This window comes from Salmo trutta, chromosome 6, assembly GCF_901001165.1.
Source record: "Salmo trutta chromosome 6, fSalTru1.1, whole genome shotgun sequence".
NCBI lineage: Eukaryota > Metazoa > Chordata > Actinopteri > Salmoniformes > Salmonidae > Salmo > Salmo trutta.
This window is the reverse complement of record NC_042962.1, coordinates 18,714,265-18,962,615: the sequence shown is the minus strand read 5'-3', so window position 1 is coordinate 18,962,615 and position 248,351 is coordinate 18,714,265. Positions and strand designations below refer to the sequence as shown.

The window sequence follows — 248,351 nt, the reverse complement described above, 5'->3', positions numbered from 1 at the left end:
CGTACTATTGTTTGTACAGATGAACGTGGTACCTTCAGGCATTTGGAAATTGCTCCCAAGGATGAACCAGACTTGTGGAGGTCTACCATTTTTTTCTGAGGTCTTGGCTGATTTCTTTGGATTTCCCCATGATGTCAAGCAAAGAGGCACTAAGTTTGAAGGTAGGCCATGAAATACATCCACAGGTACACCTCCAATTGACTCAAATGATGTCAATTAGCCTATCAGAAGCTTCTAAAGCCATGACATCATTTTCTGGAATTTCCCAAGCTGTTTAATGGCACAGTCAACTTAGTGTATGTAAACTTCTGACCCACTGGAATTGTGATACAGGGAATTATAAGTGAAATAATTTGTCTGTAAACAATTTTTGGAAAAATGACTTGTGTCATGCACAAAGTAGATGGCCTAACCGACTTGCCAAAACTAGAGTTTGTTAACAAGAAATTTGTGGAGTTGTTGAAAAACAAGTTTTAATGACTCCAACCTAAGTGTATGTAAACTTCTGACTTCAACTGTATGTGTCAGGCCAATGCGGCTTATATGATTATGATGGTCATAATGCTTCTTGACAGTGTCATAAAGTGTATTGTCTTAGTCCAAGTAAAATGACACAGGATGGTCATAATGCTTCATGACATAAAGTGTATTTTCTACATGTTATTTGAAATATGATTAAAAAATGATGACTGTAAAGAATTCATTACAACAACAACAAAGGAAACTTCATGGCAGAAAAAAATATAATTTTAATAAATGTGGGTTTTGACACTTATGTAGGTGTCATAACCAGCCATAAAATAACGCAATATATGTCACAACAGGTGGAAATATATGGGTCATGACTGTGTTATGATCATGCTATTATTATTATTATATTTTTTTACCTTTATTTAACTTGGCAAGTCAGTTAAGAACAAATTCTTATTTTCAATGACAGCCTAGGAACAGTGGGTTAACTGCCTTGTTCAGAGGCAGAACAACAGATTTGTACCTTGTCAGCTCGGGGATTTGATCTTGGAACCTTTCGGTTACTAGTCCAACACTCTAACCACTAGGCTACCTGCCGCCCCCAACTATGACAGGTTATGAAAAGTTATGTTAGCTGTTATGACATATTATGACATGGTTCTGACTGTCATAACGTGTTATGACACTCAGTGTCAAGTAAAGTGTTACAGAGAAGTTTGAGCTGGGGTATCAACATCTGCCTTAACCCCTCTCAGCACTATACACAGAAGGATGTCTCCATCTCCTCCCAACACAACCATTTGGGCCACTACTGTTATTTACTTCCTCAATCAGTTGGATTTGGGTTAAATCATACCATTATGTCATAAGTGGGAGATAATACAATATAATTAGGAATTATAATAAATGATGGACACTGTTGGTAATTAGACCACACACATACACACAGATCCCTTATGTGCTAAAAGACATGATCACATACTATCCTGAGTAGTCCAGCTGTTGGTGCTGTGTGTGGTCTAATAACCGGCAGTGGCTATCAACAAACCTTTGAGGAGCTCCTTTTCCCCTCAGTTAACGATGTCTCCCAAAATGAAGACCACCTCTGGCTGTAGGAGAGCCCCAGGGCTGTCCGGAAAGCCCTCTCCATCTGCCATGCTCTATCAGGAAGCAATGTACAGTACACTATGATTAGGGCAGGGAGTTTTATTGACCATGTGGAAAGACCACTAAGAAGGACAAGTAGGAGAAACTCTGGGACCCGATTATAGTCATAGCCTACAATAACAACCCAGAGTTGTCCTTGGTCAGGCCACATAAGGAATATCCCCTGGTCCTAATAATGACCTTTAGGCAATGACCGCCCAGTACTACCAAGAGACAACCACCGATTTAAAGTATTCTTGTCCATCATGCTGTATAATGCATGAAACAATGTCCTGGTAGCATCCTGTCTCAATGAAGAAAACTATTGAGGCTGACCACTATAAGTTATTTTGTGGACCATGTGAACATGAGACATTGGAGTCACAGCGGGGCATCTGGTTGCCCTAGCTGGTGAAGTTGGATGTCATGGTGAATTCATAGAATCTGATATTAAGACGATTAATTATATTCCTGTCCTAAAAACACTGCCCACTATCCAACCCAAAGTGTTCAGTGCACACAGGATCAAAATGATGTTTTCCCACGATATGCAAATTCCAATAGTCCTGACTCAATCAGCTATGCACAAAATGTATGATTTATGCTTTTTGTTTTCAAGGACTTGACTTGTGCAGTCTGTGTCTGTTTATTATTTCAGAGTTTCTTTTCTTGTCACGTGATCTGAGATGAACGTTCGAGCTTTGACCAATGAGACGTTTGAAATGCACTTTCATTAAAACATTCAACAAATGACAGTCCTAGATTAATGTAAAACACACAAATAATATGAGGGTTATGTAAACTTTATTCTTTATCACTTATCAGTATGATAACTAAGTAATAAACGCATACACCATGAAATTGGAACAGGAGTGTACAGCCTACCTTAGCAGGTGGCTATGCGAAAGAAACAAAGCGCGAAGCTTGGGGCGGTTGGGGAGTCCTTAGCCTCTGTTTCCATTCAACTCCGACCACGAACAATGCAAAATTGCAGGGTGATATATCAAATATTCACATAAGATAAACACGCAAATGACAGATAAGAACAGAGTGAAATGTCCGTGCATGTCTGAGAACGAAATGTGAATCTGTTCCACACAGGGACGAGGCGAACTAAATCATGAAAAATACGTGCCCTAGATAACCGTATCCCTGGCAAAGAAATACGCATATTCGTCCGTGTTAATAGTTTTTTTGGTCCGTTTAGGATTGCCATGCGACAGCAATCTCCCAAATTTGACTCGCGTGCGATGTGCGCACCCTAGTCGAGAGAATGCGGCCACTGAATAGTTGTTGCGTTAGGAAATAAAGTATAAAGTACATTTGACTGTAATTGCGGGCTTAATGTGGCTACAAAGTATTCAAAGCATGAGTGAGATAGACTGTTTAGCCTGGTCAACAACAAAACAATAGACTGTGTAGCCTGTGTGTGTGAGAGAGAGAAAGAGGGAGAGAGAGTTTTGACTTCTAAAAAAGGCAGGACGAGCAACATTCCTCAGAGATCGATCTGATTCCTAATTGTGCAAGCCTGACTGGTACGTTACTTTGTCACGTGCATTTCCCATGATTTGTGACTAGCTACATCGTTTTGATTTCAACATTATAAGGTTTGTATTTTTCAACCATCCACACATCTAAATTGTATCATCTATCCTCCTGATGATATATAACTTACTGAAAGGAAAGACAAAAACTACCTTATACACTTCGGACACACATAGTGACATGATTAGCAAGAATTCTCTTTAAGGTTTTGGAAATCCAAGATGTGAGATATTAATAGGCCTAATATTATTTTGATGTGATTTCATTTCATTTCATTTTGGAAATGAAAAAGACTGTTTTATACATAATTTTTCATATTTAACCCTTATTTTACCAGGTAAGTTGACTGAGAACACATTCTCATTTACAGCAAGGACCTGGGGAATAGTTACAGTTTTATCTCCATCTCTTCATTCAAAAACTCAATCATGGACACTCTTTCTGACAGTTGTGACTGCTTCCATGATGTATTGTTGTTTCTACCTTCTTGCCTTTGTGCTGCTGTCTGTGCCCAATAATGTTTGCACCATGTTTTGTATTTCTACCATGTGCTGCTGCCATGTTGTGTTGCTACCATGTTGTTGTCATGTGGTGTTGCTTCCATGCTGTGTTGTTATGTGTTGCTGCCATGCTATGTTGTCTTAGGTCTCTCTTTATGTAGTGTTGTGGTGTCGCTCTTGTCACGATGTGTGTTTTGTCCTATATTTTTATTTTTAATCCCAGCCCCCGTCCTGTCAGGAGGCCTTTTGCCTTTTGGTAGGCCGTCATTGTAAATAAGAATTTGTTCTAAACTGACTTTCCTAGATAAATAAATTAAAATAAACAGAAGAGAGGAGGGGGATGAATGAGACAATTGGAATCTGGGCATGATTAGGTGGCTATGATGGTATGAAGACCATATTGGACATTTAGCCAGGACACTGGGGTTAACACCCCTACTCTTACGATAAGTGCTATGGGATCTTTAGTGACCACAGAGTCAGGACACCCGTTTAAGGTCCCATCCAAAAGAGGGCACACTACACAGGGCAGTGCCCTGAGGTATTAGGATATTTTTTTTTAGACCAGAATAAAGAGTGCCTCCTACTGGCCCTCCAACACCACTTCCAGCAGCATCTGGTCTCCCATCCAGGGACCATCCCACTGCAAGCCAGCAGTGGGATGAAGAGTGGTATGCTGTTTCATGAGTCCTATTATGTAATCTCTGACAGAAACCCATCTGTATTGTTTCTGATCCAGTCAAGCCAGTTAACCCACCATGCACTGGGTGCACAATGGGAGGATTAGTCTATTGAGGCACCCCACTATAGCCACTGCTGCTTTCAAAATACCTTGTAGAATGCATTTTTGCATGTGTTTCCACCTAATTCTAACCCTTGCGGAATATCTATCATATATGCCTATATTATCTATAGATCTGTAAGTAAATTAATAAAATTGCTCTAAATCTCTCTCTTTAATCGTCCTTTCTTAAATCTTCATCACTATCCAGCAATGCATTGGGATTATGGAGAGAATAGTTTACAAGGGTGCTCACCATTACAAGATCCTTCTCTAGGAATTGTCAGACCCTATCTGAGTAGCATTTCATTAATCAGAAGCTTGGCTGATGTTCTTTTCTTCATATTAGGAATATTACAATTTTTTTATCGCTTTGGTACTATTTTTACAAGTATGTTGCACATTTTCACAACTCTTAATTCCCTTTTGGGGGTGGCAGGTAGTGGTTAGAGCGTTGGGCCAATAATCGAAAGGTTGCTGGATTGAATCCCTCGAGCTAACACGGTAAAAAAAATCTGTTCTGCCCCTGAACAAGGCAGTTAACTCGCTGTTTCTCGGTAGGCCGTCATTGTAAATAAGAATTTGTTCTCAACTGACTTGCCTAGTTAAATAAAGGTTTAAAAAATTATATAAAACTGCAAACTGGTCACACACAGCCAGTCTTTTATTCAAAACCTGTCATTGTGCATTCATTTGGGTTGTAAACATATTTTGCCACATAACCATTGATTCAAAATCTAAGTTTATTGTGAAATGTAATGAGAATGTTGGTTTAATCACTAAAACACAACATAATGATATCTTTTCAATTTAGTTGTTTTATCTACCAGTTAATCCAAAGGCAAACAATGCAGGACACGCATTTAAAATCACCCTTAGAAGTGATGAAAGCAATATGCTACAGTACTGTAAATTACAGTAGATTACAGTTTTCACATGAATCAATACACTTACATTACCCAACAAAATTGACAGAAAATCTATAATTTCCATAATATCTATCCAATGTGTAGTCAAAGGTGTGATCAATGAAGACATCCTCTACAATCATTCATCAAGAAAAACATTTTATTTTTCATATTTACAGTGCATTCGGAGAGTATTCAGACCCCTTGACTTTTCAACATTGTTGCCTTATTCTAAAATTGATTAAATACATTGTTTTCCTCATCAATCTACACACAATACCCCATATAGACGAAGCAAAAACATATTATTTTTGTTTGCAAATTTATTACAAAAAAAAACAGAAATACCTTATTTAATAAGTATTCAGAACCTTTGCTATGAGACTCGAAATTGAGCTCAGATGCATCCTGTTTCCATTGATCATCCTTGAGATGTTTCTACAACTTGATAGGAGTCAACCGGCAGTAAATTAAATTGAATGGACAAGATTTGGAAAGGGACACACCAGTGCATGTCAGAGCAAAAACCAAGCGATGAGGTTGAAGGAATTGTCCGTAGAGCTCTGACACAGGATTGTGTCGAGGCACAGATCTGGGGAAGGGTACCAAAACATTTCTGCAGCTTTGAAGGTCCCCAAAACACAGTGGCCTCCATCATTCTTAAATGGAAGAAGTTTGGAACCACCAAGACTCTTCCTAGAGCTGGCCGCCCACCAAACTAAGCAATCGGGGGAGAAGGGCCTTGGTCAGGGAGGTGACGAAGAACCCGATGGTCACTCTTGACAGAGCTGCAGAGTTCCTCTGTGGAGATGGGATAACCTTCCAGAAGGACAACCATCTCTGCAGCACTCCACCAATCAGGCCTTTATGGTAGAATGGCCCGATGGAAGCCACTCCTCAGTAAAAGGCTGTCATGTGCTGCATAAATATTTTGGTACCCTTCCCCAGATTGTTGCCTCAACACAATCCTGTCACGGAGCTCTACGAACAATTCCTTCGACCTCATGGCTTGGTTTTTGCTCTGACATGCACTGTCAACTGTAGGACCTTATATAGACAGGTGTGTGCCTTTCCAAATCTTGTCCATTCAATTGAATTTACCACAGGTGGACTCCAATCAAGTTGTGGATGATCAATGGAAACAGGATGCATCTGAGCATAATTTCAAGTCTCATAGCAAAGGGTCTGAATACCTATTAAATAAGATATTTTTGGTTTTTATTTGTAATAAATTTGCAAACATTTAAAAAAATATATCCTGTATTTGCTTTGTCAATATGGGGCATGTTGGTGGCAGAATCATGCTGTGGGGATATTTTTCAGTGGCAGGGACTGGGAGACTAATCAGGATTGAGGGAAAGATGAACGGAGCAAAATACAGCAAGATCCTTGATGAAAACCTGCTCCAGAGCGCTCAGGACCTCAGACTGGGGTGAAGGTTCACATTCCAACAGGACAACGACTCTAAGCACACTGCCAAGACAACACAGGAGTGGCTTCGGGACAAGTCTCTGAATGTCCTTGAGTGGCCCAGCCAGAGCCCGGACTTGAACCCGATCTAACATTTCTGGAGAGACCTGAAAATAGCTGTGCAGTAACACTCCCCATCCAACCTGACAGAGCTTGAGAGGATCGGCAGAGAATAATGGGAAAAACTCCACAAATACAGGTGTGCCAAGCTTGTAGCATCATACCCAAGAAGACTCGAGGCTGTACTGCGTAAGTTGCTTCAACAAAGTACTGAGTAAAGGGTCTGAATACTTATGTAAAAAGCCGTTTTTGCTTTGTCATTATGGGGTATTGTGTGTAGATTGATCAATTTTAAAATAAGGCTGTAATGTAACAAAAGTCAAGGGGTCTGAATACTTTCCGAATGCACTGTAGATAGACTAAATATTTTCGATGCATTGAGAGACCTCACTTTGATCTTCAAGCACAAATGTAATGCAGTCTACTAGGCTACGGTACATTCTTGGTCGTGGATACAATTGTAGGCTATCCCTCTAGCAAAAGGGTGTTTCAAGTGACAGCCATTGGTGACCGCGGCGACAGCATGCCAGACATGATCACGTGGTGCAGTGGTAGTTCCGCTTACCTTTCTCACTACGGCATCTCTTTCGTTATTACTGGAGAAGAATGCGTCTTGCATCTTCTTCTGGATAAATCGTTGTTACCTGCAATATATTTCATTCTACGTGCTGAGCTAACTTGAGTTAAATATGTAAAATACAATATTGTTTAATCAAGCGTTTTCCTCGCCAAATGTTATTTCTTGGATTTATTTATAGGCTACAGGTTGACAATGGCTGTCAATAACATGGAGTTGCTTTTATTTAGTTCCACACAGACTGGTAACGTCTCATCGGCGTTGACGGGACTATTTTAGAGATTTGTTTTGCGCCTATCAAGGTCCTTCGCATCCGACGTAGAATCGTACATTATTTACAAATGTTGTTGTATCGAAGGTCGGACATATAGGCCGCACAAATCCACTCAATAGCAGGACGGTGGAGGCGAGAGCACCCGTCTGCAGCACCGAGTAAGTCGACAGAGGACAACGGCCATTACGGGACCATAGCAGAGACCGTAGCCTACACCGCACGCAAGCCACATAATAGGTTATAATTTGCTGACTGCTGGATGTCTAGAATAAGGTGATGTAAACGGCAAAACAATAGCATCTGCTCCTCATTATAAAATGGCAACTTCGGAAAGCGACAAGGGCTGGCGGGAGTGCATGGATGTTGCTGTAGAAGTTGCATGTAGAGCTGGCAAGGTAAATCAAGGGCGCCGTAATCCATCAGTTCCATGATGTCTCTATGTTGCTCTTTGTAACGTTTTTTTAATGTAGGTAACGACATCTTATATTTTTGCAAACCTGGCTACAAGGTTTCGAACCTGGCTAAAAGGTTTTTAACCTGGCTACATCTCGAAGGCTACAATGTCATTTTTAATTTTTTTATTTTACCTTTATTTAACTAGGCAAGTCAGTTAAGAACAAATTCTTATTTTTATTTTGTATTGAGGACCTGCAGGGGTTATTTTGCCCCGTAGACCTATTATATATATATTTATTTTTTGGACCTACATGTTAACACTGTATTTCAACAAGTGTTTAATCATTTCAATACAGTGCAGTAAGTTTACCCATTGCACTTTACTTTAGATAGCCCAATTGGCCGGCAGATGGCAGTATTATTCCATTTACGTCCGTTTGGGCTATACTTTAGACAGCGCATGTTCATGACCTGCTATGCCTCACCGTGTTGACACTCCGATCTTCCTATCCTGTTTAACCAGGCAGACCAAAGCAGACATTGTAACAGTGGACAAGATAACCGGGCTCACTTTATGTGAAGTGACTCTAAGACCACGTTTTTGTGGTACTGCAGTTATAGGTACAGATACAATGTAATTACAGTGTAGGTACACATTGTTACCTATATGATACCTGTTAAAAAAGTGGGACCAGTAAAGCTTGTTGCATAGATTACAATCTTCAAAATAGGCCAATTCATTAATATATTGATACTGTATAAACTGGGAATACCCTCAAAAATGACTTGGAAAGCCCATGTACTGTATGTCACAGACAGTCCTGATTCCCAGTCTTGAATGTTGGTGGTGTGTGTTATTTGTTACTTGTTCCTGCTCCCTCCAGGTAGTGCAGGAAGCAGTGAAACATGAGAAGAGTGTGAGCACGAAGAGCACTCCAACTGACCTGGTGACAGAGGCAGACCAGCAGGTGGAAGAGCTCATCATCTCCACCCTTAGGGACAAGTTCCCCTCACACAGGTACGCAATGGTATCTTCCCCCCCCCAAAATATTTAACCTTTATTTAACTAGGCAAGTCCGTTAAGAACAAATTCTTATTTACAATGACGGGCTACACCGGCCAAACCCAGACGACGCTGGGCCAATTGTGCACCGCCGTATGGGACACCCAATCACGGCCGGTTGTGATACAGCCTGGATTCGACCCAGGGTGTCTGTAGTGACGCCTCTTGCCCACCCCCACCCCCCATCTTCCAATTGTGTATTCAAACATGTATGCCAATGGTATCTTCCCAACACAGGGGTGGTTCCATTCTGGCCCCTAGCTAGCCCCTTAACCTAGTCCCTCTGCGTTTCCTGATCTGAAAGATCTCTGTGTTTACTGAATAAGTGTTAGCAGTATTGGAGGGCTAGGTGGAGCCACAGCCATGTAGCCATCCTTATATTGACAACATCCTTTCCAGTCCATTCAGATCTGTGGATTCTGAAGAAATAGGGTCCAGGGGAATTGTCTAGGCAATTAAATGGAATGGGTCAAAAATAGTAAGCGTTGGCTTCTCTCTTCACAAGCGAGTGATGGTAAACTGAATCATCAAAAAATTATCTCCTTGTAAGGGTTAGTGAGCTAATAGCTAACTTTGCTTTGTGAATTGAAGCATTTTAACACACCAGTGAATTTAGGCATCTCATTCTGACACTGCTGAGTGATAGTGAATGGTGCTTCCTTACAGCCACGGGGTAAGCAAAGACGTTATTGTTACGTGAATCAAGGTACTCACTCACTGTAAATTGTGACCTGACAGGTTCATTGGAGAGGAGTCGTCTGCAGCTGGGGAGAAATGCTTCCTCACAGACAGCCCTTCCTGGATCATAGACCCTATCGATGGGACCTGCAACTTTGTTCACAGGTACAATACAGATTCCTACACAAAAATATACACGACAGCCATTTCCTCAGATTAGTGATTTGGAAATATACATGTTGAAATCAAGAGAACATAGCTGATAATAAAAATAAAAGATGAATGCTCTGTCGTCAATAGAATACTATCACCAAAGATGATTTACTGATGATGTACTTGATTTTCTCAGTTTCCCCATGGTTGCAGTTAGCATTGGTTTCGCTGTAAAGAAAGAGGTAAGCATGAGTAATGTGGGTAAACAGAATTGATCAAGTTGAAAATATTCTCATTATTATTATTATTCATTTGTTTTCAAATGTAGCTTGAGTTTGGAGTGATCTACCATTGCTTCGATGGGACATTATACACAGCTAGAAAAGGCCATGGGGCATTTTGCAATGGTGTAAGGATCCAAGTATCAAAGGAAAAAGGTAAGTCAACTTCTCCTTGTTGTTTTGTGTGACACACCCACATTTTCGGAGTGGATTGTAATGTGTTAAACTACCAAGGGAAGCAACTCAAACATTGTACCATATAGAATTATCAAAAGCTTGATTGATTAATTTATGTTAAAAAAAATATTGGTTTACCAAAATGTACAGATATACACTCTTCATTTGACCTATATTGTCACAGCAAAAGAATCCTGCAGCAATAGGATTCAAACATATGTGGTTAGGCTATTTACTTTGCCAAAATTAGACTACATGAAATGTGCAATACTGTTAATATAACTGTGGGTTTTCAGTGAATTTATGTAAATCACAAAGATCTGTCTCCTGCGGTGCAGGAAAATTCTCAGCAACAAAAGAGTGATCAAATTAAGTTCCCACACCTGTACTGTATCCATTATCCTAATCTAAAGCTGTTTTTCTATTCCCAACAACTGTTAGATGTCTCCAAGGCGCTCATTTTGACCGAGATCGGAGCCAAGCGGGACCCAGCAACACTGAACATTTTCTCAGGGAACATCATGAAGTTACTGAGTGCTCCAACTCATGGGTACGAACTGACCGTTTGTTCTCCAATACTTTCAGTGGTCATTCTGGGTCATCTTCATTAGGCACCAAACGGAAGAAAACAGACTGAAACAGGGAGGGATTACCTGGACACTAATTTTCCGTTGTGTTCCCTAATGAACATGAGCCTGGTCTAATGGGCCTCACATCAGGGTCTATGTGACGCGCTACAAATGTCAAAACAGTGATGTATTTTGGCCCTAGACTTTCCTTGAATAGCCTGGTACCAGATCTGTTTGATCTTTCTCTCCAACCCCTATGGCCATTGTCACAAACAGATCTGGGACCAGGGGCCGTACATTTAAAATGTCTAAGAGTAGGAGTGCTGGTTTAGGATCAGTTTTACCTTTTGGATAACAATGAATAAGATTACATGGACAGGGGGGACCTGACCCTAGATCAGCACTCTTATTCTGAGACGCTTGATACACACGGCCCTAGGCTACTCCTTGTGTTCCAGGGTGCGGATCATCGGCAGCTCCACCCTGGCCCTGTGTTTGATAGCCACGGGGGCGGCTGAGGCCTACTATCAGTACGGCCTGCACTGCTGGGACATCGCCGCCGCAGCTGTCATCATCCGAGAGGCCGGGGGGGTCGTCATAGACACCTCAGGTGGGGGTTCTAGAATAGAATATGTTACTGCTCGTCAATGATGGTCGATGGGTGATAGGGACCGGTTTCACAAGCAGTCAATGTTTGTTTAAATCGTTTGTCCTGTCTGTCCTCTGTTATCTGGTCTCAAACTGAGCTCTCAGCTGTACGGTTCTCCTGGAGGAGGCAGAGATGAGATGGATAAATTAACTAGAGCTTTCACTTGAGAAAATAACTATTGAGGCCCCACAGAATGCAAAGAATGCATGCTGTTATTATGGAAAAGTCCCTAGAGTATGATTAAAGCAGTTCTTATAGGCTGTCATTATTGTGATGGACACACTGACTTTAAAAAAGAGAATCCAAAATGTATTGTATTTCACACCATGGCTGCTATCCCTTGAGTGATACTGTATGAGTGAATGGACTTCTTAAGCCTTTGTGAGGCTGAGCTTGATATCCGGCTGAAGAAGTGACTGGCTGCCCGCCTCGTTCATCTCTTCTTCTCCAGGCCCGGGGTGTTGCACAAAAGGACCACTGTTGAGAGTGTGAGGGACTGGTCTGGGCGTGAGGTCAGGATCATGTGGTCAGCTGCTGGGTGTGCTGCAGTTCAGTCTCTGGCAGCCCAGAGAGAACAAGGGCCCTCTGAGGCCAGGCGAAGCCAAGCTATCAGTTCCTTCCCTGTAATGTTGGAAGAGACTCCATTCAACCTTTCAACCAGTTCCAACAGTCTTGTAGTGGGTCGCCATGGTGCCTGAATAGAAATGTGATTGAAATAGTTAATTTCGTTTTTGTATTTATTAGGGGGGAGGCTTTAGGGTTAGGACTGATTAATGTATTTATCTATAGTTTTATTTTTTTAATAGTTTATTTATAGTTTATTTTAATATGTGGTTATATGAGTGTGTTTGTTACATAACATATGTATGTGTTTTTCTTTTCCAGGGGGTCCTCTTGACCTCATGTCCCGAAGAGTGGTTGCTGCGGGAACCCACGAGATGGCCAATTACATCGTCCAGCAACTGCAGCCAATCAGCTACGAGCGGGACGACAGTGACCCAGGTGTGCAAAAGTGAAAGTCAACCTCCATCTCTAGTGGATTCTCCTCCGCCTTTTACCTCAAATTATGAAATCCTGCAGCACACTGTCCTGTTGTGTACTCCGCAAGCCTACTCTTTCTTTCACGAGATTTAGCTAGAAACACAATTTTCCTCCTTCAATATGCAAACTCTTGTTACAGTTTAACTTGTGTATATGTAATAATATACACACAGGGACAGTTATACATTTTTGACTACATTTACAGTAGTTATTACCTAGATTGTCTGACAGTCTTTGCCATACGTGGTACCAGATCATGATAGAAATGTATTATAGGAAATTAAAGGAATAGATCAGTCATATTCCAAATTGGACCTCATCCAACGCATATATCTACAGTAACGTTCTAGGTATTCATTTATTTGTGAGTCAAATGTCCCTTTAATTATGATCCACACACTGTTACATTGCGTTAAAGTTACTGAAACTCAATGAAACGGTTTTGTATGATTTATCGCTTATTTCTTACGGTTTATACACTGACTGAAGTTTTTAACCATATTTAACCTTCTTTTTTTTAAACAACTTTTTCTAAATATGGATCCTCATACAGACAAAGGAAAATAGGAAGATGGTGGAAAATGTAGAAGTGTTTTCAATGACGTAATGACAATACTGTAGATGGAGCAGGTTTGTATGGGAGCTAGAGATTTGGCTTGTAGTGATGGTTGTTCATGTTATTAAGACCTAAATCACTGCCAAGGTTATTTTCAGCACCGTTACTTATTCACTATGTAATATTAAATGAATAAATAAACAATTACAGTATGTATGTTTTGTTTTTTTGCAAGCTGTATTCACCTGTTTCTCACTGTCTGTGCTGTTAGACAGCACCTTTTTCATAGTGTTTTTTCCACAAGCATTTTCACAAGAAACTTGGATATTCATTTTACACATTGTCTAATGAATTTTGTGGTTCCTTTCATATGATTGACATATCTGTTTTTCTTTGATAGAATAGCAATGTGATGTACAGTAGTTACAGCTGTATGCCTGTACAAATATGGATCCACATATGTGTCCTTTGGTTCTACAGTAGCTAGCTCTTTGGTTCTGTTTTTACTGGCCTGGTGTGTGATGCTGTATCCTTGTGATGATGTCCGTATCTAATTCACTTCACACTCACATGGCCCCTCGCACAGGGCCGGCCCTAGGCATAACCGAACATAAGAAATCAGTCGGGGTCTCATCTTACCGTTGAGAGTAGGAATAGGAGAATATAAGGTGCAAGTTAGAATTTTGATAGTGCATCAGTAGTATTTCTCTTATGTCAGTCACTGACAGTCAATCAATTAGCCCATGTCAGCTAATATACAGTTGAAGTCAGAAGTTGACATACACCTTAGCCAAATACATTTAAACTCAGTTTCTTACAATTCCTGACATTGAATCCTAGTAAAAATTCCCTGTCTTAGGTCAGTTAGGATCACCACTTTATATTAAGAATGTGAAATGTCAGAATAATAGTAGAGAGAATGATTTATTTCAGCTTTTATTTCTTGACATTCCCAGTGGGTCAGAAGTTGACATGCACTCAATTAGTATTTGGTAGCATTGCCTTTAAATTGTTTAACTTGGGTCAAACGTTTCAGGTAGCCTTCCACAAGCTTCCCACAGTAAGTTGGGTGAATTTTGGCCCATTCCTCCTGACAGAGCTGGTGTAACTGAGTGATGTTTCTAGGCCACCTTGCTCGCACACCCTTTTTCAGTTCTGCCCACAAATTTTCTATAGGGTTGAGGTCAGGGCTTTGTGAAGGCAACTCCAGTACCTTGACTTTGTTATCCTTAAGCCATTTTGCCACATCTTTGGAAGTATGCTTGGGGTCATTGTCCATTTGGAAGACCCATTTGCGACCAAGCTTTAACTTCCTGACTGATGTCTTGAGATGTTGCTTCAGTATGTCCACATAATTGTCCTACCTCTTGATGCCATCTATTTTGTGAATTGCACCAGTCACTCCTGCAGCAAAGCACCCCCACAACATGATGCTGCCTCCCCCGTGCTTCACGGTTGGGATGGTGTTCTTTGGCTTGCAAGCCACCCCCTTTTTCCTCTAAACAAAACGATGGTCATTATGGCAAAACAGTTCTATTTTTGTTTCATCAGACCAGAGGACATTTCTCCAAAAAGTACGATCTTTGTCCCCATGTGCAGATGCAAACCGTAGTCTGGCTTTTTTATGGCGGTTTTGGAGCAGTGGCTTTTTCCTTGCTGAGCGGCCTTTCAAGTTATGTCGATATAGGACTTGTTTTACTGTGGATATAGATAATTTTGTACCTATTTCCTCCAGCATCTTCACAAGGTCCTTTGCTGTCGTTCTGGGATTGATTTTCACTTTTCACACCAAAGTACATTCATCTCTAGGAGACAGAACACGTCTCCTTCCTGAGCGGTATGACGGCTGCGTGGTCCCATGGGGTTTATACTTGCGTACTATTGTTTGTGCAGATGAACATGGTACCTTCAGGCGTTTGGAAATTGCTCCCAAGGATGAACCAGACTTGTGGAGGTCTACAATTATTTTTCTGAGGTCTTGGCTGATTTCTTTTGATTTTCCCATGATGTCAAGCAAAGAGGCCTTGAAGTTTGAGGCCTTGAAGCCTTGAAATACATCCACAGGTACACCTCCAATTGACTCAAATGATGTCAATTAACCTATCAGAAGGTTCTAAAGCCATGACATTATTTTCTGGAATTTTCCAAGCTGTTTAAAGGCACGGTCAACTTAGTGTATCTGACCCACTAGAATTGTGATACAGTGAATTATAAGTGAAATAATCTGTCTGTAAACAATTGTTGGAAAAATGACTTGTGTCATGCACAAAGTAGATGTCCTAACCGACTTGCCAAAACTATAGTTTGTTAACAAGATATTTGTGGAGTGGTTCAAAAACGAGTTTTCATGACTCCAACCTAACCTAAGTGTATGACCATAATGTGTAGAATTGTAGGAAAATAGCTTTAAAACTAAATGTTTCTCTCTGCCCCACGGAAAAAATTGCATGAAATTTGTTTTAAAAACTGCAACATTTTCTCTCCACACTTGGCATAATTTCACCTGTCTTTGTGCTTTCTCCACCCCCCACCAGGTGTCTCCCATCTCCCCTTATTATCCCCTGTGTATTTATACCTGTGTTCTCTGTCTGTTGCCAGTTTGTTTTGTTTGTCAAGCGTACCAGCGGTTTTCCCCTTGCTCCTGTCTGTTTCTAGTTTTCCTGGGTTTGACCATTCTGCCTGCCTGACATCCCTTGTCCCACCACGGATTACTGACCTCTGCCTGCCTGCCCTGACCCTGAGACTGCCTATCCCCTGTTCTAGTAATAAACGTATGTTACTTTGACACTGTCTGCATCTGGGTCTTCCCTAAAACGTGACACAGGGTGTCTGTTGTGACGCCTCAAGCACTGAGATGCAGTGCCTTAGACCGCTGCGACACTCGGGCGTTCCACTTTTAGATGGTTAAGAAGTGGTACAGTAGCATTGCTTAGCCACATTGCTTAGCAACATTAGAATATGCTACTAACAATCACTGTTCTCTATTCAAATTACATTCTAAGAAAATACAACTGATATAGATTTCATAACACTAGGTACGACCCATAGGGCAGTGCACAATTGGCCCAGCGTCGTCCGGGTTAGGGTTTGGCCGTCATTGTAAATAAGAATTTGTTCTTAACTGACTTGCCTAGTTAAATAAAGGTTAAATAAATAAAAACAACTGGATAGGCCTATAGGCCTTGTGGAAAGAGAATCTCTCAGATGACAGTGACAGGTAGAAAGGTTACTGCTGTCTTGAATCCTTGTGACGTCCCTACCCTAAACCCTAACCTTAACCCTTGCCCCCAGGGCTCTCCAACCCTGTCCCTGGAACACCCATCATATTTTTGGGAGATAGAAATGCCCCAAAGTTAAATGACTTAAAGCAACCCAGACATTGAAACTGCATCAATGATGTACTTTCTTCTAATATACATCTCCCGTTTGGCATGTCTCTTGTGATGCAATTCACAGCAGCTCTGACAGATGTGTTGACATGACAACTGCGTCAGAGTTTTGAACAACCCTTTCCCCCCTTTTGTTCCATGCTGGTCAGTATCTAGCTAACGCCAGACACAGATGAAAAGGGAAACATATAAGTATATTTGTGATAAATGAATAGTGTAAACTTTTAATTATATTTGTTCAAACCCTACAGTCAAATTTTGGCACCAGTAGAGTAGCTATTTACATATAAACCACGCCCCTCTGCAAACACACCTTCTCAGATGTTGGTTAGAAGGCGTACTTATTTAAATTAGGTAAGAGAATATCAGTTAGGGTGATGTCACTGTCCCCTTAATAATTCTGCCTCCTGAATCCAAGTCTTTGACATGGGGGAGGGGACCAGCAACTTTATGATCACACTTTATCAATGTAGAAGCAACTGTCATTTTTCATACTTTGATCTGGTTTCATCCAAATATCACATTTCATGACAGTTCATTACTTTTAACCATTTTAAAATGCAAATTCAACGGGGTAGGGATGTCCCAAGGAACACAGATACTGTAGCAAGGCTCTGAAGCGCTCATGTTGCACCACTCAAATCCCGATAGATGTCGCTGTTGTAGCCTATACATGACTTTCACTATACATGACTATTCTTCTAAAACCAAACAGGCCTGCTACTGCGCTATTTGTTTTAAGTTGTGTAACAACACAAAGCATATGCGTTTTAACCTATATCTGTACTCTACTTCAAACAAATTGTTACACAAACTGTTTTGTAGCCTATGAATACCTCACCTAGATTACTGTTGCTGAGCCATAGGTTAGGCTATGATTTACTGTGTGTAGGTTTAGCCTACATGGGTCTACATGTTGTTATTTTCATACAATAAGTGAAGTACAAAATCATAACCATATGCATGAAGGCCTATTCCTAATATAATCCTCAACTAGCCTATTTTTACACAATTAGTATAGGCCTAGCAATTAATGAATGAGAAAAGTCTGAATACGCAATAACCATAGATAATATGAATCACATTTTATTGGTCGCATACACATATTTAGCAGATGTTATTGCGGGTGTAGCGAAATGCTTGTGTTCATAGCAATAACCGTGCAGTAATATCTCACACACAAATCTAAAAAGTAAAAGAATGGAATTAAGAAAAATATAGAACATTTAGGATGAGCAATGTCGGAGTATTAATAAATATCTATCTATGTCAAGTTGTATAAATGATTGGAGACAGGCGCAGGAATACGTAACAGGGGGTTTAAATACTCCATCCAAAAATACAACATGCCATGAAAGGCACAGGGACGAAGCCCAAAACAAACACATATACAAAAACACAGGGATGTAACCCAAACAAAAGAGCGAGTTTAAACCTCTAATAAATACACGGGACGAGACCCGTAATAACAAGAACACAACAATACACGGGACGAGACCCGTAATAACAAGAACACAACAATACACGGGACGAGACCCGTAATAACAAGAACACAACAATACACGGGACGAGACCCGTAATAACAAGTACACAACAATACACGGGACGAGACCCGTAATAACAAGAACACAACAATACACGGGACGAGACACGTAATAACAAGTACACAACAATACACGGGACGAGACACGTAATAACAAGTACACAACAATACACGGGACGGTAATAACGAGAACACAATACATGCACCACGAAAGCCAAAACAACAACGCACAGGTACTCACAAGACCAACAGACATGGGAACAATAACGACCAGGACAATGGGATACAGAGGGCACATATATACAATTACTAATCAGGGGAAATGGGAACCAGGAGTGCGTAATTAGACAGTTCAGTGAAGCCTAGAGGCTGGTGACGTAGACCTCCGGAGCTATTGAACGGAATGAGCAGCAGTACCGGGGGATCCGTGACAGTACCCCGATGCACTGCACTAGCAGCGGAATGATACAGGCCTCGGGGACGACCACAGGGACGCTGTGCGGGTCAGATGCAGCTGCCAAAGTTGCGGCGGCGTCAGATTTGCCAGTTGCAGCTGCCGAAGTTGCAGCGGTGTTGGACGGACCATCCCGCAGTCTCCATTTAGGGTCGGTTATTCTGTCACGCTGTATAAATGATTGGAGACAGGCACAGGAATAATAGGGGTTTTAATACTCCACCCAAAAATACAACATGCCATGAAAGGCACAGGGACGAAGCCCAAAACAAACACGTATACAAAAACACAGGGATGTAACCCAAACAAAAGAGTGAGGTTAAACCTCTAATAAATACACGGGACGAGACCCGTAATAACAATACACGGGACGAGACCCGTAATAACAAATGCACAACACACGCACCACGAAAACCGAAACAACAAAAGCACAGGTACTCACAAGACCAACGGACATGGGAACAACAACCGACCAGGACAATGGTGAACAGAGGGCACATATATACAATTACTAATCAGGGGAAATGGGAACCAGGAGTGGTGCGTATTTAGACAGTTCAGTAATGCCTAGAGGCCAGCGAAGTAGTACCGGGGGGATCTGTGAGCAGCAGTACCGGGGATCCGTGACAATATATATATACAATACCAGTCAAAAGTTTGGACACACCTACTCATTCAAGGGTTTTTCTTTGTTTTTACTATTTAATACACTGTAGAATAATACTGAAGACATCAAAACTATGAAATAACCCATATGGAATCATGTAGTAACCAAAAATGTGTTAAACAAATGGAAAAATACATTTTATATTTGAGATTCTTCAGAGTAGCCACCCTTTGCCTTGATGACAACTTTGCAGACTCTTCGCATTCTCTCAACCAGCTTCATGAGGAATGCTTTTCCAACAGTCTTGAAGGACTTCCCACATATGCTGAGCACTTGTTGGCTGCTTTTCCTTCCCTCTGCGGTCCAACTCATCCGAAACCATCTCAATTGAGTTGATGTATGGTGATTGTGGAGGCCATGTGTAACGTGTACGCTGGGAGTCGGGAAGCAAGTACAGGGAGTGCAAATTTGATAATAAATAGAACATAGTACAAAACAAGAAACGAGGAGACATGAAAGAGAAACAGAGTCAATAACACCTCAGGAAAGAACCAAGGGAAGTGACAGATATAGGGGAGGTAATCAGGAAGGTGATAGAGTCCAGGTGAGTGTCATGAGGCGCAGGTGCGCATAACGGTGGTGGTAGGTGTGAGTAATGACGAGACAACGGGCGACGTCAAGCACCAGAGAGGTGGCCGGGAGTAAACGTGACACCAGGGCTGCGTTTCAAACTCAATGTAGACAGCCCTCGGCCCTAAACCCTCAGCCCAATGTCCTTGGGGGAATCCACGAGGCCATATTTGTCATCGGTCCAAAAGATTAGCCAAGCAAGGGAAGTTTGCAACGTAAGCCCCTCAGCCCTCAATTTTAATGGAGTTTGTGAGTGTACAATTATGTTCACTTTGGGGCCTGACACGCCCCAAAGTGACTATGCATAGATGATAACAACAGAGAGTAGCAGCGGTGTAAAAGGGGGGGGGATGCAACATTTGACTAGATGTTCAGGAGTCTTATGGCTTGGGGGTAGAAGCTGTTTAGAAGCCTCTTGGACCTAGACTTGGCACTCCGGTACCGCTTGCCGTGCGGTAGCAGAGAGAACATTCTATGACTAGAGTGGCTGGCCTTCCTCTGACACCGCCTGGTATAGAGGTCCTGGATGGCAGGAAGCTTTGCCCCAGTGATGTACTGGGCCGTTCGCACTACCCTCTGTAGTGCCTTACGGTCGGAGGCCGAGCATTTGCCATACCAGGCAGTGATGCAACCAGTCAGGATGCTCTCGATGGTGCAGCTGTAGAACCTTTTGAGGATCTGAGGACCCATGCCAAATCTTTTCAGTATCCAGAGGGGGAAAAGATTTTGTCGTGCCCTCTTCATGACTGTCTTGGTGTGCTTGGACCATGTTCGTTTGTTGGTGATGTGGACACCTCCTTGGTGTACTTGAAGCGATCAACCTGCTCCACTGCAGCCCCATCGATGAGAATGGGGGTGTGCTCGGTCCTCCTTTTCCTGTAGTCCACAATCATCTCCTTTGTCTTGAACCAGGTGGGATGGCGTATCGCAGAATGCTGTGGTAGCCATGCTGGTTAAGTTTGCCTTGAAATCTAAATAAGTCACAGACAGTGTCACCAGCGAATCACCCCCTCACAATCACACCTCCTCCTCCATGCTTCACGGTGGGAACCACACATGCGGAGATCATCCATTCACTTACTTTGCGTCTCGCAAAGACAATGCGGTTGGAACCAAAAATCTCAAATTTGGACTCAAGGACAGATTTCCACCGGTCTAATGTCCATCGTGCGTGTTTCTTGGCCCAAGCAAGTCTCTTCTTCTTATTGGTGTCCTTTAGTAGTGGTTTCTTTGCAGCAATTCGACCATGAAGGCCTGATTCACGCAGTCTCCTCTGAACAGTTGATGTTGAGATATGTCTGTAACTTGAACTCCGTGAAGCATTGTTTTGGGTTGCAATCTGAGGCTAGTAAATCTAATGAACCTATCCTCTGGGTCTTCAATTCCTGTGGCGTTCTTCATGAGAGCCAGTTTCATCATGGCGCTTGATGGTTTTTGCCACTGCACTTGAAGAAACTTTCAAAGTTCTTGAAATGTTCCACATTGACTGACCATCATGTCTGTTCTTGCCATAATATGGACTTGATATTTTACCAAATAGGGCTAGCTTCTGTATACCACCCTACTGTGTCACAACACAACTGATTGGCTCAAACGCATTAAGAAGGAAAGAAATTCCACAAATTAACTTTTAACAAGGCACACCAGTTAACTGAAATGCATTCCAGGTGACTACTGTACCTCATGAAGCTGGTTGAGAGAATGCCAAGAGTGTGCAAAGCTGTCATCAAGTGAAAGGGTGGCTACTTTGAAGAATCTCAAATATAAAATATATTTTGATTTGTTTTACACTTTTTTAGTTACTACATGATTCCATATGTGTTATTTCATAGTTTTGATGTCTTCACTATTATTCTACAATGTAGAAAATAGTAAAAATAAAGAAAAACCCTGTAATGAGTAGGTGTGTCCAAACTTTGGACTGGTAATGTATGTGTGTGTGTGTGTGTGTGTGAACATGCTCTATCTCTATGGTTATAACAACATGATATAGATTGTGTAGATCATATCCAAATAATATAATAGTGAACTACAAGTCCATGACCTGTCCCTGTGCAAGGCTCAACCCTTATTGCCCTTTTCCCGTTAGTCGTGTAAAATCGGCCCAGCTTGGAATCTGTGAGGGTTGGAGTTACCTGACCCAGAGGAGGGCTTGGAATGCGGTCGCCACGCCTGCGGCTCTCTGAGAGGAGGGGCGAGCAACATGTTAGGCTAGGCTACACGCTCACAGCCCTGCCCTGCGTCTACCTCCCGCTCCTCCTCATTGGGGACTAGGCATCATTCCCTAATTCTTGCCTGACTTCTGAATGGTGGAGTCATTTGTCAGTTACAGGGTGGTCTTGTGAAGTTTTCATTGAGGAGGACAAAATTGTAATCATATGAGGTAAAGCATAGAGCTGTGCGGGGCTGGGGCGTGCGCGATGTCCGTTAAGGCTACTCCGAAGGAAATTATAGTTACGCTTTTACGCATTTCTAAGTGTCTTCTCTTACCAAACTAAAGGAGAATTAAGAAACAGGACGCTTGACAAACTCCGTTAACTATCCAAGACGGAGATTATGAATATGCAACTTGCTGACCGTATTTCATAATTGTTTTCTGTTTTAAGCACGGTGCTGTAATTTAGGGAAGTATTTATTTACTATAAGCGTGGTCCAACCGTTATCAACAGGTAGCCTAGTGTGGATAAACTGCAACATTGTTGTTACAACCACATTTTTCCCCCTGTTAGAAATGGTGTGCTACACCGCATAACGATTGTTATTCTACTGGCCCAGATGTTTAGGGTCTTGGATATGGGGTGTCGAAACTAAGGGCAGAGGAAGCAGCTGTGCCTAAACTTTTCTCGGCTGTTGGCTATGGCTTATCAAAAGCGCTGTTTTGGACTTGGACTTCTAAAAAGGATTTTGGAGACACCAACGGGACAATGCCATCTCACCTGGACTTTGGAGAGAGCTGGACGGGTGCATTAAGATTCCCTAATGCCAGATAGCAGCGTATCACAATAAGACAGCTGTCTGTTTATATTTTATAAATCCTAAAGGAATGGCTTCCCAGGTGGTGTGCGGACTGATCTTCAGGCTGCTGCTGCCAGTTTGTCTCGCTGCAGGTAAGCGGATTTTATAAAGCGTGTTGCTAAAGTTGCAGCTGCATTGATCATTGACGATCCAAGAAATATGTGCAATAATCTAGACATATTACTGAAGTATTTTGAAAAGTTTTTTTTTTTTTTTTTTGGAACTTACCATATTGAATTGGAAACTTTCTAAATCAGTCCACTGGCTACATTTGATAATAGCATAAACACTTAGAAAATAAAACAAGCAATAAAAATAATAAATACACATCCATATAATAACAATAATAATAATTATTCATTACTATTATTGATATTATTACTGAGCTAACAATGTATCATCCATCAGACCCAGTTATGCAACGTTGCAACATCTAACAAAACAATAACTCAACTAAACTTGATGCAAGTAATAAACATTTCTTAATTATTGATCACTCGATAAAAAGTGCCAATATGAAGTAATTTTAAGTAATACAAATATGCGACTAAAACTGTGTTTTTGTTCAGATTAATTCAAATAAATGAAATTGACTGTTTTGCATTTCGGGAATACGGTGTTGGAGGCCAAATAGGCTGTTAAGAAGCCATTATGAAAATACGTTATTTTCTAATAACTTCAGAGGTAGCATCTAAGCACTAAACACTTTTTAGAAGTTTTGTTAAGGAGTTATGCTCAGATAATGAAATATTTCTGTTTTAGAGATTATGTTAGATGTGACTTTGTTGGATTGTGTCTGACACTGTGACTATCTTCAACGTTTTTAAAGTATGGTATGATTTCTTTGTTTTTTTGTTTCAAAATTGCACCTTAATGTTTTTCAAAATCTTTGACTTTGGAACTCGGTGTTGTCTGTTGTCTGCTGTGGTTGGGTCGTTCCTAGTGTAAACGAGGCGGCAGGTATCCTGGCGGTTAAGAGCGTTTGGCCAGTAATCGAAAGGTTGTTGGTTTGAATCCCAGAGACGCCTAGCTGAAGAATCTGTTGACGTTCTCTTTGACAAGGCCCTTAACCCTATTTGCTTTGCTAAATTAAACTATGTGGATGGGGTGTCCTGCAGGACCATATAACAACGTTATATTGTTTAGCAGGACACTGGTCAGGTTGTCCTTGTCTGTGTTTCACTTCCTACCGTCAGAATATTCAGATTTATATATTCTTGTTCACGATCTTGCAGTATGGGGACTAATCTTGCCTTACAAACGAAACCAAAGGGAGCGAGCAAATATATGTTTTGATGCCTCAAATCACTAGTCAAAAACTGTGTAGGTTTTATAACACAATGGATGTGATGTTAAGGATGCTTGGTAAAAATGAATATAAACAAATGACATTTCTAAGGACCAGATTGGTGAGATATTGGACCAGATGCCTGCTACTGTAAATGATTGGTCACAATGTTTGGATGAACCTTACCAGGGGTACACTGCCTAGGGAATCAGTCTCAGATTTGAAGAAAATATGTGACATCATTTAAGATATTTTATCAGCATCAACATTGTGTATTTATATACTAAAGACTGTAGGGTTGGCAAACTACGACAGCTAAAGACATTATTATTATATGACCAGGTATTCCTTTTCAAAGCAGTGCAAACTAATGTGAAATGAGCAACTTGCTGAGGTCATGTCACTTTTGACCATTGAAACCCCCAATATCTGTTATACATGAAACAATGGAAGTGTGGTTAGCTGGACATGGATGGGCTGAGTCTATTAAATACAGCACAAAATGTCCACCAAATAAAGCATAAACCATTACACTTTTTGTTCTCAATGGCATCACCTCATAAGAGAGTCTTCATTGTGTATGCCACCAACACATTCCTTCATCGTTAGTTAGTTTGGCAGTGATAAAGATTTGTGTGGGAGACTATCAGCACCTCTCAAACCAGATGAACTTCCAACTTTGAAAGATGTTATATTACTAGTCCTCCGTCTTCCTTCTTATTTTTCCTCCCTTTTCAGTCCGTTTATCTGACTCTGTGCAGTCTCTTTAATGACACGCCCACACTCAATGGGAGGACGAGCAGTCAGATAGAGTTTCAGAGTCCCCTGGTAATGTGATTGTCCAGCGACATGTCTGTTCTATGACTCATGGTTTATCTGGAAGACTTGTTTATACAGACCTATCGAAGCGGGGCGACCAATACCAGTGCTGATTGATATCTCTTGTTTTGGAGGAGTTCAGTCAATTAACAACTCCCCATCCCCATGACTCACCATTGGCCAGATGGTGAAAATGTAGATCTCTACATTTTTGCAAGTGTCACCATCAGGGACAAAACATTTTAAACACGACGGAGATAAAAATTTGGCAGTAATTTCCTGCAATTCTACACATTTGGCCATGACTTATGCCATGTTCATATGATATCTGAGTTAGAGTGACTGACAAAATCATTGGGGTCTCCCTGGAGGTCACAACCCCTGGGCACATGGCCTGCGTACCCGGTCAGTAATTCAGCCATGATAACTATAAGGTTTAGATTGCTGGCTAGACTAACTTACTTAGCAATCTATAAAATGTTAGCTGACATGGGAACATTTACTGACATATCAATAGGACAACTGCTGATGCATTACCACATTTTGAAATAGTTAAGATAGCACGTTGTGTATTCTACTAACAGTAAGTTAAGACCCCAACTGACTTCTTGGTTGGGGACCCCCGATTGTCCACAGGGCCCTAAGCAGCTGCTTATGTGACTTATGTAAAACAGGTTTTATGCTCAGATAATGAAATATTTGCTGTTTTAGAGATGATATTAGATGTGACTTTGATGGATTGTGTCTGACAGTGGGATTCTCTATAACGTTTTCAAAATATGGTATGATTACTTCGTTTTTTGTTTTTTCAAAATTGCTCCTTAATGTTTTTCAAAATCTTCTATGACTCTTTGAAACTTGGAGTGTTCTCTTGGCAGCTGTGGTTGGGTCTTTCCTAGTGGAAACAGGGAGGCGGGTATCCTAGCAGTTGATGAGAGCCTTTGGCCAGTAATCGGAAGGTTTCTGGTTCGAATTCAAGTGATGGCTTGGTGAAAAATCTGTAGATGTTCCCTTGGGCAAGGCACTTAACCTTATCAGATGGTGAAAATGTAGATTTCTTTTAAAGTGTCATTATCAGGGACATTTCTAGCATTTTGGGAGCCCTAAGCCAGATTTGGTTAATTCTGTTCCTGTAGAGTATGATAACATTGGATGACTCATTTTGAAGGGTGTTTTTCAAAGTGCAATTTGAGTAAGAGGGAGACAGACAGAGAGAGAGGGAGGGCAAGACAGATCCACAGATGACGCAATCGCTATTGCACTCCACACTGCCCTTTCCCACTTTGACAAAAGGAACACATATGTGAGAATGCTGTTAATTGACTACAGCTCAGCATTCAACACCATAGTGCTCTCCAAGCTCATCACTAAGCTAAGGACCCTGGGACTGAACACCTTCCTCTGCAACTGGATCCTGGACTTCTTAAAGGGATGTTCCCAGGGAGTGAGGGTAGGCAACAATACACGGGGGCCCCTCAGGGGTACGTACCTAGTCCCCTCCTGTATTTCCTGTTAAACCACACCTGCGTGGCCGCGCACGACTCCAACACCATCATTAAGTTTGCAGACGACACAACGGTGGTAGGCCTGATCACGGACGATGATGATACAGCCTATAGGGAGGAGGTCAGAGACCTGGCAGTGTGGTGTCAGGACAACAACCTCTCCCTCAACGTCAGCAAGACAAATGAGCTGATCATGGACTACAGGAAACGGAGGGCCTGCCCATCCAGATTAACAGGGCTGTAGTGGAGCGGGTCGAGAGCTTCAAGTTCCTCTGTGTCCACATCACCAAGGATCTAGCATGGTCCAAACACACCAACAAAGTTGTGGAGAGGGCACGACAACACTTCTTCCCCCTCAAAAAGTTCTACAACTGCACCATTGAGAGCATCTTGACTGGCTGCATCACCGCTTGGTATGGCAACTGCTTGGCACCAGACAGTAAAACGATACAGAGTGTAGTGCGGATTAGAGGTCAACCGATTATGATTTTTCAACGCTGATACCGATTATTGGAGGACCAAAAAAAGACGCTACCGATTCATCGGCCAAATTATTATTTATTTATTTGTAACAATGACAATTACAACAATACTGAATGAACACTTATTTTAACTTAATATAATACATAAATAGTATCAATTTAGCCTCAAATAAATAATGAAGCATTTTCAATTTGGTTTAAATTCTGCAAAAACAAAGTGTTGGACAAAGTAAAAGTGCAATATGTGCCATGTAAAAAAGCTAACGTTTAAGTTCCTTGCTCAGAACATGAGAACATATGAAAGCTGGTGGTTCCTTTTAACATGAGTCTTCAATATTCCCAGGTAAGAAGTTTTAGGTTGTAGTTATTATAGGAATTATAGGACTATTTCTCTCTATACGATTTGTATTTCATATACCTTTGACAATTGGATGTTCTTATAGGCACTTTAGTATTGCCAGTGTAACAGTATAGCTTCCGTCCCTCTCCTCACTCCTACCTGGGCTCGAACCAGGAACACATCGACAACAGCCACCCTCGAAGCAGCGTTACCCATGTAGAGCAGGGGGAACAACCACTCCCAAGTCACAGAGTGAGTGACGTTTGAAACGCTATTAGCGCACACTCCGCTAACTAGCTAGCCATTTCACATCGGTTACACCAGCCTTATCTCGGGGGTTGATAGGCTTGAAGTCATAAACAGCGCAATGCTTGAAGAATTGCGAAAAGCTGCTGGCAAGCGCACGAAGGTGCTGTTTGAATGAATGCTTACGAGCCTGCTGCTGCCTACCATCGCTCAGTCAGACTGCTCTATAAAATATCAAATCATAGACTTAATTATAACATAATAACACACAGAAATATGAGCCTTTGGTCATTAATATGGTTGAATCCGGAAACTATCATTTCGAAAACGAAACGTTTATTATTTCAGTGCAATACGGAACCGTTCCGTATTTTATCTAACGGGTGGCATCCCTAAGTCTAAATATTCCTGTTACATTGCACAACCTTCAATGTTATGTCACAATTATGTACAATTCGGGCAAATTAATTACGACCTTTGTTAGGAATAAATGGACTTCACACAGTTCGCAATGAGCCAGGCGGCCCAAACTGCTGTATATACCCTGCCTGCTTGCACGGAACGCAAGAGAAGTGACACAACTTCCCTAGTTATAAGAAATTCATGTTAGCAGGCAATATTAACTAAATATGCAGGTTTAAAAATATATACTTGTGTATTGATTTTTAAGAAAGGAATTGATGTTTATGGTTAGGTACACTGGTGCAATGAAAGTGCTTTTTTCGCAAATGCGCTTGTTAAATCATCACCCGTTTGTCCTAAGTAGGCTGTGATTCAATGACAAATTAACAGGCACCGCATCGATTATATGCAACGCAGGACACGTTAGATAAACTAGTAATATCATCAACCATGTGTAGTTAACTAGTGATTATGTTAAGATTGATCGTTTTTTATAAGATAAGTTTAATGCTAGCTAGCAACTTACCTTGGCTTCTTGCTGCCCTCGCGTAACAGGTAGTCAGCCTGCCACGCAGGCTCCTCGTGGAGTGCAATGTAAGGCAGGTGGTTAGAGCGTTGGACTAATAAACGGAAGGTTGCAATAAGGAATCCCCGAGGTGACAAGGTAAAAATCTGTTGTTCTGCCCCTGAACAAGGCAGTTAACCCCCGTTCCTAGGCCGCCATTGAAAATAAGAATGTGTTCTTAATCTGACTTGCCTAGTTAAATAAAGTTTTTTTTTTTTAAATCAGCAAATAGGTGGCCAAAAATACAGATTACCGATTGTTATGAAAACTTGAAATCGGCCCTAATTAATCGGCCATTCCGATTAATCAGTCGACCTCTAGTGCGGATGGCCCAGTACATCACTGAGCCAAGCTCCCTGCAATCCAGGACCTCTATACCAGGCAGTGTCAGAGGAAGGCCCTAAAAACTGTCAAAGACTCCAGCCAACCAAGTCATAGATTGTTCTCTCTGCTACCGCACAGCAAGCAGTACAGATGCGCCATGTCTGGAACCAACAGGACCCTGAACAGCTTCTACCCCAGCCATAAGACTGCTAAATAGTTAGTTAAATAGTTAACCAAATAGCTACCCGGACTATCTGCATTGACCCTTTTTGCACTAACTTTTTTGACTCATCACTTACACTGCTGCTACTGTTAACTACCTGACACTTTATTCCTAAATATACAGTGCATTCGGGAAATATTCAGACCCTTTACTTTTTCCACATTTTGTTACGTTACAGTCTTATTCTAAAATGAATGTGTGTATATGTATATATATATAAAATACCTTACTTACATAAGTATTCAGGCCCGTTGTTATGAGACTCGAAATTGAGCTCAGGTGCATCCTGTTTCCATTGATCATCCTTAAGATGTTTCTACAACTTCATTGGAGTCCACCTGTGGTAAATTAAATTCATTGGACATGATTTGGAAAGGCACACACCTGTCTATATAAGGTCACACAGTTGACAGTGCATGTCAGAGCAAAAACCAATCAAAGGAATTGTCCGTAGAGCTCTGAGACAGGATTGTGTCAAGGCACAGATCTGGGGAAGGTTACCAAAAAATGTCTGCAGGATTGAAGGTCCCCAAGAAAACAGTGGCCTCCATCATTCTTAAATGGAAGAAGTTTCGAACCACCAAGACTCTTCCTAGAGCTGGTAGCCCAGACAAACTGAGCAATCGGGGGAGAAGGGCCTTGGTCAGGGAGGTGACTAAGAACCCGATGGTCACTCTGACAGAGCTTCAGAGTTCCTTTGTGGAGATGGGAGAACTTTCCAGAAGGACAACCATCTCTGCAGCACTACACCAATTAGGCCTTTATGGTAGAACGGCCAGACGGAAGCCACTCCTCAGTAAAAGGCTCATGACAGCCTGCTTGGAGTTTGCCAAAAGGCACCTAAAGGACTCTCAGACCATGAGAAACGGGAGAAAATGGGAGAAACTCCCCTAATATAGGCGTGCCAAGCTTGTAGCGTCTTACAGAAGAAGACTCAAGGCTGTAATCGCTGCCAAAAGTCGTTCAACAAAGTACTGAGTAAAAGTCTGAATACTTATGTAAATGTGATATTTAAATGTTGTTGTTTTTGATAAATGTGCAAAAATGTATAAAACCCTTTTTTGCTTTGTCACTATGGGGCATTGTGTGTAGATGGGTGACAAAAACATGTATTTCATCCATTTTGAATTCAGGCTCTAACACAACAAAATGTGCAATAAGTCAAGGGGTATTAATAATATTTGAAGGCATTGTACATGATGGTCCAAGCAGAAGCAAACATTTGTCTGGACTTAGTGTCAAATACCTAGGGAGAAATACTTCAATTTCTGGGGGGGGTATACATGTGTGATTATTATTCCATTTCTGGTCAGTTAGTTGAAGTTTAATTTAAGTTAACGTGCCTCTAAAGCAATTGATGCCATTATCAGTAAAACAGTTTATGGCCCATTGTTAAAATAAGATGGGGTTTTATCACTCTGTAGTTTACTGGAGATCTCTCTCTCTGTCTCTCTGTCTCTCTGTCTCTCTCTCTCTCTCTCTCCCCCCCCCTTGGCTTTATAGTCAGACTATTCATACAGTTTTATCTGAACTGTTTCCTGTCTATAATCTGACAGCAGTGCCACTGAAATACACTCAGCCACCTGAATGGACCTTTTGTGCGGACTCCCCCAACCACACAGAACCCAGAGCCCCCCCCCCCCCCCCCCCCCCCCCCACACACACACACACACACACTTAAGCAATCACAGACAGACTACTAGAAACAAGCCAGTTGTATATCACACCTGACAATGTCTGGTTTCAAGAGCTAAAGATGTGTGCTAAAGTGGCTTCGGGACAAGTCTCTGAATGATCTTGAGTGGCCCAGCCAGAGCGCGGATTTGAACCTGATCAAACATCTCTGAAGAGACCTGAAATAGCTGTGAAGCAATGCTCCCCATCCAACCTGATAGAGCTTGAGAGGATCTGCAGAGAAGAATGGGAGAAACTCCCCAAATACAGGTGTGCCGAGCTTGTAGCGTCATACCCATGAAGACTCAAGGCTGTAATCGCTGCCAAAGGTGGTTCAACAAAGTACTGAGTAAAGAGTCTGAATATATTATGTAAATGTGATATTTCAGTTGTTGTTTTTTTTATGTCTAAAAACCTGTTTTTGCTTTGTCATTATGAGGTATTGTTTGTAGATTAATGAGGGGGGGAAACTATTTAATTAATTTTAGAATAAAGCTGTAACGTAACAAAATGTGGAAAAGTCAAGGGGTCTGAATACTTTCCGAATGCATGGTATGTACTGTACATATCTACCTCAATTACCTCGTACCCCTGCACATAGACTCGGTACTGGTACCTCTTGTATATTGCCAAGTTATCACTACTCATTATGTATCTATTACTATTACTGCTGTTACGTGCTTTACTTTTCTATTTTTTCTCTATTTTCTTTCTCTCTGCATTGTTGGGAAGGGCTCGAAAGCATTTCCCTGTTAGTCCACACCTGTTGTTCATGAAGCATGTGACGAATAGATGTTTTATTTGAGATGGTGGTCTTCCTATCACCTGATGAAACAGCTTCTTGAAGGATAGTTTGTATCTTATCTGTCTCACTTGAAATAAGAGTGACGGTATTTGCCTTCTTAACAAATGATAGGACATAAGAATCCATGAGCTTTTAGACCAAGTAGAGTGATAGCTGTTTCTAACTATACATCTCAACCAGTGAGAGTAATGTGTAAACAAAAGAAGACATTATACCTGAGTGCTATTTCATGTTCCAGACATAGTCTACTGCCTCCTCAAGTTCCCCTCACAGTGCACTGGTGACCATCAACCATTTTTGTTTAGCTTTTATTAAAGCTTTTTATGCAGTTTTCTCTTTGGAAAAACACTTTTTTTTTGCACGGGTCCCCAGGATGTATACAGAGACTATAAAGTTTATAGAGAGCTGCGCCGGTGAATGAGCTAAATGGGTAAATGAAGCCGTGCATGGCTGGAGAGGAGGGGACCAGTGTTTGTACATGGTGTGCCGCAAGGCTTTCCAGATAACTTTAAGCTGTCCCTTAGCCCTGAGTCTTGCCACGCACGCCTCTTCTCTGCCCTGGAAAACAACTGGTACTGGAACTTTTGGAAGCCTCATTGGCTCTGCTAAATGATCGTGGTGGCTGCCATTTGTGCTGAGTTACCCAGCATCTCCCCTTGATTAGTCTGAGAAGATGAGCATATAAATGAGGCTGGGATTTGAGTGTGCGCTGCCCCAAAAACACATATCGCTTTCCCTCCTCTTTCTTATCAGTAAAACATCTCTCTCTCTCTCAATTCAATTTAAGGGCTTTATTGGCATGGGAAACATATGTTAACTTTGCCAAAGCAAGTGAAGTAGATAGTAAACAAAACTAAAATAAACGATACAAATGAACAGTAAACATTAACAGTCTTTAGTCAATAAGTATTCAACCATTTTGTTATGGCAAGTCTAAATAAGTTCAGGAGTGTTTATCATGATTGTTGAATGACTACCTCATCTCTGTACCCCACATATACAATAATTATCTGTAAGGTCCCTCAGTTCAGCAGTGAATTTCAAACACAGATTCAACCACAAAGACCAGGGAGGTTTTCCAATGCCTCGCAAAGAAGGGCACCTATTGGTAGATGCATTGAATATCCATTTGAGCATGGTGAAGTTATTAATTACACTTTGGATGGTGTATCAATACACCCAGTAACTACAAAGATACAGGCATCCTTCCTAACTCAGTTGCCGGAGAGGAAGGAAACCGCTCAGGGATTTCACCATGAGGCCAATGGTGACTTTAAAACAATTACATAGTTTAATGGCTGTGATATGACAAAATGGAGGATGGATCAACAACATTGTAGTTTACTCCACAATACTAACATTATTGACAGAATAAAAATATTCCAAAACATGCATCCTGTTTGCAACAAGGCACTAAAGTAATACTGTCTTTCTGTCCTGAATACATATTGTATTGTTTGGGGCAAATCAATACAACACATTACTGAGTACCACTCTGCATATTTTTAATTATAGAGGTAGCTGCATCACGTTATAATTATGCTTTTAATTGTTACAGACTGGGGAGTTAAAACACAAGGCCAAATCTACACTGGAGTTGCTTACCAAGAAGACTGTGAAGGTTCCTGAATGGCCAAGTTACAGTTGTGACTTAAATCTGCTTGATAATCTATGATAATGATTAACAACCAATTTGACAGAGCATGAAGAATTTTGAAAATAATAATATGACAATATAGGGGCAGCAGGTAGCCTAGTGGTTAAAGCGTTGGGCCAGTAACCGGAAGGTTGCTGGATCGAATCCCCGAGCTGATAAGGTAAAAATCTGTTGTTCTGCCCCTGAACAAGGCAGTTAACCCACTCTTCCCTGGTAGGTTGTCATTGTAAATAAGAATTTGTTGTTAACTGACTTGCCTAGTTAAAGATAAAAAAATGTTGTCCAGGTGTTGGAGAACTCTTACAGACCTACCCAGAAAGGGTCACAACTGTAATCACTCTCAAAGGTGGTTCTAACATGTATTGACTCAGGGGTGTGAATACTTATGTGAATTAGATCTATCTGTATTTAATTTTCAATAAATTGGCAAACATTTCTAAAAACATATTTTCACTTTGTCATTATGGGGCATTGTGTGTAGATGGGTGAGAAAAAAAAATCTATTCATTCATTTTGAATTCAGGCTCTAACACAACAAATTTTGGAATAAGTCAAGTGGTATGAGTAATTTCTGAAGGCATTGTACATGATGGCCCCAGCAGAAGCAAACATTTGTCTGGACATGGTGTCAAATACCTAATGAGAAATATATCCCCAAAAAATTGGGTATAAATTTGTGATTATTATTCCATTCCTGGTCAGTTGGATAAAGTTTTATTTAAGTTAACGCCATTATCAGGAAAACAGCTTTTGGCCCATTGTTAAAATAAGATGGGGATTTATCACTCTGTAGTTCCCTGGAGCTCTCTCTCTCTCTCTCTCTCTCTCTCTCTCTGTCTCTCTGTCTCTCTGTCTCTCTCTCTCTCTCTCCCCCCCCTTGGCTTTATAGTCAGACTATTCATACAGTTTTATCTGAACTGTTTCCTGTCTATAATCTGACAGCAGTGCCACTGAAATACACTCAGCCACCTGAATGGACCTTTTGTGCGAACTCCCCCAACCACACAGAACCCAGAGCCCCTCCCACCCACTTAAGCAATCACAGACAGACTACTAGAAACAAGCCAGTTGTATATCACACCTCACAGCGTCTGGTTTCAAGAGCTAAAGATGTGTTTTTGTTTTACCTTTCAATTCTATCTCAAGTTAATTATAGGATGACATTGTGTGTAAAATAATGGGGTAAGAATAAGATTCTTTCCAGTTTAGTAGGTTTGTTAATCTTACAGTGATAGTTTAATTAGAAAGCCTTCTGAATAAACCCATCGATTACGTTCTTTAGTATACTGTATTTAACACAGGCAAGACTCCTGGATACAGGGCCGGACATCATTTATACATCATTTATTTCGGACATCATTTATACAGCTCAGAAATGTAAATTTGGCTGGAGGGTACTTAGTTTAGGCTTAGGCCCATATACCTTGTCTAAATAAAGAGTCAACAGGTTATTGTTGTTTCAGGGTTTACCTTTGCCACATGAGGTAGTCACTCTATTAAGCCAGGCTGTGAGGCGGCTAACGCTGCTCACACTGGCAGCTGCATTGCTCGTTTCTTTGTTGGACCAATGTGCAAATTGACGAGCTAGCAGACGCCAACGCTTAACAATACAGACCTGTGGAAGCAACGGTCACACTGAAAGATGTGCCAAGCCTTTGGTCCCAAAGCTCCCACTTGCAGACAAAACAAACATTTGTATTTAGGCTTTCTGTCTTTTACCACAGTTCTGCCTGTTACAGAAATGAACACAATTTCATATTCTGGTAACACAACCTGTTGTTGTCGAAGTATCTGATGTCTTTGTGGTAAAGTGATTTCACTATTAGTGTTTCATTATTGTTCTACTGAGTTAGTGGTGGCTGTCGTGGTGGTTGATGTACTCATCAAGAATAACCTTATGCAACAATGACTATGGATTTTTCCATTAATAACCCTGTAATGAACTTCCCGTCTCTCTGATTCTGGTCTCGCATCATCACAATGATGACTCATATCTGTTTAACTGGCCATTGAAATAGCTTCCAGAAAGTGTTAGTCATAGAAGTCACTCAACTAGGAGACAGATGGTAATTCTTGCATCTGGGCTCCCGAGTGGAGCAGAGGTAAGGCACTGCATCTCAGTCCTAGAAGCGTCACTACAGACCCTGGTTTGACTCCAGGCTGTATCACAACCGACCGTGATTGGGAGTCCCATAGGGCGGCGCACAATTGGCCCAGTGTCGTCCGGGTTAGGATTTGGCCGGGGTAGGATGTCATTGTAAATAAGAATTTGTTCTTAGCTGACTTGTTAAATAAAGGTAAAATAAAAATCTGTCCCACTTATATAGTTCTTAGAGATGAGCTTGCTGATGCAGGGGTTGATTTGGTCTGTGACCTGGTGGAAAAGGGAAAATTCCGATCCTACTGGTAGTTTGCGACCTGACTTGTCTTGGGGTCATGAACTATCCCCCAGACTCTTCCACAATCACCATGGGTGCGTTGTTATCGAGTTAAGACTAAGAGTATCGTGAGTCAAACTGCAGTTAGCTACTAAAACTCAGGACCCTGTTCCCTCAATCCTGGATACTGGGCTTCTGATAAGTCAGAAATAGTATTATTTTTGCACTGCAAGAATGCAAGGATTCTCAATTTACGGGCACAGTTTGGCACACAATGGTATTCCTGTTACATTTTTGTTTAGAAAAAGAATGAAAAATAACACATTAGTATTTATTTAAACTGACTACCATAATGTACAATAGTAGTATCATCTGATTACCAGTCAGTTGTTTCATAAAGAGTTAAATCCCTGAGGGTGGAAAGGTGGACATGGCAGGGTGATGGTAAAAGTGATGTGGGGTGGGGGAGTGGGAATTGCAGGCAGAGTGCAGCTAGTTTTAGTCGTTTTTTTTCGAGCAACAAGTCTCACTAGAATTAGTTCTGTCTTATTCCTGAACTTCAGACATTTTTAAGTTTGGCAGTTCTAGTGTAAACAGAGCCCAGTTAAATAACAGATTGAGTTACCTGTGAAAACGGAACCATTTGGGAGGGGGCCGGTGAGAGAGGGGAACTTGGGTGTCTGCGCACACTGTTCCCGCCTGACGTTTCTGTCCTCTCCGCCTCCCATTAATTTCACCAGCATCAATGAATGACATATTTATGTCTAACATTAATATTTAGCTCTGATATAAAAATTTGGGAACATTTTGGGGTCTTTTTAATATGTTTTGGATATATATTCATCGGCACTTGGTATTATTTTAATGTCAACATCAATGTTATTCAGTGTAGACACTGACTATGCCAGGGACTTGGAGAATTTTCTCTCAGCCAAAAACTCACCGAACAGAAAACACTCACTCTGAATAAACAAAACTGCCAGAAATGAACCGTCAATATTGAAACGACAACTATTCATAAATCAGGCCAGTTCTGATTATTAATACTGAAAAACACAGAAAGTTGATTGACACCAATGTATGATTTACTGTGAAAGTCTAAATTGCTCATCTCTCAAGTCATTAGTAAGATAAATAAGATCAGTAGTTTTATATTAATGATCATCACTCAAGATCATAACTTTATAATTAAAGATATGTGATAGTGTAACATGTCTTGTATTTCACATGTACTTTATATGGTATCCTTGACTCTCCATCCCTCACAACCTTGATGTCCCTCATAACCGTGCAGTTTAAAATCTGAATGACACATTTCCTGGAGCAAAATATAATTTCAGTATACAAAGAGATATTCTCTGTATAGCCAAACATGTGTTATGAAACATACATTTGACTTTCAACATTACTTATTTGCTTTCTGTGTTCACTTGAGAGCATCGTGCCTATGGTGCTGTTAAAAGCTCAAAGTATTGCATGATTTCAAGGACTTGGGCTTTACTGACCAAACAAAACCAAAATAATATCCCCAAAACAGAATATGGGTATGTGTATGGTTATTTATTTTGCCAAGCAGAGGTGTGTAATGGTGGGTGTGTTGTGGGCAATTCCACGGAAACGGAATTAGGCGTTGTTTTTTCACTTTAAAATGTAGGCCAAACAAAAAAGCATTGATTTCAAAGTTGAACAAACCATACAACTCTATGCACAAAGAAACGAATATAAATGGAAGAACTGTGCCGATGCAACAGAAAAATGTTAAAATCTCCCTCAGGTTTTTATGCGACCATGTTTTCCAAAAATATTGCCTCCAAATTAAGATTCAAAGATGTCTGCAGAAAGAATGGATTGTCAGCTTTGACATGTCACCTTGAGTTTAAAAACATATATTTTGGTTATTGAACTACAGTACAGTAAGTGAAGTGGATTTACACCCGGTAATGGAATACAGTAACAGAATTACATCATGGGTCTCTGATCTGTACTACACAGAAATGCATAATTATGGATATGAATGTCATTCTCTTCATGTTTCACAAGTTTGGACATCACAGAGCAGCACAGCACAGCACAGCAGAGCACAGTAGGGTACAGTGCATTACAATACACCACAGCACAGCAAAGCACAGCAGAGCAGAGTAGGGTAGAGTGCAGTAGAGTACACTAGAGTTCAGTAAAGTAAAGTACAGCAGTAGAGTACAGTACAATATATTGTACTCTACAGTACTATACTCTATACTTATCTTTACTGTAGTGTACTGTATTGTACTGTACTCTACTCTTCTATACTCACTGTACTGTAGAGGTCTTCACAGATCCAAAACGTTGGACCCGTTCTGAAATGGATCCGTGGCTTTCCCACCCAACCCGATATGAATAAATATATAATTTTTAAACAAGACCTGTTCCGAATGGCCCAGAGGACAGTCAGACCCGTTCTGAAAAGGCCAGTGGAATAAACAGACCCAAACAGACCTGTGCCATTTTGGATGCGAGAGACTGGTTCAGTCCAAGAGTAGAAAGAGAGAGAGAAAGAAACCTTCGACCGGGCCGCTGCCAGCACCATCAATAAACGAGTGATAATGGCAATGTTCCACAGTTACGTGTCCTTAAAAATTGCCTTTAACAAATTACAAAACAAATATTTGTTGTGTTTCCATGTGTAGCATATTCCAAACTTTATAGTAAATTGTTTTATTGATTTGTACTTCCTAAAACAATGATTGTCCACCTCATGGTTCAGCTGTTGGAGATTTGAGCGCTAAATGCATCAGGACATTGTATGGACATCCCAGTGCCTTCGGAAAGTATTCAGACCCCTTGACTTTTTCCACATTTTGTTACGTTACAGCCTTATTCTAAAATGTATTAAATAAATATTAATCCTCAGCAATCTACACACAATACCCCATAATGACGAAGCCACTCAGTGAAAGGCACATGACAGCCTGCTTGGAGTTTGCCAAAAGGCACCTAAAGAATCTCAGACCATGAGAAACAAGATTCTCTGGTCTGATGAAACCAAGATTTAACTCTTTGACCTGAACGCCAAGTGTCACGTCTGGAGGAAACCTGGCACCATCCCTACAGTGAAGCATGGTGGTGGCAGCATCATGCTGTGGGGATGTTTTTCAGTGGCAGGGACTGGGAGACTCGTCAGGATCGAGGCAAAGATGAACAGAGCAAAATACAGAGAGATCCTTGATGAAAACCTGCTCCAGAGCGCTCAGGACCTCAGACTGGAAAGTTCACCTTCCAACAGGACAACAACCCTAAGCACACAGCCAAGACAATGCAGGACTGGCTTCAGGACAACTCTCTTAATGTCCTTGAGTGGCCCAGCCAGAGCTGGGCCGCTCAGAGACTTGAACCTGATCGAACATCTCTGAAGAGACCTGAAGATAGCTGTGTAGCAATGCTCCCCATCCAACCTGACAGAGCTTGAGAGGATCTGTAGAGAAGATGGGGATAAACTCCCCAAATACAGGTGTGCCAAGCTTGTGTCATACCCAAGAAGACTCGAGACTGTAATCGCTGCCAATGCTTCAACACTGAGGAAAAGGTCTGAATACTTATGTAAATGTATATTTTTAAATATAAAAATATTTCTTTTGCATAAACTTGTTTTTGCTTTGTCATTATGGGGTATTATGTGTAGATTGATGAGCAAAAAACAACAACATTTGTATACATTTTAGAATAAGGCTGTAACCTAAGAAATTGCGGAAAAATTCAAGGGATCTGAAAACTTCCCGAATACACTGTAGGCTTATAGGCCTAGGCGTCCACTGTATGATATTCATATTTAAAATATAAATATAAAGGAAGAGAAGCTTAGGTCTAGCCCTAGAGCAACTGAGAGAAAGATGGCGATATTCCGGCACCATGTTCCCGACACCGACATGCATTTCTTTATATACTACTTGTCAGATAGGCTACTACTGCTATACAGAAGGAGGCTTATTGGTACATTTTCAATCAGAATATTTTTTATAAAGATAAGCATTATATTGTTAGATTAAAAGAGTAACACCTGGTCGGCCTAAAACCTTCTTCCCCACCTCGATTTCAACTGTCAGTTGGATCGCTGGTGCGCACTGCCTTCATAGGCCTGCATAGCTAAGACTAATGATAGCCATACCACACCACACCTTCACAGAAGTTTCTTAACTTTATAAGGGTAATATCAAAAGTAGTCCTACTGTAAATCAAGTCATTGTTTATAGGGGAAATATGAACAGGTTATTATAATGGGTCATTCAATTATGTTTTGCATCTCGTCCACTTTGGTTTTTCCTTTTCACGGTTTGAGTGCAAGTGGCCCTAGACCTACTGGTAATTATATTATATTGGGTTAAACACAACATTAACTTAATTTGGCCAAAGGAAATGGCTCAACAGAATGAAACAAAACCCTTGTTGCATAGCCTATTTAAAAAACTGGTTTAAACCTTCAAAAATTACCAACAAAGGTGAGTAGGGCCTACTGTAGGCCTACCTAACAAATGACAGCAATAGGCGAAATAGCACAAAATTAAAAAGACAGTTCGAACTTCATTTAGCCAATGAAAATGTATCAGCAAAATGAAATAAAACACTTTTTGCATATATAAAGAACTGTTTTAAATTCTTAAATAGGCCTACAATAATAATAATAATAATAATAATGATAAAACAAATGATAATAAATACGAAAATAAATAAATAAAAGTTGAAACCTGAAGTTGCACAGTCCATATGGCCGCGCCAACTTTCTTCTCATCTTTGTCCACTAGATGTCCATTCTCCTTGTAGTCTTCTTTTCACTATATTCTTTCTCCTCTAACTTATGTTTTACACCAATGAAAAAGGCCTCTATCTTAGCAATCAACAGTAGCCTAGGCCAATGCTCCTTTACTTGCTCTCTTTCTCCTCAGCAGCAGGCGCACGTGATGTGAGCAGCCGGAACCAGTTTCAGCTGGACATAGGCTATATGTTTTATTGAGTTGCAATTGGCCGACACAGATAACAAGCTCGCACAGTTCTCATCGACACACACATCAAATTTTATCAGAGGATGGGTCCAATCAGGTCCAGTCGGTAAATCAATTGAAATTGCAAATACCCGAGACTCGTGGCAATGATATCAGACCCAACCCAGATCTGAGACAAAAGTCAGAATTTCATGTCTGTCAGACCCGTGAAGACCTTTAATGTATTGTATTCTACTATCCCATCCAAACTTGTGAAAAATGCATCAACGACAGGTTCAGATTTAGTACAGTCCGTCTGTGGATGTTAAAGTCAAGGCCACTGACCAAATTTCAACTACTTTTCAACGTCCATAGACATCCGGTGTCGGTCGGTGCTTTGTAGGTGAGGATGCTGGTTAAAGTAAATGGAAAGAGAGGGGGCTCATGGGTAGGTGTCAGTAAGATCTAGGAGAGATGACATTAACTGGGAGGGGTTGTCCAGACTGTTTTAACACTCTTGCTTTGACCACCTGATGACAGAAGAGACAGAAATCAGCTGAACACGACAGTATGCCAGTGGAAGGGAGGACAGTAGCAGGTGACCCAGCTGTGGATTATGATTTCCCATTGTAGCCAATTCAGCTGTAGTAATTCCGTTACAGATTTTTTTGGGTCATTCAGTTGGCAGACAATGGTATTCCTTTTACTTAAAAAATAAAAATAATGAAAAATAAATACTAATGTGTTATCTAAACCGACTACCATAATGTACAATAGTAGTACCATCCGATTACCAGTTTTAATCACTTAATAATTCATAAATAAAATTGATATAAGTGAAATCACTATAATTTATTGGTAGGTCTACCATTACTTGTTACTTGTGTGAACTTTCATTATCCTCCCTCCTCATGTGGTAGAGAAGGACATATTTATTAAACTTAGAGAAGGTAAATCATTTCCACAAAACTAAATATAAGTGTTGATATTAGTTGGCAGGGTTCTTTACGTCCACATGATTGTGTTTTGATGTATTTCTGATACCTTTAAGACTTTTTCTGGAAGATGTTTCCTAAGACCCCTTTTCCATCTGTTTATCCAGAAATCAGCCTAATTTGTAAGATGTTAAATGGTTTAAAAATATACAGTATCAATGCCTTAATTTCTCAAAAATATATACTCTTAGCTTAATTTGGTGTTGAGCCAGTAACCGAAAGGTTGCTGGATCGAGTCCCCGAGCTGACAAGGTAAACATCGGTCATTCTGCCCCTGAACAAGGCAGTTAATCCACTGTTCCCCAGTAGGCCGTCATTGTAAATAAGAATTTGTTCTCAACTGACTTGCGTAGTTAAATCAAGTTGAAATAAAATAAAATTTGACACCCAATTTGACATGGTCCTTTGAACTTCACATGTTGGTGCTCATGGGTCCTTTTAGATGGCAATGCCCTTGTTTAAATAGGACAAATTATTATTTGAATTTGTGCACAATCCCCCTCAATTCTAGTGACTCATCGGGCAAAGGGTAGGGAAGTTCCAGTGGCTCTATTCTCCAGTGTGCGAGTACGTGCCAAACTGACATTCACAAACAGAAACAACAACAACAAAAACGCCCACTACACAGCAAGATGGTCAACATACGGTTTCCAAATTCTGTCAAATATGTCTGGCTAATGTCTGATTTCTAATATATAGAGTCTAATGGGATGTAGCTAGATAGTTCAGTTCTCCAGCTTGTTATTGTGGGTGGATATGAGGCTTTCCAATTGATGGCTATATATTTGTTTGCAGCCGTTAGACCTATATTACAAAACATTCTCTGATATTGATCACCAATATTTACATTTTCCAGAAGACATAATCATGGAGACACAATGAAATGACAGCGCATTCATTATCTCAAAATGGTGTCAGTTTATCACAGGACCACAGCATATGTAATAGGGTTCCTTTGTGCTTTTTGCATCTTCAGCATAACATGCATTCTGGCAGGAGTGTAGTAAGTCCTATGAATTATCGTAAATCGCAGTAGTTTGTCTTAGGTTGTAGGAGCCGGAATGAACATTTTCACTTATCTGTGACCAATGGATCTCCTCAATTTCTTCCTTTAGACCAGTTTCTCATTTGTTCCTTTTAGGTTCTGAGCCATCAGGTAGAGTTTCAATCAACCCTTGATATCAACTTCTTTGGCGTAGCAGCTTCTTTCAGTATTTTTTCCATGCTAGATGCCTTAGGTTCATCCAGATTCGGTTGCAGCGATTGAGTAAGATTTCTGAGTTGTAAGAACTTAAAAAATCGGCCTTTGATAATCCCAATCTCTCTTGTAATTGATTGAATGACAGGAGAGATCTATCAAATGTTTTTTAATCTTCCTTTGAGCATAAATATGTTTCCAGTGTTCAAGGTCATACCAAATGAAAGATGTGACAGTAAAGTCTTACAATAATGTCATTGAGAGAGACTTATTTGTCAGTAACATACACTATGTATACAAAACATGTGGAAAACCCCTTCAAATTAGTGGATTCGACTATTTCAACGACACCCGTTGCTGACAGGTGTATAAAAGTGAGCACACCGCCATACAATCTCCATAGACAAACATTGGCAGTAGAATGGCCTTACTGAAGAGCTCAGTGACCTTCAACGTGGCACCGTCATAGGATGGCAATTTTCCAACAAGTCAGTTCGTCAAATTTCTGCCCTGCTAGAGCTACCCCGGTTAACTGTAAATGCTGTTATTGTGAAGTGGAAATGTCTAGGAGCAACAATGTCTCAGCCGTGAAGTGGTAGGCCACACAAGCTCACAGAACGAGACCGCGGAGTGGTGAAGCGCGTCTGTCCTCAGTTGCAACACTCACTACCGAGTTACAAACTGCCTCTGGAAGCAACGTCAACACAATACCTGTTTGTCAGGAGCTTCGTGAAATGGGTTTTCATGGTCGAGCACCATGTACAATGCCAAGCGTCGGCTAGAGTGGTGTAAAGCTTGCGACATTGAACTCTGTAGCAGTGGAAATGCGTTCTCTTTAGTGAAGAATCACGCTTCACCATCTGGCAGTCCAACGGACGGATCTGGGTTAACCCACACTGTTGTCTCTCTCATTCAACTTTATTATTGTCGACAACGCCATGTTTTTTACGATGCTGAAATGCAGAATTCGCAGCTCTTTACTGTCTCTGTCCTTTTGCTTTCTTGTTAAGGGCTAAACGCTACCTGCCCCAACTGTAAAGTTTGGTGGAGGAGGAATACTGGTCTAGGGCTGTTTTTCATGGTTCGGGCTAGGCCCCTCAGTTCCAATGAAGGGAAATCTTAATGATACAGCATACAATGACATTCCAGATGATTCTGTGCTTACAACTTTGTGGCAGCAGTTGTGGGAAGGCCCTTTCCTGTTTCAGCATGACAATGCCCCTGTGCACAAAGCAAGGTACATACAGAAATGTGGAAGAACTTGACTGGCCTGCACAGAGCCCTGACCTCAACCCATCAAACACCTTTGGGATGAATTGGAACTCCGACTACAAGCCAGGCCTAATCGCCCAACATCAGTGCCCGACCTCACTAATGCTCTTGTGGCTGAATGGAAGCAAGTCCCCACAGCAATGTTCCAACATCTAGTGGAAAGCCTTCCCAGAAGAGTGGAGGCTGTTATAGCAGCAAAGGGGGACCAAATCCATATTAATGCCCATGATTTTGGAATGAGATGTTCGACGAACAGGTGTCCACATACTTTTGGTCATGTAGTGTATGTACAGTTTTTATATGTTTGATGACCACTAGATGAGTGATTGGTCGATACGCATATTTTCTGCCGGAGGTGAAATGAATGGGAGTGAATGGAGGTTGGATGGGGGATTATGCCCCTTGCTATTTGCTTTGCTCGCAGGTGTTACAGTGAGTGTTACAGGATCACATACAGAAGACAGCTTTGTCTGTGGGATAATACGATGACCACACCAACTTCATAGTCCTATAGGATGCTATACCTCATCATTTATTGGCCGTCCTGTGTGATTTCGAAGTAAAGTTTACTATGATCCTTCATGATTTGCAAACTTTTTAAGATTTGCAGAAGATTCTGTAAATAGATATAGTTTTTTTTAACCCTAACACAGATGTTGGAACAAGCATTGAATTACAAAAAATCTAAACTGCCAGTATGTTTGGTGCATAAGTCTGGCAACACTAGTCGTTTAGTTGGCCATAAGGTTGGGATAGGGAAGGGTGAAAATATTTATTGTTTGCAAATTCTTTGTGGAGCAGTAATTGATATTTTGATGTGCTTTTACCGGAAATATGCACTGGAATTATGGGTTGTATTATTAAACATTTACATTTACATTTACATTTAAGTCATTTAGCAGATGCTCTTATCCAGAGCGACTTACAAATTGGTGCATTCACCTTATGATATCCAGTGGAACAACCACTTTACAATAGTGCATCTAAATCTTTTAAGGGGGGGGGGGGTTAGAAGGATTACTTTATCCTATCCTAGGTATTCCTTAAAGAGGTGGGGTTTCAGGTGTCTCCGGAAGGTGGTGATTGACTCCGCTGTCCTGGCGTCGTGAGGGAGCTTGTTCCACCATTGGGGTGCCAGAGCAGCGAACAGTTTTGACTGGGCTGAGCGGGAACCGTGCTTCCTCAGAGGTAAGGGGGCCAGCAGGCCAGAGGTGGATGAACGCAGTGCCCTTGTTTGGGTGTAGGGCCTGATCAGAGCCTGAAGGTATGGAGGTGCCGTTCCCCTCACAGCTCTGAACTGTCTTAATTAGCATGTTATGTTTGCTAAAATTCAATATCTGTGTCCTGTGGCTGCTAGCAAGTAAAATTGCTGAGTTCGTCTGATTTAGGTACAAACCACACACTGTTTTGTGACAAAACTCATTTTTATGAATGTCTTCTTTTAACCCACACAGCTGTCTCTCTCATTCAACTTCATTATTGTCGACGACGCCATGTTTTTTACGATGCTGAAATGCAGAATTTGCAGCTCTTTACTGTCTCTGTCCTTTTGCTTTCGTGTTAAGGGCTAAACACTCGAAGGAAGACCCCACACTGAATCTGGTATTCTTTAACATAGGATAGAATTATCGTACCAAAGCAAAGCCAAACTCCTTCTCCATGACTGTCAGTTAAGTCCTTTCATTACTTGAAAAGAATGTGTTCTCAACAGCCAACGGCTTGTGATAAATAAGCACACATAGAGTCTGATTGACATGTTTGGTCACAATAAGGCATGCCTGTAGTCACATTCCACCACATGCTATTTACTTTGGACCGGTTAGGTCTCTGCCACGATATTCAAGCGGGCATCCAGCATTCTCTCACTGCCGAATAGAGATGTTTTGATTTGACCAAAGAAGGGCGGAAGGTAGCCTAGTGGTTAAGAGCTTTAGCCAATAACTGAAAGGTCGCTCATTCAAATCCCTGACCTAACTAGGAGAAAAATCTGTCAAAGTGCCCTTGAGCAAGGCACTTAACCCTAATTGCAAGTCGTTCTACTAAAATGAAAACGAAGTTTAGCTCCAAAGAACATTCAGTGCTGTTAATTTCTTGATAGTTTAAACTGCTTGATATAACTCAATCCCTGTCTTGTCTATAAATCCCCAAGGGGATGAAACTAGTAAGCCTGGTCTAGATTTCTGATCCTAAAAGCCACCAGCTTGGTGGAGCGATCTTTGCATAATAATGAATGGGGTGTGTACAGCATAGGTGATGAAGTGCAAACTCTACATGACATGGAGCTTGACGAGGAAGCAATGGGGCATGGAAGTGTGCTGCTCTGCATCCGCATAGACAGACATGGCCTCCCTCTCGCTCTCCCGAGTCCTGATGTTTTTATCATTACGGTCACTTAAACCCACAGCAGATATTCTGAGGGTAATCATTTGCAGTGTTTGGAAGACCGTGTTTGCAGCTCAGTAAGGAAAATAAATGGGTGCGGACATTTTGGGGTAGCGTGGGTTTTTGTGTGTTTGCAGTGGCTCTGGTCCCGTCTCCTACTCCAAACAGTCAGGCTGGTCCTGAAAACCCAGCTGTTTGAAGCTGCTGCCCCAGTCAAGCCATGTGCTGGCTGCCAATAGGAGGTCACCCGCTGGGGGGAAGTGTTAATGGACGCCTAATCCCAATAACACTGCCAGAGACTAGGCTCACCACCCACATAGATCAGGAACCAAAACACACACACACACACACACACACACACACACACACACACACACACACACACACACACACACACACACACACACACACACACACACACACACACACACACACACACTATATACTACCAAACCGCCCTAATAACAATACATGAATCTATCAGAGTAACGAAAACCATCAGTATCCTGTTCATAAAGCATCCAGTGTTAAATCACTGTTGAAAACTCACTTCGAAATGTTCTGCTCTGTGCAAACACCCAACCTTGCATCAATTGATATTAACGAATGAACTTTGTTATTGTAATTGCTTTAAACAAGTGCGCCTGCAGCCCACGCACAGGGCCAACCCTTTAAGTGGTGGTCATGGTTTTGTAATCAATTGGGGATCTAAACAGACATGCACGTATGCCTGCATTGCACGCACACACACACACCCCTCTCAAAGCAGGCTGGGACCTCAGGAGTGGGTGTCTCCTGACGCCGAGGATCTACAGTAAAGGGTTTTCTGTGGTCGGGGGTGCAGGTCACAGAAGGACAGCTGGGTGAGGTGCCCGTTTCAATTTAGTGTTTCATTTCCAAACCCTTGGAAAAGCCAGGATTTGGCTGAGAACGAGACTGAACCGATAGATACTAAACCTCCACACTTCTATTGGCCAATTAGCTATGCCCAATTTGTCTCAGGAAAACACGGGAATGTGTTTCAGGGGGATATCAATGACATGACACCACCACACAAAAAAGCCAACCGGCTCCGGGGACAGCTTCTACCTCCAGGCAATAAGACTGCTGAACAGCTAATACAGAGCTGACTACCTACATCCATCTCCACTGACCATCTGCACGGACTATAGACACATTCACAGACTACCCACACATCCATCTCCACTGACCATCTCCACTGACTATATACACATTCACAGACTACCCACACATCCATCTCCACTGACCATCTGCACTGACTATATACACATTCACAGACTACCCACACATCCATCTCCACTGACCATCCGCACTGACTATATACACATTCACAGACTACCCACACATCCATCTCCACTGACCATCTGCACTGACTATATACACATTCACAGACTCTACTTACACATCCATCCACTGATACTCCCGCACCCTCCCACATACACTCACTCACACACTGAAGCTTCTACACACACACACACACACACACACACACACACACACACACACACACACACACACACACACACACACACACACACAACCCCAAATGCACACACACAATCACTATATTTGCTGCTGTTACTATTTATTATATTTACATTGCTGCTCAGTCACTTTAACCCTGATTACACAACTGCCACTAGTATCCCTTCCATTGATTGGTACTGATGCTGGCCTTGTATATAGCGTGTATTTATTTTATTCTTGTGTGCATTTGTTTTGCATGACTTAGAACTATTCTTTAGAAAGGGTTGGCAAAAGCTCGAGAAATGAATGGGGCCAGTCCTGACACCATTCCTGCCAATACCCCAGTGGCCGGGGAAACAGGAAGCATTGACCGTGGGTCAGACGGCCCATGAATGGCCCCTATTGACACGGATCAAACAGATAAGCCCCATTTTGTGTAATTTGGTGTGTTTTTTACGGCTGACTTGTACTTGGCTGTCTCACATCAGAATTAGACATTCATCCATATTTCTCAAACGTCAAATTTCAAAGTTGTTCCGAGCTTCAACATTTTTGAAGTGTTTAAGTTTAAGTTCAGGCGTTAACTCCAAATTGTTATGGTTAGGGTTAAGTTTAGGCATTAACTCAGAATTCTTAAGGTAAGGGTTAAGGTTTGGGATAGGCTTGAAACAAAAATATCAAAAACAACTTTCTATCGCTGGATTCAGATCTGCAAATCCGCCATCCCATCCACAACACCCTACGAAAATCAAAACCTACGTTACCTGAAGGGAACAGCGCTCACTGTTGCCCCTAGTGGCCGGTTTCCACGTCATCTCCCGAGGTCCTCCGACATGGATGGACGTCGAAATATTGACTTGTATCACGGGTGACTGGTCTGTGCCTTACAGTTCATTAGGAGGGAGGGAGGGAGGGAGGGAGGGAGGGAGGGAGGGAGGGAGGGAGGGAAAGGAAGGGGGGAGGGAGGGAGGCACACAGCTGTGGATTAGGGCCATTGTTTGGATTTGACAGGAGGGATCATCTTCTCCGTTCCGATGTAAACAGTCCCCCACCTACTCTCCCTCCATTTCCATTTCCTATTCTTTTGAACAATAATGCAGACGTTTTCAGTCACATGTCTTCTGCCGATGAGGATCATGTCCCACTCGGCACACTCTGGTCGACTCAACATTGTTTCCACGTCATTTCAATGAAAACGCATTGAATCAACATGGAATAGACGTTGAATTGACGTCTGTGCCCAGTGGGTTTTGAAGAAGTGTCGTAACACTTTTGATTGTCCCCATGCTGCATGGGAAAAGGATGCAGATGTGGGACTTGTTTCCTGTATTTAGTGTACCAGTATAAATGTACACTGAGTGTATAAAACATTAAGGACACCTGCTCTTTCCATGACATAGACTGACCAGGTGAATCCAGGTGAAAGCTATGATCCTTTATTGATGTCACTTGTTAAATCCACTTCAATCAGTGTAGATGAAGGGGAGGAGACAGGTTAAAGAAGGATTTTTAAGCCTTGACACAATTGAGACATTGAGAGATTGTATATGTTTGCCAATCAGAGGGTGAATCGGCAAGACTAAATATTTAAATGCCTTTGAATGGGGTATGGTAGTAGGTGCCAGGCACACCAGTTTGTGTCAAGACCTGCAAAGCTGCTGGGTTTTTCATGCTTAACAGTTTCCCATGTGTGTCAAGAATGGTCCACCACCCAAAGGACATCCAGCCAACTTGACACAACTGTGGGAAGCATTGAAGTCAACATGGGCCAGCATCCCTGTGGAGCGATTTCAACACCTTGTAGAGTCCATGCCCCGACAAATTGAGGCTGTTATGAGGGCAAAAAGGGGGGGGGTGCAACTCAGTATTAGGAAGGTGTTTTTAGTGTATAGTATGTGTAGTTACTATATGTTACAGTATGATATTTAATCCATGACTCACTTCGGAATGCCATGTAGTATAAACTGGGATATCCCTCTACTCTCACTGAATTTCCCTCCATATATTCTGTAATGTGTATTTACCTCCATTGATTCTGTAATATGTATTTCCCTCTATATATCCTCCATTCAGTATATACAGTATTTGTGTCACACTTTATTTGTATAGTTCGATATAAACGATTGACAGATGGCCATACTATCTGTTGATAAGCAGCTGCTTGCTAAGATTACTGTTAAGGTTAGGTTTAGAATAAGGGTTTGGGTAAGGGTTAAGGGTTAGTGTCACGGTTGTCGTAAGAACGGGACCAAGGCGCAGCGTGTGTAGAGTTCCACATCTTTATTCCAAAGTGAAACTTCAAGCAAAAACAAATAAATCAAATAAACAAACAACTAAACGTGACTACGTGGTGCACAGGCACAAACACAAAACAATATCCCACAAACACAGGTGGGAAAAATAGCTACTTAAATATGATCCCCAATTAGAGACAACGATTACCAGTTGCCTCTAATTGGGAATCATACAAAACACCAACATAGAAAATATAAACTAGAACACAACATAGAAATATTAAACTAGACTACCCCCTAGTCACGCCCTGACCTACAACACCATAGAGAAACAAGTGCTCTCTATGGTCAGAGCGTGACAGTTAGGGTAAGGGTTAAGGGTTAGGGTAAGGGTTAAGGGTTAAGGGTTAGGGCTAGGGTTAGGGTAAGGGTTGAATTGCTGTGTAGAACTCAAAAACGATCTTTGATATAGTCCCTCTGTTGATATAGTCCCAAATGTTGTGCATGTCAGCAGTGAAGTGTATAGGATTAGATATTTTCAAAAAGCAAAGTGTCTCTTGCCACATCATCAGTTGGTATGGAGCAGCAGCAGTTCAGAGGTCAGAGGTTCAGGTGCAAAAATGTGTGGAATGTAGGCCTATTTAACAGTGCAAATGATGAGAAGACTGGATGCGGACCATATTCAGGTTAGCAAGAAATGTTTGTGGGCTACCAAGCAATCAGTCTTTGTTTGTGTGGGGAGAAATGGAGGGAAATGTCCCAACGTGGCAATAATTATAATCCACACAATAATTACAATTACCTGTTGTTGCAGGATTATGTTCCTGCAGTGAGAAAATTGTCAAATTATGATCCTACACCTGTAACAGGCATATCATCACATACTGTTTTTTTGTCGTAGATGTTTAGGTCTATTGATATCATCTTATTATGTGTGAAGTGGTCATGAGTTATTGAATCATGTCTGAGGTCTGCGCCTCCCTGTGTGTCACAGTCTTTTGTAGCATCTGAACTTTTCAACCTGCAGTGTAACCATTTTCAAATAGAAAAAAGAGCAAGCATACTGGTTTGGTATTTGGCCTTTTAATATCCCACTGCTTGTTTATGGTGGTATTAGTTATATGATGGTAATCTGAACAATACTGTAAATACTAGACCTACATGACTCAATTCTGATGTAAATGCAGGCCGTCTTTAAAGGTCCGATCCTGAATTACAAAAGGCAGCCTTGCCACTTGATGGTAGGCTAAATATACTGCTCAAAAAAATAAAGGGAACACTTAAACAACACATCCTAGATCTGAATGAAAGAAATCATCTTATTAAATACTTTTCTTTACATAGTTGAATGTGCTGACAACAAAATCACACAAAAATAATCAATGGAAATCCAATTTATCAACCCATGGAGGTCTGGATTTGGAGTCACACTCAAAATTAAAGTGGAAAACCACACTACAGGCTGATCCAACTTTGATGTAATGTCCTTAAAACAAGTCAAAATGAGGCTCAGTAGTGTGTGTGGCCTCCACGTGCCTGTATGAGCTCCCTACAACGCCTGGGCATGCTCCTGATGAGGTGGCAGATGGTCTCCTGAGGGATCTCCTCCCAGACCTGGACTAAAGCATCCGCCAACTCCTGGACAGTCTGTGGTGCAACGTGGCGTTGGTGGATGGAGCGAGACATGATGTCCCAGATGTGCTCAATTGGATTCAGGTCTGGGGAACGGGCGGGCCAGCCCATAGCATCAATGCCTTCCTCTTGCAGGAACTGCTGACACACTCCAGCCACATGAGGTCTAGTATTGTCTTGCATTAGAAGGAACCCAGGGCCAACCGCACCAGCATATGGTCTCACAAGGGGTCTGAGGATCTCATCTTGGTACCTAATGGCAGTCAGGCTACCTCTGGCGAGCACATGGAGGGCTGTGCGGCCCCCCAAAGAAATGCCACCCCACACCATGACTGACCCACCGCCAAACCGGTCATGCTGGAGGATGTTGCAGGCAGCAGAACATTCTCCACGGCGTCTCCAGACTCTGTCACGTCTGTCACGTGCTCAGTGTGAACTTGCTTTCATCTGTGAAGAGCACAGGGTGCCAGTGGCGAATTTGCCAATCTTGGTGTTCTCTGGCAAATGCCAAACGTCCTGCACGGTGTTGGGCTGTAAGCACAACCCCCACCTGTGGACGTCGGGCCCTCATACCACCCTCATGGAGTCTGTTTCTGACCGTTTGAGCAGACACATGCACATTTGTGGCCTGCTGGAGGTCATTTTGCAGGGCTCTGGCAGTGCTCCTCCTGCTCCTCCTTGCACAAAGGCGAAGGTAGCGGTCCTGCTGCTGGGTTGTTGCCCTCCTACGACCTCCTCCACGTCTCCTGATGTACTGGCCTGTCTCCTGGTAGCGCCTCCATGCTCTGGACACTACGCTGACAGACACAGCAAACCTTCTTGCCACAGCTCGCATTGATGTGCCATCCTGGATGAGCTGCGCTACCTGAGCCACTTGTGTGGGTTGTAGACTCCGTCTCATGCTACCACTAGAGTGAAAGCACCGCCAGCATTCAAAAGTGACCAAAACATCAGCCAGGAAGCATAGGAACTGAGAAGTGGTCTGTGGTCCCCACCTGCAGAACCACTCCTTTATTGGGGGTGTCTTGCTAATTGCCTATAATTTCCACCTGTTGTCTATTCCATTTGCACAACAGCATGTGAAATTTATTGTCAATCAGTGTTGCTTCCTAAGTGGACAGTTTGATTTCACAGAAGTGTGATTGACTTGGAGTTACATTGTGTTGTTTAAGTGTTCCCTTTATTTTTTTGAGCAGTGTATCACAGATTGCACCTTTAAAGCGACAATATGTAACTTTTTGGGGGGCTTGACAAAATCCACATTGAAATGTGAGTTATAGAGCTGTCATTCTCATTGAAAGCAAGTCTAAGATGTGGTAGATCTGTTCTATATGCGCTATTTTTATTCGTCCCGTTCTTAAGTTTAGTTTTTATCTTTTACTTTTGGTTTTGTACACCAACTTCAAAAAGCTGAAAAGACAACATTTTAGATGGTACAATGATTCTCTACACTAAACTTGTTTGCTTTGTCACAAACTGAAATTTGGCAAACTATTACAATTTTAGCAACCAGGAAATGGTGGTACGATTAAAACTTTTTTTTACCCCTTTTTCTCACCAATTTTGTTATATCCAATTGGTAGTTACAGTCATGTCCCATCGCTGCACCTCCACTACGGCCTCAGGAGAGGCAAAGTACTTTGTTAATGACGAGAACAAGATGAAGCAGATCAGAGATGTGGAGAAATGAATATCATACTTTAAAACAGACAAATCTGACCACTAAAAAAAAGGGAAAAAAACACCACTGTCACTGTGCTGTATCAGGGGAAATACAGAGAGAAAAGAACACAAATACAGAGTGTGTCTATTGTTGTGTGCATAGAAATAGACTATTTTTAAATCTATGGTTTACTTCTGGGTTGGTGAGTGAGCGATGGAGTCTTTATTTTACCTTTAAGCAGGCCAGGGCAACAACCTCTGTTGCATGCAATAATTCAAAATCAAATAAAATCAAATCGTATTTGTCACACGCGCCGAATACAACAAGTGTAGACCTTACAGTGAAATGCTTACTTACAATTCATAGAACTCCTTAGAAAACGACTGATTGTTCATGGGAGTGGACCACTTTGTTCGAAAGCCTGAAGAAATGTTCTGCTAACGTATTTCATTTCGGCTGAATAATATCATGCGGGTGCGCTGACTCACAGGCCTGTTTAACACAAGTACCATAAGTGCCATTTTTCATAAACATTGCTCCGGCTGCAGATTGAGCTTCATGTATGTTTTCCTAGGTAATGGATGGACTGGTACTCAGGCTGACATGCTGAATGCTTGACTGAAATGGCATCAGCCACAGTTTATCTTAATGCAATCTGGATGTTTTTGGCATGGGCAGCGGTAGTAATGTCGTTCGGGCTCCAATTCGGCACTCCGACAGAGATCTGCCATGTTTGCTCCAGGGCAAAACGCCTGTTGTCAAACACTGTTGGAATGTCGAGTGCAGCGCGGTCGTCTATCCAAAAAACATTGAGGTTTATAGAGCTATTCCTTCCCTCTCCTCCATTCCCATTGACATCGTTCACACCACTCTCCAAAGCTGCCATCGTAACTGTTAGTGAGCCACAGAACTTCTTCGCCCTTTAATTTGAAACGTCAGTGCTGCTACTCTGTTTTATTTTGGTTCCTTCTAATTAAGGGTGCTAACTTGTTAAGGGGGATTTATCCATGGTGTTATGTCACAGATGGTTTATGATCTGACTTGGTACTTGCTGCCTTATTGTGTTGCAGCGTGTCTGTTCCGGTACAATGCCCTGTCCTTCATCTACCTCATCTACCTCCTGCTCATCCCACTGTTCCCAGAACCCACCAAAACAACAATGCAAGGTAAGAAATTGACTAAATGACTAAGAAACTGTTCCAATAGGTCATTTGACAGCAGGGAAGGGCTACCCGGTAATCCCTAAAGCAAACAAGCCACTTTAAAGAGTGAAAGGTTAAATGCTTAAATTATCAGGGTTTATGGATGGCCTCGGCCTACACCTAGGATTTACAGCACTCGGTGACAGAATGATTTCTGACTGTTTGACCATCTGTAACGGTTGTCGTCGGGAATAGAGGACCAAAACGCAGCAGGAATGTGGATGCTCATCTTGATATTTATTTTAAATAAAGAGAACAACAAAACGAAGAAAGCACAAACAACAAAACAGTCTTGTCATGCTCACACAGGCAAAACAAGAAACAATCTCCCACAACACTACACCAAACAATTACCCATATATAGGACTCTCAATCAGAGGCAACGAGAAAGCACCTGCCTCCAATTGAGAGTCCAACCCCCCATAACCTAAACATAGAAATACAACAAACCAGAAAGAACATAGAAATACAAAACATAGAACATAGACCAAAACCCGGAAATAATAAATCAAACACCCTACTACATAAATCACCACCCCGAAACACATAAACAAAATGCCCTCTGCCACGTCCTGACCAAACTACAATAGCAAATAATCCCTAAACTGGTCAGGACGTGACACCATCTTTGTGTCAGAGGAGGAGACTGGGATGGGAAATGATAGGGCAGTGGTTTGTCATTGTTACACAGAGCTATGACATGCGTGTACACACACACACACACACACACACACACACACACACACACACACACACACACACACACACACAAACACACACACACACACACACTGTTAGTCTTTCGAACACTTTCATTGGACATTGAAACAAAAACACATATGTCCTTAAAATACAGCAGACATTTTTTGGGGGTGAACCCGCAGTGCCGTGTTCCTTTATGGACGGTTCCATCTTTACCGTCTCAGTTTGAACATGGACTTTTATTGTACACTGTAAGCCTGCAGTCCAATATAAGACAGCTCTTATCCATCGACCCCCAAAAACGTTAGTAAAAAAAACAAGAAAGAAAGAAAAAAATGAACTGTTGTAGGAACAATGGCATATTGAATGAACATGTGATAGGCGGTGATAGCACCAGTCAGGAGAAGAGAGGGAGGAGGAAGGGAAGGAAGACAAGAAAAATAGAGTGAGATGAAACAATACAGCACAGCCTCTGCCTGTCTGCTCAGACACTCTCCCCCTTGAGTGTAGGCAGGCCACAAGTTCAACACTGACCACGTTTACATGCATACCAATATCCCGTTGTTATTAGGGATACTCAAGTATTCTGTTTTTGAGTTGACGCATATAAACATCATATCCTGTTTACAATAACCTGAAAAAGCTTGTATCCCGGTTTTGAGAAACCCGGTTAAGATGCCTGGGATATGCTGATCTTAGACGGGATACTGTGGCATGTAAATATCCTGTTTAACGTTGTTTTTCGCGGTCTGCGCAGGCTCCGGTTCGCATATCATGGGTGTTGTGTGATGTTTTCATCTGATTGTCAACTAAATAACTTCAAGAAGTAGGCTAACTGCACAGGTTGATCCATCATAATAATTCCATAATAATTTATTTTGCTGTTACTCCGTCCTGGACCGTATAGCCTACTGGCTACTTTCACCCCTAATTTAGACAGCTTCTGCTTATAATTTCTGGCATTTGGTAGGACATATTATAATTTCTGACATTTGGTAGGCCATTTGTTTGTCAACTATAGTTAGATACATGCAGCTTCTCTTCTGTCATAACTTGTTGCCCCAGAAGACTAAATAAAGTAGTGCTCACGAGAATAATGTCTTACATTAATAGAATGAATGCATTAGTAATAGTTAACACTGGTAAAGTTGTCTGTTTCGTTTAGGGACCTGGGAGAAAACGCAAACTCCAAAACAGTGGAAAACGTCTGTGCAAAATGTCCAAATGTCATCAGTTTGACCGGTTTTAAGGAAATGAAAAGCTGAGAAAAATGATGAAATAGGTTTCTGATAAGAGTTCAGTTTGTCTTTGGTGCATATTTTAGGTGGTTGAAATACTGTCTGCTTGCATAACAGTGTCAAAGATAACACATTACATGCACATTCACATTTTCTCAAGAGATGCTGAAAGAAAGAAATCATATTTCCACTCCTGTTCCTGAGACAATTAACATTTGTTGTATCATTTTACTGAATGAAATGCATAATTCTGCAGGAGTTAACATTAAGTAGCTTATATGAGAGGTTATAGGCCTACAGTCAGTGTCCATATTTCAGTTACTATTCCATTTAACCAATATGAACTTAAATGAGGAATATTCTGTTTATTCATGGATACAGGGATCCTCGTGATGAGCGGGATGTCAAAGGTTCATGTAAACAGCATGTTCCTGAATAAGACCTTAAGCAGGATATGAGCTACTATTCGGAATACTGTGCACATGTAAACGTGGTCACTCACTCTCACTCACTCATTAGCCTGCGAAAGCTCATCCTAAAATCCCATACACAAGCCCAATCCTCTGTCTACTATCAGTGCCTTTGATCGCTATCAGTGCTGAAGAAGGCATTGCATCACTACACCCTAAATCTAAGGTTGTTCCCAGGAGGCGTATAGTGAGGTATTGGCGGTGTTGTGCCAGCTTATATTCCCTCTGTGTAGCTCAGTTGGTAGAGCATGGCACTGGCAGCGCCAGGCTTGTGGATTAGATTCCCACGGGGGACCAGTACGGAGAAGACTAAATAAAGTACACAAAAAAAAAGAAGTTGAAATGTATACACTCACTACTGTCAGTCGATCTGGATAAGAGTGTCTGCTTAATGACTAAAAATGTGAATTGTATAAACACCCTATCCTGTCCCCCCCCCCCCCCCCCCCCCCATTGGCCAGACTTATTTCAGTGTTGAATAACCCAGCTGTTATCTGGCGAGAAATACTCTTTATTTTAGTCACTCCACCTGGTATTCTGTACAGTGGGGGAAAAAAGTATTTGATCCCCTGCTGATTTTGTACGTTTGCCCACTGATAAAGAAAGGATCAGTCTATAATTTTAATGGTAGGTTTATTTGAACAGTGAGAGACAGAATAACAACAAAAATATCCAGAAAACAAAACGTTATAAATTGCTTTGCATTTTAATGAGGGAAATAAGTATTTGACCCCCTCTCAATCAGAAAGATGTCTGGCTCCCAGGGGTCTTTTATACAGGTAACGAGCTGAGATTAGGAGCACACTCTTAAAGGGAGTGCTCCTAACCGCAGCTTGTTACCTGTAAAAAAAGACACCTGTCCACAGAACCAATCAATAAATCAGATTCCAAACTCTCCACCATGGCCAAGACCAAAGAGCTCTCCAAGGATGTCAGGGACAAGATTGTAGACCTACACAAGGCTGGAATGGGCTACAAGACCATCGCCAAGCAGCTTGGTGAGAAGGTGACAACAGTTGGTGCGATTGGAAGAAACACAAATGAACTGTCAATCTCCCTCGGCCTGGGGCTCCATGCAAGATCTCACCTCGTGGAGTTGCAATGATCATGAGAATGGTGAGGAATCAGCCCAGAACTACACGGGAGGATCTTGTCAATGATCTCAAGGCAGCTGGGACCATAGTCACCAAGAAAACAATTGGTAACACACTACGCCGTGAAGGACTGAAATCCTGCAGCGCCCGCAAGGTCCCCCTGCTCAAGAATACATATACATGCCCGTCTAAAGTTTGCCAATGAACATCTGAATGATTCAGAGGACAACTGGTGAAAGTGTTGGGGTCAGATGAGACCAAAATGGAGCTCTTTGGCATCAACTCAACTCGCCGTGTTTGGAGGAGGAGGAATGCTGCCTATGACCCCAAGAACACCATCTCCACCGTCAAACATGGAGGTGGAAACATTATGCTTTGGGGGTGTTTTTCTGCTAAGGGGACAGGACAACTTCACCGCATCATTTGACGGGGCCATGTACTGTCAAATCTTGGGTGAGAACCTCCTTCCCTCAGCCAGGGCATTGAAAATGGGTCGTGGATGGGTATTCCAGCATGACAATGACCCAAAACACACGGCCAAGGCAACAAAGGAGTGGCTCAAGAAGAAGCACATTAAGGTCCTGGAGTGGCCTAGCCAGTCTCCAGACCTTAATCCCATAGAAAATCTGCGGAGGGAGCTGAAGGTTCGAGTTGCCAAACGTCAGCCTCGAAACGTTAATGACTTGGAGAAGATCTGCAAAGAGGAGTGGGACAAAATCCCTCCTGAGATGTGTGCAAACCTGGTGGCCAACTACAAGAAACGTCTGACCTCTGTGATTGCCAACAAGGATTTTGCCACCAAGTACTAAGTCATGTTTGGCAGAGGGGTCAAATACTTATTTCCCTCATTAAAATGCAAATCATTTTATAACATTTTTGACATGCGTTTTTCTGGATTTTTTTGTTGTTATTCAGTCTCTCACTGTTCAAATAAACCTACCATTAAAATTATAGACTGATCATTTCTTTATCAGTGGGCAAACGTACAAAATCAGCAGGGGATCAAATACTTTTTTCCCCCACTGTAGGTCTGGACAGAACTCGACCGCGTGTGTGTTATATCTGTTGCTATACTGTAGTATTTGTGGTCACACGACTCACACTTTAAACCAACAACAACTGAAAGCTTCATAGGTCATCATCAATAAAAACTTCAGATGCCCTTGATGTAGCTTGCCTGGCACAGCACGACCAATGGAATAGTCCCACGGCATGCCAGACAGGCCAAGCAAAATCAAATGCAACAAAAGTCTGCTGGTATGAAGTCAATGAATTGATCAGGTTGGTGTTTCAGGTCGGCTGAATACAGAGCCTTGATGCAGTATATGATTAGGATTCATCCCAGTTAAAGTGAATGAGCTGGAGGAGGTAATGTCATGCTTCTTGACTCTACGCCTTGCATGTTGAGGCATCACAATGTTAGAATGGGGAGGCAGCCTGTCAGGCGCTCTGCATAAGAGCATCTGCTAAATCACTCAAATGTTAACGCCAATGTGGAAGACTTGGCTGACCTCATATATTTGTCAGCCTGTTTGCTTTAACTTGACAAAAGCAGTCTGGAAGCACAGTCATATTTGACCCCTTACTGTATGTAAGCTATATAGTACTTGCCATTAAACACACACAAAAAAAGGAATGATAACAACTTAACTAAGCTAACAAAAAGTGTATTTGATTGAGTGCTGAACCCATAAGGTTGATGTACATGACACCTATATCTTAATGGACCAAATCCATACTTGATATTGTATGTGCTTGTAACCAAGGCTATCTGAATCCTACTTTAGTGCCAGTAGTAACAATTTAAAGGATTTACTTGTACACAAAAATACAAGATAGGCCTTTGCTTATATCTCCATCTTGGATTCTGCACTTATTCTCAGGGTAGAATGACAGTCGATGTGTCCGGTTGAGGGATGAGTTAGGCCTACACCTCACACCCAAGGTGACAGGCTCCATGTTTTTATTTATTTATTTTGATTTCACATTTATTTAACCAGGTAGGCTAGTTGAGTACAAGTTCTCATTTACAACTGTGACCTGGCCAAGATAAAGCAAAGCAGTTCGACACATACAACAACACAGAGTTACATGTGGAATAAACAAACATACAGTCAATAATACAGTAGAAAAAGTCTATATACAGTGTGTGCAAATGAGGTAGGGTAAGGGATGTAAGGCAATAAATAGTGGTGGCGAAGTAATTACAATATAGCAATTAAACACTGGAATGGTAGATGTGCAGAAGATGAATGTGCAAGTAGAGATACTGGGGTGCAAATGAGCAAGATACATAAATAAATACCGTATGGGGATGAGGTAGTTGGATGTGCTATTTACAGATGGGCTATGTACAGGTACAGTGATCTGTGAGCTGCTCTGACAGCTGATGCTTAAAGCTAGTGAGGGAGATATGAGTCTCCAGCTTCAGTGATTTTTGCAGTTCGTTCCAGTCATTGGCAGCAGAGAACTGGAAGGAGAGGCGGCCAAAGGAAGAATTGGCTTTGGGGGTGACCAGTGAGATATATCTGCTGGAGCGCGTGCTACGGGTGGGTGCTGCTATGGTGACCAGTGAGATATATCTGCTGGAGCGCGTGCTACGGGTGGGTGCTGCTATGGTGACCAATGAGCTGAGATAAGGTGGGGCTTTACCTAGCAGAGACTTGTAGATGACCTGGAGCCAGTGGGTTTGGCGGCGAGTATGAAGCAAGGGCCAGCCAACGAGAGCGTACAGTTTGCAGTGGAGGTGGGTATATGGGGCTTTGGTGACAAAACGGATGGCACTGTGATAGACTGCTGTTGGACTCCTTCTTTCCTTGTCCATGACACACGTACTGTAAATACATCATTCCCTACATGTAAGAACACGCAACACGTGCTTGTCAGTCATGTCTCTCTTGTTTAAGGAGGTTCTCTTGAGTCTAAAGTAGTCCCCCCAAATAATTGGTGGCAGTGGGGGGGGGGGGGGAATCGCAGCCTCAAAATCTTGACTCAATAATATGACGCCGGTACGTCACAAAGACAGATTCTTACTCTATATTTACTCACCACAAAACATGGAGACCATTTTATGACACCTAGTGAAGTGAAGACATGGCGCTCATTCCACTTCATCTCCAAGGAAATTGAATGACCATTTGAATGACGGTACGGTTGTGTGGTTCCCTGGTTTTTACAAGGATGAAGCAGCTGAGGCACCCAATTGGACCGACACAATAAACTGTGCTAGAAAAAGATAATCTGGCGGTGATGGACAACAGAGAGGGACCCCCGGAGGTGATGGAGGTCAGGGTTCAAAAGTACAGACTTCTCTTGTCCTTTAGCAGCTGGCTGCAGTGCAGTGGAGAGATTGAGAATTTTTTCCCCCTCAATTTTCTTCTCCTCCTCCAGCTGTTTCCCTCCATCGCGGCTCCAGCTTTAGGCTTCAGTCCCATCACCACTCCCTGGAAAACATGGACATGCATCTCTATCAATTAGCTCTTTCCCTCAAGTCCTTTATCAACCCGAAATGTTCTCTGATTTTGCACAGCTTTTCTAATAAAGCTCAAGTGACCATCTGTTCGTCATCCTCCGCGACACCTGTTGAGGCAAAGCTTAAGGGCCAAGCAGCTAACTAGTTAGGTAATGTTGAGTAAGTTTCAAGAGGGCTCGATCCAATCATACCCGCATTCCAGCATTCACGCAGTAGATCTTATTCCCACAGTTAAATCAAAACTGTGAGAAAAGCAGTAAACATCACTATAGCAGGTTCAATTGTCGGGCGGACAAATCCCATCTTGACATGCGTGCATGCACAAACAGTAGGTCCAACTTTTGTGCCAGTCATTCATTTATGTCAATTGGAGATTTGTACTAAAACACGCACATTGCTCAAGTTTTGATTCAGTCCTGTGTGAGCTGTTAACAAGTGGCTCCAGGGCATGTATATACCCCATCACCACACCACCAGGGCTTAGAGGTGCAGAGGGCGTGATTTACTACAGCCAATACAACTCCAGATCTCCTCATGGTTTGCTCACTTTGACAGTTCATCAGATGCTGTTCGCTTTGCTTCGGCCTGGTCTCTTAGTTCAATTGGGCTGATTCATACCCGGTTCAGGCGGTGTAACAGGGTTGGCATTCGCGTCAACCTGAACCAGATGTCGTCCGTTAATTATAAAGATGGTAAATTGCTCCTCGAAGATAGGCGTCATTTCATAGCCAGCCCTCGCTTAGTCCCCCTGCGATGTGGCATGTTCTGTGCTAACACACTCTTATGCGTTTTTCAGTCATCAAATAGGTGGCATAACTGTTTTGAGAATTCCGCAAAGTCAGTCGGTGTGTCATGGCCTGATGCATTTTATCAACTAAGCAAACCATTGATGTAGACAACCCAGACACCGCCAATTGACACAAAAACCTTTTGCCCCAATGACTCGGGTTCTACTACCACAACTTCTAGTTTCTCCCCTCATTCAGAGAAATCTCTGTAATACAATACAACACCACAATAGCAGCGATCTCCACTACCTCGAGCCATCCAGCAGGAAGGTAATACAAACAGACGTAATCTGTCCTTGGAGAGGGGGACGCAGGAGACAAGAGGGCTTCCTGAGGAAACAGAGCTCAATGGAGAGGTCGTCACCAGGGGACCCCAGGTCCACCCCTCCCTAAACTCCTTCATCCAAATGCCTTCGTCTCTTTTCCTCAGGAAGCCGATGAGTCACCTGCACCGTCCACACAACGAGCTGCCTGCCTCCCTGCCTGCCATCCCACTTCCGCCCTCCATGTCTCTTTGAATCCTGCCTCAATGCAAGACGTCAACCGTGGCCCTCTGGGGTCCTCTGTTAAGGCAAACCAACAGTGAGGCTTTTATTCATTGTGGTATTGGGTATTTTGTAACGTGGTTTGAATTTGAACTTATGTTGATTTTTCGTCAAATTTAAAACTCTGAAGCGATTGTTTGGAATAGAAATTGGGTCGGATGCTTGTTCAACACTGAATTTAATAATAATAGTGCAAAATGTTTAGGGAGGTTGAAGAATGCAAGTGTCTGCATCATTGTCTGCTGGTCAGTCAACTAGCTCTTTCTGTTGAGGTTGCATTCCAAGACCAATACTGTATTCTGGCTTGGGCTTATTCTTTGGGAGCCCCTGAGGGGATGTCTCTGCCTCTCTCCACACACTCGCACACACAGGCGCAGATACACACACGCACACACACAGAGCTTCCACAATGTGCATTGTAGAGTCCCAGTGGTGTGTTCTGGGGCATATCATAGACTCTGAGAAACATCATAAGGCCTAATTAGAGACTGGTTGACAGTTTGTTTCCTTGATGCATTAAACATCCGTAGCTATGTTGTTAGCTGTAGCATTTACTGTAGCAGATCCTGAGTCATTTCAACTCTTAGTGGGATTATCCCTCATTAAACATCTGTAGCTATGTTGTTAGCTGTAGCATTTACTGTAGCAGATCCTGAGTCATTTCAACTCTTAGTGGGATTATCACTCATTAAACATCTGTAGCTATGTTGTTAGCTGTAGCATTTACTGTAGCAGATCCTGAGTCATTTCAACTCTTAGCATACCTTTGCTGCCAAACTAATCAAAAACAGACAAATGTACTGTTTTGTTTTGCTATTTATTTTGTCTGTAATATATTGATATTTATCTTTATCAAATCAAACTGTATTTGTCACATGCGCCGAATACAACGAGTGTAGACCTTACCGTGAAATGCTTACTTACAAGCCCTTAACAAACAGTGCAGTTCAAGAAGAGTTTAACAAAATATTTACCAAATAAACTAAAGTAAAAAATACAATTTTATAAAATAAAATAATTATTAAAAGTAACACAATAACATCAATACTACTGATTTTGTAATTCTGTATTAGTACTGAGACTACTGTTTTAATGAATAGAATTAGTCAAGCCAGGGTGTCTGTTCCAAAAAACACATTGATCCTTCAAATGTAGTCATGGCGCTCCACATTCTCCCAGAAAATCTGTACAACGAGGGATTTTACCTCCAACTACCTACATTTGTAGAGGGAGAGCATGTTGGCCATGTTTTTACAAGAACATGTTAATACATCAAATTGGAGTTCAATTAATGACCGTGTCCAAAACTTCCTCACTACCCCAGGAAGCTTTGACTACAGTTGAGACAGACATTTTTATTTTTACACAACCACCCTTGGGGTACTTTGTTTTTATTTACTTTCAAGATGGCCGCCATAAAACATGATTCTTTATTTGTTTGTTTACTAAAAAAAAAAAAAAACTTTGCTCTTTACAAGATCAGTTTTATTTCAGAGGGAATTTGAGTCTAAAGACCCATCTAGTTACCAAACACAGCACTATTTCTCATGCACTTCTTTCCCCAGCAGTCTATATCAGTATAACAACTACACTATCACCTAAACACACAACTAACCCTAATACGCATTTTCTACACGCCACAGTCTAATATGTCTTGGGGCTTGCACTCAAGGAATTCTCTCCAGGCTGGTTTAGACCTGTATTCATTCCTAGGGCAGCTTTAAAAGGGGATGTGGCATGTGAAGGTAACTGTGGCACGATAGCACAATTTAGATTTTTTGCTAGGCCGTATTTAAAGGGTAAGTGCTTTCCACTAGATTACACCAGATCAAACAGACTGCATTGAGCGGGTAGCTAGGTAACATAGTATTAACACATAGCTCAATTTAGCCTTGGCAAAGTAAAGGGATAAACATGTGGTCAGTTTGCTGGGGTATATTGGACAGTATTCAGTAACAGTGTCCTGATTCAGCTAGTAGAATTACAATGTTTTAATGTCAGGAATATGTTTTCAACAACTAAATGTCAACAACTTACATTTTGTGTCATTTTGAGTCACATTACATTGAGTAGTTTTTTGTCAACAAATTATCCTTAAAACATTGGGCCATATTTAATCAGAGCCAGGAGCTTGGTTTGGTTGAATAGGGCTCTTACATCAGTTATGCTTAGGCTTAGGCAATAGATCTAGTCAAATTTATGTTTTCTCTGTCATTTGAGCTCACCTAAACGAGTCGTCCACTAGTTGGCTTCCATGACAAAGCAAATCAATGCCAATCAACTTTGTAAACTGAAGGAGAGCTGTTTCAATGGACTTAACTACAACATGTACCTACTTGGTTTCCCTTCATCCTTCTGTTGCTCTGACAGTATGGGTTCACAAATCAGATTTCTGTCCCTAATAAGAAAAGCAGTAAAGGATCATAGATTCACATCCATAGGAATCAGAGTCCATTTGGAATAATGTGATTTACTCCCTATCAGTGATATGTGATGGCCAATAAAGAGCTCTACTTTCAGGCAACAGGATTGGCAAGGAGCAGCGGAGTCAGGCAAAACAATTAGAAGTTATGACAGGCACGACGGGAACCAAGTTGCAACTCGAGCATCGTTGGCCCCAGGAAAGCCGGGACCCTACCTAGGGGCCCTTTAAACGAGCAAAGCAGCTCACTCCCACGGCTTGGCAGCCTGTGCCTCGCCGAGAAACATGTGGGGCTCACGCCGAACGCACACCAAGTTTAAAGTTTTATTAGTCGTATGGATGGATTATTACAGGATTATTTTCCTGCTGCAGCAAACTGGCTCAAATTAAGGTCCTACATCTGTAAGTATAACACTAGAAGGCACAATTTATAGTCCAATATTTACACATTTTGGAGAAGGGGGGATAGGAAGGCAAGTGTTTAAATTGTGCAGTATTTAGCAATAATACATTTAGCAACCGTTCGCTTGCCAGTCCTCTTGCACTGGCATCCAGAGATTCAGATACATACCTTCACACTTTTGCATTCCATTCATCTCAACCTTAATTCAAACACGGTGGTGAATGGAAGAGAAGTGAAAAGGGGGGGGGGCTAAATCACACAATTTGTTTTGCTGATGTTGGAGTATGCCTACACAACCTCTTTTGTCCTTATGCCCTAAATCAGGTGTGGGCACTTCCAATCCTCGAGGGCCTGATTGGTGTCACAGTTTTGCCCCAGTTGACTCCAATAATCACCTAGTCATGATCTTCAGTTTAGAATGCAATTTGATTAATCAGCTGTATTTGCTAGGGATGGAGAAAGAGTGACAGCAATCAGGCCCTCGAGGACTGGAGTTGCCCACCACTGCCCTAAATCTTACACACACACACACACACACACACACACACACACACACACACACACACACACACACACACACACACACACACACACACACACACACACACACACACACACACACATACACACACAACTGTCCCACACCTGACCCTTAATATCAGCCATAATATTACATGCTTTCCTAAAGGATTGCTAAGTATTGAAAAATGTTCTTGACCAGGAATACAGTATTAATGCCACTGGTGGCTATTTGCTGGTTCTAAATGAACACATCTGGTCCAGCTTCCTGTGTAAGTATCGCCTTTCTACAGTCAATTGGGATATTCTCAGTGGTGTTATTGTGTGGAGTTTTGAGTTTGTGACAGCAACTATGTGAGTTTATTACAGTATTATAGACACTACATCCTGGGATTTCCTGTGATCTTCTATACAGAATAACCACTGACCTTCTGACGACTCGTGTGTAGCTTGTGAACATAGAGCAACATGTGCATGTTCGTGGGAGTCTCAGCTTTTCATAGATAGCGTGTAATAGTTTGTAGCTCAAACCATTCAGACTCTACAGATGTTTTTGTAAAATGACCTGGCCCCGGGCCCCTTCAGGATCCGCCATTGTCTCACAAATACCACTCTAGCTCCCGTTAATCACATAGACTAATGGTCGGTATCTACGGATGCAGAAGAAATGTACACTTAGTATACCAAACATTAGGAACACTCTCCTAATATTGAGTTGCACCACCCCTTTGCAATCAGAACAGTCTCAATTCGTCAGGGCATGGATCCTACAGGGATGCTAGACCATGTTGACTCCAATTCTTCCCACAGTTGTGTCAAGTTGGCTGGATGTCCTTTGGGTGGTGGGCCATTCTTGATACACATGGAAAACTGTTGAGCATGAAAAACCCAGCAGCTTTGCAGTTCTTGACACAAACCGGTGTGCCTGGCACCTACTACCATGCCCCATTCAGGCTCTTAAATATTTAAGGCTAAATATCTAAATATCTGGCTAAATATCTGGCAAATGTAATGTTAATATTTAAGGCTAAATATTTAAGAGCCTGAATACATACACAATCCATGTCTCATTTGTCTCAATTCTTAAAAATCCTTCTTTAACTTGTCTCCTACCCTTCATCTAAACTGATTGAAGTGGATTTAACAAGTGATATCATTAAGGGATCATAGCTTCACCTGAATTCACCTGGTCAGTCTATGTCATGGAAATAACAGGTGTTCTTAATGTTTTGTATACTCAATGTACGAATCCAATGGTACAACCCAAAAGTCTGTAGCTCAAACACACTATGTTTAAAAGTGGTTAGAAGTTCAACATGCATCAGCGTTACGGTGGGACTCATTGGGTTAATGGTATAAAAAAAGTTATTAGTTCTCATAGGTATAAGGGATAAAAATGATTTCTAAGACATAATTGGCTGAAAAGAAAAACAATGCAATTATATATACGTATGATACATGAACAGGCTCGTTGACATATTTCCAAAACAGTATCTCATTGTAATGTACACACAATGCTCTTCGAAAAATGTTCATCCCTCTCGACAGACGGTTTGAAAGATTACAACCAGTAGGTGTTTATGATGTAGCATGTCCGCTGTTTGATGTGTGGAGCCTTATGAAATGTGTGTAATGGTAGAGAACCACAATGGATGGGGATAGCCTTTGGCAACAGTGAAAACAGTGCAGTGTGAAAGTTACCATGCAGCCATGTTGGGTTGGAATAATACATTTCAAACGTCTAATCTAAAACAGATCGAGAAACCAACTACAATTGGATGCTCGAGACCATTCACTGAAAACCCCTTTGTTGACGTGCCATTGTGGCAAATGTAATGTTAATACACCACAGATTTGACATTTTACTTTAATCATAGCCCCAGCGTTTTAAAGGAAGTTCAATCCATTGTTAGACGACAATAGACGTACAACTGAAGTTTGGCTCTTAGTTTGATTGTAAAATTGTAAAATGTCACCGCCGTATGTGAGCAGGGTAAATTCATTTGAATTCCATCACTTTTGGACATCATCCCTTTTGATTAAACAAAACTTTCCATAATTTTTGCCCATGGAAGAAGTGGTCAGAAAGTAATTTTTAAGACCTGAATTCCAAAACATGCAGGAGATAAATGTGCTCTAAGTTGACCCATTTTGCATACCCCACCATACCATGAGACATCCATGTCCTCATCACTGGAAAATATAAAATGGTTGAGTTTGATATCATTTTAAAGCATACAAACAGTGGATATTTGTGTTGTGCTCACCATCGGTTGTGACAGAACATGCTCCTAAAACAGGGTGGGTGTCATTTCAATCATAGAAATATAATTGATAGAAGGGACCTATCCCTTCAGACCACTGTAATTTAGCTGGTACACAATTGAAATGTAAATTGAATTGATATTTTTACTTCTAATTACTACCACAAAGATGGCCGCAGGTCCACCCACCGTTGAATGTCAACTTAAAGGGTCATATCTATTCTATTATCTATATTTCTATGATTTTAATAGGTTTCCAATGGAAGATTGACAGTATAATTTAAAACAACAGATATTCCCACTCAAGTCAACATTCTCAGATGTGCTACCATTTGGAAGTTGAAATTAAAATTGTATTCCCATTTTAGTAGATTTAACAGCCAAAACACAACAACCACCCTGTATTGAAGAGGGTGTTGTGCCTCAACCGATGGCGAGAACAACCAATGGCGGGCACAACACAAAAATAGGGTTTAAGCTACAACATATGCGAATATGGTAAAGAAATCTGAGTTTTTTAGATAATTGATGTGAAAGGGTAAACAATTAAAACATTTCCAAAAAGTTTTTATTTTATTTTTTATGATATGATAGTTTGACAACCCTGTTTGTAATCTTTTAAATGATATCAATCTCAACCGTTCACCTTTTCCAGTGATGAAGACATGGATGTCTCATGGTATGGTGGGATATGCAAAATGGGTCAACTTGGAGCACATTTATCTCTTGAATGTTTTGGAATTCAGGTCCAGAAAGTCCCTTTCTGAGGTCTTCTAGAATCAGCAAATATGTATGGAAGGTTTTGTTCAAATCAAAAGGGGTGCTGTCAAAAAGTGCTTGAATTTAACTAAATTTACCCAGCATCAATATTTGATTCCTAATGTACAGTGAGGGAAAAAAGTATTTGATCCCCTGCTGATTTTGTACGTTTGCCCACTGACAAAGAAATGATCAGTCTATAATTTTAATGGTAGGATAATTTGAACAGTGAGAGACAGAATAACAACAAAAAAATCCAGAAAAACGCATGTCAAAAATGTTATAAATTGATTTGCATTTTAATGAGGGAAATAAGTATTTGACCCCCTCTCAATCAGAAAGATTTCTGGCTCCCAGGTGTCTTTTATACAGGTAACAAGCTCAGATTTGGAGCACACTCTCAAAGGGAGTGCTCCTAATCTCAGTTTATTACCTGTATAAAAGACACCTGTCCACAGAAGCAATCAATCAATCAGATTCCAAACTCTCCACCATGGCCAAGACCAAAGAGCTCTCCAAGGATATCAGGGACAAGATTGTAGACCTACACAAGGCTGGAATGGGCTACAAGACCATCGCCAAGCAGCTTGGTGAGAAGGTGACAACAGTTGGTGCGATTATTCGCAAATGGAAGAAACACAAAAGAACTGTCAATCTCCCTCGGCCTGGGGTTCCATGCAAGATCTCACCTCGTGGAGTTGCAATGATCATGAGAACGGTGAGGAATCAGCCCAGAATTACACGGGAGGATCTTGTCAATGATCTCAAGGCAGCTAGAACAATAGTCACCAAGAAAACAATTGGTAACACACTACGCCGTGAAGGACTGAAATCCTGCAGCGCCCGCAAGGTCCCCCTGCTCAAGAAAGCACATATACATGCCCGTCTGAAGTTTGCCAATGAACATCTGAATGATTCAGAGGACAACTGGGTGAAAGTGTTGTGGTCAGATGAGACCAAAATGGAGCTCTTTGGCATCAACTCAACTCACCGTGTTTGGAGGAGGAGGAGGAATGCTGCCTATGACCCCAAGAACACCATCCCCACCGTCAAACATGGAGGTGGAAACATTATGCTTTGGGGGTGTTTTTCTGCTAAGGGGACAGGACAACTTCACTGCATCAAAGGGACGATGGACGGGGCCATGTACCGTCATATCTTGGGTGAGAACCTCCTTCCCTCAGCCAGGGCATTGAAAATGGGTAGTGGATGGGTATCCCAGCATGACAATGACCGAAAACACACGGCCAAGGCAACAAAGGAGTGGCTCAAGAAGAAGCACATTAAGGTCCTGGAGTGGCCTAGCCAGTCTCCAGACCTTAATCCCATAGAAAATCTGCGGAGGGAGCTGAAGGTTCGAGTTGCCAAACGTCAGCCTCGAAACGTTAATGACTTGGAGAAGATCTGCAAAGAGGAGTGGGACAAAATCCCTCCTGAGATGTGTGCAAACCTGGTGGCCAACTACAAGAAACGTCTGACCTCTGTGATTGCCAACAAGGGTTTTGCCACCAAGTACTAAGTCATGTTTTGCAGAGGGGTCAAATACTTATTTCCCTCATTAAAATGCAAATCAATTTATAACATTTTTGATATGCGTTTTTCTGGATTTATTTGTTGTTATTCTGTCTCTCACTGTTCAAATAAACCTACCATTAAAATTATAGACTGATCATTTCTTTGTCAGTGGGCAAATGTACAAAATCAGCAGGGGATAAAATACTTTTTTCCCTCACTGTAACATCATTAAATGTGGAAGTCACACTCTCTACATGACAGATACAGTTTACCTGAGTGTCCATATCAGCATCACACATCTTTGGAAGTTGCGTCTGAGTCACAAGGCGTTGGTGTCAGAAGTGAGATCACGAATGCTATACTCTTAGAAAAAAAGGTGCTATCTAGAACCTAAAATGGTTCTTTGGCTTTCCCCATAGGAGAACCCTTTGAAGAACCCTTTTTGGTTCCATGTAGAACCCTTTTTGATTCCAGGTAGAACCCTTTTGGGTTCCATGTCGAACCCTTTCCACAGAGGGTTCTACATGGAACCCAAAAGGGTTCTCTACCTGTAACCAAAAAGGGTTCTACTTGGAACCAAAAAGGGTTCTCCAATGGGGACAGCCAAAGAACCCTTTTGGAACCCTTTTTTCTATTAGTGTAATAGAAAGATGGAAGTGGCCTTTTGGGAGTTTACAGGAGTGCGTTCGTGCTCTGTGTCAAGGGCCTGACAGCTCCACAGTTAGTGGCTGACACTCAGCTAAGCCACTCTCAGCTCTCTCTCACACTTTGAGCTAGTGTCACTGCCTGTCTTTGATAAGGTTTGAGCTAAATGGAAGGGGCCAATTTGGCAGCTTAATTTGATATCTTCCTTAGAGTTATGTTTCCATAGTAAGGAATATTACATGTACTTGTTTGTTTTGATGAAACCCTGCCAACATCTTGTTTGGATCTGCCATGAACTGAGTGGGCTCTTCTGCTTCCTGGTTAGATGCTGTGTTGTACTAATCGACTGAACAGGCTGAATCATTTCTATTCAGAAGCTTCTTCTTTGCTCACTTTCCCCCTGCTTCATGATGCTTTTGCCTACAACACATCTAGACCTCTGCATCCTCCCATAATCACTCCTATCAACATCTCTAAGCAGCCTGTTAAATCAGCCGCATACCACGCTGTATCCAACTGCTGGTTTGCCAAGCAGGGTTGGTCCTGGTCAATCCCTGGATGGGAGACTAGATGCTGCTGGAAGTAATGTTTGAGGGCCAGTAGGAGGCACTCTTTCCTGTGATCTAAAAAAAAAAATATATATATATATCCCAGGGGAGTGATTGGGGACATTGCCCTGTAAAGGGTGCTGTCTTTCAGATATGATGTTGAATGGGTGTCCTGACTCTCTGTGGTCACTAAAGATCCCATGGCACTTATTGTAGGGGTGTTAACCCTAGTGTCCTGGCTAAATTCCCAATCTTGCTGTCATACCACCATGGCTACCTACTTGTCCCTGGCTAACTAATCATCCTCTCCCCTGTAACTATTCCCCAGGTTGTTGCTGTAAATGAGAATGTTCTCAGTCAACTTACTGGGTTAAATAAAACAATTCAGCTGGCAAACCAGACAGCTGACCAATCATTTCTAGGTGTTGAGCTCTGTTTTATGCATCCCATTTTACTTTTACTTTACTGGCATTGAGCTCACCGTGTGTTTAGGTTGGTCTACAGATGACGGACGGCCACCGGGCTGCCAAAAATATCACTGGGATATTACTGGCCCTTGGCAGCGGAGAAGCCTGTAGGAGTAATGGAGGTGGATTACTGCAGGCCTGGCCTGTTAGGATGGGACCAGACAGGATAAGATGATTAAACCATCAACCCTATAACTGGGCTGTGGGGTCTCCACTGGGTTAATGACTGGATTCTAACATTACCCTACAGTTGGTGGATCATTGGGCTGCTAATAGTTGGTTGTGAGTATTTACAGGTCTGTGATTATTGGAATAGGATTTGGTTGAATCAATTTGAGTTTAAAGTATGGCCTAACTAATGATATGAGATTAGTTATGAAGTTTATGTTGCAATAACATTGTTAGTTGACGTCCTTGTGAAGTTGAAATTTGTTTCATGCTCTAGTAACCTTTAAACTCCAGTAAAACCAGAATACAACCAAGAAGTAGCCAATGGTGTAAAAAAACTTAAGTAAAAATACTACTTAAATACTACTTAAGTAAAAAGTACTACTTAAGTCCATTTTTGTACTTTACTTTACTATTTATATTTTTGACAACTTTTACTTTTTATTCTACTACATTCCGAAAGAAAATAATGTACTTTTTACTTCATACATTTTCCCTGACACCCAAAAGTATTCGTTACATTTCGAATGCTTAGCAGGACAGGAAAATGGTCCAATTCACGCACTTATCAAGAGAACATCTGCCTACTGCCTCTGATATGGCAGACTCACTAAACACAAATGCTATGTTTATAGATTATGTCTGAGTGTTGGAGTGTGCCTCTGGCTATTCGTAAATAAAAAAAGGAAGAAAATTGTGTCGTTTGGTTTGCTTAATATAAGGAATGTGAAATGATTCATGCTTATACTCTTACTTTTGACACTTAGGTATATTTTAGCAATAACATTTATTTTTGATACTTAAGTATATTTAAAACCAAATACGTTTAGACTTTTACTCAAGTAGTATTTTTCTGGGTGACTTTCATTTTTACTTGAGTCATTTTCTATTAAGGTATCTTTACTCAAGTATGACCGTTGAGTACTTTTTCCACCACTGGAAGTAGCCTAATCATCACTACTACTATTTAAGTTTTGTTAGCCATTCAGTGAGTCTGAAATATACACTTGAATGACCTCGGTATCTGAAAAACCTTAGATGATCATGTTTCTCTCTCTTTCAGGACACACAGGGCGCCTGCTCAAGTCCCTGTGCTTCACCAGTATAGCCTTCCTGCTTCTGCACATCATCTACCAGGTCACCGTCAACACTCTGCTAGCAGGAGACAACCTAGAACCCAACTTCAACTGTGAGCATCAACCTTCTCTACTACACTCCCAGCACAGTGTGATGTCAGGTCTACCTCGTTTACACACACGCACATGTGTAGGAATGTACAAACATGCACATGCGCACACACACACACACACAGCTGTCTCACACCTGACCCTTAACATCGGCCATAACATTACATGCTTTCCTAAAGGATTGCTAGGGGTTGAAAAATGTTCTTGACCAGGAATGCAGTATTAATGCCACTGGTGGCTATTTGCTGGTTCTAAATGGATTGATTGGATTTACATGTCGATATGCCGTATATCCCACATTGATATACATTACTTGGAATACAGCAGTACCTAGGCTGAGGTCTGTGAGCAGCCACCCCAGTAAGTGGCACCTGGGCTGGTTGGGGCTGCAGGGTGGGGGTGAGCAGAGGTCACAGCCCAGCCCACGCCTGAGTCAGGTTACCCACTGGCCCCGACACCAGGGTGTTCAGACCAGAACCCGAAACCCGGCCTGGGCCGCGGCCCAACACAGGCCCCGCTATTGCTGCTGCTGCAAACTACTGGCACAACTCTCCCTGAGTAGCAATATAAAGCCACAACATCTGCACTCAAGATGGGGATAAACATAATGAAAACAAAAAACTCCCTCACTCCCATGCTGTCCTGACAGAAGTGCATTCAAACCCCCCACCAAACATTCAGAGTGAAGGCTGTCTGTTTCACATGTGTAGAGTACAATCATAAAAATTGAAGGGCGGTGTCTTCAAGTTGCATAAATACCCCTTGAAACGCCAGTCTGGACTCGTCCCCAGTGTCAGTGTGCACGGTGTTATGTCAAAAGACGGAACGAAAACAATCAATCAAGGAACTTCACCGATTCACCAAGTTTTGAAAAACTAGAGTGTAACTTTGTGTGCGATGTGTAAATAGTCTAGTTCTTTGATGAACGGTTGGAACTATGTATCAACTCTAAACCCTGTCTAGACAGGACAATGCTGTGCTGTTGTAAACAGCTGCGTTAACAGCCTTTTTTCTGTCAAATACCACGGGACAATTCCAAAATACTGATGAAAATTCGCTGGCAAACACAGTACAGTGGAAAGTTGTGACAATGCTGGAGTCAGTTGTAGTCAGAATGCAATTAACAGATATGAGCAGAAATAATAGTGGACACTATAGACAGTGCTTTTAGGTAAATAATAGTGGACACTATAGACAGTGTTTTTGGGTAAATAATAGTGGACACTATAGACAGTGCATTTGGGTAAATAATAGTGGACACTATAGATGATACTCTTGGGTAAATAATAGTGGACACTATAGATGATACTCTTGGGTAAATAATAGTGGACACTATAGACAGTGCTTTTGGGTAAATAATAGTGGACACTATAGACAGTGCTTTTGGGTAAATAGTAGTGGACACTATAGACAGTGATTTTGGGTAAATAGTAGTGGACACTATAGACTGTACTCTTGGGTAAATAATAGTGGACACTATAGACAGTGTTTTTGGGTAAATAGTAGTGGACACTATAGACTGTTCTCTTGGGTAAATAATAGTGGACACTATAGACAGTGCTTTTGGGTAAATAGTAGTGGACACTATAGACTGTACTCTTGGGTAAATAATAGTGGACACTATAGACAGTGCTTTTGGGTAAATAGTAGTGGACACTATAGACTGTACTCTTGGGTAAATAATAGTGGACACTATAGACAGTGCTTTTGGGTAAATAGTAGTGGACACTATAGACTGTACTCTTGGGTAAATAATAGTGGACACTATAGACAGTGCTTTTGGGTAAATAGTAGTGGACACTATAGACTGTACTCTTGGGTAAATAATAGTGGACACTATAGACAGTGCTTTTGGGTAAATAGTAGTGGACACTATAGACTGTGCTTTTGGGTAAATAGTAGTGGACACTATAGACTGTGCTTTTGGGTAAATAGTAGTGGACACTATAGACTGTACTCTTGGGTAAATAGTAGTGGACACTATAGACTGTACTCTTGGGTAAATAGTAGTGGACACTATAGACTGTACTCTTGGGTAAATAGTAGTGGACACTATAGACTGTACTCTTGGGTGTGATAAAAAAGTCAAACAGAACAATTACGCCAAATCCACTCAGTGCAATTCATTGTGAAGTATTGACTACACTTGCCCGAACAATTCATTCATTTCAGTAATTCTAAAGCGGAAATCAATCCGAGCTCTGAGGAAATAGAAGTATTTGTACTAGGGGCAAAATTACAGTACTGGCCCTTCCAATCCTTATGTACTGACCGTTCCCTGCAATTCCTTATGTACTGGCCCTTCCCTTCCAATCTTTATGTACTGGCCCTTCCCTTCAATTCCTTATGTACTGGCCCTTCCCTTCAATTCCTTATGTACTGGCCCTTCCCTTCAATTCCTTATGTACTGGCCCTTCCCTTCCAATCCTTATGTACTGGCCCTTCCCTTCAATTCCTTATGTACTGGCCCTTCCCTTCCAATCCTTATGTACTGGCCCTTCCCTTCCATTCCTTATGTACTGGCCTTTCCCTTCAATTCCTTATGTACTGGCCCTTCCCTTCCAATCCTTATGTACTGGGCCTTCCAATCCTTATGTACTGGCCCTTCCCTTCCATTCCTTATGTACTGGCCCTTCCCTCCCATTACTTATGTACTGGCCCTTCCAATCTTTATGTACTGGCCCTTCCAATCCTTATGTACTGGCCCATCCCTTCCAATCTTTATGTACTGGCCCTTCCAATCCTTATGTACTGGCCCATCCCTTCCAATCTTTATGTACTGGCCCTTCCAATCCTTATGTACTGGCCCTTCCAATCTTTATGTACTGGCCCTTCCAATCTTTATGTACTGGCCCTTCCAATCCTTATGTACTGGCCCTTCCAATCCTTATGTACTGGCCCTTACCTTCCATTCCTTATGTACTGGCCCTTACCTTCCATTCCTTATGTACTGGCCCTTCCCTTCCATTCCTTATGTACTGGCCCTCCCTTCCAATCCTTATGTACTGGCCCTTCCAATCCTTATGTACTGGCCCTTCCAATCCTTATGTGCTTTCCTTCTGAAACACTCATTACAATCCTCAACAGTAGCTGATTGGACTCAATTCGTTAACCAGACTCATTATGAGGAACATGGTCTCTATTACCACTATGTGAACCAAACACAAACCCTTCCCCACATCCAATGCGTCTAAAGTTACACATTGAATTATACTTGGTATTGTTGTTTGGCCTGACTGAAACATCAGGGAAAGCAACTGTGACCCTTCCACACACACATACATTCTTGCCCATTCACCCTCTGAATTGTACACATACAATCCATGTCTCAATTGTCTCAAGGCTTAAAAATCCTTATTTAACCTGTCTCCTCCCCTTCGTCTACAGTGATTGAAGTGGATTTAACAAGTGACATCAATAAGGGATCATAGCTTTCACCTGGACTCATCTGGTCAGTCTATGTAATGGAAAAATCAGGTGTTCTTAATGTTTTGTACACTCAGTGCATATTCTGCTGTATCTGAGTAGTAAGGGGAACCAGTACCAACATATGGGGCTTTAAAACAAACATTTTAGTGCTCATTTTAAGTATTTCGCACCGTGGTTTATCACGAGGTTCGGCATTCCTACTTTTATTGCTATTCATAGCTGTGGAGTCTACTATTTCATATTGTGTCACGGGATCTTTACTGCTGACAGGAGAACCTTACAATGATCTTGGTTGGTTGGGGATGTACTGTGCTGTATGGAGTTGCAAGGGAGGCAGCGTCCATCAAATTCACACCTTGCTAATCTTGCACTGCGGAAAGGGGAGTTTCATATGATCTTGTCAAGATTACATCACTTTTTGGTATTTTCTTGGCTCTGTAACATGTATTGTTGCAATGCAAGTTTTCCAAAGCGTGGATTTGGTTGAATACCAGCCTTTCAATTGAGCTATGTGAGATGTGAGATATGCCCACATTAACTTTCACTTCTGACAGCATTTGATGCTCTGTATTATGTTTAGTACCCCTGTTAGTAACCACCTATGACATCACAGCGCTAGCTAGGGGGAAGCCAAAAGAAGAAGCTCCTTCACACAGGGAACGTTATCTGATGGCCCAACAGTTCCTTTGTTTCTACATTCACCCCAGGTCCAAGGGGCCTTTGAGTGTGTCGTGGCGGTGAGTGTACGGCACTGTAAGGGGACTTGAGGGGGGAGGGGTGGCCAGTCAACATGACCTCAGATTAACACAAGACACTAATAAAACTTTAGGAACATTTCACGGATCACCCTCTCCACTTGGTCCACAGCCTGTTGGGTGACATATGCATCCCCATGTGAGTTGCATCCCCATGTGAGTTTGGTGCATTTTTTTGGGCTGTGCCAAAAATGACATCTTCCTCTCAGCGATGGCTGTTGGCAGGGGATAAATCTCAATCTCCACCGTAAAAATGCGCAGCTGCAAATGCTGCCGCTGCCGGTGTGGCCCTTAGAGCGCAGAGGGAAGTTCAGGAGCGACGTAGGGAGCGAAAACAAGCGGCCGTTCTGTGGAGGCAACCTGAGGTGAGGTCAGAGATGAAAGAGGGATGAAAAATGACCCTGGCTGCTAAAAGAGAGTGTTGTGGCGAGAGAGAGAGGGCGGCTATGTGAAGACAGACACTGGCCCAATTACTGGAAGTATACACTACATATACTGTACAACCGAGATAGTTTAGTCTACAGAACTGCCCTTGTAAGATGAAAGTACTGTGAAGCATCCAGTCAACACTTATACTGGAAGTACATTTCTAGTAGGCATATACTAAATCCTCCCTCGAGAAAGCCAAATCCATAATGTGGGGTAAGTTAAGTTGATTTCAATAAGTGAATTTTGAAATGCTAAACAAGTCTATTTTATTGCGTGCCAACCATTCTCTTTGTTTAATTAAACGGTACTAATAGAAAATAGTTTTAGAAATGGTAGAAGTGTAGCAGGCAGCGGGTACAGAATAAAGAGTGCTTTTGGAACTGTATGTGTACTGTGTAGGCGTCTCTGTTCTCTCTCTGTGTGCCTTGTCTGCATTAATAGTCCTTTGTTTTGTGTGCGGACTCAGTTGAGCTGTTCAGACGCCAGCAACAAGACTTTTTCATCTATCATCACATTGAAGAGCTGCCAGCAAAAATAACAAACGTCCAAAACATGACTCCTATTTTCTTGTTTTGTGTTTGTCGTCAATAGCTCTGCGTCTCCTGCGATAAGAATCATCTTCCCCAGGATGCGCAGCCCAATTCACTCTAAAAATACATATAACACATGGCCCACATTTCATAGGTACGCAGGTAGCAGTACAGATGGCTTACAAAGGAGAGGATACAACTTTCAATTTCCAGTAGCTACTAATGTAAACAATGTGTCAAACGCAATAACAACATTGTAGACATGTCCCACAGTAGGCGTGTGAAGGTGGGAAGTGAAAGGCATCTCTGTCAGAGGTTCAGTCGTATCTTCTTTATCTGCATTTCACCCCTTGTCACGACTAATGACCAGAGAAGAGTGGTGAAATCTTCAAAACATCTTGTTTCAAATGATCGACTAAGTGGCCCCAGCCTTGCCTTGAGTGGGCCCCTCAGTTTTGCCCTCTACTGACTTAGCCTAACTAGGATATGTGCTTGGTCAGTCAGCGAGCAAGCGGCAGCCATGTTTGCCAGGTGTACGTCCGTCCATTTGTCAGTCTGTCCCATGCTTGATTTGGGCAGGAGCTCACCGGAACTGAGGACCGGCGCCTCAAATGTTCTACAGCTTGATCTCCTGTTCCTCTTATGGAATATTATCTCCGAAGTATTGTGGAGCTCCTGCCCCTAAATATAAACAGTACCTGGCACTCAAAAGGAATACCGGTACATATTTCAGTCAAATACTGAGAAGTAGAGGTTAGGATGAGGTCATTAATAAGAGACTTCCAGGAAGGAAGAGCCCTTTATGTTTTACGTCCTCCTCCACCGACATAAATACACTAAAACTCAATGTCTGTTCCTCGACCAAAACACTATTAGCTCTTAATTCAGTAGCTAATATATCCACGGAGGACCTCTTTCTATGATATTCCCCCCCAAAATAACCTAATTGCAATTGAATCCCACAATGCACATAAACTGAAAGCATTTCCTTGGTAGTTGGTGGTTAGCAGGTTTTTACAAGGTGTCTCATCCGCAGTTTGTTTACATTGTCGAAGCATTATGGAGGCGTGTAGAAGTCTGGTTTAATAGATTTCTATGATGTTCTGTAAGACTTTTAGGCATAGTTTTATCCAAACAGCCATCATCTGTAAAATAACCCATGTTCAGCCATATGAAAACATTCACCTCCCTCTCAGCAGAAGCAAACCGCTGCCAGGGGAGTTGAGAGATTGTTTTTAGACTGTCTTTGCCACAGGTGTTTCTGAATTGCTCATTGTTATTTTGAAATGAACTGTTACAAGCTGTCTCGAATTAACACATCACAAATAAAACTCTTTTCATCTCCCTTGACACGTCACAAATTGAGGATTTTCCTGGGTTTTGGCGTTTTTATTTTAGGGTCCTTTCGTGCTTCCTTGTCCTTCCTACCTTCCTTGTTTCCTTCCTATCTCCCGTTGCTGTATATGGAAACGCTGGATCCCTCATTTTCACTCTTTTATTGGCTACCTCCTTTGAGCTAACCATATGACCGAATACCCAGGTGACTTCCACCATTTCTGTGACCATGACATCATAGAGAGATAGAGACAGAAAGGCTAAGGGGAAGTAGTAGTGAATCTGTGCTATACTCACTATGTACAGTAATCAGTGTTAGGCTAATCCAGGTATGTAGTGTGATCTAAGCAGGGGCGTTGTATCGCTGTTGACAGACAAATGTTATAATTACTACTTCTGAGGCTTCGCTGATCCACCAGGCTGTTTGATGGGCCGCTTGTGTCTAATTGAAGTGCTTTTCTCTCAGTGATATCCAGATAGGATTACCACACCGCACTATAGTCTAGATATGGCTTCTTCTAGACAGGTTGCTGCGTCTGCTATTCTAGTCGCCACCATACAGTATAAACTACTGCATTGAATGTGTACACATCAGCTATCAAAGAGAAAAGACTATGAAAGAAAATAGTGGTCATGAATGGTAATTCAATTTCGTGATTTAAGTGGTAGACAAATCATTATTACAAACAATGTGCAGTTAACACAACTATAGTACGAGGCATGGTTTAGACATGGCTAGTGTATTTCGTTGGCTACTGTTCATAACAAAAGTAACAGATTGTTTTAATTTCAACCGGGTGAAAATACACAGGGGATTTGCAGTTTTAAAATCCACAATTATGTATTTGAGCACTGATGCCATGACTAAATATTATAGCTGCGTTCAATGAGGTGTTTCTTCACTAATGAGCTGAATTGTGGCTGGTGTGTGTAATGTGTGTGTGTGTGTGTGTCTATTTGCGCTGGGGGCTGTATAGGCTTATTGCCTGCAGCCCTGGACGTTATTACAACGCTACGTTATTCCCGCGGCACCACATTATTGCGCTCCCTCATTTTCCGAGCCACTGCACCCATCTGCAGGGAGCTGCCAAACAGCTCCTGTAACCATAACGTTGCTCCACAAAGCCCCCACTCACTCTCTCTCCTTCCTTCCTTTCTCTCTCTCTCTCTCACACTTTCTCCTCTCTTTCTCACTTTCTCCCCTCTCTCTGACACTCTCTCTCTCTCTCTCTCTCTTTCGTGTAATGTGTAGGCCTATACTGTAACTTTAGCTGCAGCTTACTAATGGAGAATGCTAAGAAAAGTAACACCTGTTAGTTTGCCTGTCTGGGATATTAGTAGGCAGGTCACCCGTGATACAAGTCAGTATTTGACGTCCATCCATGTCTGAGGACATCGGGAGATGTTGTTGAAACCGGCCACTAGGGGCAACAGTAAGCGCTGTTACCTTCAAATATGCTTTGGTGTTCCTATGGCGTTGTGGAGGGGGATGATGGATAGGCATAAGCATCTGCCTATGGTTCCAAAGGTTGCATGTTTGAATCCAGCGATAGAAAGTTGTTTTTGATATTTTTGTTTAAAGCCTATCCCAAACCTTAACCCCTACCTTAAGAATTCTGAGTTAATGCCTCAATTTAACCTTGGAACAGTACAGAGAAGTAACCAAACACTTTGAAATTTTACGTTTGAGAAACATGGATGAGCCTCTAATTCGGACGTGAGCCTGTGAGACAAACATTACGAGCCAAATTTAGAGGTTATTTTTTTACCAGAGCTTTGTAAGTAACTTTTTTATAATTTTATACTGTAAATCTAAAGTTGGCCTATCCTGTCAGCCCAGTTTTTTGCTACTCCTACTATAAGCGTCCAGAAATATAAACACACAAATCTAAAGCAGCACAAGGCACCAGTCCTCATGACTCCTGTGACGCCTGGCGTTTCAGACGTTGAAAACCTGGAGTCGCTACGTCAGATTGAGTCAGACAACCTCCATGCATCGTAGTTAGAAAAACAACTTGTTAAACACGCATGACATTTTCCCATGGCCCGGCATAAATCTGTGTCTGTAATATTGTATTAATGCGAGAATAAATTCGTGTGGAATAAATTGCAGTACGTTGTGGTTGTAGCCTTCTCTCATAGACAATGTCCAGGCTGTATTATAACCATAAAATAACAGGGAGAAGGGAGTGAGGGAGGAAGTGAAGAAGAAAAGGTGCACATGTTGTAAGCGAGAAACTGTCGTAAAGTAAACTGTCTATGAAACAAGCGCGTGTGCCCCTTCCTCTTTATTAGCTTAGCCATGGCCTCTGCAAGGGAACAATATACAATGTGGAATCCTTAAAGGAAATGTTCATGGTCCGCTGTCTAGCTGCCGATAGCAGCACATACAGCAACACATACAGCAACACATACATTGCTTATAGTGTACCTCGCCATAGCACAGGTGCTGTATCCATCACAGGGAGAAACAAGTACTTGCTAGTAGCTGGCATCAAAACAGCTGAGCTAGAGAGGTTCATTTTGAGGATAATGACTATAATGTTAGCTAGTCCCTCATAGTGTGTTTAAAAAATATATATATATATTATTAACCCCTCAAAACACCAGTCTAAAAGTCAACAGTGACGAGGCGACTCCGGGATGCTGGCCTTCCAGGCATAGTTCCTCTGTCCAGTGTCTGTGTTCTTTTGCCCATCTTAATATTTTATTTTTATTGGCCAGTCTGAGATATGGCTTTTCTTTGCATCTCTGCCAAGAAGGCCAGCATCCCAGAGTCGCCTCTTCACTGTTGACGTTGAGACTGGTGTTTTGCGGGTACTATTTAATGAAGCTACCAGTTGAGGACTTGTGAGGTGTCTGTTTCTCAAACTAGACACTCTAATGTACTTGTCCTCTTGCTCAGTTGTGCACCAGGGCCTCCCACTCCTCTTTCTATTCTGGTTAGAGCCAGTTTGCACTGTTCTGTGAAGGGAGTAGTACACAGCGTTGTACCAGATCTTCAGTTTCTTGGCAATTTCTCGCCTTCATTTCTCAGAACAAGAGTAGATTTTCAGAAGAAAGGTCTTTGTTACTGGCCATTTTGAGCCTGTAATCGAACCCACAAATGCTGATGCTCCAGATACTCAACTAGTCTAAAAAAGGCCAGTTTTATTGCTTCTTTAATCAGGACATCAGTTTTCAGCTGTGCTAACATTATTGCAAAAGGGTTTTCTAATTATCAATTAGCCTTTTAAAATGATAAACTTGGATTAGCTAACACAACGTGCCATTGGAACACAGGAGTGATGGTTGCTGATAATGGGCCTCTGTACACCTATGTAGATATTCCATAAAAAATATGCTGTTTTCAGCTACAATAGTCATTTTTCAACATTAACAATGTCTACACTGTATTTCTGATCAATTTGATGTTATATTAATGGACAATTATTTACTATTTTTCAAAAACAAGGAAATCTCTAAGTGACACCAAACTTTTGAACGGTAGTGTATGTGCTATGCATTTCGCCAGGATTCGCATTTCGCATCACAACATTGAAGTGTTACAGACCTTTATACTTGCCACCTAGGTCCTGTTTTAGTAGTAATGAAATCAGACCTTGTTGAGTACCTGAAAGTCTACCATTTGTATACGAGTAATTAAAACATGCAATAATGGATCTTTGAGTACATCAAAAAAGGTCTGATATACCTCTACTGGTATACTGTCAAGTCCTGGTGTTTTTCCAGGCTGAAAATATTTTATTGCCTCAAAGTTCCTATTCTGTAAGTTGGCCTTCACACAGGTCTTTCTGTAAATGTGTTAATTTTACATTATGAAATAAATCCTTACAGTTAAGATCATTCAGTGGAAATGGAGGAGACTGAAAAGAAAACATATGCTTAAAATATTTTTCACGGCTGTCAAAAGGAGAGGACCAAGGTGCAGCGTGTGTGTAGTTCCACATTTTATTTTCTCTGTGAAACTATGCAATACATCAAATAACTGAATAGACAAAACAACAAACCGTGACGCAGAGGAGAAACAAACACTACTCAAAAATAATCACCCACAAAACCCAGGAAGAAAAACTCCTACTTAAGTATGATCTCCAATTAGAGACAACGAGGACCAGCTGCCTCTAATTGGAAATCATCCCAAACAAACCAACATAGAAATACAAAAACTAGAACCTAAGAACATAGAAATAGAACACATAGAATAAACCCCCCTGTCACACCCTGACCTACTCTACTATAGAAAATAACATGGTCAGGACGTGACAATATTTTGCTTCCTCTTTCAAAATATCATTTGTGAATCCCGGATAACTCCATAATTTATAACGAGTTTCTGTAAATTCCTTTTGGTAGAATTTCTATGTTGGAGATTCAAGAAAAAGGTTGTGCATTTTTCACAATTTTCCATCCAATTCGCTTTATTTTTGTAATACATTACACTTGATCGTTCTTGAATAAGTACCTCCATTTCTTTTTGTTTTTCCTCTAACCTATTTTGTGCCTCTATAGTACAGTTCCCATTACCATCTACCTGCTCTGTTACTTCCTCTATTTCCTTTATTAGTCAAATCTCTTTTGATCTAAACTGCTGTTGTTTTAATGATGAGTATTGTATTGAATGGCCTCTAAAAGTACATTTGAAAGTGTCCAACACAATAAAGGGATCTGCTGTACCTATGCTGTGCAAAATATAGTTAATTATGAATTATTTTGTCTTAGTTAAGAACAAATTGCCAGCAAGAACGAGACTAGGAAGTAATCAAGACGGCCTCCTTCATGTACGTATATCTCACTAGGTCAGGGTTTTTCAACCTCCATATATCCACTAGTTGTAATGTATCCATGATCTTCGTAATCTCCTTAAGTGCTTGAGGGTGATAGTTTGTACAGTTTGAGCTATATACAGGGTCAGTGAGGGATTTCCTTTATGATACGTTGAGGTACTTAAAGCCGTATTATAATCTCCAATCATAATAATAGATTCTTTCGTTGCTTGTGAGCTCAATAGATTGTTATATATATTTTAGAAGAAGTGTGGATCATCATTATGTGGCCCATATAGATTAATTAGCCAGATCGGTTTTTGGTCCAATAGCATATTTAAAATAATCCATCTTCCTTGCAGATCTGTTTGCACCGCTTGCACAATCTGATCCAAATTTGTGTTAATTAGTATAAATCACCCCTTTTGAGTTTCTGTAAAAATGTGTCTTCTTTTTTTATGATCTGCTAAGCCATTACAATTATAACTGGCTATACTTATTTCCCCACTTACCATAATGATACCCAAGTTTCAATTATACTTACCACAACCAATGTTTGCAAACTTACCATTAAAAAACACCATGATGACAGTGTGTTTTAGAGAAATGGCTAAGCTCTATTAGCATGTTATTACAAATGAGTTACTAATATGTAATTATGTGTTAATACAATGTTGTTACTTCAGTTGTTACTGTTTAGTTATATAAGGGCAACTTAAGGGCAACTTAAGGTAAAGTGTTACCAAGAACTGTATTATTGATAAAGTTGAATAATTTCAAGTTAAGTACAGAAAGTACTTTCTCAGCATAGTAGATGCTGCAGTTAAATTCCTTTTTTTAAACAGGAAGTGGTCATCAGTCATCCCAGTGGTGAACATGTCTTCTCATCCGAGTAGGGCCTATTAACCAGGCAGTTAACGAGCTAATGACAGAGCTAATTAGCCGCCTGAGCACTGACTCATTGATCTGTCGTTAGGGTAACTATCCTCAGATCAGCTGCAGGGGGGCGGTGTGTTGGGAGTTGGCACTTGGCAGTAAGACAACTCCCGTCCAGAGGGGGGCCTCCACACACCTGGAACTGTCTCTGTAAACAAAAAGCCCAGGAGTCCAAAGCCTTTGAAGAACATTTTTGTTTTTCCCTGAGTCGTTAAATCAACGTGCGGGCGGACAGCGGAGTTTCGTGTCATAAACACACAAAGAGGCGGAAGAGACGAGAGAGAGGAGTTGTCTGCCAAATGCATGAGTCATGTGAGTCACGGGATGACAACTAACTGTGAGACGGAGGGCGTTCCAAGTGGCTGTCGATGGTGCACGGCCGCCCCTGTGTGTGTGTGTGTGTGTGTGTGTGGTTTACCTTCGCTAACATATGGTTTAGATCTGTGTTACCGTCCTAAGGAGGGTCAGTGTGCATGTGAAACGATTGGATTCAAGGTTAAGTTGTTCATGTAGTCTGTATATCATTTGAAAGATCTGCCACATTGGTGTCTGAAGTGGGATTGCATCCCTGTGCAGGCATAGAAAGTTTATCGAGTCAAAGATGGGTTGGTACAACTTCAACTTTTCAGTGTATTCTAATGGGGCTCAGGTTGTCAACACTCCAGGTTGAATGATGGGAAGGCTCTGTGGGATAACAGAAAGTGCTTCATGAAAGCTTGCCATTTGAGCAGCTGCCATCTTAAGTCCACCTCAGGAGTTTGGAATAATGGTCCACTCTGTTGAGCGAGGATTTTGACGTCTATATTTTGTGTTCTTTTCAGGTTCAACATGGGAGAAGTCGGTTCGACAGCTGGGCATGGAAAGGTAAGAGACCAAAGCTTTCACATTAAAATAAAACCTGGCATGATCTACTGTATATAGCTCAGTTTGATTCCCATCTGTATTTTCATGGTGTTTGTGTGGTAAAGTGGGGAGTATCCTCACACACCCCACAGAGGACAACAAGTAGGTTTACTTGTTCTATTGTACGTTGCTAAAATCCATTCTATGGCATAGTGCAATAGTACCCATTCAATTGAGCTCAACTGAATGATTACATTTCACCCAATACACCCAGTCATTTGGCAGACACTCTAATACACTAGAGCAAGTTAAAACGCAGCAGCCAAACAAAACAATCCATGTTTCATTCTCATCTACTTTCATTGCCATATGAACCACTCAGGTAGAGCCCTCATCGCAGCATACAAATGACTGTTTTCCCAAGTGGGTCATCCATAAGGTTTTTAATCAGGTCAACGCTCATAAGGCCGCAGGGCCGGACGGTGTTCCAGGACGTGTTCTCAGAGCATGCTCAGAACAACTGTCAGGCATATTCACAGTCATTCTCAACCTCTTCAGTTTGTAATCCCCACATGTTTCAAGCTGACCACCATCATTTCTGTTCCCATGAACTCTTAAGACTACCTGTCATAATGACTACTGCCCTGTAGCACATATGTAATCATGAAGTGCTTTGAAAGGCTGGTTATGGCACACATCAACTCCATCATCCCAGACAGCAGTGGTATCAAACTCATTCCATGGAGGGCCTAGTGTCTGCTGCTTTTAGTTTTTTCCTTTTAGTTAAGACCTAGACAACCAGATGAGGGTAGTTCCTTTCTAATTAGAGACCTTAATTAATCAATCAAGTACCCCAGGGAGGAGCAAAATCCATCAGACACTCGGCCCTCCGTGGAATGAGTTTGACACGTGCCCTAGACCCACTCCAATATGCACACCGCCCCGACAGATCCATACTGTAGACGATGCGATCTTTATTGCACTGGAACTGTCCTCAAACACCTAGATAAGACTACCTATGTGATAATATTGTTCATTAACTACAGCACAGCGCCTAACACAATAGTCACCAAGCTTGGGATGCTGGGCCTGAACACCTCCCTCTGCAACTGGATCCTGGGTTTCAAGTTCCTCGGTGTCGAAATCAATAAGGACTTAAAATGGTCCACACACATGCAAACAGTCGTGAAGAAGGTGCAACAGCATCTCTTCCCCCTCAGGAGGTTGAAAAGATTTGGTATGGGCCCTCAAATCCTCAAATAGTTCAACAGCTGCACCACTGAGTACCGGAGAAACAAGTCTGACACCAACAGGCTCCTGAACAGATTCTATCCCCAAACCATAAGACTGCTATATACAGTTGAAGTTGTAAGTTTACATACACCTTAGCCAAATACATTTAAACTCAGTTTTTCACAATTCCTGACATTTAATCCTAGTAAAAATTCCCTGTTTTAGGTCAGTTAGGATCACCACTTTATTTTAAGAATGTGACATGTCAGAATAATAGTAGAGAGAATGATTTCTTTCAGCTTTTATTTCTTTCCACATTCCCAGTGGGTCAGAAGTTTACATACACTCAATTAGTATTTGGTAGCATTGCCTTTAAATTGTTTAACTTGGGTCAAACGTTTCAGGTAGCCTTCCACAAGCTTCCCACAATAAGTTGGGTGAATTTTGGCCCATTCCTCCTGACAGAGCTGGTGTAACTGAGTCAGGTTTGTAGGCCTCCTTGCTCGCACACGCTTTTTCAGTTCTGCCCACACATTTTCTATGGGATTGAGGTAAGAGCATTGTGATGGCCAATCCAATACCTTGACTTTGTTGTCCTTATGCCATTTTGCCACAACTTTGGAAGTATGCTTGGGGTCATTGTCCATTTAGAAGACCCTTTTGCCACCAAGCTTTAACTTCTTGACTGATGGCTTGAGATGTTGCTTCAATATATCCACATAATTTTCCTACCTCATGATGCCATCTATTTTGTGAAGTGCACCAGTCCCTCCTGCAGCAAAGCACCCCCACAACATGATGCTGCCACCCCCGTGCTTCACGGTTGGGATTGTGTTCTTTGACTTGCAAGCATCCCCCAATTTTCCTCCAAACATAATGATGGCCATTATGGCCAAACAGTTCTATTTTTGTTTCATTTCATTCTATTTTTTGTTTTTGTTTTCTCCAAAAAGTACGATCTTCGTCCCCATGTGCAGTTTAAAACCCTAGTCTGGCTTTTTTATGGCGGTTTTGGAGCAGTGGCTTCTTCCTTGCTGAGCGGCCTTTCAGGTTATGTCGATATAGGCCTTTTAATACATCCACAGGTACACCTCCAATTGACTCAAATGGTGTCAATTAGCCTATCAGAAGCTTCTACAGCCATGACATCATTTTCTGGAATTTTCCAAGCTGGCACAGTCAACTTAGTGTATATAAACTTCTGACCCACTAGAATTGTGATACAGTGAATTATAAGTGAAATAATCTGTTTAAACAATTGTTAGAAAAATTACTTGTGTCATGCCAAAACTATAGTTTGTTAACAAGAAATTTGTGGAGTGGTTGAAAAATGAGTTTTAATGACTCCGACCTAAGTGTATGTAAACTTCCGGCTTCAACTGTAGCTAACAAAATGACTACACAGACTCTGCATTGACTCCAGAGTCATTTTGCACTGACTCTATGCACACTCTACACACCCATACTCATTCTATGCACATTCTACACACTCATACTCATTCTATGCACACTCTACACACTCATACTCACTCCATGCACACTCTACACACTCATACTCACTCCATGCACACTCTACACACTCATTCACACACACTCACAATGACACTCCAACACACACACAAACACACACAGTTAATTTGTTCACACACACATTCAGACTGACTCTACACACACGTTGCTACTCTGTTTATCATATATCCTGATGCCTAGTCCACTTACCCCTATACATATTTCTATCACTCCAGTATCCCGTATTGTAAATATGGTATTGGCACTGACCCTGGAACTGATCCTGTATATAGCTTACTGACCCTGGAACTGACCCTGTATATAGTTTACTGACCCTGGAACTGACCCTGTATATAGTTTACTGACCCTGGAACTGACCCTGTATATAGTTTACTGACCCTGGAACTGACCCTGTATATAGCTTACTGACTCTGGAACTGACCCTGTATATAGCTTACTGACTCTGGAACTGGCCCTGTATATAGTTTACTGACTCTGGAACTGACCCTGTATATAGTTTACTGACCCTGGAACTGACCCTGTATATAGCTTACTGACCCTGGAACTGACCCTGTATATAGTTTACTGACTCTGGAACTGACCCTGTATATAGCTTACTGACTCTGGAACTGACCCTGTATATAGCTTACTGACCCTGGAACTGACCCTGTATATAGTTTACTGACTCTGGAACTGACCCTGTATATAGCTTACTGACTCTGGAACTGACCCTGTATATAGCTTACTGACTCTGGAACTGACCCTGTATATAGCTTACTTATGTCATCATTACATGCTGTTCAAGGCTTTGTTGACGTGATCGAATGCCTCAAAGGGAAATACGTGCAGGGGAGAATGACTGCCCCTGTCATTGAAGCTACGAAGTTCAAGGCCGACAGCGATAGATAATACTGCGCATGTTATGGTTGCATAAATCTCCGACATGAGACGCCATCTTAACCGATTTCGTTGGCTTCAAATGCTCTATTGAGTCTTCACATAGAAATGAATGGTGTCGCTTGACCAATGGCTTTGTCCATTCATATATGCAGTCATTGGATACATGCCTCGTCCCCAGCTGTGGTTTGAAAGAAAGGCTAGCCGTAAAATAATAGACTCAACAAACCAGAGATTTTGTGTTTTTTCAAGTCTGCACCTTTACTACATTGTGTCATGACGGATTGAACTGGGCGTTTATTTTCCCAGCATCGGCTGTTATGGTTGGTGCAGCCGCCGGGTTCACAGAAATTATGGTTGTATAACTTTCGCACATATCCTTACAGCATGTGTGGCGTAAACATAGTAAATTAGCCCAGCCTTCTGCGCGGTGCTGCGTCTGTGTGCTAGGCTAATTAGCAGAGCCATTACGGGGTTCCCGAGGTGATCCATAGCTACAGGTGCGGTGATGTCACCTTCCAAGCATTGGAAAGTGTTACTGCTTACTGGGTTAAAGCAACAGCCAATGGGGGAAAGGCCAACCCGAATGTTTAGAGTCACGGTAATGCCACCATGAGGGAAGCTGCTGGCATTCCTCAGGTGTTGGATACAGTGATATTGTAATTTTGTCTTGGAGAGAGGGAGTTCCCAGCAGGGCTCGTTGGGTGGTAACTATAACAGCCCTTTCCATGGTCCTCTGTCTGATGGCTCGTCAGTGTTTTGACTACTTCTGGTGACATATGGGGCTTAGTCTAATGGTCTAGTTGATATCATTTGGCAAATATGCCTGACCTTTTGCACACTAATAACAGATTTATAACTGATATTTGCTCAAGTTATGATGTCACACTGTAAACACAGTTCTCACAGGTTCAAGACTAGAAGTCTATAGGACTCTACTAGCATGCTAGCAAATACCCATAGACTTCCAGTCATTGGGCTAGAGCTAGTTAGCAATGGCTTTTGAAACTACCTCTAACTTCCTTCGTACTGGACACAGAGACATACAAATGGTATCCCCTAGTTCATCTGACTCTGGGGAAGTAGATAAAGGGCATCATTGCTAAAATCCCGAAGTATCCCATTAAGTTTAGGGCTAGGTTTAGGTTTACGGTTAAGGGTATGGTTAAGGTTAGGGTTAAGGTAAGTGTCAGTTTTAGGTTTAAAGTCGGTTTAAGCGTCAGCTGTGTTCTTGTAGTCTCTCCCGCTCTGGTCTGTCTCAGCCCTGATGCTGCTACGGCGCCTCTCCTCCTGTTGCATTGTGGGAGTCTGGGAGACAGGTGAGTGACGGTGATGAATGTGTACCAGACAGGAGCCTGTGGAGCCCACTGAGTGATGCGTCCTACTTATACCCGGCTCTGGAGTGGCCTGGCCCCCTAATGGAGCTCCAGTTTCACATGACATACAGCACTGGAAAGCAAGACTGGGAGCGACTGTAATGAGGGAGGACCATTACAGACAAAGGAAGCTTCAAATAAATGTGACACTAGTGTCCTTGGGGACTTATCAAAGAATCTTTGGGAAATCTACTTTTTTGTGTTATACATAAAAAATGAATCAGAATGTCTATGTTATTGTGTGGAAAGGTTGTTAGTCACAATCTCAAGTATATGTGGCAAGGTGTAAATTTGTAAATCTTTATTTTCTTGACACTGGTTATTGGCCTAGCCTTCATTGACTACTAGTCTGTCATATTATTCCACTATCGAAGGAGTGTGTCTGAACTACAGTACTTTTCGGTAGTTACGGCATTCCAGCTTTGCCCCCTTTTGATTATGTCATTTAACCTGGCTGGCTGGGAAGAGGTCGTGAGTGTGTGTGTTTGGCCAGAGGCTGGGACTTCGGTATGAGCCATGTACCTGTCTGGAGCCTATAGCCAACCAGTAGTATTAGTAGTTTACGTAATATGACTGTTTGTCTGTCTGTCTGCTCTGTTATCAGCACCATACGTTAGTGTTAATCAAAATCAAATGACATGTTATTTGTCACATGCACCAAATACAACAGGTATCACCGTGAAATACTTACTTACAAGCCCTTAACCAATAGTCAGACAGTAGCTGATTCCGACTGTGGAGAGGAGTGGAAACGTCACTGTCTATCATGTACATTTCTGTGTAACAAAGACCTTTCTGTCAGGGTCAACATCAGTGTCTGGCATCCACATTTCTAGGTTTATAAAAAAAGGACAACCCTTTCTGTCAAATGAAAACCTTAACTAGATTTAAGTTAGACTTTGATGTATTCACTGTAACGCACAGTTGCTGATGTGTTCCCCTCAGTAGAGTGAGATTAATTGGCTTGGAATGAGCTGGGTCCTCTTGGCTGACGGTCAACCGTGTGACGCAACAGTGAGGGGAATAACAGCGTGGAATTTACCCATCTCATTTTGTGTTTCATTGTTTCTTTTCTTGGCAGAGTCGGTCAAGCTGGTCTACATAAATGGTTTCTTTTCTGCAGGAAAGATTTCTTACTAACAATGGGCATAAAATCTTGAAATGTGGTCACTGGTTCCCATAGGAAATGTGTTGCACCTAGAATAACCACATGAGAATGGAGATTTGTTGTGAGGGATGTACTGTACAGTGCCTTCAGAAAGTATTCATACCCCGAGACTTATTCCACATTTTGTTTTGTTACAGCCTGAATTCAATATGTATAAAACATTTTCTTTCTCACCCATCTACAAACAATTACCCATGATGACAAAATGGAAACATGTTCTAAACGTATTTAGAAATGTTTGCAAATGTATTGAAAATGAAACACAGAAATATCTCATTTACATACAGTTCCAGTCAAAAGTTTGGACACACCTACTCATTCAAGGGTTTTTCTTTATTTTACTATTTTCTACATTGTAGAATAACAGTGAAGACATCGAAACTATGAAATAACACATATGGAATCATGTAGTAACCAAAAAAGTGTGAACATTTTTCGAAATATATTTTCGATTTTAGCTTCTTCAAAGTAGCCACCCTTTGCCTTGTGGAGGTCAGATCATCTGATGCAGCACTCCATTACTTTCCTTGTTCAAATAGCCCTTACACAGCCTGGAGGTGTGTTTTGGGTCATTGTCCTGTTCAAAAACAAATCATATAGTGCAACTAACCGCAAACCAGATGGGATGGCGTATCGCTGTAGAATGCTGTGGTAGCCATGCTGGTTAAGTGTGCCTTGAGTTCTAAATAAATTACTGACAGTGTCACCAGCTAAGCACCCCCTGTAAGGGGTGCGTACTGGCGGCAGAGAAGTCAGACGCAGGAGAGCAACAACTGTGTTTACAACGGCGCAGTTTAATAATAAAAACCACCGGAAAACAGAACAATATATCAATGGGTACAAAACCCGTCACACACCAGACATCACATGCACAAGCACTTACAATAAACAATTCCGGAAAAGGACATGGGGGGGAACAGAGGGTTAAATACACAACATGTAATGATGGAATTGAAACCAGGTGTGTGGGAAGACAAGACAAAACAAATGGAAAATGAAAAGTGGATCGATGATGGCTAGAAGACCGGCGACGCCGACCGCCGAACGCCGCCCGAACAAGGAGAGGAACCAACTTCGGCGGAAGTCGTGACAGTATCCCCCCGCGCCGACACCGGCCTCGAGGACGACCCGGAGGGCGAGGCGCAGGGCGATCCGGACGAAGACGGTGGAATTCCTGCAGCATTGAAGGGTCCAACACGTCCTCGAGCGGAACCCAGCACCTTTCCTCCGGACCGTACCCCTCCCACTCCACGAGATACTGAAGGCCCCGGGGCCCCCTCGATGTCCAGAGGGGGCGGAGGAACCTCCCGCACCTCAGACTCCTGGAGCGGGCCAGCCACCACCGGCCTGAGGAGAGACACATGGAACGAGGGGTTAATACGGTAATCCGGGGGAAGCTGTGACCTATAACAAACCTCGTTCACTCTCGTCAGGACTTTAAATGGCCCCACAAACCGCGGACCCAGCTTCCGGCAGGGCAGGCAGAGGGGCAGGTTTCGGGTCGAGAGCCAGACCTGGTCCCCTGGTGCAAACACCGGGGCCTCACTGCAGTGACGGTCTGCGTTCTCTTTTTGACGCAGCACGGCCCGCTGAAGGTGAACACGGGCAGCTTCCCATGTCTCCTCCGCGCGCCTGAGCCAGTCGTCCACAGCAGGAGCCCCGGTCTGACTCTGATGCCAAGAAGCCAGAACCGGCTGGTACTCCAGTACACACTGGAAGGGAGAGAGGTTAGTGGAGGAGTGGCAAAGCAAGTTCTGTGCCATCTCGGCCCAGGGCACGAACGCCGCCCACTCCCCTGGCCGGTCCTGGCAATAGGACCGCAGAAACCTACCCACATCCTGATTTATTCTCTCCACCTGCCCATTACTCTCGGGGTGAAACCCTGAAGTAAGGCTGATCGAGACCCCCAGACGTTCCATGAATGCCTTCCAGACCCTAGACGTGAACTGGGGACCTCGATCAGACACTATATCCTCATTCACCCCGTAGTGCCGGAAGACGTGCATAAACAAGGCCTCCGCAGTCTGTAGGGCCGTAGGGAGACCGGACAGAGGGAGGAGACGACAGGACTTCGAGAACCGATCCACAACGACCAGGATCGCGGTGTTACCCTGTGAGGGGGGACGATCGGTAAGAAAATCCACTGACAGATGCGACCAAGGCCGCTGTGGAATGGGTAAGGGGTGTAGCTTCCCTCTGTGCAGGAGCCTAGGAGCCTTACACTGGGCGCACACCGAGCAGGAGGAAACATAAACCCTCACGTCCTTAGCCAAGGTAGGCCACCAGTACCTCCCGCTCAAACAGCACACTGTCCGACCGATCCCAGGATGACCAGAGGAGGGTGACGTGTGGGCCCAATAGATCAACCGGTCACGAACAGCAGACGGGACATACAGACGCCCAGCGGGACACTGGACGGGATCGGGCTCTGCACGTAACGCCTGCTCAATATCCGCGTCCAGCTCCCACACTACCGGCGCCACCAAGCAGGAGGCGGGGAGTATGGGAGTGGGATCCATGGGCCGCTCCTCTGTGTCATACAGCCGGGACAATGCGTCTGCCTTCACGTTCTGGGAGCCTGGTCTGTAGGAAAGGGTGAAAACAAAACGGGTGAAAAACATGGCCCACCTTGCCTGGCTGTCACGAGAATTTTCAATCCCAATGATTATAAAAATCACTATAGGTTTGACCAATTCCCCCTATGTTGTAAGGCTAGGGTTAATAAGAATTAGGCAAAGACTCAGATTCTGCAAAAGGTTCGTTGTAGTTTATTCATGAGAGCTCTAAAGTCAACCAAAATTTGAACAGTCTTTATAACCCCCTCTACACACACACACACACACACACACACACACACACACACAGACAGACAGACAGACAGACAGACAGACAGACAGACAGACAGACAGACAGACAGACAGACAGACAGACAGACAGACAGACAGACAGACAGGTTTATCACTTTTCTACCAGCCTTGGCAGTTTCTCGCCGTTCTCTACTCTCCTCCCTAGATTAGAGAGGCCTTGGAAGGGATAAACAACAGGCCCTCCTGTTTTCTCCACATATTTCTCCCTCTTAACTTGTCCCACAAATGTATTATTGGAATATAGTCTTATATGTTTCAGGGTGGAATTCTTTAGTCATTACTTTAAACATAAATTCCCTTATCACTGGCAAGGGTCCAGATTGCAGTGGTCATTCCAGATGAGAAAAGGGTGTTTAGCCCCCTCAAGCCAATGTCTCCACGCCTTCAAGGCTTTGACGACAGCCAACAGCTCCCGGTACCCCACGTCATAGTTTCGCTCCGCCAGGCTGAGCTTCTTCGAGAAGAAGGCACAGGGGCGGAGCTTCGGTGGCGTACCCGAGCGCTGAGAGAGCACAGCTCCTATCCCAGCCCCGGACGCGTTCACCTCCACTATGAACGCCAAAGAGGGATCCGGATGGGCCAGCACAGGAGCCGAGGTAAACAGAGCCCCAGGTGACCAAAAGCCCTGTCCGCCTTAGCCGACCACTGCAAACGTACCTGGCCCCCCTTCAGCAGTGAGGTAATGGGAGCCGCTACCTGACCAAAACCCCGGATAAACCTCCGGTAGTAGTTGGCAAACCCTAAGAACCGCTGCAGCTCCTTTACCGTGGTGGGAGTCGGCCAATTACGCACGGCTGAAATGCGGTCACTCTCCATCTCCACCCCTGAGGTGGAAATGCGGTACCCTAGGAAGGAGACGGACTGCTGGAAGAACAGGCATTTCTCAGCCTTGACATACAGGTCATGCTCCAACAGGCGACCAAGCACCCTGCGCACCAGGGACACAGGCTCGTGTAGCAGAGTATATCAGAATGTCATCAATATATACCACTACACCCTGCCCATACAGGTCCCTGAAAATCTCATCTACAAAGGCTTGGAAGACTGATGGCGCATTCATCAACCCGTACGGCATGACGTGGTACTCATAGTGCCCTGAGGTGGTACTGAAAGCCGTCTTCCACCCGTCTCCCTCCCGGATACGCACCAGGTTGTAAGCGCTCCTCAGATCTAGTTTGGTGAAGAAGCGTGCCCCGTGCATTGACTCAATCGCTGTGGCTATGAGCGGTAGCGGGTAACTATACCTCACAGTGATCTGGTTCAGACCTCGATAGTCAATACACGGGTGCAGACCTCCCTTCTTCTTCACAAAAAAAGAAACTCGAGGAGGCGGATGAAGTGGAGGACCGAATGTACCCCTGACGCAAGGATTTGGAGACATATGTTTCCATAGCCTCCGTCTGCGCCTGTGAGAGGGGATACACGTGACTCCTGGTAAGTGCAGCGTCTACCAGGAGATTTATCGCACAATCGCCCAGTCGATGGGGTGGTAATTGAGAGCCAAATCGGCATATTCAGGGGGAATGCGTACTGGAAAACAGAACAATATATCAATGGGTACAAAACCCGTCGCACACCAGACATAATGTGCACAAGCACTTACAATAAACAATTCCGGACAAGGACATGGGGGGAACAGAGGGTTAAATACACAACATGTAATGATGGAATTGAAACCAGGTGTGTGGGAAGACAAGACAAAACAAATGGAAAATGAAAAGTGGACCGATGATGGCTAGAAGACCGGCGACACCGACCGCCGAACATCGCCTGAACAACGAGAGGAACGAACTTTGGCGGAAGACGTGACACCCCGACACCATCATACCTCCTTTTCCATGCCACATGGTGGGAACCACACATGCGGAGAGCGTCTGTTCACCTACTCTGCGTCTCACAAAGACAAGTTGGTTCGAGTCAAAATTCTCAAATTTGGACTCGTCAGACCAAAGGACAGATTTCCACGTGTCTAATGTCCATTGATTGTGTTTCTTGGCCCAAGCAAGTCTCTTCTTGTTATTGGTGTCCTTTAGTTGTGGTTTCTTTGCAGCAATTCAACCATGAAGGCCTGATTCACGCAGTTTCCTCTGAACAGTTGACGTTGAGATGTGTCTGTTACTTGAAGTCTGCAAAGCATTTATTTGGGCTGCTATCTGATGTGCAGTTAACTCTAATGAACTTATCCTCTGCAGCAGAGGTAACTCTGGGTCTTCCTTTCCTGTGGCGGTCCTCATGAGAGCCAGTTTCATCATAGGGCTTGATGGTTTTTGCGAATGCACTTGAAGAAACTTTAAAAAAAAATGTAAATGTTCCGTATTGACTGACCTTTATGTTTTAAAGTAATGATGTTCTTGCCATAATATGGACTTGGTCTTTTACCAAGTAAGACTATCTTCTATATACCACTGCTATCTTGTCACAACACAACTGATTGGCTCAAACGCATTAAGAAGGAAAGAAATTCCACAAATTAACTTTTAACAAGGCACACCTGTTAATTGAAATGCATTCCAGGTGACTACCTCATGAACCTGGTTGAGATAATGCCAAGAGTGTGCAAAGATGTCATCAAGGCAAAGGGTGGTTACTTTGAAGAATCTCAAATATAAAATATATTTTGGTTACTACATGATTCCATATGTGTTATTTCATAGTTTTGATGTCTTCACTATTATTCTACAATGTAGAAAATAGTAAAAATAAAGAAAAAACCTTGAATGAGTAGGTGTGTCCAAACTTTTGACTGGTACTGTTAGTATTCACACACCTGAGTCAATACTTTGTAGAATCACCCTTGGCGGCGATTACAGCTTTGAGTCCTTTTGGGTATATCTGTATCAGCTTTGAACATCTGGATTTGGGGATTTTCTCCCATTCTTCCTTCCAGATTTTCTCAAGCTCTGTTAAGTTAGACGGGGAGCGGCGGTGAACAGCAATCTTTTCACAGATTTTCAATGGGATTCAAGTCTGAAGCCACTCCAGCATTGCTTTGGCTGTATGCTTGGGGTCATTGTCCTGTTGGAACGTAAATCTTCGCCACAGTCTAAGGTTGTCTGCACTCGGAATCAGGTTCTCATATAAGAATTTGCCTGTATTTGGCTTCATTCAATGTTCCCTCTATCTGCTGAAAATACATCCCCATAGCATGATGCTGTCACCACAATGCTTCACGGTAGGGATGGTGTTAGATGGGTGATGAGCTGTGCCTGGTTTTCTCCAGATATAGCACTTTGCATTCAGGCCAAAGAGTTATATTTCTGTCTCATCAGATCACAGAAATGTTTGTCTTATGCTCTGAGTCTTTGATGTGCCTTTTTGCAAACTCCAGGTGTGCTCTCTTGTGCCTTATTCTCGGGAGTTGCTTCCGTCTGGCAACTCTCCCATAAAGCCCAGATTGGTGAAGTGCTGTAGGTTCTCCCATCTCAGCCAAGGAACTCTGTAGTTCTGTCAGAGTGGTCATTGGGTTCTTGGTCACCTCTCTGACCAAGGTCCTTCTTGCCCAGTTGCTTAGTTTGGTCGGACGACCAGCTCTAGGCAGAGACTGGGTAGTTCCATATTTTTTTCATTTCCCAATGATGGAGACCACTGTGCTCTTGGAAACTTTCAACACTCTAGAAATTGTTTGAAACCCTTCCCCAGATATATACCTCATCACAATCTCAGAGATCTACAGACAATTCCTTGGACTTCATGGTATAGTTTCTGCTTTGACATGCACTGTCAATTGTGGGACCTTATATAGATAGATGTGTTTCTTTCTAAATCATGTCCAAACAATTGAACTGGTGGACTCTAATGGACTCTAATCAAGTTGTAGTGACTTCTCAAGGATGATCAAAAGGAAATTGGATGCACTTGAGCTCAACTTGGAGTGTCATAACAAAGGGGTGTGAATACCGATGCACTTTGTATTTCTGTATTTCATTTTCAATATATTTGCAAAAAAAATGAAAAACACGTTTTCACTATGGGGTATTGGGTGTAAATGTGTAAAAAACATTTTTTTTCATCCATTTTGAATTTAGGCTGTAACACAACAAAATGTGGAATAAGTCAAGGGGTGTGAATACTTTCTGAAGGCACTGTATGTATTAAGCAAGTGACCTCCGTCATGTGATCTCCATCGTCGCTTCAGGGCAGCACTTATGTCCTTCTCTATTCCTCTTTGGGAGCCTTCTACCCATAATACCCATAACCATGTTTTGTGGTGGTTGGTGCATCGAGGCAAAAGTCACTTTTGTTTCCTTTCACATGGAGATAAGCTCAGGATCATGTTCACAATCTGATGTTTGTGCATGTTAAGTCAAACTGGGCTTTTGTATCTTATGTTATTTACTCTTGTTTCATTGTCTACAATGAAACAAGATTTCCTCTTTATCATATCGACATCCCCTCACTATTGTTCCGAGGGCAGCTGAGTATTGTGCAACATTTCTAGAATCCTATTCCCTGATAGAATCAGGGAATATCTCCAGACATGGTTTGATTTTGTAACGACTACTGATTAGTCTGTGAAACAAGACGTTTTACGTGGTGAAACCCAGCGCACTCAAAAACTCCAGTGTCTACTTTCTGTTCCTCTGACTACTACACAATCCAACAGTTTACATACTGCATGATGGTGCTTTGAACTGTGACATTTCTATACTATGTTGTTATTCGGGGGAAAAGAGTCATGTTCACACACCCAAACTAGCGTACAGTAGCTGAGATGGATAAATCTAGTTAGATTTCCAAGAGCTGTCTGGATTGGAGCAGGTGGACTATTTCAGAGCTGTGACTGTTCCTTGTTCCTCAATGAAGTCTACTCAGTGCAGCCACCATCTAATTACCATATACATCTCTTAAGTATAGTCTACTGCTCCACAAATACCCTAATCTATTAATTACACATGTATTTCTGTTAAACACGGGGTCACAAAACATTTTCCACCCTCCAATGTATAATTCTCAAATCAGTAGTTAAACTCCAGGTCTTTAATAATGTTGGGCTGGATATTGCCAGCCGGCCAGGTGCTGGCCTGGAATATAAACCAGTGATATGTGAGGCCTGAATCGTGCCACTGTGCTGCCCTGTTTCTCTTGGCCCGACAGGGTGCCCGACGGTCTGTGGTACTCTGTGGACGCTGCCAGCCTTGCCCGGACCTCGCCAGGACCGCGCCGTACTCTGAGGGCTGCCGGGGGCGACGCGCCAAACGTCCTCTGTTTACTGTACAAACAATTAAGGCGTAATTGCTGTCTAGCGACGGCACAGAGCATATTGGCCGACTTGAAACAACCCGGTTAAAGGGATTTACAGGGGATTAAAGGTGAAGTGGGGAGGAAGTGTTGAATGTCCTGAGAGATACAGTACCAGACAACCAGATAAGCAGGATGTTGTCGGCGGGGATCAAGATTTTGCCTAGAACAGATCGGTAGGAACACCTGTTGTAATTGAGTATGAGCATGTCTGAACCACCTGTTACAACCACGTGTCCCCTGTTGCATTCACAACTTTAACTTTCCCTTTTTCAGTAGTCAACAACTATATATTTTTTGTATTCGAGAACGAATAAGCTAAACATGTTCCTCAAGGCTTACACCAAAAAGTGCTTGTACAAGCGACGGACAGAGGTATAAAAAGAAAAACGGGTCGTACTGTGTTATTTGGTCGTCTGTGCCTCTGGTTGCTTCCTGATGTGAAATGTGGCTTTTTCTCCCTCCTTCCCCCCTGCTCAATGACTCAGAGCAAACAGCGGGGCTAAATGAATCAAACTCACGACCTGTCCTCCATTTTGTGAGGAAGTGGTTCTAGTAAACAGATCCAGACTACCCTCCTTAACCCCTTGTGGTACAGTCTTCTTTTAATATGCTGGACATGATTGGTTGAGTTCCATCATTAGGCCCCTGTGTCGGCCAATGGTGTGTCCAGTGTTGTGATCCTCTGGAGTAGGGCAAAGCGCTGCCTCAGCTCCGCTTCAGTCCACACTCCACTAGGCAGAACAAAGAAGAACTATACTACGATGGCCAAGTGTTGGCCGTCTAGCCATTCCAGACAAAATGATTGGAGACACAGACTTGTATCTGACATTTGAGACATTCTTTGTGCTGCCGGAGTGAAATTTCACAGTTTTAGCGTCAATGTTCATCGATATTGGAATGCTTTCTCCGAAATATGTAGCGTCTCAGACAATAGTAGAAAACATTGTCCTTCCTATGTATCACCTCCTCGACTGGATGGGACCCTTTTTTAGTGTGTGTTTTATAACTGGATGCCATATAACAGTTACCTAACCATGCTGGCTTCTGGTGAAGACCTATCTCTACCATTATGTGTGTCACTTTGCAAACAGCTCATCCTTCCTTCAACCTTCCTGAGGCCTCACGGCCCTAAGTCAACAATTGCAGTCTGTCTGTGTGTCGGCTTCCTAATCATCCCGTTAGCTGTGGTTTCCCTAAGCACAGGAACAGTCGACCAGGGCATCGGCTTTCAGGTTTTTATATGCTATATGAGAGGATGGCGGCACAACCGTTTACCATTAACCCTCCCTTGTTATTATCGTTCACCTCGAAGCTTAATGATGAATTGAATTACGTTTGAACCATTCTAGTTGTGTGTCGTTCAGCCTGATATGGATATTACTGTATGTCAAAGTGTGGTTTTCTAAATGACAGTTGGCCGATTGTTTGGAGGAATCATAGTTTCAATGGCACAGGAACAGTTTATTCTTGCCATTTGAGAGCTGGAGTTGGCAGTCTGTCTGTCTGTCTGTCTGTCTGTCTGTCTGTCTGTCTGTCTGTCTGTCTGTCTGTCTGTCTGTCTGTCTGTCTGTCTGTCTGTGCGTGCGTGCGTGTGTGCGTACGTGCGTGCGTGCGTGTTGACATGTGGCAGGAGATGGTCTGCTCCAGAAACTCAAACTAAAGAGAGCACCTTGCCCCCTGACATTCGTAAATACATCTTTGCTTATGTCAATTAACCATCTCCAGAAATGCTATCTATTTATGTTTGGATTCCATAAACAAAACCACATTGTGTGTGCGTGTAAGGTCCCCATGATATCCAGGACATTTGGATTTGTTGAGAGATACTAGCTGATTATTATGGTATTCATGTTAAACAGTCTGCTGAAGCTGAAGGCTGAAGGCTTCAAGCTAAAGGCTTGGATCAGAATCGTATGCTGATCATGCACAAATCCGTGGCTTACAGACAATCCTTTCAAAGTATAGGTATCAAAGCACTTAAACCTGGGTTGTTTTTCTCCATACTTAAATCCACCCCAGCCACATAACTCCTCGGCTACCGACTTATTCACATAATTGTTAAATATGATCTGTGTTCACATTTCCTCCATCTCCTTTGATGAACGACATGCTCTCCCAGCTCTGATGTGTCTAAGGAAAGCCCAGAAACTTACCAAGGAATCCGTCCACCCAAGCGGTACCAGAGCATCAGGTCTCGTACCAACAAGATCTGAGACAGCTTCTATCTCCAAGCAACTGGACCGCTGAACAGCTAATCAATGACTACCCGCTCTAGCTGTATGGAATATCTGCATTGATTCTACCTGCACTGGCTATATGCATACTCACAGGTGTCTATACACACACACACACACACACACACACACACACACACACACACACACACACACACACACACACACACACACACACACACACACACACACACACACACACACACACACACACACACACACACACACACACACACACCATATATGCTGCTACTTCTTTTTACTTTAAGTATTATATATCCTGATGCCTAGTCACTTTACCCCTGCCTATGTACAGTGCATTCGGAAAGTATTCAGGCCCCTTGAGTTTTTCCACATTTTGCTACATTACAGCCTTATTCTAAAATTTATTAAATCATTTTTTCCCCTCATCAATCTCCACACAAACCACCATCATGACAAAGTGAAAACAAGGTTTTTAGAAATGTTTGCAAATTTATAAAAAACAAAAAGCAGAAATACCTTATTTACATTAGAATTCAGACCCTTTGCTATGAGACTCGAAATTGAGCTTAGGTGCATCCTGTTTCCATTGATCACCCTTGAGTGGTTTCTACAACTTGATTGGAGTCCACATGTGGTAAACTCAATTGATTGGACATGATATGAAAAGGAATATATCTGTCTATATAAGGTCCCACAGTTGGCAATGCATGTCAGAGTAAAAACCACGCCATGAGGTCAAAAGAAGAGTTCCAAAACAGGATTGTCCGTAGAGCTCCAAGACAGGATTGTGTCGAGGCACAGATCTGGGGAAGGGTACCAAAAAAATGTCTGCAGCATTGAAGGTCCCCAAGAACACAGTGGCCTCCATCATACTTAAACAGAAGAAGTTAGGAACCACCAAGACTCTTCCTAGAACTGGCCACCCGGACAAACTGAGCAATCGGGGGAGAAGGGCCTTGGTCAGGGATGTGACCATGAACCCAATAGTCACTCTGATAGAGCGCCAGAGTTCCTCTGTGGACATGGGAGAACCTTCCAGAAGGACAACCATCTCCGCAGCACTCCACCAATCAGGCCTTTATGGTAGAGTGGCCAGACGGAAGCCACTCCTCAGTAAAAGGCACAAGACACTTGGACTTTGCCAAAAGGCACCTAAAGGATTCCAACCATGAGAAACAAGATTCTCTGGTCTGATGAAACCAAGATTTAACTCTTTGGACTGAATTCCAAGCATCACGTCTGGAGGACACCTGGCACCCTCCCCACGGTGGTGCCAGGCATCATGCTGTGGAGATGTTTTTTTAGCGGCAGGGACTGGGAAACTAGTCAGGATCGAGGGAAAGCAAAGTAAAGAGATCTCCTTGATGAAAACCTGCTCCAGAGCACTCAAGGACCTCAGAATGGGGCGAAGGTTCACCTTCCAACAGTACAACAACCCTAAGCACACAGCCAAGACAACGCAGGAGTGGCTTCGGGACAAGTCTCTGAATGTCCTTGAATGGCCCAGCCAGAGCCTGGACTTAAACCTGATCGAACATCTGTGAAGAGACCTGAAAATAGCTGTGCAGCGACGGTTCCCATCCCACCTGATAGGGCTTGATGGGTCTGCAGAGAAGAATGGGAGAAACTCCCCAAATACAGGTGTACCAAGCTTGTAGCTTCGTACCCAAGACTCAAGGCTGTAATTGCTGCCATAGGTGCTTTAACAAAGTACTGAGTAAAGAGTCTGAATACTTATGTAAATGTGATATCAGTTTTTTATTTGTAAGAAATTTGCTAAAATAAAAATAAAATGTTTTGCTTTGTCATTATGGGGTATTGTATGTAGATTGATGAGGGGGGGGACGACGATGTAATCCATTTTAGAATAAGGCTGTAACGTAACGAAATGTGGAAAAAGTCAAAGGGTCTGAATACTTTCCGAATGCACTTTACATATCTACCTCAATTACCACATATTCCTGCACATTGATATGGTATTGGTACTCCTTCATTCTTATGTTTTATTTCTCATGTGTTTACATATTTTTTTTCTTCTTCTTGAACTCTGCATCGTTGGGAAAGAGCTTGTAAGTCAGCATTTCACTGTGGTGGTTGTAACCTGTTGTATTCGGCGCATGTGACAAATACAATTTGATTCGATTTGATGGACCTGGACGCAACAATAGTGGAAATCCGCGATAATTCATTAGGAACTTGAACGAGAGATTTGATTTGATTATGGGACAACCAGATATCCCGCTAGGTCGTTGAGATACGTTCAGTCAGGAATTTCAAAGCTATTCACTCAGATGTCCTCCAGTCAATGATCTTAGTGGTCTGTCATTATTGGGTCATGGACTCCACATTATCACTCTCATGGGGTGTTCTGGTACCGAAATCAATGAATTAATGAGATTCCTCTTTGGGAAATTGTATTTAATGAGTTTTCACAGTACATTCGTTAACATGTTCCATGTGCCAATGCAAGTTGTTGAATGATTGAGTTGCAGTTGACTGTGATTGAAAGAGGGAAGAAAGCAGGTCATGTTTTTGTGGATTTGTGAATTAAATACATTTGGCATGTTGAGTGACGTGCTGACACGCCCGTGCGGAATGTTTTAATTAGGGTTAATGGGAAAGTAATCTCCTCTGTGGTTAACATGTGCATTCAAACACACATAGGATAATGGATGAAAAATGTATCCCACAAATCCTCATTACATCAAACATCTCTTAACGTACAGTTGATAGAACATGCATTGACTGGATACTGGGTGATACTGGGTGGTGTAGAGCAAACAAAAGTTTCAATAGTGGAAGTAGGTGAAAGCAAAGTCCTCCAAGATCTTTTAGGATCTTCTAAGCTATTTTAAAAATAAAAAAAACACCAAGAGAAATAATCTTCTAAGATCTAGAGTCTAGATCCTTGATCATTCTAAGTTTGTCATCGTGATTGCCGTCATTTTCTTCAAATCATATTATTATTAGGCCTCTGAATTGGAGTTCTTTCTATTCTGATGTGGGTAGTTTTGATATCTTCAAAACTAGATGATGGTTAAGTTACTGTAAATGCAAATAGTTGTGTTGAAGACTTTCTAGGATTCATGTTGAAATCAATATCACAGGTTTGTGTGTATTAGTTTGAACAACCTCGTCTTGGCCGTACTCTGAGCTGTCTATTCCCTCTCTGGCACCTTGGTGTGCCCTCAAGGCCTCAAGTCCAGTGCCAGTTAGTCTCTCATAACAGCTAAATCCAGTTAGCTAGCTAGCTAGTGCAACATTTTGTTATGGCTTCCGAAATGAACTGCCAGTCAACAGATAGCTCTGTTCACTCTCGGTAGCAGCCTGTCACTGTGTCCATCAACCAGTTACATTTCTATGTTTTTTTCTTCTTCTATGAAGACAAGATATCTTTCCAGAGATGAGACTGACAGGCTAAATCTGTACAGTTCATCTAGCCACTTTGATGGCCTCCCCTTTAATGCCGCTTCCTGGAGTAGAGATGGTTAAAGGTGGTTATTTATCACACCCGTATTATCTTCGGTCCCAAATCAATGCCATGTGCAAGGGTTTCTGTTGCCAGCTCACAACTCCACAGCTCTGTCTTTATGAGCAGGACTGAGATGAAAGACGCTTTAAACGGCGAGAGAGAAGCAAACCGTTTAGACACAGAGAGGCTTCATTACAAAGAGCTTTTGTTTACTCTGCTGTTTGGGCCCCCGTTTTTTTCATGTGTTTTTATCTAGTGTGTTAACTAGCGCCGTCTGCAGCTTATAAATGTTTTTTACGAAGGCAAATATCGCTCGGTTCAAAGCGGCTGCGTCTGCGCCCTCCCCTGGCCGCTCGCCTTTGAACGTAGGGGTTCATGCGGAGCGAGCGCCATGGGAATCCAAACATTTGTTTAAAGTTTTATGCAACACAACAACAAAGCAAAACAAGCATGCGAAAACTCGGATATCCATCTACTGCTTGTGGCAGTATATCCTGTCTAAGGACATATCCATCTGCTGCTCGTGGCAGAATATCCTGTCTAAGGAGATATCCATCTGCTGCTCGTGGCAGTATATCCTGTCTAAGGAGATATCCATCTGCTGCTCGTGGCAGTATATCCTGAATATCCTGAGATTATACAGCCATTTCTTCTAATACCATCACAGGTGCCCAACTGCCATTGGGCTCTTGGGGAGAGGTTCCTGTGCAATGGCTACCTGCTTTTTAGAAGTGCCTTCCTTGACGCCTTTCAACTGATAACAGAATCCAATTCACTATCAGTCTTTCTTCCCTACCTTTAGACTCGGTCATCCCTTCCAAACTAACTGACTGTTTACACACTAATATGTAGATTTGTTTTTTCTTGTTTGACCTTGCTCTTTTTCGGAACGTCATCACTAATGTTAAGCTCCTTGTGCTCTCCCACGGTGTCCCTGGCCGTACGTCTGGTGATGTCTTGGTCCCACCCCGATCACACAGTCTCCCAGAGTGCATTGCACTATGACTCACCAGAAATACCAGCCTCCTGAGCTGTCTTTGGTTCATAGAGGGTGTACTGTGTTGTGTGCTCCCACCGCGGCCTCTTATGAAAAGCTCCCTACCAGCCAGCAGCCAGCACTGCGCACCCACACTCCCAATTCACTAATAGAAAATGTAGCTCAAAAGGTTCCTCTGAAAATGTAACTTCAGCTGTTTTTTTACTTTTCTTCTCTCTCACATCTGCCTAGTGTTGCTGCTCACTGCTTTGAACCTGAGCAAATAGAAAAGTTGAGAAATGACGCTTTTCGATTGAAATTGGGGTTGGGGTGGCGGCATTGAAAGAAGGCCATAGTAAGGATTGGATGGTTTAATTTCATTTGAGATGTTTTTTGGGCCAATAGAGGGGGACCAGAGTTGGGCCCACTGTAACGGACACAGCACAGCATACACTTCCAGAGCATGGGAAATAAGAACCAGCCGGACCAGCGCTGTAACAGGGAGGACAGTGAGAATAACCCACGCCTTTTCTGTGGAACAAAATGTTTTCAGTGTATTTTAAGAGGCTAGCGCAGTGCACTATTGAGCAAAGGGCACCCGTAAAACTTCATTTCCTCTCAGGCGTTATTTTAGCTCGAAGGGGGTTTTGGAAATTTGAATGCACATTTTTTATGACATTTGTTAAAAATGTAATACAGGCCATGCTTTTATTGGTGTGGGTGGAGAAAGGCCTGTAAAACATTGTGTATAGTACACAATGTATAGTACACAATGTATAGGACACAATGTATAGGACACAATGTATAGAGACGATGTATAGTACACAATGTATAGACGATGTATAGGACAATGTATAGTATACAATGTATAGACCGGCTGTACTTTGACGTTATATAGCCATTTCCTTATAGCTACTTTGTTTACCTTTACATTTTTCATTTCCTCACTGAGCCTCTGATTTACTTCAATAACCAATCCACCGTATTTTGTGTGAGAAAACAATTCCAGTCAACAATATTGGAATATGAATGAATGTGATTGGCTTTCATTTTGTTACCAGTCAGGTATATGAGGAAATACTGCACCCATATATTTATAGAAGAGGAATTCAGACTGTAAACTATTTAACGATTACTCTACTTTGTTATGATCCATAAAAGCCATTAAGAGGAATGTTTTGCATTATATATAAACTAGCTCTTAACCACACCACGTTGTGTTTACCATCGTCTCGTGGTAAAGACATAGATTGTAAATGTACAATTGAAGTATAATTGGTACAGTTTTCATTTTATCAACGCTGGCGTCAAATCTCGACACTCAACTTACAGGAAACCTTATAAAACAATACAGTATAGGCTACTGCATCTGAAAAGGACAGAATAACACTCAAAGCATTTATCCTCATCTCATCTATCCTGATTGGCTTACAATTTTTCCTTGTTTCTCTCTGTCCGTGTGTGCAGTGTCCGAGGTGCCGATGCAGGAAACGGCATCCGTGTGTTCATCCCAGACATCGGCATGTTCGTGGCGGGCCTGGTCACGTGGCTGCTGTGCCTGAGTCTGGAGGAGAAGCAGCAGGTGAAAGACACGTCGCAGCAGCACAACGCCAATTGCGAGCCAGATCAGGTGAGCTCATCATCTCTCTACAGACAAACGTTGGGCCCTGGTCTATTTGGATTTAGATGGGAACCCTAAACCCTAAACCCTAAACTCCCAACACCCTTATCAATGTCTGACGTAATACAGCAAAATACAGGCCAGGAACTTACAGAAGAGTATTGATAAGACTAACAGAACCCGAAGAAACAAATACTTTAACTTTGTCTTGTAAAGATAAACTCACTCCAAAATCTCTGCTGTCCTCCGTCTGTCCTGTTCCGATATTTTGGGGTAAAATTGGGCTTACACTGAACTTATCTGGGGCTAGAGTAGAGAATTCCTGGGGCAGTTTGGTTACCACAACAGAAAGTTGTGCAATCATAGGCAATCAGTGAAAGTGTAAGCTCTTAACTCCTTAACATTACATGTTAATCCTCAGTAATCCAACCAAAGACTCCACCCTTCCTCATCTTGGGGATATGTTTGGTCATCAAAACACACACACACACTGTCTCCAGTGCTGCTGGTCTCTCAGAGCATGGAGAGCTGCAATCCGTCTTCCTATTTTATAGCAGGGGGGCTGTTGGCTGCTCACTTCCAGGTGCACTAAATTAGACCCTGCAGCTCCGGGAGAGCGTAATAAGTGAAGTACATTACTGTCTGGATGAATACCAAACAGCCATCATTTGTGTGCGTGTGTGTGTGTGTTTGTGCATGTGTGTGTGTGTGTGTGTGGGGGGGGGGGGATTTTTCCCAGGACTGTGATTCTCTCTCTTTCCCTAGTGAAGGGGGACTACTGCTGTGTTTGATCAGCCTCCCTGAGCGTGTTGGAAAGCTTCTTTCCCTCTGGAGCCACTCTGTTGTTCTGGCAACACACACACACACTGGTGGAGCCTGTTCATCTGGCAGAACACCGGCCACAACACAGATGTAGGCCTAGATGAAATGCCTCGGAGACGAGATAGCTGTTGTACAAGTGAGAAGCGAAAGAGAGGGTGGGGATAGGTTAAGGTCAGTTGATGAAAAACACAGCAACTCTCTTGAAATGGGTCTCGGGTTGGGTCTCGGCAGCTAAAGAGGTTGCGTTCGGCAGCCGAACAGGAAATTGGGGGGCTTTGTCATATTCCTCAATGCGGATGTGAATTTGTCTTTGTTCATTATGTTTTGTGGGTGATGGAGGGGCCATTCCAACAATGGTTACCATATAAAATGGGTCATTCCAACAATGGTTACCGTATAAATGGGTCATTCCAACAATGGTTACCATATAAAATGGGTCATTCCAACAATGGTTACCATATAAATGGGTCATTCCAACTGTGGTTACCGTATAAATGAGTCATTCTAAATGTATATTGCTGTACAAGACTCTAGATATCTAGATTTAGTTGACCATGTGGTTTTTACTAAAGTTGAGTATCATCAGTCTAAAGGATTCTTTCGGGCAGTGGATAATTAAGTAGTGTTGCACCAGCTAAACATCGCATTGATAGACCCAATTATTAATGCAGTAAAAATGAAAAGCATGTAATCTTTTTGTAACCATTTTATGGCATAAAGTTCAGTCCTTGGAACTGTTTGAACTTGATCACTTGATTCAGTTTAAAAGCCCCTTATTGTAAAAAATCTTGGTCTCCACCAAGCGGTTCTCCAAATTAAAGTTATGACAAACGCCTGATGTTCTTTTTCCCTCCCTCAGAATAAGAATGTTGTTTTTCTCTCGGCAGAAAAGGTCATATATTTGTAGTCACTTCATTCGGCTGTTGGCTAGTTGGGGAACTGTGAACACGTGTCCAATTTGGGCCCTTTGGTTCTTGTTGTAGCCTTGTTCTGCTGGCCAAGACCATAGCAGAGAGAGTGACACCCATACAGTGCATTCAGAAAGTATTCGCACCCCTTGACTTTTTCCACTTTTTGTTGTGTTACAGCCTGAATTTAAAATGGATTGAATTTAGATTTTTTTGTCACTGGCCTACACACAATACCCCATAATGTAAAAATTGAATGATGTTTTTCAAAATGAATTACGAATTCATTAAAAATGAAAAGCTGAAATGTTTTGAGCCAATAAGTATTTAACCCCTTTGTTATGTCAGGACTAAATAAGTTCAGGAGTAAAAATGTGCTTAACAGGTCACATAATTATCTGTAAGGTCCCTCAGTCGAGCAGTGAATTTCAAACACAGATTCAACCACAAAGACCATTGAGGTTTTCCAATGCCTCACAAAGAAGGGCACCTATTGGTAGATTAAAAAAATGTATACAAAATAGCAGACATTGAATATCCCTTTGAGCATGTTGAAGTTATTAATTACACTTTGGATGGTGTATCAATACATCCAGTCATTACAAAGATACAGGCGTCCTCCTAATTCAGTTGACGGAGAGGAAGGAAACCACTCATGGATTTCATCATGGGGCCAATGGTGACTTTAAAACATTTACAGAGTTTAATGGCTGTGATTGGAGAAAACTGAGGATGGATCAACAACATTGTAGTTACTCCACAGTATTAACCTAATTGACAGAGTGAAAAGAAGGAAGCCTGTACAGAATAAAAATATTCCAAAACATGCATCCTGTTTGCAACAAGGCACTAATATAATACTGCAAGAAATGTGGCAAAGCAATTCACTTTTGCCCTGAATACAAAGTGTTATGTTTGGGGCAAATCCAATCCAAACATTACTGACTACCACTCTCCATATTTACAAGCATAGTGGTGGCTGCATCATGTTATGGGTATGCTTGTAATCATTAAGGACTGGGGAGTTTTTCAGGATAAAAATGGAATGGAGCTAAGCACAGTAAAATCCTAGAGGAAAACCTGGTTCAGTTTGCTTTCCACCAGACACTGGGAGATTAATTCACCTTTCAGCAGGACAATAACCTAAAACACAAGGACAAATCTACACTGGAGTTGCTTACCAAGAAGACAGTGAATGTTCCTGGGTTGCCGAGTTACTGTTTTGACTTAAATCTACTTGAAAATCTATGGCAAGACCTGAAAATGGTTGTCTAGCAATGATCAACAACCAGTTTGCTTGAATAGTGGGCAAATGTTGTACAATACAGGTGTGGAAAGCTCTTAGAGGCTAACCAAGAAAGACTCACAGTTGTAATCGTTGCCAAAGGTGCTTCTACAAAGTGGTGTTAATACTTATGTAAATTAGATATCTGTATTTTATTTTCAATACATTTGCCAACATTTCTAAAAACATGTTTTCACTTTGTCATCTATTTAATCAATGTTGAATTGAGGCTGGAGCACAATAAAATGTGGAATCAGTCAAGGGGTATGAATACTTTCTGAAGGCACCCCCTCTCCTGACCCCTGGTGACCCTCTGCGACCTTGGGCTTGTGTGACTCGGTTCTGCTCGTTGACTTTAACTTGAGTACCGTCTTCCACAATGCCTCGATTGATCCATAGCTCCCTGGCACCTTCGCTTGGCCTTCGTTATGTGGCCCGTTCCCTGCAACTCTCTGTTTTTTTCTGCCTTCATTTGACACACACCAGCGTGCGTCCTGTTCCAAGGTCGAGCTGTTTTCGGCCATGTGGCTCAGACCAGCTTTTGCAAAAAGTCTTGGAGTCCTGCCTATTTCTTTCCTTATTCTCTGATTTTGGCGTCTCCACCTCTGTCTCATAGGCCAGTATTTGACCTGGCTGCTAACACTCTGCCTAGTTTTCTCCCCCTCTGTCTCATAGGCCAGTATTTGACATGGCTGTAAACACTCTGCCTAGTTCCCCCCCCCCCCCCCTGTGTAATAGGCCAGTATTTCACCTGGCTGCAAACACTCTGCCTAGTTTTCTCCCCCTCTGTCTCATAGGCCAGTATTTGACATGGCTGCAAACACTCTGCCTAGTTTTCTCCCACCGTTTTGGCATGTCATGTGTTTACTCTTGATGGTTTTCTCCTCCCTCCTTGAGCCACATCTTGTTTTGCAATCATTGGCGTATAGATGGCCTGCTTTGTCACCAGCCTGATTTATGTGGTGCCAGGGTGAGTCACAGTCATTACATGTATTGGATGCCTCTGAGACCGTGACACAGTGACAAGTGAGGCACCAGACTGATTGACTGGCAGGACACAGGAAACACAACATTAATATCCACCACCTAATGTATTTTACTCTAAGTGGAGTGTGTGGTTCATGTTATGTCTGACTCTGTCTGACTCTGTGACATAAAAGCATTACCTTTATTAAAAAGATGCTCGACTCCCAATGTTAGGCTCCTGTCTCCATGGGCACAGCTCTCCGTCTCTCTCTCTCTCTCTCGTTGGCTGTCCATCTGTAATTCAATAATTCACTTTGACTGAAGTCTGAGGTCCATTTTTCATGCCTACTATTAATTGTAGGGATGTGTTTGTGTAATCCCCACCACTACTCATTTTGACTTTCTCTGTGTGTTAATCACCGAGCTGTCTAAACGCCAACCAACTAAACCCCAACCTACAGGCGTCGGTTGACGATTGGATTTTGAATTGAATATTTTATTAGGTTCGTTCATATCCTCTCCGATGCCGTTGGAATGGTGCGGGCCTAAACCGCAAGAACACATGCCTTCGGAAAGTATTCAGACCCCTTGACCTTTTCCACATTTTGAGACGTTACAGACTTTTTCTAAAATTGATTAAATAATCTACACACAATACCCCATAATGACAAAGTAAAAACAGTTTTATAAAAAATAAAAAAGAGAAATACCTTATTTACATAAGTATTCAGACCCTTTGCTATGAGACTCAAAATTGAGCTCAGGTGCATCCTGTTTCCATTGATCATCCTTGAGATGTTTCTACAACTTAATTGGAGTCCACCTGTGGTAAATTGAATTGATTGGACATGATTTGGAAAGGCACACACCTGTCTATATACAGGTGTGCCAAGCTCGTAGCGTCATACCCAAGAAGACTCGAGGCTGTAATCGCTACCAAAAGTGCTTCAACAAAGTACCGAGTAAAGGTTCTGAATACTTATGTGAATGTAATAGTTCAGGTTTTCTTTTTTATAAATTAGCAAACATTTCTAAAATCCTGTTTTTGCTTTGTCATTATGGGGTATTGTGTGTAGATTGATTAAATGTATTTTTTCCTCTCCAATTTTAGAATAAGGCTGTAACCTACCGAAATGTGGAAAAAATAAAGTGGTCTGAATACTTTACAAAAGGCACTGTAAACCTGCGAAAATCCTAATTCGTGCAACATTAGTCTTAGCTCAATATTTGTGTTGCGGCGGAATGTGCCGCTCACAGCACACCAGCACTTCCTAATCTTTGTCTGTTTTGCTCCCATTAACAATACATTTGCATTCCAGCGCCAGGGGAAGGAGACACATCTGGTTGACATTAGCTGGTGTTGTGTTTTCGACAGCGGCAGTGCTACATTTCACATTAACATTTTAGTAATTTAGCAGACGCTCTTATCCAGAGCAACGTACAGTAGTGAGTGTATACATTTTATTTTGTGCTAGGGTTACCAGACTCCTCTCTTTCTTACCTCTCTCTCTTTTTCCTCTCTCTTCCTGTATGTCCTTTCCTCTCCTCCTCTCAAGTTCTATTATCTCCTGTCCTCTTTCCATGCCTCTAGTCTTCTATAGTTTCCCCTGATCTCCTATTAACCTGTCCTCTCTTCCTCTCTTATCCACTCTGTATCATCTCTCACTCTGCTGCCATGTGCTTGGTGGATTGCATCTTCACCGCTCCTCATCTGGTGGCTCGTATCTTCACCGCTCCTCATTTGGTGGCTCGTATCTTCACCGCTCCTCATCTGGTGGCTCGTATCTTCACCGCTCCTCATCTGGTGGCTCGTATCTTCACCGCTCCTCATCTGGTGGCTCGTATCTTCACCGCTCCTCATCTGGTGGCTCGTATCTTCACCGCTCCTCATTTGGTGGCTCGTATCTTCACCGCTCCTCATCTGGTGGCTCGTATCTTCACCGCTCCTCATCTGGTGGCTCGTATCTTCACCGCTCCTCATTTGGTGGCTCGTATCTTCACCGCTCCTCATCTGGTGGCTCGTATCTTCACCGCTCCTCATTTGGTGGCTCGTATCTTCACCGCTCCTCATTTGGTGGCTCGATTTCTCACCGCTCCTCATTTGGTGGCTCGTATCTTCACAGCTTCTCATTTGGTGGCTCGATATCTCACCGCTCCTCATTTGGTGGCTTGTATCTTCACCGCTCCTCATTTGGTGGCTCGATTTCTCACCGCTCCTCATCTGGTGGCTCGTATTCTCAGTGCTCCTCATCTGGTGCCAGTGAAAGAACCTCAGTGCCAGGACAGGGCTCCTGCTCCAAACTTGCCCCCTCTTTTCTCTCTCTCTCTCTCTCTCTCTCTCTCTCTCTCTCTCTCTCTCTCTCTCTCTCTCTCTCTCTCTCTCTCTCTCTCTCTCCCTACTCCCTCTCCCCTAATAAAAGCAGTGTGGGGAAGTGTTCTCTCCAAGTGTACAGCGTGTTGTGGAGTGGTAATGAGTTGGTATGTCCCCCCCCCACCCTCCCTTGGCATGGTCCTTTACAGCTGTATGACTCAGGGGCTAATTAGAACCTCACCACCATACTGCTCCGCTGTAGTCATCACACATGCCAATGTACAGGCTCACTGTGATGCCATAGCTAGTCCATGGACCTGTGCGCTAGTCTGTAGGCTAGTCAGTGGTAGTGAACTAGTTACAGATGTAGCTAGCTGATACTAGCTAGAAGCTACTGTAGGAAAGGGACAAGACAATGGTGGCCGCTACTGATGCCTACTGAAAACCACCACTCTGATCCTAGACTTCACCCTTGACCCCTTACGGGGGGGCTCCACCTATAGTTCACTCTGCCTTAAATCTAGGGGCCCCTCTTAGTTTGATATCTTTAGGGTGTAAGGTTAATGAGCCGCTATGTTACTGATCCCATATACAGTGCATTCGGAAAGTATTCAGACCCCTTGACTTTTTCCACATTTGGTTACGTTATAGCCTTATTCAAATGTATTAAATAAAAAACTGAAATTTCACATTAACATAAGTATTAAGACCCTTTACTCGGTACTTTGTTGAAGCACCTTTGGTAGCGATTACAGCCTCGAGTCTTCTTGGGTATGTCGCTACAAGCTTGGCACACCAGTATTTGGGGAGTTTCTCCTGTTTTTCTATGCAGATCCTCGCAAGCTCTGTCAGGTTGGATGGGGAACGTTGCTGCACAGCTATTTTCAGGTTTCTCCAGAGATGTTCGATCGGGTTCAAGTCTGGGCTCTGATTGGGCCACTCAAGGAAATTCAGAGACTTGTCCCAAAGCCACTCCTGTGTTGTCTTGACTGTGTGCTTAGCGTCGTTGTCCTGTTAGAAGGTGAACCTTCACCCCAGTCTGAGGTCCTGATTGCTATGGTGCAGGTTTTCATCAAGGATCTCTCTGTACTTTGCTCCATTCATCTTTCCCTCGATCTTGACTAGTCTCCCAGTCCCAGCCGTCTGCCATGTGCCTTTTACCGAGGAGTGGTTTCCGTCTGGCCACTACCATAAAGGCCTGATTGGTGGAGTGCTGCAGAGATGGTTGTCCTTCTGGAAGCTTCTCCCATCCCCACAGAGGAACTCTGGAGCTCTATCAGAGTGACCATCGAGTTCTTGGTCACCTCCCTGACCAAGGCCCTTCTCCCCCGAATTGCTCCGTTTGGCCTGGCGGCCAGCTCTAGGAAGTCTTGGTGTTCTTCTTCAATTTAAAAATTATGGAGGCCACTGTGTTCTTGGGGACCTTCAATGCGGCAGACATTTTTTGGTACCCTTCCCCAGATCTGGGCCTCGACACAATCCAGTCTTGGAGCTCTCCGAACAATTCCTTTGACCCCATGGCTTGGTTTTTGTTCTGACATGCACTGTCAACTGTGTGACCTTATATAGACAGGTGTGTGCCTTTCCAAATCATGTCCAATCAATTGAATTTACCGCAGGTGGACTCCAATCAAGTTGTAGAAACATCAAGGATGATCAATGGAAACAGGATGCACCTGAGCTCAATTTCGAGTCTCATAGCAAAGGGTCTGAATACTTATGTAAATAAGGTATTTCTGTTTTTTATTTTTAATAAATGTGCAAACATTTCTAAAAAACAGTTTTTGCTTTGTCATTACGGGGTGTTGTGTGTAGATTAATGAGTTTTTTTGTTTTATTTCATCCATTTTAGAATAATGCTGCAACGTAACAAAATGTGGAAAAAGTCAATGGCTCTGAGTACTTTCTGAATGCACTATATGTGACAAGGGCTTTACTTTAGATAAGATCAATTTTGTTGTAGCTGAGGAAAAATATTATTGGCCATACCAAATAATGTGTCTAATTGCCTTTTAAAGCATTCCCCTTCCCATTGCCCTGTCCATGCAATGGTGCCATTTTTTAAAGCTTATAAAAAATGTATTATACTGGTATTTTTATTGATGTGATAATACTCATCACATCAAGTTATACAAATACACTGAGTGTACAAAACATTAGGAACACCTTCCTAATATTGAGTTGCACTCCCCCCCTTTTGACGTCAGAACAGACTCAATTCGTCGGGGCATGGACTCCAATGCTTTCCACAGTTGTGTCAAGTTGACTGGATGTCCTTTGGGTGGATGACCATTCTTCATACACACAGGGAACTGTTGAGTGTGAAAAACCCAGCAGTGTTGTTGTTCTTGACACAAACCAGTGTATCTGGCACCTACTACCATACCCCGTTTAAAGGTGATTTTTGTCTTGCCCATTCACCCTCTTACCCATTCACCCTCTCAATGGCACAGATACACAATCCATGTCTCAATTGTCTCAAAGCTTAAAAATCCTTCTTTAACCTGTCTCCTCCCCTTCATCTACACTGACTGAAGAGGATTTAACATGTGACATCAATAAGGGATCATAGCTTTCACCTGGATTCACCTGGTCAGTCTGTCATGGAAAGAAAAGGTGTTCTTAATGTTTTGTATACTCAATGTAGCGCAATAGATCAGTGGACCAGTGGTGTCTTTTTTTGTGACAAAATTTGGAAAAACATAGCAAAAGGTACATAACTACAAACTATTGATCATTTTGATCATATTTTAAAATGTTAATAATAATAACCTTAGTATAAACAGAAAAATAAAACAAAAAATGAAGTGGGCCTCCACCCCTATTCTCCCATCCCATCCCCTTCCCCCAACCAGCTAACATGTCTCCATCCAGAATATGAGCTTTCCAGTAGTCGTTTATATATTATAGAGATCAGTCCTTTCGGGAGCTCATCATTTATCATTTATTTAGAAATCCCATCATTGGATGGTTTGGTAGTTGGGATTCCCAAGGGCTGACCTAAGTTGTAAATATAGAAAAAAAAGAAGTTGCCTGGTAATGTGTATGTATCTTTCCAATCTTGGAATGCTGCACCATTTCTGTCCATGATATCGGCAAGGGTACGCATTCCACATTTGGACTATTGGGGGATGCAATAGCCTGATATATTCTTTAATTGGAATTTATTCAACCCAGATGCAAATGCAGTTGCATTATTTTTAACAAAACCTTTGGTGGCATCCCATAGAATCCGTCATGTACTGAATTTGTATTTATCATTATGAAATAATTTAGTTACATTTCAAATTGATCCCAGAATGTAGGATTATTTAGTAATGAATGTCGAAAAGCCATCTTGTAGCTCTTTTAGGAGATTCTAAAATGTGAAGTTGGCAGCAGTAAGCATGGTGGTCAGACAAGCTCATACACAACATAACCAAAAGTATGTGGACACCTGCTTGTTGAACATCTCATTCCAAAATCATGGGCATTAATATAGAGTTGGTCTCCCCTTTGCTGCTATAACAGCCTCCACTCTTCTGAGAAGGCTTTCCACTAGATGTTGGAACATTTCTGCGGGGACTTGCTTCCATTCATCCACAAGAACATTAGTGAGGTCGGGCACTAATGCGGCATTCCAAGTCATCCCAAAGGTGTTCGATGGGGTTGAGGTTAGGGCTCTGTGCAGGCCAGTCAAGTTCTTCCACACCGATCTCGACAAACCATTTCTTTATGGACCTCGCTTTGTGCACGGGGGCATTGTCATGCTAAAACAGGAAAGGGTCTTCCTCAAACTGTTGCCATAAAGTTGGAAGCACAGAATCATCTAGAATGTCATTGTATGCTGTAGCATTAAGATTTCCCTTCACATCGAATGAAGGGGGCTAGCCAGAACCATGAAAAACAGCACCAGACCATTATTCCTCCTGCACCAAACTTGTTGGCGCTATGCATTGGGGCAGGTAGTGTTCTCCTGGCATCCCCCAAACCCATTTTTGTCTGTCAAACTGCCAGATAGTGAAGCGTGATTCATCACTCCAGAGAATGTGTTTCCACTGCTCCAGGGTCCATTGGCGGGAGCTTTACACCACTCCAGCCAACGCTTGGCATTGTGCATGGTGATCTTAGGCTTGTGTGCGGCTGCTCGGCCATGGAAACCCATTTCATGAAGCTCCCGACGAAAGTTCTAGTGCTGACGTTGCTTCCAGAGGCAGTTTGGAACTCAGAGTGTTGCAATGGAGGACAGATGATTTTTAATTACCCGCTTCATCACTCGGCGGTCCCGTTCTGTGAGATTGTGTGGCCTACCACTTCCATTGTTGCTCCTAGACGTTGCTCCTTGTTGCTCCACTTCACAATGACAGCACTTACAGTTGATCGGGGCAGCTCTAGCAGGGCATAAATTTGACATACTGACTTGTTGGAAAGGTGGCATCCTATGACGGTGCCACATTGAATGTCACTGAGCTCTTCAGTATGGCTATTCTACTGGCAATGTTTGTCTATGGAGATTGCATGGCTGTGTGCTTGATTTTATACACCTGTCAGCAACGGGTGTGGCTGAAATAGCCGAATCCATTAATTTTAAGGGGTATCCACATACATTTGTATATAGTGTATGTCAAATTTCTATTTTCCTGATTAAATTATGGCTAGGCGCTAGCGGGACACCTGTCGATAACTTCTGGTGAAATTGGAGGGCGCGCAATTCAAATAAAGAATCATCAAATTTTGGGATATTAAACATTTAGGTACATACAAGTGTCTTATATCGGTTGAAAGCTTAAATTCTTGTTAATCTAACTGCACTGTCCGATTTACAACAGGCTTTACAGTGAAAGCATGCCATGCGATTGTTTGAGGACGGCGTCCCACATCAACATATTTTTCCACTGGCACAGGCTTCATAAAATCACAAATAGCGATTTAAATATTCACTTACTTTTTGAAAATCTTCCTCTGATTTGCAATCCAAAGGGTCCCAGCTACAACATGTAGTGTCATTTTGTTAGATAAAATCCTTCTTTATATCGCAAAAAGTCAGTTTAGTTGGTGCCATCGATTTGAGTAATCCACTCGTTCAACATGCAGAGAAAGGAATCCAAAAAACTACCACTAAACCTTGTTAAAACAAGTCAAAATATGTTTCTATTCAATCCTCAGATAACCTAAAATGTAATTAAACTATAATATTTCTAACAGAAAGAAGTATGTTCAATAGGAAAACAATATTAGCAGATGCGCGTCCTCTTCGTCGCGCGTGCACAAACTGATTTCCAACTCTGAGTCCCAGCACTAAAACTCATAATTCCTCCTCGTTTGGGAAGAAACAAGCCGGAAACCTTGAAAAAGACTGTTAGTCTAGTGGAAACCATTGGAATTGCAATCTGGGAGCTGGATTTGGATTTGCCCCTATACTTTGCATTGTAAGAGCATGGGCTCTCAAAAAAAAGAAAATTCTGTTTGGTTTTTCTTTGGATTTTCTCCTAGCATATCTATTGTGTTATAGTCTCATACATTATTTTAACATTTCTACAAACTTCAAAGTGTTTTCTATCCAATGGTACCAATTATATGCATATCCTGGCTTCTGGGCCTGAGTAACAGGCAGTTTACTTTGGGCGTGTCAGTCAGACAGGAAGTGGAGAAAAATAGACCCTAGCCTGAAGAAAGAAAATAGAGGTGTAGATAATAGTATGAAATCGATTTGTGAGAATGGTTTATGCCTGTTTGAGTAGAAAGTGTGCTCTTTTACTTTAGGATTATGTGCTCACCAGGCATCAATGAGGTTGTAATCAGAGTATACAATGGAAAGCCTTGGTTGCGTGTGGATGATTGTAGTTGGTCTTATTAGATTTGTCCCGCATGTCCAAAATAACATTTATATCTGTCCCAATAATCAGATGGAATTCAGTCAATTCTAACAATATGTTGTTCATAGAATCAAAAAATGTAGGATCATATTAATTTGGAGCATACACATTAATAAAGGCAATTTTCTTTCCATTGTGGATAAATTTAAGGAAAGTGATTCTGCCTTCTTGGTCTGCACCTTTACCCAATATGGTGATTTTGAGTTTCATATATACAGTGCATTTGGAAAGTATTCAGAACCCTTGAATTTTTTCCCATTTTGTTACAGTACAGCTCCGAGACAGGATTTTGTCGAGGCAGAGATCTGGGGAAGGGTACCAAAGCATTTCTGCATCATTGAAGGTCTCCAAGAACACAGTGGCCTCCATAATTCTTAAATGGAAGAACTTTGGAACCACCAAGACTCTTCCTAGAGCTGGCCGCCCGCCAAACTGAGCTATGGGGAGAAGGGCCTTGGTGAGGGAGGGGACCAAGAACCCGACGATCACTCTGAGAGTCCCTCTGTGGAGATGGGAGAACCTTCCAGAAGGACAACCATCTCTGCAGCGCTCCACCAATCAGGCCTTTATGGTAGCGTGGCCAGATGGAAGCCACTCCTCAATAAAAGACAATGTAAAACAAATTATGTAATTGTAATCTTTAGTGTTAATAAGCCTATGGATGTAAAACAGGAAAACCGATTGCTAGCAGCTCTGTCTTACCATCTGAGCCAAGCAGGACCACCGGATGTTATTGTTCATAGGAGCCTTAGAAGCCTCAACGTCTGATCTCGTTATTTGTGGCTTTACCAATAGACTAATTTACAGGGAACTGGCTGAACAGCTGAATGGCTCGCAATGCCTTTGGTGTGGTGTTTCCCTTTGGTTTTATATGTGTCATTTGTAAGGTACTAAACTGAAGCTTGTGGTTGGGGATATAGAATTGGATTCGGCCTTTGTGGCTTCACTCGACAGGCCTGCCCACTTCTCGCAATATCCCTTAAGTTTTTCACACGCTTAAAGGCTTAGTGAAAGCAAATACCCTCATTTTTTGTGGCAAAAGTACAAGGCTTGATAGAAAAGTAATGTAGTGCGATGATGTAGTAGTATGCAATAGTAGTCTGACAATATTTTTGGTCAGTTGAAAACAGAAGCTGACCAATGACCAACCAAGTATCCAACTAGTCATGAAACTGTACAGTGAACCAGCAGTATGACTAGTCATAATACTGTACAGTGAACAGGAAGTATGTACAGTACTAGTTATAATACTGTACAGTGAACCGGCAGTATGTACTAGTTATAATACTGTACAGTGAACCGGCAGTATGACTAGTCATAATACTGTACAGTGAACCGGCAGTATGTACTAGTTATAATACTGTACAGTGAACCGGCAGTATGTACTAGTCATAATACTGTACAGTGAACAGGAAGTATGTACAGTACTAGTTATAATACTGTACAGTGAACCGGCAGTATGTACTAGTTATAATACTGTACAGTGAACCGGCAGTATGACTAGTCATAATACTGTACAGTGAACCGGCAGTATGTACTAGTTATAATACTGTACAGTGAACTGGCAGTATGTACTAGTTATAATACTGTACAGTGAACCGGCAGTATGACTAGTCATAATACTGTACAGTGAACCGGCAGTATGTACAAGTCATAATACTGAATAGTACATACTACTCATAATACTGTACAGTGAACCGGACGTATGTACAGTACTAGTTATAATACTGTACAGTGAACCGGCAGTATGTACTAGTTATAATACTGTACAGTGAACCGGCAGTATGTACTAGTCATAATACTGTACAGTGAACCGGCAGTATGTACAAGTCATAATACTGAATAGTACATACTACTCATAATACTGTACAGTGAACCGGAAGTATGTACAGTACTAGTTATAATACTGTACAGTGAACCGGCAGTATGTACTAGTTATAATACTGTACAGTGAACCGGCAGTATGTACTAGTCATAATACTGTACAGTGAACCGGCAGTATGACTAGTCATAATACTGTACAGTGAACCGGCAGTATGTACAAGTCATAATACTGAATAGTACATACTACTCATAATACTGTACAGTGAACCGGACGTATGTACAGTACTAGTTATAATACTGTACAGTGAACCGGCAGTATGTACTAGTTATAATACTGTACAGTGAACCGGCAGTATGTACTAGTCATAATACTGTACAGTGAACCGGCAGTATGACTAGTCATAATACTGTACAGTGAACCGGCAGTATGTACAAGTCATAATACTGAATAGTACATACTACTCATAATACTGTACAGTGAACCGGACGTATGTACAGTACTAGTTATAATACTGTACAGTGAACCGGCAGTATGTACTAGTTATAATACTGTACAGTGAACCGGCAGTATGTACTAGTCATAATACTGTACAGTGAACCGGCAGTATGTACAAGTCATAATACTGAATAGTACATACTACTCATAATACTGTACAGTGAACCGGAAGTATGTACAGTACTAGTTATAATACTGTACAGTGAACCGGCAGTATGTACTAGTTATAATACTGTACAGTGAACCGGCAGTATGTACTAGTCATAATACTGTACAGTGAACCGGCAGTATGTACTAGTTATAATGCTGTACAGTGAACCGGCAGTATGTACTAGTCATAATACTGTACAGTGAACCGGAAGTATGTACAGTACTAGTTATAATACTGTACAGTGAACCGGCAGTATGTACTAGTCATAATACTGTACAGTGAACCGGAAGTATGTACAGTACTAGTCATAATACTGTACAGTGAACCGGCAGTATGTACTAGTTATAATTCTGTACAGTGAACCAGCAGTATGTACTAGTTATAATACTGTACAGTGAACCGGCAGTATGTACTAGTTATAATACTGTACAGTGAACCGGCAGTATGTACTAGTTATAATACGGTACAGTGAACCAGCAGTATGTACTAGTTATAATACTGTACAGTGAACTGGCAGTATGTACTAGTTATAATACTGTACAGTGAACCGGCAGTATGTACTAGTTATAATACTGTACAGTGAACTGGCAGTATGTACTAGTTATAATACTGTACAGTGAACCGGCAGTATGACTAGTCATGATACTGTACAGTGAACCGGCAGAATGTACTAGTCATGATACTGTACAGTGAACTGGCAGTATGTACTAGTTATAATACTGTACAGTGAACCGGCAGAATGTACTAGTCATGATACTGTACAGTGAACCGGCAGAATGTACTAGTCATAATACTGTACAGTGAACCGGCAGTATGTACTAGTCATAATACTGTACAGTGAACCGGCAGTATGTACAGTACTAGTTATAATACTGTACAGTGAACCAGCAGTATGTACTAGTTATAATACTGTACAGTGAACCGGCAGTATGTACTAGTCATAATACTGTACAGTGAACCAGCAGTATGTACTAGTTATAATACTGTACAGTGAACCAGCAGTAGACCTACCAGGGGAGGTGCTGACGTCTAGACTGGCTACAATAAACCCCACTGACTCCAGCCACCACCGCCATCATCTCACAGTGTGTTAGTGATATGGTATGTTTCAGTAGGTGCGGCCTGTGGACAGACTGAGAGCCTGTTTGTGAGAGCCGGGAGGATGATGTGGAATCTGATCCCTCAGGAGGTTCATTAGGGAGCCGTTGGTTATTTCGCTGCCTCCTCTGTTGAGCATTGGGGTTTGAACTCCCAGCTGCAAGCTGCATTGGCGCAGCCACCCGACGGCCACATGGGAGCATTTGCCGCGGTTAAATAAACCGGGCTTCATCAAACGCAACTTGTTTGATCAATTACGATATGCCACGGCCGATAGTGAGCAGATTACTGGCTTTGGTATTTTCTCTCAGGCTCTAGCGAGAAAGACTTGAATGTGTTACTCTGTGGAGATTTTGCGATAGGGCGGCGAGTGATCGCACAGAGCGCTCATTCATTGTGGTGGTATAATAAATATAGAGTAGGGGAAATAAGTAGGCAGATTTCATTTTTTTACCATGTAGGCCCCTTTCAAATAAACAAGTGATTAGGCTACACTAATGTTTTTTTATTTCAGTTCTGTAATTGCTGAGTGCAGTGTAGATATTAAATCAGAGTGTGCTGTTGACAGGATCAACCTGGTTTAGATATGGTTTAACCATGGTCCAGGTTGAGGTTCCCACCACAGCAACAGTGACTGAACAAGGGTCTCGAGTTCCCCAAAGAGTCTTTCATCTCACACGTTGGACTACTATGTGTCTATATGAACCATGAGAGAATAATGTTTTCAGGAAATGATGCCAATTCATCTCAGATGACCACATGTACCCATGTGACAAGGCTTTTTTTCTGAAGAACAGTTTAGTTTTTTTAGCAATAGTTAGCTTTTTCTGTGTTCAGAAATCTGAGCTTTTTTTTATCTAATTAGTGATGTCTGTTTCTGAAGCAAAACCTTTCTTAGTTTTTCCTTCAAATTGTATTTATTATGATAAATATCAAACGTTGAACTATTCCAATCCGGGGTCCTTTGAATTTCCTTTTTTGTGGTAACGTACCATTTTTGGCCATTTTGCCAATCCAGAAATAACATGTCTATGCCCAGAAGCCTTCATATTGCTTTTGTTTCCCTTCCGGACGAGCATAATTGGATTTCCTCATAGTTATGGCTTCTTTTTATTGTTTATTTGGAGTGATACATTGGACAGTGAACCTATGATTAATGCCTCTAGATGTAGCTATCAAAGCCTGCTGTATAAATGAAATGATTGTTATGACTTGAGTGCATATCACACGTATTTTGTTAGAACAATATCCACAATGTTACTTGATACATCTTTTGTGCAAAGTATGTAAAAGAACAGGTGCGTTCAATTTGAACCTCCATCACCGTTTCATTTTATACCACTGCTTTAGTTTTTTTACGGTTGTGTAAAATGTTGCTTCTTGTGACATAAATGGTATACGTTTGTCCTTTGTCTGCTACCTTGTGGTCCTTTCCAGTGTTGAAAAGTATCCTAAAACCTATGTATTTATATAAGTAGGCTAGGTATAATTATGGTGTAAATACACATTGTTACAAAGTCACAAACAGGTAGGCCTATCGCAGTTGTAACTACTATGTAACTAACATGTATATATTTTAAACACTTTATCTAAAGTGTTTCTAAATGTCCTTGTGTCTAAATTGAATTAACAACGGACATTTGAAGTACATGAAGTACATGATGAAAACATAGGTTAACCGATGTTGAGCGTCTAGCACAGTTCGGAGTCAGCTAGTCTGACTGCTGCTTTTGAGGTGAAGCCCACATTCTGTCTCGTCTCCAGCGCCCCACACCTAATCTAATTTCTCTTAATGCTCATCCATCCTGTTATGTCCCAGTAGATTCATTTATGTTCCCCTAACCTCGTTAGGAGAGTCTTTCGCCTAACGCATGTCACTTTATAATCTAATGCACAGACAAACAGGCTAATAATTAGTCTTTATGTACATTTCAAATGCACCTGTTGACATATATATTATTTATAAATGAAAGAAGGAGAGCAACATCTACAATATAGTACAGAAGATACCAGCAATGACGCAAGGTCAACATCTATTATTTTCCTGGGATTTATGTTATGAATACACATAACAATCTGTTTAGCTTTTTCCCTTTGTTACCTTCACCATATGGCCTGCTATGAACCAATGTTATTTTCTGACCTTTATTAAATGCAATGAGACGTACACTATAGCTCATGGCTAATGTAAACCAGAATGCTAGCTAACCATTTACAATCCTTATGCCTTTTTCCTGGTTTGCATGACAGCAGTCTTCTAATAGCCAACAGTATAATTGCTATTTAAATCAAAACACACACTGGCTGATGTTTAGTGTAAAGTGCAGGTTTGCTGAATTGGAGGCCGTCGTTAGACTTGTTGAGTCGTTTGATGCCTTAAAAAGAGACAGCTAGTTAAAATGGCTGGAGTACGGTCCTGCTGTATGTCACTGTCAAACAGACCTGTAATCTCTCCTCTAACCCCTCTCATTAATCATTACAATGGGACGTAACTCCTCGGACCCTCCTTAAAACCTCTATCAGCAGCTTCACTGCAACATGGTTCTGCATCAAATGCTTGACAGGGTTTTTAGCTCAGCTCTGTTGTCTCTACATAGAAACACTCAAACTATCAGACATATTGGCAATACAATGACTTCATCCAATACTATGTCTTCACAGTCTATTGGATTGATTTCTCTCAGCAAAGCAGGGCTACTCAGTGGAGCAGGGTGTACAGGAGATTCATTTCTGTGTTGATACTCATTGTATTCGTCTTCTTTCCCCAGGAAAAGAAGGAAGACGAGGAGGAGGAAGAAGAGGAGGAGGAGGAGAAAAGGGAGGAGGAGGAGGAGAAAAGGGAGGAGGTGGACTTGGAGGAGGACGACCTGGTATTCGAGGAGGACTTTGAACACGGGGATGGAGAGATGACTGGGGACGAGGTGGAGGAGACAGGAGAGGGGGAAGAAGGGGAAGGTGAAGAAGAGGAGGAGAGCACCAAGATGATGATCCTTCGTCAGATAGCGGCGGTGGCGTCCAAAGTCAAGGAGATCATTGGGAATCTTATTACCACTGCAGGGAAAGTAGTGGTCACCATATTACTGGGTCTTACAGGTAAGTGCCCTCACTCAAACGAATGACTGACAATCCCAAACGTATCAACAGAGCAGTGCAGTTACTCAATTTCTAATTTGCTTGAATTGACTTGAATGAATCATTCCTAGAAACATTCAGTATTCAATATTAAACATTTGCATGAGACAATACACATATTAATGGTTAGGATGAACCTTGTTTCCCAAAGCCTTACTGAATGTAAAACTTCCTTACCTAGAATGGTGACATATTTTTCATTCTCTGGTGTGAAATGTAAAAATCAGAGATGCGATCGGACAACAACGTAAAGTCAATACTAGGAAATACAATGCAAACGGCTCCATCCAGTCTCACTGGTGATGTTCTATCAGCCACTATGTCCCCCTCTGCTTCTGTGCTGTTCCAGGCATCATGCTGCCCTCCCTGACCTCTGCGGTGTACTTCTTCACCTTCCTGGGCCTGTGTACCTGGTGGTCCTTCTGTCGGACCTTCCACCCGCTCATTTTCAGCTGTCTGTGTGTCCTCATGGCCATCTTCAGTGCTGGACACCTGGTGGTTCTCTACCTCTACCAGTTCCAGCTCTTCCAGGAGCTCATCCCACCCGGGGACAGCTACGCCAGGTGAGAAAGTGTGCTGTGGGTGCGTGTGCATCTGTTTTTTCAGGGGAGGTGTGGCTCAGTTGGAAGAGCGTGGCACTTGCAATGCCAAGGCTGTGGGTTCAATTCCCATGGGGGACCAATGTGAAAAAGTATGTCAAATGTATGCACTCACTACTGTGAGTAAACCTAAAGAGAGTGTCTACTAAAACATAATGTGAAATGTTTTCATGTAGTTTCAATACATCACCTTTCGTTGAAATCTAAAGGCAACCCACGTACATCATTCAAAAAAGTAACACACATTGGACATCTGTATACTGGATGATTTTGAATCACAGCAAATCCGCATAACATCTTCATGTGTAATCACTTAGCTGCAAAGGAACACTGAGGCTCTGACTGTGACCAATAAGATTACCCCTCAAAAAATTGTCTTGGGGATAAAAATACCCCAAAATAAAATCAAGAAATCCAAGTCTCAAAGACTGAGCCGATTGCATTTGTCAGAGTGAGTGTCAAGTGTCCGTCCGTTGGCTTTGGTCGTATCCGGCGTCACAGCGGGTAAGTTACAATCCGACCATGAAAGCAATGGTATTTCTTGTGGAAGAGATTACTTGTGTCAAGTTGAAAGGGTGAAGAATTATTTCTCCCTCCCTCTCTCTCGCTCGCTCTCTCTTTTCTCTCCCCTCTATCTTTCTCTCTATCAAATAAAAGAAAGGGAGAGGAATTCCTATGAAAAGCAGCACTGGGAGTTGTCAGTGGACGGTGCACCTTTAAGATTAAAGGGCCCTCTGATAAAACATGTGCACCGTCTGCCTCTTCGCTCCAGACAACACACAACAATGTGTTTGACATCTGCTGGAGGCTGTAGATCATGGTGTATTTCATCTGGCCCCGGCATCAGACACTCAGGCCCGCTCCACCCGCCAACAACTTTACGGAGGATTTTTGAACGGGAATAGCAGTTGGGATGTTGTCATGCCATGGGAGTTTTGTGTTTTGTGTTTAAAGGAGTGGAGTTGAACTTGGTATTCACCCAAGACGTTATGTAACGTATTTGGAAGTATTTGGGCTTAACTTATAGAGAAGTAAATGAAGGTTGTCAAGGAATGATATAATATGCTCAGTGGTATCTCTTGTTGTTTTTTATCTTTAAACAGGCTATTGCCCCTGGGTCTGGGGTGCTCCTGAGCCAAAAGGTATTCCCTAAATAACTAAGGATTTGTGGTTTCATGAGTTAAGAAATAGACTAATATTACAGTACCTTCAGAAAGTATTCACAGCCGTTGACTTTTTCCATATTTTGCTGTGTTACAGCCTGAATTTAAAATGGATTAAATTCAGATTTTTTGGTCACTGGCCTACACACAATACCCCATAATGTCAAAGGGGAATTAATTAAATTAATTAAAAATGAAAAGCTGAAATGTCCTGAGTCAATAAGTAATCAACCCCCTTGTTATGGCAAGCCTAAATAAGTAGTGATGTTATGGGTATGCTTGTAATCATTAAGGACTGGGGAGATTTTCAGGATAAAAATAAACTAAATGCAGCTGAGCACAGGCAAAATCCTAGAGGAAACCTGGTTCAGTCTGCTTTCCACCAAACATTGGGAAATTAATTCACCTTTCAGCAGGACAATAACGTAAAACACAAGGCCAAATCTACACTGGAATTGCTTACCAAGAAGACAGGGACTGTTCCTGAGTAGCCAAGTTAGTTTTAAATATGCTTGAAAATATATGGCAAAACCTGACAAATCATCATCTAGCAATGATCAACAACCAATTTTACAGTGTTTTAAGAGTTACAGTTTTGACTTAAAATCTATGGCAAGACCAGAAAATGGTTGTCTAACAATGATCAACAACCAATTTGACAGAGCTTTTTTTAAGAATAATGCGCAAATGTTGCACAATCCAGGTATGGAAAGCTCTTAGAGACTTACCCAGAAAGACCCACAGGTGTAATCGCAGCCAAAGGTGATTGTAACATGTTTTGACTTAGGGGGTTGAATACTTATGTACAGTTGAAGTCAGAAGTTTACATACACATTAGCCAAATACATATAAACTCAGTTTTTCACAATTCCTGACATTTAATCCTAGTAAAAATTCCCTGTCTAAGGTCAGTTAGGATCACCACTTTATTTTAAGAATGTGACATGTCAGAATAATAGTAGAGAATGATTTCTTTCATCTTTTATTTCTTTCATCACATTCCCAGAGGGTCAGAAGTTTACATACACTCAATTAGTATTTGGTAGCATTGCCTTTAAATTGTTTAACTTGGGTCAAACGTTTCGGGTAGCCTTCCACAAGCTTCCCACAATAAATTGGGTGAATCTTACATTTTACATTACATTTACGTCATTTAGCAGACGCTCTTATCCAGAGCGACTTACAAATTGGTGCATTCACCTTATGATATCCCATTCCTCCTGACAGAGCTGGTGTAACTGAGTCAGGTTTGTAGACATCCTTGCTCGCATATGCTTTTTCAGTTCTGCCCACAAATTTTCTATGGGATTGAGGTCAGGGCGTTGTGATGGCCCCTCCAATACCTTGACTTTGTTGTCCTTAAGCCATTTTGCCACAACTTTGGAAGTATGCTTGGGGTCATTATCCATTTGGAAAACCCATTTGCGACCAAGCTTTAACTTCCTGACTGATGCCTTGAGATGTTGCTTCAATATATCCCCATAATTTTCCTCCATCATGATGCCATCTATTTTGTGAAGTGCACCAGTCCCTCCTGCAGCAAAGCACCCCCACAACATGATGCTGCCACCCCTGTGCTTCATATACATGATTGTGTCATTCTGTAGCCGGGCTGTAAAGTTTGTGCTGGCAGCATTCTTAGGTTATGTTCTTAAATCTGAAAAGTTATTGTACGATGACAGGGGCACAACTTTCACTGGGTACGGGGGGGGGGGGGGGGGGGGGGGGGGGGGGGGGGGGGGGGCACATTACCCTGCAGTTCCATAAACTCAGAATACCTCTACCCTAGATAAGTACACACACTTCAACCCCCCCTCCCCCAACACACACACACACAGTCTGTGACCCATACTGTACACACACAATCCCACCCACTCTGTGACCCAGGGCATCTAGACAAGTAGTCCCCCCTCCCCACACACACACTGCACTCACACACTCTGACCTGGTACATTCCCCAAGCCACCCACTCCCATTTCAACCTAGGTCAAGGGCATCTAGACAAGTAGTCCCACCCCCCCCCCCGCCACCCCCCCACCCCCCTCCACACACACACACACACTCCCCCAGCCACTCTGTGACCCAGTCTGGTGCATCTGGCCCCTCCATCCATCCAGCCCCTATCAGGGCCCAGAGAGAACCAGACCAGAGAGAGGTGGCACCGGCCGGCCCAGCTCCGGCTCCCCTCCGCTCCACAGACCCAGGTGGTTCTCATTACACCAGCCCATTCTTGGCCCGCTCAGAAATTACACAGCTGGTTTCAGGGAACTCAACACGAATTGTGGGAGCGAGCGAGAGAGGGAGAAAAAATCTAAGCTGACTGGTTCAAAGAGAGAGAGACAGAGAGAGAGAGAGAGAGAGAGAGAGAAGTGAGCCCCTAAGTAAAGTAGATGCAATTTATCTAAATTAGGGCATGATCAGACTCTTTTTAGATGGAGAACGCTGTAACAATGGTTGAACTACACCTACAGGCAGCCCTGGGGAGGGCTGGTCAATATAGTGTTTCTGTTGCTTGGTGCCAGTAACATTGCTTTAGAAAGGCCTTAGTGAAGGATACAGGACTAATTGCTGAAAGCGCTCGTTCACCCTGAAATGTGCCCCCCAACTAGTTGGCCAAATCTGTAACTGACGACAGAACACAAACACCTTACAAACCAGTTGTCAGAGAACTCCTTGTGTGTGTCTGTGTGCGTTCATGTGGTGGGGAGTGGTTCTGTATTTGGAGTTTGCTGTAACGCTGTATATTATTGTTCTTTATACAACGGGTGGGTCTAATCCTGAATGCTGATTGGTTGAAACCGCATTCCAGCCGGTGTCTATTCCACAAGTTACCACCGGCTAAATCTATGACATTAAAATGCCTATTTACTCTGTTCCATCTGACAGCGCAATGGACTGTCTCATCAGCTCAGCCAGGCAATTTATACACTTAATCTCTACTATACTGTACAAAGCATCTCGCATCGGAGAGACAGACAGCAAGGTTTATTCAAATCTCCGCTGTTGAAAACAAAATGTTATTCTAAAAGAAACGGGAGATACAGAACAAAAAGACTGAACGACTGGGTCGCGTCTATGGCAACCGAACAAATAGAACAAACGACCAGCCGGCTTGGGTAGCAACCCTAACCCTAGATTTCTGTCGGGACTATATCTTGTGGAAAGGTGAGATAATATTAATACATTTATCAAAATAACTTTTTTAATTCAATATGTAAATCATTATTTGAATATGTTGGTAACTGTAACGGCCGTCGTATGAAGTGGACCAAGGCGCAGCGGGTTGAGTGCTCATTTTAAACTTTTATTGAACACTAAATAAACAAAACAAGAAACCGAACGAACAGTAATGCAGGCTACACACAGCAGTGCAAAAACAACTTCCCACAAATCCCATGACAAAAACACCCCTCTTAAATAAGACCTTCAATTAGAAGCAATGAAGAGCAGCTGCTTCCAATTGAAGGTCAACCCCATCAACTAAACATAGAAATAGAAAGACTAGACTAGAACATAGAAATATACTAACAGAACATTAACCAAAACCTCGGAACACTCTAAACAAACACCCTTCTACATAAACACATATCCCAACAAACCCTGAACCACATAAAACAAACACCCCCTGCCACGTCCTGACCAAACTACAATAACAAATAACCCCTTTACTGGTCAGAACGTGACAGTAACCTTTTGTATAAAAGTGATAATGCCCTCGAAGCCGGTGTTTGGAGGATATATCGGCACGGTTTGCCGGCCCGAGACTTCTCAGGCATTATCAGTTAAGTGGAGACTGCTGACTGCTGGGTAACGAGGTGTGTGCGTGTGTGTGTGCGTGTGTGTGTGCGTGTGTGTGTGTGTGCGTGCGTGCGTGCGTGTGTGTGTGAGTGACGGGAGGGGTATTCTGTGACATAACAGTACAAATAAACACAATGGGATCGACCTTCAAGACCGTCTTGCTTTAATGTGTCCAACGTTAGCACCCCATTCGCTCTCTCAAAATCACCAGGAACGACATTACATTTCATGCAAACTCCTAAAAAAGCATTTTCAAACGGGACTGTATTATGTAAAAGACTTAAGACACAGAACTGAAACATAATTCTCCTTGTTTCTTCTTGGAAGTACAGTGAAAGAAGAAGCAAAGGGATGAGAAATAAAGTAGGGTTGGGATCTTTCGCTATACGTCTGCACTCGTTTCTTTAATGAAACCCAGTATTCTACCACTTGATCAGACCATTTTGCTGAATCGGAGTTAGTCTGTGAGACAAAGGCCCAGGAGTTAGTCTGTGAGACAAAGGCCCAGGAGTTAGTCTGTGAGACAAAGGCCCAGGAGTTAGTCTGTGAGACAAAGGCCCAGGAGTTAGTCTGTGAGACAAAGGCCCAGGAGTTAGTCTGTGAGACAAAGGCCCAGGAGTTAGTCTGTGAGACAAAGGCCCAGGAGTTAGTCTGTGAGACAAAGGCCCAGGAGTTAGTCTGTGAGACAAAGGCCCAGGAGTTAGTCTGTGAGACAAGGCCCAGGAGTTAGTCTGTGAGACAAAGGCCCAGGAGTTAGTCTGTGAGACAAAGGCCCAGGAGTTAGTCTGTGAGACAAAGGCCCAGGAGTTAGTCTGTGAGACAAAGGAAAGGCCCAGGAGTTAGTCTGTGAGACAAAGGCCCAGGAGTTAGTCTGTGAGACAAAGGCCCAGGAGTTAGTCTGTGAGACAAAGGCCCAGGAGTTAGTCTGTGAGACAAAGGCCCAGGAGTTAGTCTGTGAGACAAAGGCCCAGGAGTTAGTCTGTGAGACAAAGGCCCAGGAGTTAGTCTGTGAGACAAAGGCCCAGGAGTTAGTCTGTGAGACAAAGGCCCAGGAGTTAGTCTGTGAGACAAAGGCCCAGGAGTTAGTCTGTGAGACAAAGGCCCAGGAGTTAGTCTGTGAGACAAAGGCCCAGGAGTTAGTCTGTGAGACAAAGGCCCAAAATATTCCCCAAATTGGGACGCTGCCCACCACTAATAGCTACAGTACTGGGCTGATTCTGTGCAGAGCTGTATTGCCAATGGGCTAAAACAAAGAACCCTCTGACATTCAAACAGTCACAATCACTACCAGCTTTGTAATTTAACATTTGCGGTTGAGGATACTGTTTTGGTTACTACCAGAGCTCTAGCCGAAATATGTGTGCTTTTCAATTTAGACCCAAACTGCGGAATAAAAACTACTTGAAAGTAGCCCATAAAATGCCAAATGGTTTTTTTGCTATAAGTGCTTATCACAGCGTCAGCGCAAGAATGGGTGTATCAATGACTCAGGCATCTGTGTGTGTTCCTGTTGTGTATCCAATCGGTGTCGTTTGCATGTAGCGGTGCTTATGACTCCACAAATGACATATTTGATCTCCTGCAATCGCCGTTGTAGATTAGTTCTTATTTCTGAACCACGTTCACCGTCTATCTTCCTTGGGAAACCATGACAATCCATGGCAGATTAGAATGACCCACACAGTGCCCTGTGGCATTTGATTCCTCGTTTCCTATCTCCTCACCTCCTCCCCTCTGACCTCCTCCAATGTGTTTTGAGAAGGAGGCGAAGAGAGAGGACACGAGGAATCAAATAAGTACTATTGACATTCACCCTATGCCACTTGATTGAAGACACACCAGTAGTCAGTGGTTAGCTTTCCCCAGCTGTGGCAGCAGTGCTTGGGTATGAAAACATCTGGTTTGGAGGCTGGCTATGCCAAGGCAGAGGATATAACACATTTAATCCTTTGGACAGTTGAAAAGAGCCACGCACCCAAACCCATCGTGTTACTAAGTGTGTTCTAGGTTCTATTTCTTATTAATAAAAGCTGCAGTTTTAGAATGTTTGTGCACCTCAAGTCTCATAGGCCGACCTACTCCTAACAGGACATGACGGCCGTGATCCCAAAGAAAACTATTCTGGTTGATTATAGCGGCGTGATATAAATCCAAAATGAAAGACTGCTGGAGTGACTATTGTGCACTTTGGCATCTCTCCCTCTCTTTTCTCTCTTTCTGTCCTCCCTTTCTTTCCTTTACCCGAGAGACATCTGTTGTTGTTTTGCTCACCGACTGCCTTCTTTAGTGTTATTAAAACAGGAGAGAGAGAGAGAGACAGAGAGAGAGACAGAGACAGAGAGAGAGAGACAGAGAGAGAGAGAGAGAGAGAGAGAGAGAGAGAGAGAGAGAGAGAGAGAGAGAGAGAGAGAGAGAGAGAGAGAGAGAGAGAGAGAGAGAGAGAGAGAGAGAGAGAGAGAGAGAGAGAGAGAGAGAGAGAGAGAGAGAGAGAGAGAGAGAGAGAGAGAGAGAGAGAGAGAGAGAGAGAGAGAGAGAGAATATAACAACATTGTTACTGCTGGTGTAAATTGAAAGTGTTTCTGAGAATACTGAGATGTTAGGCCAGGGCTTTGTGGGTTGTGTGGTTCCGGAGACATGCTTGAAGCAGTTGCAGTTGTTTATACCAGTGACTTTGTCTTGGTGGGTACCCAGCACCGGGCTGCAGCCCATACTCTCTACATTCACTATCTCATTGAAAATACACAGCATTATAGAAACATATCAAATGGTATTAGTCACATGCGCCGAATACAACATACCTTACAGTGAAATGCTTACTTACGAGCCCCTAACCAACAATGCAGTTTAAAAAATAAGAATAAGAAAAATAAATAAAAGTAACAAGTAACTAAAGAGCAGCAGTAAAATAACAATAGCGAGACTATATACACCGGTACAGATCAATGTGTGGGGCAACTAACCCATACCTATTAGTTGAGGTAATATGTACATGTAGGTAGAGTTATTAAAGTGACTATGCATAGATGATAACAACAGAGAGTAGCAGAGGTGTAAAAGTGGGGGAGGGGGGGGCAATGCAAATATTCTGGGTAGCAATTTGATTAGATGTTCAGGAGTCTTATGGCTTGGGGTTAGAAGCTGTTTAGAAGCCTCTTGTACCTAGACTTGGCGCTCCGGTACCGCTTGCCATGTTGTAGCAGAGAGAACAGTCTATGACTAGGGTGGCTGGAGTCTTTGACAATTTTTAGGGCTTTCCTCTGACACTGCCTGTTATAGAGGTCCTGGATGGCAGGAAGCCTGACCCCAGTGATGTACTGGGCCATTCGCATCACCTCTGTAGTGCCTTGCGGTCGGAGGCCGAGCAGTTGCCATACCAGGCAGTGATGCAACCAGTCAGGATGCTCTCGATGGTGCAGCTGTAGAACCTTTTGAGGATCTTTTCAGTCTCCTGAGGGGAAATAGGTTTTGTTGTGCTCTCTTCACGACTGTCTTGGTGTGCTTGGACCATGTCAGTTTGTTAGTGATGTGGACACCAAGGAACTTGAAGCTCTCAACCTGCTCCACTACAGCCCCATCGATGAGAACGGGGGCGTGCTCGGTCCTCTTTTTTCCTGTAGTCCACAATCATCTCCTTTGTCTTAATCACGTTGAGGGAGAGGTTGATGTCACACTGTCCCACGGTCTTTCAAGTCTTGTCCATGTAAAAAGTGTGTGTTTGATCATTTCCGGTATGTGAGTATATGACTTGGGAGAACTAATCAAATGTACTGTCTGGTTATGCTACTGATCAGGGTTACCATTCCAGAGAGTGCTGTACCAGTAGAAGTTCGTTTTTTACATGTAGCCAACTGCCAAGATGCAGAGGGGGGTAATTGTAATTAAAGAGGGAATAAAAGTAATGGAGGTGTTTCATTCTGTAATATCCTCTGTGCTACTGCTGACTGCTGCTATTCTCTAATTCTCAGAATCCCTTCCAAAAGTATTTGCTTGCCTATTCAGTATATAATATGCCCCATTCTGGTTATTTCTCTCTCTGTCTCTCTCTCTCTCTCTCGCTTTCTCTCTCAGCTCTACATGGGGAATGGCATGTCAATAGAATGTGGCTGGATTGTTCTTAGATTTTTAAGAGCACTTCAAGATCAACATCACTGCACAACTGTGCAAGAAATAATACTCTCCCCACCCTGCCTTTCTCCCCCTCTCCATCCCCCCGTCCTTCCCTCCCTCTCACCTTCCTCCCTCCACCAGTCTGTTTGGCATCTCGTCGGTGGTACAGACTGACTGTTCCTACACCTGGATGTTCCGGGTCAACCCGGCGCTGGCCTGGTACCACTATGTCAACCCCATCATGCTGCTGGTGCTCTACTACACCCTGGCCACGCTCATACGCCTTTGGCTCCAGGACCCCACAGACATGGTGAGTTCAAGTTATTGTAACACGGTGGCCATATTGGGGCAGGGCCCCGGACGTACATGGTGAATTAACTTTGCGGTAACACTGATGCCATTTTTGTTCAGGGCCCTGTGGTACACTGTGCCCTCCATTACAGAACCCACAATGCTCCAACATGGTGGCTGTCTAACTGTATAGGGTCTACTGTAAAAACACGACCATTTTGGTGTAGCAGTGTTGAACTGTATTTTTATTATTGAAAGGGGTATTTTAATTTGTGGTTCAAAACATGGGCGTATCCATATTTACTGAATGAGTCACTCATTCAGCATGCGTCAAACTAAATTGACACAGAGGAAACCTGCATATTCTTCCTCACATCCACAGTTCTTGGAAATGGTTGGATCTTACGAAGCTGTGGAGGATGACTCACTACACAGATGAGAGACATGTACACAGACATCCTGACTATGTACAGTAGTTATATTACACACACCTGTACTGTAGAAATATTACACACACCTGTACTGTAGTAATATTACACAAATCTGTACTGTACTGTAGTAATATTATGCACACCTGTACTGTACTGTAGTAATATTACACAAACCTGTACTGTACTGTAGTAATATTATGCACACCTGTACTGTACTGTAGTAATATTACACAAACCTGTACTGTAGTAATATTACACACAACTGTACTGTACTGTAGTAATATTACACACAACTGTACTGTACTGTAGTGATATTACACACACCTGTACTGTAGTAATATTACACACACCTGTACTGTACTGTCGTAATATTACACACCTCTGTACTATACTGTAGTAATATTACACACACCTGTACTGTAGTGTAGTAATATTACACACACATGTACTGTAGTAATATTACACACACCTGTACTGTACTGTAGAAATATTACACACACTTGTACTGTAGTAATATTGCACACACCTGTAATGTACTGTAGTAATATTACACACACCTGTACTGTAATAATATTACACACAACTGTACTGTAGTGATATTACACACACCTGTACTGTAGTACTTTTACACACACCTGTACAGTACTGTAGTAATATTACACACACCTGTACTGTAGTACTTTTACACACACCTGTACAGTACTGTAGTAATATTACACACACCTGTACTGTACTGTAGTAATATTACACAACCCTGTACTGTACTATAGTAATATTACACACACCTGTACTGTAGTAATATTACACACACCTGTACTGTACTGTAGTAATATTACACACCCCTGTACTGCACTATAGTAATATTACACACACCTGTACTATAGTAATATTACACACACCTGTACTGTACTATAGTAATATTACACACACCTGTACTGTAGTAATATTGCACACACCTGTACTGTACAGCTGTAATATTACACACACCTGTACTGTAGTAATATTACACACACCTGTACTGTAGTAATATTACACACACCTGTACTGTACAGTAGTAATATTACACACACCTGTACTGTAGTGTAGTAATATTACACACACCTGTACTGTACTATAGTAATATTACACACACCTGTACTGTAGTAATATTACACACACCTGTACTGTAGTAATATTACACACACCTGTACTGTACTATAGTAATATTACACACACCTGTACTGTAGTAATATTACCCACACCTGTACTGTACTGTAGTAATATTACACACACCTGTACTGTAGTAATATTACACACACCTGTACTGTACTGTAGTAATATTACACACACATGTACTGTACTGTAGTAATATTACACACACCTGTACTGTAGTAATATTACACACACCTGTACTGTAGTAATATTGCACACACCTGTACTGTACTGCTGTAATATTATACACACCTGTACTGTACTATAGTAATATTACACACACATGTACTGTAGTGTAGTAATATTACACACACCTGTACTGTAGTAATATTACACACACCTGTACTGTACTGTAGTAATATTGCACACACATGTACTGTAGTGTAGTAATATTACACACACCTGTACTGTACAGTACTGTAGTATTACCCACACCTGTACTGTACTGTAGTAATATTACACACACCTGTACTGTACTGTAGTAATATTACACACACCTGTACTGTAGTAATATTACACACACCTGTACTGTACTGTAGTAATATTACACACACCTGTAATGTACTGTAGTAATATTACACACACCTGTACTGTAGTGTACTATATTCTTTCATGGCCCTACAATGTCCTGTAATGTCCATGTGTAAGGTGATGTGAGTGCCAGTACTGTCACTGGTCATGTGTTTGTAAGCAAACATTGAGTATCATATGAAGGCATTCTTAATTCCATTTTATTTTTTTCTAGCTTATTTCCACCCGAGATGGAGTCAGCACATCTGAGGTTAGTAGGCTATTCCTTTCTATATGTTGTAACTTGTAACATGATGCAACATTTATTACCTCGTTTTGAGAGTTTTTCAGACGTCACTTATCCAACAAATATCAAATAAATAAAAGCTATTGGACAAGCAAAAACAATGATGATAACGCATACATAAACTTACTCACGCTATTCTGAATCTCCCCGCTAAGTGCGTTTTTCTACCCCAGGTGTTGATAGTAACCTCCAACGGGTCTCGTCCGGACTATGTCCCCACCAGCGGGCCGCTGGGACTGGACCAGTACTCCACACCGCAGTACAAACCAGACCAACCAGGGCCAGACCTGGGTTAGTATCACCCACATACTGGGAATAACACAGGTTGGCATTTATTGCCATGACTTTTGCTCTGGAGGCAGCAATGCAGAGTGGTCACTAGCTGCCAGCCACAGCCACAAAGTCCTCAAACCTGGCCCTATCCTTAACCCTAACCGTAACCACACTGGTAACCCTAATGCCTTACCCTAAACCTGAAATGAAGACCAAAAAATGAAAAGCTGGCTCATCTAGCGGTAGTTGCTCAGTTCGGCCTTCCACCGTCAACCTGCCACACACACACAACTCGTGCTGGAAAACAGCAGCGCTGGAAAATAGGAAAATCACAAGGAGTGTGAAAAAGAGGAGGCTTTGCTTCTCAAGGCTGACAGCAACTATTAGAGGATGATTCACATCCGGTTCTTGAGATGCTGACAGCTCTCTCCCTCCTTCCTCCCTTTCCACCCCTCCAGCAGAGAGAAAGGACAGCAGTGTGTATGAGGTGGCGGGGGTGTGTGGCGAGGGTTCGGATGAAGAGACGGCGGGAGGGGCGATGGCGACTGCGCCAGAGGAGGAGGGGGGATCGCCACGAGCAAACGCCGCGGTAACGACCTTCAGGTTCATCATGAAGCAAAGCTACATCTGTGCTCTCATCGCAATGATGGTGAGTCGTATGTGTGTGTGTCCGTTGTGTCTGTCAGAAGAGCAAGGAACAGTCTGCCTTTTCAGTCCCAGACGACGGCGGGGGCTTCAGGATACACACACACACACACAGCCTCCTGGTGGCCAATCTAGTCATTAGTGGTGACAGCTTAAAGCCAGCCCCTGTGGACCCTGGGTAATGTGTTCCATGTAGTTCCTAAGCTGATATAGGACTTCAGAGAGAAGGGGCCGGGGTAGGGCTGGGGGGTGCTCCTATTGTTTTACCTTATACGCCGCAGAATAGATGTATGTTCTTTCGCCATTGGTAGTTAGTTAGTGGAGCCCTGCTGAGGTCCCTGGAAGGTTGAAAGGCGGTGGTGGGGGTGGATGTGTAGAAGGCTTCCCTCTCTCTAGAAACAACTCTGCACTCTGTTTTTCATATGTCTCAGATCACTTCATTTGATCTGCTGGTTAAAGGATATTGAGTAACCAGTCTGTGCCACTGGCTGATCTCGCTAAAGTGATTCCTTTAGTAACACCAGTGACACCAATGATATGTGATGCTTAACTATTATTCACAGTGTCAGTTCCTAATGTGAGTGGCTTGATGATCTAGCGTTCTCTCTCTCTCTCTCCTCCCTCCCCATCTCCCCTTCCCTCCCTCCCTCCCCAGGCGTGGAGTATCACCTACGTGAGTTGGCTGACCTTTGTGTTCCTCATCTGGTCGTGCACGCTGTGGATGGTGCGTGACCGACGCAAGTACGCCATGATCACGTCTCCCTTCATGGTGTTCTATGGGAACCTGTTGATCATCCTACAGTACATCTGGAGCTTCGAGCTCCTCCAACCCGTGCCCGGGCTCTTCTTAAAGAAAGAGGTGCCCTTCCGGGAACTGGGCTCCAAGATGCTGTGTCTGCTGAGTTTCTGGCTGCTGCTGAGACAGGCGTTGACAGAGAGGAAGGAGAGCCAGAGAGAAGAGGAGGTGCTATTGGACATCAGGGTCATCCATGCCCACAAGAACGGTGAGTCTGTCAGTTAGTCAGTCTGTCAGTCCGTCTGTTCGTCTGTCCGTCTGTCTGTCGGTCTATCAGTCAGTCAGTCGTTCTGTCTGTCTGTCTGTCCGTCTGTTTGTCTGTCCGTCCGTATGTCTGTCTGAGAGTTCCTGGTGAAAGTATGTACAGTTCTAGGTGAAGGCATGTAATGCAAACTTTCACATACATCTCCAGTTGACATTAATTCATGATATAAACCAAATATAAGCATGTGTCTTGAATTAGGATTCTACTCTATGTGAATAACCTCACAGGTGTCAAGAAAGACAATCATAAAAAAAAAGTTTGACAAAATTGAAAAAAATTATATTTAGCCGTAGCTGTGTTAGCTTATCCCTCTGTTGTCATCGTGGCTGTTGTCGTTGTTTCAGCTCTTCCCTCCCCTGTGTTTCCTACAGAGAAGGAGGAGGAGGTGGATGAGGGCAGTGGCCACAGGGAGATGATGGAGTTGCTAGGCAACACGCTCACGGCCATGCTGAACAAGTACTGGATCTACATCTGCGCCGGCATGTTCTTCTTCGTCAGCTTCCAGGGACGCATCGTCATGTACAAGATCATCTACATGATGCTGCTCCTCTTCTGCGTGGCCTGCTACCAGGTACTGTTACTGTAGGCTTACTGTACCTTCCACTCTGGCTGGCTCTGTGCAGGTTTTTGATCTAACCCAGCGCTGATGTGTCTTATGGGACTTTTCCTTTGGTTCCGTACTACTGGGGGAAACTAAATCACGTGCACTCCACATTCACCATTTCTATACTACACATACTACAAATAGTGAATGGTCCTATGAAGGTATATATAGGATTGTGTTTTTGGAATATAAGTCGTAGGTTTGTAACAGCCTACCTCTCTGGTCATCAGGTGCACTATGAGTGGTGGAGGAGGATGCTGAAGTACTTCTGGATGTCTGTGGTGTTCTACACCATGATGGTCCTCATCCTGGTCTACACCTTCCAGTTTGACTCCTCCATCCACGTCTGGTCCAACATGACCGGCATGAGCAAAGACAAGTGAGTAGAGAGAGAGAGAGAGAGAGAGAGAGAGAGAGAGAGAATGTGTGTGTGTGTGTGCGTGTATGTGTGTCTGTGTGCTTGGCTGTATGCACAGATACACACCTGTTCGTGAATATGTGGGTGTATGTGTCTTTACCACCATTCCGTGTTAACCGCTCTCCTCCCCATGTCTCTCCCTTCTCCCCCTGTCTCTCCCTCCTCCCCCTGTCTCTCCCTTATCCCCCTGTCTCTCCCTTCTCCCCCTGTCTCTCCCTCCTCCCCCTGTCTCTCCCTCCTCCCCCTGTCTCTCCCTCCTCCCCCTGTCTCTCCCTTATCCCCCTGTCTCGCCCTCCTCCCCCTGTCTCTCCCTCCTCCCCCTGCCTCGCCCTTCTCTCCCTCCTCCCTCTGTCTCCCCCTCCTCCCCTTGTCTCTCCCTCCTCCCCCTGTCTCTCCCTTCTCCCCCTCTCTCCCTCCTCCCCCTGTCTCTCCCTCCTCCCCCTGTCTCTCCCTTCTCTCCCTGTCTCTCCCTCCTCCCCCTGTCTCTCCCTTCTCCCCCTGTCTCTCCCTCCTCCCCCTGTCTCTCCCTCCTCCCCCTGTCTCTCCCTTCTCCCCCTGTCTCTCCCTCCTCCCCCTGTCTCCCCCTCCTCCCCCTGTCTCTCCCTTATCCCCCTGTCTCTCCCTTCTCCCCCTGTCTCTCCCTCCTCCCCCTGTCTCTGCCTCCTCCCCCTGTCTCTCCCTCATCCCCCTGTCTCGCCCTCCTCCCCCTGTCTCTCCCTCCTCCCCCTGCCTCGCCCTTCTCTCCCTCCTCCCTCTGTCTCCCCCTCCTCCCCCTGTCTCTCCCTTCTCCCCCTGTCTCTCCCTCCTCCCCCTGTCTCTCCCTCCTCCCCCTGTCTCTCCCTTCTCCCCCTGTCTCTCCCTCCCTGTGTAGACTGGAGGACCTGGGCCTGGAGAAGTTCTCTGTCCCAGCTCTGTTCATGAGGATCTTCATCCCCACCTCCTTCCTGTTGGTCTGCATCCTCCACCTGCACTACTTCCACCAGCACTTCCTCCTGCTCACTGACATCAAGACGGTGGCTGACAAACAGAAGAGCACAATCACTAGGTGGGTCTCACACACAGACTTAGATAGACATAGTATCATTGTATCTGTCCCATTATGTCAGTGAGAGCATGGGCAGTGCCACTGAGGCCATCTCCATTTTGAAGTAGTACATTTTCTTCTACCTCATTTTCTTCTTCTACTACTAGGAGTTGGTAAACAAACTGAAAGGGTGCATATTGCCACCTAGAGCGTGTTGTTTGATCAGTTATAAAACCAAGGTGGCGATTTTACTGCCAGTTGCAGTTATGGAATGTTTCCTCGCTGCCTGATCATTGGCTGATCCCTCCTGGTGACCTGGATGGAATTAGGAAGTCCCACCCAGTTGACTATTTCAACACGAAAGTCCTCAATGGCGCTGCCCATGCTATGACAGGCTTTTGGGCACTGGAGTCTATCTCTATGATGTGGGTCAGGAAAGTAAGATTTGACTCTAGCAGTGTCCATGGAATAGATCGTTTTCCCACCTGATCCCACTGAGACCACTAAGTCTCACAGAATTCTAAATGATTTGACAAAGGGTCACTCCACCCCATGATCAATCAACTCAACAGGTATTTCCAAATTCAATCAATATCAGTGCTATTTATCTTCAACAAATGTGTCATTTTTGAGGCAAAACTGATACAACTGAATTCTGAAAATGGATGCCTTGACAATCCATACAATGTATGGTCGTTTTCCATATCATATACACTTGAAGTGATTGTCGCAGATGCCTTTTTACCTATACAACTTCTCATGATCCCAATTGACACAAAAATAACTACAATACAATTTCACTGTATCAGCAATTTTATCTGGATGGTATACTGGACTGGTGTTAGGCTGTACTGGCCTCTAATTGAATTAAAACTGTCCACACTGTCCCGCAAGGGTTTCCTTTAATTGATGTGTGAAATCTACCATGGCTATCCATTCTCCATGCCCCTACTGGCTGGCAGTTGAACTGTAACCCCCTCTCTCTTTGTCTGCTCGTGTTCAATCCTTTACTTGTTGCCTGTTGTACCCTTAGCTTTAGGGCACCTCTTTTAGCTTTAGCTAACTTGGTTGTGTTTATCTTGTATGCACATGCATGCACACACAAACACACACAAACACACACAAGCCCTCACCATGGAAAGCTAAGCAAAGCTGGCCTTACCCTTCAAAATATGTTGTCATTCACCTTCTCTATCATCAAAGCATCTCTAGTTATTTCAATAGTGCTAGTTGTCCATAAGGGATTCTAAGTACATGCCACGCTTTCCTTAATTGTGGAGGGAAAGCAGCCCATAGTCCAGGATGACTAAGTGGTGCCTTACTGCCTCAGACATTAGCTGCTTGCCTGGGCAAGCCTTCTGTTTTACTGTATAGCCTCCCTAGTCTTTCACTCTGACCCATTTCCATCTAACTCTAACACGGTGTCAAGTTAAAACTGTAACTACACACCTCTGAACTGTGTTTTACGTGTATCACTGCTCAAGGTGCGGTGCAAGTATGGGTGGAATGCAATGCAATGTCATTACATCATTTTTTATTGAAAGCATATTTTGATTTGGGAGATTGCGAGTGAATGGTAAATGAGCTCTCCAGAAGTTGGAATAATTTGTAAGGTACAGAACAGTACAGAACTTGTCACATGTTATGAGAAGGAAGAAGCCTATGGACTGGATAGGTCTCTCTGTTGTTTACACCTGTCACTTTGAGACCAGTGGTCATGAAGGGAAGGAGACATAACAAGTACTCGCTTGATAACTACAGGGACCCAGCCTGACATTCTCTCCCATAGAACTAGAATTAGAGGCTTTGTCCATTCTAGTAATTCTGTTTCTATTCTGGTCCTGCGTGGCTCAGTTGCTAGAGCATGGCAGATTGCAATGCCAATTATCTTGAGTTTGATTCCCGCAAGGGACACCTAAACGAAAAATGTATGCATGCTTTGGATAAACATTTCTGCTAAATATATATATATATATATATATATATATATATATATATATATATATATATATATATGTATGTATGTATGTATGTATGTATACAGTACCAGTGAAAAGTTTGGACTACTATTTATTTATTTTTCTTACTGTCTACATTGTAGAATAATATTGAAGACATTATTATTATAAAAAAAATGTTGGGTCATTTAGCAGACGCTCTTATCCAGAGCGACTTACAGTAGTGAATGCATACATTTCATTTCATGCATTTTTTGTACTGGCCCCCCATGGGAATTGAACCTACAACCCTGGCGTTGCAAACACCATGCTCTACCAACTGAGCCACAGGGAAGGCCATTATACCTATGAAACAACACATGGAATCATGTAGTAACCAAAAAAGTGTTAAACAAATCAAAATATAATTTAGACTCTTCAAAGTATCCACCCTTTGCCTTGATGACAGCTTTGCACACTCTTGGCCGTCTCTTAACCAGCTTCACCTGGAATGATTTTCCAACAGCCTTGAAGGAGTTCCCACATATGCTGAGCACTTGTTGGCTGCTTTTCCTTCAATCTGCAGTCCAACTCATCCCTAACCATCTCATTTGGTTTGAGGTTGGGTGATTGTGGGGGCCAGATCATCTGATGCAGCACTCCATCACGCTCCTTCTTGGAGACGAATCTCAAATATAAAATATATTTTGATTTGTTTAACACTTTTTGGTTACTACATGATTCCATATGTGATATTTCATAGTGTTGATGTCTTCACTATTATTCTACAATGTAGAAAACAGTAAAACTATAGAAAACCCCTTGAATGAGTAGGCGTGTCCAAACTTTTGACTGGTACTATAGTGTGTATAAAAATGTTATACGGTATATATTATTGTTATTTTCTTTTCTCCATTCCCAGGCTGGTGCACCTAGATGGCAGTCTGGCAGACATCTCTCTGATCAAACCCACCCTCACTGTGACCACCAAAGAGGAGGAAGCTGGGGAGAAGGTGCAGCTGGAAGAGGAGGAGGAGAAGGAGGAGAATAGAAGATATGAGGATGAAGAGGAGATGGGGAGGTATGAAGAACCACAGGAGCACTGCAGCAAGGTGGAGAATTACCCCTGCCCCCCCAAAGCACAACCAGAGTCTCCGGTCGACGAGATGTCAGGTACAGACAGACAGACTCACACAGACATGCACATGCCACACATGCACAGGGACAACAAATAAACTTTTTATGAATATCACAAAACGTTGGATCAGTTTGCAAGCACCTTCATTCATCCAATAAAAGTTGATGTATCTCATTCAGAAGCCTTCATCTAAAATAATGAATCACCTGGAATAATTTGATAAGTAAACATTGTACGTTAGCGGGGGGAACCTATAAAAACAGTTGCTATGTTTTGATTGTGACGCATCCCGCTAGGTAATCCGTATGAATACTTTGCCAAGTACATAGACTTTGTATTTTGGTGTAGTGTAATAAAATCATTGATTAGATGTGAATGTGACATATCCCAATATGCTAGGGCTTTATTGGAGTGACGTGAATCAGACACTGAGAGAGAGAGAGGAAGACAGTAAACAGATGGGAATGAAATTGTCTAGACTTGTTTGATGAACTAACAGGCTTGGAAGCCGTGTTTAGTCAGAGCCATGCACCTCTAGGATGTAAAATTTTATTATGGTACCCTGAATACACCTTTTTTTCAGAGGTATTTTCTCGTAGGTTCTCATTATTGTTACACTGTGCTTTATGCAATAGCCAAATGCTAAATTGCTAACCATTGTAAGTATGGAGGGTTTTGGTTGTTGAACTCCCATACAGTGGAGAGACTACATGCGATCCAATTCTCTAGTAGTCTTTTCCGAGTGAATGAGGTGTTAATTTGATGCTGGCTAACTTCATTTGGCTTTGATTGTCTAGTGAGGGAGAAGAATTCTTCCTCTGTTTGACCGTGTGTTTAGTTTAGTTAATTAGGATCACCATTAGCCACTACACTTGCAGCAGCTACTCATCCTGGGGTCCACATAAAACATATAAATACATGACAAAGTACAGAACAGGAATAGACAAAAACAACATAAGATTTTATTTATATTTTTTAATTTAATGTAATAAGTTATACATAGGAAAGACACCCAAGAGACAACAAAAATAATATTTACACACTAATCATATACAGTACCAGTCATAAATGTGGACACACCTACACATTCAAAGGTTTTTCTTTATTTGTACTTTTTTCTACATTGTAGAATAATAGTGAAGACATCAAAACTATTAAATTACAGATATGAAATTATGTAGCAACCAAAAAAGTGTTAAACAAATAAAAATATATTTTAGATTCTTCATTGTAGCCACCCTTTGCCTTGATGAGAGCTTTGCACACTCTTGGCATTCTCTTAACCAGCTTCACCTGGAATGCTTTTCCAACTGTCTTAAAGGAGTTCCCATATATGCTGAGCACTTGTTGGCTGCTTTTCCTTTACTTTGCAATGCAACTCATCCCAAACCATCTCAATAGGGTTGAGGTCAGGGGATTGTGGAGGCCAGGTCACTCCATCACTCTCCTTCTCGGTTTAATTGCCCTTACACAGCCTGGAGGTGTGTTGGGTCATTGTCATTTTGAAAACAAATGATAGTATGCTTCATGGTGGGAACAACACATGCGGAGATCATCCGTTCACCTACTATGCGTCTCAGAAACACAACCAAAAATCTAAAATTTGGAGTCATCAGACCAAAGGACAGATTTTCACCAGTCTAATGTCCTTTGCTCGTGTTTCTTGGCCCAAGCAAGTCTCTTCTTATTATTGGTGTCCTTTAGTAGTGGTTTCTTGGCAGCAATTCGACCAAGGCCTGATTCACACAGTCTCCTCTGAAAAGTTGATGTTGAGATGTGTCTGTTACTTGAACTCTGTGAAGCATTTATTTGGGCTGGAATTGCTGAGGCTGGTAACTCTAATGAACTTATCCTCTGCAGTAGCGGTAACTCTGGGTCTTCCTTTCCTGTGGCGGTCCTCATGAGAGCCAGTTTCATCATAGCTCTTCATGGTTTTTGTGACTGCACTTTAAGAAACTTTCAAAGTTCTTGACATTTTCTGGATTGACTGCCTTCATGTCTTAAAGTAATGATGGAATGTCGTTTTTCTTTGCTTATTGGAGCTGTTCTTGCCATAATATGGACTTGATCTTTTACCAAATAGGGCTATCTTCTGTACACCACCCCTACCTTGTCACAACACAACTGATTGGCTCAAACACATTAAGAAGGAAAGAAATTCCACAAATGAACTTTTAACAAGGCACACCTGTTAATTGAAATGTATTTATCAAGCTACTTTGAAGAATCTCAAATATAAAATATATTTTGATTTGTTTAACACTTTTTTGGTTACTACATGATTCCATATGTGTTATTTCATAGTTTTGATGTCTTCACTATTATTCTACAATGTAGAAAATAGTAAAAATAATGAGTAGGTGTGTCCAAACTTTTGACTGGTACTATATTTTATTTTTATTTATTTTTTGAAAAGAGGAACGATATCAGTGAAATGCCTTCGATAAATGATCGTTATGGTCGGTGTCGATCATTTTCGGTTTATTGTCCCAGCTCTAGTGCGTGTGTGTGTGTGTGTGTGTCTGAACCCTGACGCTGTCTCAGAGTCTTTACAGAACACTGCTTGGGCTGTTCAACATCTGTTTCCTGCTGATGTAAGAATGAATTTGAATATGTTAAAGGTGTGTGGGTGTGTGGGTGTGATTGTGATGACACATACTGCCACAGAATGTGCTGAAATCCACTCAGCCCAGTCTCACATAGCCGAGGGGAGTAAATCACACGTACAAGTGACACAGGTGTGTCTGTCAGAGGTGTCTGTGTGATTTATCTCCGTCTGCTCCTGTTATGAAGACACTGATCTTATTTGCCCTGCTGTTAACTATCAGAGAGTTGGATCTGAAAAGGTTTGCTTGTGGTTGTGAAAGGGTATTCCAAGGTTAGATGAGAGTATCACTTGTTGACACTCTATACTGACTGTTGAGAACTGAATGATCTTTCCATGTTGTTCGCCATCCACCACCATTCAAATTGAACACCCCCCTCTAGTGGTATTCTGGCTCACCGTCTAATGCTCTGCACTTGGAACGGGGTCCCCGTCTGTGTACTGTAGGCAAGCGAGCTTTATGTCCCCATTTACAGAGTGATTTGTCTTTGCCTTAATAATGCTTGGCAGTTGACTGTAAACAACCTCAGGTTAGCTCTTGAACAAAGTGTTTCCATTTCTACCCATTAACGTGAAGTACTCTCTCTCTGTCTCTCTCTCTCTCTCTCTCTCTGTCTCTCTCTCTCTCTCTTTCTGTATTTCTCTGTCTCTCACTCTCTCTCTTTCTCTCTCTCTGCCGCTCTCTGTGTCTCTCTCTCTCTGTCTCTCTCTGGCTCTCTCTCTGCGTGTCTTTCTCTCTGTGTCTCTCTCTCTGTGTGTGTCGATCTCTCTATCCTCTGTGTGTGTGTCGCACTCTCTCTCTCTGTGTGTCTCTCTCTGTCACTCTCTGTGTCTCTCTATCTCTCTGTGTCTCTCTATCTCTCTGTGTCTCTCTCTCTCTGTGTCTCTCTCCATCTCTCTGTCTCGCTCTGTCTCTCTCTCAATTCAATTCAATTCAATTCGCTTTATTGGCATGACGTAACAATGTACATATGGCCAAAGCTTATTTTGGATATTTACAATATAAAAATAAATAAAAAATGAGAATCAAAATTGTCAATGGGACAACAGTAACAACAATAACCAAGGGTCAAAATAACCATACATTCAACAATAACAATAAGCATACAGTAGAGGACATGTGCAGGTTGATTGGTCTGTCAGACACTGTCCCTCAACTTATGGCAGGCAGCAATGTAGTGCGCTGCCAACCCACAGCTCTCAACGTCCTCCCCCAACAGGACGGGTAGCCTATCCTCATCAGAGAGGTCTTTGAAACCTTGACTAAGTGTTTCAAATTTGGAAAAATGACACTCTCTAATTGTTTTATATTTTTGACATTTTGTCAGGAAATGCAGCTCTGTCTCAGGTTCTGCTGTTGTGCAGTGGTTGCACAGCCTTTCCTCTACAGGGAGCCAGGTTTTCCTGTGTCTACCCTTCTCAATGGCAAGGCTGTGCTCACTGAGCCTGTACTTTGTCAAGGTTTTTCTAAGGTTTTGATCAGTAACCATGGTCAAATAGTTAGCCACGGTGTACTGTCGATCTAGGGCCAGATAGCACTGCATTTTGCTTTGTGTTTGTGCTTGTGTTTCCCAATAAGCAATGTAGTTTTGTTTTGACTGTGTTGTAATTTGGTTTATTCTTATTGATTGGATGTTCTGGTCCTGAGGCTTCAGTGTGTTAGTAGAACAGGTTTGTGAACTCAGCCCCAGGACTAGCTGGATGAGGGGACTCTTTTCTTTGCTCAGCTCTTGGCATTGCAGGGCTTGGTAATGATATGAGAGAGGGTCACTGTATTTTAGATGTTTCCAAAACTGAATTGCTCTTTTTTTGAGTTTTTATTATTAGTGGATATTGGCCTAATTCTGCCCTGCATTCTCTCTCTCTCTCTCTCTCTCTCTCTCTCTCTCTCTCTCTCTCTCTCTCTCTCTCTCTCTCTCTATCTCTCTCTCTCTCTCTCTCTCTCTCTCTCTCTGTGTGTGTCTCTCTCTGTTTCTCTGTGTCTCTCTCTCTCTGTGTTTTTCTCTCTCTGTCTCTCTGTGTGTGTGTGTGTGTTCTCTCTGTCACTCTCTGTGTCTCTCTCTCTCTGTGTCTCTCTCTCTTTGTCTCTTTTTATTTCTCTCTGTCTCTCTCTGTCTCTCTCTGTCTGTCTCTCTCTCTGTCTCTCTCTCTTTGTCTCCCTGTGTGTGTGTCTCTCTCTCTCTCTGTGTGTGTGTCTCTCTCTGTGTGTCTCTCTCTCTCTCTATGTCTCTCTCTTTCTCTATTTCTCTGTGTATCTTTCCCACTCACCCTCCTCTCCCAGACCTGAGGAGTAAGTGGTATCTGGTAGTGGACCGCCTCACAGTGCTCTTCCTCAAGTTCCTACAGTACTTCCAGCAGCTGCAGCTGACTGTCTGGTGGCTCCTGGAGCTCCACATCATCAAGATTGTCTCCTCCTACATCCTCTGGGTCTCCATCAAAGAGGTGAGTCGACCTATTCAGCCGCTTTCTCACAAAGATTGCAATGAGAATACTAGCATGAGATGCTAACAGTCCTCACAATCACTGACTGTTAATCAATTGTGTGTGCACAGTCTCACCACTTTTCACTCGATCTCTCTAAATGGTCTTTACATTGTAACAGACAACTCCCCCTCTCCATCGAAATAGGCTTTCAAGATCCCATGTATGGACAGTCACACTGTATTTTCACAACACATACTCTACCTTGAGAAGGTTAAGGTGTCTTTTGACTGAATCTGTTCTCCAGGTGTCTCTGTTCAACTACGTGTTCCTGGTGAGTTGGGCGTTCGCCCTGCCCTTCAGTCAGTTCAGGCCCCTGGCCTCCAGCGTCTGTACCGTCTGGACCTGTGTCATCATTGTCTGCAAGATGCTCTACCAACTCACCTCTATAAACCCCTCTACATACTCCAACAACTGCTCCATGGTGGGTTGGTGGAAAGGGGGAGTGGGTGTGTGTGGGTTGGTGGAAAGGGGGAGTGGGTGTGTGTGGGTTGGTGGAAAGGGGGAGTGGGTGTGTGTGGGTTGGTGGAAAGGGGGAGTGGGTGTGTGTGGGTTGGTGGAAAGGGGGAGTGGGTGTGTGTGGGTTGGTGGAAGGGGGATCGGGTGGGGTGTATGCATGCAGGCCTGTATAGTAACTTCTGATCTTTCCTCAATAATTAATTTCTCTCTCTCTCCTGTCTCTCGCTTCCTGTCTCTCGCTCCTCTCTCTCCTTCTCTTTTCTCTCTCCGTCTCTCCTTCTCTCTCTTTATCTCTCTATCTCGTCCTTTCTCTCCTCTCTCTCTCCTCCTTCTCTGTCTCTCCTTCTCTTCTCTCTCTCCTTCCTCTCCTCATCTCTCCATCTCTGTCTCCTTCTCTTGTCTCTCTTCCTTGCCTCTGTCTCTCTCGCATACTTCTCTCATTTCTCTCTCTCTCTCTCTCTCCTTTCTCTGTCTCTCCTTTCTCTGTCTCTCTCCTTTCTCTCTCTCTCTCCTTTCTCTCTCTCTCTCCTTTCTCTGTCTCTCTCCTTTCTCTCTCTCTCTCTCTCCTTTCTCTGTCTCTCCTTTCTCTGTCTCTCTCCTTTCTCTCTCTCTCTCCTTTCTCTCTCCTCTCTCTCTCTCTCTCTCTCCTTTCTCTCTCTCCTCTCCTTTCTCTGTCTCTCCTTTCTCTGTCTCTCTCCTTTCTCTCTCTCTCTCTCTCTCCTTTCTCTGTCTCTCCTTTCTCTGTCTCTCTCCTTTCTCTCTCTCTCCTTTCTCTCCTTTCTCTCTCTCTCTCCTTTCTCTCCTTTCTCTCTCTCTCTCTCTCTCTCATTTTTCTCTCTCTCTCTCTCTCCTTTCTTTCGCTCACTCTATCTCCCTTCTCTCTCTCTCCTCTTGCTCTCTCCTCTTTGAGTGTCTCCTCTAGGGGATCAGTCTGACCTAAACCAGTCATTATACTCTGGTGTGTTGTGCTAGTCTTTACTATTTCAGGGTGTTAATGCCACTCCTTTCCTCTCGTCCGTAGCCTCTGAACTACACGGATGCCCAGAGGAGTGAGATGGCCCACTCCCTGCTCTACAGCGCCCCTGTGGACCCAGCCAACTGGGTGGGCCTCCGCAAGTTTTCCCCCCTACTGGAGAACCTGAGGGTGAGTGGAGGAGAGACGCTGCACTGGGAACCTGACTACACACACACACACACACACACACACACATACACACACACACACACACACACACACACACACACACATACACACACACACACACACACACACACACACACACACACACACACACACACACACACACACACATACACATACACACACATACACACACACACATACACACACACACACAGTACACAGTACACATACAGTATAGCCTGTATTCTCACGTATACATACAACTACTGTAATTATGTTACATTATACACTAATATCATCTCCTGGTCATCCCTTCCAGTATTCGAATTACATTTAACTCTTGGGGGTATCCTTGTAAACAGTGGGTTAGACCTATACTGGAAAATATGTTTATGTCATTAACACATACACTGTCAAACCCTGTCCCCTTTATCTGTCCTATCTCCATCTCCAACCAGAACAACCTGTTGATACTGGCCCTGCTGGCGTTCGAGGTGACCATCTACCGTCACCAGGACCTGTACCGCATGAGGAACAACCTCACCACCCCCGTCACCAGAACCATCTTCCATGACATCACCCGGCAACACCTCGACGACGGCATCCTCAACTGTGCCAAGTACTTCATCAACTACTTCTTCTACAAGTTCGGCCTGGAGGTAGGATGCCATGTCACTGTTGAGTTTCACTCTGCAAATACATTCTTATCCGTTTTCGGACTATAGCAAAGTGTCCATGTTTTTTCCTTGTGCGATAATTGGAATATTTACAAGAATATCTTTGTTTTGAAATATCTGTTAAGAATGTTAAAGTAATTGTTGAGTTGTCTTATTATGAATACCGGAATACCGTTATGGATCCACATCCATACCGGTAACGATATTTGGATACAGTGCTAAATGAAATGAAAAGTTCTACAAATTCAACTACTTCACTGTCAGTAGTTTTGTCCTAGTTTGGTTGAGTATCAAACCATCAGAAGAGAGACCATTAAAATCACCTAGAAATCATTTGTGATCATTCAAGGGTAAAGCTCTAATCATTAAACATATTTCAAACTTTTATTACTCAGATACTGCCATACTGTCAAAAATTAGAAAAATATTACGATATGATATTTTCACCATATCGCCCAGCCCTAAGTTTCCTACATGACTGAGACATAACTCCTACTTCCGAACTCCATCTTCATGCTTCCTACCCGTAACCCTCTGTAGCCCCAATATAAAAGTCCCGTGAGACTAAAGCTTCCTAAATATGAACTATTGTCATTGTTATTGTAAGACATGCTTCCTGTTAGCGGTGAACGTGATTGGCCAGAGGATGGACTTCTACGCCATGCTCCATGCCTTCGGCCTGATCGCGGTCATCTACCGCCGGCGGCGAAAGGCCATTGCTGAGATCTGGCCCAAGTACAGCTGCTTCCTGGCCTGCATGCTCACCTTCCAGTACTTTGTCTGCATCGGCTTCCCACCGGCCGCCTGCAAAGGTGGGTGGAGCAACAGAAAGATATCAAACACATCATTTTGTATTGCATTGTATTATATTGTATGTTGGGCCATTTACCTCTATGGCCGGACCTGCTGCGTCCATTTTGCTTCATTTAATGTCTCTCCTGTGTCAAAGTTAGTACATAATCTTGCACAGGTCATAACAGACTGTATAATAATAGTGTTTAAATGGATCCATTCCCTCTCCTCATTTTCCCAGACTACCCATGGAGGTTCCCCTCATCCTCCACAGACTCCAATGTCATCAAGTGGCTCTATTTCCCTGACTTCCACACCAAGCCCAACCCCCTGTTCCTGCTCTGTGAGTACCGCCTGTATTTACTGAGCGTTTGCCATTGGGATTGCTGCCACTGGGCCTGGGACTGGGTTTGGGATTGACTTGAAATAAGTGTGTTTTTCTTCATCCTCCTGTTTTCTGTCCCTCCTGTTCCTCTTCCTCCTCCTCCTCCTGTCCTCTCCCGCAGATGACTTCATGCTGCTGCTGTGTGCCTCACTGCAGAGGCAGGTGTTTGAGGAGGAGAACGAGGCTGCCGTGCGCCTCTTGGCCGGGGATAACGTGGAGATCTGCAGGGACTTGGACGCCGCCTCCTTCAGTCAGCACAACCCCGTTCCTGACTTCATCCACTGCAGGTAGTCTATATGAAACACAGTACCAGCCAGGCCCAGGTCTGGTACACAGGCTGTGCCTGATCAGGTATCGAACCTGTGACTCGTGAAAGAGTTAGCCTTATGTACTAAAATCCATGTGTTTTTCTCAGTGTGCCAGCTCTAGTTGTTTGGTCTTAGGCAAGTTATTCCATTCACTGTCAAGTTATTCCATCTCTCTAAGTCCCTGTCCAAAGTGTCTATTATAAAGTCCCTTTAGACACTTAGACACTTTCCTTGGGTTCCCATTGTTTTGACATGTAAAGTGAGTGAAGTGAGCACATTGCCAAACACCTGTGTTTTCCTTCCGCTCTCACCTCTCTTTCCCTCACTCTTTCCTGGTATCAGACAAGCCTTTAACCTTGTCCTGTGAGTGACTCGAACATGGCTTTCCATGTTCCTGAAAAAGGGGGAACCGTTCTGACACGAGTGGCCTGTAAAACAGCTGGCCCTTTGGAACAGTCAGCACGAGGTCGTATCAGAAATGCCCCCCCCCCAGTCTCTGACACCACTGCTCCTCCAGTTCACATACATCTGCCTGTAAAAACAACAGGAGCTGGTGACCGTGGTGATGACAATGTGTCAACTAAGTTGTAATATTGAATGAATTAAAGTATTGCGTTGTAGAATAAAATAGTCAACTTATCTCTGCTCATCTCTGTATGGATAGTAAAAAGCTTGTATTTGGACATGTATTGTTCCAGAATATATTTTTGTTGAACGTTAGCTTTGCTGCTGTATATGGCAACTGCATGCTTTCCCCATACTCTGGTTCAAAACCCAATTTCAAATTTGATGATTTGAATGACAGATTCCAAACAAGTGACTTTTGCTTTGAATGTTGTCATTCCCTCACTTCAATAAGTCTTTATTAATTAATTTCCCTCTTTCAGATCCTACCTGGACATGCTGAAGGTTATCATGTTCAGCTACCTCTTCTGGTTCGTGCTCACCATCATCTTCATCACGGGCACCACGCGCATCTCCATCTTCTGTATGGGCTACCTGGTGGCCTGCTTCTACTTCCTGCTCTTCGGGGGCGACCTGCTGCTCAAGCCAATCAAAAGTATCCTGCACTACTGGGACTTCCTGATTGCCTACAACGTGTTTGTGATCACCATGAAGAACATACTCTCGGTAAGTGTTGGCAACACTAGATACAGTGTTATTGAATACTGGGATTACTGGGAATTCGGAAAATCAGTTTGGGCAGCCATCTTGGCATCAAACGTTGTAGTAAGATAATGAGATTGTAGTTAGAATGCAACATTTACAAATGTTGTTATTGTGGGTTTTTGGAGCCAAACGGGAAGATAGTTTGCCGAAGTCTGGCTCTGGGCGCAGTATGGTGACACATACCTGCCTAACAATTGAAAAAAAGTCAAAAGAGCGATGCTACTCCAAATGAAAACAAAACAGTACTGCTGTCCTGAAACACGGGCAAGGATTCAATCCGATCGCACTTGATCAACAATGAGGCTTTTAAAGGTAATGTTCCTGCGTTTGCGGAGATTGCATTAACGGTAAACACTGCAGATGAATTGGGGACATATAGGATCAGTTCGGCCGGCTGGCCAGATAGGACAAGTTCAGCTGATCAGACCTCTGCAACAGCATACAGTAATCTAGATGTTGTGGTGTGTTTGGCTGCCGCTGTGTCCTGTTTTAGCTGACTGGTTTGTCCTCTTGGTCCTCAGATACTAGCCTGTGGGTACATAAAAGTCCTGGTCACCGATCACTGTTGGCTCATTCAGCTCTTCAGCCTGGCCTGCACTATAAAGGGCTATTCTAAACGTAAGTGACCCTATTGCCAATGTAAAGCAGCGTGCCTTTGGAAACTCACTTTCTCCGTGTTGATATGTGACTAAAATGTAACTCACTTGAAAGGATTTACTAAACATTATTCAGTTACATTTTCATAAATGCTTGATGATGACTCCATCGGAAGGGGGTGGGGACTGTACTGTATAATTTGAGTTGAGAAGTTTTATTTGACTTCTAAATATAAAGAATCAAAAAATTGAATGAATAAATATTTGATGATTCACATTTTTGAAATCCTTGCAGCTGAGCAGCACACCCACAAGCAGTGTGAGTTGCCTAGCGACGAGGCAGGCATCATCTGGGATAGCATCTGTTTTGCCTTCCTGTTGCTACAGCGACGTGTTTTCATGAGCTACTACTTCCTGCATGTGGTCGCCGACATCCGCTCCTCACAGATCCTGGCCTCCAGGTAAATTGTACTATTGTTTGGTTGACCCTCGTCTACTATCCAGCTCTCTCTCAGTGGACCCTGGGGATGAGGTTACTTTAATCCACTTTACTTTCACAATGACCATCACATTTTCCTTTTAATAGAAAATCAAAGTTGACTGTTTATTCAGTCAATTTATTTGTCAATTTATGTGAAAAGTATTGTGTTTGTTGTGTTAGAGGGGCTGAGCTGTTCCAGGCGACCATAGTGAAAGCTGTCAAAGCCAGGATCGAAGTGGAGAAAAAGTCTATGGACCTGCTGAAGAGACAGTGAGCGCATTTTCTACACAGATATAATATACATGCATTACACATATGACGTACACACAGAAATATAATATGCACTAAAGCCATAGACTGTTCTCTCTGCCTCTGTATGGCAGGCGGTACCGGAGCAACAAGTCTGACACCAACAGGCTCCTGAAAAGCTTCTATCCCCAAGTCACAAGACTGCTAAATAGCTAACAAAATGTCTACAGACTACCTCCATTGACCCTTCTATAAAAAAAAAATTTGAGACTCACAGGTCTCTACACACACACACACACACACACACACACACACACACACACACACACACACACACACACACACACACACACACACACACACACACACACACACACACACACACACACTTACTGGCTTTACAAACACACACTCACAAACAATCATCATATATGCTGCTGCTACTCTGTTTATCGTATATCCTGATGCCTTGTCCCCTTACCCCTTTACATATCTACCTCTATCACTCCAGAATCTCTGCACATTGGAAATATGGTATTGGCACTGACCCTGAAACTGACCCTGTATATAGCTTACTTACTTTCTCATGTTCTTCTTCTAGTTCTTGTGTGTTTTTGTTCTACTTGACTTTATTTTATAGTACTATACTGTATATTGATATTGATTACTGCATTGTTGGGAAAGAGCTTGCAAGAAAGGCCTTTCACTGTACTTGTGCACGTAACAATAACAAGGTCAAACTGTTGAAACTATACAGTGAAGTCCAAAAGTATTTGGACAGTGACAAATGTTTTGTTATTTTGGCTCTGTACTCCAGCACTTTGGATTTGATATCGGGTGAACCGTTTTGAAATTACAGCCCTTTTTGTACATAGTCCCCCCACGTTAGGGAACCAAAAGTATTTGGACAAATTCCCTTAATGGGTATTAAAGTAGTCCAAAGTTTAGTATTTTGTTCCCATATTCTTAGCACGCAATGACTACATCAAGCTTGTGAATGGATGCATTTATGGTTTGTTTTGGTAGTGTTTCAGATTATTTTGTGCCCAGTAGAAATAAATGGTAAATAATGTATTGTGTCATTTTGGAGTCACTTTTATTGTAAATTAGAATAGAATATGTTTCTAAACACTTCTACATTAATGTGGATGCTGCTATACATCCCCACACGTCCTGACACCAAGCCAAACACTAACCCCTATTACATCCACACACGTCCTGACACCAAGCCAAACACTAACCCCTATTACATCCACACACGTCCTGACACCAAGCCAAACACTAACCCCTATTACATCCACACACGTCCTGACACCAAGCCAAACACTAACCCCTATTACATCCACACACGTCCTGACACCAAGCCAAACACTAACCCCTATTACATCCACACACGTCCTGACACCAAGCCAAACACTAACCCCTATTACATCCACACACGTCCTGACGCCAAGCCAAACACTAACCCCTATTACATCCACACACGTCCTGACGCCAAGCCAAACACTAACCCCTATTACATCCACACACGTCCTGACGCCAAGCCAAACACTAACCCCTATTACATCCACACACGTCCTGACACCAAGCCAAACACTAACCCCTATTACATCCACACACGTCCTGACACCAAGCCAAACACTAACCCCTATTACATCCACACACGTCCTGACACCAAGCCAAACACTAACCCCTATTACATCCACACACGTCCTGACGCCAAGCCAAACACTAACCCCTATTACATCCACACACGTCCTGACACCAAGCCAAACACTAACCAGTTTATAATAGCAATAAGGGACCTTGGGGGTTTGTGGTATATGGCCAATATACCACAGCTAAGGGCTGTATCCAGGCACTCTGCATTGTGCATAAGAGCAGCCCTTAGCCGTGGTATATTGGCCATATACCACACCCCCTCGGGCCTTATTGCTTAAATATACAGTGGTCAGAGACTATTGGTCATTTGTGATCGTTTCTATCTCTGTGTCCAATCAGAATGGACCGCATCAAGAGTCGGCAGCAGAAGTTCAAGAGAGGCAAGGAGAGGATGTTGAGCTTGGTGCAGGAAAGCGGAGACGTCGAGGATGAGGAGGAGGATGATGAAGGTGGGACAGCAAGTGGGTTTTGAGTAACGAGTGCACTGACAGCCATGTTTGGATGATCTTCTATGTAGGCCTATACAGTTTTGCATTGATTGAACGATAAGCCTGTTTGAAGACACGCATCACAGTCCCACAACAATTACATATACAGACACATTCCATTCACATCATCAAGTACTTTGAAAGCAAAATAAAATCTTTGTTTTTCAGATAAAGAAAATACCGACAAAGAGAAGAGCAGGGGGAAGACAAAGAAGCAGTGGTGGAGGCCGTGGGTGGACCATGCATCCAGTGAGTGAACTTCGACCTTTCTATTTCAATATTCCAATTCAATAAGATACTGTGACTGTAGTTACATGTAAATAAATTAGGCACACTCTTAGAAAAAGGGTTCCAAAAGGGTTCTCCGGCTGTCCCCATAAGATAATCCTTTTTTGTTCCAGGTTGAACCATTTTTGGTTCCAGGTAGAACCCTCTGTGGAAATGGTCTTACATGGAACCCAAAAGGGTTCTACCTGGAACCAAAAATGGTTCTTCAAAGGGTTATCTTATGGAAACAGCCTAAGAATGATTTTAGGTTGTAGAAAGCTCCTTTTTTTCTAAAAGTGCATGAATTCGTTGTTGACACACTGTTTGTCTTTACATTAATATATGTGTGTACAATGTAATACACGGGTGGACTAGTGTAAGTAGGTAACCTTTAACCTCTTTCACTCCCTTCTCAGTGGTGAGAAGTGGTAACTATTACCTGTTTGAGACTGACAGTGAAGAAGAGGAGGAAGAGGAGGATAAGAAGGAGGAAGAGCCACCCAAGAAGTCTGCATTTCAGGTACTCAAACATAGGAAATGACCCCTTTACCATTGTCCTGCATTGAGAATATAGAGTTTTGTCCAGCGAAACCAGTTGGACTGTTTTTGATTTGATCTGTATCGGTTATTTAAAAAAGACTGCTTGCTTCTATTTCTGTTTGGACCGATTTCTAATGTGTAATTGTTCTTACAACAGACAAGTAACAAGTCGTTCTTTTGCTAATTCCCTGATTTTGTTTGTTCTTTTGGCACTTAACAGTTTTCTTTCTTTTTAAGTACTAACTGCTAACATCCTTTGTCGTGAGTTGTGTTTATTTGACCTTTATTTGCAACAAACGTTATGTTCTCTAACTCTCACCCCTGCTTTGTCCTCCCTTTGTAGAGAGCAATCCGAAAGTTTGCCTCTGCCTCGTTGGCTTTACCAAAGTCTATCATTAAGCTGCCCAAAACTGCTCTGCAGTATATAATGAGGGCAGCCAAGGTACTCTCACTACTAGGTCTCCATCTTGTATTTCCCTTTTGTATGCTGTGTGTATACTCTTTCCCCCTTGAGCACTCCAGTCCAAGCCACTTTCTCACGACGTTACACGCATTTTCCACTCTCACTCCAAAACATCACCACGATGTCAACAAAGTTCTGTTCAAAGACCACGGCCCCGCTCCATTTCACAAGATGCTGCTGAGTCATGACAAAATGGCCACCGCTGATGATGCATGGAAATGCAGTGAACTGTTGCTTTGGGAGAGAGATATGCATGTGGTGGTGGCTTTTCTTCCAGGGTAATTCTCTGTGGGGATTGGTCTGTGTCTCAAGCAGGTTTGGGGTCAATTTCAGGACGTAAACTGAAATGTACTGAACTAAAATGGAACTGACCCCAACCCTGGTCTCAAACTAGTAATTGTTGGTGGTGTTCATCTTGAGGGGTGCTTTATTCCATTGTAAATCCATTTTCTGTCCCGTTGACATAAACACATGCCCTTACATTCCATTTCATTGGATCAAAACACCCCCTGAAACTGTATCGTGTACTTTGTCAATGGCTTTTGCTTTTATATGTGAGTTACTGGTTGGTTGACTAGATTATTTTCTCTTTGGCTGCCTAATCCTGACACATTTCCTACACTCATCTCAACTATTTTGTTTTGAGTGTGTGAACTTAATTTGAGTCCCATTGCTTTTGATTAAACACTTGCTCACCAATGGTAAGTTTGTCAACATGAACCAGACGCACTAAGATCAAATCTCTTAACGGTTGTTCAATATGTAGCAGGGTGGGTGTCACAATTAAGCAGCCAAACATCCTTTCAACAGAATCTCTGGACACATTGTGTTTGATCACCAGTCCACAAGTGTGGCTGTTAACGTTTTCTCCCCACAGTTTGTGTACCATGCCTGGATCACCGACTCCAAGACGGCTATGAAGGAGCGCAGCAAGGAGAAACGCCGCTTCTGGAAGAAATACACTGAAGGGAGCAGCAGCAAGCCAAGGAAAGAGGACATGAGGGAAGGTATGGAGGAGGACCCAAGTTCTCATTCAAAGCAGATGACTTAGGCTTTCAGTTTCCTCCGTTTCCAACCTTAGCCTGGTTTAACGAGACTGAACATTGTGCAAATGTCAAACATTGGTGAGTGCAGCATTCAGTTTGGTTAAACCAGACTAATTCAACCCAGTGTAGGAGATTTAATATGCTAGCAGTGTCACGTCCTGCTCCCTCTCTCCAGTGCTCGACGTCGCCAGTTTACTCATTATTACGCACACCTGCGCCTCATGAGACTCACCTGGACTCTATCACCTTCCTGATTACCTCACCTATATATGTCACTCCCTTTGGTTCTTTCCCCAGGCACTATTGATTATGTTCCTGTGTTTTATGTCGGTACGCTACTCATGTTTCTTGTTTTGTTGAATTTATTATTCAATTCACTCCCTGTACATGCTTCCCGACTCCTAGCTTACACGTTACAGAATAACACCTCCTATAACAGGAGTAAATTGGACACACCTGAGTGTCGTTAATGTCTCTAGGACAGTCTCTGCCGCCCTCTGGTGACAGGTGGAACCATGACAAGCAGTTCCTCTGGGAAACAAGCCCCTGCCTCCCAATGTTTTCCATCGTCTCGCGCCATCCGTCTGTCCGTCACTTGTTGTGTTAAATCAAATCAAATCAAATGTCTTTATATCGCCCTTCTTACATCAGCTGATATCTCAAAGTGCTGTACTGAAACCCAGCCTAAAACCCCAAACAGCAAGCAATGCAGGTGTAGAAGCACAGTGGCTAGGAAAAACTCCCTAGAAAGGCCAGAACCTAGGAAGAAACCTAGAGAGGAACCAGGCTATGAGGGGTGGCCAGTCCTCTTCTGGCTGTGTCGGGTGGAGATTATAACAGAACATGGCCAAGATGTTCAAATGTTCATAAATGACCAGCATGGTCAAATAATAATAATCACAGTTGTCGAGGGTGCAACAAGTCAGCACCTCAAGAGTAAATGTCAGTTGGCTTTTCATAGCCAATCATTGAGAGTATCTCTACCGCTCCTGCTGTCTCTAGAGAGTTGAAAACAGCAGGTCTGGGACAGGTAGCACGTCCGGTGAACAGGTCAGGGTTCCATAGCCGCAGGCAGAACAGTTGAAACTGGAGCAGCAGCACGGCCAGGTGGACTGGGGACAGCAAGGAGTCCTCATGTCAGGTAGTCCTGAGGCATGGTTCTAGGGCTCAGGTCCTCCGAGAGAAAGAAAGAAAGAGAGAAAGAGAGAATAAGAGAGAGCATACTTAAATTCACACAGGACACCGGATAAGACAGTAGAAATACTCCAGATATAACAGACTGACCCTAGCCCCCCGACACATAAACTACTGCAGCATAAATACTGGAGGCTGAGACAGGAGGGGTCAGGAGACACTGTGGCCCCATCCGACGATACCCCGGACAGGGCCAAACAGGAAAGATATAAACTCTGTAACACAAGGTACTATCTAGAATCTTAAAGGGTTCTTCGGCTGTTCCCATAGTAGAACGATTTGAAAAACCCTTTTTGGTTCCAGGTAGAACTCTTTTGGGTTCCATGTAGATGTTCTACTGTACTTGGAACCCAAAAGCGTTCTATCTGCAACCAAAAAGGGTTTTCATATGGGGCAGCCGAAAACTATTCTGGAACCTTTTTTTTCTTAAAGTGTACGTTTCACCCCCTCAGGATTTCTCTCAGCCTCCGTGACGGGATGTTATAGGCTCTAGACTACTCATGAATGGGCATTTTGTGCCCTTTTTTTGCGTTGTTCAAGACCACCTACTTAACGATTTACTGAAGCCTTAACGGGAGCCATGCTGTGTCCAGTCCACAGTTCTGCCAAGTCTTCTACCCTCCCTCCCTCCTTCCCACAGCCCAGCTCCAACTCCAGTCAAGGCCAAGGCATTCCTGGGTCTGAAATATAGGATGCCATGTTGAATTAGATATGGTCAATTCATCCCATGTGACGGCTGGACTGACTGTGGATGTGGCTGGAATACAGTACGGTCTCTCAGTTTAGCCAAATCGTTTTACATGAGGTCTGGGAGGAGACAGCAATGTATTGGATAGGCTATTTAGATAGAGAACAACTTGTTCTGCAACACAAACGTACCCTTTCAATGGGTTGTCAATGGAGCGTCCTTTGTTTGGAAGGGTACTTTTGAGTTGCAGCTTTGTGACTTTACAGCAAGGGATATGTTTATTTTAAAAATGTTATGAATTTGTTGAAACATTCCATTTTCAATCTCTTTTCTATCCAGCTGTTCATGTTGCTGTTGAAGTGGAGGATCAGGAGGAGATGGAGGAGAAGAAAGACGGACCAGGTAGGTGCCATTCAAACCAGGGTTGGGATAAATTGTATTTAATTTCAGTCACTTTCAGGATGTGGAATTGAAAATTCAAAAGGCACTCGCACATCTGAGCTATCTTTTGTGCAGGTGCATGGAAACAGTTGGATAAGATGAGAAAAAGAAGAAACCTGCACACTGCTCTTGATTGTATCACTGATCTTTAAAAAGCTTTACGTATCGGCCTCACGGCCTTCGTCAGAGCTTTTGTGAGTTTTTTAAATGAGCACCCTTATGTAGACCTAGCCACACCCACATCCATTCCACGAATGGAAAGGGGTTAGAGGCGAAGGAAAAACCAATAAGTGCTACCAAATATAACAATATGCATTTCATAAATATTCAAATAAAGTGTGTACATAAGACATATTAAACACATCTGTAAAACCACAATCAGGACACCAACTTACCAAGCAAGTTTTATAAATCATTGGGTACAGCATAAGAAAAACGTCAGAGTAATCTGAAATAGCGGCATAATTCATGTTCAAATTTACAACATAACATACATAGGCATTTCATCATTAAGACCTTTAGGAAATAATGTCTGGCGGGTTAAAATCCCAAAACATTCTCTTTTACTCAGAGTATTATTAATATCACCTCCCCTGTCTGATATCTTAACTTTCGCTATGCCACAAAATCTAAAGGTAGAAATGGATGTGGAATTGGAAATGGAATTTCAGTTTACTTCCTGGGTTAGGTTCCTTGACCCCAACCCTGTTTGAAAAGTTAACCCAACCCATGGCACATGGCCCTCTGCATCAATGAAGTTACAGTTTTACTGTAAGTCACAAAGAATAAAGACTGATGTGGACTTGGCTATTAAAAGACGTGTGTTGTCTTCCTCCCCATCCACAGACAACATCCTGAAGCGAGTCTTCAACATCGTCAAATTCTCCTGGGTGTTGTTCCTGGCCATGTTGGACAGTTTCACAGCCTGGATCAACTCGATGTGTCAGGAACACCTGGACATCTCCACCGTGCTGCGCATTGAGCGCTGCATGCTCACTCACGAGGTCAAAAAGGTAAGGTCACGGCCAGGGGCTTTAGACTATTTTGAGTATTTATTTTGTGATGCTTAGTGTACTATAAGGCATATTACCTGATACCTCAGGTGTACAGTTCAATGAGAATCCAGCTTTTTGAAGATTGCCTGTGAATAAGTGTCTCTTCCTAGTAACAACACCGTTTGGTCCCACTTAACATTGCATAATTATTTACCATTTCATACTGTAGTAAAACCATGGTAAATATTTATAGTACCTATTTCTAGTAATAGCATAGTAGTAACATTGGAATTGCCTATTTCCAATGTTATTATATCGTTATTACAGGCTATGCAGTATGACGTGGCTGTAGGGCAAACAATTCTAACAGCCATTCTTGGTTGTAATGTTCCAGGGGAACAAGCCTTCGCGGGAGAGCATCCACGTGTACTACCGCAAGCAGATGTGCAAGGCTGCGTCCATTGAGTCTGGCCTGGAGAGAACCGAGGAGGAGACGTGCCAGGACTGCATCCCCCACAAGGCCGAGCGGCAGAGCTGTGCCTATCTGGAGAGCCAAGACCCTATGGTGTCTCATGACAGCCTGTCCAGGTAAGGGAATTGAGGAAAATACACTTTTTTATTACAGTTATATTACTACTTAATTATATAATTATTGCTACTTTTTATTACATTTTTATTTTTGTTTATTTAGTAAATATTTTCTTAACTCTATTTCTTGAACCTCATTGTTGGTTAAGGGCTTGTAAGTAAGCATTTCACTGTAAGGTCTACACCTGTTGTATTTGGCGCATGTGACAAATAACATTTGATTTGGTTATTCATACTCATAAGAAATGATGAGATTGATTCACCTCTTGTCATCATTAAAGTACATCAATCAGAGGAAATCCTTTTCAATATGATAGCTGGTGATAGCTGGTGATAGCTGAGGAATCAGTAGACAAGGTTGTTCAGCTGCTTCTTGATACTCCAAGGATATTATGCTTACTATCATTCAGTTCTAATACTCAAAACATCAAGGGAGACTAAATAAAATAATCCAAACAGACTCTAGAATCAGGTGCAAGATATTGCCTATTTTTGAAAGATGTCATGCTGTGCAGTAGATCAGATTGGAATGTTGAGGCCTCCCGAGTGGCGCAGAGGTCTAAGGCACTGCATCGCAGTGCTAGCTGTACCACTAGAGATTCTGGGTTTGAGTCCAGGCTCTGTCGCAGCCGGCCGCGACCGGGACACCCATTGGGCGGTGCACAATTGGCCCAGCGTCGTCCGGGTTAGGGGAGGGTTTGGCCGTGTCAAGAAGCAGTGCAGCTTGGCTGGATTGTGTTTCGGAGGACGCTATCAGCTATCGGACTTCACCTCTCCCGAGTCCGCATGGGAGTTGCAGCGATGAGACAAGACTGTAACTACCAATTGGATACCACGAAATTTGGGAGAAAAAAGATTGGAATGTTGCGGGTGGAACAGATAATTGAACGATTTATTTGCATTCCATCCGTGTGTAATAAAACCCAAGCCTTGCTCAAGTTATCCCATCTCAGCATGGCCACCATTACATGATAAACACTTACATTACATTACCATTTGACAGAACAATTATTCACTATTCAGTTGTTATGTTTTGGTGTTGTGTTGATATCACACTGCTTGTTGGTACACACGTTGTCTGTTTTAGTCATAGTTTGTTATTTATTTGAGACTGAGGAGTGCCAGGCTGGTATGTGATGGAGTGTTTATGAAGGGTTTAAAACCAGCCTGGCAGCTTGAAACTGCACAGCTCTGTTCTGGGTGCACTAGTGCCCACGGGGAATTCTGTTCTCTGTCTAGACTCTGCCCTGACACATACACTCACACACACTCACTCACACACACTCACTCACAAGCAAGCAGACAGACACAGACATGAAGGCGTACACAGATAGAAACACAGATAACCATAGGTGCAGGCTCACACAGACTGTATGAGTTTATGCATGGTCCATAGTCTGTTTAGACCACTCCACAAACTCCATCTGTCTGTGTGTGTTTCTCCAGTGCGTACACAGAGAACACCCTGCTCTGCTCCTGTCGTTCCACACTGGACCACACTGACATGGGTCCTAACCGCATCCAGATAACCAGGACCAGCGAGCGTGCCCATCCTAAACTCTGCAAGATGGAAGGCCTGGACCTAGAGTCCACCTCCTCAACTGACAGCAGAGGCAGCCAGGCCAGGTAAGAAACTACAAACACACAACTACTCCTTCTACTTCTCTACTCTCATCCCTAACTCTCTACACTTCTCTCCTCTCATCCCTCTCTCTACACTTCTCTCCTCTCATCCCTCTCTCTACACTTCTCTCCTCTCATCCCTCTCTCTACACTTCTCTCCTCTCATCCCTCTCTCTACACTTCTCTCCTCTCATCCCTCTCTCTACACTTCTCTCCTCTCATCCCTCTCTCTACACTTCTCTCCTCTCATCCCTCTCTCTACACTTCTCTCCTCTCATCCCTCTCTCTACACTTCTCTCCTCTCTACACTTCTCTTCTCTCATCCCTCTCTCTACACTTCTCTCCTCTCATCCCTCTCTCTACACTTCTCTCCTCTCATCCCTCTCTCTACACTTCTCTCCTCTCATCCCTAACTCTCTACACTTCTCTCCTCTCATCCCTCTCTCTACACTTCTCTCCTCTCATCCCTCTCTCTACACTTCTCTCCTCTCATCCCTCTCTCTACACTTCTCTCCTCTCATCCCTCTCTCTACACTTCTCTCCTCTCATCCCTCACTCTACACTTCTCTCCTCTCATCCCTCTCTCTACACTTCTCTCCTCTCATCCCTAACTCTCTACACTTCTCTCCTCTCATCCCTCACTCTACACTTCTCTCCTCTCATCCCTCTCTCTACACTTCTCTCCTCTCATCCCTCTCTCTACACTTCTCTCCTCTCATCCCTCACTCTACACTTCTCTCCTCTCATCCCTCTCTCTACACTTCTCTCCTCTCATCCCTAACTCTCTACACTTCTCTCCTCTCATCCCTCACTCTACACTTCTCTCCTCTCATCCCTCTCTCTACACTTCTCTCCTCTCTACACTTCTCTCCTCTCATCCATCACTCTCTACACTTCTCTCCTCTCATCCCTCTCTCTACACTTCTCTCCTCTCATCCCTCACTCTACACTTCTCTCCTCTCATCCCTCTCTCTACACTTCTCTCCTCTCATCCCTAACTCTCTACACTTCTCTCCTCTCATCCCTCTCTCTACACTTCTCTCCTCTCATCCCTCTCTCTACACTTCTCTCCTCTCATCCCTAACTCTCTACACTTCTCTCCTCTCATCCCTCACTCTACACTTCTCTCCTCTCATCCCTCTCTCTACACTTCTCTCCTCTCATCCATCACTCTCTACACTTCTCTCCTCTCTACACTTCTCTCCTCTCATCCATCACTCTCTACACTTCTCTCCTCTCATCTCTCACTCTCTACACTTCTCTCCTCTCATCCCTCTCTCTACACTTCTCTCCTGTTATCCCTCACTCTCTACACTTCTCTCCTCTCATCCCTCACTCTCTACACTTCTCTCCCTTCATCCCTCACTCTCTACACTTCTCTCCTCTCATCTCTCACTCTCTACACTTCTCTCCTCTCATCCCTCACTCTCTACACTTCTCTCCTCTCTACACTTCTCTCCTCTCTACACTTCTCTCCTCTCATCCTTCACTCTCTACACTTCTCTCCTCTCATCCATCACTCTCTACACTTCTCTCCTCTCATCTCTCACTCTCTACACTTCTCTCCTCTCATCCCTCTCTCTACACTTCTCTCCTGTTATCCCTCACTCTCTACACTTCTCTCCTCTCATCCTTCACTCTCTACACTTCTCTCCTCTCATCCCTCACTCTCTACACTTCTCTCCTCTCATCTCTCACTCTCTACACTTCTCTCCTCTCATCCCTCACTCTCTACACTTCTCTCCTCTCATCCCTCACTCTCTACACTTCTCTCCCTTCATCCCTCACTCTCTACACTTCTCTCCTCTCATCTCTCACTCTCTACACTTCTCTCCTCTCATCCCTCACTCTCTACACTTCTCTCCTCTCATCCCTCACTCTCTACACTTCTCACCCTTCCTCCCTCACTCTCTCCACTTCTCTCCCTTCATCCCTCACTCTCTACACTTCTCTCCTCTCATCCCTCACTCTCTACACTTCTCTCCTCTCATCCCTCACTCTCTACAGTTCTCTCCCTTCATCCTTCACTCTCTACACTTCTCTCCTCTCATCCCTCCCTCTCTACACTTCTCTCCCTTCATCCTTCACTCTCTGCACTTCTGTCCCATCAACCGGCAGTCTTCTCTTCCCTCACCCCACATCTCTTCTTGTCTCTTTCCTGATCCCTCACTCGCTTCTCTTTCCCCCCTTCACTGACTGTTGACAATGAGGCATCTTTGTCACTTTGTCTTTTGTTGGCCTATTTACCATTTTGTCACTAACCGTGATGTATTACCTTGATCCAAAAAGCTAGTGGTACTTGTGTGTCTCATATGGGTAAACCACAGTAAACCTCATCTCTCTTTGAAGAGCATTTCCCAGGGCCACTCTCTTCCTCCCTCTGAATCCAAGGTTTAGATTGTTGGCAAGTCATATTCTTGTCATCAAATCCACTTCCTGGCTACAGGACTATAGTGCTAAAGCTGCCCTTTTCTCTTAGCGCTGTTCAAACATGTCATCTGCGACTGTAGTGTAAAATGTAAAGGGCTTTATTGTCTGTTAGTCAGTGCAGGTGTCAGATTATATTGAGAATAAGGAGAGAAAAAGGGGGAGTAGACATGGGGTGGGGGATTGTGTAGTGTTGTGGGCGGTTACCATGGTGATACCCTGATACAGTGCTGACGGACAGCCTTTGTATCCAGTGTATAAGTCTGTCACGACCCCTCTCTCTCTCTCTCTCTCTCCTCTCTCTCTCTCCTCTCTCTCTCTCTCCTCTCTCCTCTCTCTCTCTCTCTCTCTCTCCTCTCTCTCTCTCTCTCTCTCTCTCTCTCTCTCTCTCTCTCTCTCTCTCTCTCTCTCTCTCTCTCCTCTCTCTCTCTCTCTCTCTCTCTCTCTCTCTCTCTCTCTCTCTCCTCTCACCGCTGAACAAACACTACTTCTGTGTCATTTCATTATCTTGACTAAATTAGGTTATACAATGAATAGTTCCTGTTGTGGGTGCTGATTGGCTGATACCTTGTTCCACATTTATTTCATGATAAACCATGGCAAATACATGTATTACTGTTCTATCTGAATTATCACTACACATCCATACAAATATTTCCACTGTACTTCCTCTCTGTGGCCATCCAGGCAATTCATAAATCTCTTACACAAGTTAAACACTGCCCACTTGTGGACAGATGAGTTCCAGAACATAACCGCTCCATTGTCTTGCCTCTCTCTCCCCACTAGTGAGCACACCCAGTGCACAGCCACCTGCTCCTGCCAGGGGACCACCGACACCATCAAAGAGACAGGAGAGGAGCCAGGCCAGGACCTCCAGGACCCCCACTCCTCCTACACCGAGATCCCATCCACCTCCATGGGGCTGTACCTGGACCATGAGGAGAGTGTTCTCTCCAGGTCTAGGGGAATGGACTGGGACAGCCGAGACAGGGTCCTAGAGACCGAACGGGCAGGGTGGGGGAGGGGGCCGTGCTACGCCCACCACAGTGAGCTCCAGCTCTACCAGGCAGACCTCTCCAGTACCATCCCCACAGACACAGACATCCCCCCCTCATACAGCAGGGCCACGGGACTGGACAGGGAGGGGGCCGAGCAGGTCTCATCCAGTAGGACCCATCATGGGAAGAGGCTAGTTGTGGTGACGCCTGACGAGAAGTCAGATTTTCTGTCGGGCGTCACAAGCACCACGTTTCCCTCGCTCACCCATGAGCTGACCGCCAGCGATCTGCTACGCAATAGGTATTGTATTTAGTCACAGCTAGTCTTGTGTTGCCAATTGCATTACCAAATATTGTTAATCGCTCGGCTATCAGAAAGCCGGAAATCGAGGTTCAGGTTAGTTTGTTTATTTGACATTTCCAAAGGATTTAGGTTTTTAGAGTCCACCTTGATAGACCCTCGCTCCCTTTTTCTCTCTCTCCATCAGGATGTTCTACGACGAGGAGCTGGAAGACTCTGAGCGTTTCTACGGCAACCAGCCGGCGCTGCTCCAGCTGCTCTATGCTCTCTACAACATGCTTGTGGCCCACTCAGAGATGGTGTGTTTCCTGGTCATCATCCTCAACCACATGATCTCAGCGTCCGTGGCCACGCTCGTTCTGCCCATCCTCATCTTCCTCTGGGCCATGCTGTCTGTCCCAAGGCCCAGCAAACGCTTCTGGATGACCGCTATCGTCTACACAGAGGTATTAACACAGAAGCACTTAGTCAGGTTTTTATCAATGTAAATCTGCCCCTACTCCTTGTCCCATGCAGGATTAAAGGGATAGGTCACCCAAATGAATTAGGGTGAACAATACCTTTAATATTTTAAATTGCACATTTTCATAAATATATTTGTTTTATCCAGCTATGAAAATACAATTATTGTTCAGGGTGGAAATAATGCTATTTTATGATATAAACTCAATTCTACTACACTGTACTCAATTAATAGTGTTTATAGAAAATGTTTATGTTATGAGTCATGCATCTATATATTTTTAAGATTTTCCCCAATCTCTCTATACCACCAGGTCACCATCGTGATCAAGTACTTCTTCCAGTTTGGTTTTTTCCCCTTCAACCAGAACATTGAGCTGGACAAGTCCAAACCCTTCCACCCTCCCAACATCATCGGTGTGGAGAAGAGGGAGGGATACGTGCACTATGACCTGGTTCAGCTGCTAGCTCTGTTCTTCCACAGATCTATTCTCAAGGTGCCCACTAAGTCTTTAGCTACATGGTTATTCCTTTAAGGGAGTTCACTTTTTTCGAAAATAAGATACAACTTTTAAAAAGTGGACTACCCCTTTAACTACATTGTTAATTGTTACTTATTACCTGTATTGATACACGGTTATGTTTAGCACACTGGTGTAATCACCATTCTATTCCTTGCTCTTGACCTCCAGTGTCATGGGCTGTGGGACGAGGATGACCCCAGGGGAGGAGGGGGAGAAACCCCTAAGCAGCACCACGATGACAGGCAGAAGAGGTCCAGCTCCAGGCGTGCGGAGAAGCAGGCCTTGGGGGGCAGTAGCTCCCTGCTGGAATCGGTACGCGCCCGCTTCCCCCGCCGCTTCCACTCCCTGTCCACCTCCACCCAGCTGCGCCGCAAGAGCTCCAGCGCCGCTTCCCACCTCTCCCAGCGCACCCTGCGCTCCGGCCATTCCAGAGGAGGTGAGGTCACACTGGCTCCTAAGTGCTGAAGAATAACTCTCTTATTGGGCTCGTTTGGGGGAAATGTCTAGACTTTTAATTATGTAATTTGTGAGGCCCATGTCTTCCGAACCTCACCAAACCTAGTCACTCCACAGACAGCGTGAGCTCAAGGCAGAGCCTACGGAGAGGGGACAGTGTGCGGAGTGTCCAGCAGAGGAGCAAGAAGGAGAAGATCCTGGACAAACTCAGAGAGCAGCTCATCAAAGCCAAGAGCTTCATTGTCAAGAAGTAGGTGGTCTGGATGTCACGTTTGAATATCGACTTGAAGGTGCCACATTATACTTTTATTCGGCTACTAACTGGCAATATTCAGTCACTTTTCAGGGTAATAAATTGTTAATAAAAACAACACTCTTTGTTCATAAAGGTATTTAGTTTACCTTGTTTACATGAACAGATAATTGTTTATAAATCTTTGGCCATTCTCTGTTAAGAACTCTGGAGATCTACATTCCCATCCGTCAGTTCTTCTACAACCTGATCCACCCAGAGTACAGTGCTGTGACAGACGTCTATGTGCTCATGTTCCTGGCCGACACTGTGGACTTTATCATCATCGTCTTCGGCTTCTGGGCTTTTGGGGTAAGTTTGATATATACAGTGCCTTCGACATTTTGTTACGTTACAGCCTTATTCTAAAATGGATTATATACATAAAAAATCATCAGCAATCTATACACAATACCCGATAATGACGAAGCGAAAACAGATTTTTAGACATTTTTGAAAATGTGTAAGAAATTAAAAACAAATACCTTATTTACATAAGTATTCAGACCCTTTGCTATGGGACTCGAAATTGACCTCAAGTGCATCCTGTTTCAATTGATCATCCTGGAGATGTTTCTACAACTTGATTGGAGTCCTCCTGTGGTAAATACAATTGATTGGACATGATTTGGAAAGGCACATACCTGTCTATATAAGGTCCCACAGTTGACAGTGCATGTCAGAGCAAAAAACAAGCCATGAGGTGCAAGGAATTGTCCTCATAGTGTCGAGACAGGATTTTGTCGAGGCACAGCTCTGGGGAATGGTACCAAAGCATTTCTGCAGCATTGAAGGTCCCCAAGAACACGGTGGCCTCCATCATTCTTAAATGGAAGAAGTTTGGAACCATCAAGACTCTTCCTAGAGCTGGCCATCCGGCCAAACTGAGCAATTGGGGGAGAAGGGCCTTGGTCAGGGAGGTGACCAAGAACCCGATGGTCACTCTTACAGAGCTCCAGAGTTCCTCTGTGGAGATGGGAGAACCTTCCAGAAGGACAACCATCTCTGCAACACTTCACCAATCAGACCTTTATGGTAGAGTGGCCAGAAAGAAGCCACTCCTCAATAAAAGGCACATGACAGCCCACTTGGAGTTTGCTAAAAGGCACCTAAAGACTCTCCTACCATGAGAAACAAGATTCTCTGGTCTGATGAAACCAAGATTGAACTCTTAGGCCTGAATGCACGTCTGGAGGAAACCTGGCACCATCCCTACAATGAAGCATGGTGGTGGCAGAATCATGCTGTGGGGATGTTTTTCAGCAACAGGGACTGAGACTAGTCAGGAATCGAGGCAAAGATGACCGAAGCAAAGTACAGAGAGATCCTTGATGAAAACCTGCTCCAGAGCGCTCAGGACCTCAGACTAGGGCGAAGGTTCACCTTCCAACAGGACAACGACCCTAAGCACACGGCCAAGACAATGCAGGAGTGGCTTCTGGCCCAGCCAGAGCCCGGATGTAAACCTGATCGAACATCTCTGGAAAGACCTGAAAATAGCTATGCAGCAACGCTCCCCATCCAACCTGATAGAGCTTGAGAGGATCTGCAGAGAAGAATGGGAGAAACTCCGCAAAAACAGGTGTGACATACCCAAGAAGACTCGAGGCTGTAATCGCTGCCAAAGGTGCAACAACAAAGTACTGAGTAAAGGGGCTGAATACTTACATAAATGTAATATTTCAGTTTTTTATTTTTAATAAATTGATAACAATTTCTAAAAACCTGTTTTTTGCTTTGTTATTATGGGGTACTGTGTGTAGATTGATGAGGAAAAACAACAATTTAATACATTTTTGAATAAGGATGTAACCTAACAAAATTTGGAAAAAGTCAAGGGGTCTGAATACTTTCTACTATAAACTGTCCTTATTCATTGTGTTTGTGATTGAAACCAAGTGCAATTAATTGAAATTTTCCCTAAATGGCCAAGAACACATTTGAACTTGAAATATTGAAGAAAACAAAAACCTTCCAAATGAATAACATGACTTCCTGTCCCTCATAGAAACACTCTGCCGCAGCTGACATCACTTCCTCCCTGTCGGAGGACCAGGTTCCAGAGGCCTTCCTGGTGATGGTACTGATCCAGTTTGGCACCATGATCATCGACCGAGCACTCTACCTCCGCAAGACTGTCATGGGAAAAGTCATCTTCCAGGTCATCCTGGTGTTCGGTATCCACTTCTGGATGTTCTTCATCCTGCCTGGAGTCACAGAAAGGTATGAATGTGGAGAAATAACATTAACATTTAGTAATTTAATCATATAGTCATAACCAGCTCTCTCTTTCTTTTAAATACTGTATATTGCTTACTAAATAGTTGCTTCATTAGTAACGCATCATGGTGAATGTTTTCAAGTTACTTCAAAAAATTCTCGTTAACATTGTTTTCATTTTAATCACCAGACGGTTCAGTAAGAACACAGTGGCCCAGCTGTGGTACTTTGTCAAGTGCATCTACTTTGGCCTGTCGGCCTATCAGATCCGCTGTGGCTACCCCACCCGCGTGCTGGGCAACTTTCTCACCAAGAGTTACAACTACCTCAACCTATTCCTCTTCCAAGGGTGAGTGCTCTGAAGACTAGTGTAACTACAATCACAAAACCACAGCATAATCATGAATTGAATGAATTTCTGAAAAAGGTATGAGACTAATTTCATCAGTGATGGCACATGCTCCCAATACCTGCCTGCCATAAGCTGGTTCATAACCTATATTGACTGTTGGTCCTAACATTACCCTAACATTGTCCTAAATATTCCTGATTTCCAGGTTCCGCCTGGTCCCGTTCCTGACAGAGCTGCGAGCGGTGATGGACTGGGTGTGGACGGACACCACTCTCAGCTTGTCCAGCTGGATCTGTGTAGAGGACATCTACGCTCACATCTTTGTTCTCAAGTGCTGGAGGATGTCAGAGAAGGTGAGGGACCACGGCCGCAGTGTTAGTTCTCGAGGACCTCCCTATCCATCTCTGAATGAGGCTTAGAGGGGGAGAAGATAGTGTGTTGTCAGATAGGCTTTGTGGAAATGAGATACAGCAGGTTTGAGGTTTTTTGTTAGTACTTTTATTGTATTATTTTATGATGTGAAGCACTTTGTTACTTGCATTGAAAAGCACTATAAAAATAAAGGCACCAATTATGTAGGTTCGCCAAAAGTTAACAAATGTTCATAAAAACTGTAACTAAACTTGATAATTTATTTCCCTGAACAATTTGTTCTATTCAGAGGCTTAATCCTGTATGTGTGTTGTTTACCAGAGGTACCCCCAGCCTCGCGGGCAGAAGAAGAAGAAGGTGGTGAAGTATGGGATGGGAGGTTTGATCGTCATGCTGCTCATCTGCATCGTTTGGTTCCCCCTGCTTTTCATGTCGCTGGTCAAGTCCGTGGCCGGGGTGGTCAACAAACCTCTGGACGTATCGGTCACCATCACCCTGGGAGGCTTTCAGGTCTGAAAACTGTGTCAAAGGCAGGGTTTGGGGCAATTCCATTTATTTCTGTTTACCTAATGAATTGACTGAATTTCAATGGAATTGACACCAACCCTGGTTGACAGTATCAGTTCTTTATTGCCATTTGTTAATTTTAGAGTTTGACACATTACTATCTGATTTTAGTATCTTAACGTTGGTATCTCTTCCTTCAGCCCATCTTCACTATGAGTGCCCAGCAAAATCAACTGAAGGACATCAGCAAAGCAGATTTTTCAGACTTCATGAATTCGTACAACTACATTCCGGTAAGAAAACCACCCATTTTAAAGCTTGCTTTCTGAATCTTAATTTTAGGCCAGATTTCTAAAGCTTTTCAAATATATTTTGATGCTATAGGTTTGAATACTATTACATTCTGGTTTGAATATATTACTGTGTATTACTATAAGTAAGGCCTTTCTCCTCCCACTCACCAGGGACTTGCAAATGTAAGTATTGTGTGTTTTAATATTTCCATACTTCTATGCAGTCAGCGATGCAGTTCTTGGAGGCATACACGTCAGAGGATGTGACTGTGGCGGAGCTGGAGGGCAGTTCCAATTCCCTGTGGACCATCAGCCCCCCCAGCAGGAAGAACCTTATGGATGTTCTCAGCAAGGAGGAATACTTCCCAGTCACCATGTCCTGGACCATCCAGAGGTAAGAGAACCAGGGCCCTGTTCATTAGGCACCAAATGGGAAGACAACAGACTGAAACAGTCCAATAAGATACTCATTTTCATTAGCGTTGCAAAACACTTTCAACTGTTTTCCGTTGCGTGCCCTAATGAACACTACGCTGGAGGAACCAATACTCGAATGCACACATGTATGGAAATATACTCACTTACTATCGGAGTGAGAACCAAACCTCTATTCAATCCACATCGTGGAAGTTCGACTTTACACAGTGATTTAAATTTAAAGGCAATGTTCCCGTTTTAGAGGAGGCTGCATTCACGGTAAACGCTGCATATGTCGGCTCAATCGGAAATGACCTTTTACATTTCTATCGAGGAATCTGTAACGCTTCAGCTTTACAGACTGAGTAGAGCCACTATACTCACACACTTCTTAGAAACTCAAAAGTGTTTTGAACTGTAACTTGGTAAAATAACTTAGTAACTACAGTGTTGTGTAGGTCCACATAGATTACATAGTACTTTTGAGACGTAAAATATCTGTTGAGATATCTGCCCATTTACGAGTGCAGAAAGTAATATGTATGGGAAAGAGTGTATGGTGTACTATTTTTGACTTGCAAAATATCTACTGTCTGTAATTGGGATTTTTCTTTCTTCAACAGGAATCTCAGTCTTGGAGCCAAAGCTGAAGTTGCAACAGATAAACATGTAACATACCTTGATATGACAACACGACAAGAGTTAGTAGATCTACTGAATGGGACCAGAAACCAGGCTGTGTAAGTTGCCTATGCTAAGGGAAACAGACTACGACTTTTCAGGCTTAATTAAGCCTTCATAACCCCTTCATAAGGTATTTTATAGATGCTTGATAAATCATTCATCATTAAAGTGACGCTCCACAACTTTGTATAATTTGAGCCAGCAGTTTTGAAAGTGGTGCTCACGAGCCAAAACGGGTCCGAGTTTGAATTGTGTACAACATCATCAATTTCTTTTTTGCAATTGGTATGATATGTTACAAATCCAACTCGTACAATATGTTCTGTTTTGTTGTGATTAAGATCCCGGACTGCATCTTTAAATGTCACGTCTCTTTCTCTCCTCTCCAGGGTCATAGCACAAGTCTTCCCATGCTTCCTCAGAGCTCCCAGTGACTCCAATGCCAAACCTATAGAACAACTCCATAAAGGTAATGCACGAATCCTTAAACCTGGAATGACTTCATATGGATAGAAACATTTATACATTTACATCGTCCTGAAATGAACACTTCTGTTTTGAACTGACGCATCGCCCTCTTATTACTGTTGATGTATCGTTTATGATATCTCCATTTCAGACAATGGCTACAAGAACATCCTGCTCGACCTGGAGAGAACCCACAACAGCAGTGGTGAGATCCAGGAGTGGTGGATCGTAGACCAGCCATCGGCGGGACAGATCCAGATGAGGGGTGCGGCGGTGGGGAAGAAGAGAGAGGCAGGCCTCCAGCTCTACGTGTTCAGTGACAAAGTCAGCCCGCCCAGTCTGGGCTTCCTGGCAGGATACGGGTGAGTGGAGGATATCTGACGGTCTGACTTGGGTCATGTAACTCATGTTCAGTGAGACACACAATCATCATTTTTGATTGTTTGTCAGGCAGTACCAGCTCATTTCAAAATGTTGTGTTGTGCTTACTGGACACAACCCTGGTGTTGCTTTCTAAAAGGTTTCCTGCATTTATAATGCTTTATCACTTGTCATAAGCATGTATGTGCCTTTTTAATGTATTATAACAAGGCTTATAATGTGTTATTTTGTCTCTCACCGACAGGATCATGGGCCTGTACGCGTCGGTGGTGCTGGTCATCGGCAAGTTTGTGCGCGAGTTCTTCAGCGGCATCTCCCATTCCATCATGTTCGAGGAGCTGCCCGCCGTGGACCGCATCCTGAAGCTGTGTACCGACATCTTCCTGGTCAGAGAGACGGGCGAGCTGGAGCTGGAGGAAGACCTATATGCCAAGCTCATCTTCCTCTACCGCTCACCAGAGACTATGATCAAGTGGACCAGGGACCAAAAAACTAAATGACAGTGCCACCTAGTGGGGGGCAGAGACATGAAAAAAGCACAATCCAGCAGGAAGTAGCTAGCTCGCTACGCTCCCTGTATTTTGGTGGGATGGTAATAAGGGACCCTCTCCCTATCAAGCCTGCCATGAAAAACAATGACCTACACATGAAAGGTGACTTTGAAGAACAGCGGTGGCTGGTGGCACTTTAAATTAGGAGGACGCGAGCATAGTAATGGCTGGAACGGAATTAATTTAGTGGTATCAAACACCTGGTTTCCATGCGTTAGATACCATTCCATCAATTATGAGCCGTCCTCCCCTCACCAGCCTCCTCTGTAAGAAGCTGTTTTTTGTTTGTACTCGTTTAGTACAACTCTGAAGAATTGCAGCCATCAGTCAGTGTGTTTGAGATGTCACAGACAGACAGGGAGACAGACTGCAGCTGTCCTGCCTGCCTCCAGACGTCTGGCCTTTTTCCTATTGGGAAACATGAACCAAGGGTTGTGCAATATACTGATAGCTGGCTGTAAACTTGAACAGACATGATTTCTTGAGCTAACACAGGAGAAGGGAAAAGCGAAGAGAAGTGGGCAGCGACTGAGAGACACTAGACACTTTGATTTTCCAAGATATTTCCCTTTACAGTAGCCTACCTGGAAGTGCTTTGGCTTTTCCAGCAAGACAACAACGAGAGGTTGAAGACAACCCACTGGGCACACACTGGTTTAATCAACGTTGTTTCCATGTAATTTCAATGAAATTACGTTGAACCAACGTGTAATAGACGTTGAATTGACGTCTGCGCGCAGTGGGAAGTTACAATCATTTGTTGCCGTTATTTTGTTTCTACAGAGTAATCAAGGGAGCTGTGGCAGACATCGTTCTCAGGAAATGTGTATCATCTCACCACAAAGGGATTACGTTTTTGGTTTTGTTCGAACCTGTAGTACACCTAGGAAAGAGAAACAATAAAGGGAAAAACAGTGATGTGATGAACACTGTATAGAGCATAGAATTATATTTCTATATTATGGAGCATGTCCATCATGATAGAGCCCCTATAAAGACCTATGAATTGAGGGCCTAAATAGAGATACTGTCGTTGACGTGTGTAACCTGTGTCGGTTATATTTGATTGCTTGAAAACCCATTGTTTTTGATATTGCAAGTTAGTGTTATTTTAAATGTACAAGTTCATATGTTCAACCAAAATGTGATCAAGGCCATCAAATCTATGCATTGGAAAATGCAGCAACATGTGTAAGTGAATAGATTGTTTTCATGTGTAAGTAATCTAGTTTGTGACGTTATCGAGGTTCAGTGACCTGAATGTAACAAATGTTTGAAAGCTGACCTGCTGCCATTTTATTCCATGACTTGATTCAGTAAACACTGAGGGCATGCCACAAACATCAAGCCTGCATACTCCACAAGACTTGACACACATTTTAAGATTAGTTGTAAACATGAATCATCATCTAGCTTTCAGTCAGTTCCAAAGTACCAGGCATAACATATAATACAAATGGAAAGGCATTCTGAAATCTAGAAGAAACTAAAAGTACAATAATATACCAATTACCCAAATATATTATTTTCTTAACATAAATTTGATTCATTATAAGTGCCTTCACACACAATAGTAACTGGAATGGCTGCTTTCAACACTTCATACTGTACAAATTCAGAAATCGTCTCATCCACCCCTTTACGCATCAATCATTGAGGCACAGAGTTTGATATTGTAAGGTGAACGTGCAAATCATTATTTTCACACTGAGTATCTTGTTGCATACTGTTGTAGATTGAATGAGAAAACACCTTGATGATCCATTGAGGCAAATACAACAAATGCATTACCAAACCTAGATCAACATTCAAAATCAAATGTTTTATATCACTTCAAATGTAGCAAAATATACATTATTTTACAATCGCAGTAAACCCCAAAAGGGACAAATAATATTTTCAAATCTTTAAGTAGTGTTTGATTATTTTGCACAGTGATATTATATTACCATGCTTATGTTATTGTTATGAGCATAACTCGTTATGCTTGATGGTTAGAGTGCCTACAGTTGTTTTCTAGGATACATCTGGCGATGGGAGGCAAGGCAAAGTTCACGACCCCCTGGCATGCTGAGAATGGGAGGGCTGTGGAAGATTCCGACACCCATCCTTAACAGGTAACTGAAAGTGCTCTGGTCCAGACAGGAAGTCCAGGTTCTGTGGCTAACATAGCCCACCAGCGTACTCATCCTCATCAGCCTCCCCTGCCCCTGCTCCTCCTTCCCCGGCATCGGCAGCTGAAGCAGGAGCCTTCTTCTTACCCCCCCCGGGAACCCTCAGGCTGATGGACAACTTTGCATACTGCAAGACAATTGGCACTGTGGTCAGGTTATGGCAAGTTGTCTCTACAGTATTTGTTTCTCAGAAGTGTTTCCTAAACCTCTCATTGAGTACCCCCAGCCAGTTCCATGTTTTTGATCTCTTCCTAAACTAGCACAGCAGATTCAACTAATGAACTAATCAGAAAACCCTTGGTTAGTTTGAGTCAGGTGTGTGTGTGTCTTTCTGGAATTGATCAGGAGAGGTTTAAGAAATAGATCTAAAGAAATGTAAAAGATAATAAATCGTACAAAACAACAAGAAAGCAGGGTCTAGAGGGGTAACGCAGGTAAGCAAGCAGTTGGACTGCTATTGTTTCTATTAATAAATGACTGCATTATTCAGGCTAGCCTGGAAATGCATCTATGGGGTGGCTAGGAGAGAGGTTTCATAAGGAAAGGACAGCTCATGATTCCATACCTTTTAAAGACCTTAAATGTGATCAAAGGAGACAACAGAACACAATTGAGAGAAGTAGATACTCAAATGATGTGATGACACGCTTTGAAGTGAATGATGGTTACATACAGTATAAGCCACAAGGCAGAACACTCACATCATTGTCCATGTACTTGAATAAGGGCGAGTTACAGACGCAGTGCACTTGGTCCTCATCCTGCTCGTCGTAGCCCTGCAGGAGCTGCTCCAAAGCAATACAGTCCTCACTCCCACTGAAGCCTGGCAGACTAGGGTCAAAGGTTAGAATGGTCAAGCATAGGGTTGCAAAATTCCGGTAACTTTCCCAAAATTCCCAAGTTTTCCAGAAATATTTCCAGAAATCCCAGGTGGAGTATTCACAGATTCCGTGCTTATTACCTCCTGACTCCAGGAATATTCCAAAAGGGGATTTCTGGAATTTGGGGTAAGTTACCAGAATTATGAATCCCTAATCAAACATAACAAAATTCATAACCTTCATATTTACCTTTTAGTTAGACAAATGTAAAGTCAGTACCTGTAACTCTCTCGAACACATTTATCTGCTGCTACGAAGTCATTTCTGTGAAGGTGGACTAGCACTTGGGCAATGGTTTTCTGAAGAAGAAAATACACAGGCAACCATTTGGTTTTAATCTTCACAACAGGGGGAATAATAACACAGTCTGCTCACTTTTGAACACGGTCAATTGTCTTTATCAGGCTAAATAAGTGAAAAGATCCTTAAACGCACCTTAAAACACGTTGGGTAATTCTCTATTTCTTTATACATGTTCTTTTCCTTCTGAATGGACACTGCTGCTTCATCAAGCCTGACGGGCCAAAAACAACAGTTAGCTGGAAGGGAATGAGTAGGAAAGGTAGAACAGTCGGTAAAGCAGGTGAGAATGTACTTGTGTTGCCTGACGAGAAGTCTTGATGCTTTCCCCAACATCTCTACAGCTTGACGTAGACGGTCTTCATTCTGCAGAAATATACATTCATCATATCAAGAAATGTTTTATTGATTTGGTCACTTTTCATCACATTAATATATATCCAATATCAATGAAATAAGACTGAGATTCCTGCAGATGTGACCCTGAACTGAGGCTGTGGCTTGGAAGAAACTCAATGAATGGTGTTCGCTAGTATCAAAAATTCAAGTCGTACCTCAAACACTGATGCAGCTTTCTGGTACAGATCCACTGCTTTTGCTAGATCCTGTGATTCGATTAGCCTGATAAAAGAAAGGGCAACTTTAACTTAAGTAGCCTAAGCATCAAAATGAGGAATAACAACGAGCATCATCATACGTTTACAGTGACATGCCAATGTTGACAGGGAATTCATTTTGAGAGACCGTCTAAGATGATCAATATTGGCTACCGGTACGTACTTTCCAGCTCTGTCGAGGGCCAAGGCTGCAGTGTCTGGGGTGCCATTCTCTACATACATCATGCTTGCTCTCTCAATATACTGGATAGCCTCTGGTATCCTCTGCATGTCCTGGAGAGAAGAAATATGTCTGTCAGTGATTAGCGTTAGTAGCTAGTTAATATTAAAACAGTAGTCGTGTCAAAAGCGTCTGGCTAAAAACCAAGCCTTTAATCCAGAAGGGGGCAACAAAAACGTAAAAACTATGGCATAAACGCAACAGTAAATTTCTCCCGACCTCTGATAACAAGTATATATGATTGACAATAATGTTTATCACATTAACACTAACCTTGAGCATCATACCAGCTGCCTCAAGTGCTCTGTAACAGAAAGGTCTCCTTAGCAACATTCAATACAAACAGACGTAGACAAATCAGTGTCCTTCTGGTTCTATTAATATCATTACATAGGATAGGCCTAGATCTTTTATACTCACTTGGCTGCATGGAAAAGTCTGTACATTGAGTTGAGTTAAAGAAAATGTTGATGTTATTATCAGATCTTTGTGGTCCACAATGTTCAAATACAGCATATACAATAACGTTGTTCAAAACCAACCTGCAAAACCATTTACAAGCCTCTCTCCCCATTGGCAGTGAAAGGATACGTTTTGTTGTTGGTATGTGCCTCTGCCTCTTGCAGGTACGCCTCCTTCGCTTCTTCAAGCATCTTGGCATTTTTAAAGGCAACAGCTGGGCGAGAAGGGAATGCTTTATTATGCATTTATAATAAGACAAATCATAAGACAACTTGAGCTACACTTCTGCAATATAGCCTAATATTACTGACAGTGTGCTATTGACCAACTAGACTATCAAATGTTGTTGTAGTAGGGGACATGCATTCGGGTCCAAATTGCTGCTGCATAGAATGTATGAGCCTTTGGGATACAATACCTGCTTTTGAGTACTCTGATGCAGCACTGTCATAGTCAGGCTTCCATTTCATGAAGCTAGTCTTTAAACTGTGGGGAAAATGCATCATATTCAGTGCCAAACATTACAGCAGCATTGCCTCTGAAAAAAGTTACAATCATATGAATTTGCCATAGGATGTAATACAGGTGTGGACGCCCTAGTATTGATGAAGTGATACCGACAGGCTTAACTGCAGTGCAGCTCAGGTGGCTTCCTATCTAGAATGGCAAGCTAGCTTGCTAAATTGAAAATACCATTCCTATGCTATTTGTTTCATACATAGGTACTTTACAATACACGATTACCAATAATATGATAGTGGCTGACTACCTACTGTAATGGCTCAAATGCGAGCTAGCTAGCGTCATCTAGCTAGCGAGATTTCCTTACTATTTTTCAGCCTTGGCAATGTGGTCGTGCGCCTCGTTGATTTTCGCAGCCATCTGGTCCAGTGGCAGCTCTGCTGTGTAGTCTACAAATAATGTAATGAAACAATTATTAATATTTAAGTTCTCACTGGCTAAAATGTAGTGAGACGTTGCTGTTGCCGTTACTGGTTTCAGGAGACCTTTCCTTCATCAGTGTTGACTACGGAAGCTCGTGAGTTGGATTTTATTTTTCCACTCATATACTGCGACAACGTTACAATGTTGCACCTACTGGGCAATAATGTAACAGTTCGTTTTTTCTCAGTTGAACGCCCTTCCTCATCCAGAAAACGAGTCTTCTTTCATCAATTCAATTCAAGGGGCTTTATTGACATGGGAAACATATGTTAAAATTGCCAAAGCAAGTGAGGTAGATAATATACAAAAGTGAAATAAACAATCAAATTCATCTCTATTTGCAATGCATTAGGAAATCTCCAGTTATTAATTTATATATAGCCTACAAAATGTATAATTTAATTCCTCTATCATTACATGTATTTTATAGTATTTTTACACCAGCAGTTGCAAAGTGCTTTACAGATACGCAGCCCAGAACAAGCAATGCAGAGGAAGAAGCAGTGGCCAGGAAAAACTCCCTAGAAGGAACCTAAGAATAAATCTAGAAAGGAACTAGGCTCAGAGTGGTGTCTAGTCCTCATCTGGCTATTATTATCAGTGAAAAAAAATTGTTGCTACTATTTTCTATGTGATAAGCTAATAAATTCGTATAGCCCAGTCGAATATATCACTGCCAAACCAGTAGACATGGCCTATCACATGACACCAATTGACAGAGTTCTTGGCTCGGGTTCACCTGAGCAGGGCTCCTGTGTCTGAAATGGTAACTGTATCTTTAAGGCGCTTGCCTACCCCTGTCTGCTTTGTGTAGCGAGTGTGGAGAGTCACGCCATCAGAACATGCTTAATTCTGAAAGGTAGAGGTGGAAAAGGGGTTAAGAAACTTTCACCTCTGGAGCAACAATCGACTAGTTGGGCAAGGTGAGTTTATTATATTGTTCATCAGTGTGCGTTCTTGACCAAGACTAAAAACGGCATCCTTTCTTCCTAGTTAGTTGATGTTGAGAAAAGGTGTTTATAGCTTTGGATATGCCTCTCCAAAACACGAGGTTTGTTCATAAACGGCGCCTGAAAAGTGTCAGACTTTTCATACAATTTATCCAAACTAAGTGTTTTAATTTTAGGATAAAATGTAACTTTCCTTCCTTATGTAACCCTGAGGTCTTTTAAGAGGGTTGCGCTTCTGGCATGATCAACATGCTATTATTGAATTAGATTACCGTAATAGCTATACAACGTTTGAACATGGATTTTAAATGTATTCAGAGTTTAAGATTAAATGCGCAGCAACCTTTATGTAATTTAGTTGCCAGCAAGCGGGAAACCAATGTTTGCATTGCAGTGGGTCTGACGACTTGCGGATTGTGGTTTGTGTAGAAAGGGAATGATGCCCCTTTAAAGCAAACAGGCAATTTACCATAACAATTGAATCAAAGGGATGGTTCCTTGACACGATTTTCCTGCGTTTTATTAGTATGTTTATTGAGTCCCGATGACGTTTAGGTATTTTGTTGATGTTGAATAAGGGGTACATTCCAAATTCTTGTCTGACTCTTTGTTTTGTCGGTGCAGGATACCGTTGTTTCGTGCGTGTCGGAAATGAAGTCTACTCAAATTTTACTATCCACTGCACTTCTTTTCCTTCTGTCTGGACTTTCCATGATTACCGCCTGCAACAAGGCTCTCTGTGCCAGTGATGTCAGCAAGTGCCTCATTCAGGTAAGAAGGCTAAACTCTTAGTGCGTTTTTTAAAAGGCGTTCGGTTTAGGTAAACTTTTATCTCACAAATAGAATTGTTCTGTTACTAAATCACTTTGAGAGAACTCTATGGAATTTCTATAAGGAATCTCTCATGTCTTTTCAGAGTAAATTGCCACTGCCATAGTGTTATGCCAAGATTTTATTCCTTGGAATTCAGCTAAGACTTGATGAACCTCCCACTATGCATTTCCACTGTGTGTATGTCATTTTACATTAACCTAAAATCTCTACATTCTCGCTATACTGGAAACGTGCATACAACCATAACAGTACCTGCAAACTAAATAAACCCTTCTGAGAACACTCAACTAACAAAGCGGAGATACTAAAAATGTACTCCGAAGTTGGCATGGCTTACAATCAAGCGCATGTTTTACATTTACAGCCACACAGTGTCTAAGGATGTAGCCTAGTCTACCTTGGCTGTACATGCGATGGCCAATGGAGATTGATATCTGTATACCTTCCATGGTTGCTGTTGCAGCCACAACCACACTTGACTGTAGGCTCAGTTAGCTCCATCCCTGTGCACATCTGGAATTTGACCTCTGCTCTCCCTTTGAACTGCCCTCCCAGCCGCACTGGAGGAGTCACAGAACAGGCAGCTTAAGGTCGGCCCACTCCTCAAACATACGCAGTTACACACACCCGCCCGTAGTGATTTCTAACAGGATATGTATGGCTTATTTTCTTGTTTGAGTCAACCGTGACGTGCTCAATACACAAAAATAATGTTATATTGTTTTGGCCCTCGTAACGACTAAAGCCAGACTGAGACTACTGTATTGAAAGAATGTTTGCACAACATGATAGAAGGCTTAAATGCATACAAGATGTATGCAAATGTGTGCCACCTTCACTGTCTATTGCTGAATTTCTCTCTTATTGTGAGTTATGCACTTATGTACATCAGTCCTGCCACGTACATAAAATGTGACCATGTTATAATATACATTATGTTTTGTGATGTACAGGAGCTGTGTCAGTGCAGGCCCTCTGATGGGAACTGCTCATGCTGTAAGGAGTGTATGCTCTGTCTGGGCACGCTGTGGGAGGAGTGCTGCGACTGTGTGGGTAGGTGCCAGAGTTGTACAGTCGTGGCCTAAGGTTTTGAGAATGACGCCAAATATTAATTTTCAAAGTCTGCTGCCTCAGTTTGTATGATGTCAATTTGCATATACTCCAGAATGTTATGAAGAGTGATCAGATGAATTGCAATTAATTGCAAAGCCCCTCTTTGCCATGCAAATGAACTGAATCCCCCAAAAACATTTCCACTGCATTTCAGCCCTGCCACAAAAAGACCAGCTGACATCATGTCAATGATTCTCTCGTTAACACAAATGTGAGTGTTGACGAGGACAAGGCTGGAGATCACTCTGTCATGCTGATTGAGTTCGAATAACAGACTGGAAGCTTCAAAAGGAGGGTGGTGCTTGGAATTATTGTTCTTCCTCTGTCAACCATGGTTACCTGCAAGGAAACACGCACCATCATCATTGCTTTGCACAAAAAGGGCTTCACAGGCAAGGATATTGCTGCCAGTAAGATTGCACCTAAATCAACCATTTATCGGATCATCAAGAACTTCAAGGAGAGCTGTTCAATTGTAGTGATGAAGGCTTCAGGGTGCCCAAGAAAGTCCAGCAAGTGCCAGGACCGTCTCCTAAAGTTGATTCAGCTGCGGGATCGGGGCACCACCAGTACAGAGCTTGCTCAGGAATTGCAGCAGGCAGGTGTGAGTGCATCTGCACGCACAGTGAGGCGAAGAATTTTGGAGAATGGCCTGGTGTCAAGAAGGGCAGCAAAGAAGCCACTTCTCTCCAGGAAAAACATCACGGACAGACTGATATTCTGCAAAAGGTACAGGGATTGGACTGCTGAGGACTGGGTTAGTCATTTTCTCTGAATCCCCTTTCCGATTGTTTGGGGCATCCGGAAAAAAGCTTGTCCGGAGAAGACCGCTCTACCATCAGTCCTGTGTCATGCCAACAGTAAAGCATCCTGAGACCATTCATGTGTGGGGTTGCTTCTCAGCCAAGGGAGTGGGCTCACTCACAATTTTGCCTAAGAACACAGCCATAAATAAAGAATGGTACCAACACATCCTCCGAGAGCAGCTTTTCCCAACCATCCAGGAATAGTTTGGTGACGAACAATGCCTTTTCCAGCATGATGGAGCACCTTGCCATAAGGCAAAAGTGATAACTAAGTGGCTCGGGGAACAAAACATCGATATTTTGGTTCCATGGCCAGGAAACTCCCCAGACCTTAATCCCATTGAGAACTTGTGGTCAATCCTCAAGAGGCGGGTGGACAAACAAAAACCCACAAATTCTGACAAACTCCAAGCATTGATTATGCAAGAATGAGCTGCCATCAGTCAGGATGTGGCCCAGAAGTTAATTGACAGCATGTCAGGACGGATTGCAGAGGTCTTGGGAAAAAAAAGGGTCAACACTGCAAATATTGACTCTTTGCATCAACTTCATGTAATTGTCAATAAAAGCCTTTGACACTTATGAAATGCTTGTAATTATACTTCAGTATTCCATAGTAACATCTGACAAAAATATCTAAAGACACTGAAGCAGCAAACTTTGTGGAAATTAATATTTGTGTCATTCTCAAAACTTTTGGCCACGACTGTAGAATCGAGTCACAGGATTTGGACTTGAGTCTGACTCATGTCACAAATTTTATGATTTGAGACTCGACATGATAGAAAATTAAAACTTGAGACTTTACTTGGAGCCTCGACTTAACTCATGACTTGAAATTATCTGGCCAGGTTTTATCACTCATTTTGTGGCACGGAGACTCCGTGGATTACTCTCCACACAGCCAGAGTAGCCCCAGGAATCACACTTGCAAAAAAAAACAGTTAGAGAGGATTGCCATAAATATACAGCTCCAAAAAATGTTGGGGATCAAGCATATAAACTGTTTACTTTGCTTGATGCCCCATTGCTGGTGAGATGGCAACAATTACTAGCATAGGTCTTTTGTTATGTCAAAATTGCTTGATATTGATCTTCTAAAGCTTGCATTTGGAATTAGTTCAAATGTATTATTACATAATCAAAATGTGTTGTAGACAAAATAATGAAAAGGGCTGTCTGCTAGCCTCAATAAATAGACAAAGATTTGTAGTTGATTGTCATTGCATGTCTATTTCTTTTTGTTTTATACTTGACTTGAAATAGCTTGGCTCAGCGCAACTTGCTCTTAAAATGCACGACTTGGAATTGACTAGACTCTGCCAGTTCTACATAGGACTTGAGACTTGCTTGTGACTTGGTCCCACGTACTAGGTGCACATTTGAAAAAGGCAAACTACAACCAGGGTCAGAATGGATTAATGAGGATGGGTATTTGGTTTTTGCATCATATTGAGCTCCTCCAAATACTTCCTTCCATTATTCACTGATTGTTCAAGGTAGTGCACCCATCCTATTTTACAAGTGTAGTGCAGTGAATGATGAGTATCATATGAAGAAATAGTGGTTTATTGATGATCAGTAATTTATTGTAAAAGTATTTGATTTATTTACCAATGATCAACTTGTTCCCTGCATCCCATCACACAGGGATGTGTAACCCCAGGAACTACAGCGACACTCCGGCTACCTCCAAGAGCACGGTGGAGGAACTCTACCGACCCATCCCCTCACTGTTCCGTGCCCTCACCGAGGGTGAAGCACCCATCAACATGATGGTAGTATCCTTCCCCGTGGCTGAGGAACTATCTTACCATGAGAACCTGGTGTCTTTCCTGGAAACTCTGGAGGACCAGCACCAAAATGTCTCCCTGACCGGGAACAGTATCCACGCCAGCTACGATAACACCCAAAGTACTGAAGGTAGGGAGGGATGAGCGGGTTGAATTATGGGGACAATCATAGCTGCTGGGTATTCCATAATAAGAGAATAAACAGAGCGTGGGCACATCATACAGTCTTACAAAGATGCCTTTTATCAAAGTATTAGTTCATCAGAAGACTCTACGATAGTTTAGCATTTGTAGCAAAAATACCATTCAAGTCATGGGACCGATATTGTCATTTTTCACACATCGTGTCTAAAAGTTTCTATTGTGAAGCTCAACAAGGTCACCTAGGTAACATGATGCTTACAGGTTATGACTGTATGAACTACACATTAAAACATCCAGCCCAAAGCGGGAGGTTTAAATAAAATACTTACTAGTCTCCAAAGTTGGTTTGGCCGGTGTAGGCCGTCACTGAAAATAAGAATTTGTTCTGTCTAGTTAAATACAATTTTAAAATTCTGGCAGATTGGGCACCCCCGTAAGTGCTAAAGATATGAACTTTGGTCCAGCCCACTATTTTAGGGAAACTCCAAGAGTCAATGAATAGCTCAAATCCCTGACAGAGTCTATATTGTTTTAGGAGAGGGAGAGCTATAATGAAGTCATCGCTAAAGCTGCTTTGATCCGAGCTCGGTGGCTAGACCCCTCCATTAAAACGTATGCAATCTCGGGCTGTCTTTTGATGGGTTTAGTGGGCTGCTAGCCCTGCAAATTGAGCAGATTGCTACTGCTGCTGGCCTTGTGGACTTTCATGTGCATCCACTGCATTTGTCTTCTACTCAGCAACCGGTCCTAGTGATTTGTAATTGACTAGGAACCTCTCTCTGTGTGTGTGTGAGGACACCTGACAGTTAATGCAGCTTTAGTATTCTGATCATATTTCTGAGCAGGGAATTCTGAACGAGTCATGCGGCTATGCCTACATTTTTAAATATGTCCAGTGTGTCTGGATTACCTTTTGCCGGGGGGCCAAGACAGAGTTTGGGAAACCCTGCTTTAGAGTACCTTCATAAATGTAAAGTGAAGACTAAGCATGTTTTCCTTTTCAAATGGATAGTGGTAATATTTGCTTGTTGTATTCCTTGGAGAAATAAGCCTTTGAATGCCATGTCTTTCCCCTCCACAGATAACATGTGCACTGTGGTGTACTTTGACGACTGCGTGTCCATCCGCCAGTGCAAGCAATACTGCGAGTCCATGGGGGGCTCCAAATACCGCTGGTTCCACAATGCCTGCTGTGAGTGTATCGGCCCAGAGTGCCTCGACTACGGCAGCAAAACCGTCAAGTGTATGAACTGCCTGTTCTGATTGAAGCCAATGGGACTGGCCACATTAGGGTACTGTGTTCAAACTGCCACAAGGGGGCACTATCTGGAGTAGCAGATGGTGAAGGTTAACTGAGGTATATGACTTTCATAATGCTTCAGTATTTTTATGTATTATGAATTATTTTTGCTCATTTTTATATTTTATAGGTTCTCTAGCAAATTAGAAATTTATCAATTTATTATTATTATTTTTTAAATAGTTAAGAGAAGAGGTCAATGTTTTGAAATGTGTAATGAAATGGCATTTTATTTTTGTCATGGAAAATCAGAGTAAATGCTATTTGTATAATTGTTTTATAATGTCTTATTTTAGGAAACAACGTCCATATTCAATCAAACTAATAGCCAGCCGTTCACATATCATGTTTGATTTCATATGTGCAATTAAAATGATTTGTTTCATACTGTAAACATTATTTTAAATCTAATAAAATAATTTAAGATAAGTTCGGCCAGACATAAAGGACATGTTTGGTACAGATGGGTTAAGTTCAGCTGGCCAGACAGATGGGACATGTTTGGCTGACCAGATAGGATAAGAAGGGTTCGTACGCTGATGGAATTTTAAGTGTTTTCCAGGCCTGGAAAAGTTAGGACAAGTTTGGCCAGATATGATAATTTCAGAAATAAGTTTGCCTGGCTAGATAGGATAAGTTTGGCCAGATGAAACTAGTTCAGCTGGCTGGCCTGATAGGACAAGTCATCAAGACAGATGGGATATGTTCAGCTGGCCGGACAGATAACAAGTTCAGACGATTGGCCAGATAGGGTAAGTTTGCTCGGCCGGTCAGACAGATAAGTTCACAACCGGGGACCAGCGTGTGGCGCTGTTGGGGGTATCCGAGCTTCATCAGCCAACACTAGATATTGGTTAATGAAATCTTCCCATTCCGGCTTAATTTGGCATGCCTTCTTAAACAGCCAAACTGTATACGCATTCACACATCAAGTCTTCTCTTGAGTTGGGATGGAACAACTGAACATTTGAGTTGGGTGTGGGGGTAGGTCGAACTATGGGTGGAAGGGGAGAGAGGGGCATACATCCCACATCAACTGACAAAAATGTAGAATTCCTACTACCGGCCATTTATTTGGTAGCAATCATTAGAAGTGCTTATTATTACGCATATTATTCGTTAATTGTGGGAATAAATTAGGATATGCATGTTTTTTTTTAAATGCAGTACAACTGAGGGGAAGGCGTTTGAAATGATGTTGGCTGCGGATCTGGTTCTGTACTGTAGGTGGCACCATGTGCTCTTTTTAAAGGATGAGCCTATATCTCTTGAAAGGCCCTAGGATCCATGTGTACAGGGTTGGTCAGACAGTCACTGGAACGACAACCCTACATGGGATGGGGGGGGGAGGTTTTAGGGGGTGGGATATTGAAGGACAATTAGAGGTTTACTTAGTCGCAGCTACAATATGCTTAACAGTGCAAATATTATGGTACACTCAATTATCATGGTACTTAATGGTAAGTTTACAAACATGGTAAGTGGTGAAATAAGTATAGCTAGTTAAAATTGTAATGTAATGGCTTTGCAGATAATAACAAGACGATCCGTCTTTATCTGGCTAAAAGAGAAGGAATATAATATCTATTGTTTGCAGGAAACTCATTCTACACCTTTTTAGACGAAGTTGTATGGAAAAAAATGACTGGGGGGGCGGGTTGTAAAATGTATTTCTCCCATGGGCAAAGAAACTCAAAAGGAGTGATGATATTAATTAACAGGAAGTTTGATCTGAATGCGCAAACTGTTCACAGATCCGCAAGGAAGGTGGATCCTTTTAAATAGGCTATTGGACCATTAACAGATTTGTCTCAATCTATATGGTCCAAATAATGATGCTATATAATTTATCGACTTTACAGGCAATACATGGCTCAATTATTATTGTGGGAGATTACAATACGGTTTTAAGTACCTCAATGGACAGTAAAGGAAGTCACACTACAAAATATCACCCTCATGCTCTTAAAGAAATTATGAATATTATGCATATATCTGAACTAGTGGATATGGAGGCTTACATATCCTGACCTAGTGAGATAAACATGGCGAAGGATCGATCAATCATGCTAGTCGTCTTGACTACTTATGTAATTGTCGCTGGCACCAAAAGTTAAGTGTTGATAAGGGACAGAATGCGGTCAGACCATCAAATAATTGGTATACACATTACACTTACAGAATTTACATGAGGGTGAGAATATTGGAACTTTTAAATCAAAGCTTAATGGACAACAAATTGTTTTTAACCAAGAGAATCATTTACAACTTTTCCCCTATATAACATACAGCGGATCCCCTTATTGTATGGGACACTTTTACACTGAACAAAAATATAAACGCAACATGTAAAGTGTTAATCCCATGTTTCATGATCTGAAATAAAAGATCACAAATGTTCCATATGCAAAAAAAGGTTATTTCTTTCAAATGTTATGCACAAATTTGTTTACATCCCTGTTAGTGAGCATTTCTCCTTTGCCAAGAAAATCCATCACCTGACAGCTGTGGCATATCAAGAAGCTGATTAAACAGCATGATCACATAACACAATGCCACAGATGTCTCAAGTTCTTGGTCACCTCCCTGACCAAGGCTCTTCTCCCACGACTGTTCAGTTTGGCCAGGCAGCCAGCTCTAGGAAGTCTTGGTGGTTCCAAGCTTCTTCCATTTAAGAATGGCCACTGTGTTCTTGGGGACATTCAATGCTGCAGAAATATTTTGGTACCCTTCCCCAGATCTGTGCCTCGACACGATCCTGTCTCGGAGCTCTACGGACCATTCCTTTGACCTCATGGCCTGTTTTTTTCTCTGACTTGCACTGTCAACTGTGGGACCTTATCTAGACAGGTGTGTGCCTTTCCAAATAATATCCAATCAATTGAATTTACCACAGGTGGACTCCAATCAAGTTGTAGAAACATCAAGGATGATCAATGGAAACAAGACACACCTGAGGTCAATTTCGAGTCTCATAGCAAAAGGTCTGAATACTTATGTAAATAAGGTATGTTTTTTTAAATTTTTAATACATTAGCAAACATTTCAAAAAAACTGTTTTGTCCTATCTGTCTGGCCAACCGGAACGGCCGAACATATCCAATTAGACGTTGGAACATTGCTGCAGGGACTTGCTTGTATTCAGCCACGAGCATTAGTGAGGTCGGGCACTGATGTTGGGCTCGCAGTCGGCGTTCCAATTCCTACCAAAGGTGTTAGATGGGGTTGAGGTCAGGGCTTTGTTCAGGCCAGTCAAGTTCTTCCACACTGATCTCAACTTACGCTATCTAGAGCTTATCCTAGCCGGCCAGACCTGATATGACGGCTACGAAGAATATAGATAAACTCTCTTGGTAAATAGTGTGGTCTACAGCTGTACAAGCCCCATAAAGCTGCCAGAAGGGCAACACACAGGAGAGGACTGGGGGAAGTAAGGTGACTTCCGTGTAGTTGGAGACGGGGCCCAAGCTAAGACGAGGGAGTTGAGTTTGTGTGCCCGACAGGATACACCCAGACCCGGAGCCCAGAAGGCGGTATCCCGGAGAGGGTCTCATGGGGGAGACCTATCCTTTTCTTTTGATTTATTATTTAATAAACACCCTTGAAACCGAGCTAATCATACTCTGTACATGTCTGATCTGTGTAAACGTCTTGACCAAACCCCCTGGTCTGCCACAAGTGGTGGAGAATGCAGGCAATCTGATAACATGATCAGATCAGGGTTGATGTTTACGCAGCATCAGCATGGACGAGTTGATAGCTCAGTTCGTCCGGGCCCAACAAGCACATTAGGCGGTTCAGGAACGAACGCTGGAGGAACTGAGATTACACAACGTCCGCCTCGTTGAGGAAATCAGGAAGCTGCAAGGAGGAGCGTCTCCTGAATCACATCCCAACCAGTTTTTACTCAAACTAACGGAAGACGATGACGTCGAAACCTACCTCTGTACGTTTGAACGGACAGCTCTACGGGAAGGATGGCCAAGGCCGAAGTGGACCAGTCTGCTGGCCCCGTTCCTCTCTGGGAATGCCCAAAAGGCGTATTGGGACCTGAACGACAAACAGGCGGCTAATTACGACGGACTCAAACGGGAGATACTCAGCCGCTACGGGTACAGCCTGGCCCATCGGACTCAACGGTTCCACGACTGGAGGTTCGTAGCCGACGCATCCCCCCCCAAGCCCAGATGAGCGACCTACTGCGCGTCACCAGGGCATGGATCCTAACCGACGTATCCACCCTCTCCATCCTCGACAAAATGGTCCTGGATCGCTTCTTACGGGCGCTACCCCACGACATGAAGAGGGCAGCGAGTCTATGCGCGCCCCAGACCTTGGAGGGCCTCCTGGAAGCAGTGGAGACGCATAATAACACGCAGGCCCTGCTGAGTGGGAGCCGGGACGAGTCGGCGACCCGTCCGAGGGGACGGAAGGACAGCCCCACCGCAGTGTACCCCGAACCGACAGTCGGCACCAACAGTTCTTCAGGGCAAACCCGTGAAGAAACGGCTGGGGTAGGGCCGACCCGTCACCGACGACCCCAGGTAGATGGAGACCAAAGGAGGTGTTTTGAGTGTGGTGCCCGGGAGCACATTGCCTGGAATTGCCCGGCTCGAGAGGAGTCGATGCCATCAGCAAGCCCCGGAGGCGAGGTGGGTCACGTCGTGAACTATGTCACCTCCTGTTGGGCGCACCCCGACTCAATTGCACCCATGGTCCCAGTGAAGGTTGACGGACACGACACGGAAGCGCTATTGGACTCCGGAAGTATGGTTACGCTCGTAACCACGAGCCTGCTGAATCAGGAGACCGAAAGGGGTAGTTGGAGATGGGGCCCGAGCTAAGACGAGGGAGTTGAGTTTGTGTGCAGGACAGGATACAGCCGGAGCCCAGAAGACGGTATCCCGGAGAGGGTGGGGGAGACCTATCCTTTTCTTTTGATTTATTATTTAATAAACACCCTTGAAACCGAGCTAATCATACTCTGTCCGTGTCTGATCTGTGTAAACGTCTTGGCCTACACCAGCCAAACCCGGATGAAGCTGGGCCAATTGTGCGCCGCCCTATGGGACTCCCAATCACGGCCGGTTGTGATACAGCCTGGATTCAAACCAGGGTGTCTGTAGTGACGCCTCTAGCACTGAGATGCAGTGCCTTAGATCGCTGCGCCACTTGGGAGCCCTAAATAGTGCTATAAGATACATCATTACAGTTGACAAATTTTACTAGACCACATTACTGTAATATAAAAACTGTATACTAAAAGATAAACACCGAGCCTAAAATTTGTGTTACAATTCCCTGCTGGGGACTTTTAGCACACCATCTCACAGCCCTCAGACATTTACAGAGTTTGTCTCTAACTTCTGCGTATACGATCCTCCCCTATGTCCAGTGGGGGACGAGAGCCTACTGCAGGAGTTAGAAAGTTAGCCAGACTTCTGGCCCGTATCCACAAAGCATCTCGGAGTACTAGTGCTATTTTAGATCATAGTGAATAGGATTATATGGACAGATCCTAGTTCAGCATGTTTTAGACACTTAGCCAGAGTGACTGCATACATTTACACACAGAGGTGTGAAACACACACAATGCAGTGGAACACTTTAGAGACAGAGTAATTTATGGCTGAAGTTCCAGATGCTAAAAGGCTCACTTCTATAAACGCCTAAATACAGTTTTGGTTCCTTACGCGTTTCCATAGACGAAAGGAAAGTTGCTGTTGCAGTTCAAATGTATTTATTACTCACAAGTGAATTGTCCATTGTTTGTCACAGATTCCAGGTTGGTAAGTGGTAAAAGAAAGCATTGTAATCCAGATTAGGTTAAATATGTTCCAAGTGATATGAATGGCAAAAAGGTAAAATCCCTAAATACAAAATAAGTAGCAACATGCAAATTAAATCCAAAAGAAACAGTAGAAATGGCCAAATTACCTACCTCATCCCCATATTGTTTTTATTTACTTTTTTCCCCTCTTTTGCACACCAGTATTTCTACTTGCACATCTATCACTCCAGTGTTAATTTGCTAAATTGTAATTACTTCGCTACTATGGCCTATTTATTGCCTTACCCCCTTATGCCATTTGCACACACTGTATATAGATTTTGCTATTGTGTTACTGACTGTAGTTTTGTTTATCCCACGTGTAACTCTTTGTCACACTGCTTTGCTTTATCTTGGCCAGGTCGCAGTTGTAAATGAGAACTTGTTCTCAACTGGCCTACCTGGTTAAATAAAGGTGAAATATATATTTTTTTATATCCAAAAGAAACGGTAGAAAGAGCCAAGTTGAATCCAAAAGAAATGGTCAACTGTAGCTCTACTAGGCGTCTTTCCTCTGGTGCAATCTGCTGTCCTAATGAGTTACTTACACCATCTTTTCCCATAACCCTTCTAATATACATATTTAACAGTTTACATACAGTACCACCTACCCATTCCAGGTTTTTCTTTATTTTTACTATTGTCTACATTGTAGAATAATAGTGAAGACATCAAAACTTTGAAATAACACATATTGAATCATGTAGTAACCAAAAACAAATCAAAATATATAGTATATTTGAGATTCGTCAAAGTAGCCACCCTTTGCCTTGATGACAACTTTGCACACACTTGGTATTCTCTCAACAAGCTTCACCTGGATTTTTTCCCCCCAACAGTTTAGAAGGATTTCCCACATATGCTGAGCACTTGTTGGCTGCTTTTCCTTCACTCTGCGGTCCAACTCATCCCAAACCATCTCTTTCATTTTACCCGCTTCCCTGCCTAAAACTACACAAAAAGGTTGAATGATAAAAAAAAAAACTTCCCGTGCGCTCTGGTACCACATGGTCCTGGATGGCAGGAAGCTTGGCCCCAGTGATGTACTGGGCTGTACGCACTACCCTCTGTAGTGCCTTAAAGTCGGAGGCCGAGCAGTTGCCATAACAGGCGGTGATGTAACCGGTCAGGATGCTCTCGAAGGTGCAGCTGTGGAACTTTTTGTGGATCTGGGGACCCATGCCAAATATTTTCAGTCTCCTGAGGGGGAAGAGGTGTTGTCATGCCTTCGTCACAACTTTCTTGGTGTGTTTGGACCATGATAGTTTGTTGATGTTGACACCAACGAACTTGAAACTCTCGACCCACTCCACTACAGCCTTGTCGATGTGAATGAGTGTTCAGCCCCCCTTTTCCTGTAGTTCACAATCATCTTCTGTCTTGATTGAGAGGTTGTTGTCCTGGTACCATACTGCCAGGTCTCTGACCTCCTCCCTATAGGCTGTATCATCATTGTAGGTGATCAGCAAACTTAATGATGGTGTTGGAGTCGTGCTTGGCACGCAGTCGTGGGTGAACAAAGCAGGCTACCCTGAGGGGCCTGCGTGTTGAGGATCAGCTTAGCAGATGTGTTGTTGCCTACCCTTACCACCTGGGGGTAACCCGTCAGGAAGTCCAGCATCCAGTCGCAGAGGGAGGTGTTCAGTCCCAGGGTCCTTAGCTTAGTGATGTGCTTTGTGGGCACTATGGTGTTGAATGCTGAGCTGTAGTCTGAACAGCATTCTCACATAGGTGTTCCTTTTGTCCAGGTGGGAAAGAGCAGTGTGGTGTACGATTGAGATTGCATCATCTGTGGATCTGTTGGGGTAGTATGCGAGTTGGAGTGAGTCTAGGATTTCCGGGATGATGGTGTTGTGAGCCATGACCAGCCTTTCAAAAAACTTCATGGCTACCAATGTGAGTGCTATGGGGCGGTATTCATTTAGGCAGGTTATCTTCGCTTTCTTGGCCACAGGGACTATGGTGGTCTGCTTGAAACATGCAGGTATTACAGGAGCCACCTACTGTACGTGGTAGTAAAATTAACATTGTACGAATTACCAAAAAATAAATGAAATAAACATTAACCAAATTCCCGATACTACCCTGAATTTCAAACAAAAACTGTACTATTCAGATCCCTACACAGACTCAGGAACCTGGGAGGTGTAAACTCCTATTCAGTACTCCCTGTAACATTTCGGCTGTAAAGTCCTGGAGATCCAGAAATCTATTTGCCGCCTTCACAATTATGTCTACCTTAGATTTTTTTTATTAGTTTGACTAGTGCAATTTATCACTTGGGCTATAAAACGCAACGAAGTCCACCTTCTTCACTTAGTATGTCGGGATCCTTCTCCTGCATGGCATTCACTACAGACTGTGGGCCATCCACTACCATCTCTCTACGCACTTCTCCACATAGGGAGACCTGCTGGATGGCACCGATCCTAGCTACTGCGACCTCCTTCATCCTCAACAGGGCACTTCCGGGAACGTGATTCCCATCACAATAACAACATGCTTCATATGCCTCTTCAGCTACTACATATTTTTTCATTCGACAACCACACAGCCTCTATATACAACTAAACACCTGAGATGACACCTTTAACCGGTGCCCTACTCTGAAAATCACAACTTTTCACATCTTGTTGAGCCACAAAGCTTTCACCTTTTGCGCTGTTGACACAAATGAACCTCAGCATCATACCGCTCCTGGTCACTCGAACCGATTCCACTTCACCATCTTTGAGACTGCAAACAGGTCACCCCAAAAAACAATTTGGGAATCGCACTGAAACCATAAACTGCTGTGCATTTCCAACTTTAGCCCTTTTCAATCTCATTCTCACCAACTGTACTTAGGCCAAGAGAACCGCAAAATATTTCCGCCATTGCTCCTCCAGTCATCCCCTGGACTCCCTCGCCCTTTGCTGTGAAAGATGCGAGTTTGTGTTCTCGAAGTATCATCCATATTGTTCACATTCCAGCACAGCTGTTGCGTCACCATCTTTTTCTCAATTTCCCCACTTTCATCTGCCCTACTGCCCGCCATTTCCCTTCCTGACTTCCCTTCGCCGAACAAATTCAAATTCAAAACACCAACAAACTCAGTTTCCGCCATCTTCCTCATCTATCAAAGTGGTTCAAGATGTATGTAACAAAGCTTTTATCTGTGGCAGTGTAACTAGCGCCGTCTCTGGCCCACACTCCAGCACAGTAGGTGGCGTTAATGCACCAACGTTGGATGCCAATCACCCCAACGAATGAGGAGGCTGCTAGCTAGGCTAGGGGGAACTGGTACAGTGTCCTTCGCCCCCGCCTGCCAAGCACTGCTTTCCCGCAGTTCTATTAACGTTATGGGAAGTAGCTTGCGCAGCCAACCCTATTCCTGCGTGACACTACCTGGTACATGCTAGCAGGCGGGGGTGAACGACAGTGCGTGCCGGTGTAGCAGCATCAACCGCATCGCAGGGGGCGTGGCATGTAGTAAGTGAAGCGTAGTGGGCACAGCATATAGTAAACGCAGTCTACAGATAGACCCTGCTCGTATAATTAGCTACCCTCAGACCAACGAACATACAGAGATGTCTGTATGTTATTAGCCTAAGGCCGGTCTGGGTTGATCGAGGATTGTGTTTTGTTCGTTTTCCAGACAGGAACTTGAGTTTTTATTGAAACCGAGTTGAGATGTCTTCCTTTTAAAATAAAATAAAACTGTACAATGGTTGTTTTTGTTTATGCCTTACCTAGTGCAAGGGATATTTAATTGGTGTGTATCTCAATACTGTGAAGGCATATATTTCCTAGTGGTAACTATACACTCAGTGGCCAGTTTATTATGTACACCCATCTATACTAAACACAAGATGTAAAGTGTTGTTTCCATGTTTCATGAGCTGAAATAAAAGATCCCAGAAATGTTGAATACGCACAAAGAGCGTATCTCAAATTTTGTGAACAAATGTGTTTACATCCCTGTTCGTGAGCATTTCTCCTTTGCAAATAATGGCATATTAAGAAGCTGATTAAATGGCATGATCATTAAACAAGTCCACCTTGTGCTGGGGACAATAAAACAGCAAGTTGTGTCACACAACACATCGCCACAGATGCCTCAAGTCATGCTGACTGCAGGAATGTCCAGAAGTAGAGCAATACAGAAAGAGTGGGTTATAGGAGTGATTAGGTGTTTTATGTCAGCAGTGAGGTACTTTAACATTGGGAGGAGCATAAGGACAAATGGCTTTCTATAAGCGGCACTGGCTTTGAATAGTTACTGTAAATGCAACAGGAAAATGTGTATATACACACACACACACACACACACACACACATCCCATTTTCACTGCAAAAGTAAAATATATAGTGAATGATAAACATTTACATTTCTACATTAACAGTTTCCTCACAGGAGCATTCAATTCCTACAAGGAACAACCTTCCCTAACAGTTCCTTGTCATCCTGGGTGTTCTGAACCCGTTCACCACATAACCCCAGGTGTCCCAATCAGATGGTCCACTTCTCCCAAAGCAAAAAGAGGAAAGGAAGGGGAGACACGAGAAGAGTATGTTGCTGGCTCACATAGCCGGTGGGCAGTGCCCAGCTGGCGGACAAAAAAAAAAGTGTTGCCGGTGGGCAGTGCCCAGCTGGCGGGAAACAAGTGTTGCCGGGTAGTCTGGTAAATCCCAGCCCTCACAAAGAAGCCTTTCTCCAATTTCTCAGGAGGATGGCTCTGGTCACGTGACGCGTCTGTTCTCCTGGCATGGAGGGCCTGCCAAACCTACAGTCGATGATCAGGGATGCGTGCAGGGCAGGCAGAAATCCTTGTTGCAGCGTTGGACAATGGTGCCATTGTGACGGTTGTAAAAGCAGAGGCGCATCTTATGATAGACATGAGGAATTAGGGTTTGGTTTAGGCAAATTATCTCTGATAGTCAAAGGAAACTGGTTGGACATGACAGTGGTGGGTTAGTTGTGTTCTTTTAAAGGCTGAAGATCCACGCTAGAGCACAATATACATTTAAAAGGCAAATGTTCCCGCAGACTGCATATGGTCAGCTCAATCTGAAATTCCCTTAATTTCAAAATGTACTACTTTATAAACATGCAACTCCAGCAATATAGATTGGAATCGAGACTACTTCTGTAACCATAGTTTGACAAGTGTCGGGATTCAATCCAATTGCGGGTTATAGGCACTGTAGCTTTAAGGCAATTTCCGATTGAGCCGACATACGCAGCATTTACTGTAAATGGGATCTCCACAAACATTGCTTTTAAAAACCGCAATGCCTATAATCCACGATCTGATTGAATCCCAGCCAAGGCACCGGTTGTGCACAAAAATCCTCTTTGGCCTTAAAAAGGAATATCACTCAAATGTCTTGCATGTCAGCAGTCAAGATATTGGACTTTTAAGAAGTGTCTCCAGCCACATCACCACGATGATTTCTTCTTAAAATGTCCATATCTTGACTGCTAACATGCAAAACATTTTGGGACTGTATCAACAGTGGACTAATGAAACACATACTAAGAGATAGTTTGAGTGAAATTCCCCTTTAAGTCATGAGAAATCTGTTCCAGAGCCTCAGTCCCCATCCCTCCCCTCTACACACAAACCAAATACATCTACAAGTTTTAGTGCCTGCTTTTTATTTCATTTCATGTTGAGAAAGGTAAAACGGAACAAAATTGTATCACAATTCTATTCATGATCGTTGATCAAAATGGAAAAAGGTTACTAGAGATATGTACAGATAGGGTATAAGGGAGAGAAGGGGGACGGACAAAGCAAAAAGGAGAACGGAAGGGGGGGGGGGGGGTCGCAGTATTTTATTCTCAGGTTAAAATACCCCGTTTCAAGTGAGTGTGCTGACCTTTTACAATTGGATCTCTCTGCTTGCTTAAACGCCGCAAAACAGACAGCCATAATATTAATAAAAAATACAATAGTTATTTTTCATTGACAACAGGACCCCCCCTGCATGCCAGGGGGTGGACCTCTGTCTATGGGTACAACAATGTGCTGCACTAGAGTTAAAACAATGGAGGCAGGAGCCCTGTATTCCAAACTGTGCATTTCCCACCGACAGCTCCCGCACTGCCAGGCTGTGATAGTACAGATGTTTTTTGTTGATATGCAGGATAAGCCATTTATACAGTATCAAAAAGGAAGAAAGCAATTACAGAAACTTTGTTTAAACATTTTGAGTTGGATAGAGTCATCCTGCTATGTGCTTCCATAAAGCTTGTGAGATACTGGCTTTTCCACTAAGTCTGGGGAGGATTCTATCGAGAGAGAACGAGAGAAGCCGAGGGGGAGAAATGGTCCTTATAGCTCCGTTTCCTGTGCGTTTCTTTCCATTCGTTGTGTTTTTCACCAAATACATCTGGACATTCAAGTATTTTCACGTTTAAGGAAGACACTTAAGGCTTCTGTGGCAAAAAATATATAATCAAACCACAAAATTTAAAAAAATAGGTTGTAGTGAGTCGAGTTGTGCTGCACTGCATTGTGCGACTTGTGTTGCTGCGCAGGTCCTTCGCTTGTGGTTGTGTATGTATGGAAGTCTAAGTGCCCGTAGAAGAGGGCTACATCAAGCCCTCTGCCCCTACCTGGCTTGAGTTCAGTAGAGCAGATAGAGTGTGTGTGTGTGTGTGTTTAGAGAGATGGGTGGGAGTGCTCTGGGCTCAGTAGGTCGAGGAGGTGGTGCTCATGGCATCCTCACTGATGCGTGTACTCCCAGGATGGACGCTGGCAAAGTACTTGACGTCCTTGTCCAGGTCCATCTGCAGAGCCACCAGGGTCTGCTCCAGCGCCTCCTGGTGGGAGTTGGCAGAATGCAGGAAGTACTCTGCATGGGAGGACAGAGAAACATGGAGGACAGGTGGGATAAGGGTTCAGCTGCCGGTATCTGGGAGAATATTAACATATGTTGTAACACTACAGATTGATGCAGTCTTTGCCATGTTTCCTCAATGGGGATTAATAAAATGGCTTTTAAAATAAAATATTATTCCTGAGCTACAGCAATCAATCAAATCTGAGTTGATAGTGGTTTCAATTCCCGGGACCACCCATACGTAAAATGTATGCACGCATGACTACGTTACTTTGGATAAAAATGTCTGCTAAATAGCATTTCATCATCATCTTTATTTTAGCTTTAGCTAATACTATGCTTTTTGAGGGCCTCAAACTGTAGACGTTTATAAGAAAGACCTTAAGACACCTTTTTAGCTGTGCTATTACATATATATGGTGGTTTTAGTCATTGTCTATTTTATCCCACTCTGTATACACCCCTTCAAATTAGTAGATTCGGCTAGTTCAGCCACACCTGTTGCTGACAGGTGTATAAAATCGAGCAAACAGCAATGCAATCTCCATAGACAAACATTGGCAGTAGAATGGCCTTACTGAGTGATGTGTAAAAAAAAAAAAAAAATATTTATATATTCGTTTTTACTACACAACAAAATAAGCCATAATTGCTTGTTGTCCTAACTATGGAATTGGTAAGCTCAACATGCCGGTGTGTCTATGCATGTACCTCTCTCCATCAGGCTCTGGCGGATGGTCTTGGCCAGCAGCACCCTGACGTTGGCCACGGGGTCAGAGGCCAGCTGTAACAGAGGGGCCAGCAAGTGCTCCGAGAACTGCTCCAACGACACACAGTCATCCTCAATTACCAACTGACAGAGACAAAAAGAGAAGGAAGATGTGTGTTTGTGTGTTGACAGCAAGAGAGTGGCAGAAGGTAAGTGTGTGAGACATACAGGGAGCATGTGACCATGTGTGAGCATGAATGAGACCGAACAAAAGGAAGTGTGCGCGCGCGCGCACACACACACACACACACACACACACTTGACCTCTCGGTCGCACACACTCAGAAGCATCATGATCTCTTTGTCCTCCCACACAAGAGACATTGTGGGACGGAGAATGGGGCCATTCATAGAATCAAATAAAGTGCTTGGTACACTGTCAAGTGGCCCATTGAAAAACAGTGTCCTCTTCGCTACCAGCGCCACTCACGGTATATTGTAGGATGGAAACTAAAGGCTCAATAAAACTGACCTTAATAAAAAACATCATTAAATCTTGGCAGATATCCCAGCAACGACCAGATGTCAGCAATGTTTTACCCGAGTGTCATGATCTTACTTTATGAGAAATAAATACAGGCAAACTTATTTGATTGTATTTTTTAGGATCTTTCACAAATCACCCTAGGGTTGAGCGAAGATAGAAAGTAATGTTTTGTGGTTACTGGATGATTATTTTTGTGTTTGATAGGTCAGGAGAAGACGAGAATAATAACGAACATGAAGAGAAGATGTCCTCACCTGACAGACGAAGGTGAAGGCCTGTCGTCCCGACCACTTGTGGGAGTGGCAGAACTTCTCCACCAGCTCACTCAGAAAGTCTGCCAACAGCACCTGGCACGACGCCACCTTCCTGATGATCTCACTCACCTGACAATGCACAAAAGGAATACAGACTTTGTTGATAGCTACTTTGAGGAAAAATTGAATTTACTACGACATGTAGTTGTCGCACCTAGCCATCTTAAGATGAATGCACTAAGTCGCTCTGGATAGGAGCATCTGCTGAATTACTAAAATGTGTGATGCATGCGCACGCACAGTACCAGTCAAAAGTTGACACTCGTTCAAGTGTTTTTATTTTCACTATTGTAGAATAGTGAATACATCAAAACTATCAAATAACACATGGAATCATGTAGTAACCCCCAAGTGTTAAACCAAAATATATTTTAGATTCTTCAAAGTAGCCACCATTTGCCTTGATGACAGCCTTGCACACTCTTGGCATTCTCTCAACTAGCTTTATGAGGTAGTCACCTGGAATGCATTTCAATTAACAGGTGTGCCTTGTTAAAAGTTAATTTGTGGAATTTCTTTCCTTCTTAATGCGTTTGAGTCAATCAGTTGTGTTGTGACGGTATACAGAAAATAGACCTATTTGGTAAAAGACCAAGTCCATACTATGGCAAGCACAGCTCAAATAAGTAAAGAGAAACAATAGTCCATCATTACTTTAAGACATGAAGGTCAGTCAATCTGGAACATTTCAATAACTTTGAAAGTTTCTTCAAGAGCAGTCGCAAAACCCATCAAGCACTATGATGAAACTGGCCCTTGTGAGGACTGCCACAGGAAAGGAAGACCCAGAGTTACCTATGCTGCAGAGGATACGTTCATTAGAGTTACCAGCCGCAGATTTCAGCCCAAATAAATGCTACAGAGTTAAAGTAAAATACACATCTCAACATCAACTGTTCAGAGACTGTATCAGGCCTTCATGGACACATTTCTGTAAAGAAACCACTACTAAAGGACACCAATAAGAAGAGACTTGCTTGGGCCAAGAAACATGAGCAATGGACATTAGACTGGTGGGAATATGTCCTTTGGTCTGATGAGTAGGTGTGATGGTGGAGGTGCTTTGCTGGTGACACTGATTTATTTAGAATTCAAGGCCCACTTAACCAGTATGGCTATCACAGCATTCTGGAGCGATACGCCATCCTATCTGGTTTGCGCTTAGTGGGACTATCATTGTTTTTCAACAGGACAATGATCCAAAACACACCTCTAGGTTGTGTAAGGGCTATTTGACCAAGGAGAGTGATGGAGTGCTGCATCATATGACCTGGCCTCCATAATTACCTGACCTCAACCCAACTGAGATGGTTTGAGATTATTTGGATTGCAGAGTGAAGGAAAAGCCAACAAGTGCTCAGCATATGTGGGAACTCCTTCAAGACTGTTGGAAAAGCATTCCAGGTGAAACTGGTTGAGAGAATGCCAAGATTGTTCAAAGCTGTCATCAAGGCAAAGGGTGGCAACTTTGAAGAATCTGAAATATATTTTGATTCGTTTAAGTTTTGGTTACTACATGATTCCATGTGTTATTTGATAGTTGATGTCTTCACTATTATACTACAATGTAGAAAACAGTAAAAAATGAAGAAAAACCCGAACCAGGTGTCCAAACTTTGACTAGTATTAGGTAATATAAAAAAATAAAATTAGACACACCAAAAATATAAAAACGCAACAAAAGATTTTGCTAAGTTAGTTTATATAAGGAAATCAGTCAAATGAAATCAATTCGGTCCTAATCTATGGGGCGCATATATGTCCACAGCCTTTACATTTTCTTCTAGTTTTTCTGTCTTATTGGATCATGTTGTCAGGCATGGTTTGTCTGACAGATGTTATTTCTATGTAAAATATTCTGTAACAAGTGTTGTTTTTGTGCTCAAAGGTGGATCTATTCATAAGGCCCATCCAATCAGAATGAGTTTTTCCCCACAAAAGGGATTCATTACAGACAGAAATGAACATCCAATTCTCTGGCAACAGCTCTGGTTGACATTTCTGCAGTCAGCATGCCAATTGCACACTCCCTCAAAACTTGAGACATCTGTGGCATTGTGTTGTGTGAAAAAACTGCACATTTTAGAGAGGCCTTTTACTGTCCACAGCATATGGTGCACCTGTGTAATGATCATGCTGTTTAATCAACTTCTTGATATGCCACACCTGTCAGGTGGATAGATTATCTTGGCAAAGGAGAAATGCTGACAAACAGGAACGTAAACTTATTTGTACACAAACTTTGACAGAAATAAATGTTCTTGTACATATATAAAATTCTGGGATCTTTTGTTTCAGCTTATGAAACATGGGACCAACGATTTTTGTTCAGTGTATAAAAATTGACCAAAACATGAGATGTTCATGTGTGGAAGCGGTAGGGGGAATATATTTATTTGAGATATAATGGCCCAACATGAAAAGCTACAAGTCCATTTCAATTATATGATACAAAACAAAAAAAGTGAGGCCAGAAAAAAAATACAGAAAGTCAGAAAAACAGGGTGGAGCCCATTTTGGAGGGAGCTGTCTGGGTGACGTACCAGTTTGTAGGAGGTCCAGCGTACAGAGGACACTCGGTCCGTACACAGGCTGAAGGACAGGGGCCGAAGGTAGTCATACACATCCTGACCACTGTACAGCTCCAGTAGCAGCACCAGCTGTCTGAGAACACAGAGGGGAAGGTCACTCACTAGTCAGCTTTCAAAAAGAGAGATTACCCAGAGAACCAAATGTCACCAAGAGCCAATCTTTCAAAAAGGCTATATATCTATGTTTAACTCTCACCTACACACAGTAAAGGAAGGCATTGGCACAACTTACGCTCCTCATATTTACTTTAGGTCTGAAAGCGCAAACGATACCTAGGGCTTCCACCATTTGTCCGGGTGGTAATGGTGTGTGTGACAACTAAGTTCACAGGGGAAATCAATTGATTAAAAAAGTGTGGTAACAGACGGATAACCTACTCAGCCAGCTCTGATCGGAAGCGCCAGTTTCGGCTGTTGTCTGTGACCAGGAACTCCTGGAGCTGGTACAGGTATTTACGCCGCGTCTCCTGGTGCAGCAGCTAGAGGGAGACGGACAGGGTGAGTGCTGACAGAGAACAAGGGAAGGAATGAGAGATAGAGGATGAATGGAGAGGATTGAGGGAAAGGAGGGGGGGGGGGGGGGGGGGGGGGGGGGGGGGGTGAAAGAGGCTCTTTGACCACACAGCAGAACAGTGAAAACGCTACACTGCATAACAGAAGACACTGCAGGTGTCCCTAGATACCATCATCACACACAGCAGCACTATTGGAAATATGAGCCATTTGGAACAGTAGAAACATTTCTGCTGCAGTCAACTAATTTATAAATCAACAGAAAGCAGGGATGTGAATGGGACAACCGCTGGGCAATGACAGGCTAGCTATCCATTCTAATAATACAAAGATCTAAGAAGAGATGGTACTCTTGAGCAATATTAATTCTTTATACTGATCTGCTGACTGACCTTGAGGAAGTCGTAGAGGTGTTTGAGGACCCCTACCCGCACCTCGTCCAGGTCCTTGAGGAAGCTGTTGAAGATGGGCACCAGGTCAGCTGCTGTCAGCTGGTCCCCCAGGATCAGGGCCAGCTCGTGGATGGAGAAGGCCAACGTCCGACGCACCTTCCACTGGGGGAGGGAGAGAGACACAGAAATTAGAGGCCAGGCAGGCCCAGATGTGTTAAAGGGTGTGTGAGTCAGGGATTCCATTAGCCGGTAAAAAAAAATAGAAAAGCAGATCAAATTGAGCCGGCCAATTGTCCAGGAGAAGAACAAAAAATTTCAATTGCCAAATAATGCTTTAGGCTATTCGTCGATGGAAATAAATTTAATTGCATGACCAGTCAATGTATTTTTAATCTGCCTATAGGGTCATTTGCATAATTGTGAGATTAAATTGGCACATGTACAGTATATTCGTTATGCATTTTATTTTATATCACACACGTACAGAATACAGACAGACCCTTTGAGCAGAAAATCTGTCAGCGCAAGAGCTGCTGCTACAGCATCTCAAACAGCAAATGCATAGGCAACGGAAGACAGGCTTCATCAGCGCATCACACACCACTTTGCAATGAGTGAAAGGCAGTATGCATTTTGAAAACATATACTTAATTGTTTAAAACCTGAACGGTTTTACTACATACATGTCTTACCTTGCTTCAAAGTAGCCTTGCCAAAATCAGCCCATATTCGTGTAGGCAATTTTATTTAAAAAAAAACGTTCATTGTCCTATAGCCAAAGGCACAATCCTAGTCGTATTAGCAACCCATGTAGTTGTTGCATATTAGATCTCCTCTTTCTACATTTCTAATGGATATTTTCATCTGTCACATGAAACCGCAGCGCTTTTGAAGTGTTTTCCCGCTAATTGCATTACGGAATGAACATTTGAGCATAGCTTACCGCCTTGTGCGCATTGCTGCGCTTATAATGTGAATAAATAACAGTTTATCAACAATAAGATAAAGGTTCTGATCTACTGCAGACTAGTTGTTTATTTATGTAGCCTAGGCTACTGGTTGTATGAATTTGGGATCTATCATCCCACAACTGTCCCACAGTCTGTTAGGAATAGGCCATTTCGTTCTCAACAAGCTGACCAATGGAATAGATCAACTTTTCTACTGTGGGGGATAGTAGATTGACATAGCCTAGTGATTTTGTTGTTCATTACTCATCTTGTTGGCTGAGGAAAAGTAGATGTGGACAGTTATTCTAGCGTCTTCAAAGTGTGCATCAGAATTCGGTAAGAAGGACTGCACATCGTTGCATCCTTGACATGTTCTGTTAATATGACCATAATCTAAATCTGATTTCTGTCAGTCTAAACACTGTGGGTGGACGCTCTAATCGGGTTACGCACCCAATGCATATGGGTCCGGTAAATTTCTCAAAATGACCAGTAAACTAAAATGCTGCCGGTCAAATGTCCAGCGCTACATTTTCCTAACGGAAACCCTGGTAGGAGTGTGTGTGAAACACAGGGAACTGCCAGGGGGAGACAGCAGCAGACGCATACACACGCCTCACATGGGTGGTTGGAGGAGTGAATCCCTTTGGGCTGCGGCGCCTGAGGAAAAAGGTGGTCCTTTGCAGGCATGCAAACTCGGGTTGAGGACTGAATGGTGAGGGGACAGGAGCTTGTTTTTGAGAACTGCAGCTGGGAACCCAACATACTAAAAAAAAGATCCACACATTGGGCTTTGGAGAAACACAAATTATTATTTTTTTTAAGTGCTGGAGGAACAGCAGAAATAAGAAGTAAACCTGCCCCATGCTCCAGTCTAGGACCTGTCTCTGCACCCACCCCGACAACAACCAGCTGGCGGAGGAGGAAATAGACCAGTGACAGAGAGCACAGGGCATTACACTGCTACATGCTAAACACACCAGGGGTACGTTCAGATACTGTAGGAACGTTGCCATTAGAGCTGATGTGAATAGAACCAACTCTACAAGTGAGTGAGGTTCTACACAATCTATATCAATTTCTATATAAAAAGTCCCATAATGTTGCGTTCTACTGAATGTGTGCACCACCTAAGGTCGAACATTTGACGAGAAAAACACTTCCACTCTAAAACGTGTACAGTAGAATTGACAGAGGGGGTGTGTACGGGAGACGTAGAAAGAAAGAGTGTAGACCTACCTGCATGTCGGAGGCAAGGGTCTCGTAGGTATCCCGGAGGCAGTGCCAGTTCTGTCTGCCCAGGGTCATGGCCACACCGGGCAGGCTGTAGGCACAGTGCTTGGCAATCTCCATGTCCACTGTCTGGGCTCTGGAAGGGTCCGTCATGGACAGGTACTGGTCCAGCAGGGCCTGGGGGATCACGTCCTGATGCCTGGATTTCTTCTCGTCCTCTGGACTGAAGCTGCTGTCGCTCAGCTCAGAGTCATCACCGTGGCTCATCTGCAGGGTCGAGGTACGGCTCTACACAGATACACACCAAGATGAACAACCCTGTACCCTTTTCTCTAAAGGCGTGACATCACCCCCCCAACCTAAAAAGGTAGGCCTCCTCCACCCATTCCCCTCACCTCCATGTCTGAGTGGTCTCCTATGAGGGGCATTTGGTGCACTCCAAAGGGGTTGTCGTGGTGGTGTCCCCCCTTGAGGTCCCGGGGCTCCAGGAAGGCATCCTCTAGGTGAGAGTCCATGGTGGTGGCTCTCAGAGCAGCCGTCAGGACTTCCACTTGTGCTGCAGGGAAGGAAGGAAAGTAGACATGGATGAGAGTGTATAAACTTTGAGGCCTGTGTGTGTGTGCGCGTGTGTGTCTTTGTCAAACAGGCGTTCTCTGTGCCGTATTTACACATCCTTCATTAGACAACAGTAGGCCTTTATCTGGGCGTCAGATAACTCAGCTGTATTGCGTATCCAGTACTCCTAGATATTATGAAAGGTGTACCAAATGGGTTGATTCTGGGTCCTGTACTTTTACATTAACAATATCGTCTTGTCGGTACAAACTTGTAACCTTCATGCCGACGATGCTGTTGTGTATGCCATTTCCCCCACCCGGCTCTATCTGAAATACATTATGCCTACATTGTATTAGAAACACTGACCTGAAGTGAGGTAAATGCAGGTAAACAAAATACATGTTCTCTAGAGCACATAAACAAAAATAACTTGATTTAAGCATATGGACTTTGGATGGTATCAGTATTGATCGTGTGCCTGCTTACAAATATTTGGGCATCTGGACAGATGAAAAGCTGTCTTTTAAAATGCACATTGGTGAGTTAGTTAATAAGCTGAGAATCAAAATGGGCTTCTTCTACAACAGGGTTTCCTAACTCTGTCTTCGGGACCCCAAGCGGTGCACGTTTTAGTTTTTGCCCTAACACTACACAGCTGATTCAAATGATCAAAGTTTGATTAGTTGAGTCAGCTGTGTAGTGTATTACAGAGGACCGAGTTCGGGAAACACTGTTCTATAGAAATAGGTCCTGCCTCTCGCTAAATAGTAGAAAGCAGATTATTCAGTCAACGTTCCTATCGGTGCTAGACTACGGCGACATCTACAGTCGTGGCCAAAAGTTGAGAATGACACAAATATTAATTTCCACAAAGTTTGCCGCTTCAGTGTCTAGATATTTTTGTCAGATGTTACTATGGAATACTGAAGTATAATTACAAGCATTTCATAAGTGTCAAAGGCTTTTATTGACAATTACATGAAGTTGATGCAAAGAGTCAATATTTGCAGTGTTGACACTTTTTCCCAAGACCTCTGCAATCCGCCCTGGCATGCTGTCAATTAACTTCTGGGCCACATCCTGACTGATGACAGCTCATTCTTGCATAATCAATGCTTGGAGTTTGTCAGAATTTGTGGGTTTTTGTTTGTCCACCCGCCTCTTGAGGATTGACCACAAATTCTCAATGGGATTAAGGTCTGGGGAGTTTCCTGGCCATGGACCCAAAATATCGATGTTTTGTTCCCCGAGCCACTTAGTTATCACTTATGGCAAGGTGCTCCATCATGCTGGAAAAGGCATTGTTCGTCACCAAACTGTTCCTGGATGGTTGGGAGAAGTTGCTCTCGGAGAATGTGTTGGTACCATTATTTATGGCTGTGTTCTTAGGCCAAATTGTGAGTGAGCCCACTCCCTTGGCTGAGAAGCAACCTCACATGAATGGTCTCAGGATGCTTTACTGTTGGCATGAAACAGGACTGATGGTAGAGCTCACCTTGTCTTCTCCGGACAAGCTTTTTTCCGGATGCCCCAAACAATCGTAAAGGGGATTCAGAGAAAATGACTTTAACCCAGTCCTCAGCAGTCCAGTCCCTGTACCTTTTGCAGAATATCAGTCTGTCCCTAATGTTTTTCCTGGAGAGAAGTGGCTTCTTTGCTGCCCTTCTTGACACCAGGCCATTCTCCAAAAGTCTTGGCCTCACTGTGCGTGCAGATGCACTCACACCTGCCTACTGCCATTCCTGAGCAAGCTCTGTACTGGTGGTGCCCCGATCTTGCAGCTGAATCAACTTTAGGAGACGGTCCTGGCACTTGCTGGACTTTTGGGCACCCTGAAGCCTCCATCACAACAATTGAACCGCTCTCCTTGAAGTTCTTGATGATCCGATAAATGGTTGATTTAGGTGCAATCTTACTGGCAGCAATATCCTTGCCTGTGAAGCCCTTTTGTGCAAAGCAATGATGATCGGCGCATGCCACTAGTGCAAGATCATGTAGAGATTTAAAGTCATGTGCGCCCCATTTTAGAAATGGCAAATCTCAGAAGACACTCCACTGGAATTGAACTGCTATAATGATATTTCCCACACAGTGGTGTTCTGTAGTATAGGCCTTGCCTATGAGTTAAGTTCTTTCCATGCAGTATGATGGATTGCATCTACAGGCAGCACAAGTAGGCTCACAAATACAAGAGGACTGCAGGAAAAGCTGTTCATGTCATAAAACAGCTTTAGTTTCAAGCTTCTTTCCAGTGCTTTTGGTAACTTCTGACAACACCCTTAGTTTCATTGTGTGACATTGATATACTGGTACACACCTCTCACAATTTTTCTATTTACTGCCTCTCAGTCCCTTTCAAAATCGGGCCCAAAAATATCCTCCCGTTTGTATTGTGTAGAATAGCCAGGCGCCAGCAGGCTGCTAACCTCACATGCCAAAGCGACATCAAGGGTTTCCTTCCACCGACAACACAGTTGACTGGACTTGAGGTCTGACCTCTCAAAGCGTTGGCCTATAGCGCTAGCCTCTGAGCTCTACCACCCAAAACTACCTGTGAAACATTGCTGTGGTTAGTTTGAAAAAGACAGGTTGTCACTTTATTGCCCAAGGGAATTCACACTCCATGACAACTTCTTCCTAATGAAATTACATACAGCCTACAACACACTAATAGCCACTGTCTCTGAATGGACACAACCCCACATATTTCAACAGTGACCAAAATAACCACCTCGAGTAAAATTATATGGTGTTTAAGTAAGCAGCTTATCTTGACCCCAGCTGTAGTGTAAACCTCTAATAGAGAAGTAAAGCTGAAGCTTCATAGACACATACGCAAAGCTCACCTTTCACGTCAGGGTCATCAATATGAGGCTCCAGGTTTTCAATCAGCTCTTCCAGCTGTTTCCGGTCCAGGACGGGTGCCGAGGCCTTAGTCTTGCCCTGACTGGAAGAGCCATAACTTCGGGGCTCCTGCTGGCTGCTTTCCCCATGCTGGAGCAGCTCCATGTCCAGGTCCATCTCAGCGATGGGCATCCTCCAGAAGTGGAAGGAGTTGTAGAGCTCCTGCTCGGGGATACTGTCCTGAGGACTGACAGAGGGGGATTCCTCTACTGGCTCAGACAAGGATATGAGCTCAGATATGTCTGCTGGTGAGTCATCCTTCTCATTAGAGGTTGTGTGCTTCTCAGGTGGCTGTGGCTCATTCTCAGTATCCCCTGAAGGGGCTTCCTCCACCTCCCGAGCCCCTGCTGTGTCGGAGGAGTCGGGGGTTAGCGAGGAAGGCTCCTTCTTGCTCTTCTCGCCACAGAGGCACTCAGAAACTATATCGGCATCCTCGCAGCACAGTCCACCATCCGAGGCGTCCATCAAGGCCTCCGCCGCCTGCTCCCCACCCCCCTCCTCTGCCACATCCACTCCTACCTCCTCTGTCCGACACAACACCCCCTCCCCCAGGTTGCCTGTCGAAATGCAGTCCTGTTGTGGACAACCCTCCTCTTGGTTGCCATTTGTGCATGCAGGCAAGTCCTCCCCCTGCCTCTGAGAGTAATTCTCTGTGTTAGCCCTTAGGGAGGGGTCTGTAGTGTCCGGGTTCCGTGGTTTCTCTTCAGTACTGGGGGAGAGAGAGGAAGCTAGTTACAAACAAAGCAGTTCAAATCTCAAGCTTGGTGGATTTTCTTCAGAATGAAAGGATCCAGCCATTCATGTAAATTCCCTTTTAGATGCCTGCTCAAAAGGCCAATAACGGCTGCACCTGTTCTGTGGGTGGACACAGTAGCACTCGCCCACCTCCCCCTCTCTGAAGTACTGGCCCACACTGTTGGGGCTGGCGAACGTGGAGATGAACTGGCCCAGCGACTGGAAAGCAGCCTGACGCACCTGAGAGACACACAGTAAGAGACAAGAGGTCCAGGAACAAATGAGCATGACAATTCCTTACACTCATTTCACAGACACTCTTGTAGAGAAGTAGCCAAGCTGTGTGTTCAAATAAGGAGGCAGAGAAAAGCACATCATGACATGACCTAAGTGGCATGTCAGCCGTGCTTAAATTGTTTTTTTTTTTTAAAGACGCCCTGTCAATTTTCCATAATGGTGAGAAAACTGGGCTAACTATTGTTAAATAATCACTACTACCACCAGGCCTCGCAGTAAAACACATTTTCTCTAAAAAGTTATTTACCTGCAGCATGAACAATGGCATTCTAGCCCCAGGTCAATGTTTAACGCTAAAAGTATTTACCAACGGAGGGGTATTCTACGAAGCAGGTTGAGGAGTTAGCGAGGTAACTTTGGTCAAATCTGTGTTCAACATGGTAACAGGTCATAGGAAAGTGGCGGACTTTTTAGTCAGGTAAATTTCTATGGCAACGAATTCTTCAGAACTAACATGCTCCAGGGAAGGCCAACTCCACTTAGCCTGAATGAAATGATTGAGCCATGAGTTGAGGACCAATGAAATCAGATTCCCTCCCTCTTGCAAAGATTGCATCATCATCCCCTTCATTTGAGGAAGACTGATTAAATATTTCATTAAATCAAAAAGGGCTTTTTGTGTGTTAAAAAAATACTGAAGTTAAAATATATCACATTACAGATTTAGTGATGACAGAACGCCTTTTAAACTTCACACACAGTAAGACCTTTTAAGGAATTCAATCATTTTATCGATAGAAATAAGGGAATAGGTGGTTGTGCATTAATAAGCACACCAAAGTCGGCACTTCAACAAGCCTATTTCACACCATAGCTTGATTAATTTTCTTTCATTTCAGCACAAATTAAAATGTGGCACTGGCTCGCCCATAGATTGATGTTCAGCATTATCTCAATGAAGAGTTAGTTCAGTGTTCGACTAGCCACGTGCAACATGCATGCACAGTTACAAGCCTGCTAGAGTGAAACGGCAGGCTGGACGAGCAATATCCACCGTCGTAGTACGGATGAAACCTGAACTGGAATGTCAAGCTAACAAGCTGGTTAGCTTTTGAAAACCCAGAGTAGATCTAGATTGCTTCGTAGGATACCCCTCAGGTTGTGGGTTGCCAAATGGCAGAAATCCCCCTTTCTGTTGAGTGCTCACCCAACGGGAGGGGTCACTGATGAGGCTGATGAAGAGCGAGGAGAGCTTTGTCCTGCGCACTTCCTGCGAGGTGGACGAGGAAACGGTCATGAAGCACTCAGCACAGGCCTTCCTCACCCCCCACACGTTGTCCGAGCAGAGCTGGAAAAAGCGGGGCAGCTAGACAGGAAAGGAGAGAGGTGGGAGAGAAAGGGAAGGCAGAAAAAAAAACAGTTTCAGTTAGTCAGAGCTTGAAATGCCCTTTCCTTGTCGCACAGGGCCAAGTGGAGTCACACAGAGAGAGAGAGAGAGAGAGAGAGAGAGAGAGAGAGTGTCAATGTGTCACCCGTTACAATCTCAATGCCACAATACAGTTGCAACAGAGAACAATACACAGAGTGCAGAGAAATACTGACAATACAGTGGCAGTTGGGAACGACATTAGGAGCAATAGTAGCTTCTGGCTGTCAGATTACTCATGAGAGTAAACCCTGGTGTGACAAGGCTAACAAGTCAGTTGGCTGAGAATGAAACCAAAAGAGGTCAACATGTACCAGGAGTTCCTCTGTCGCATCTCCTCCGACAACACTGCAAATGTCGCCAAAGTTTGCTGCACAAACCTGCCATAAAACACACAGAAAAACAAACATCTAAAACATTGACTCAAAGCCCAAGCAGATGTAACAATACATTAAACAAAAAAGCTGAAAAGACCAATACTACATGTGAGAAAGTCTGCTTGAGTGTGTTCAGTCCCCATAGACAGTGGGACAACCACTGCCTGGGAGTGGTCTAATCCAGGGTTGTGTTCATTACAGCACACAACAGAAAACGTAAAAAATTGTAACAGATAATTTCAGGTAGTCCCCCGTGTTTCAGACCGTTTTCATCCATTTGGTGGCGGATGAACACAACCCTAGACTCTACTGACCTTGCGTACGTGGAACATCCTGCAGTCGCAACACATCTCACAGAAGCGGGGCAGGAAGAGGCGCTCGGTGATGTCCTTGCCCACCATGGGGGCCATCTTACAGATGATCTACAGAGAAAAAAAATCAAGTCTGTCAGCATCCTCCTCACACCGCATGGAGGTTTGGCCACATCACAAAAACACTACCTGTGTCCTACGGAGAGCTTTGAAATACTCTTGCCTTTCACTATCTGCAGAAGGACAAACATTAAATTTGAATGCTGGCTGCAGCCTACCTCTGTATATCACAGCTATTGTAAATAGCAAGCCAGATAAAACAAAGGGGTCAACCTCGTGACATAAAATGCTAATGTTTTAAAGTAGCATATCTTAAAGTGGCACACTGATTGCTTGGTAATATAACAATGTGGTGTGAGCATCATGTTACGAATAAACTGCTCCATACTACATTTCCTCACACCAGTGCTTCTGAAATAAAACCCTATTCCCTATGTAGTGCACTACTTTTGACCAGAACCCATCAAAAATTACTTAAGTAGTGCACTATATAGGGAATAGGGTGCCATTTCAGACATCTCCTTGGTCTCGTGACTCACGGCCATGGCTTCTGTCTTGACGTCGTCATTGCTGTCGGGGGCAGTCAGGTCCACCAGGACAGGGCACACCAGGGTCTCAATGTCCCCCCTCTCAATCAGCTCCTGCTCCAGCAGTACCAGCAGGGCTGCCTGGCTGGTCTTTCTGACCTGGGGAGACATCACAATATAGAAGTTATTAATAACATTAGTAAAATAGAGTTGCAATGAAATGTTGCTTTTCGCAGCTTAATTCACCATTCATAAAAGTTAAATAGGTGTACATTTAACATGTGTCAATGGCCATATACAGGCATCTGAAAAGTTGAACAGGTAAACTTAGCAAAAAAGAAACGTCCTCTCACTGTCAACTGCGTTTATTTTCAGAAAACTTAACCTGTAAATATTTGTATGAACATAAGATTAAACAGACATAAACTGAACAAGTTCCACAGACATGTGACTAACAAATGGAATAATGTGTCCCTGAACAAAGGGGGGGGGCAAAATCGAAACAGTCAGTATCTGGTGTGGCCACCAGCTGCATTAAGTACTGCAGTGCATCTCCTCCTCATGGACTGCACCAGAATTGCCAGTTCTTATTGTGAGATGTTACCCCACTCTTCCACCAAGAAACCTACAGGTTCCCGGACATTTCTGGGGGAATGGCCCTAGCCTTCACCCTCCAATCCAACAGGTCCCAGACGTGCTCAATGGGACTGAGATCCGGGCCTGTCGCTGGCCATGGCAGAACACTGACATTCCTGTCTTGCAGGAAATCACGCACAGAACGAGCAGTATGGCTGGTGGGTCATGTCAGGATGAGCCTGCAGGAAGGGTACCACATGAGGGAGGAGGATGTCTTCCCTGTAATGCACAGCGTTGAGATTGCAGGCAATGACAAGCTCAGTCCGATGATGCTGTGACACACCTCCCCAGACCATGAAGGAACCTCCACCTCCAAAATTGATCCTGCTCCAGAGTACAGGCCTCAGTGTAAAGCGCATTCCTTTGACGATAAACATAAATCCGACCATCACCCCTGGTGAGACAAAACCGCAACTCGTCAGTGAAGAGCACTTTCTGCCAGTCCTGTCTGGTCCAGTGACGGTGGGTTTGTGCCCATAGGCGACATTGTTGCCAGTGATGTCTGGTGAGGACCTGCCTTACAACAGGCTTACAAGCCCTCAGTCCAGCCTCTCTCAGCCTATTGTGGACATTCTGAGCACTGATGGAGGGATTGCGCGTTCCTGGTCTAACTCGGGCAGTTGTTGTTGCAATCCTGTACCTGTCCCGCAGGTGTGATATCTGGATGTACCGATCCTGTGCAGGTGTTGTTACACGTGGTCTGCCACTGCGAGGACGATCAGCTGTCCATCCTGTCTCCCTGTAGCACTGTCTTAGGCACCTCACAGTACCGACATTGCAATGTATTGCCCTGGCCACATCTGCAGTCCTCATGCCTCCTTGCAGCATGCCTAAGGCATGTTCATGCAGATGAGCAGGGATCCTGGGCATCTTTCTTTTGGTGTTTTTCAGAGTCAGTAAAAAGGCTTCTTTAGTGTCCTAAGTTTTCATAACTGTGACCTTAATTGCCTACCGTCTGTAAGCTGTTCCACAGGTGCATGTTCATTAATTGTTTATGGTTCATTGAACAAGCATGGGAAACCATGTTTAAACCCTTTACAATGAAGATCTGTGAAGATTTTTACGAATTATCTTTGAAAGACAGGGTCCTGAAAAAGGGATGTTTCTTTTTTTTGCTGAGTTTATGATAAACAACAGAGGGATAATGTAATGAATTCTCACACGCCTCCTTTACCTGGTTGTTCTGGTCAGCCAGGTATCTCACAACGATCGGTAGCAAGTATTTAGAGAAGGCAAACGGAATGGAAGGTCTGTTCTCTTGACAGAAAATGGCGATGTGAGGAACTTGCTCCATTAGCTCTGCTCTTACAGTGGGCTCTGAAAGAGAAAGGTCATCCATTAAAAAATATATTTTATAAACAGTAGAAAAAGGGCCCAATGAAGTCTGAAGATCAAAGGCCTTTTAAAAACAAAATGATCTGGTTTCATCAGACAGCAGCACAAGTGCTCAACAATGAGTGAACCCTGGCTGGATGATGAAACCAGATCCTTTGGTCATTTAAAAAGGCCTTTGGGGACACAATCTCTCTGGACAAATATAGTGATATCGCCCTCTGTCCATAGGGAGGATATCATTTGTCCTGACAGAGAGATTGTCCGCAGAAATAGTTACATTTTCTTAACTTCTGATGTGAATTTAGGTAGGCCTACATTTGAATGAAATACATCAATCCACCAAATGAATAGAATATTTCCCAGGCTTGCCCAAAAGCACACCCAACTTTGAAACACTAGGGGAAACACTTTTTAAAAAAAATTTAAATGTACATTATTATTATTAACGATATTCACGATGAAGTTGTTTTAAAACATGTCCACTGACTGACTAAGGTCCCCTCTGGTCAGTGTACTCCAGGGTTGAGGGCCCTGGTTGCTGCTCTAATGTATGCATGCACAATTAAGCAGGGCTTATGTTCTGTTATAATCTCCACCCGGCACAGCCAGAAGAAGACTGGCCACCCCTCATAGCCTGGTTCCTCTCTAGGTTTCTTCCTAGGTTCTGGCCTTTTTAGGGAGTTTTTCCTAGCCACCGTGCTTCTTCACCTGCATTGCTTGCTGTTTGGGGTTTTAGGCTGGGTTTCTGTACAGCACTTTGAGATATCAGCTGATGTAAGAAGGGCTTTATAAATAAATTTGACTGATTGGCTACTGCATTACGCTATCATGCCCTGCGCTTACAAGGACAATGCTAGTCCACTAGCCTACATTCAGAGAATGTACAAAAAAAAAAAAAAATACAAAAATAAAAAAAAAATAATAATAATAATAAAAAAATAAAAATCAGTTATCCCAGCTAAGAACGCCCAATCAATTTCCTAATCCCCATCACTTCCCCATGGCCTTAACACTTCGATGTCTGACTCCAACAGGCTCCTGAACAGCTTCTATCCCCAAGCCATAAGACTGATAAATAGCTAACAAAATGGCTGCACAGACTACGTAAAGTATTTGTCCCATGTTTCATGAGCTGAAATAAAAGGTCACAGAAATGTTCCATACGCACAAAAAGCTTCTCTCAAATGTTATGCAGAAATGTGTTTACATCCCTGTTAGTGAGCATTTCTTCTTTGCCAAAATAATCCATCCACCTGACAGATGTGACATATCAAGAAACTGATTCAACAGCATGATCATTACACAGATGCACCTTGTGCTGGGGACAATGAAAGGCCACTAAAAATGTGCAGTTGTGTCACAAAAATGCCAGATGTCTCAAGTACTGAGGGAGCGTACAAATTGGCATGCTGACTGCAGGAACGTCCATTTCTCTACCATAAGCTGCCTCCAACTTCATTTTAGAGAATTTGACAGTATGTCCAACTGGCATCACAACCGAAAACCACTGCTGATGTCAATGTTGTGAACAGAGTGCCCCATGGTGGCGGTGGGTTTATGGTATGGGCAGGCATAAGCTACGGACAACAATTGCATTTTATGGATTTGAATGCACAGAAATACTGTGACCAGATCCTGAGGCCCATTGTGAGGCAGATGCATATCTGTATTCCCAGTCATGTGAAATCAACAGATTAGGACCTAATGAATTTAATTATTTCAATTGACTGGTTTCCTCATATGAACTGTAACTCAGTAAAATCGTTGAAATTGTTGCGTTTATATTTTTTGTTCAGTTTAAATATGGTATTGGAACTGATCCTGTATATAGCCTACTTTCTCATTTTTGTTCTACCTTGTGTTATTTTTAGTACTACATTGATTACAGTGTTGGATTTAGAGCTTGCAAGAAAGGCATTTCACTGTACTTGTGCACATGACATCAAAATTTGAAACTTGGTCGATCTGAACAGCCTGGATAGGTAGAAGCAGTGGTGCACCTTCCACTATATTGCTTAGCATGCCTTCACCTTACGTATCTACAAACATCGAAGGGTTAGGGCCAAGGGGGGGTTGAACAGGGACCGGCTGTAAAAGTAAGGCCCGAATGCATTTCACCTGTTTGAAATGGCAGCCAGGTGCAGTAAACAATCAGTTAAATACACTGCTCCATCAAACATGTATAGGCCTCTCTCTGCACTGGTGACCAGCTAAGGAGAACAGGCTGGCTACTTAATGACACAGAAATAGGGGCATGTCCAGAGCATGCAGACACACGACAGACACAGGTTTGGCGTTTTCAATTCAGTGAGCCGTTAAATATGAAACAGACACATCTCATTCAGCAATTGGGTCTTACCTGAGTCATCGGCCAGTCGGCCCACTCTCTCCAAAACAGTGATACAGTCCCGCTCATCTTCATTTACAGCTTTAAGTGTGTCCAACAAACTTCGTGCCACCATTTGTCTAGAATTCACACAATAACCAGCAGGCATAAAAATGAACCATTTTACTATTATCCAGGATAAATGTAAAAAGTCTTTAAAAGTGTGTGTTCTAATAATGTTCCATTGGATAGCTACCTGTTAAAAATGTTTTCGCTAGCCACGTATTTATCCAATCTTCCAAGAGGAGTCAGCATCTCATCTTGCGATACAAAGTCCAAGGCTGAAGGTATAATAATGATGTCAGACTCTGAGCTGTAGTCATCCACACCAACTATTAAAGACATTGGAAATATTGTGCATGAGAGGCACCCACCACCACCCAGACAGGCCGGTGAGTGACAGTGATGAGGAACAGTGAGTAAAATGACATGACATGCAGTAGTGGCAGAAGCTTGGCACCAATGCTAAACCTATTAGCATATCAGCAGTAGTTAAAAGAATAAGGTCCAACACAAAAAAAAGGGTACAGTGAAAATGACAGATTTGGTGAGAAGAAAACATATGAAATAGGCCTACAATGAAAGCATCTAAAAATGACTTAAAAGCAGGTGTGGATCTGTGGGAGGAAGGTAGTTATATGTAGGTGGACATACCCATACCATTGTGAAAATGGTATGGGTATGTTGCATGATGCACTATTGAAACAAAGCAATCCACCATCTTGCAACATAAACAACTAGCTTGTACTGTAACAGTGTCTAGTTACTGCAATATGGCACTGCTGGCGGGCACATGCACGCTGACTTTGGTCACCAGCTGTACGGTGTTTCCTCCAACACATTGGTGCGGCTGGCTTCCAGGTTAAGTGAGCAGTGTGCCAAGAAGAAGGCTTGGTGTGGTTGTGTTTCAGGGGACACATGGCTCGCAACCTTCCACTCTCCAGAGTTCATACGGGAGTAGCAGCAATTGGACAAGACCAACTACCAATTGGATATCACAAAAATTGGGGAGAAAAAGGGATAAAAATTACAAAAATTAAATTTATGGCCCGGCTGGGTGTGTCAATTTCCCACTTTTGCCAATCTATATTGAAAAAAAATAAAAACGCAACATGTAAAGTGCTGGTCCCATGTTTTATGAACTGAAATAAAAGATCACAGAAATGTTCCATGTGCACAAAACACTTATTTCTCTCAAATGTTGTGCACAAATTTGTTTACATCCCTGTTAGTGAGCATTTCTCCAAGATAATACCTGACGGGTGTGGTATTATCAAGAAGCGGATGTATTGTCCCCAGCAATAAAAGGCCAGTTGTCACAAAACACAATACAACAGCTGTCTCAAATTGAGGGAGCGTGCAATTGGCACACTGACTGCAAGAATGTCCAGCAGAACTTTTGCAAAAAATGTAATGTTAATTTATCTACCATATAAACCACCTCCAACGTAATTTTAGTGAATTTTGTAGTATGTTCAACCGGCATCACAATCACAGACCACGTGTAACCACGCCAGCCCAGGACCTTCACATACAGCTTCTTTACCTGCGGGATCCTCGTAGACCAGCCACCTGGACAGCTAATGAAACAGGAGTATTTCTGTCTGCAATAAAGCCCTTTTGTGGGGATAAACTAATTCTGATTGGCTGGCCTGGCTGCACCCCTGCCCAGTCATGTGAAACTATAGATTAGGGCCTAGTGATTTATTTAAATTGACTGATTTCCTTATGAACTGTAACTCAGTAAAATAGTTAATTGTTGCATTTATATTTTTGTTCAGTATAGCTAGTTATGTTTTCATACTAATTTAGTTTGGCTAGCAAACCAAATAATCCAAACCCATTAACATTCCACATCGGGGAGGTTCAGGTTGAGTGACTAGAGTCAAATGGCCCTGAGCGAATTTCATATTTGTACGTTAGTCTTTGAAAATAAATCAACAACCTCCCTCCGCTGAGGTAGCTAGCTATCGTGCACGGAAGCTTGATGGATTGGGTTTGGGACCTAGAGTGCGAGATGTTCAAAATCAAATTGAATACAAAGCAGTGAATCGAAACGTTTATTACTGTTAATCTGCTTTACCTGAGCTAGATAGCTAGCCGTTTGAGAGATGCTAACTAGCCAATTAGCTTGCTAGCTAGCTGGTTAGTTTATGACCTAACTTCAGCGTGCGCGTGACATCGCGTTAGCTGTTCCAAAACGACTTTTGCAGCATGTAAATGTATGATGTGAATATACCTCTTTACACATCGAAGAACAGTTCTGTAAGTTGCTAAGAAAGGTGACAGTCCAACACGTATACCCAAGGCCCACTCAGACGACCCACCCATGAACTCCATTGCCGACAGGGCAATTATGTAGCAAGCTAGTTAGTACCCCTAGCAGTAAGAGTTCCACATTGAAAACAGAGGGGAAAACTTACATCCGTCCAACTCCTCCTGTGAATCCTCTTTGAGCAAAGATATATCTGTAAAAACAACCAAAAACGGAATGAAAGGATACTCAATCGATAGCTTAATTGTACTTTCACTGGAAACTTTTAAAATATGGGACGGAAAAAAAGTGTTAATAACGCATTTTCCCGAAGCTAATGTAAATAAAGGCTACGTACCCGCCATCTTGTCCTGGTCCTACATTTAAAGTGGTATGGGCAGATGAGGCTTCAACTGGAGAGGGAGAAAATAGGAGCCACCGTTAAAAACTGAACAACGAGCGGTTCGGATAGTATCAAATCGGTGAATAAATCACCACTCCACCTAGAGGCGTTGATAGTAAAGTACAACACCCAATGATTTTTTTAATCAATTGCTTCAAATTCTGTTCAGTGACTGAATAATAATGTTCTATCTTGTGATATTGTAATTGCTTTCTTTGCTTTATCTTGGCCAGGTCGCAGTTGTAAATGAGAACTTGTTCTCAACTAGCCTACCTGGTTAAATAAAGGTGAAATAAAAAATATATAACAAATTAAATATAGTCAAATATGGTGGTATAATTAAGTGTTCACTCAAGCCGTTTACCAGCATCAATGTGTGAATGTAATGTAATGCATGATTCTACTGTTGGAAGTAATCATTTCCCGATTTTGTGTACCATGAACGTTGATGTTACTATTCCAGACAGGGTACCATTCAGAAGATGGGGCTTTCATAAAGCAGACTGGAAAAAGTTTGGTGATCATTGCTTAAAGTCTGTTGGAGAGTTGTCTTTAGAGAGGCCGGGTTGATGTACTGTATGTGCTGCCTTTGTGACCTCACTGATTCTGAGTGCTGCGAATTTATATGTACCCGTAAGTGAAGTGGGTAAGAAAAGGAAGGTGGTTCCATGGAGGACTGAAGAGTGCACTGCGGCTATTCGAAAAAGAAATATGGCTTAGACTGTTGCATAGGAATATGACTCCTAAGAATCTACTTGATTTCCAAAGGAAGAATGCTTTAGTACGTAGGATCATTAAGTCTGTCAAGAGAAATGCATGGAAACAGTTCTGCTCTACAATAGGCAGGGGTACTGAACTGGGGGATGTATGGTCTATGTTGAAGAAGATGACTGGAAGAAGCAAGTCCACTCTAATTCCAGTTTTGGTTATGGGTATAAAAATGGCCGTAACTGATAAAGAAAAAGCTGACTTGTTGGGGAAGACATTTGCTAGGGTACATAGTGGGTTACTATAGATGAAGTATATAAGCAATGCAGATGTGAGATTTTAAATTCTCATGTTAATATGTATAAGAAAAGGGATACTGTTGACTCTTCTTTGGATGCAGTTTTTACCACACATGAGATGCGTTCAGCCTTAATAGCTGTGAATATACAGCCCCAGGTCATGATGAGTTGTGCTATGTAATGTTTAAGCATCTACCTGAAGAGGTCATTCATGTTCTCTAGGGATTATTTAATATAATTTGGAGTGAGAGAGTTATACCTTCTGGTTGGAAACGTTTAGTAATGTTACTTTTTGTAAAGCCTGGTAAGGACCCTTCATGTGCTGATAGTTATAGACCAATAGCACTGGCCTCTAACTTGTGTAAAATGATGGAAAAGATGATAGTCAACAGATTGTCATATTTCTTGGAACAGAGGTTTATTGAGTCAATGTCAAAGTGGTAAAGGTAGATCTACTTTGAATGCATTAGTAAAGGTGAGCAATGAAGTTGAAAAAACTCTGGTCATGAAAGAAGTAATGGCTACTGCCTTTTTTACATTGAAAAGGCTTATGCCACTATGTGGAGAGAAGGCCTATTGATTAAGATGGAAATACTTGATATTGGTGGGAGATTATATAACTGGGTTTTGGCCTTCTTATTTAATCGCTCTTTTTTAGTTAAAATAGAATCCATTTTATCTGATGCCTATGGAGAAGACAATGGTATTCCTTAAGGCAGTGCTATCAGCAGTGGTGCCCCACCTGTTTTGAGCCCCAAATTTATTTTTTTTCTTGGGCTTGCCTGTTTTTCCATGTTATTTTGGCATTAATACGTGTCACATATCAGTTTGCAAACAATGTAAAATATATATATCATTGAGTTAATAAAGTCGCATACAAACAGGGTCTCTTTTTTGTTTTCTTGAGTAAGGCAGCTCCAAAATGCAGGTGTTTCAGCCTAGCTCAGTGCTTTCTGTGGTGGTGGGGCAAGCCAGCAGAAAATACGGAGCATTGCGCCGTGATTGGCTCAGTGTTCTGTCACTCATGGGGAAACTACATCACCGCCAAGTCTAAGGGTATGGCTAGAAAATTCGAGCCCCTTGGGTGCTGTCATAGAGTTACATTAGAAGTACCCATCCAAGAAGTCTCAAGGTCATTGGCTACAGATAAAATAACGACAAATCACGTTATATGTACAGTAGCTTTGATTGGACTGATCATGTCAACATCATACTTTCAAAAATCTTAACTAGCAGTCATCATCATGAATCAAGTCGACAATCTACTGGCAAATCCTTTTTAATCCTTGTCATATGAAGAGAAATAATGAAGATAAATTATAGATAAAACATAAACATTACACAACAAGTTGGAAATTGCAAATTCAACAATGAGCGGTTTGGAAAGAATCAGTGAGCATTGCATTGCACTGCAAAGCAATCACTAACCTGCTATTCAGTGGAGTGGCTGTGTGGTCCCAAATCTGGGATTAAGGGTCTCTTTGAAAGCACCATATATCCAGAGAATGGCAGACATTGATGACAAAATGTGCCCAAGAAGGACCGCCGTGCCGCCTTCCTGTTCAAGTGAGCACAGCACAACAAGGTGAGTCCAAAAATGTATTCTATGCTGCTGCATAAATTATGTATTATGCCAGAGAGCAATGTATACTTCGGCTAAGAAAGTAATACTAAGTGTATGTTGTGTAGTAAGATGTTAGTAGCCCATGTGCCTCATCCTAATAATTTGGTATGTTTATCCCTTAATTTTGCCCACTGTTCTGACTTGGTGGTGCACATGTAGCATATAACCTGTTTTATAGAAATGTAATCATTGAATATTGTAAGAGCTTTCATTGTCTGCTTATATGCCCCCTTTATGTATTTATCCCACGGTTCTGACTTGGTGTACAGGGAGAACACTGTAAGAATGGCCCATGTTCTGAATTCTGTTGATGTACAGTACATTTCAAAAGTGCTAAACACATAGTTATATTGACTACGTCCATCCTAGCTCGCTCATTAATGTCTTAATCGAAATTACAGATGGCCTCTTGTCTGCTTGTCATTCGTTCCCTTATGCCATAGTTTGTACATCTCAATTGCCATTAGAAACCACACTTGTTTAAGCAAGTCAGCCATCTCAGCTATGTTTTTTTAATAGGCAGTAAAGGAGGCTGAATGAACTGTTTCGCTGCCAGGCAAGGCTCCTCTGATAGCCAGGTGTAGCAATGGTAAGATGTTGGGACAGCTTTATGTAGGCCGTATGTGGGTACAGTTTGTCACCGTTATAGTGCAATTAATGTATTGTTTAGTGTTGTGTGGTGCAGTGACTTTGCTGGCATGCATCCCACCAATATTTACATCGCCACTGTCTATCAGTCCTATTTTGTACAACATGATTAAAGATGTGTTTTCGAATGTAGGGAGAGGTATTGGGGCTTCCCTATATGCTGATGATGGAGCTATTTGTAAGGTGGGAAGGAATGTCTCATGTGATCAAATTTATAGTGAATGTTGAAAGGTTGTCAATTGACTGGGGTTTTAAATAGTGGCAAGGTCTTGTATGTTCTTCTCGATAAAAAAAGTTGCTGATAATATACAGTTGTTTCTGTACGGACAGCCTGTGGGGAGGGTTTCTAAGTACAAATATTTGGGTCTATGGTTCAATGAGCGATATACATGGAAAGATGTAAAAAGTGTAAGAAGGTGATGAATGTTATGCACTCGGTCTCTGGTTATGAATGGGATGCTGATAGACAATCCTTGATGGATATTTATAGAGCTCTGGTCAGGAAGACAATTGATTACGGGTGGAACAGCAGCGAAGACTTGGCTTCAGAGGCTGGACAGAATCCAGTATATAGCTTTAAGGATATGCATTTAAATCAACATCTGTATGTGCCTTACTAGTGGAGGCAGGTGAGATGCCTTTGGATATACGGCGTAAAATAATTGTCATTAGCTTATTGAGTTAAGTAAAATCAAATAAAATTGTATTTGTCACATGCCCCGAATACAGCAGGTGTAGACCTTACCGTGAAATGCTTACTTACAAGCCCTTTACCAACAATGCAGTTCAAGAAATAGAGTTAATAAAATATTTAAATAAACTAAATAAAAAATCTAATCAATGAAAAAGTAACAAAAGAAATGTACATAACAGTAATGAGGCTTTATACAGGTGGTTGTCACGACTTCCACCGAAGGTGGTGGCTCCTCTCCCTGTTCGGGCGGTGGCCGGCGGTCGTCGTCGCCGGCTTACTAGCTGCCACCAGTCCATTTTTCCTTTTCGTTTGCGTCTGTCTGTTTTGTTTTACACCTGTGTCCTATTAGTTAATTTCGGTGGGTTTATTAACCCCCGCTGCCTGCTATTCTTTGTGCGGGATTATTTGCTGTTGTTGGTACGGTAGGGGTGCGTGTTGTACAGTGGTCTACCGTTGTAGTTTATTTCGGAGTAGAGGTTTCTCCTCCGTGTGTTACGTTTATTGTGTGTTACGTTTATTTCCCTGTGTGTGGCGACTTCGTTGGGTGTGTTTCCCCACTTGTTGTTGTCGTGTTTGGGACGTTCTATTAAACGTTTATGCTTCTGGAAATCCTTGTTCTCCTGCTCCTGACTCTTGCACCTACCTCTCTTAGAAGGCACGTAACAGTGGTACGGAGTCTATGTGCGGGGCTGAAGGTTATTCGAGGTAATTTGTAAAGTGACTATGCATAGATAATTAACAGTGATTAGCAGCAGTGTAAAAACAAAAGGGGGGGGGGGGTTAATGTAAATAGTCCGGGTGGCCATTTGATTAGTTTAGTTGTTCAGCAGTCTTATGGCTTGGGGGTAGAAGTTGTTAAGGAGCCTTTTGGTCCTAGACTTGGCACTCCAGTACCGCTTGCCGTGCGGTACCAGAGTGGGTGACTGGAGTCTTTGACAATTTGTTGGGCCTTCCTCTGACACCGCCTAGTATATAGGTCCTGGATGTCAGGAAGCTTGGCCCCAGTGATGTACTGGGCCATACGCATTACCCTCTGTAGCGCCTTACGGTCGTTGCCGAGCAGTTGCCATACCAGGCGGTTATGCAACCGGTCAGGATACTCTCAATGGTGTAGCTGTAAAACTTTTTGAGGATCTGGGGACCCGTGCCAAATCTTTTCAGTCTCCTGAGGGGAAAAAGGTTTCGTGCCCTCTTCACAATTGTTTTGGTGTGTTAGGACCATGATAGTTTGTTGGTGATGTTGACACCAAGGAACTTGAAACTCTCGACCTGCTCCACTTCAGTCCCGTCACTGTTAATGGGGGCCTGTTTGGCTCTCCTTTTCCTATAGTCCGTGATTTTATTTATTTATTTACCTTTGTTTAACCAGGTAGGCAAGTTGAGAACAAGTTCTCATTTACAACTGCGACCTGGCCAAGATAAAGCAAAGCAGTTCGACACATACAACAACACAGAGTTACACATGGAGTTAAACAAACATACTGTTAGGGCTTCGTTCTGAAGATAGGTAAGGAGTCAAGCGCAGGCGAGCAGAGATGTCAATGTAGCGTTTCTTTTAATAGGCAAGTACAAAAAAAACGGTAAGGCACAATAACAAAAAAAAACGCCCAAGACAATGGGAACTCACAGTTACTCACGGAAGGAGAATAAACCAACGTTCCTTACTAGAATAAACACACGTGAATAAACTGAGGAAAGCCTCCACAAGCAACATATAGATAATCCCGCACAAACCTAAGTGGGGAAACAGAGACTCACCAGCAGCAAGAGCGACATCATTGATGTATACAGAGAAAAGAGTTGGCCCAAGAATTGAACCCTGTGGCACCCCCATAGAGACTGCCAGAGGCCCAGACAACAGACCCTCAGATTTGACACACTGAACTATTTCAGAAAAGTAGTTGATGAACCAGGCTAGGCAATCATTTGAGAAACCGAGGTTGTTGAGTCTGCTGATGAGGATGGGGTGATTGACAGATTCGAAAGCCTTGGCCAGGTCAATGAATACGGCTGCGCAGTATTGTTTCTTATCGATGGCGGTTAAGATATCTTTTAGGACCTTGAGCTTGGCTGAGGTGCACCCATGACCAGCTCTGAAACCAGATTGCATAGCGGAGAAGGTACGGTGGGATTCGAAATGGTCGGTAATCTGTTTGTTAACTTGGCTTTCAAAGACCTTAGAAAGGCAGGGTAGGATAGATATAGGTCTGTAGCAGTTTGGGTCAAGAGTGTCTCCCCCTTTGAAGAGAGGGATGACCGCAGCTGCTTTCCAATCTTTGGGAATCTCAGACGACATGAGAGGTTGAACAGGCTAGTAATAGGGGTTGCAACAATTTCGGCAGATCATTTTAGAAAGAAAGGTTCCAGATTGTCTAGCCCGGCTGATTTGTAGGAGTCCAGATTTTGCAGCTCTTTCAGAACATCAGCTGACTGGATTTGGGAGAAGGAGAAATGGGGTAGGCTTGGGCGAGTTGCTGTGGGGGGTGCAGTGCTGTTGACCGGGGTAGGGGTGGGGGTAGTGGTAACCAGGTGGAAAGCATGGCCAGCCGTAGAAAAATGCTTATTGAAATTCTCAGTTATAGTGGATTTATCGGTGGTGACAGAGTTTCCTATCCTCAGTGCAGTGGGCAGCTGGGAAGAGGTGCTCTTATTCTCCATGGACTTTACATTGTCCCAGAACCTTTTTGAGTTTGTGTTGAAGGAAGCAAATTTCTGCTTGAAAAAGCTAGCCTTGGCTTTTCTAACTGCCTGTGTATATTGGTTTCTAACTTCCCTGAAAGTTGCATATCACGGGGGCTGTTCGATGCTAATGCAGAACGCCACATGATTAGCTCCTTTGTCTTGCTCACATTGAGCGAGAGGTTGTTGTCCTGGCATCACACGACCACACTGACCTCCTCCCTATATGTGTGTTTTGTTCTATATTTTTATTACATTTTGTATTTATTTTTAATCGTAGACCCCGTTCCCGCAGGAGGCCTGTCATAAATAAGAATTTGATCTTAACTGACTTGCGTAGTTAAATAAAGGTTAAATAAATAAATTAAATAAAACAGGTGTGGCCTGAGGCTCTTGGACTGCGACTGAATACACCTTGGCCTGACACCTGGATGTGCCTACCCCAATCCTACCTGGCTACACTCTATCTGCTACCTGCCTGTTGCTGCCTCCACTGATTTTACTGCTTGCATGAGTTACTTGATGTGGAATAGAGTTCAATGTAGTCATGGCTCTATGTAGCCATGAGCCCCACCCTGCCTATTGTAAACAATTTATCCATCCCTTTCTCCCTGTTAAGCAAACGAAAGGGAGAGGCTGTGACTGTAATTGATGTAGTAAATTATTTTTTCCAGTCAATTACTTTATTTGATAAATGCCCTTTATTGTGTCTGTGTCCCTTTTTGAAGGTTTAATAAAACCTTCATTCAGTGCATGAAATCCATATTTTCATTTATTCAACAGACTGAACAGTCATGTACCAATGAGATGAATTAGTTGCATTGCAGTTGTGTGTGGTGTTCTTGCCTTTCTGTCACGGATCCCTCCGGAACTTTCATCACGCGCGCCTGTCCCCTATTCCCACTAATTAGTATTTGTATATATGTGCCCTTTGGCTTCGATTGGGCTGTCCATTATTGTTTTAATGTCCATTGGTCGTGTGAGTACCTGTGCGATGTTGGGTTGGGTTGGGTTGGCTTTCATGCCACGTATATTGTGTAGATGATTGCGGGTCTCGTCCCGTGTGATAATCATTGTGCGATTGTGTATTTATTCGAGATACTCCTCACTTTTCTGTTTGGGTTTCTACCCTGTGTTTTGTATACGTGTTTGTTTGGTCTTTGTCCCCGTGCCTGTAGATGGCACGCTGTAATTTGGGTAAATAAAAAACCCTATTACGCATTCCTGCGCCTGTCTCCCGACCCTTTACACCAGCGCGACATATTCAGCCTCATCTAGCGATGGTATGGAATAACGGATAACTGACAAAGTACCTCAGCCTTAGGAAATCTTTGGGGAAAGAAGTCACACTTCCAGTTTGCACAAATCTTTTTTTGATTTGCTGTGATACAGATAGTATAAAAGCATACATTCAATCTAAGCATGTTTTAATTGAAAATGAAAGCATAGTCTTTCTTTATTCACCATTTCAATAAGGAAAGGGCAATACCTGTATTAATGACCAGCAGGCTCAGACAATATCCATAATGACTATAGAGAAAGTACTCACACTTCGAGACTCTATGGACAGATAGCTTTTCATAAAGTCATATGGTAAGTAATGAAATACAAGTTTCTGGGTGTGTGGGGAGTGGGTCAGTGACTTGAGGGGGAGAAAGAATCAGTGGGAGCAGCAACAGGCTGGTAGAGGGGGGGCAAGTTGGAATTGGGCCAGGCACATCCAGTTGTCAGGCCATGGTGTCTTCAGTTGCAGTCCAAGAGCCTCAGGCCCTCTGGAAGGAGAGACCGAGAAAGATAAAAGATGAGGGTTAGTAAGAGCATGGCGGGTAATCTAACACATACACACCTGTTTAACCTCGCTGTGATACTGTGGGCCTACTTATGGAAGAAGAAAAAAAGTCAATTCAGGAAGAATTTCATGTCCTGCATTTGTGTTAACCATGGCAGCCAGCATTGTAAGTAAAGACATGTGCAGGAAGATAATCCGCTTCTGTGTCTTTGTATCCCTTCCCTTAATTAATTTTTTGTCAGCCAAGGCCATCTTTTCAAAGAAACGCCATTTATTTCAATTTTTAGTTGAGTAAGGAGTTTATTGCTTCAGTCCTGTATAATTTTCACTTCTTGTTACCTTGTAAATAACCAACAACCATGGATAACCACAAGGAGAATAAGGTGAAGAAACAGTCCATGTCAGCCAGGCCCATCTTTTTAAAGAAACACAATTTACTTCAATGTCTAGTTTAGTAAAATAAGTAGTTTTGTTCGGGTCACAAGATAATCCAGAAAATTGCAGTAAACAGCGCCACACTTAGGCAGAATCTTTGAAACATGGTACTGGAATGTGTAATGGCTGTACAGTAGAGGAAACGATTTAACATAAATTATTTTGTGAAATGTATGATGTAGAAAGGGAGCAGTAGTTTGACAGGATCAGAGAGGTTGGATGGGAGTGGGGAGTGGGTGGTATTTTGGGAGGGGGTGATGGGAGTAGTAAGGTTTGTAGGGAATTATTACATTTTATTAGAAATTCAGGGTTAGTTAAGTATAGATGGGTCATGACTGTCTTCACACTCCGGTACAGTAGGTGGCGGTGTATGCACCTGTCAGTTGGTTGCGATTCGGCAATAAAACTTGAAGGAGAAGATGAAGAATTCCCACAGATGTTATAATACGCATGCCCTCCCCACCTGAGGATTTGTGTTTTCAGCCTGTGTTTGAGGTGTGCACAATATACTAGTAACTTAAATCTCACTGGATTGATTGTTTTTATTTTACTCTTTCATATTCCTGCTTGTGCCAGTAGTTTTTTCCCATTAATGTTACGACTGAGGAAATGTCTGTAATGACCTGTCAAACACACCCGGTAATGTCGGAAATAGGCTCAATGGAATACATTGTCTTTCCAGTGCATCTAATAATGCTAAAGCTTCGTCAGGGATTTAATGCTTAGTCTCGACACTTATGGTGGCTTATGGTAGAGAAATGAAGGTTCAATTCTCTGGCAACATCTCTGGAGGACATTCCTGCAGTCAGCATGCCAATTGCACACTCCCTCAACTTGAGACATCTGTGGCATTGTGTTGTGTGACAAAACTGCACATGTTAGAGTGGCCTTTTATTGTCCCTAGCATATGGTGCACCTGTGTAATGATCAGGTTGTTTATTCAGCTTCTTGATATGCCACACCTGTCAGGTGGATGCATTATCTTGGCAAAGGAGAAATGCTAACAGGGATGTAAACACATTTGTACACAAAATGTGAGATAAATAAGCTGTTTGTGTGTATGGAAAATTTCTGGGATCTTTTATTTCAGCTCATGAAACATGGGACCAACACGTTACATGTTGCGTTTATATTTTTGTTCTGTGTGTGTGTGTGTGTGTGTGTGTGTGTGTGTGTGTATATATATATGTGTATATATATATATATATATATATATATATATATATATATATATGCCCCTAATGCAATTATCCAGTCTTATAAATCCCCAGTGGGATTTTAACAGATTTTTTTTATTGTCAAATTAATAAATTATATAACATTCCAACCTTGTTTAGCATTATCTAGTCCAAATATGGCACTATTTGTATCCGTTTCAACGGGGGGATTTTATTTTGAAGGCGACACAGGTAAGAGCACTTATTTCGCGGTGACGTGCATTTTGCCCTGCTGCGCGCTTCCTTAACAACTCAACTGTACTCGTGTTCACGTCTATTGGCTCAGAGTGACTCGTTTCCCATATAGGTGATTTAACACAGACCTGGCTCGTTGGAACGGTTTCCAACAACACAATTCACACGAAATGTCTAAATTGGAGCAGGTCCTTGATCTTGAACCACCGTATGATCTCAAATTTAAAGGTAAGATAAGAATACTGTCGGTAGCTAGCTAACGTTACCACCTGTACTGCTAACGTTACAGGCTGTTGTAGACGCTTTCGGGAGTGGTAGCTATCGTTACCACTACAGCTCCCTGGACCGGGGATGTGTAGCTACAACAACCCCACTGACACATCTCGTAAACCGACGCCATTTTGAGATGGGAGCGAGGATATATGGGCCTGTACCGAGTTACAGATACATTTAACAGTACTGTAGTTTCTAATATTCTAACCAACCCACTGGTTTTGGGAGGCGTATGCTCTCTAGATCGGTATGCTAGCTAAGCAACACATTCTGATTCGACCAGACATTCACTGATTAATTTATTTGCAATTACAGTTGTGAATGGGAGCAAGCTGACACAGTTATCCCACACTGACACATTGCATACCACATTTCGCTATGCCCAGACAGTGATCCGGGTCAACAGCATCCGTCTCTCTCCTCGCCCCAACCTGGGCTTGAACCAGTGACCCTCTGCACACATCAACAACCGACATCCTCGAAGCATACCCATCGCGCCACAAAAGCCGCGGCCCTTGCAGAGCAAGGAGAACAACTACTTCAGGTCTCAGAGCGAGTGACGTCACCCGATTGAAACGCTATTTGCGCGCCACCGCTAACTAGCTTAACTAGCCACCGCTAACTAACTAGCCATTTCACATCGGTTACACATGCATTGTTATAGCAGCATGTTTATCTTAGCCTAGATACACTCTGTTTTCAATGGGTAATTTTACTTAACAGTAAACAATATTCCATAATGTGTAGCAACTAGTCTGTTGGTTGTCAATTTTTGCCTGTTGTGTGCCATCTTCACGTGAATCCATTGACCCTCAACACCATCTCCTCTCCCATGCAGGTCCCTTCACAGAAGTGGTGACCACAAACCTCAAGCTCAAAAATCCCTCTGACAGAAAAGTATGCTTCAAAGTGAAGACAACGGCACCTCGCCGGTACTGTGTACGGCCCAACAGCGGCATGATTGAGTCAGGAGCCACTGTCACCGTCTCTGGTAAGGCTTTGTATTTGCAGACCTTTGTCAGTGTGCTGCCAAATATGACAGAGTATCATTCAAGCAACCCCTTTTCGTCAACGACACTAAACAAGAGCAAATTATATCCTGTCACTATTTCCACTATAATTCATTGTGTGACTTTGTAAATGCAGAAGAATCAAGCATGTACATGTCAAATGCATCTATCAGTAGGCCTATATGTAGGCATAGTTGTTGACCCAATTTTGACCCCATATCTTCTGTCTCCACAGTAATGCTCCAGCCCTTTGAATATGACCCCAATGAAAAAAGTAAACACAAATTCATGGTACAGACAATCTTTGCACCATCCAATGCTACAGACATGGACGCAGTGGTATGTTTTCCTGTCTACATTACTACCAAATACATTTTGTGCTTTATTCTAGTGGCTATGTCATAAATGGAAAACCTGCTTTTGTTGATCCACAGATTTCAGTACTGTATTTGAATTGCTTTTTGTGATTTCTCCAGCAGAGGGCAGCAAATAGCATATTTGCTGAGTGTTGCATGCTTATTGTTATTCCATCAGCGGTCCCTGTGATCAATTAATCCATCTACGTTTACCTTATCTTGTACTTGTTGAATCGCCCCACAGTGGAAAGATGCGAAGCCAGATGATCTGATGGACTCCAAGCTGAGATGTGTGTTCGAACTGCCCTCTGAAAACGATCAAATGGTAAGTAGTGTGTACAGTAGTAGAAAGTAGAACTTCTATCAGCAGCCTTCCAGGGTTCTGGTGTTATGCCTGTTGGTGTTATACGTCCAATGTTGTACTTTTGTCACGGCCACAGTTCAGTGTTTGTCAATGCATCTTTTTCACATTCTCTCATAGAGTCTACATGGCTTTCGCTCTCTCCTTACTGCTGTTTGTTTCTTTCTCTGCCTTTTATCTAGATACAGTCATATGATTGTTGCCCATATGCGATCTTGTGGATTTTTGTGTGGCTAAACTGTAATAACAAGCATTTCTACCTCACAGCTCTCTATGGTCACATCTGAAACACTCACATCATGTAACAATTAGAACTCGTTCCTAGTGGTGACAGGTCAGTTTTGTTGGTTCAACACAGTCATTTATAGCAGTGTATAATTGGAGTGTATAATGTTTTACCCTACAACCAAAGCAGCAATTGAGAACCACTGAACGCCCCAAAGTTAAAGACATGACCTCTATATATCTATGATCATGCATGCTGCGTGTGCTCCCCCTTGTACGATAGCCTAGTGGTAGTGCCAGGGAGACCCGTGGTAGCATCATGGCATTCACCACTCCTGGGCAGGCCCCCAAGCTCAGCGCCAGGCACCTGGGGGACAGGGCAGTCCCCACCCCCGGAGAGTACCGCACTCCCCTGTGCAGCTGGCACCACCTGTCAGCCCACTACGACTCCAGCGATCTCCCAGAGTTCATGTCAGCACCCAGCTCAGTGAGAGGCAGGCAGTGGAAGGTTTGTGGCAGAGCAGGGAAGGGGCAGATTGGGAAGTGTAGTTTACTTACCGTAGGTGGTCACCTCTCTTCTAGTGTAAATTCTGATTGTAGTACAGGTGTGGTTGTAGCTGTGTAACAATGTAATGTTGGATAATGGTTATAGCTGTCATTTTGCCGTTAGGCCCCTAATGAAGATGTATCACCTCTTCATACTAATTTCAAACAAATTACAAAAGAAAAAAAAAAAGTATTTCCATCGATGTAATGGTTTCATGACATTTGGTCTTGTCAAAAGCGTGTTGAGTTTTTGGTTGGCATGTACATCAATGTCGGGAGGGAAACTAGGTTCCTGGTCACTTCTGTATTTTTTCACTTTGGCTGCTTCCAGAATGATGTCGATGCAACCAAAGCTGCCCCCGTCCTCAACTCCAAAGCAGATGGCACGTCGGCGCCGAGGCCCAGCAGCGCGTCCGTGGATGACTCTGAGATGAAGAAACTGATGGCTGAGTGCAAGAGGCTGCAGTATGATGTGGGCAAACTCTCAGACGAGAACAGACAACTCAAGGTATGATCATAGGTTGTGTGATATTAGGATAGTATTATATATTGGGGTGATATTAGGATAGTATTATATATTGGGGTGATATTAGGATAGTATTATATATATTGGGGTGATGTTAGGATAGTAGTATTATATATATTGGGGTGATATTAGGATAGTAGTATTATATATATATTAGGGTGGTGTTAGGATAGTAGTATTATATATATATTGGGGTGATGTTAGGATAGTAGTATTATATATATATTGGGGTGATGTTAGGATAGTATGATATATATATATATTGGGGTGATGTTAGGATAGTAGTATTATATATATATTGGGGTGATGTTAGGATAGTAGTATTATATATATTGGGGTGATGTTAGGATAGTATGATATATTGGGGTGATGTTAGGATAGTATGATATATTGGGATAGTATGATATATTGGGGTGATGTTAGGATAGTAGTATTATATATATATATATTGGGGTGATGTTAGGATAGTATGATATATTGGGGTGATGTTAGGATAGTATTATATATTAGGATAGTAATATATATTGGGTTGATGTTAGGATAGTATGATATATTGGGGTGATGTTAGGATAGTATGATATATTAGGATAGTATGATATATTGGGGTGATGTTAGGATAGTATGATATATTGGGGTGATGTTAGGATAGTAATATATATTAGGATAGTATGATATATTGGGGTGATGTTAGGATAGTATGATATATTGGGGTGATGTTAGGATAGTATGATATATTGGGATAGTATGATATATTGGGGTGATGTTAGGATGGTAGTATTATATATATATTGGGGTGATGTTAGGATAGTATGATATATTGGGGTGATGTTAGGATAGTATTATATATTAGGATAGTAATATATATTGGGGTGATGTTAGGATAGTATGATATATTGGGATAGTATGATATATTGGGGTGATGTTAGGATAGTATTATATATTAGGATAGTAATATATATTGGGGTGATGTTAGGATAGTATTATATATTGGGGTGATGTTAGGATAGTAATATATATTAGGATAGTATTATATATTGGGGTGATGTTAGGATAGTAATATATATTAGGATAGTATTATATATTGGGGTGATGTTAGGATAGTATGATATATTGGTGATAAAAGGTAATATATCCTCAAGGCATGGAGACTAATGTTCTTGTAAGATGATATTGGCCTGGGGCTTTGGCTATGGTAAAGAAGAATGTGTTTATCTTCCTCTCAGGACGAGGGCCTGAGGATGAGGAAGTCCCACCGATCAGACGACATGGTCACAGGCTCGGGCGCCATGATGAGCAAACAGCACTCTTCCAGCTCCCTCCCCTCGCTAATGGTCGTCATAGCAGCTATCTTCATCGGATTCTTCCTAGGGAAGTTCGTCTTGTAGGGGAGGGGGTGGGCGAGAGAGAAGGAAAGCGGGCCGGCATAGGCTCTCATTTGTCTCCCAAGACCCTCAAGGTTAAAGTGTGTGTTATCGTTGACCTGCCATTATCAGTGATAGTGTCAGCTCACTGCGTAAGTACATATGTTCTGTGTACCCGAATCATAAACTGGCCTCGCCTTTTACAATCTCACACGGTTAGTACACATGTGGGGAAAAACAGAGAGGAATGAGCTTTCTCTGTTTTTTTTGGGGGGGGGTGTTCTGTTCAGACGTTCTGTTCTTTTTTTGGGGTGAGGCATCAGGGGAGGGAAGTTTTCTTAACTCAAATTTTACACTTGTTAGAGCATCGATAACAGGCGAGTCGGGATACTGGGTTCAAGACTTTGGTTGAACAATTCTAATGAGTTCTCTTTCTCTCTGTGGTTTTAATAAGAGTTGGAATGTTCAGTGTCTTGTGTTATTTTAATCATTTTAATAAAATGGGATGGGGGGGGAAACCTTCCAAGCAAAAGACTGCTACATGTTGCTGGATGGCCTCTTACATTGAAATGTTCACTGAATTCTTAAATCCTTAATTTTTCTTGAGGAATGTGAAACAATACAGTATGCTGGGAATATAGGTGTCTCCTTCCATGGACATTTCCTGTTTCCTACTGACACACAGAATTATTATTACATTTCTTTCTAGATCTTTTTTTTTTTTTCTTTACAGAAATTATATATCCCTCGTGAGGCAAACGTTGACTGAAAAGATCTCTCTGTTCTTGCAGTCCTGTCCCATGGTATTTAACATTGAAATAAAATGTTTAACATTATTTTTGTGGCAGTTTGTCATCTTTGTGCATCTTTTGTCTTTGAGGAAGAGTGAGGCTCGATTCCATTTGTGTTTGGTGTCCTCCATTCCTTTTAACTCAAATTGCAAACGCCGTGTGATTAACATGCAAATGTCATTGGAGTGAGCTGCATGATACAGGCTGAGGTTCAACCCCATGGGGCTTGTAAAGGCAATGTTCACGGTAAGTGCTGCATATGTCGGATTGACATTCCTTAAAAACACGCCACTTCGATAGTGTAAACTTTTTTTGTAGTGGGTAAGGAGAATTAAGTTAAGTTTGTATATTGGCAACCATCATGACTACCTACACAGAGAAAGGAAAAAAACAGTAATATGGCAAGGAGAGAGAGGGAGACGAAGTCACTTGTATCGAAGTGGAGTGTTATTAGGATGTCCCATGTCGGCTCAATTGAAATTACTTTTAAATGGCATTGTCGACAAAGCGTGATTGGATTGAATCACGTCCATAGACAACTTGTGTTGGGTCGTGTTCTTTAGCGCACACCGTACGAAAACAAGCATTTTTAGTACAGTATATCTCCGTTTCACTTCCTGTCATTGTTTCATGCCTACTGAACATGACACTGAATGATAGAATGTAGCAACTCAACATTAATTACATACACTGTATTAAGAGTCTAAAAGTCCAGTGCACAGTCAGTGCTGCTCCACAACATTCAGCCACTGCTAACCCTAGCTGAGATGCAGAACAGGTATAGCTGCAATAAGCAGTACTTTGACCACATCCAGCAGGCCACCTCTTTCTCCCTGTTTGCAGCAGCTACTCCCCAGCCTATGGAGCTGGTCGGCTTCCCTTCCCCAATCCGTTGGCCCCTGGCTGGCCCCTGTACACTGCACTAGGGGAGCCTGGTAGGAGGTGGCCGTCTTATGGGGCTCGTTAGGGCTGGAGCCATCCGTGGGCCTCTGGCCGTTGAAGAGAAGGAGGTGGTCCGCCGAGTCTCGATCCATGCGGAAGAGTTCGTACTCGGTGTGCGGAAGCCGGATGCCCAGGGCGGCACAGCCATGGGTGGGGGTGACGTCCTGCTCCAATCCCTGGCGCCATGAGCCCTCGGCCCCGCACTCATTGCCCCGGAAGATATTGAGCAGGGAGGTGGTGGCCTGGTCCATGGGGGTCACCCTCATGTGGTCCACTGTGAAGACCAAGAGGGGATAAGGGAGGTTGTTATGCACACTTTAATAATGGCATGATAAGCTGTGATCATTCATATATTTTTTCTTTTGACCAACGCCTACCTGTGAAGACAAACTCTGTCCCTCCCAGGACCCTGGTGGAGAGGACTGCGTGGCTGTAGTGACCCCGTGCGTACAGGCTGAATGTGGGGTGTCTGCACACTGGGTCAGAATAATGCCAGTAGTGGCCCTCCCAAGTGCGATTGTGGTTGTGGAAAACAAAATGGCGGGCGAGGAAGAGGACCCCAGGGCGGACCTCACACCGCTGGCTTACCCATTGACCCTGTAGTTTGACGGATAGGTTTTCTTCGCAGGGCAGGATGGGAGGATGATGCTGGTCCGCCCTGGCAATGACTCTGCAGATAAGGCAGGTACGCTCATGGTTCTGCAATGGAGAATGTTTTTGAATGTTACATATTGTGAATCAAGAAGGAGAAATACACACACCTGTAAAGGACTGTGGATGTTGAACCACATCCCATTTCAATGTGTTACATCCATTGTATCATCGACATTATTCAGTTTTATGAAATGTGTGTTTTTAAGAACCTTGCTTACTATAATATAATAAGAGTAGCATAATGTGCCAAAAGGTGAAATAGATATGTCAAAGCAGTTTAATGAGTTACAGCATGGTGATAAATAACGTCACTGATGGAAACTGAAATGTCAACAGACAACCAATCATGATGATGAAAAACACAAACAAGGCCATTCAAACTGGAGTCTGTTGTCTGACTCTGACCTGCCCAGCCAACCCAATAAAGGAGAAGAGTGCTGGCATGGCAGACTGTTTTCTCATGTGTTACTTGGGAGTGTTCCTGGCTCCACTACACATCCTAGATTGATGGCAGCGATGAAAACAATCACCATGGCAAAGAAACAAAAGCTTCTCCCTGGCCTGGGAACTGCACTTGGTGATGGGGCTACTACTCCTCTCTCTCTTCTCTGGACGGGGCTCGTTGGACTTATGAAAAGCAGTGGGTGCCTTCTGTGCCTTGCTCTCAAGTCCTTCATCATTAAACAGAATCAGTCACAGATGTGTGAGTTTCAAAATGACAATAGCTGGGAATATGGAGATACACTTGAATAGACAAATAAAATAATATATTTACGCATCCAAAGCCTCTGTTTTGGATTATTCCAAACCTTTCAACAGTCTGGTTTAGACAGTTCGGGTCTCCATTTATTTCCAAGTACACATTGGACTCAACTAGAACATCAAAGATGACCATCATACACAATGACTGCCTTTATGGTTTTCGATCCCTGTTTACACTCATTGGGCTGTGCATACAATCTAGTAAAAAGCCCATCAAGCCCCTGTTATGTGGGGAGCCCATTTTAGAGTGTACTCTTAGTGGTTGAGCATCAGATTAACGTTGTAGCTGAGCGTACTGTATTCATTCAAGCCTGGCTGTACCTCTACCACCTCCGCTACCATAGAGTGAATGAATCACTTTCAACATAACTCGCCTCAGCTTTTAACTTTTAACTAGAGCTCATTTACATTGCCCTGACACATTATAGGCTGGGAGTTGTTTGTGTTGGTTAAAAAAAAAGACATGCTGGTAGATATATGGGTAAATGCTGCGGGGAGACATAAAAGGATGGATCCTTTTGTATGACGGAGGAGAGGGAGGAAAAGAGGGAGCTTCTGAACTGGAGGCCTAGTTCCATCTCTCTGGTCAGGCTCCAGTTTTATCCCTCTGCCCTCGATACAGCCTCAGGCGCACACACACTACCACAGAGTAAGGGCAGGAATTCAGAGCACAGCATACTGCGTCACTATTTGTTATTCTCTTTGAAGAGCGGCTGTGGAAAACCAACCAACGGATGATCACTATCATCCGTGGGTCCGCTCTGCCGCTGGGTTTGCACAATTCATATTCTCTCCCATTTCGCCCAAAATCAAATACAGAAAGTTGTCATGTACAAGAAGCTACTGTGATTGTTGAAAGAAAATACAAGTACACAGCACTGGAATATGATGTATCACTTACTGTACATGTGTGGCATCATTGTTGCAACAGTTTGTCATCTTCAACATCCACAATACTTTTCAGTTAGTCGGGATTTGATACTTGAAAATGAAACTACAGTATCTGCCAAAACGGATTCTATCTCAGTGGGTCTCAGTATGTAAGTGATGATGAGGGGGCCCTGAACATAAAAATACAGTACAACAGATAGAGAATATTAGACATTATATATCTCTATGACTCTGACCTTGGTGTTCTGCAGGGGCGGCTGGTAGCTGGAGGGTTTGTGGTGGGTCCTCTGGGCTCGCTCAGTGTGGATGTCCCCCAGGAAAAGCTCTTCGGTGTGGTCATCAGGGACCCGGACGCCATGATGGCGGCGCTGCTCCACACGCACCAGCTGCAGCTCATTCATAGTGAAACCCAGCCTGCGGGCACAGTCCCTCCCCCGCTCCTCCTCCTCGCCCCACAGGTCATAGCTGATATGGGGCTCCCAGGGCTCCCACAAATCCCCTCCAACCAGGGACGGAGCTCCGCAGCTGGGCTTGAGCCACTGGCTGAGGTTCCTGGCTACCTCAGGGCTGTGGAACACAACCTGGACGCTGTGGAGCTGGTAGTCGGCCTCGGTGCCTCCGCGGACCACCCAGGAGGCCTGGCGCAGGTGCAGCTGGCCCCGGGCGAGAATGGTGTAGGTGGGAGAGGAGCAGCGGTTGTCCCTGTAGTGGAACTGGAGGACCTGGAAGGTGTGGTTGTGGTGGAAGAGATAGGATCTGGTGATGAACTCTGGCCCAGGCCTGACCTCACAGCTGACAGGGGGAAAAGAGCAAAACATGAATGATATTAGCTTAGTCAAATTATTCACTATTCCAGTATTATGCAGTGAGTCAGGTGGGTAACTAGAGTCAAAACCCAACCTTCATTTTACCAGCCGGTTCAACACCTAATCTTTTACCCTAAGAGGTCTAAAGCTGAACCTGGTGTTGTGCCAAGTAGGTTTACATACAGAATAGTAGTATTATATATTGCAGTGAACTTAACCCAACACCTAGCAACCTCCTCAAGAAGTTTAGATCTCATGTGTCTAGAGCTGCAAGGTCCCGTCAGGTCTACCCCCTGACTTCGCTACAACATATTGACTATACCTTCTTAAAATGATGTACATATTTAATAAAGATGAATAACAAACCGTTTAATGACACACAATACCCAGTAGATTACCTGGTGGATACCCAGTGGCCTGCGATGTTGGGTGGCATATGCACTGAGATCTGTCCTCCACCATGGAGGTGCTTGAGCATGTAGTGACACTGGGACGCAACAATAGCGGCATGCCGATCCTGCTGCTGCCCATGTTTCCTCCCCAAGGCCCTGACACTGGCTCTTATGTCAGAGTGAAGCAGAGAGCCCTCACAACCACCTGTAGGCACAGTGGATCAACTGGGATGTCATTAAAACACTTTTAAATAGTTAGAAAACTTGCAATTATGCATTTTTTAGTAGTCTATTATACATTTATGAAAACTATATTACACAAAATAACATGACACTGCATGCTTTGCAAAACATCTATTGCTAAATTCTAGAAAATAAAACAAGAATCCACTACTTGTCGTTTAAAATCGCATTTTCAAATCATATACGTTTACATTATAGGCTATATCACCCAATATAGAATATAATACAAATATTTAGGATACATATTAACTTGCAAATACTTCCACCTTAATGTTAAAAACTCACCATTGAAAAGAAAAGCAGTAGAGATCATCAATTTGATCAGTAACATTGTTAGTCTTGACTGAGACGACACTTAAAAAAATATTTCAATTAGGTAAGAATCACTCAAATTTCCATTATAAAGTATTGCTCATCGTCAATGAATTGTCTTCCTTTCCATTTTGAGCCGTTCATCACCAACC

General features: G+C 42.9%; 7 protein-coding genes and 1 long non-coding RNA gene across 15 annotated transcripts in view; 4 read left to right on the top strand and 4 right to left on the bottom strand.

Moving 5' to 3' along the window:
* Window positions 1-7,429: 7,429 nt before the first annotated feature.
* On the top strand, window positions 7,430-13,509 carry LOC115195581 (inositol monophosphatase 2). Its single transcript, XM_029755590.1, has 8 exons — window positions 7,430-8,127; window positions 9,013-9,146; window positions 9,930-10,034; window positions 10,219-10,264; window positions 10,351-10,459; window positions 10,922-11,030; window positions 11,508-11,659; window positions 12,584-13,509. The coding sequence occupies exons 1-8, from the start codon at window positions 8,050-8,052 to the stop codon at window positions 12,712-12,714; spliced, it is 864 nt and encodes a 287-aa protein (XP_029611450.1). The 5' UTR covers window positions 7,430-8,049; the 3' UTR covers window positions 12,715-13,509.
* An 8,489-nt stretch (window positions 13,510-21,998) lies between these two features.
* Window positions 21,999-182,143, top strand: LOC115195579 (piezo-type mechanosensitive ion channel component 2). 2 transcript variants are annotated; one of them, XM_029755585.1, is made up of 51 exons: window positions 21,999-23,025; window positions 54,528-54,623; window positions 73,742-73,867; window positions 86,867-86,909; window positions 109,314-109,476; window positions 127,952-128,276; window positions 128,665-128,878; window positions 138,124-138,292; window positions 140,641-140,676; window positions 140,886-141,003; window positions 141,444-141,634; window positions 142,286-142,634; window positions 143,063-143,262; window positions 143,526-143,674; window positions 144,585-144,758; window positions 147,597-147,847; window positions 152,699-152,859; window positions 153,146-153,322; window positions 154,379-154,501; window positions 154,960-155,160; window positions 155,786-155,990; window positions 156,212-156,313; window positions 156,477-156,642; window positions 157,551-157,794; window positions 158,355-158,451; window positions 158,725-158,890; window positions 159,091-159,180; window positions 161,161-161,282; window positions 161,478-161,558; window positions 161,993-162,096; window positions 163,457-163,586; window positions 165,847-165,909; window positions 166,795-166,961; window positions 167,338-167,531; window positions 168,978-169,157; window positions 172,371-172,883; window positions 173,071-173,329; window positions 173,660-173,842; window positions 174,038-174,305; window positions 174,443-174,575; window positions 174,782-174,929; window positions 176,626-176,840; window positions 177,028-177,186; window positions 177,395-177,542; window positions 177,883-178,071; window positions 178,269-178,361; window positions 178,586-178,755; window positions 179,402-179,518; window positions 179,852-179,931; window positions 180,082-180,292; window positions 180,556-182,143. In XM_029755585.1, the coding sequence occupies exons 1-51, from the start codon at window positions 22,962-22,964 to the stop codon at window positions 180,809-180,811; spliced, it is 8,583 nt and encodes a 2,860-aa protein (XP_029611445.1). In that variant the 5' UTR covers window positions 21,999-22,961; the 3' UTR covers window positions 180,812-182,143. The 2 variants fall into 2 exon arrangements, with proteins under 2 accessions (XP_029611445.1, XP_029611446.1); XM_029755586.1 differs by having other exon boundaries at window positions 22,000-23,025; window positions 161,161-161,270.
* LOC115195580 (gamma-soluble NSF attachment protein-like) lies at window positions 182,135-186,569 on the bottom strand. Of its 2 annotated transcripts, none has more exons than XM_029755588.1 (12): window positions 186,346-186,569; window positions 185,935-186,002; window positions 185,646-185,730; window positions 185,475-185,492; window positions 185,328-185,376; window positions 184,998-185,107; window positions 184,772-184,838; window positions 184,513-184,583; window positions 184,353-184,431; window positions 184,137-184,216; window positions 183,738-183,867; window positions 182,135-183,163 (listed from the first exon to the last, which is right to left on the bottom strand). In XM_029755588.1, exons 1-12 carry the CDS (start codon window positions 186,396-186,398, stop codon window positions 183,026-183,028), a joined length of 948 nt encoding a protein of 315 aa, XP_029611448.1. In that variant the 5' UTR covers window positions 186,399-186,569; the 3' UTR covers window positions 182,135-183,025. The 2 variants fall into 2 exon arrangements, with proteins under 2 accessions (XP_029611448.1, XP_029611449.1); XM_029755589.1 differs by having other exon boundaries at window positions 185,328-185,358; window positions 186,346-186,568.
* Window positions 186,570-187,222: 653 nt separating this feature from the next.
* LOC115195578 (twisted gastrulation protein homolog 1-A) lies at window positions 187,223-193,830 on the top strand. Its single transcript, XM_029755584.1, has 5 exons — window positions 187,223-187,384; window positions 188,036-188,182; window positions 189,199-189,298; window positions 191,815-192,087; window positions 193,183-193,830. Exons 2-5 carry the CDS (start codon window positions 188,063-188,065, stop codon window positions 193,362-193,364), a joined length of 675 nt encoding a protein of 224 aa, XP_029611444.1. The 5' UTR covers window positions 187,223-187,384; window positions 188,036-188,062; the 3' UTR covers window positions 193,365-193,830.
* An 11,023-nt stretch (window positions 193,831-204,853) lies between these two features.
* On the bottom strand, window positions 204,854-227,524 carry LOC115195577 (serine/threonine-protein phosphatase 4 regulatory subunit 1). 5 transcript variants are annotated; one of them, XM_029755579.1, is made up of 19 exons: window positions 227,416-227,523; window positions 227,227-227,271; window positions 225,000-225,135; window positions 224,777-224,883; window positions 222,257-222,399; window positions 220,459-220,605; window positions 219,863-219,970; window positions 219,486-219,551; window positions 218,953-219,111; window positions 217,624-217,748; window positions 216,716-217,482; window positions 213,707-213,867; window positions 213,318-213,599; window positions 211,129-211,290; window positions 210,602-210,702; window positions 210,176-210,296; window positions 207,573-207,701; window positions 206,774-206,915; window positions 204,854-206,074 (listed from the first exon to the last, which is right to left on the bottom strand). In XM_029755579.1, exons 1-19 carry the CDS (start codon window positions 227,420-227,422, stop codon window positions 205,911-205,913), a joined length of 3,072 nt encoding a protein of 1,023 aa, XP_029611439.1. In that variant the 5' UTR covers window positions 227,423-227,523; the 3' UTR covers window positions 204,854-205,910. The 5 variants fall into 5 exon arrangements, with proteins under 5 accessions (XP_029611439.1, XP_029611440.1, XP_029611441.1 ...); XM_029755580.1 differs by having other exon boundaries at window positions 225,000-225,084; XM_029755581.1 differs by lacking the exons at window positions 227,227-227,271; window positions 227,416-227,523 and adding an exon at window positions 227,043-227,197.
* Window positions 227,525-235,467: 7,943 nt separating this feature from the next.
* LOC115195576 (uncharacterized) lies at window positions 235,468-238,502 on the bottom strand. The gene is made up of 2 exons (XR_003878712.1): window positions 238,389-238,502; window positions 235,468-235,884 (listed from the first exon to the last, which is right to left on the bottom strand). It is a non-coding gene; the product is annotated as an uncharacterized LOC115195576 (long non-coding RNA).
* Window positions 237,777-243,240, top strand: LOC115195575 (vesicle-associated membrane protein-associated protein A). 2 transcript variants are annotated; one of them, XM_029755576.1, is made up of 7 exons: window positions 237,777-237,976; window positions 238,860-239,012; window positions 239,267-239,370; window positions 239,632-239,712; window positions 240,257-240,481; window positions 240,851-241,027; window positions 242,269-243,240. In XM_029755576.1, the coding sequence occupies exons 1-7, from the start codon at window positions 237,919-237,921 to the stop codon at window positions 242,428-242,430; spliced, it is 960 nt and encodes a 319-aa protein (XP_029611436.1). In that variant the 5' UTR covers window positions 237,777-237,918; the 3' UTR covers window positions 242,431-243,240. The 2 variants fall into 2 exon arrangements, with proteins under 2 accessions (XP_029611436.1, XP_029611437.1); XM_029755577.1 differs by lacking the exon at window positions 240,257-240,481.
* The window catches only part of LOC115195574 (protein APCDD1), a 5,783-nt gene continuing 319 nt past the window's right edge, over window positions 242,888-248,351 (bottom strand). Inside the window, exons 1-5 of the mRNA XM_029755575.1 lie at window positions 248,173-248,351; window positions 247,651-247,849; window positions 246,683-247,238; window positions 244,517-244,838; window positions 242,888-244,413 (exon numbers count right to left, since the gene is read on the bottom strand). The exon at window positions 248,173-248,351 is cut by the window's right edge and continues 319 nt beyond it. Coding sequence (XP_029611435.1) covers window positions 243,956-244,413; window positions 244,517-244,838; window positions 246,683-247,238; window positions 247,651-247,849; window positions 248,173-248,218 — 1,581 coding nt within the window. The 5' untranslated portion in view covers window positions 248,219-248,351 and the 3' untranslated portion in view covers window positions 242,888-243,955. The remainder of the gene's footprint in view (window positions 244,414-244,516; window positions 244,839-246,682; window positions 247,239-247,650; window positions 247,850-248,172) is intronic.

Bases quoted from the DNA above. Each gene is read 5' to 3' on its own strand.
- LOC115195575 (XM_029755576.1), top strand. From the start codon at position 237,919: ATGTCTAAATTGGAGCAGGTCCTTGATCTTGAACCACCGTATGATCTC. The intron at 239,371-239,631 runs GTATGTTTTCCT...ATCGCCCCACAG, and splicing joins CTACAGACATGGACGCAGTG to TGGAAAGATGCGAAGCCAGA. The intron at 239,713-240,256 runs GTAAGTAGTGTG...CTTGTACGATAG, and splicing joins CCTCTGAAAACGATCAAATG to CCTAGTGGTAGTGCCAGGGA.
- LOC115195581 (XM_029755590.1), top strand. From the start codon at position 8,050: ATGGCAACTTCGGAAAGCGACAAGGGCTGGCGGGAGTGCATGGATGTT. The intron at 10,265-10,350 runs GTAAGCATGAGT...TTTCAAATGTAG, and splicing joins GTTTCGCTGTAAAGAAAGAG to CTTGAGTTTGGAGTGATCTA. The intron at 10,460-10,921 runs GTAAGTCAACTT...AACAACTGTTAG, and splicing joins CCAAGTATCAAAGGAAAAAG to ATGTCTCCAAGGCGCTCATT.
- LOC115195577 (XM_029755579.1), bottom strand. The intron at 220,606-222,256 runs GTAAAGGAGGCG...ATGTCTCCCCAG, and splicing joins TGGCTGACCAGAACAACCAG to GTCAGAAAGACCAGCCAGGC. The intron at 213,600-213,706 runs GTGAGGGGAATG...GTATCTGTGTAG, and splicing joins GAGACCACTCAGACATGGAG to AGCCGTACCTCGACCCTGCA.
- LOC115195579 (XM_029755585.1), top strand. From the start codon at position 22,962: ATGGCTTCCCAGGTGGTGTGCGGACTGATCTTCAGGCTGCTGCTGCCA. The intron at 144,759-147,596 runs GTGGGTCTCACA...CTCCATTCCCAG, and splicing joins CAGAAGAGCACAATCACTAG to GCTGGTGCACCTAGATGGCA. The intron at 163,587-165,846 runs GTATGGAGGAGG...TTTTCTATCCAG, and splicing joins GAAAGAGGACATGAGGGAAG to CTGTTCATGTTGCTGTTGAA.
- LOC115195580 (XM_029755588.1), bottom strand. From the start codon at position 186,398: ATGGCTGCGAAAATCAACGAGGCGCACGACCACATTGCCAAGGCTGAA. The intron at 185,731-185,934 runs GTATTGTATCCC...CTTCTCGCCCAG, and splicing joins ATCAGAGTACTCAAAAGCAG to CTGTTGCCTTTAAAAATGCC. The intron at 184,584-184,771 runs GTACGACTTGAA...ATATTTCTGCAG, and splicing joins AAGCTGCATCAGTGTTTGAG to AATGAAGACCGTCTACGTCA.
- LOC115195578 (XM_029755584.1), top strand. From the start codon at position 188,063: ATGAAGTCTACTCAAATTTTACTATCCACTGCACTTCTTTTCCTTCTG. The intron at 189,299-191,814 runs GTAGGTGCCAGA...CCCATCACACAG, and splicing joins GGAGTGCTGCGACTGTGTGG to GGATGTGTAACCCCAGGAAC. The intron at 192,088-193,182 runs GTAGGGAGGGAT...TCCCCTCCACAG, and splicing joins TAACACCCAAAGTACTGAAG to ATAACATGTGCACTGTGGTG.